This window comes from Penicillium crustosum (genome assembly GCF_028827405.1).
Source record: "Penicillium crustosum strain IBT 35664 chromosome Unknown utg000003l_segment0_segment0, whole genome shotgun sequence".
Taxonomy (NCBI): Eukaryota; Fungi; Ascomycota; class Eurotiomycetes; order Eurotiales; family Aspergillaceae; genus Penicillium; species Penicillium crustosum.
Window position 1 is genome coordinate 2,238,535 of NW_026623124.1, and position 236,486 is coordinate 2,475,020.

Sequence of the window (236,486 nt, forward strand, 5' to 3'; positions counted from 1 at the left end):
CAAGGCTTCCAAATCGGGAAGGTACCAATTCCTGTAAGATTTCTAGCAGGGAATATTTGTATGTGTCACATCCCTGAAATTAGGATAGCCGATCATACGTCTATGTACGGAGTAGGTTTCCCATCAGAATAGAAGATAGAAGCATAAAATGATAGCTTCGACAAGGGGTAAAGCTAGTAGAAATAATCGAATCCACTAAACCCAAGAAATGTACTACATACTACACTTCTTTGGGCGAGAGGATCTACTCTAAATCAGCCCCTTGGCCCACGGAGACAAACTTTAAGTAGATTAAGAAAAATATAATATTCAAACGGGCAGTTCGAATCTTCTAATGATATGACAGCTCCAATTCTTCAACCCGGTGCTTTGGTAAGGACAGTTCAGTTTAGTGGGGGACATCTAGACCCTTCCCAAAGACCCCTGCTTCTATATTTATCATATTTGGTCTTGATGATACTGTCCACGGGTGGAAATAAAAGATAATGCCTCTGTCACGGCTGTACGGAGTATGGAGTGTCCTCTTCAATACAAATACCCGTGGGCGATACCATGTAACACATTACACATTATTCCTAAATTAGAAAGTGGCATAGTGCAATCCGACATCCTGGTTATTGACGTGCCAAGATCTAGATGAAGTAGAGGGGCTGCCTCGTTGAATAGATTAGCCGAACGGTTGCTCCAATATGACAGCCTGTTCTCACATACTCCGTCGATCATCCACAATATACTAGATCAAGTTATATACTTCGAACTGTAGTGACTACCGTATTGAAAACTGTGGAACTTCTGTTATTCTGTAGATTTCAGTAATGACAGCGCGTCAAAGAATTTTTGCCTGACCGGTCTCAGCCAGCTGGCGTACTCTCTCTCACCCACTATGGAGTAGAACAAAAAGACGAAAATAACTTCTTGATTGGGTTAGTTGACCGTTGAAATGGATTCTAGTCTCCAGCCCCCCAGCGACTATTAAATTTTTTTCAATAAAAAAAAAAGACACATTTCGTCCGCTTTACCCAGCCGCTCAATTCCCAGCGCTATGGAGCCGGGTTGCCCACTCTTGCTCCGAAGCGACCTTTCTCCCCCTGACTTATTGGCCGTATTATCCCCCGTGCATATTTCAGGTACTTTTGACCGAACAGATGAGTACATAGACCGTGTCCAGACCTCGGGATTTGAGAAAAATGCAGACCCCGCGACCCAACAATCTGGATGTTCTGTGCAATAATGCGTTGTGACAGCGGGTAGCCTTTCCGTATCCGGACTTCCGGGTTTATGCCCTGTCCATTCATTTCCCTGCAGTAGTTTACATACTCGGTTACTCCGTGGTGAAGACGGGGGATCTCCGGAATTATGGATAAGTGACAGGGGGGTACGGTACTTTTGTTAGCGGGAAAAAGCAAAGAAAAAAAACATATATTGTTCGGATATAGATCTTGAACCGGACCATTTAGAGAACTAACTAGTCTGGTCAAATCATAAACTAATTCGTATCTTTCAAAAATATCAAATACGACCAAATATCATTCCCCTTCAAACCTTCAAGTCCACAACCCCATCAGACGGAGTACACCGATCTATACTACAACAGGAAGCTGTCTGACTGAACTCAAAGCCTTAGAAATCGAGATGTCAGCGGCTATGGGTGATTTCTCCAGGCCAATACCCATTACCCGATTCCCTACATTGCGTCCTATTCGCCCCACTATACAGTATCGTGTATTGTCTGACTTCACGGCTTTTTAAGTACTCCGCTCTTGTGGAAAACAATCCTTCCAACAAAAACTAATCAGTACAACGTTGCATGGAAAACGGAGTACCAAATGCTTGGTAATTGTCCCGCTGTCAAATAAATGCACCATTCTCAACTGGGTCCAGTCTATATATAAAAAAAACAATAAAAAAGGCTCGGACCGTCCAAACGGAGCCACACGGGCTGTGTTTCCCACTTATCCACCCTTCATAAAGTCATTTACAACGCTAAATACTCCAAGGTTAGAACTGTATCTCCATTTCATATGTGGTACGATGTAAGTCCTCTTCGGCCGAAATCGCTCCTCTATCTGAAATGCGTCCACGGAAAGAGTTCCGGTTTGTGCTCATCCTCTGTGGCGTTTGGGCAACCCACATCAATTTGACAGTAAATGTTAGCCCGGGGAATAAGGCGGGATGAATTTGGAATCATTGAAATGGGTGTCAGATAGAAGATAGAAGGCAAAATGTAGACATGATGCACGATTTAGACGAGGCAATTGCACATGCATGTCTCCACATTATCGCATGACGTAGGAACATTAATGTGGACTAGACTAAGCCCCGCGTGGGCTATGGATAAACGCCGTTAGGATTTATGGAAGGGGTTTGCTGCATCGTTCTTTTGTTTTGGGTGGAAATCATGTCCGATGTAGAATGACGTGTATTATCCCCGGGTAACGGAAACTGGGCGCGATACAGTCTATTTTTGTGGCGAAGTGGAAATTCCTAGTTTATGTCCCTGTTTGGCATTGCCGCCGAGTTTTATCTCCTGACAGCTGCGGACGCGTAAAGTACTATCTTACTCACATGTGTACGTCAAGCCATGCGTCCGTATGTTTACAATGTAGTAGGTAGTAGTTATACGATATGCACATCCACCCCTGGGCGTTTTGGGAATGTATACATCATCTGGATCCGTGTTGGGTGTGCATGCGCAGGGATGTGTAACCCATAAATCTGGAAAGATGGGTGCTGGTGGTTTAGTTCCGGTGCAAAATTCTGGAGCTGACCCCGGTTAGAGAAATGGGTTCGTTCGATGTGCAGAAGTTAATGCGATCCCATGGATGTGTATGTTACGTATGTTCTGTCTTGGGTAGAACCCCGACATATAAAAATAAAGCATATAATCAGGATGGATCGAGTTTGAGACAGTATGGATAATGTGGGAGATAAAATCAGTGGTGGTAAACGGGGGATATAATAAAGGGTTGTGTTGGTCGACTTTAATGTGTGTGTTCCAAGCTCAAGCCGCTCCTTCAACACTTTCTGGTGTGTGTTCAAGCGCCATAGCTGCCAGTTTCTCTTCAATGCTCCTGAGAACCTCAGGGCTTGTTTCTGGTTTGACCTTTTTAGGTCTGCATAGAAAAGAAATGAATGTTAGCTGAAAATCCCAAATCACATATGTCGTAGAGTTGATATCACACGTACGGAATTCGTTTAGTTTCATCACACTTCTCCTGACCACAATTCGAACAAGTATTCGCATTACCCTGGAACCAAGTCTCACAGACATGACAAACATAATGGACTCTGCGACGAGGTTTCTTGAATGTGCGCTCGGGTTTAGGTTTTGGCGGATCAGCATCTCCCGCATAGCCATCAGGATATTTATCAAGTTTAGCCGGGTCCCGTGGGCATATCTTGCAACGCACATGGCTGCAGCTCGGGCATTCCTTGGAGCCGGGGGTAAAGAGCGAGGCGCAGAAGTGGCAATAACGGTGAACACGCTGGCGCGCCGGCCGACGGACGAAATCCCGGCCACCGGTGGGGGACGGCATCTTCAATGAAATTTCCTTGGTGGTGCTGAGCTTGAGGTGCGAGGTCCTGGGGAATAGGCGGGGTTGGTGGACGTAGGTCTCTGGGAGCTTGGGCTTGCGGGCTGATGGTTCGCCGTCCTTGTCGCGGGCGGCTGGGTGTCGGGGGCACTTTGTGCAGCGGGTGTGCTGGCAGTTAATGCATACTTTCTCTGCACCGAAAGTTGTCTCGCAGCGATGGCAGGTACGGCGTACTCGCATGCGGATTGGCTTCGTTACACGGGTTACCTGGAAGTCCGGGGGTGTCTTCCAGTCGCTGGTGTCGACGGTCAGGCCGTATTTGGCTAAGAGGGCGCGCGCCTTTTCATGTTGGGTCGTGCTGTAGTTGGTGATCATGACTGGGCCTGGCTGGCTGAGCTCTTGAACTGGTGCTGGGTTTGGCACTGGAGCTGGAGCTGGTTCCGGTGTTGATGTTACAGGTGGTGATGTTGCCTCTGGTGCACTATATCTAGGCAATGCTAGTTAGTATATAGGGCTGAAGTTGAAGAATGCTGTATATCATACGTAGTTTCGGTTGGGGCAGCTACCCCAGGAGTTATAGATTGTCGCTTGGACATTGACCTAGGACGAAGGACGGTCTTCATACGCTTAAGGTATTTAGCGAAGCCCTCCGGCTTGTCTTCGGAATGACCATCTTGAGCCATTATTCAACCGAACTAGAATGTAATGACAATTGCTTTGCTGATACCCAGAGTGTCGGGATTCATTCCACGCAAAATATGACCAGTGTGAATGATATCAAAGTGGACCGGAGGTGGGATTTCCGTGCAGAAGTTGACAGGAGGGAAAAGTAGGGACAACCCAATTATTATAGAGAATCAAATCAGGAATCAGACTATAATACCGAAAAGAGGTATTGTATAACAAATGTATAAAAAAAAGCCCAAAGCTCAGACGTGGGGATTCCGATACAGTGGTCCTGTGGATTCGGATGGATTGGGATACCATTGAATATTTCAATTTTATTTTATTTTACTTTAAAAAACTGTTTTTGTGTTTTTATTTTAGATTTTTATTCATTTTTGTAGACTATAAAAGTGCTATTTCTCCGGGAATAATGGAGAAATACATAAGGACAAGTATTTCTCCATACTAACCATTATAGGGAGGTACTAAGTATCAAGTATTGATCGTATGATATCTGGGTAAAAAGCCCTGGTAACTCTGACATCTCCTATTTAGTCTCTGATGTGCATCCCCACTCTTTCTCCTCCAACCCGGTGACACCATGAAAAGAAAAGAAAAGAAAATGGCTTTGACCTCAAAACTCTCTGTGGCTTCAGGAGATTTTCTCCATAACAACTCATATCCGAGAATAGCGTGCCATTTAACTGGCCCCTGGCGCACATCGGACATGGGGCCCCCTGTTTCTTGGCACGTCATTGGTTCGTCTGGCCTCCCGTCCTGAACTACCTTTACACTACCTTCACGGGGCAACGTTTATGTTTCGTCATGCTCAGTACAAAGGTAACAAAGTAAACAAAGTACGAAGTACTTTGTACTTAGTTAGTACATTTATGTAGTGCTCCATCCCCGGCGGTTGACCGAGGACGTGGCATACAATAAAGCCTACAGTCCACAAGTGGGCCGGGGGCACCGGGGAGAGTGACACCTGGCTCCAGGTCTCCCCACGGCAGCACCCGCCATCCCGGCTGCCTTTCCACAAACAGCTAACTTATTGGTCTATCAGTGGGAGCGGATCGGGGAGAAAATGGTTGAGGGGCACATGAGTGATGAGCGTGTCTTTAATTTCTTCGAGGTTATTGCAGTCGATCAGGAGCATTGGGGAGTTCCTTTGAAACCGGGATTTGAATTGCTGTGGATATGCCGAATTCGTTTGTGGATAGAGTTTGATCTTTTCATGGCGTTTGTCTACTCTAGTAACTTGTACGATGTACAGAGTACATCGTACAACATGGATAAAAGGATTGTCACTGGATGTTACTGGGTTGGAGATAAGTGTTCATATGCACTCGGTATAATTCATAATTTTTATTGATAGGGTATCTTTTCTTTTCCGTTTGTACAGTAGTGTACTTTATAGTGCTGACTAGAGTATTGATACCTGGGATTGAAGAAGTCCATGCAGAATCCAGAAGGCTATGCAATCAATTTAGTACAACATACTGAAGGTGGCAAAAGAAAGAATTTTTGACACACGGGCATCTCTCCGACCATTGGATCAGAAGAGGGCATGCATGATGCATGACACGGGAATCCCAAAGCGCAAAGTACAAAAGTATAAACACGAGCAGTTCGTCTGACGATTCACGATTTACTCCGCAAGTGATGAAATCCATCAAATAACAAGAAAAGCAAAATGCTGACAGTACTTCGTACTCCATAATGGAAGCGACTTCGACCCGAGGATATGCACTACTGCAGTAGCAAACGTAACTCAACCGTTGATCCATCCCATTTTTGAATTTTGTCCCTCACTGGGCATTAAGCCAATTGTCCTTAGCCTTGTCGGGTTTGAACCCCTGCACATGAAAGTGGGCTTAAAACGGCTTTCTCGAGCTGGGAAACCCGGGATAATGTTCTATACAATCTAGAGCCAGCCCCTGGGGAATAGGAAAACAAAAAACAGCAAACGGAAATGAATTTCCCTGGCCAAAGTGGGTCTAGTGGGACGGGTGAGAGTGGAGTAAATTTGGCGGTCGGATCGCTAGTCCCAGGGCTGTGGTGCTGCCCAGGTGTGTATAGTAAGTTGTATCCATGGTACTGGCTTGGCCTTCCAAGGTTGAAAGATATCAGAGATTTGAAATATCAGGCCCTCTGTTTTTTATTATTTTTAAATCTGCTAATCTAGTACTCAGTAGATACATGTACTTGGATACAATCACACATCGTGTCTGGAACATACTCATTGAGTGTACTTGAGTATCCCAGGGGACCTTCTGCATGCAGTAAGCATGAATGATCCGTCCCATGCCCATGTACACGGAAGTATAGACCTATATTGTACTATTGTACTTTGATACACAGAATGGAACAATACATAAATACTATGTATCCTGAGCACTGTAATTTGTAATCGTGCCCTCTCATCCGCCCCGAAGAGTACTCTACACTTCATGTATACTAATGATGCTCTAAAACATTATATTATTCCAACCTGTTTAGATATACTTTCGCCTCTCTTTACACAGACTCCAGGTCTCTGTCCCAACTATCGTGCATGATTACTTGACCCGACGCAATGGCCCCGGGGTAAAGCCACACGCGGATAACACGCCCGCTTTGCCACCGCCATTCCAGATCGCACAAATTGTTGTTTTCTCACCTTTGTACTCCGAACTTCCTGTGGGTACTACAAAATATATGAACTATATTGATATTAGTATCACTATACGGTGTAAAAATTGTAAAAATTTGATGGAATTATCGGAATGGAAAGCAATTCGAGAAGTACATGGTAGTAGCAATGTATCTACAAACTGTATAGGATTTTTCCAAGCTTGCCCTTTCGTGTGTAGTAAGCAACGCCTCGACGAGTATCAGTCCCATGAATTTATAGCCGACTTGTATAACACAGGCCCCAAACCAACCGATCAACTTCCGACTAAAGAAGAAAATCAGAGTTTATCGAACGGTGGAGAGTAAGAACATCTCGCAGTGGGCGATCACATTTACAGAGGGACCAATCAACCACTCCGATGCATGTTGCATGTCCACTTTAACCAACACATCGCAACAAAACAGGAATAAACCGCCAATTGTATCAACCAGAAGACCCGGAATCTTCTTCACGGCCACATACATGACGGGACTAGTGAAGTCATATGAGCGTATGAACTACCATCTACGAAGATGATCATCGGCCCCCAAAATTCTTGTGAAATTACAAGGCTTTTTGTGCTGGCTAGCTGGGTTGATTCCTTGATGAGCACTGGGTCTAGTTGCATCGATCAGCCTGGCTTTTCATCCGTGGCTGGCGGCGATCGATGGCTTAGCTGGAGAGATGCAGGGCACGCCCCTCTGGCTAGAAGAACCGGCCATTCGTGAATGATGGACGGCAATGGTAAGAAAAAAAAATCTATTCTAAGCGTTTTGTCATCCAGCCCTTAGCCATACAATGCTAGCTAATTGACTGCAACGTAGGCCCACTGAGCCTAGGTGAGCACCGGCCTCCCCGAACGATGGGCCTTGGCCACTCGCTTCAGACAGGTTTTGAGAGTACACAAACTCGTGAGATCTACCACTAGCTCGAGTATATGAACTGCACCGTTGAAAATCATCTGGTTGATAGATCACAAATTCCGTTCTAGAGACCATGCTCTTGTGTGATCGACGCCAGCTTGAGATCCCGGGAATTTGGCTAGTCTAGGCAGCCAAGTGCATGTCAGATTTCGAATTCCAGAAGTACATTCGACACCCACAGAAGTGTCTGTGTGTGCATGGGCGGCATTTACAAGCCAATAGGATCCAGCCAATCCGCAAAACCCGAAAAAAAAAAAAACGCCCTCTATACAAATCCCACGCCTTGGGTATATGCTCATCAATCCACTGACAGACATGCTCTCTAATAGAGAGATGTATTCACTAGCCTAGGCGGTTTAATCCGACCCGGTCAGCTTGGACTTGATGTTGACGATATCTTCATCGGCCTCCACCTCAATCACCCGGTTGACTTGGGCACTGGTGCGCATCAGTTCCACTGCATTTGCGTACGACATGCGTTGCATCGGGTTGCAGTTTTCCGGGAGCCAGTAGAGGAGAACATAGGGGACTGAGGGACGTCCGTCTTTCTGTGAGTGCATATCTCATTTAGTACGTGTGTCATACGACGGAGACCAAGTCTGCATTATTGATAGACAACTTACGGTGGTCATGGGGTGACTGAGGAGGATGAATCGTGGCGAGGACTCAGGAAGATCATCGGCCAGATCTTCCATGTTGGAATAGATTGTATCGTCTTGTGGCCGGATCTCCTGAGACTTTGCATCAATGATATCTATCACGCACCACCTGTCAGCTTGAGACGCAGAAATAATGTTGATATGGCTTGGTTGGCACTGTGTACGTGCTATATAACCAAGCTTCTGTCAAAACGCATGGGAGACTTGGGAAAGCGCAGATTTAGGGGCCCATACAGATGATAGCTTGCGCATCCTTGGCTCTCGATGTGCCCAGACGGAACTTGCGCAGCTTCTCCTTGGTCTCGGGAGAGAACGAATATAGTCGTGAATCAGACTACCATAGCTCAGCAGTCAGCACTTGATGGGGGAACCTCGCGAGCAGTTCGTATGGCCTATGCCAATCAACCTAGTGCGGGGAGACATCTCACCATTTTGGACGTCAACTGTGGGATACGCAGAGAAGTCAAGTAAACGAAAGCCCTGAGCCTAGTGCTAATAATGCACTGAATAAAGATGGTACTTGGTATCTCCGACCTGAAAAATGGAGAAGGCTGTAGGAATGTGAGGCCAGACGATGGAAATGCGGGCGGAGTTTCCCTGTTCCCCCACTTCACTTCCTCCGCGCTTTGAACTACCCAGACACCAAATTACTCCTCCACCTATATCCCTATGTTCAACCGACTGAATCTACTGACGCGACACTTATCACGCCCACTCAGTCCCTATCGTCCCACCAGCCCCTCCTTCTCGACCCCGTCCCTGTCCCCTCGCTCAGGTCCCTCCGCGATGACATCAGCCGCGCATACGAAGCCCATCCACACGGCAGCATGCCTCATTATTGGCGATGAGGTTCTCGGTGGAAAGGTAATTTGAAATATTCCCAGGGTCCATCATGGAAAGAACAAGGATTCTGACGTTACTCCAACCCACCCCTAGACCATCGACACGAACTCGCCGTACCTAGCCAAGTTCTGCTTCTCGCTCGGTATCGAACTGAAGCGAGTCGAGGTTATCCCCGATGATGAAGAGGATATAATAGAAGCCGTACGACGAATGAGTTCCCGCTACGACTTCGTCGTCACCAGCGGCGGCATCGGGCCCACGTGCGTTACAACCCCGTCCCTAGTTTCTCCACGTCTTAAGAGTAACGCATGCACACCAGCAACGCGGGCGCTTCATAGAAAAAACCCACAGCTAACACATATATCATTTACAGACACGATGATATCACATACTCCGCAATCGCCAAGGCATTCGACCTAAAGCTGGAACTCCACCAGCAGGCCTTCGAGCGCATGAAGCGCCTCTCCAAGCCTCACCCCATGCAACTCAACTTCGACTGGGATACACCCTCACCAGGCCTGACTGCCAAGCTGCGCATGGTCGAGCTTCCCTTCGACCCGAAGCTCTCGCCCGAGTCACAGGCTGTGTTTGTCGCCGACGACCTGTGGGTGCCGATCGCAGTGGTGAACGGCAACGTGCACATCCTGCCCGGCGTGCCGAGGCTCTTTGAGCGCTTGCTCCTAAGCTTGAAGCCATCTCTCATTCCCCGTTTGAGCGACCCGGAAGGCAAGGGGACATTCCGCTTGATGATCAGCACGCCGTTGCCCGAGAGTGCGGTGGCGCCGTACCTGACCGAGCTGGCGGCCAAGGTTGAGCCTCGGGGGATCAAGGTCGGCAGCTATCCTCGTTGGGGTAAAAAGCGCAATACTGTTACTTTGGTCGGGGCGGACAAAGCTTACATGGAGTCGTTGGTCAGTGAGGTTGAGGAGAATGTTCAGGGCAAGCGGGTTGCTAAGGAGGATGAGTTGGATCCCCCGTCCGACTCGGAGCATGTCTACAGCCAGTAGTTTGTTTATCGCATAGGTGGGAGTGAACTGCCACGCTTGAAATACCGGCAGCATATAGAGCATACCCATTCCACATGCATATTTCAGCTAGTTTGAGTGTCAAACATGTTAATATAAACGAGGCTAGATTACCACACGAAGCTATGAGCGAGATTTCCCGCATTAAGAACAGCCGATGATCTAGTAGCTGCCATAGTAGGTCTATAATCAGGGAGCATTTGTCAACATTGATGATATTGAAGCAGTAGCCGTAGGGATCAGAACGAATAGATTGCACCATCGGGGATAGATGGGCATATATCTTCATACGCAGAGCACTCGATCATAGATAAAACAACCAATATACCAGGACAAGCATACTCAAGAACAAGGGTAAACGCCGCAATGATGGAACTCAAGGAATCCACCTTGCCCTGAAAGAACATATATTGACAGCCGTATTGTCTCGTGGGAGCAACACGGATAATGATAATAGGAGGCGATAGATAACAAACACCAGGGATCTTTCGCAAAGACTTGAACAATAAAAAGACAATAATAAAAAAAAGGGACTAAAACAAAGGCGCAATCGGACAACAAAAGGGGAATCAAAATGTTTCGTGAGACGAGGTTGGGCGTCAAGGTCGGCAGTCATCAAGAATGCGAGTTGAAAGAACCCACAAACATCCGTAACGCAAACGACAATGCCACTTCTTCTTTGGTATTTTTTTCTGGTTTGGTTGTTTTCTGTTTCTCGAGCTTGCAATCTTTCGTGTTTGCAGTCTCCATATTTTCCCATTTGTGATCTGAGTGGCGGGGGGTTGCAGATTAAGGCCATTCAAAGATTAAAACAAGATATCCAACTTTTCCAAGGGGTGCACCACTCGGACATATAAATCCACTCCCGTAAACTCTCCCTGGCCTGTGCTGCGTATTTCGGATTTCGGGGTTGTTTCGAGATAAGGGCATCGCAGCGATTCGGATCATTTTGGTATGTTGGTATGTTGGTGTGTTTTTTTTACATGATGACGCACTTCGCGCAGCAGCCGGCGCTCTCGCCCGGCTCGGTCACGTCCATCTTGCCCTCTGGTGCGCGGGCGCCGAACGCGCCGGAGCCGGACGGGTACGAGGACATTTCCTTGTTGTAGCGACGGATCTCGCGGACGAGGTCGTAGAAGGCGTTCTCGACGTTGATGCGGGACTTGGCGGATGTTTCGATGAACTTGCAGCCGAACTGGCGGGCGAGCGCTTCGCCCTCTGTACGCGGTGAATTGTTAGCGGAATTGGGGAATTGGATTTAGGCTTCGAGGAAAGAGCTCAAGTGGAGAGAGGGAGAGTTCAGGGGAGGTTGGATGTAGATGGGAACATATGATGAAAACGTACCTTGCTCGGAGACCACACGCTCCTTCTCCAAATCACACTTGTTGGCGACGACAATGATGGGGAAGTAATCCTTGTCCTTGACGCGCAGGATTTGCTGTTGGAAGGTCATGATTTCTTCGAAGGATTGGCGCGATGTAATGGAGTAGATGAGCAGGAATCCCTCGCCGGTTCGCATGTATTGTTCTCGCATAGCCGAGTATTCCTCCTGGCCTGCTGTATCCAGGACGTCCAACAAAGCGACTTCATCATCGATCACACACTGCTTGCGGTAGGAATCTGTAGGCGGAAGAAGATTCTGAATCAGCTTTGTTGCTCAATGGGGGTCCGACACCCCTGGGAAAACGCGACACGATCCGCGCGGCTGATGAAACGGGGGGTGCTTTCGAAGTGCTCACCTTCAATTGTAGGATCGTACTCGTCCACGAAGTGACTCTGAATCAGCTGGATGGTCAAGCAGGACTTTCCGACGCCACCACCACCGACAACCACCAGCTTGTATTCTCGTAGGAACTGGTAAATACGGGGTTAGCCATTGGGAATGTTCAGAACAGGTCAAGAGGACATTGGGTAAATCTCACCTTTGAGGCCATTATGAGGTAGGTTCAAATCGAGAAAATGAAACGGAAAAAGAGATATTAAATCAGAAAGGAATCGCCGAACAATTTAAAGCGAAATCCCAAGTCCTGTTTTTTTAAAAAAAAAACAAAGGGAGAATTAGGGGGAGAGAGTTCGGGAGGTTGGAACTGGCGGGAAGAAATAAATGGAGAAAACCACGGAGCTTCCAAGGTTCTTCTTTTCTTCCTTTTCGTGGAGAATCCTATTTAGTTCAAATCTTAAGTTCTGGGGTAAACAAAAGATTTAAAATATAAACAAGATCTTGTTTCTTTTCTAAAGAAAACAGAAAAAGTAGAAGGGAAAGAAGGGGCAAAGGGAAATTCAGGAGATAGTGGGGAGAAAACTGATGATTGGGCCAGAAAAAGGGGACATGCGCGCCATTGAATGGTGCTAGATTGCTTTTATATTTACTTTCCCTTTTTTAGTTCATTTTTTGGGAAGTTTCTGTGCTTCATTTTGATTTTATTACTTGCTTTCTTATATATATTGGAGCCTGATCTATATAACAGTTTTGTCGTTCTGTTACTTCCCTAAACCGACTTCTCCTTTCGAGCCAATTCGGTGCTAATATATATGACTTTGGTACGCTACTAAATCATATCTCTACCAGGAAATTGATTGGCTTAAGCCACGGCCCAATTAAGAAACGTGCAATTAACAGCAATATATGGCGGAGATTATCCTATACCTTCTCCTTTTACTTGCAATCCACACTAAGTCGGCAATTACCGCCTCTATAGGTTGTATATTGTCTATCGATTACAAAATATGTACCATTATACAGCAGCCAGTTCGTCCCTCCAGAGTGGATCTGCCGTTCCGGTGGAGATGGGTCCCTCTTTGGCGCTTTTAGGGCATTGGCCTCCAATGTCCACCTATGTTGTGCAATAGTGCAATTGTACAATAGGTTAAGTTCAAAAATAACAAACCCTCACCCAGATAGCAATTCAAATGATGTTGGGCATCAAACAACATGGTTTCCATCGACACCGCATATCCATAACTTTCTTATACGCCTGGATGGCTTGCAGTAGACGCCCGCCTTGCATAATTGCATCATCCCGCCGCAACACAATCACCTCTGTCACTTTTGGTGATTGGATACATCGGAAAAAATCCTATTCCTGTCAACGTCCCGCTCTTGGAACCCCATAATATACAAATCATCGGAGTGTTTGATGCCGATCAACTGATTTTTCACCACGATCACCATTGCCCTACCAAGATCCAAGTTACGCCGTTTTTTATCTTTATTTTTTTTGACAGATGCAGACGTTGCCGATCAGGAATTAATCCGTATCATCTCCCACACTAACGAAGCTGGCGGCTGCTTATGAACTGGTTATATGAGCTCTGACAGGCGCAAACCCCGCGACTTGGGACTTGGATCCGACCCCGCAGGATGTGGGCAGGGTCACATCTGGGCGTTGGATCACCTCGAGGTGGATAACCGTTTATAACACGCTTCACCTACCATATTTTCACCCTTGACCTCTGTGTCGAAGTATTAAAGATAAGAAAAACCTTGGAAGAAACTTGCACGGTTTTGTGTTCTGTCCACGGTTCTGCCCCGGGCGCGATGCCTGTCTTGACTTAGCCATTCTGATACTTTCCTTTCCCATGGATGAGCGGAACTCAATTTCATGGCTGTGCGCGTCCTAGGTATGCGTTATCGACTCGAACAGATGTCTCAAGGGAATCTTGGAAGGAGCCGAGATCAAATTCTGAGGTTACTTATTTCCAAGGTTAGTTGGTCGATATTTCAACTTCGGCATTGTATTCCATAGATTATTCTTAGAAGGTGTGATGTGATAATCAGCACGGAGTAAGGCTGCATCCGTTGGATTTGCAATGTGGGCTGATCCTGATATGATCTGTCAAACGGACGCACGGTCTGTGATTAATCATGGCTCTGGTGACCATGCATCTGTCAGCATCCGGCAAGTAGTAGGAGGGACTGTGTTTCGAGGCAGCGCTTATAAGGAACTACGATGGAATGATAACGAGAAGACCGATAATGAGCCGCACAAAACAATGTGATGGGAAAGTCTATTGGTAGCCATTGTTCAATATCTACTGACAAATCTACTTGCCAAGTCACACAAAAGTGATACATAATAAAATTACTCCCTAGAACCAACAGAATCCTAGGCTTACATAGTGTGGAAGGATCGACAATACAAATCTGTTATGCCAACGGCCTAGTGCAATTTGAAATTGAGAGGCGTGGAGAACAATTGATGTAGAGTGCTTATGTGCTGATCTCAACCAGATGGATAAATCCGAACTCGGAAGTGTAGATAGCGTAGGAGATAAAAAAGAGCCGGACAGATACCCCGACCTCAATTGTCAGCTAAAGAAAAACACCGAATCACACTTGACTTGACCTGGGACCTAAGCCATCACGAATCGCGCTCGATGTGCAACAGGCTATGGGGGTACAAGTTCCTGGGCACATGAGCAGAAGCAATTAACACAACGTGTCCAATCTGTCGGAGATTTAAGTCCCTGACTCTGAAGAAACTACCGTGATGATTTGTGTCCATTGCGAAGATAAAATGGGCGCTACCCAACTCGTGCCCACCCAACGCCCAAGCAGATTAAGCAAACTGCCAACAAGCCCAAGGTTAAAGATCCCGAGCATCGGCCAATCATCTCCAAATGTCTCTTGCAGATCTCAAAGTTGGCGGACTGTATGTCATTCTCCAGGCCCGTCAGGAACCACCCGAGCCCAATGAGTTCTACTGGGGTCTGTATCTCCACTCGGACTCCGTTGGAGGGATGGCATACCACGTCGTAGACACGGGATCTGGGTTGAGACCTGAGCATGAGTATACTAGTGGAATCTTCAACACTCCACTTCTTACGGGCCTATTCCGAATCGCCGATATCACTCGTCCCCTGCATCCATTTGTCGATAGGGTAATAAGGTCCTACGACAGCAGTCTCAACTGTCCTGGAAGAAGCAGCAATAGCAAGTTCTGGGTTTTGAATGTCCTTGCTCTACTGATCCAGCCTACGCCCACCGGATGGCTTCCAGTGAATTGTCATAACTTGCCCATCCTAGAGCAGGAAATCCGCGATTGGGGTAATCGAATGTCCCAAGGGCGATGTATTTATCAAAGACCCAAGCCAATTGGATCTTCGACGATTTGTGGGTTGCCAGAGTGGAAGACACAGCGTGAGTTATTCATTTATTCATTTATCTCAAGCATTTCAGTATAGGAGGAAAATCGATTGACACAAGCCATGGAATAAATAGCCGAACACCCAATCTATTCAACCAAATGATCTAATCATTCGAGTATGATCTCTCGTGTCAAGCGTCAATTGATCGGTGTATTATTGTGTGTTTGCAAATGAAATTGCATATTCTACCTGTCAATTCTTCCTAATCTGGCTTACTCAATTCCAAATCTAAAGCATACCAGCCTTAGCCACAGTAGACCGCTTGTCATCAAGTGCCACAACTGCCTCTGCCATAATCGCCCCCGGCGGCTCAAGTCCAGTCCAAAGTAGAAACTGGTCGAATGCCTGCGCTAGTAGTACCTCCACACCCGTAACTGTGTCCCACCCTTGATTCTGCTGTGCTGCCGTCAAAAGCGGCGTTTGCCTCGGCTTGTATGCCATATCGACACACAAACCTCGATCGCCAAACAACGAGGAGAACTGAGTCTCTGTAGTAGTCTCTGCGGGTACAGTGCCGATGATGACTTCCGGCTTCTCTGGAAGTTCTTGGAGACTTGGGACAACCTTAATCTCAAATACGGATTTGAAATCGTCTCTGACTTTCTCCGCGGTGGCCAAGGTTCGGTTGAAGAGGTAGATCCGTTTTACTCCAGCCTTGTGTAAAGCATAGAGTGCGGCTCTTGATGCGCCCCCGGCCCCGATGACCAGTCCGGTGTTGGGTTGGTGTTGTGTTTTTGTTGAGTGTGCAGTCACAATACTGTACAGGCCAGACCAATCTGTGTTGTCGCCGGTGATTATACGCTTGTTTCCATTGTCTTTCACAATGAGAGTGTTGATTGCGCCAATTAATCGCGCAGTCTCGGTTTGCTCGTTGCAAAATTTGTGAACTTGGAGCTTGTGTGGCATTGTGACACTCGCTCCGCCAAAATGATCACTGGCGATCAATCCAGCGGCTCCATCAATGCTGTCGGACTCGTGAATTGTGTACGTAAAGGGGAGGTCATAGTGTAGGAAGCCTGCGTTGTGGATAGTAGGTGAAACGCTGAACGATATCCCTTTGCCGAAGATGTGGAAATTCTTTGCCATGATGGCTTGAAGTACTTGATATAGAGAATTGAGCTGATTTACCCTCTGCATTATAAACCCTTGGAAATACATAGATGTCGAACTATGTGTCGCATCGGCTATGAATTTAATCGATTGTGGAGCCCACTGCCGTCATCACGGATGGTCTACATCCGCATAAATGTCACAGTTCGAATATAGAAACCTAGGCTTTTTATTTATCACTGCGAAAAAATATATTTACATCTTTATCGAAGCTGACGTTCACTTGACCAACAATGACGCAGTCGCAATCCCACCAAATGACCCTTCACCTAGTGGGACTGGGTGTCACCCACTCTATCGCCTATAGCATGCACAACTATATTGCGAAATCCCTCGGTCTCCCCTGGACATTCTACTCAACGGAATGCACCACGATTGATGACCTGCTCAAGCTTGCAAGGGCACCGACCACAGCCGGCATGGTGGTGACCATGCCATACAAGAACTTGATCATGAAACATGTTGACAAGTTGGATGAACTGTCTACGATGATCGGAGCCTGCAATAATGTCTATTACAAGAGTGGTACCACGCGAGTCATGTGTGGCACGAACACAGACTGGCGTGGTATCAAGGGTTGCCTTTTAGAGAAAGGCAACGAGAACGAGAGGCCATCGGCGGCTTCACCTGCCACGGCCTTGATTGTGGGAGCTGGAGGTGCGAGCCGCGCAGCTGTCTATGCCCTCTCAATGCATTTGCATTGCCCAACAATCTATGTCTTGAATCGCGATGATCAGGAAGTTGCCAATCTTATTCACGACACGCAAAAGCTGGCTAGGGTCCCGACGATCATTCATGTGAAAACCCTCGAGCAGGCAAAGAAGCTAGCCAGCCCTTACTACATTGTTGGGACAGTGCCTGATTTTGAGCCACAGACTGAGACAGAGCTCACAGTGGCTAATACCCTCGAGTCGTTCCTGTCGCGGCCGGATAAGGGTGTTCTGTTGGACATGTGTTTCAAACCGCGGAGGACAAGGATGATCAAGCTGGGCGAGAAGCTGGGATGGCCTTGTGTAGAGGGGACGCATATCATCGGGTACCAAATTGAGGAGCAGTGGCGTTTGTGGGCTGGGGAGGAATATATTCTGAAACTGGACCGGGAAGGTGCATGGGATGTCTTGCTCAAGGCAGCCGAAGAGAGTAAAGGAATCAATTTTTAGTTACTAAAAATATAGTGTTACATAAATGGCTGCGTCCGTTTTTCTCTCTATACAAAGGATTACAAAATAAAAATAAATTGAGCTTATCCAGGCATTTTATCCATGTAATTCTGAGAAGTATATAATTCGAGTTCGATCGGCAATGAATTCAGCCGTCAAAATGATTACCCGCATTAACGCACCCCGCAAAAAAGGGTATACTATATATTTGACAATCTTCCGAGCAGATAATCAACACCAGCTTAATTCATCATGCCAAACTTACACTCCTTGCCCGAAGGCACATGGCCCGAACATGCCCTTCGCAACAACGGGCCAGACAACCTGGTTCTTGAGCGCGCGAAACTCCGCGAGCTAGCCGAGGGATGGCCTTGCTACCGGTAAGGGCAACAACCTACAAGAGTATACTTATGATCCTAAGCTGAACAAAGATTCCAGTGATGCCTGTGAATGGGAGAATTTCGAATCAATCTTCCACCCAGGAGCATATGTCTATACCACATGGTCCGGCCGAGTTTCGTACCTGGAATTTATGGCAGCTTCCAAAGCGGGGATGGACAAGGGGGCATTCATCATGCATCGATGCCATGGTGTAACAACCGATATTACCCCCGATGCCACTCGAGCCGTCACAAAGATGAAGGCCACTATCACGCAACGATTCATAATCGACGGAATAGAAGTGGATGCGGAAGCAGATTGCCGTTTCTGCTTCTTCTTCGAGAAAGTCGATGGTCGCTGGGGCGCGCGGTTCGTGCGACATTGGTATGAGAAGGACAAGCTGTTGCCCGTGATCCCGAATCAGTTTCCCAATATTGACGTGCAGAAGCTCAAATCGTATCCGGAGGGATATAAGTGTCTAGCATATTGCCAGGAGCTTACCATGGGAGTCTCGGTGCTGAGGGATATGCCTGGTCATCGTCGACATGCTGGAACTGTTTGTGGGGAAAAACATGATTTGTTGTATCGGCTTGCTAAAGAGTGGTTGGATGGAAAAGAAATTGAAGTATAGAAGTGAGAGATAATAAGAAATATCATATTATTAACATGCATATTGTGTTCGCAATATTGCTTTCTTCAAGTGTTACGGAAATTAATTGAGCTGAAGCCTCTGCTGTAACTTCTTCCAGGATGCGATACCCCTCTGCGCATGCTGGTCGGGTACGTTTTGACCCTCTTCAGCCATCGTTCTCGAAAACAACTCCATCGAGACCCATCCCTTGTATCCCAATCCCGATATAATGGTTTTTGCAACATCCTCCACTGGCAGGTATACTCCGCGGTCCTCCTCATACATATAAGCTCTCGCATTCCGCGACCAGCTCATTCGCGCTGGCTGGCCTTCCACGTGGAAGGGATGACCAGGAACAAGTGGTGATTCCATCCTTTCTGCATCCACAACCTGAAGATAAAAGACCTTTGTAACATCCACCACAGCCATCATCCGCTCGAGCGACTCCTTCAAATCAGAATCCGCATTGACTGTCTTGCCAGTGGGCGAGGCGGGGTCAGCCCACACCCTTCCCGCGATGTTGAAGGTATCAAGACAGATGCCGAAATTAGGCCGGTCAACTCGCTTGACCACATCCCAGACTTTTTCCCAGGTGTCATTTATCGTACTCCAGCAGAGGTTTTCGTACGCATAGCGGACAGGAGGAGTTTCGGCTGCGCCCATATCCGCCAGTTGCCTCAGGTCGGCAACTATGACATCAATGTCGTCGGTGAGTTGGTCTGCAGGTAGGAAATTGGCGGGGATTTGGATGATGTTTGTCTTCAAGCGTTTAGCAAGCTGTAGCCAAAGTCTCATCTTTTCAATAAGCTTTGCATGTTGCTCGCGGTCTTTGAGTCCCTCGTAGAAGAGGAACGGCTGCAGCGTGATGATATCGAGGGCGTGGGCTTGGCAGATTGTCTGAATATCATCTGCCGCTTGGAGAAGTTCATCGGATGTTGGGGTTTCGTTTTTGGAAATTTCTCGTGCGAAATAATCAAGGTCTTCGTAGAATATTTCTATTCCTTTGAAACCTGCTTTTGAAGCTTGGTCCATCTTGTAATCAAAATCATGGAGCCAAGCTCGTCCCAAGGAGACGCTCATAATAGCAGGTTGGTAGGCCATGGTGTCTGTATGGGAGTCTGAATTTCACAATGAGTTTGACTTGAGGTATTGCTGTGAACAATATCAACAAGTCGGAGATGATACTACCGGGGAGTGTACCCACTCGCTCAGTTGTGGGGCGGGCTAAGACCTTGCCCTCATCGCTTCAGATCTTAGCCGTATATGTGGAGGAAGATTCTACAATTCAATCCGATGAGATATTTTTCCCTGCTATGACACATTTTATGTAATTATAATTAGGTTTTAAGTCGACCAGCGAATTGACCAAGACTCCGACAGTAAGTGGCAAATTACCACATATGGAAATACCCGTTTTTGATGGCCTCCTCTTGAACGGATCGTCGCATGACGTGCACTGGAGCCGGTCTCTGGGTAAAGAGCTCGTATTGAGTAATGCCTTGTTTGACAAGCACCTTCAATCCATCAACAATTACCCAACCTTTCATTGACCACGGAGTCATCTGCTCCATCAACGAGGTCTTCAATGGACCGTAACCAACCTAATAAGAGTGTCAGTTGACTGGTGTGATCAGGGAGAGGTAATTATAGCTTACCTCAACGAACACTCCTCCCGTTGGACTTTCGAGCCAGGCTTCACAGACTTGGAAGATGACAGGCGACTGAGTGCCAACATGCCTCCCAGGAATGCAAGAAATCACGATCGTTGGAAGACGAGAGTCCGATGGCCAGGGGTCATGTATTGACTGAAGGACATCTAAATGGAAGATATTATCTCCCTTGGATCTAGCCCATACATTGTAGTAACGGGCCAGCTTTTGTGCGTTCGAAAGAGTTCTGTTGTAAACGAATATCTGCCGAACCCCTAATTGATAGCATGCGTACACGGCAGCATGGGCCATTCCACCAGCACCTATTATCAGAGCCGTACTGCCACCTCGAATGGCGTTTGCTGGAGATAGGTGGCTGTGGACGCAATCTTTGATTCCGATGTAGTCTGTGTTGTATCCACGGTAAAAGGGAGTTCTCACTCCATTCGGCTGAACCTTGTGCTCCAATACCACAGTATTTACTGCATTGATGTCTCTGGCGTCGGGACTGATGTCGTCAAGCAAGGGTAGAACATCATTTTTGAATGGCAGGGAAATGATTAAACCACCAAGACAGCCATCAAAGGATGGGGCTTTTAATATGGCTTCGATCTCGCTGAAGCTTTGGATCTCATCGTATTCATACCTATGCGGGAGACCACAAGCCGCGTAGGCTGCATTGTGCATTGCTGGTGACAGACTATGGCGGAGATCTTGACCCACGATTTTGAACAATTTATTAGGACGTAGAGACAAAGAGCTTAGCGCATGCTGCATGTCTCGCAGAGAGAGTGTAGAGCCTTGAGTTGAGCTGACCTGTATCGGAGATAAAGTCGGGTTCAAGATCATGGAAGCTCGCTCCTCGGGGTCGGTATTGTATGCAATAACTGGAATATTGAGGGCATTAGTCAACATTCCGCGAAAGGTAACGCATGCGAGTGCATCTTCTGGAACTGCATGTTGACCGGTGACGCGAAGAGCTTCGAAACCCAAGTCTTCGAGCCACATGCGAAGATTAGAGATTTCAGAGGCTGACATTTCAACTCCTACTGGTCCCGTTTGGTGATATACGGCAATCATTTTCGAATGACCTTTCGTTGCGTGAATTCGCCGAATAATCTCTTTATTTCGGAGCACACAAGTGAAAGCATCAGGAGCTACCCGTAGTGCGACTGTTTCCAAGAATTTCAAGTAGCTCGAGTCTTTCTCTGGATCTGTTTGTGCATCAAGAATTATCGGAAGACGGGTGTGCTTCCTGAGAATCGTCATATAGCGGGACAGTCTGGCCAATATATCCTCACGGTTGAATTCCTCATGATTCAATGTGAGATAAATGGCATCAGTGCCTGCATCCAAAACTTCGGCGTCAAGATCCGTCTCAAGCTGGGTTAAGGACAAACCAAGAGAGTATGTATGAGTCGCAGAAAAGGGATCAGCGGAGGCAATCTGTTTATGTGGATTGCCAAATATTCGATGTAGAAAAGCTACAAAGATGCGTTCAAGCTCCTTCAGCTTGAGTGATGCGTGGATCTGACTCTCGGCCTGGTGACTCGGCTCTTGCGTGATGTTGAAAAAGTCAAAGTTGGAACATGACTCGAAGAAGACATTCTCTAATTCATAGATGTGGTCAAATGTATCCGGATTGACTCCGACAAAATGTTGAAGGTCTGCCTTGCTTCTCCGCACATATACAATGGGATGATGTTGTGCGAAGGTCACCAATAATTGCCTCTGAGCTGGACTGGCTGCGAATCCAAGACCAGCTATGACACAGCCAGTTTGATATTTTGTGAGAACATCTTGAGACACTTTTATCACTACCTCGCGATATCGTTTGAATCCATGCTCCGCAATAAACTCTTGGGGCGAATACTGGAGTTGGCCCCGAAAGAATTCATCGAAATCAATAAACCGTCGACGAAGGGCAACGGAGGCAATTAGTCCTAAGGTTTTCTTGCCGGCCCCAAAGGAACCAACTAGCAAGATGGTAGCATCGGTGCTGTATCGTCGGGAGCCAGGACCTTCGGGATCTGGACAAGGTGTACTTGAGGGGGATGTTGGATGTGATCCGGACATATTGCCTGCCAGCACGTATATTTTGAAAGGAGTCAGTCCTGGTGCTTTTTCCCTCTCAAGAAACTATTTCTTCAATCCTAATATGAGGAAGTTGTCGCCAGTCGTTGGGCTTCGGTTAAGTTCAATGCCGATCACGTGATACCACGGACGACATCAGTTTGGATGACCATGAACGTTCGAGAACTGATGGATTTCATTTTATTTTCGAGTACATATGCCTAACCCTCGAGCTTCTAAGCGGCAAAGAATTTATCGGGCATGTGATCAATGTCGTCGGCGAAAGTCCAAGTGTGACGGGGAACAGCCTGCTTGCTCCATCTGCCGCACGGCGAATCGTACCTGCAGTTATCAAACTGGCGGTGGGCGACGAGGGTTGCCCCCTGGATATGTCCGAAGCTTGGAGACAGTTCTTGGACTTGTTCTGCAACATGTTCCAAACAGCGAGAGAACAGTGCATGATTTTTTGATCAAGTCGCAAAACAATGACCACTTCCTTGCCAGAGATCCTGCAACAGTCTGGCGACAGTCTCGACTGGCCAAAGATTTGTCCAAATTGATTGAGCATGATTCTCGCGAAATTCTAACAATCACTGGTCCTGATGAACCAGAATGGGATACCCTAGACATGATCAACACACCAAGCGTCACGACTGCTGGCACTGGGCCTGCAGCCTTTGGGCTGAATGAACCTTCCCGGCACCAACAAATTCCAAATATTGGAACAATTCAAATCGATTGCTTTCATCTACTGTTCCCAGTGGATACACTGAGCATGCTGGAAAATTATTTCACGTATACACACTGCTGGTTCCCGATCCTAGAGCGCCACGATCTATTTCGGACGATGCATACAAGCATTGAACCTGAAGCCAGCCTAAGTGATGGTTCAAGCTTAGTTCTTTGGGCAGTTGTGGCTTATGAATCTTCCACAAAAGATGATGGAGACCAAAGGCAGCCAGGCCCTTTGGAAATACAACAATCAATCTACGCACGAGTCATGACACAAAAATCGAAGAATTTGGAACTAGGACACATTCAAGCTGTCGTTGTCCTTGCTTTACTACAGCTTAAGCTAGGTGATATCAAAAATTCGTGGAGGCTTGCTGGCCAGGCTTCCAGATTGCTGGCGACGTTGCCGATAGCTTCTAAGAACAACCGATATCATAACACTTTTCATGGATGTATCTTCCTTGACAACATTCTGTCCGCTATTTTGCACAAAGCACCCTGCATGTCATTGGAAGAGCAACAGGAAGGAGGGCCGATCAACGAAGACAGCATAGAAGAATGGGATGTATGGTCGGTATCTCTACAAGCTTCAGAAGGCGGATACCGAAACACACCCAAAGGACCGCTGCGAGCGTTGAGCATCTTCAATAACATCAGCCAGCTCATGAGGCGCCTGGCTCGAATATTGTATATGTCGACCAACATATCGCCCCCAGAACAGCGCGAGTTTCTAGCCAGTCTGCAAGCCCAACAGGAAATGCTTGTTGAGAAGTACCCATATAGCAAAGGCCCTGAGTACACCACTCCTCCATTACTCACTTTGCATCTCACATGTTCCTTTGTGATGCTGGATTTCTTGAAAAGAAGCCCAACGCTTGATACTACGGAAAAAGAGTTGGTTGTCAACCTCGTGCAATCTAGTGTTATTCTGTTGGGCCGATATCTGGAGACAGCTGGGCCGTTACAAATGTCACCATTGTTGTCTTGTTTTGCTCTCCAGTGCCAGCAATGCTCTGATATAATTTACTCCGACGCTAACTCCGCGGAGAGACGGGCTCTCAAATCCCGACTTTCCCCGTACCTGCAGAATTTGGAGGATGGAATGGAAAATATCCAGGGATCAGTTGACATGAGACCTGCAAGGGTCGAGAATCTTCGAATGGACCCTGCTTGCAATGGGTTAGTCCAGCCATCACATCTAGAAGTGTTGGAAACGCGACCGGAAAACTCCATCATTGCTACAGCGAATCCTATTTCTGACTCGTGTGTTATTTCCACTTTTCAATCACCGGCTGGGCTCACGCTTGCAGAAAACGAGGGATTCGATGCTCTGTTTGAGGAAATGGTCACCTCCATCCCGATTAACAGGTACGTTGTCTCTTTCCCAAATATCATCTGCATACTGACCTTTTATAGGCAACAACCCCTCTTCGCTCAAAATTTAGGCTTTTACGCTGGAAATCTGGATAAAGACTTCTTGGAGCAACTTCAACAACCACCAGATGACTGATCTCGTGAAGCTTGACCACAACAATCAGATAATGGCCCATCGAAATGATGTTAATTCGTTTCTTCATCGCGACTAAAAATGCAGAACTCGGTATCATAAGAAGAAGGAAAATATACAGCGAAAAAGGAAAACGAGGCCCCTAGCTAGGATTTCATGCCAAATCCGAAACAATAGAGAGCCAACCCAGACCAGCTGATGCTGCTTCGATTCCCTTGGTATCCTTTTGCGGGGGATAACTGGCACGAGCCAACCTTGACAACTGGACCGCGAGCAAATGCTCTCTGAAATACAGATCCAAGCCACCGACCATGTGAATGCTATGGTCAGCACCGTTTCCGCCCTTCTTCTCTCCCCAGCACAGCCTGGAACCAACAATTTCATCTTCCATCTTCCCGGTCCTACTTCCACTTTTAGGCCACACACGCTTGGTCTCATACAAAGTCTCCCAGGCGATGCCGAAGCTCCCAAACATCCCACTCTCCTTCTTACCCTCTGCTGCTGCACTCTTCCAAACGAAATTGCGCCCTCCGTACTCAAATCGCCGCGGCGACCAATCCTTCCGCTGCATCTCTCCGTCCGGAATCTCAGTTATTGTGCCCATGTCGGGGATTGTCCGTGTCATCATCCGAAAAGTACCACCTTTGGTCCTCTGCAGTCTCACGCTCGTCGCGCCGATTTGAGGTAAGAATTCTCCAGCGCGTCGAAGGACCGTCTCGACGATGGGCGCTTCGTTGCTCCAGACAAATTGCAGGGCGTACAAGACGTGTGTGTTAGTCGCGTCTTTGACGAAAAACCAATATGAGCGCATGCCCAGATTGACGAGCTCGGAGGAATGTGTGATGCGATAAGTGACTGTGGGCGCATCAGGAGACAGGGTCAGCGAGAAGAAGGGGCGTTGTGAGGTATCGTCATTGAGGAATGGTTGGATGTGGGCTGGTGCTGTGCTGATATCATTTGTAGATTGACTGGAATCACCCCCACGGAATGTATTAAGATCCTTGCGAATCTGACAGTTTGCAAGAATTAGTGACCTAGAGGGGTCGTGCCATGTCCCGAAGTGTGAGGCTTACCTGGGTCAATGACCAGGTCTTTCCATCCTCCTTTTCCACCTCCTCCATCGCGTCCAAAATTGTGGGAGGCAATATTATACCGTCGAAACTACCCTTGCTCTTTAGGTCTTCGAGATAGGCTAGGCGTTCTCGATGGACTTGAACCTGTCTCTCAAACATTTTTCTGTTGATTTTGAGGACATTTCCTTTCTTGTATATTTTAGTTGCTTCGTCCAAAACAGTTATGGCGTTCTTGTAGACGGTGATGGCTTCATCGTAGTCACCCTTGCGTTCCAAAATGAAGGGCATGGCGGCCAGCTTATAGACCTTATTGTTGGTATCGATCTTTCCTGTCATGGCTGTGGTGAGAATATATTCGATTGATATCAGAAACGGTTCCTATATCTGGTAGTTGCGATGTTTTCGCTGTGGAGAGGTTGGGTTAGTGGACCTTTGCGGATAGGGTGCTCCTTTATAGTGAATCGAAGAAGTCGGAGCATTTCTTTGTAGTTTATGCCAAGGTAGAAATATGCCTTGCCAAGAAGTTTGAATGCATAAAATGAGCCTATATAGGAGCTGTGTTCGTGCAGCCGTTGTTGCGAACGACTGTACTCGAATCAGGTTGCAGCGTGGGAATCCTTCGGGGGAGATAACTTGGAACTTCGGTGGGAAATGATCACCTGCGGCATCAGCCACCATGATACCCTGTCTCAAACACCCTATTTACTTTAGTTGAGATACGCATGGTTGGCTCGTGAAGAAAAGGACCCTAGCTAATCGCTTAGCATTACTCCCTTTGAAGCTTGGCAATTAGGTTCAGCCAACCACCCTGCTGGCTTAGCGGGGCTTTCGGGCACATGGCTATCAATCAAGCCACCTTTAGTACCAACTCAGGGTCTATGGACTATTTTCGAGAAGCTGTATTTGCGGAGCTCCGGGTCAAATTGCTTATGTATGAATTGCATCGGCCTACGCAGGAATTGGGTTTTAGGGAGCCATTTGGGTTAACTCAGAGCCGTCCTTGGATATGAGTGGAATGAAATAGTAAAGCAGAAGAACTGGTAAACAAGTATGGTCATTTGAAATAAGACCATTAGCTGAATCTCGTGTCCAACGATCGTGGTCCGAGACACGGTATATATATCTGGACAGAACACGAATCACGCATGAAGGACGAAGTGCAAATAATATCTTATCTGATAAAAAGCCCCCGCACCGAAAGTAGCCCTAGATGTAAGTTAGATCAGTGCTAAAATGCTAAAATGGCTATCAACTTGGGTTTAAAAAGGGGGAAAAAAAGGTCAACATTGACTTTCTATGAGGAATCCGTGAAACCCGTGAAAACGGGGGCCAAGTTGAGGCTGAGGGGCGGCCCCCTCCGCTAAGGGCCTAGTTTAGTGGAAAATTTCAGTCCTTATTGTTGGCATTGATACTACCCAGTATAAGTTAGCTTAGGATATTTCAGCATCTTTTTCTGGCTATCTTCAGGGAAATCTTTTTGTGGACACCCGGAATATAGATATAGAGATAAAACCCGATAGCCACTTCTCCGGCATTTAAAAAGGGTTGAAATCGGGAGTTCAATAGATCCATTTTCTTGGGGTTAAGATGCCTTGCGTCTGGCTCGTTTGGCTTCTCCCGGGCCATTTTGGCCACTACGGGGAGCCAGGGGTTCAAATATCCCAGTTAGGTATAGCGGTATAACTTTTGCAGGGTCTATTCACACGCTAGTACCAAAATAGGCTAGAGAACTTCTATTAATCGACTAGGGTATAATCAAACAACCAATAGGAAGGCTTCGTTTGAAGGCCATTCGTGCATTATCCAAAATGGCTCTAGACTGTTCGGTCTAGCCTGGAACCTTAGGCTGCTTACTGCTTACTGCCGATGACCCTGAAAATAGATTCTTAATTATATGAAGGCAATATCGCCCTATCTCTCAAATTTATCCTCTGATCTTCTTTTTACATATTCGATTTCCATTTCTGTCGCTCGTTTGACTCCCTTCACATTCATTAATTATCTTAATACAAAATGCGCATCCAATCTCTCGCTCTCTTGGCCGGTGCCACTACCGCCATTGCTGCCGAAACTGTCACTCTTTTCCTGCCTGGATTTGACGAGCAACGAATCGAGGGCAAGGTCATTGGAACTGTATGTGCAATCCATCCTCTATTTAGTTAACACAGAAACTAATATCTTGTTCCAGAGCGGCTCCATGACCAAATATCTTATCAAATGTGCCGCCGACGTTGCTTCCGACGAGTGCGGCATTCCAAACAACGGCATGGTCGTGGCCCAAGGCTCTTCAACCGTTAGCCTGTCATACGGCATGGATGATGTGTAAGTTTCTAGCCCTACAAGGAAATCCACTTATCCCCCACAGTCATAGCTGATCCTTTCCCGAAACAGCACCATCGTTGAGAGCTGCAAGTATGATGCCACAAGCGCAAAGTGCGGCGCAAGCTTCGACGAGCGTGGCACAACCTCCACCTGGAACTCGGCCATTGCTATCTCTGAAATTCCCGGTGGCGCATTGATGCCTGTGACTATCACCGCAACTGGAGCTGATAGCGCGTCCGCCACCACTGGTGCCTCAGTCTCGGCTTCTACCGCCGTCTCGACTAGCGGTGCTACTTTGACTACCTCCGCTTCTACTTCTGACAGTACCGCTACTGGCACAAGCACTAGCACTGGTACTAGCACTGCTGGCGCGTCCTCGGATAGCAGTGCTGCTGCCACTAGCCAGACTGAGTCTGGTAATGCTGCTATGCCCATGATTACTGGAAACGCGCACTGGGCTGCCGGTGGTGTTGCAGCTGCACTGGCTCTTGCCGCTCTGTGATCATCGGGTCATCCTTTTTGAAATGAGCGTGGATGCTAACAGTCGTGGCTCGGTTAACGCCTCTCTGCCTCATTGATATATATGTACTTTTCTCATGTATACTATGAAATATACGCAGCGTAACAACTTCTTTTTTACGTCGGTCTCATCGACCTAATTTGAACCCACATTTTGGGCGGTCGAATATGTACTTCGTATTTACGCCACACAACGTCTGACCTTGGAACATGTACAATGAGCGCTATCTAAACCTCCTCTCATATTCATTCGGATCCGTGTTGTATAAGTTAAGACTTGCGGTGCATGACACCAGCAGCAGCCTATAAAATAGTTAGAACATATCCACAAGAAATTTAACCGTAAACAAGCTTACTTGGTGGCTAGGGAAGACTAGGGTATCGGCGATCACAACATTCTCACGACGACCAGCCGCAAAGACAACAATTTCAGCGATGTCGTCACCGGTCAATGGCTCAACGCCCCTGCGAACGGTTAATTACACTATGTTTTTCCGGCGTTTTTGGCACGACTTACTTGTAGACAGCATCGGCCTTGGCCTTGTCGCCACCAAATCGCACAACAGAGAACTCCTAATCGTAGTTATTAGCTTCATATCACAGAGGGCTATAAATATATGGGATGACCATACCGTCTCAACTTGACCAGGGTCGATTTCAATAACACGAATTCTCGTGGCGATGAGCTCCTTTCTTAACGCGTCAGTGAAGGAGCGGACAGCCGCCTTGGTGGCACAGTAGATGCTGCCGCCAGAATAAGGCTCGCGACCGGCGATACTGCCAATGTTGATAATATCACCACGGCCACCCTCAGAGCGCTTCTTGAAGATGGGCAGGATGGCCTGGGTCATGTTAATGAGACCGGTGACGTTGGTGTCAAACATGACCTTGATATCCTCGGCAGCGATTTCAGGGGCCTGGGCGACACCCTTGACCAAGCCACTGCACCGCGAATGTCAGTATCAACCATGAATATCAATCAGTTTAGCTTGAGGTGTATGACTCACGCATTGTTGACAAGTACATCAATCTCCCGGAACTCCTCTGGCAGGGAGGAAACAAAGTTGCTGACTTCCTCTGGATTGCTGACATCAAGCTTAACGGGAAGAACCTGGACACCATCGCCAACCTCCTGTGTAATCTCCGCCGCGACCTCCTTCAATGTGTCGATGCGGCGCGCCGTGAGGATCAACTTCAGGTTCTTGGGCGACGTCCGGGCGAACTCCTTGGCGGTGCTTCTTCCAATGCCAGATGAGGCACCGGTAACGACGATAGTCTTGCCTTCGAGGCGCTTTGCTACTGCGGAAGCCATAGTGCGTTGGATAGAAGTTTGTAGGGCTGTGAGAGGGAAGAAGGAGTTCGCGGAGAGAGCTGGAGATGTGAAGGGGTGTGAGAGTCGCTGAAGGTGTCCAATTGATCTGATGCAAGCTCGTAAATGGATCATGGATCGAAGTCTCTGTTTTTCAAAGGGAAATGAAACGGAGAAGCCAAAATAAATAGAATGATCACGAACGAGTGCGGGGACTCTGGCGTCATCTTGTGTTATGTAATCACATACAACGCAGCCCCGCGGCGAGAAGGCCGATTTCTTATCTCAATATAGTAATCCTGCCAAGCGCCCAACACATTCGCTGTGTTGATTGGCCCTACGGCTAAGGAATTACACCACTATGACAATAAGAGTAATTTTACCCCCGTTGCAGAAAATCGGTAAGCCACCCATTACGGTCCACGGGTAGGTAGCCCTGGAGGTAATTCGCTGTCCCGCATTCCCGCATATGTACGTACATGTAGGTACAATAAAGTTCCTATCCATCTATGGATACAAATCTATACTAGTAATTAGTTGTTATGTAGATGTAGTAAAGCCTTGTTTAGTTTCATTATAAACATTGCAGGGGTAGATACTAAGCCTAAGCAGCACAAAAAAAAATAAAACTGCAAGACTTTGCTTAGGCGCTGTATATCGCTGGGTCATTGGGTAATATTGGACAGGGAGAAAGAACAAAAGAAAAAGTATACATACCCACTAAGTCGGTTTCGATGACTAAAGGGTCATTGTCGTTCATGTAGATAGGATTAGCTACTGGAAATTATGAGTAACCCTATACAGGAATATTAGCCGGGTCAGTGCCGCCTTGCCTAGGGTGTTCCATTTGATCTCTACCGTTATCTCGTTCAGAACAGAACATAGTCATAATCTCGATTTTCTTGATCATTGCAATAGTTAGGAAGAATACAGGAATATGTAGCTATAGCGTAAATTAAGTCTCAATTACTCGAAATTATCAAGTATGCTTCAAGCAAGAGCCTAGTTAAACTTTTAACATATGGCACTTTTTAAAGTCCTCTTTGCACATCTATATCATATATTCCGAATTGATCCTAGCAATAGATCCATTGAACTAAAAATACATCATAACGTGACCTTTTATTTTTCACTTAGCTAGTTTAAGAGTTAGGGAAATCGATGTTATGCTCATCTTACACCTATGCCCCTTTTGTATTGGGTTGCCTTACAAAAGATGCCTAACTTTTGCAACTCGCTATCTGGTGGACCTCATGAAAATAGCAAAGGTATATTGTGCGCTTGGCACGATTATTCGGAGCTAATGCACATAATGGAGTTTGTCTCTGAATACATGTCATTAGATTCTTTGTATACGATTCTGACTAAATTGACAAAGCTTCTTGTCTCGTTGGAGTTGGTCAAAGAGAAAGATTTTCTTTGATGCAAAATGCCCTAAATTGGATGGTCATCTTTAACTTGACAAAGAGCTAAGTGCACCTTTATGATCAATAACACAAGACTCGTTGTAGCCGGACAAAGATCAAATGAATGCCATTGTCTAAATCTCTTTGGAGGATATCGATTAATATTTCTAAAGACCAGTCACTGCCCCCGATACATTTGATAAATAGCGTTGGTTATACCTATCTAGCAGTGTAAAGCAATCTTAGTCTCGGTGCCTTTCCTCGAGTCCTCGTCCTCGTGTGAGCTTTTTGTTTAGACCGAAAGAGCAAAGAAGCGCACCTTCCTTCAACATTCAGCAGAACACAAACCCCACGGTAACCAGCCCACGGTAACCTAGCATCTCTTCCTAGATACGATCTTGTTTACTCTTTAACTTCACATATGCATATTCAACACATCAATATCGATCTTGAAATCTATCCGCAGCATTGAAATCTATCAAATATTACAATCCTATCATCATGCCTTCTCCTGCCAAGGTTTGTTATATAGCTCCTCTAAACATTGTACCAAAACCTGAGAGAAGCTTACGTGAATGTTTTTCAACCCAGACTGCTTCCTTGGATGAACTTCTTCGCCGGACCAACTTTGATTGGGCTGAAGATGTCGAAGACGCTATAGCTAAGGAGAATCTACCTATAGTCATTCCGAAGTCTATTAATCACCGCGTCGTTGATACGGCCTGGTACAACGAGCGTTTCCCGACCCCCAATCACGCTCCCATCCCCCAATTTCAGCCGTCCGATCCAACCCTATATGAAGAGGTGTGGGATGAGCTGTGGGGCTGGGCTCATGGAACTGCAGATTCAACCTCAAGCCCATCCGAAGAAATACAGACTGAGTCCAATGAGACTACTAGCGCATCTTCATGTTACGAGGAGCCTTTTCCCAAAGACGAGTTTCATCGGGAGCGATTGACACCAAGCGATGAATCCGAAGTCTATTCAATTGCACAGCAATCTGTCGATAGCATCTTTGCTGACCGTCAAGCCTGGATCGAAGCTGACCAGGAAATACACCATTTCAACTGGGTGGGGGTGCAAACTTACACCCACAGCGCAACCTCGCCCGGTGATTCGCTTGCCATAATCCTAGCGAACCCTAAGAATCCCCAAGGAAGCGCCACCTGGAGAATTCTGTCACTTCTGAACCGAGCGGGTGACTACATAGACCCTGTTCTTGTACTTCTGGATGGCACCACAAATGCCTTGTTCGAGCTCCGGGGGTCAGAGCTTGTACGTGCATCCACCGGACGGGTCTTCAAGTATTATTCCCCTCACGGGAGATGGATGGATGATCCAAACGACCCAAGCGACGAGACTACGACCGACTTTGGCGATGTGCAGACTTACGATGCCCCAGGTTTGGCCATTGGAAATGGCTTTGTGGAGTCCAGTGCGATTCGATCAGTGTCTCAGTGGGAAGAGTCTCGAAACCAAACCTGCGATGACTCTCAGAGTGGGCTTCCGCGGAGAATGACATGGGAGCCAAAGCCTTCGCCTTTGAGACAATGTGAATCCATTCTACCAGAGATAACCACCAATGCACCACAGCCAAAGACCATCAAGGAAACAAAGAAGCCACATCGCAAGATCACGACTTGTATTGTTGGGGCACCACCTGAGGAGTATTTCTCTTTCCCCACTCCTGTTTTTGGTCGTCGCAAGGGAATCAAGTATGCATTTGCAAAGGCTCGCCAGGGACTGGCATCGGCGGTCACATTCTTTAAAAGGCAAATTCAGCTAGACATTTGTTTATTCTCTGTCTGGTGCATCGTTTGTGCTTTGCTCCTGGGTTCTGTGTGCTTTTGAATCTTACTGGATTAGTTTTTGATTGGATACACTTTGGTTTTGGTTTCACTTCAGATTACGTTTAGTTTTACTTTTGGTCGTCGCACCCTGTGCATGAGGACAGACCAAACTTACATATTTGTTTCTTTTTTGGCATGCCCAGGTGGCATTGATTTTTGGAATTTGATGTGTATGAAAACAGGAAATCTTTCAAAAAACATGGGGTTATTCTCGATTTATCTGGTTCGTTTCGTTTATCTGCCAACTTGGGTTTGCGCTACGTTCATATCTCAATGAAACTTGAAAACCTATCATTCCTTCGTTTTATTTTGTTTTGTACGAGTTGTCGAGTGGTGAATCGTCATTGTATCTGCGCGTGATGCCCCTGCTAAAATGTATGCATCCTTATCAAATAAGTTCGCAATACTTCAATAAATATCAAGTGGACGGGTAGAGTTCGTACATGTTTTAAAGTATAAGTCTTATACGTAAGGTGAGTGACTGGGTATATATAAATATATACTTTATAGGAAGGCTTCTGGTCCATCGCCAGTCCCAGCAATGCCTTGAGCGATGGCTCGCGTGATAGACTGGGTGTCTGGCCGAGTTACGGAGTGAAGGGGACCAACCGCCTCCTCGACATTGTCAGCCCAATTGAATACACCGTTAGATGTAGCATAGGGCTCATTTTCGACAGCCAGGTCTTTAGAACCCATGGCAAAGTTATTCTCCTCATCTTCTAAATAGTTGTCATGTTTACTAACGGGAAAGTTGAACCGGGATATACAAGCCTATGAAAGAACCCCAAAAGTAGATCTACAGTGGAAAGGAAAATAGTCCTGAATTGACTGTATTGTGAGAACAAACTCAATCTCAACCAAAATAAAAGCTACTTCAGTTTGAAATCATTGAAAGAACATCGGGATACAAACTTGTGGGAATTGAAAACGGCTTTTATCAAGTGCCAAGCCTTCTTCATGATTGCGCCTATGATTCCGAGGTGAAAGCAAAAGATCTGCGAAGGGAATCACAAGCAGTAGGCCAAGTCTTCTTGATGAGATCACCCATGATCCCAGGTCGGATAGTCAAGGGTGTACCAGGGATAATCTTGCGGCCAGACCAAGCCTTCCTGGTCACGGTTTCCACGATTCCAATAGGAGAAGAGGTGGGCGTGTAGATCATTTTCTTTGGGGCGACCCCCGCCCTTTGGATCATGTTGCTCAGAATCTCAAGGGGCACAAATGAGTAAGTGAGAAGCTGGTCTAGGGGTAGCTGCTCGGATGCCATAGATTCGATCTTGAGATTTGAAGGCGATGGCTTCCAGGTCATTTTCCGAGGGGATCGATCGGGCTCCTTGGTGGCAGCAACCAGTTCATCTTGCCAATCTACCCACTCGTTTCGAGAAATAAGGGGACCATTTTCAAAAATACCATTGCCAATTGCAAAATTTCCATCGCTGGTTGAACGTACTGCTGGTCTCCCAACGATATCTGGAACGATAATTTGCCGCATTTCGAATTCATCATTCATCCAGTTCCCGTGGAGGGAATAATGGTTATAAGTGTCATCTTTGCACGCCTCAACGAGAGCAGACCCATGCATTTGTAGAACTGCTTCATTTCCACCGTTAACCCTCAAGATGACAGGATCAATTTGATGAATAGCGCGGTTGATGATGGAAACTACACGGAGTCGATCCCTTCCCCGTGGGACCTTTGGTTTAGCCTGCATAAATGCTAGGGAAACCGCCGGTGGGGTTGCGGTGGGTCCATAAACTGGCCATCCAAACCAGTTCCAATGATGGATGGCAGGATCTTCCCTACCAATCAACTCTCGGTACTCGTACTCGTCGATGAACTGATTGGATGTATCGGGGCATGAGAGTTGAGCATATGTATTGTCCTGAGCGGTGTGATCGCAGTTGCCATGCTCACCAATATGCCCGTTAGTTGTGGGAAGGAGCTTGTTTTGGACAGCCAGGTCTTCGGTGCACACGGCGGTGTCGCTTGCAGCATCATCCGGCCAGTTGTTATCTTCACTTAGAAAAAGTTGGACAGACTCGTCATTCTACAGTGGAGTGATCATTAGTCTCTGAGGTTTGGCACGGATACATGAGATGAAGGTGGAGATAGGTACCATGTTGCTAGCGGCGGTAGGGCTGGTGGAAACCACAGCCAGGTCTTCGGTCTCGACGGTGATACCATTCTCAGAAGACTTTGAACAGTCGCAATAAAAAGGCATTTGAGCATCCTCGCGGTCCTATAGTGTATATATGTTATTAGTTTGTTCGGTCCGAAAGAGTTATGCGAGCTGGAAGTGGTGGTAAATACTGGGTTTCTTGCTGTGGTAGGGATAGTGGGGGTGATAGCCAGGTCTTTGGTGTCCACGGTGATATCACTGCCAACATCCTTCCAGCAGTCATATGAAACAGGAACCCGGAGTGCGTCTTGATCAGTCTATATAGTGTAGTCATTGTGAGTAACTGGTCCTTTGAACGAATAGACCAACTAAAAGAGGGGTGAAATACCATAATGGTCTCTCCTATCAAACTGGGGTAACCGATGAATCGAAATAATGATGTAATACGTGAGATGATAGATAAAAGTGAATATTTAATGAGGTGATAGATGAAGATAGATCTTTGATAAAATGGTGGAGGATATGATGGAAGAAGTAAATAGAGACAATTGTTGAGGACACCTTGTATATCGAAGTAAACAATCCCAAACAGGAAGGGCCTCGGGGACGCTCTTTCCTCCAGATAAACATTAATCTAAAGTGTGCCATCTGATCTATAACCACCGTATGGTGGCACATCGAGTCTAGCGGGAACACGGGGTCCCTATTAAAATGGCCGTAGAATACAATTAGCGAATACCTCAGTTATTAATGAGGTGTTCAGTTGTCTGTGTTCTAAGCCAAGATTATAATGTCGAACGAGGGCTTTAAAGTATCAGATAAACCCAAACAGACAATCCTGGAGGAATGAGAAGTCTAGATGAAAGATGTATTAGTAGTCGTCTTATACTGTAGACTGAAACTTCCGACCCAATGCGAACAATTAAGATATCTCTATGGACGAGATTAGATTTCCACTGCTGAAAGCAAAACTAAAGGCCAGAACCACCGTTACAATGCCGAAAGATTGAAACTTTTATCCAATTTCGACTTTATCTTCATTGTGTATAATGTTTAAGTGGCCTGTTCAAAGTGGCCTAAAGCACGTACTAGGAGGCTCAGAACCATGTTAAAACGGCAATTATGCACCAGGAAACGGTTCGACCTTATTAGCCCTTGCAATAGTAGAAATTGAATCCTTACCATCATCTCCATAATGGCTTGGGCCTTAGCTTAGTTACCATCACAGGTGAAAACAAACTATTATTCAAGGAGATTCGTATGTTGCTCTATGGTAGGTACTCACTAATGGTGTAAGGTTTCTATCAACAGATTCTTTAATGTAGGGCTTTCACTCCGTCGTATCTGTTCGTGTTCATCTAATAATTTGAAGCTCTGTGCACACATAATGAGTCTGGTTTAGAGCATATACGATTTGACAGCTCATCGATAGGTGAATTACTCGCTACATGTATTTTACGACCATCGCATCCTAACCCATGGTCCCACTGAGCTTGCTACGCCTAAGCATATTCTTGTCAACATACGGTGGGTATAGATTATATGGGACAAATTAGATTAATGTTTGCCTGGAGGCAAGAGCTCCTCGACGTCCTTCCTATTTGGCGTTGTTTACTCCGATATAAAAAGGGTATTTAGCAATTCTCTCTATTTGCTTCGTCCTACATATCCATCATAATTCACCAACAATCTATCTTTCATCCATCATCTAACCAACACTCTATACTTCATCTATCATCTAACATTTTCCATCATCATTTGGATTCATCGGTTATCTAAGCCTAATAGGAGAGGCTATCATGGTACTTCGCCCCTTTTTAGTTGGTAAATTGTTTTGAAGGGTCACTTACTAACGATAGCTACACTATGTATAGGCGAACCAATACACTCATCTCCTTATGCGGGGACATTTTGACTGGTGGGATAACATGGAGAGTGACATCGCTATGAAGACCAAAACCACCGCTTCAACCTCTACCATCCCCATCACTGTCCCGGAGCAGGTATTCGTTCCCATTTCTATCTCATACACCTACTTAAGACGTTATATACTTACAGTTGCTGCACTATTCAGGAGAATGAAGATGCTTGTCTTGTGCGCCAGCAGTTTGAATGGTGGGAGGACGTCGAGAATGATATTGTCATGAAGACTAAAGCCATCCCTCCAGCCTCTTCAGTCCCTATCACGGCTCCTAAACTGGTATTTATCCTCACTTCTATTCGTATATCTACTTAAGACCTTAAATACTGACAGTTGCTTCACTATTTAGGACGAGAAATACGGGCGCCTTCTTATTCGTGAACACTTCGACTGGTGGGAGGAAGTCAACAATGATATTACGAAGGAGACTAAAGCCCTCACTGCGGACACTAGAATTTCCGACAATAACATTTCCAACACGGACACCGCAAATTTGGCTGCAGCTTTCACTAGCCCTACCACCGCCAGTAATCTGGTATTTATCTCACTCCCATTTCCTCAAGTTGAAAATTAAGACCTTTTCAGACTAACGCTAGCCACACTATATAGGACGACGCTTGTGTCCGACTTTACTTTGGTGAATATTGCAACTCGCTGCAGGATCTTGATAATGACACTCCGATGAATGTCAACGCTCTAACTAGAGAGACAGATATCCCAATTTCGGACACTAAGAGCCTAGCTACAGCTTTTACTGGCCCTAACACCGCTAGTAACCTGGTATTTATCCCGCTTCCATTTTTACCAAGTTGAGATTTAAGACCTTTTGAGACTAATAATAGCCATACTATATAGGACGATGCGTGTATCCGACTTTCCTTTCGCGAATATTGCAACTCGCTAGAGGATGGGAATGACACTCCTATGGATGCCAAAGCCCTGGTCATGGACACGAACATCCCCATACCGGACACCCGGCACCTGGATGCAACTTCGATCGGCCCTAGTGTCACTAAAAAACTGGTATCTATCCTAGTTTTAGCTCGTATATCCCTTGCAAAGATTAGAGACCAACGACATATACAATATAGGATGAGGAGTATGCTGAGATGATGGAAATCTTCTCTGACTGGAAAATAGCTGCATTTGAGCCTTCGCCTCCAGCTATTGAGGAGGAACACACACCTACTCTGGCTGCCTCGGATTACAGACTAGAAAACTCGCCTGGTAAAACCGACAACTCAGGGAGATTCTTCTATGCTACTCATCCCCCTCACCCTATCACTCTGGCAATCGCTCAAGGAATTGCTGAGACCAACGAAGAAGAGATGACGGAAATCTTCTCTTGTGAGAAAATAGCTGTGTTTGAACCTTCGCTTCCAGCTATTGAGGAGGAACACACACCTCCTCAGGCCGCGTCGGATTACAGATTGGGAAACTCGCCTGCCAAAACCGACAACTCAGAGAGATCCTTCCACCCTTCTGGGAGACTGAGAAGAACCACCAGTACCCGGGATTTGAGGGACAGCGCAGCAAAGAGGAGCATGGCCACGGCACAACAGAAGGATAACCTGTCCATGATGATGCAGTTAAGCACCAAACGGTCCAGTCCACTTAGCAGGTCTGGAACCTACAACACCTACAGCTCTGATGCTTCCTACAAGAATGCTGAGCTTCCCCAGATACCTCGTAAGAAGAAAAGACACTTGTGGAAGAAGATTTTCAAGAAAGTCTGGCAGACGCTCGAGAACCTACCAGGGGGAGATTGGAACAGTGCTTGGGGTTTCGTTTAATATTTGTCATGTGCAGTTATCGGGAAATTTCAAATCACTTTCACTTTCAATTCAAATTCGCTTTACTTCATTTCTACGAGCTTCATTATTTCTAGAGTTTCCGTTGTTTTCTGGAGAGAACAATAAATCTTTTGTAGCAAAAGCATAGTTAAAAATTAAAGTTTCTCTTTACAGGACATATCTAAACCCTTTGTTGTCGATCTCCGTTTTGTCCTTGGGGGATATAAGTTAGCTTATCTCAAAGCTTCTTGGGACTCGAAACTCACCAGCATGCCGTTTTCAACACCTTCTGCCTCCACCTCCTGACCATCGATTGCTTCGCGGTCTCGACGCTTATTCTCGAGGTACATATAGATATATAAAGCGACAACACAGGCCAGCTTTACTGCATAGCCAGCGAGCATCCTGTAGAAATTGTCAGTTAATTGACACCGTTATATAAAGACGAATGGCAACATACGCAATGTAAGCACTGTTGTACCTAGGGGCCTCGCTGGACTTGAAAGTCTGAGGTCCAATGATATTTCCCACACAGTATCCAGTAAACAAAAGGGCACCGGTGACTTGCTTCTTGGTATATCCCGCAATGTTGGAGCTAACAATTGTGAGACTCATGCTGAATCCCAGCCCTTGGAAATAGCATAGCCAGAGTGCGACAAGGCGGCCCCATTTGTTGGTGTCTGGTAGTCCGACAAGAAGACCCGATCCAATAATGCAGACCGTGCAAGCAAAGATCATGCATGTGAACCGTGAATGGAATTTGCCATCGAACTTTGTTGCGATATAACCTCCCAGAAGCAGAGTGACAAACTGAACAGCACCGCCGGGAATTTGCAGATATTGAGTTCCAAGCGTATCAAATCCGAAAGTGCCGACGATAATGGAAGTAAACTGTTTTGGTTATTAGCTTCACTCACATCCAATTCGTAATTAACGGAAGACATACACTGGTTAATGCTGAATTCGGGACTTGTGCACCAATAGCCATGATGAACAAAAGCCATGTCTTCGGATCTTCGGCAGCTTGTCGAACCTGATACCATTTGAACTGACTGCTCTTGACACCTTGTCGATTGATGGCGACACGCTCAACAGCTATCGCTCGCTCACGCTCGCTGAGAAATTTGGCAGTCGATGGGAGATCAGGGAGAAAGACGAGGGCAAGAACTCCTACCGCGACGGAGAAGGCTCCAAAAATAAGGAAGACATACATCCATCGTGGAAGTCCAGTGGTAATATGTCCGACCGCATAGCCAATGAGACTATATTTAATTAGTTTCCGGTTTTCATTTCCAATATAATTTGGCTTTTTGCTCGTCACTTACCCTCCGAACATCGTCGCGATACCATTAGTACAGTACCATGCCTCTAGTCGTAAGGGTTGTTCTTCTGATGTGTACCACATGCCGGTCATAAGAACAAATCCAGGAGTTACAACTGCTTCGACCATTCCTAAAAGGAAGCGGTTGATTGCAATTCCAGCAAAGTTGTAGCATGCAGGTGTCGTCATGAGCAAACCACCCCATACTGTTACTGTCAGCATCGTTCCAGTATTGAATCCACATTACGACTTCTCATGGGATATCTCTTACCTAATGTGGTAACCGCAAGGAATTTTCCAACGGGCAGCTTTTGCAATGCTAACCCTGCAGGCCATTGTGCAATGAGGTATCCGAAGTAGAAAATGGAGCCTGATTGGATTAATGACTTGCATTATAAGTTCTCGGAATCGAAAGCTTACTGAGCCATGAATATTGTTGTCCCTTTAAGTGTGTGCCTTGTTTCAAGCCGTATACAGAGGCAAAGTTGATGCTGTTCTTGTCCAGGTACTGCATGGGATTAGTACCTGAATTTCAACGAGTGAGGCACGCGATATTCTCACCTGCAGCATGTAGATTAAGAATAGTAGGGGAATGAGGCGTATATCAATTTTGCGCAGAACCCTTTTGGCTTCCTCTGCTGTGTATTCGAGGCCTTGATGTTGTTTATAGAACTCATAGTTCTCATCCCGTTCTGATGAGGTGGTTGATGAGATAGGAGGCGATACCGTTACCTCAACGTCTTTTTGAGAGGCCATTCTGACAATTTTGCTCGTTCTCTCAATATCAGCAGGTTGGAGATGAATGCAAAGACAGGAAAAGGCAGAGTTTTATAAACCACACGCTTAACTGGCGGCACGGTCCATGTGGATAATTGCATAATAATAATAGAAGCCACGGCCCTCGCAACCTAGCAAGGAAGGTTATATGGATAAAGTGGGGATATAAGATTCAGCCTAAGCTCAAAAGGGACTATTTCTACAATGTAATATAATGCTTGGTTCTGACAGGCGTGCAGGAGAAATCTAACATGTTGATACGTACCTTGGTTGGCAACATGTGTTTCGAGTAGGTCACCTAACGTGCACTGCTCTCCATGCTATATTCTATCCAAACACATCTTACACTGTTTCTAGCATGAGTGACGTACCTGAGAGCGTTGGGTGGTTCAAACGATGCGGGTGGGGTCGCCCGTGAATCACGACATCATCGCCGCAATTGCGCGTTTCTCGGGCCATATGAGCAACTTCCATCTAGAATCCCATCACAATTGGCTCGACACTCGGTAATTTGCCGTGTCCGCTGAAGAAACTAAAAAGAAAACCTTGCAATATTCTAGGTTTACGTTCAAAGTCTTGTTTTCTACGGGACCTAAGCGAAACTTGCAACATCCAAAGCATATACATTTGGCTTGGCACGCGCTCGACCCGCTAGATATCTCCTCGGAATTTCGAGTTGAGATTGAGGTCCTGTATAGTAAGTACTCCATGAAGTACTCGGGAATTCCTGCGATTCTAGTAAATGACATTGCTCTTAAGCATGCTGGACGTCAAGATAAACAACGAACGGATTCCGGGGAACTTTGAACCTTGAACCTTGAAAACCTTGGGCTTGATTATATAATCATCACTGAGCCCTCCCGAGGTCCCTTGCCGTAGCTAGTTAGATGTGACTGTCAAAGCAAATGCCCAAGACACCCGAGGTATTATGGAAATTCCCACTCTGGGCTATTGTTTCTTACATTAATAGCTAATAATATATGACTTGTGTCTAACATTTAAAAAGTATATGTGCTCCATTAACTGGATTTCTAAATATGCGGGTGTTCTTTCAGCATGAAATGGCACCAACCAGGGCTATATTCATAATATCTGGGAGCATTCCTATAGGCCGAAAATCGCGTGAGAAAAATCCGAACAGCAATATAAACATATCATTTATCTATGCATATTGATTAAAATTATATTAGTATAAAAATTAGAAAAAAAGAAGATGGGCCCGAGCCCGGGATTGACTGGGACGCGCATTAATGCTTTGGGTGAACCCTAAGCGCGAATCATACCACTAGCCACCCGGGCAATTGATGTGAGGTACAGGTAAACAAGGCACTTTAGCGGATACTCTTGTTTATTAATGTATATCGCCCTTTTGTCTTTTACATTTAGTTTTGAAATAAATGCGACCGAAAGATAGCTGATAATTTATGTAAAATAACACTAGTAGCCATATATCGACACATTCGTAAGCCTTAAGCTAACAGAAGTCTATATTCGAACAGTATATACCTACAGGTGGACTGCTTACTTCCTTTAGGTACAAAACTGATATTAGCAGGGAGGAGTAAAACTTTATGATGTACAATGATTTTTGCCTAGGGGTTCACTAATGCTCAACACATAGCATTACTCACTTGTTGTCATCGGTACCCATCTGCAACCAAAGCACGAAGGCTTAGTCTCAACCATCGAAGTAAAGGGATGGCGGGTTGCCTTTGAGGTAGTTAATATTCTGTTTCTCACAAATATAGAGACCTGGAACCGCGAGATGAAGCTCTCGGTCAACTAAAATGGAGCCATCTGCGGTAATAGTATGTTTGTTTCTACCTTCATAGTGGAGTGGAAAACAACCACCTTTGAAACAGTTGGGGGTAAATTAGGCATTCATGTTTGGGCCTTCTATGCTTTAATCTCTTGGGAGTAGTAACATAATCTTCTAGCGATAAGCGTGCCGAAAATTGATCCAATCATGTATAAGTCTTCAATCAAAACTCGCCAGGACCCTTTCCGAAATAGCTTCCCTTGGGAACAGTCAACCAAGGCACAGACTTCGCATCGTACGTATTAGATCCCACTGTGTTTCCCCACCAGTTGAAAGCGATAGCATGGTAACCCAGCGCGAAGAAAATGATGATCGTCGCAATAGCAGTGCCGGTATCCATGGCAGCTTGGAGCAAATCTACGCACATCGTGAGTTAGTGACTTCTTCTCAGAAGGGGAAACTTATAAAAAAAAATCTCACAGTTGTAACGCTTCCACCAGTCAAATGCACGCTTGCGGATGAGGTAGTTGAAGAGAAAGCCAACAATGAACCACAGGGAGTATTGGGCTGTTTAGTCAGATTAGAATAACTCCATCAGGAATGTTTTGGGAGACATACTAGTGTTTGCAGGGGGAATGTTGCCTGCCGCATTGAAGAAGATTGGAACGTTGATATAGCGAACCCAGCTGTTGGGGTAGCGTCGGTAGATGGCGTACACGATTACAGTAACGACGGGCTGAAGAGTCAGTAAAGCAACATAAACTCAAGGTGTTTGAAGACTCACTCCAATGAGGAAGAAGTAGACAAGGCCATTGTACACCTGTCCAGACTGGAACATCCGCTGCGGGCCAATGGTGCCCCAAATCAGGGAAGCGTTGTACATCACTTTGGCACCGTTACATGTGAAACGTTGCTTGTTTGTTGGTTCGCAAAGTTTATCAATGTGTCCCATCATCCATCGTAAGACTGCTTTCGTTAGCTTAAAATCGTAACACATATTTGACAAAACATCGTACCTCCGGTCTGAGTTGCTGTAGCTAGAATACTAGCATAGATCTGGCCAAAGAATAGAACACGGGGAGGAATTTTCTAAATAATAAGTAAAGGTCGAGTAGTAGAGGGAAAATGGAGCATACCATGTATTGCCCGAGCTTCAAGTCCTGAGCAAAATCCATGCCGTGTTTGACTGCATTATAACCGTAACATTTCACCATCAGATTCGCGATGGGCTTACCGGGCCAGGCATATCCGGCGATCATCTCAGTAATGATATTGAGGAACACCCGTTGGTTTGTCGTTCCTTGCAGAATACCCTCAGGGACAATTAGAAGCACTGCCAATCCGAAGCAAACCACGATAAAACCCCAAACTGGCAGCTCAGTGTCCCAGTATCTGGTTGTCAAGATACCAAGTCCCAACACGACCACCGTCAGAACTCCGTACCACCATTCCGGGACCTCTTTATATTGGCGCATCAGTCGGCGATGAACATCTTCACCTCCATGTTGTGCATTCTTCATCCTGGCCCAAATTTCGGTTCCATTGTAAAGGTACGTGTGGACCACGATTGCGGTAACCGCAGCGAAGGATAATCCATAGGTGAGGGAATAAGACATTGAGATGTACATGGGAGAGTACTCCTTGTACTTGCTCTCACTGAAGTCTAAAGCCGAGTCGAGCACACGAGATACGTTGTAGGAGCTTCCCGTATTGTCGAAGGTGCCAGAAGAGAGGAGAGGAAGGCTAGATCGTCAGCATATTGGAATTTCCCTCTGTCAGACTGGAAACTTACTATGCGCTATACCACACATTAGTGTAGTATAGAATTGGCGACAAGAAAAGGTAAAACAGCACGACGACAGCAAAGGCATTGCATGTGATGTAGAAGGGAGTCATGAGGGGGTAACCAGCGTAGTTGATTTGCGTCCAGTCGATGCTGATAGGTATCAGACCTAATCCAGAATTCATCTAAGCAAGTTGGGGTTAGTTCCTGTAGAAACAGTGAGAATTCCTACAGACTTACTCCGAAAATCGTGTTGACCTTCTGATTGTGAGGCGCAATCCACGTCACGAAAGCGAAAGTGCTCAAGCTTGTCCAAATGTAGTCTGGGAACCAGAATAGAACAAATCCAAATAGCGTAACGTAGCCAAAGAAGCGATACCGCGAAATAGTCCAACCGTTGGCTGGCGTACGGCTTTCAGGCTCATGCAGCGCGCGGAAAAGAACAGTGGATGACAGTGAAGTAGGCCATACTAATGCAGCAGGGTACACAATCCAACGGCGTGCAAGACCTGTAAGACCAAATCTAGGAAAGATCAGTGACTGCATAACCTGGGAAACCCAGGGTCCACTTACCCGATCATCTGAGTTGTCAAAAGGTATAGGAATGAGAAGCCTGGTCCGAGGTCGCGGTTCCAATATACAGGACTGACAATCGCTACCAAGGCACCTTGGGCATAAGCGGTGGTGGCACTAATATTGACGCACTGTTTTGGTTTGTTAGATGTAATTCACGATAGAATTCCCACGAAACTGAAGCTTGGCTCTTGCTCACAATAACAATGAAGGCGTGCTCCTTGATGGTAAATTTTCCTGGGTTGACATCGAATGTAAGTTTTCCTAGAGGAACCCTCCACCTCGGAAGCTTTTCCCATGCTCGTCCGATTGGGAAAACGAGGATTTGAGCGACGACGTAGCCTATTGTGAGGGAAGGCTAGGAAATATTAGCAAATATGTAAATACTGATTGAAGGGACCTGAAACTTACATATCGTAGGCCGAAGAATTGATTAACTCCGGAGAAAAGTATAACAAAGACAGTCATCAATATCCAGGCCCGAACAGCTGTAATGAAGAGTTAATTCAGCTCTTTAACAGGGAATATCAATGACTTACTGTTGCAGGCTATCGTGGGATCATCTTTATTGGACACACAGGCCGCAACCTCCGGAACTAAGAAGTGTTAACATCAGCTGTTGAGAATTGGAATATATATAGGTCAACGTACAAGGTGACTGGTCTCCCTCCACACTCCATTTGAAAGCTTCGACTGGTGTGAGCTCCGTGAGCTCTGCTCTGTCCGATTTGTATAGCCATTCTCCTGGATCTTGACTGGTGTGTTCAGATTCGAGATCTGCCGCTACCGCCGGCGCCTCTGTTATATTTGGATCTTTAGCGGGATCCTTTGAACTCGCCATATCTGTATCAATTTTTAGGCTGGGCCGCGGGAAAAAATAATTATGGGATGAGATATAGAAAAAGCACCGGAACCTGGGTTCTTAATACTAGTTCGCAGCTGGTCTTTTTTTTTTTTGTTTTGCTCGCGTGGCTTGGGCCAAGCCAGCATGCGACGGTCACGATAGATCCACCCAGAATGGCAACAAGTTCCCTCCGACATGCAAATAAGCCAAAGCATGATAGCTAATCCACATCTATATGGCTTCATACTAACTTGGGTAGTCTGACCGGTTGAGCTATAAACACTTGCTGACGCACTCCAACAAGACTAGATAATAGGTCGGACGACCTACCGAGTTGTTTGCCGTATGCTAGGGGGTGTCTCATAGGATTGCAACTATTTACTCCGTACTGTATTTATTATTACGCTACCGATATATCCCTGCAAGAAAGCTACATTGCCAAATAATTGGTTTAAAATTCATATTCTCCCTAGGGGTCTATCTAACATTATGCAACCCCGCGCAGGCATACGACGCGTTCACATAAGTGGGGTTTATCTTATACGTCGAGGATATTCCTAAATCGTCTATATATGAGGTACTGTAATCCCACGTAGTAAGACCATGGCAATGAAGGAATAACATCCAAAAAAAATATTAAAAAAGATCATAAGAACGGAGTTTTACAATTTAGACCACTCATGCCAAGTACAAAGGGAACATCTTCGGGGTGACTTCGGTGGCGGCAAGTGCTTAAATGGTTGATGGCGTGCCGAGGCGCCTTGATGAGCTTATCTCCACGGGATTCTCTCTAGGGAGTCGCCTCCAAATTTGACATTCAGGATTCGACTCCAGACCAATCAAAGTAACCCATTAGCGACTGATACGATTTCTAGAAAAAGGTGTCATTATTGGAGTATTGGAGACCTTTACCCAATAAAAAGGATTGTATCAATGTATCATGTTTGAGAGGGGGGGCGATAGAGACGTGATAACAGAAGAGCATTTATTTGTAATATTGTAGCACCTTCTTCCAGGTATTCACGTTTTACTTTAAGCCGTTGAATATAAGTATCATCTTAATCCAGTATAGAATTCGGCTTGTAGCTCCGAATTCAGAGTACTGCATCGTGCTGCAGCGGACATAACCCAAATGAAGCGGCCAGTGCGGCGATGGCGCGATTGGAGGTGATTCGCCCACCAAAACTCGCCCAGCTTTTTTTTATATTTCTACTCGGAGTAATCCTGAAGGCAAATATAGTACTTGTTTCGGAGAGTGACTTATTTCACGGATGGTCTAATCTAGAAAGTCTCATAAAGTTTTATCTTAGCGATTCTCACGACAGCATTCCATTCTAGTTAGTGATCTGATACTTATTTTGTGTAGTATGGAATGAAATAGTTTAATTCACGTTACGCTAATCACTTTTAATCCCCAACTTATCCCCTTAGTGCGTCGACCAGTGCTTTGATAAGGAAAACATTGAAAACAAAAATTTGGTCAAACAATTTGGCACCACTTAGCGATGGCCACGACCACGGCTACGGCGAAGGGGTTTAATGGGTGTTACAACCTCATCCTCCTCTCATTGAAGCCATTCAGCGTCACGAATCAGACGGCGGAGCTCCTGGTTATGCTAGTGAAGTAACTCATTATCGGCCCGAGCCTGGGAAACTTGGCGATTATGGAACTGTGCAGTCTCAGCGAGCACTTTCATTGCTTGACGGGTCTCATCAGCAGCCATGTTGCGCTGAGTAGCCTCACGTGGGACTTTCATCGTTTTGCTGATTTCATCAAGGGCTAGGTTGATTTCGGTGATTCGGTTCTGGAGCCACTCAATTTCCCCTCAAAGATCTTCAATTTGACGGTCTCTGCATTCCCTTTCTGCTTTGTCCGGATGAGGTGGCTGGTAAGGAGTGCACCTTATGTCGTTGTCCCCAAAGCAACATCTTGCGCATGCAGTCAAGTCTGAATCATCCTCAAGAACCATACAGGAGCTCCTTGGGCCATGGCCCCACTGGAAGGGGACACATGGCTGCTCTGCAGTAACACCCACAACCTGCATAAGCGCAGACTCGATGTTCTCGATTCGGTCGTTGATAATTTGGTCCAGGGTTGCGCCCTACTGCGCCATTTCTCGGCAAAGGATGGGATCGCGTTTTGCGGGCATGAGGTTCATAACCTCGAGGGCGTAGGATTTCAGCTGACCATAGTGGCGAAATCGGGTCCCGTCATAATTGAGCCGCTTGATGTGAGCAGCAATGGGACTGACTGGGAGGATATTCTGTGATGCCAGAGGGTAGCGGGCACGACAGTGTCACTTCGATTCTGGCGAGGTAGGGGGTGTCGACTCGGATATTGATTGATGTTGCTAAACATAACAATGGGGAGTGCGAAGAAGCTTTCATATATGCGGAGGTCAGGGGCTTCATCACGCCCGTTAAAGTCAGTCAGCAAGATATATAACTCACATTGTATACTGGATATGTCTTACAAGGCCATCTTGGTGGTTTGGAGATAAGAGGACAGAGAGGGGACCCGGGGAGAAGAAGAGATGATGAGAAGGAAAGAAGAGGAACCCAGCACGAGATAAGATATTACAAGCGCAGGGAGTTCGAAGAATTCGGAGGTTGGTTGTCTGTTTTGTCCATCAATCAAACAAAGTTCAATTAACCAGTTGCAGTCTAACTCTATACATAAGAAATTTACATATAATGATTGTTGTGGAGTGCACCCTCCACCCTCCACCTTCCATCTCTCACTTCTCTCTCACTGTACCCCCTACCTCGGTAACAATTTATAGTGACGTTGTCATGACCAGCTGATCGGCATATTTGTCGACTTTGGCTGAGTTCTCGGGTTACAGCATCGTTTCTCGTCAATAGCTAATACCTATCTTCTTCCATACCTAGATCTATTACGCGAGGCCTATCGGTTCGTCATTATCGTCCCCGATTTTTACGTATTTAAACTGCTAGAGGAGACCTGTTGGGTGTATAAAGTTGACCACGTAGCAGGTAGCCTACGGGTTCGATACGATCTTGTCGTAGCCCATCTCATTGTTCCTATTATCCCACAACTGCTCTTGTAGTTTAGTTCTCGGTATAGTGTACTTCGGACATTGTATAAGAATATGCTTCGGTATTTGTAAGCCATCATCACAATTATATCGGTCAGTCTTGGCCTCGCCCACCAGATTATTGCTAGTCTTCTGGGCCTCAACATTGAGGCCCTCGTGTGTGAAGTGCATGCAAAATACGACGACGAACTAATTACTACCTTGGGATGGGAAGTTTAGAAATGTAGCAAATGAGAATCGTCTGGATATATGTATATTCATACATGTACTAAATATTAGACACGGGATCTTCCGGTGCCAACGGAGGTCGACTGGCTGCCATATTACATTGTCTGAACACCCGCACTTCATCCTCTTCAAAAGAACCAACAATCGAATGCATCACACCATGGTTGTTGAAAAGCACTAGGTCACCCTCCTCCCAGTCATGGGTATACAAATAGCAAGGATCAATGGCCGGTCTTTGCATCTTGTACAGTCGTTCTCGAATCTCGCCGAGATTGTCAAGCACCTGCCCGTTCTCAAGATGGACTTTCCGCACACAAGTTGGCTACACCATCATTGCGATCTTGCCAGTGACGGGATTCTTCCAAGTCATAGGATATACCTTGATTTTAGAAGCTTCAAAAGGAGGCAACTGGTCTTCAGGAAGCTCTAATCCTTCTGATATAATACCCAACCCATTGGAGCGTGACTTGGCGTTGCTCATCCATATGTATGGATGAGGTGCGTATTCAGCCTTGCTGGTGCGGACGAAATGTTTATCTTCCTCTGAAAGCATATCGTAAAGGCGATATCCGCTGAAGAATGCCGTTGTTCCAAGAGGAACGTCAAGTGTGGTGTCCGTGCCATCGTCATAACGGCAGGTCTGACGGCGGCCCTTAGGGACTTTGACAGCCAGTAACGTGGTAACCAAAGGCGGATCGAGGTTGTACATGGCAGAATCAATATGCCAGCGGTAGAAGTGTGTATAATCAAAGTCTTCCTGGGGAGAGATGGGGTTCTTGTGGAATGTCTTGTGGTGTGGGTGTTTCAGGCGGATGTTTGAGAGTCCCTCATACTCTTCAACGAAGCCACTGCCGATAACTTGGACTTGCGGCTGATGAGGGATTGTTGTCAAGTCGGCATGGAGAACGCTGCGCTTGTCGATTGATTTTCCATGACTATAGACGCCGGCAGCAGGATCGAAGCGTCGAGTAAGTTCGTACTGGGCACGTGGGGAGAGTTTGCCTTGGCTTTTGATTACGACGACTTGATTCTCATACAATGTGCGACGGAGAAATTCAAAATCATCATCTGGTAATAATCAGAACTTGAACCCAATAAAGATGCTTCGGATATTGCTTACCTGTCATTGTTTCAACATCGAAGCCGGTGAGTTCAGCCCCGAAGTCCACCCGAGAATCATCGGGTTTGGTAACAGACCTGCAAGAAAGAGTCATGGTAGCCATTGTGAATAAAGCGGCTAAAGTAGATATCACGATGAGACCAATATAAATCCCACAGCGAGCGACTGTACATGCTTTATATTCCATGTTCTGTAGTATATGGCACCACGGGCCAATCAGGACGGTGCGGGTGAGCTCCCACAGCTCACCCGTCCAGGAGATACCCAGGTAGGTACTCAGCGCTATTGCTAATGCATCAAGATGATAATACAAAATGCATTACGCGTTGGGAACAGACAGCTTTGAGATATTTGTCTTATCGAAAATGGTGGTACAAATCGGTGGACTCGTCCGCTTTGCTCCATTTTCGTCTCTGCTTAAAGGCAGTGTGATACCCGACGACGACAATATATTCAACATTACCTGTCGAAAAAAGTTTGAACATTTTCCCGAGACAAAAATGCCCGAGTCAACAAGTCTCACTTTCAATCTTCTCCCTGATGACATCAGGCAAAGCTCCGCCATTGGCGCGGAAGTCCAACTGCCTCCAGGAATGTCCATACTGGATTTGGACCGCTTAACCGACCACGACAAGGATACTCTCCGAAAAGCTCTTTTCGAAAATCAAGTTGTGGTCATCAGAAAGCAAAAGGGCATTGACCCTACCGTTTTACCAAAGCTTGCTAAGGTTTTCGATCCCAATGCATCCGACATCCATTCCGCCGGAGAGAAAGCTGTGAGCGACCCAAAGAACATCTTATCTGCATACAAAGCAGGAAGGATTCCCAGAGCCCCCCAGGTTGGCATCATTGGCTCGGGGAAGTTCCAGGATTATGAGGGTCTTAAGGAGTTGGAGGTGGTGCATCTTGTTCGTATCCCCCATCCGGCTGACATTCCAAAGTTTTGTATGGCTGACCAGTGAGATAGGATCACACCTTGTTTCACGAGGAGCCTCTCAGTCAAGAGGAATTAGATGACGGCTATACCCGCCCATACCGCTGGCACATGGATACCCCTTTCTATGAGCGTCTGCCAGGCGAAGTAACTATCCTGCACTCAATCCGCATTCCCAATGTACCGGATCAGAAGATCAAGTTCCCCGATGGGAAGGATAAGACCATAGGTGCTGGAGCTACGGCCTGTGAGTAAACCGAATAAACGCAGATAGGTCCACCCACTGACTGAGTATAGTCTTTTCCGGCGCTCGTGTATTTTCTCTGTTGACGCCGGAGGAACAAGAGTTTGCTCTCAATACCACAGTCACCTATGCTCCCCAAGCATATGAGTATATCCGCCAATGCAAAGCATCCGAAGATGGTCTGACGATCCCCAATTTTGGACGGGAGGTACCAGTGGAAAAACTGTCGGAATGGGCGTGGGACAAAGTCGCTGAGCACCCAGTAAGTTGCCTTTCCGACTTCACGCAATAGAGAGGAATATCGGCTCACAACGTTTACCAGATGGTCTGGCGAAACCCACTCAATCCCAACCGGCCATTCTTCCAGGTGCATGGCTGTTGCGTTTACAAGCTCACCACACGCAACCCAGCAACGGGTGAGATCACGGTGATGGATGACGTTGAGAAGGTTAGAGAAGTGGTATACAAGATGCAGAGTAAGATATATGCTGCTGAGAACATCTATGCCCACCATTGGCAAGAGGGTGATGTGGTCATTTTCCACAACAGAGGCGTAATGCACAGTATTACTGGCCAATTGGCCAAGTACAAGGAGCAGGAGGACAAGAGGAGGTTACTCTGGCAGTGTACAATGACAAGCACAACTCCCCCCAGGCCCTTCCGGGATTACGAGGGAGTCAACGACACAGGTTATACTATGGTATGAATTAAAGATATAGTAATGATCGAACTAGCTCAATGAAAGAGTCGCTTCGAGTGATTGCGCATTTTCGCTTGTCTCAAAACTGAAGTGGGTCATGTAGAGTGTGGAACGTCCCATTAAACCATGCATCGAAATCGATGTCTTCCGCTGTATCCCAAGCCGGTTGCATTTCGTTAAAATGTGCACCGATCACATCTTGGGAATCAGTATTTGAGAATCTGCTAACTGATGTGTCAGGGGTATCGGGCCCAATATTCATTCTCGTAAAGGTTGAGAACTTGGCCAGAATTTGACCAAAATCAATCATTTTGTTGCCAAGTCCTGCAGAGTCTGAGGTTACGTCGGCAGTAAAGATAGCATCAATCAACGCGACACCTCGCTGAGCAAGCACGTCATTAGTTCGATCAGCAAGGCGGGTGCGGGCCGCGACTATCGCATCCTTGTGAGTTTGGGCAATAGCAACCTGGGTCTCTGCAGTTGCATTAACCTCGAAGCACATAATGACTGCAGCGGTAATCGCAAATGCTGTATGAGTCCATATCGAGATGTCCCCTTCTCTTATGATTACCTCGTGCTCGCGCAAGATTGTCATTGCAGCGGCAACACAAGTACGTCTTGAGTAGGTATATGTTTGATCATTGAAAGAGCGGAAGAGAAACGGGCGATGGATCATGATAATTTTCTCGGCTGCAGTGATAGCGAGACTTCGCCGAGCGATAGCAAGCCATGGAATTTGTGCTTCCTTGGTCTTATCGACACGCAGGAGGAAAGGGGGTATGTTTTTCACAATGCCTCTCATTTTCTGGTCTATATGCAGAATATGTTCGTATTGCTCTCGAATAGGCTTTCTGGATTTCATTGGACCCAATCCGTCAACTAGACCGGGCATTAACTCCGCCAGATTCACGAGCACGCGGATATACGTGCTTATTGTTGGAGATGTGATAGGCATATCTGTCAAGTCATAGTCATCTGCGTTCATTGGGGGACCTGTCGAGAAATGCATCGGAGAGATGCTGTAGGTGTCGGTAAAAGGTATGGCGAAATGGTCTTGAATGATCATTTGGCACCATACTCTCTTTCCCACTTCTCGTTCCACCTTCTCATCCCATTCATCTTTGTTTTGAGCAGGTTTTGCTGAGTGGTCTTGAATCTTGTGGATCCCGAGGCATTCGGCAATGCGTACTGCTGCATTGAATAAAGTTGCGTTCAGTTGGCTCAAGCCAAGATTATGGGCGACCTCGGTTGATATGACAATTGCCTGAACAGAGTATATGGAGAGATTGCTTAAAAAATGTGAGTTGTAGAGGGTTTGCACCATAGCAGAGAACAGCTGTTGTGTAGATGGTATTGCCTGTAGGTCGACAGCAACAAGTTCTCTTACTTTCGCACTATTTTGAATTGAGCTGACGGTCGCACTCAAGACAGAAAAGTACAGCGCTTGCCATAGAGGGTCATCAGATCTCCCAGTCTCCCAGAATAACTCGCATTGCTCGAGAAATGTTGGACCATGGATGCAGTTATGATGCCAGGCCACATGGCATATATGGAATTTTATCAGCTTCTGCGCGTCGGTAGTGTTGGGAAAGGAGGAGTCCAACCCCGGGTTGAGTCCATTGGCTGGGAAAGGGCCTGATAGGGATTGGGTCCCATCTTTCCGATACTGGCATGAGCACGTCCTGTGAGGGAAGCATCCTGCAGAGTTACGACCCCAAGCAAGATGTTCAATAGCCGTGAGAAGCGACGAGTCAATTTGATGTGCAGTGTTTTCAGTTGAACTGGGCGACACCTTGCTAGGTGCACGGTCCTCAGTTGTACTTGATTCCTCTTGTGCCGATGTGGGGTTGGATACATCTGATTCTGTAGGATCTTGGCCGGTCTCCAGCCGAAATATTCGATTTTTGATCTTTTGAACAATATGAGGTACTGGACCAGGCGGGGACGATTCAACGTCTACCAAAAGCGAACGTAAAAACTGAATTTCTGACCCATGTTGCACAGCGTTGCGTCTAAGCTGGACGACTTCTATCGAGCACTTCAGATTCAACCGTTTACATCTCGAACAGGGATTTTGTTTGTCGCATTTGCGTTTGCGCTTCGTGCATTCTGCATCATGTCAGTCACTTATTAGGCCGCAGCAGCAAAAGATCGCCATTTACCTCGGCAGGCTTGCGGCTGACGCTGCGAGACGCGCACCGTGGCCGCTTGGTTTGACGCGGTGCCGTTCATTGCCCGTCAGCCTTGCATTTCAATGCCGTTTTCTTCTCAGCTTGAGTTGATACCTCCAGGCCTATATTTTCCGCTGCTACCGGGAGAAATGGAATGTGCGGAGGTCGGGTCGGGAGTCTTATGGCTCGGGGGCTTGGCATTGATAAGCACTCGGATCGACCTGAGCAACTACCGACACCCATAACATCCCGAAGTCTTAATCTCAACGGCTAGCTGATATTGGCAGTACTCTATACTGATGTGATTTATCTCGTTTTCGCTTTAAATAGTTCCCCAAGGCGTGAGATTTCGCAGGTTCTTTACAATCACATGTGACAGATCCAGTAACCTCAGCTACCTAGGTAGATTTCTTCAAATCCCGTAATCCAACTAGTGGACTTCCTTCGATTTTAGAAAAGTCATGAGCATCTAAACATGCCTGTCTGGAGTTTAGGAAGCTAGGCTCGGCTCGCGCGAAGACATCATCTTCGTATGCCGCAAGGGAGGATAACAAGGCTTCGGAATCGAAGGACCTGGTGATCGAAATAGCGATCGTTAGTATGAAACGAATCAAAGAGAGCTGCAGATAGTCTGATACATACCTTGGCTGGCGCATATCGACACGTTTCACGAGATCCAGCACATCGACGATTGCGTTGTTGGCGCCTTCTCCACGGACTAGTTGAGGTTAGAAATGCTACCATGGCCGCGAAATAATGGCCGGAAGAATCACATACACATAGTCATTGTGTGGGCCGAGTCGCCCATCAAGACCACCCGAGGATGCGCGTGCGCTCTGCCCCGGCTGAACATCCAATCTTCGATGCGAATCGAGCGCACTTCCACGTCGTCGGGAAGCTTGTGTACCAGCGAGCGGAAAGGTTCCGACCAATTATCAGTCAACTTCTTCATGAGGGCGATCCGCTCGGCGTTTGCCTCTGGGATAGGAATTTCCTTCGAATCTGCCCAGGAGGTGATGATTTGACAGTGGTAACGGTCCTTGCTACTATTCTCGAAGTTGTTCGGGGTATCGAGAACTAAAAACATCAGTAACGTGTAGAGAACAGAGGCTTTGGCGGACTCACAACTGAAGAATAGGAAGACGTTGGACTCAGGATGTGAGCCCTGGAATATGAAAGGGTCGATTGACTCAATGCCGCCCAGCTCCTCCGCGCTGTATAGTGTCGATGCACCTAGAAGCTGCACCGGCAACTGGTTCATCTGTAAACCTGGGTAGAGAATCTCGCGTGTGCGCGACCGTGAACCATCGCATGCGACCAGTAGCCGCCCGGTATACGATGTGCCATCCTCAAAATGCGCGGTGATTTCATCAGCTGTAGACTCGATACTACGAAAGTTTTTGTTCCACTGAACGGTGTTAGCGCCCATCAAGAGTAAGAAAAAGAAAAAAGAGATTATTCCAAAGACAATAATATTACGACTTACTTCAACATCCACGCCGGTTGTCAGTAACTGTCGCAAGCGAACGCGACTGACGCGAATGCGCTCCGCGGCAGGAATATTGTATAATGCGTCTCCCGACTTAAGGTCAAAAAACTGGAAGCGACCGACGTCGCCTCGGGCAGACGCTTCTTTGTTGACGAATGTTTCAGGGAACCGCTCCACGAGGTGTTCTGGCAATAATTCGCGCAGGGCGGGGAGTGACCAATGCAATGTCAGACCCCATCCACCACTTCGGGCATCAATTGCGGAGTCTCGATCGAAGATCTTGAACGGAACATCATGTCGCTGAAGGTACTGGGCCAGTACGAGGCCACTGATACCTGCGCCGATGATCAAAATAGAAGAATCAGACATGGTGAACAAAAGTACGAAGTAGTGTGCACAGTTCAAATAACTCAGTTCGGTTTGATTGCCTCAATCTATACGGAGTACTCCGTACGGAGTACAACAAACCATGTCTCACCCCGCTGGGTTAACTCTGTGCCAAATCATACAATTAGTCGTACCATTAGCTAGACCAATTTCTGTTGGGAGTCTTGCATGGAGACTTCAATACGGAAATTATCCGTAATCCTGCTAGTGGGCTACCTAACCCGAAAGGATTGAAAGGATCATAATAAGATTTAATAAAGGCTACATTGTCCCTTGGGACGGCTTGGGCCATGTTACGGCAGAATGATGTTGATTGGGGGTCAGGCTACGGGGATGAACGTTGATTGGAGGATATACATAATACCGCTTTCCCACCTGGGCAAGCCTTCCGTCGGGAGCTACCTAGGGTATCCGTTCAAATTGAAGTGATCTAATTTGAGTTTGTGAATGAATCAAGGGCTGAGACTGTTGCCTTGTACTAGCCAGACTTAGATTAACGAAGTTACATTTTGATTACAATCGCTCCATCCCGGGCTCGATTTGATCCTATGGCAGGCACATTTGCCGCATTGTGCATATGCACGGAGTACAGCGTAGGTACTTGGGGCACGCGGATGGGGATCCACTGCCGAACGGGTTGATCCTGTGGATCCCGTCTGGGCCAAGATTCGGCCAACCAAGTTGAATCAGAAAAAAAAAAAAAAAAAAACACCCAAAAACCTTTCGTGTGGAAATTCAAGATCGAAGATTTCTCAAGTCGGCCGGCCATTTCTGCTATTAGTACAAAGTAAAGCCCAAACTTGCTGTTTCTCGGATGTTGCAACCGCAAAAATATTATTGTCATAAACTCAAACGCCACAAAAGGCAAGGGGTGCAGGGGTACACAGTAGAGGGGTAAGCATGAAAGAAAAGAAAGAAAAGAAAAAAAAAAAAGCAAAAAAGGACTAATAAAATTTCTAAGATAATTAGTACTTGTATGAATAATAAAAAAAGGACTCGATACACAAGCCAAAATTTGCGCCAGTTTGGCGGGTCATCAAGCTTCCTATTTGGTTGACCTGCCTTCCGTAGAAACTCTATACTCTACTGTCTTCTCGATACCCCCATGCTCGGGCTCCCGAGTGGCCAAAATGAGCTCCTCACTCGGTGTTCGTTTCGGCTGCCTTTGTCCGGAAGCAGTTGACCGCATGTGCGAATTCTGATCTTTCGACCAATTATCCATCAAGTAGCTTCTGCCTTGACTGTCATAATAATACTGCTTTGATTTGTCACCAGTCGAAGCGATTCCCCGCACGAGGCCCTTGAGTAGAGGGGCTAGGTATGGAATGCAAGTGACGATGTTCTAACACAGACAAATTAGCCATTATACTTCAGACAAAACTGGTCATTCCACTTACGCCCACGTTGAACTCAATAGTTCCCCACAACACAAGCATTGTCGAGTTTCCGTCTCCGAAAGCCACACGCTGAATCTGGGTTAAGCGCATGATAGAGCAAACCGTGGTGAAGAGGCCAAGGAGGAAGAGACACACAACGCCGGCCTTTTGTGCGACTTTTATATTGAGACCGAGGAGCAATGGAATGGGAAGCACGATAATGGTCACATCTGTGATGATGGTGTAGATTGCGAGACCGTAGAATAGGCCTCCCACAGGAAGGCAGGTACCTGGTACATGGTTGTTCCATGATCGTCGAATCTGTTGTGGGCGAATACTTGTCAGCTTGTGGTCGCATGTGGGCTTTGTATGGAGTGACTCTTCCTACTGGTGTGCAATTGAAGATCAAGCTAAGAGCACCGGCGATATGACCCAACGTAGATGCTGCAATAACAATCCAAATCACAATTCGGTAAGCACGCTTTGATGTTCCAGATATCAATCGAAGATAGCTCAGGCAAAGTGAAGCCTTGAACCCTGCGATGCCAACCTGGTAAAAGGGCCGTCCTGCATAGTTGATCTATTTTCGTTTTTGTCAGTTTTCCAACCAGATGTAACCATATAGTGCCTAACTAAGGTGCAAAAAAGGATACTGACCTTAGAATATGTTACATAATTTGCTGCCGGCCGTTGCTTCAACGGCAGTCCTAGTCCATATCGGCTCTCTGCGACTGTAAGCTTCATGCGGCTACGGGGAGAGTTGGCGATGCCCACGAGAAATGCAGAGTGCACTGTATATAACGGCAAATACCTGCTCAAGAATTAGTTGTATTATCCCTTGTATCAGATTCAGATTAACTTACCATGCTGGCAACCATCACATAATCTGCTGCTGCCCATCGACTGGCCCGCGCTCGAAGGAAAAGTCTCAGGGAAACTGTGATAACCATTAAGATGGTAAGACTCAAACATACGCCAAGAATGAGAGGATACTGCGAGGCAGCCTCCACCTCGGGCGAGGCATTGTGTACCCAGCCCATTATTGAGGAGAGAGCGTGTGAAGGGGCAGGGGGAGAGTATAAACGAGAACATAATCAAGCGCCTACAAAGTACATGGGTAAGGAGATCGAACAAGGATTTCTTTTATGCATAAGGATTATAATTATTAAATAAAACATATGAAATATATAAAATATAAAATATATCAAAACCCAAAAATGCTCGTCCCAAGGCACTTTCCTGTTTTGAAATAGCACCGATGATTGCCGGTCATGTACTTTATGCTCCTCACAACACCGGACTCCGTACTTTCCCGGACGTTCAAGGTTATTCCTGCAATATTACAGATATTTAGCTCACCCCCTTTCTTATGTTGTAAACTTCACTTCCCAACAAGGAAAGGTTCTGGCGGAAATAATGCTTCTAATTTGCCAGGTGGGACTACGTGTAGCCACGCGATCTCCACGGTGGTTGCGACGTTATTTATGCTTTTGTCGCATGAATCCTTGTGTTTCCCACTAGTTTTTTTTCCACTAATATTTTCCCTTAACTTTCCTTGCTTTTTTTTCTTTCCTTCACCACTTCCCTATTGACTACACTGTTCCTTGTCTGTTTCCCTATTGTTCCCTGCTACGATGGGTGAAATCCAACCAGAGGTAGTACCGCAACCTCCTGCAGATCAAGTTGATGATGCTGTGGTATATCTCAAGGGCCATGAAAATGAGGCGCTTGACTCTCAGGTTGATCTGAGCGCTTTACGCCGTAAAATTGATCGGCGTTTGATGCCTTATATGTTTTGTTGCTATGTTCTGCAGTTTTTGGACAAGGTCATGCTGAACGTGAGTTGCACATTCGATTCAATCATACGGACCATGTTATTAATGCAAGGGTGTATACAGTATGCAGCTGTTATGGGGATCAAAAAAGACTTAAAACTCGTCGGCAATGAATTCTCCAACGTTGCGACATGGGTCTTCATTGCCTACTTGATCGCGGAGGTACCTAATGGTGAGTATTTTATATTCATATCCCCGGCTAAATTTTCTTGGAGTATCACTGCTAAGCCTCAATTGACAGTTTATTTCTTACAGAAAGTACCGCCTGCCAAATGGCTCGGCGGAAATGTTTTCCTCTGGGGAGTTGCGGCTGCCGCCTCCGCTGGCGCCCAAGGATATCAGAGCCTGCTGGCAGCTCGGATTTTCTTGGGTATTTTTGAAGCGACAGTAGGACCATCCTTGATGCTTATTAGCAGTCAGTACTACACCAAAAGCGAACAAGCTCCTCGGTTCACTATATGGTACATGGGTCTTGGTGTGGCCCAGATAATTGGAGGCCTCATATCTTTTGGATTCCAGCATGTGCATCATGCTTCACTAGAAGGCTGGCGGATTATGTTTCTTGTTCTAGGGTTGGTGACATCTGTTGTCGGTGGTCTCACATTTTTCTTCATTCCGGATACACCGATGAAGGCACCCTGGTTGTCGGATAGCGAAAAGGTGGCCCTCCTTCAACACGTTAGCGAAAACCAGACTGGAGTATGGAGCACAACTTTGAACCTGAACCAAATCTGGGAGGCTGTCCTCGATGTTCAGCTTTGGCTCCTGACTGTGATAACAATTCTGGTGTGTCTCACATTCCCACTTTCACCCCTTGCTCCAATTATCCCCTGCAGTTTTATTGACCAATATTGAATAGATCTCCGTGTCAAGTGGTGTGGTGACGACATATTCCGCGACTTTAATTGCCGGATTTGGTTTCTCCGGTCCCATCTCAGCCCTTCTCAATACCCCTGGCGGCATCGTTAGTATATTTTTCACCCTTCTCGTGGGTTTCGGCATCCGGAAGACTTCCAATCGCTGGGCTTGGAATGTACTCTGTACCATTCCTGGAATCATTGGCGGAGCATTGCTATCCTTCTTGCCCAAGACCAACAAAGCTGGTGTCCTGATCGGTATTTATCTTGTCAACGCAATTGTAGCAACTCTTCCGATTCTATACCAGTGGACCATGGCCAACTGCGCTGGACATACCAAGCGTGCATTTGCTAGTGCTCTTGTTGCTGGGTCCTTTTCGGTCGGAAACATCATTGGCCCACAGACATTCCAGGCACGCGACGCACCGCAATACCACCCAGCCAAGATTGCTGTTCTTGCAACACAGGCTGCGGCGGCTGTACTCTCTGTGGTGCTCTTCATATATTACAAGTGGCAAAACCGCCAAAGAGACCAGACAAAGCGCGTTGATGAGAACAGCGTCGACGAGATCAAATGGGCTGGGCTCACTGACAAACAGAACCCTTCCTTCCGTTATGTCTACTGAACATTCTATGGATCAAAGCTTGAATTTGTACTGTATATATATCACCATGGTTTTTATTCCCTTCGGCCCAAAATGTTCACCTGATTGGCCTACCATGAGGTTTCTTGAATACATATTTCCATCGTTTGAGATGGAGTTGCTGATCATTCGTCCCAAAACTGACAGTGACTCAGCCAATTTCTTCATCTTAATCCACATCTCTACCGGAGTTGACTAGGTGTCAAATTGTAGTTCTTCGGCGAGTTTAAAATCAAAGTCATTCATCCCCGTAGAATTACAAAAATCTCATACTTCCTAACTATATACTCATAACATCTGACACATCCGAAGACGAAAGACCCACTTTACCCATAATCGACCGAGTATCTCCAAACAGAAGACCGTAGACGCCCAAGCAATCTATCGGCCATGTGGATTTCGCTCGTATATGCGCTAATCCCAACCCCGGTCGTCCACACAGTCGGATCCGAGCCAGGTGGCGGCTGGTGTAGTTTGGAACTCATCCGGCAGGCTGGGCCGCACGCTGATTGGACACTGTACAGCCGCGCGGAGTCAACTTTAGGCATGGGTCTACCTTGCATGACATAGAACCTTGAGAGGTCTCCTCACCAAGATATGCTCCAATCAAACCTCCAAGTTTTCGGCTCTTGGACCTGACATTGAGTGCTCCGCGCCCATATTGCTAGGTCATCCCCTAAGAGGTATACATATTGTCAGCCTTAGAACAAACATATATTTTCGAGATTTGATGTTGCACTACCCAGATCCTGATAACCGAGTTCTTTTAGCTAGCGTGTCGATGCTCAGACGGACTGAGAGACCTTTCGGGCTCTGACGATCATTCCGTGAGACTGTCATAACACGCACTATAACCCTATATAGTGGGGTCTTCACAGAGACACCATAGACTAAAACCTCAGGGCCAGGATCGTAAAGTCTGAGTCGCAGGTACTATACAATGAAGGCATATGCCACTCGCCTGTGGATCTTCACTATCAGTTCCTAGTCTGGGCTAAGCTCCACAAAGCAATTTCGGAAGTTTCTATTATTATTGCAGGTGCCCTACTGCGCCCATGATCCTTCAGCTCCCCCTAACCATTGTTTTACCGAGGCTTGGCGAGATCAACATAATAAACTGCCACATATGCGCATATTACCGCAGGGATTAGAGTAAGACACGGGATGTGAACCCACCTACTCCGCAATGGTTCCTCGATTCATAGGAAGAGGTGCCCAGCGCAGCCGCGAGTATAGTAGGGGATTAGCGCAGCCTTTTCACGCGGTACACTGCTTCGTATATTGCATGTGTTAAGTGTACGTCGCACAAAATTGGCAAAATACTCTCGAATTCTCTTCTCCCTCCCCAATTTCCTGTTCATTGGGCACACCGCTGATCTTGAACCCACCGGGAACCTGGGTTTGGAAAATACCAGTTGGGTCGTACTTTTTAGCAACAGTCCGAATAAACTCCACATTTTTGGGGCCGTACGTGGACAGAGGATTTTGGTTGCTGTTGGCATAGTTCAGGTAAATGAACTCATTGTCGGCTCCGATTGACTTCGAGTAGGTGGTCAACTCCTCGAGAGCATTATTGGCCAGATGGTTGAACAATATATCATCGGCCTCATCCTTCCACGAATAGTCAAAGAGGACCTCTGCATAGGAGTGTTAGATACCAATAAAATATGTTTGGGGGCACTTACGGAAGAGGTTCTCGTCGAAACGGTCGAGGCCCAGCATATTGCCACCTAGTTTAGTACTGTGATCAGTGAACAGTTTGGGCCAAGGCTGGATCATGGTGGACATAGTGTAGTCATCTCCCTTGGCACCTGCCTTGGCCTCCTCAATCATTCTGTTGTGAATATCGACTGTGTGCTTCATCACATCCAGGTTGTTCACAAACGAGGCTGTGAGGAAAATGTCGCTGGAATAGGTTAGTGATTTATCTTAGAGCGGGACAATTTAGGAAACCATATACCGATATCCAGCTGCCTGACCCAGCTCCTGGGTAAGGTTCCAAATATTAGCAATACGCATCGAGCTGCTAGTATTGGTAATAGTTATGAAGTCGTCCAAAGCCGCAGGGTAAGCAACCGGGGAGGTATATTCTAGAGCATTGGCAACCATATTTTGGTCGGTGACAGAAAGGTACCCCCAAATGCCAATCCAGGAAGCGTATGGGTCATTTTCAAGGTTGTTGATGAACTTGTGACCAGCCTCAAGGTGCTGCAAGGTAGTGCTATTGTCATATGTGACGATCCCACCCCAAAGCTTGTCGCCGTCAATGACCTTCATATCATACTTGGTGACAATCCCGAAGTTGCTGGATCCACCCTTCAGAGCTTTGAATAGATCCGCGTGGGAATCCTTATTGGCCTCGATGATCGTTCCATCAGCCAAAACAACCTCGTAGTTCACGACGTTGTCGCAACCGAATCCAACACGCGCAGTGTGGAAGGTATTGCCACCTGTACTAGTAAAGGATTTTGTCAGTCACATTTCGATGTGATAACATGTTTGGTCGTATTTTACCCCCGAGTAAAAATCCAGCAACGCCCACAACACCAGAGCGGCCACCGGGCACTGTCACATTATCCTTTGCCAGAGTTTCATAGACACCTCCCCAGCGAGATCCCGGAAGAATAGAAGCAGTGCCAGCGCTCTTGTTGTACGTGGTGTTGTTCATCAACGACAGATCAATGGTCACACCATCAACTATATTGTTCGCTCCCGCCCAGGTGGTGTGGCCACCACCGCGAATAGCAAATTTGCAAGCTCCGCCATCAGCAGCAACGAGCGTGGAAACGGCGAATGAAACCTCTTGAGCCGTGCGTGGCTGCAGAATACAGGTCGGCTCGAGCTGAACATTCTCGGCCCAGTAAGAGCCGATCGATGTCTTGTAAGCAGCACTGCCGGGATACACGACCTGGCTCTTCAGAGCCGTGGCTCCCAAAACTGAGCACTGTTTGGTTGATACTTGGTCAGGTCATTTGTTTGTATTCTTTGGAATCATTTGGAATAACTGACGCAGGTCTCAGATGTGGTCGCATGGGCAGCTTGGGGCAAGGCACTGATACACAGGGCTGCAACAGCAGGAGTAATATGCATGGTAGAGCGATGTATAAAGATTCAGTCGGATGTTCTACTTCTTCCGTCAGGTATTTCCGGGGGCAGCTACTGGTATTATAGCTGAATGCGACCGGGATTTCAGTAACATAAAGGTCTCACGCTGTTGGATAGTCGATCGTGAGGAGACCAAACGAGCTCCACTAAATGATACACTAAAAGATTTAGTGAACGTAAACCGGCACGCACCGCCCTTTGGCCCCCATAGTAGGTGGGGAAGGAAAATGCCATAACAGCTAATGAAAATTGGAGGTTGGTGCCCAAACAGAGCAATCCGTCTGGTCATACTATAAATCAAGGACCTGGGGAATTGACAAAAAAATGAATTTGAAGTCAAACTATCTAGATTGTTAGCAAAAAGGGAACAAGGTTCTGACATGGGTACTGTGAAGTATACTCCCATCTGGGTAGATAGGGATTGTGGTAAAATGTATTGGGGACAAAGAGAGGAGAGAAGAAGGGTTGAACAAACAAGCAGTGGTACGTTAACATATTGCACAATCCTTGTTACAGACTGGCGCAAAGAGATATTTGCCACGACCCCCCTAATGACTGAAATGGCGTGGGCATCGTGCGTGAAGGAACTGCAAGATAAAGCTTTTATTTTCCGCGAGAATGGGCATGTTCGTGTCCTTGACACAGGATCTACATGTGTCGATCGGATACGACGACTCTGGGCTCTGGACGGGGTGTTCGCTGTCAAATAGCAACATCCGAACTGCCACTGGGCTTGCATTTGGTGCGCACCCAGATCTGAATCTTTTGGGACATTATCGGTCGATCAAACTGTACCTGGTCGACTCACACTAGTGTTTGTTCAACCTGTAATGTACCGCCACAACAGCATCGGATTTACTGACCTTACCAGCTTGAAGTGTAGATCCATCAACATACCTCTCTCCAACCAGTCTAGTTCACGTTCTTGCTAGGCAATTCGGAGCTAGTATTCGTCGGTTTCCGGGGAGAGGCCCACTTCTAGTGCAACGCCAAGCACCAAGAAGCATTAACAAGCATTTATCGTCCACATCTTGGCGGCATGTCTTGGTCTCTTTCTGAGTGTGAGCGATGATATAAGACCAATCACGAAGTGTTATTGATAAAACCAAGCACAAATCAGAAATAATATGTGGTGCCCCCGCTCACTAAACTAGAACCGGAAATTGTGAGCCTTGCGAGCCATGCACACGTGTACTCCGTAGGAGTCCCCCATCCATATCGGGGAGCCCGCACTCCGGCGGACCGCGTTGATGGCTCTCACACAAACATGAAACTCAAGATCTAGGAGCCATAAGCTCCTGTATCAAGGTAGCGGGAAAGAAAAAAGAAAAGCGACATCATGACTCTTGAGAAAAAGGGAAAGCGAACTGAGGGAGAGCTTGATGTATCCAAGCTCGTCCACGGGTTGCTGGTCAGCTGACTAACGCAGTTACTAGGCCCCGGGGGTACCTAAGTATCGTCCCCATTATGCAAAGGGAGTTTCCTTCTACCTAGGTAGTTCCGAGAGCCGCTTTCAATCCGCACTTGAGCCTACTTCTCTCCTGTCTCCTTTACATACATGGTAGCTTGCCAACCAGAATGTCTTCGAATCCTTATGTGGCCAACGAAGTCGTATTGGCCGACGTCAGCGAGCCAATGATGCAGGAAGAAGGTCAAGAAACAGAAGGTACGAGTAAGTATGCCAAGTTATCAAGTGTGCTGTTGATCTCAATTGTACTGTGCTTGGCGACTTTGTGCGTAGCGGTGGACAATACGATAATTTCGACCGCTGTCCCTCGAATTACCCATGACTTCCACAGCATTGACGATGTGGGTTGGTATGCATCGTAAGTTTTCTACCATTCGTCAACCTAGTCAATGCCGACGCGAGATTTGCGTAAAATACTAACGGATCCTTAAATAGAATTTATCCATTGGCCTCTTGCGCATTCCAACCTTCCTACGGCAAAGTCTATACGCTCTTCTCCAGCAAAATCGTCTTCCTGGTAGCGTTGCTGATATTCGAAATCGGAAGTGTTGTATGTGCTACTGCACCCAATTCTCATGTTTTCATTCTTGGGCGGGCATTAGCAGGTCTGGGCTCTGCTGGGATACAAGCAGGCACCACACTCATTCTCGCTGACTGTGTTCCGCTACGCCAGCGACCGACATGGAACAGCATCATTGGTAGCATGTTTGCAGTCGGGAGCGTAGTTGGACCTCTACTGGTATTTATACACTTTTTTTGTGAAACGATTTGTTACAGTGATTGACACTTGGAGCAGGGGGGAGCCTTCTCGGATACAACTACATGGCGTTGGTGTTTCTATATCAATCTTCCAATCGGAGGCGCTGTCATGATCTTCATAGCACTTTTCTATGACGGTAGCCGCGGCGGCCACAGAACATTTGAGTCGACCGGACTTCGAAACGAGATCGCGCGCTTCGACTTGGCTGGTACTTTCATATTTATATCGGCAACAATTTGTCTTCTCTTAGCACTCTCATGGGGTGGAACCACATATGCATGGGATAATGCTTGCATTATAGCCCTGTTAACAGTCGCTGGAGGGCTATGTTGTACTTTTATCGGTGTTGAATACTGGATGAAAGACAGCGCCATTATTCCTTTACGTTTACTACGCAAGCCAAGTATATGTGCAGCAATCCTTTTTGGCCTTTGTCTTGGAGGGGTATTCTTTGTATGTGATTCCAACGCATACCTCATATTCTATCTGGCTAACTAAGATACTATTCCTATTCTAGGTAAATGTTTTCTACATACGTGAGTATTGAGAAATAGCTGGAAAAATGATGACAAATACTAATCTAGATTTCAGCGCTATGGTTTCAAATAGTCAACGGTGTCTCTGCCGTCGAATCTGCAATCTTGTTTATCCCATTCATGCTCAGTGTCGTTGGCGGGTTCATGTTTGCAGGCTTTGGGACCGCTGCAACAGGATACTATACACCATTTGTCTATGCTGGCTCAATCCTTATGTCAATAGGTACTGGCCTTCTGATGACTGTTCAGCCTCGGCATACCTCGCGAGCCAAATGGGTCGGATTTCAGATCCTGTGCGGAGCCGGAGTCGGGTTAGGCGAAGAGCAAGGACTATACATGGTGCAAACGACGCTTCCTGAAAATGATGTGGCAACTGGTATCGGCCTGGTACTATTCGCGCAGACGCTCGGCGGAGCCCTCTTCGTGTCAGTTGCGCAGGCAGTTTTCCTGAAAAATATCAGCAAGGCACTCAAAACACTGGCCCCAAACCTGAACCCAAAATCTGTTCTGAACGGTGTATCAGCGGGCTCTTCTCCGGAATTGCGGGCGGCTTATGCCCTGGCGATCAAAGACGTTTTCCGTGTTGGGCTTACACTGGGAACGGTCTCGAGCCTAGGCGCGATGCTGTACGACTGGAAAAGTTTGAAGACCAAGCGCGATAATGGAAACGGTGAATGTAGCAGTAACCATGAGCTCGAACATGTCACGGAAGCTCGAAGAGAGGATAAATAAGGATCAACATGCACACTATAGACAGAAAGTGATGGATGATTCAAGGGATCAACCATCCCCCAACCTTGGCGCAAACTCGGCCCGGCCCGTGGTTTCCACCAGTCCCGAACGGCAAAAGATAACCTTGTATTCTAAATCGAGAACACTTCGCCGTGAAAATATCTAGATTGCCCAATCTGTAAAAGTTCACACGCGCTAGCAAAATTTGTCTGTAACCCCGTATTGCCGGGCGAATTCGGATATATATAATCGTAACATCACACGTTCATTTGGCATCCTATCATTTATCTTCAACATTAACATTAGTTCCCATAACCTTTCCGAGACTTTTCTCCGCCGTCTCCCACTCTTTCCTAATAACACCCAGTACCCAGTCACCCCTGGGCCGGAGTTTAAATTTGAGCTCCCTCGGCATTGTCATGAATCCTACCACGACCATCGCCCATGGATCCACCTCTTCCCCATCTGCGGGCTCGATGTCAAACGCCCACAGTAAGCGAGCAACATGCATGAAAGTCCCATCCGTAGCGACCTTTTTTCCTTGGCAGATCCGGCGGCCCTGCCCAAAGACCGGCAACGGAAGGTCCGTCCGCAGTTTTTCTTCTCCGCCATCTTCCCGCCGGAGCCACCGCTCAGGCACGAACTCCTGAGGGTCTCCCAGCGCCGGATCAAAGACCTTTTCGTCTCGACCGATGGCCCACGCATTAGCCATGAGAGTGACCCCCTTTTTAATCTTGACACCATTGAACTCGTCATCTCGATCTGCTCTGCGAGGGATAGATCCTGGCGAGACAGGCCGCCAACGGAAAAGCTCATGCATAATAGCGTCAATGAAGGCGAGTGCCGACCGGTCGGAGAACTGCGGGAGGCGGTCACGTCCGACGACTTCGTCGAGCAAAGCGTGCGCCCGTGACATAAAGGACGGTTGGTCCAGCGCTGCAATGAACAACCACAGTAGCTGCCGCGGTGAAGTCTCCATACCTCCCTGGACAGACGTTGCGAGAGTAAAGGCTAGATCGAGGTCGGGGACACCATCTTCAGAGTACTTCCCCGCTGTTGCGATGGCCTGCTTAGTGGAGTTCCAGCCTGCCGAGTCCCTTCCGTGCCGGAACAGCCGCATGTAGAGGTCAGCCTGTGCGGCGTACAGCTTGTCAGCCGCTCGTTTCCAGGGTGACAAGAATGCAGGCAGGTGGCGCAGAGGCGGGATAATATCTGGAAGGCCGGGATTTGCAGCGAGGTAGGTTACTTGGGTCTGGATGTCAATGATCTCATGCAAGATATGTTCTTCAAAACTTGGGATGCGCAAGCCATAATGCAGAGCAAGTATGACACTCGATTGAGTGCGCTCAAGAAGTGGATAGATGGTTTCTGTGCTGATTCCTTGGGAAAGCTGCTGTGCAACGTTTGAGAGATCAAATAATAGCTGTTTGGACTCGAGCTCCATTAAGGGGTGATACTGTGGGGCGGCGAGAGCGCCCAGACTGGGGGCTAGAATACGGTGGTGAAACTTGAGGTGATCGTCGTAGTCGTGCATCAGAGTAAATTTCGACTGCCCGGGCTCAGCCCCCGTGATCATCTCCATGCTGACAGAGGGCGGACGATTGCTGTACCACTGGCTGCGGCGGCTGAATAACTCGGTCACAGCCTCATATGAATTCAAGACCACAATCGGTACGAGCCCAAAGAGCTTCGGTACCGCAATGGGACCATTTTCCCTCGTCCATGAGTCCCAGTTCAAAAGCGGTTTCACAAGGGGGGAGCTATGGAGGTCACCGATGAGGGGAAGCTTGAGGAGGGGTTTTTTTTCTTCCTTCTTTTTCCCTGTGACAATACAGAGCAGTGTCAATAGACCTATCGCGACCGCGGCCGTCACCTCAATAATAGGAGTAGTAGCCATATCACGTAAATAAAGGGGTTAAAACCACGTTTGACATATCAGATGCACTGCGGAGGAAAGGGGGACGCAGTTTTACATAGCGCCAACATGATGCATAATTCGGTTATTGCGCCAAGCGATTACCTACACTAGGCCAATGGTTTGTTGTCAAAACACGCTAACAACATGCCGGACGGTAGATGTACTCCGTATTAGTGTATAGGGGCACTTGGCGCACCAATGAGCGTCCTAACAATGAGGAGACGTTTCCCTGTCATATGCCGAAGAGCCAAATTGTTTTTCTTTCAAGTTGATAATAATATTGTTGTTAATCGGGATATGCTGGGTCTTTCAACCTTCGCGTGATTTGAACTACTAATCTGTGCAGAAGAATTCGCCATCTGACTCGTTCTTGCTCACTATCACATATTCCCTCAAGATGTCCTGCGTGCATTATGATTTGATGCCAAATTGTCGAGGCTGAACGGGTATTGCCCCCGGTGCAGCCCAGGATTTTGGCCCCGGGCTAGCCTTGACATGCCGTGTTGGCTGCAGATTGGTTTCAAAATCCCTATTTAATATCGTCCCCGGATTAATTTAGATTAGATTTTTTTCTGCCTGCAAGATGGGAGATGGTTGTTACCTTTCCTATAGAGACGCCAGCCCAAAGGCAGGTCTTGGGCGTAGCTATCGCCTTCTCCATCCTGGCTGCCGTAGCAGTATGTCTGCGACTTCTAGCTCATCATCTCGCGAATAAGAAATGGATCACGAGTGACTATTTCATAATTGCCGCCGCTGTGAGTATTTGCCTAACCAAGTCGGAATTTGTGCTAACAAATACAGATATTTGCTGTCGGCCTCCAGTCCATCAGCATCACGGGTGTGATACAAGCGGGCATCGGTTATGATCATGTCACTACGATTGCAGCCACGTATGGACCCGGCCCTATCACCAAACTCCTCCAGCTGATTATCCCATTGCAATTTCTTTGGGTTCTGAGTCTCAGCTGTACAAAAATCTCCATCTTGTTCTTATATCTTAGCATCTTCCCCGTCACGTGGGTCGTGCGGGTTTGCTGGACAACAATGGGTGTGATTGTGGCCTGGACTATTGGCACAATACTGGCTGGGTGTCTGATATGCCGGCCCATTGCATATAACTGGGACCATAGCATTCCTGGGGGATCCTGTGGAAACCAAGTTACCTCCTTCACCGTGACGGGGGTCATAAATCTACTTACCGATGTTGTTGTGCTGGTGACACCTATGCCGCTGCTGTATAGTCTGCAGATGGCCACGTATAAGAAAGTGACGTTCATCACTATTTTCGGCCTGGGAGCAGTGTAAGATTTGCACGACAACTGGTGTAAAACCAAACGCAAATCTCTTTACTAACCTGGAATATAGCACATGCATCATCAGCGTTCTTCGTATCTCCATACTCTCCACAATGGACTTCGCCGACATCACTTACTCGATTCCCCTTGCCAACATCTTCAGCGGCTTGGAGCCCTGTCTCGCCGTCATCCTTGCTTCTATTCCTATGATGCGCCCCCTCATGGGACGTTCGAAATACACACCTGAGGTGACAGCTCATCCATCAAATAAGTCTTCATCCCCATCTGGAAGATCTAGGTCTACTGGCGATAGCGAGTTCCAGCCGCTTCAAGATGACTCGAGTGAGCTGTGTTTGCGGCCGGTTGGGCCACAGCATAAGGTTGGTGTCGCAGTTCCAAACCCCACAAAGCCGAGAGAGATACCTCGTGGAAGCGAGGATTCTCTTGAAGCGGGGGAGAGCAGGGATATGGATCAGATGCAAAATGGAGGTTTGGGGATTTCAGTCAAGCAGGAATGGGCTGTTTTGCATGGACAAAAGTAATGTCAAGACCTCGTTCCTAGATCTCTCCAGGGGTTCTATGTGCTAGAAATATATTAAACTAGGTCATATACGCCTTACTGGCTAGGCATCTAACTGTCATTCGCTCTTTCCAATCATTCAGTCTATTGTACTTTCCATTCACTTTGTCCGATTGTTCATACTACATTGTTTCCGATCTACATGGCTTCTCATTTCAAACCCTCATTTCGAAACACTCGCGTCTCATAATATTTCTTCTGTTGAAAATTCTCTTCTTTAAGAAACGCTTCTCAACATCCCGTCAGTAATCTACAGGATGTTATTCAGATATCTACTCGCGTTGGTGATCCAACTCTTCTGGGTTGCTCTCGGGGTTGCCAACAAAGACGCGACAATTGTTTACCTCCCACAACGCCACCAAGATATTCAGAAAACTAACATCATACAGACGATCCCATGGGTCACAGATGCACCTGATTACTTCCACGGCTATGGAGGCAAGGCAATAGGAGCTGTATGTCTCTCGTCTGCTTCTCCTATGGCTAATTACTAACAATAAACGCAGAACGATGCAACAACAACCTACGGAATCAACTGTCTCTCGGACCAAACAGCCTGTCACAGATTTACGCCAGATCTGACTGTTATCTATGGGCCTAGCAGTAAGAATATAACAACACCATCACCTTCCAGACAGGACATTATGCTGACTTCTAGATATAGCATATGACATGGTTGCCAATGGCTATAAATTCGACTTCACCTCAGGTTGCACGCTCATGGGCTCTCCGACACCTACAGGCGCGTCTTGCACAGAAACAAAATCCTTGCACGAAACTAGTACTGTCACCTCGGCCACAGTGCTTGTTCCAGCCATGGGCGACGATTCCACTCTCGGAATTTTCCCCGCAACCTTGATCGTGACAGATACTGGAGACTTCCCCGCGCCTTTTACCACGACTGAAACCACAGCTTCTGACGATTCTCATGTTTCAACTAGTGGCGCGAGTTTGATTGCGCCCGCGCCCGCGACCGCGACCACTACTACCTTTGGATCTGCCTCCGTTTGGTTCCTGAATTCGACAGCCATGACAACTGGTGGCCCAACTTATTTCGGCAATGGAACTTCGCCGGTTAACAAGAATGCCACGACAGTGACGGTGACCGTTCTTGCCACCTCTATCCCGTGTCATTGTAAATGTGACTGCGGACAAAACCAGACCGCTATTGCCACCGTCACTGTTCCAATGGCGATAAAAAACCACGGAGTCAAGAAGGTTGCGCCCGTGGTATTCCTGTGTGGGATTGTAGCTAGCGCTATGTTCTGGATTTGAACTTGAGGTGTGAGCTAGGGGTTGGATGGTTCATTTTGACTAAAATGGACTTGCCATTTTGTCTATCAACCATATCAAAGTTTGAACCTATGGTGAGATAGGGTGAATTTTAGGAACACAATAGTTCGAATATGATATTTGACTCCGTACCTAGGAATAAATTCCGCGTTGATTTGTCAGTATAAAAATAGAACAGCCCCGTATTGCTTGGTAACGCTTTGATAATATATCCGAAATTGTGCTAGTGCTGATTAATTGTGGTCTTCATCTCCGCTTACTCACGTGAAGAGGGGCTCGGAGACTGTTAATTCCGGCCGCGAGGTTATGTTGCACGGTGATTGGCTGAAAGTGGCCAATCTACACCGAGATATGGGGCCATAAGGATCAATGGAAAGTGGGATGGAGAAAGCGATAGAAAAAGGATTATGGCGATGCCACGATTTTATGGTTTCGCAATCCACATCATGTATAAGAACCCCATCCCGGTCCACCTGTTGTTTCTCCTTCTTGGAATTGCTCTATACCACTTCACTCCACAACTAATCATCCACCTGTCTCCTCTAAACACCTTCACAATGGGCTCCACTCAACCCGAATTCAAGAACACTGCTACCTCCACTCTTTTGGAGTTGGTTAAGGCTCGCCGCACCTACTACGACCTCAAGGGAGAGAGCCCCGTCTCTGACGATGTCATCGACCGCATTGTTCAGGACTCCGTTCTCCACGTTCCCAGCTCTTTCAACACCCAGACCTCCCGTGTTGTCCTCCTGCTGAAGGAGGAGCACAAGAAGGTGTGGGATATTGCCATTAATGCCTTGGAGGGTCTGGTCGCTGCTGGCCACGTCCCTAAGGAACAGTTCGAGACTTCCACCAAGCCTAAGCTGAACGCTTTCCGCGCTGCTTATGGAACTGTGCGTTTCCCCTCACCCAATATGACTCCATTTTGCACCAAAATGGCGAATCAGCAGCTTACCCATTCATCCAGGTCCTCTTCTTTGTCGACTTCGAGTCGCTCGCTCCTATCAAGGAGAAGTTCGCTATCTACGCCGATAAGTTCGACCCCTTCGCCCTGGAGTCGAATGCTATGTCTCAGTACCTCGGTATGTGTCTTTCTTCTTCGGCCTTTGGCCAGAAATAAGCAATTTGAAACTAACTATCATTCAAGTCTGGACTGCCCTTCAGTCTGAGGGCTTCGGTGCCAACCTTCAGCACTACAGCCCCCTCATCGATGAGCAGATTGCCAAGACCTGGAACATCCCCGCCTCGTGGAAGTTGGATGCCCAGCTGGTCTTCGGTACTCCCAACTCTGAGCCCGGTGAGAAGACCTTCGCTCCTATTGAGGACCGCTACAAGGTCTTCGGCAAATAAGCATATAAAAGATACTTGTATATTGATTTAGCATCACGAATGAAAGAGCAATGACTTAGATTTTCAATTTGGACTCAATTGAGCAAATCTCAAGATTAGCAGGCCGTACTGCATAGTTCAGCCCCGCCTCTCAGCAAGGGGAGGACGTGCCTGATATGACGTCGTGTGCATGTAGGGTGATGCTGATTGACAAAGCTTAGTTGAACATCCAGGTTCATAGTTTGAGACCCTGAAGATCAAGTGTAGATCAGAAGAACCCTCGATGATCATCACACGGGAATAGCGGTCTGACAATAACCGGATATTAGCCTGATGCAAGGTCCCGTTGTGTCCCTTCGGCTTCGGAAATCGGATTCCGTCATGCCGTGCATCCGATTGGATGAAAATATCGAAGACATTGGGCATCAAATTATCGTGTCAATCATTGGAGATCAGATTAAGGCTGACGACATTGATATACATTTGACTCGCAATTCATTCCCTAGTAACATTCCACAGATAATGTCAGGAGTAGATCGACTGCTCTCATGCAGCTTGCAAACGATTGCCATGTTTATTGTCTTGTTTTCCTCTTGCTTCCCAATGAAACAGATGCGAACCGTCTCGGGGTTCGGTATGGGGGCCAATGCGTCTAGATCAGGGTGCTTGGGAACAAAACTCTCGTTAGACCTGACTATACACATACCTGTTCCTGAAACACAAACTGCATATGTAGATCCACTATTTAAGAGTGTACGCAAGCTTCCGCAAGGGGGACGGATGAGCACGTTGTAAATTATATGTAGGAGGTACGTTGTACGTAGGCATTATACATCAAGTATATTGTACTTTGTAGTAATAGTAAAAAGTATCTAACTACACAAGTATATAGTACACATAGATCGATGCCTGACCTTATTTCTGTGGATAAAAATCTAAACTCCACCAACTCCACTCACATCTTATCATTTAGCCGTTTTTCGCCATCTTTCAAATAATTTTTTCTTCTTCTTCAACCCTCCCAAAATTGTCTTTTGTGGTAACCTTGAAACTATTGTGTCTCTGTCAAATTGACTATGTCATTTGAACCGCACGCGGGTGCAGACCCCCGCGTCAATGGGCCTCAGGATCTAGATCTTACCCTTCCACATGGTCAAGATGAAGACTCAGCGCCAGTATCCAGCCGGTCTTCAATGTCCTACACAAGAACATACTCAACACCAGCGACCGGGGCGCAAACCCCCGATCCACTGATGGGTCACAAAATTGTGGACAAAGTCGCTCTCCAAGACCTCTCTATCAATGATATCAACCGTGAAATCAACGAGAGCTATGCCCTTGATACAACAAACAAAATGAAAAATAGAAAACATGCAGACTCAGTATCCCGCTATCACCCCGACAGCTCCGACGAAGAATCGGGATCCCCGATCCGCAGCAAACAAGGCATCCCGCCCGAGCTCTCGAGCTTTACAGCCGAGCTCGTCCTAATCTGCGTCTGCTCAGCAGGCCTAATGCTTTTCTCTTTCCTGCTAGGCGACATGCTCGCCCCACAAGAGCAGATCAAAACAGCCCTTGGCATCACCAACACCCAGCTCCCCTGGGTCGTCGGTGCCTTCAACACAGCCAACGGGCTGTCGGTAATCATCTCCGGCTCGCTTACAGACCTAATGCCACCAAAACTCCTGATGGTCGGAGCCTTCGCCTGGCTCGCCGTGTGGAACTTAATCGGCGCATTCACCCTCCACCCATCCCGCTACGTGCTGTTCTTCGTTATGCGCGCCATGCAGGGTCTCGCCATCGGCGTCCTCGTCTCAGGCAGCATGAGCATCCTCGGCCGCGTCTACACACCAGGTGTTCGCAAGAACCGCGTGTTCTCAGCAATGGCCGCTACTGCCCCGTTTGGGTTCTCCCTCGGCGCAATCCAGGGTGGAGCCTTGTACCAACACCTCCCGTGGATCTTCGGCTCAAACGCCATTATCTGTGTGCTACTGTGTGCCGCGGCATGGTTCGCTATACCACCTCTCCAGCCTATGGCCGATGTCTCCGGCAAGGAAGCACCATCAATCAAGCAATTTGACTATATCGGCGGCTTCTGCGCGGCCGGCGGTTGCGTGTGCCTCTTGTTCGGGCTAACGCAGGGTCCCGTCGCTTCTTGGGCCCCTTACACATATGTTTTAATCATCGTTAGCTTTGCGCTCTTCGTCGGGCTCTTCTTTGCCGAGCGCAGCGCCGTTCGACCTCTCATCCCTAACCGGCTCTGGCGCACACCGGGCTTCACTCCGTTGATGATCGCATACTTCCTTGGCTTCGGGTCCTTCTTCGGCTGCTGGCAATTCTACGCTATTCAGTTTTGGCTGCGAATCCAACACGCCAGCCCCATTGCTGTCGCGTTATATCACATCCCCAATGCGCTGGTCGGTGTCCTAGCGACCGTCATCGTCGCCCGCACTCTGCACCTCGTCCCCGGCCACTATATTTATGCCGTATCTATGCTAGCCTTCACACTTGGGCCGGCATTTTTCTTGCCCCAGACTGCTCACACCAGTTACTGGGCGCTTTCGTTCCCGGGTATTTCGCTGGTGACATTCGGGCCTGATCTTGCTTTTGCGGCGGCTTCGATCTTCATTACTAGTAATGTTGAACGGTCCTATCAGGGAAGTGCGGGTGCTTTGTTGGTTACGAACCAGAATCTTTCGTCGGCGATCTTGACTAGTGTTGCTGATGCTATTGGGACCCGTGTTGATAGAGGCCCGTCTGGAGAAATTGGTCTTGATGGACTGCATGCTATTTGGTGGTTTGCCCTTGCGGCACAGTTGCTCGCTGCGTTGGTCACAATTGTTTGGGTCAGGATTCCGAAGGAGGAGGAGAAGGAGCATGTTACTTGATTTGGATATTACTTTGGTTTATTTAGAGATAGATGTTTTAGATCACCGCTTGGATATTTACCCATTTGATATAGAATTCTCCCGCTCTTAGAACCAATTACACAACACGTATCTGATTTTGCGGCGACCAGCATCGTTTCATCGAACTACATACTAGGGCCCAATAATATGCAAAGAGTGCAAAATGACATTGGTTACATACATATATGTTCAGTATATACAAGTAACCCAGTATCAAGACCAAATCAAGTCTCCTTAAACTTATACCGCCCGTCTATATTAATCCCCACTAAATAGTTAACTAGAGATCTTAGACCTCTCTACGATTACCTCTTTATCAAAGTAATTAGACAGTTTGATAACTATTGCTGATACAATTCTATAGTTCCAAGCTGCAATTGGGTCCAATATCTACACGGTGCCATACTTTCATAGTGCTCTATTTAACAGTTGTCGATTAGCCACCCATGGTAGAACTATATATCAAAATGCCGAATCCAAGTTCATAAACAAAAGAAAGAGAAGTTGCCGCTGAAGTATGTCGTCCCAATGAAATCATGAAAAGTAAAACAAAAGTTCGTGCGTATATCCGAACGTAGATGAAGAATATATGTATCCAAACGAAAGAGTGAAAAAAAGGCATCAAGCATCCATAACCAGCCTCCGCTGGCTGGTGCTCTTCTTCGAAGTTTCCTCCTGCATAACGCTCATCTCGGTGGTAACCTCGATGCCACCGAGCGAACTGTGATTGGAGTGGTTACCAGGCTTCACATTGATCGAATACATATCGAAGTCCTTATCGTGGTTCTGGCTAAACAGCTGAGTATGGCGTGTTATAGTGCGAGTTCCCGTGAGGTTTGTCACGGTGGGTTTGTTGGCAGCATATCGATTGGAGCTTCCTGCTGACAGAAGCTTGGGGAAGATGCGGCTGATTATGGGTCGCAAGAATGGGAGGCAGGAACACATGATGGCGACGTTACACTCTGCGGCGGTCCAGTAGGCAGCTGTGACGTTGCTGTCTGTATAGTAGATTAGCCTTGGGATTAATGGATTGGGGAGGACAAGAATATGGCGTACATGAAGTGTCGGAACTTTTTGCTACTTCTCGTAAACTAGAAAGACGGAGAATGCTGGTTATCACAACCAAGATACCCATGGCAAAGACGCCCATTAGGGCGATCTTCTGTGTGCGGGGCAGCTGTAGTTTGGAGAGTAGTGGCATGGGCAACAATAGTAATGCGATATCGGTTGTGATATTCATAGCAGCATTGAAGAACCAGATAGTCTCGAATTTGAGACAGCTGCCTGGTAAGTCCCTGATCCAAAATTTGGCCACTGGGACACAGTTCACAAAGCCACTCACAATGGCCCATGACGAGTAGGTAGCCACGATAGCCATCGTGATATAACAGGCAAGGCGGAAAGGTTTGCCGGGGAAGATGCGCAGATATTGGAAGAGAATGGAGAATTTGGTAAATGCCAAGCTAGCGTTGTACATGGGAATTGCAGCCCACAAACACTAAGTCTAGTTAGTTTACACTAACAAAAAAAAGTATGTAAAGAGTAAAGGGTACCTTAAGTTGTTGCTGCAAGACATGACTGGAAAGAAGTGATGAGTGGACGCCCATCTGATAATGTAGTTCTATCATCCATATTAGTGGGGGTGGTTCCTGAATTCACCGATGCATTGTGAACTTACGGGCAGCGACGAGTGCAAGGTAGATAATGGAAAATGTCTGCACATATAACTTATTAGCGAGCTGCTCATTGAGCTTTTGATGTGCTCTTCGAGGGACACACCAAAGAGATCAGAATAGCCCAATCTTCACGACCGGTAATTTTCATCAGTCCAAGTCTAGCATAGAACCGCATTGCGACAATGACAGTTGAAATGGTGGTTAGTACTGCAGTCACCACCAATGCCCGCCGGCCGTGAGAGGCTCCATTATCATCCTCACGAGGAAGCAATGTGTGAATGAAACCATGCATATTGAATACCGATGTCAAGGACCAAATGTAGCGAGAGTAGTTGTAAAACGAGCGTGTGAGCTTATGCAAATGTTTCAATCGATCATGCCCGGCGTAGCAGTAGCACAATGGCCTCGGTTCGATGCACCTCACTGCCTTGAACTTGGAGTCGAGACCGCCAGGAAAGTGAATCTGACATCAGAAGAGAAAATAATCCATTTCGGAGACTCAGAGACAGCGAACAGAAACAACCTCATTTGAGCATGATCTCAATGTCGATCATTGTCTGAACAAACTGCGGAGAATAATTTCACGCATGGCACGACCAAATCTGGGTAGTCGATTTCATGGGAAACCCCACAGATTTTGAATAGTCTGCTCAATAGCGCCGCACCAGTCGGTGATCTTCGTGATTTTATCCAAGTTGCTGGGAAGCCTTGGCTCGCCTGGGTAATAACTCCGACCCCGGAGTGTACACCATGTGGGGGCGTGTACCCTGTATATGGACCCCCGCGGAAGAATGATGTGAGAGACTAACACAATGGGGTAAAGATTGGCATATGGCTATAAATTTGCTTGTGGAAAATCCAATTTATCTTTTCAAGCTTCCTTGTTGGGTATAGCAGTTCAGAATGAGCCAGTATGTCAGTCTGGATGACCCGCTTTAATGGAAGTATGTGGTGGGTTTACTGGTTGTGGATATAGCTTTTCCTGAAGGAAATTAATGTCGGGTGGGGTGGCATTGATCAAGTGCCGTGATTCTACCGGTAGTAATAATATTGATATTGCATGCTGCATGATCCTAGGGCCAGGCCCTAGCGGTGTTATCCATTTACTGAAGTGCACGTGTGATTGGGTATGTGCATCGTTGAAGTACATTCTAAATATCTTGCAAGTAGCACGGTGGAATGAATTTGTTCGACACATTTGATGAAACATAGGCACTGGACAAAAGAAGACTTCGGTGGAAAGGAAAGAAAGGGAGGAAAGGAACAAGCTGGTACCTACGTAGGATCGACGGAGTGATCATTCATATCATTTCCTAATTGAGTTAGGTTATGTTCCCCCTTAATGCTCCTCTATTTTATATCCAAGACTATTCTATTCTGTTATTTCCATACGGAGTACTCTATGCTTTGTACTGCATGAACTATTGTTCGTTGGGGGTTACATCCCTTTGCCACCCGAGTGCCAAAACATGAGGATCTTCTTTTGCAGAGCGCTAATTCATGAAACAACGCAATGATCGCCACAGTCCAATAATGAAGTGGATGACCTCCACATGAAAGAGCCATGGAATGAGTCAGTGCACAGGACATGCTATGATTCCATGACTCTTTCGGGTGCTACTGGCCATGGAGTATTACCACACTAAATTCAATAGCGCCGTCGCATCATTTACATGTTGCTTGCCCCAGGATGCCTGGGGGCGTACTGACAAACTGATTGGCAGTGGCAGACTATGTTATACCTACTTTTTTTCAGTATTTGAGTTCGGACCTCAGGTCTATCTTAAAATGCCAACCAAGTATGAGCAATATACGATGCTGCTGATATCCAACATACAGCCAGATCGTACAAGAATAGTCCACCACTTATGTAGCCTTGTGATATATGTCTTTTGGTAGTTATCTAGACGTGTCCCCTTTTTTTTTATCTTTCTCCGATATATAGAATATACACCGTAAAAGAGTTTTTAGACGTGCAAAAGAGCTTTTCTATATATAATATGATTCAACAGAATGAGAAATATCTGGAGTTAGCGATACGAGATCAACCTTAAAGACTCATTGCATACTCACTTCTACTGCCGAGGTTGGAAATCCCAGAAATCTGGGGAACTATTTGACGAACAGCCCATCTCTTGGCCATGTATGTCATAGGCAATACATAGTGTGCTTCGCATGGTGGACACTCAAATCGCATGATCTCAGATTCACTTACTACAACATACATACCTGAAGATCTACTCTCCAGAAAACTCAACAATAATCTCCCCTTTCTCCCCAAGCCCAGCCTTCACAATTGTTCCCAACTCTCCACTGAGCTCACGAATCCTCCGCCTAATCCACACATGGTCCGCATCTTTAGAATCCAACAAAACAGCCCTAAACCTGTCAACCCGTGTAGGGAAGATCTCCAATCTCTCCAACCCAAGTCCACCACCAGTCTTCTCCCGAACAACAACCCTCCACAAAGCCCCAAGATCATTCCTATACTCCTCATTGAGAGCATAATCATCCACAAAGTCCCCACACCCGTAAATAACAAGCTTCCCATGATAAACCTCTACACCCTGAACGTGATGCGACGAGTGCCCATGGACAATATCCACCCCACACTCATCGATCAAGAAATGCGCAAGAGATTTAATCCGTCCATCAGGCTGCCAAGCATAATTCGGCCCCCAGTGAACCGAAAAGATCTTCAATGCAGGCTTGGTTTCCTCGGCATCAACAAGCATTTCACGCAGCCGAGCGCGCGTGTCGCGCGTGTAATCGAACATATTGAATCCCGGCACGCTGGCCCAGACGCGCGGGTGGTCAGAGGCCGAGTAAATATGGACCGTGTGGCGGTGTTTGCCTTCTTCTATCGGCTCTGAGGCCCTGGGTAAATGTAGCACAGCAGGCTTGCGTGCATCGTTGGCTGTTTCACCCACCCCCGCGTATGTGACGTTCGCCTGTTGCAATGTTTGCACAGTCTCTGTGAGACCCTCGGTGTCGAAATCCAGTGTGTGATTGTTGGCAAGACTTGCATAGTCGATGCCGCCGGCGTGCAGAATAGGGCCTAGGTTTGCTGGATGCATGCGGTAGTTGAATACCTTGTTGGGCCACGGGATTGGGGCTGTTGTTACGGCGGTTTCCAGGTTGATGCATGCTAGGGTAGAGGAGTGGAGGAGGGGGGAGGGTTGTTCCCCATGGAGATGAGGGTGTATAGTTTCCTTTTGAGAGGAGGGTTGGATGGGCTTTTATGAAGGTTGTAGCGATGCGCTCGTCGTGCTGGTTGGGGACGTGCTCGGGCATTAGTTGGTCGAGCAGGCGGCCGAGCATTACATCACCTGTGAAGGTTAAAGTGAAGTCCTTCGAGGTGGACATTGTAGACAATGGTTAGTATGAAGAATTTGAATTAGTAGTTTAGAGCGGATTTAATCTGTTTCCAATTGAGTTGATCGAGGTTGGATTTGGGGATTTGTACGTTGGAAGTCATTATGACATCGGTCCTCGGGAAGTAACAGTTAAGATACATCTACCTATATGGTCATCGAGGAACCCATTAAAAGTAAATAGATAGCAACGGCACATTATAAAATACAATTCATTTGACACACACTTTTTTTAAAAAAAAAAATAGTAATAACACAGCCAGGGATAAGAGATCCCAGGAACGTGAGTGGTATCTTTATGCGCCATTTATCTCACGAGGAACACCAGTTTGAAAAAACATTATCCGAATATCATTATTTTCGTCACAACTTGGGCAGGCGTCGAATCTATCGTCTCATTTCTGCCAGCTCGCGCTCCTTTGCTCTGAGCATCTCGCGCATCTGCTCAGCTTCGCGTTCAAGTCGGGCACGGCGATCAACCGAGTCTCCGATAGATGCAAGGCCAGGCAAGGACTGCGGCGGGTGGGGCGAAGGGGAGATAGAGTGGTGAATAGGAGGTGGACGTCCCAAATTGGTATCTGGGCGAGGCTCGCCCCGAACATCTGATTGGTTCAGAATGGACGAGATTGAGCTGAGACGACCGGGGGGAGTAGGATTGGCGGAAGACATAATGGGAGGCAGTTGATTTGATCCTGCTTCCAATGTAGACGGGGCCGGTAGGGCCTCTGTCGCGGTCTCGGCCAATGTTCGTTTTTTAGGAAGGTTGAGGGGATTTGGAGAGGCAGACCGCCGCCCGTACTGAGACACTCCCAATGGTTTGGGAAGGCCGTGGGAGACAGAGAGACCATGTGTAAGGGGCACAGATGAAACATTGTAACCGGTAAAATCAACCGGCGGTGGTGCAAACGGCAAAGGACGAGGTGCATCTTCGGTCTTTCCAGGCATCATGTGGTAGTGATCCGCAGGCTCACTGCTCATATATCGATAGTGATCGTCATGGCCATGTGCTAGGGCGGCAGGTGACGCCTCTGGGGATGCTGATGAACCATTGGAAGAAAGGGTAGCAGCGGTGGGGGACTGATCCCGCAGGGCGGGAACAACACGTTTGCGACGTTTGATAATGGACTTTTTCATGTTGGTGGGGCGATAGCATCCGTGGAGCTTATAGTACAATCCTACGTTGGGTTAGAGATCATACCATCAAATCTATACGAAATCCAGACTTACCACAAGCATTGCAAATGGGGTGGCCCTGTTCATCGCGCCGCCACAGAGGAGTCACGGTTGTGCCGCAATTTTGACAAGCAACCAAGGTATTGGGGCCATCGGCAGGAGCAGGGATCTTTACCGGTGGCTCCTCTTGCGTCACAGGCTCAACCTCTTGCGCTGGATGGCGGCCCCACGACGACTGAATGGCATTGGCTCCTCGGGGAGCAGACTTGTATATCCGGTTGTTGTATGCCGGGCATCCATCGCATCCTTCTGCGCCACCAGTGCCATTACAACTCCCACCACCAGGGCATGACCCCTTGCAACCACCACCTTCCGAGGAACCTCCACAGTGAGAGCTCGCAGGAGCCGGTGGCTTCTCGGCCCCCTCTGGTTGCATGCGATTCCGTTTCGTAGGACGAGCGACGTTGCGAGCTTTGAGGTAGAGACCGCAGGCGTTACAGATCATCGCTCCCGTGGGCGAACGACGCCAGAGAGGAGTGCTTTTTGTGCCGCAATTGCTAAAAAGAAGAGACGGGGTCAGCCCTTATAACCTAATTATCAATGAAAGCCACCTAGTCGGGACTCACCTGCATGAATGCCCCAGGAATGTTGTGTCTTTTTGGCTGCCAGGGGATGTTTTCTCGCTCGGGGGTTCATTGTGTCCAATCCATTGATTTGTTCCCGGTTGACCAGATCCTTGCACCATGCCATCCTCCCGGTAATGATCTGCTAAATGTTCACGACCTGCCTGCGCGGAGGAGATCAACTGCTGCGCAGCATCCAAATCTTCCGCTGATGGTTGTCGCATTGGAACGTCCTGATTTCGGGGCAAAGAGTGAAGCGCTTCCATTTGTGGGATAGACGCTAACATTACAAGCGGTGATTCGGGCCAAGAATCCTTCGGCCGTTGTGATTCTTAGAGCGGGAGGGTCGAGTGGGAACGAAACGACGGAAGCGAAAGGGAGAGTGAAAATCCTAAGATGTGAGGGCGATGTCACACCACAGTCGAGAGCGGAATGCGCCGTATCACTCAAAAACCAAATGTCGGTCAAGCTGACGGGTTGGAGAAAGATGGGAAAAGTCAGTCCAGCAGGAAGATATGCAGCCACGATGCTGCAGGATCGGGGGAATCGCAGAGCGGACGATGACTCGGGATCGCGGTCGAAAAGAAGTGAATTCGGATGCCGCCACACAGGAATCAGGAAATCGAGTGTCGAGTATATTAAACGAGTCGACCCGCCACCAAAGATAGTAACCGGCTCGTATGGAACAGTGGCGACCCGACGGCCTGGAACAGTCAGGTGATAGTGACTGCGATAATTGACAGCACACCACCAGGTCTAGTGTGACCAGCAGGCGATCGTGGGGGGCAGTTTCGTTCGGGGACGAGGGCCCGATGCAAAAGCACGAACAGCGAGGCAGGGATTGGTCGACAGGCTAGGGAGCTGCAAGATGGTGATCACTCCGCGTTGGGATTAAGCAAAGTGGGCACACAAGATGTGGTGAAGGCGATAAGGGGGGGACAGGTATTGGAGGATATGATATAGGAAGAGGTGTCCAAGACAATTCAGAAAACCGAAGGAAAGATGAAAAGGAGAGAAATGAGAGAAATGGGACAAAGAGGCGAGACCGAGTATTGCTTATCGCCAAAGAAAGGGATTGGAGTTTATCGATCTAAGTGGAAGGGGGGATCGACGGCATATCAATCTATCACTTTAATCTGTACCGTATGCCGAGGATCACATCAATCTCATCTAATCATTCTCTCCTTTTTTTCCCCTTTTTTTGTTCCTACTTCTTTGTCTTCTACTCACTCTACGGGAAATCTCTGGTGATTCTGCATGATTCTATGTCCCCGATTGCATTATAGACTCCACCTATGGCCTGATGAAGTTTAGTTGAAAAGTGAAAATACAGTGGAAAATGTGGAAAAGGTGGAAAAAGAAAGGAAAAGAGTGGGAAGAGTGGGAATTACACCTTCCCCAACTGAGGTTAGAGTGGGGCAATGGTAGGCAATCAAATATCTAATGCCAGTGATTGGTTGAAAATAGATGACTAACCTTGTCATCAACTCTCTGGATGTTCCGATTGGTTTCTTGGAGATGGAACAAGCCGAAGCGATATGGCCACGCTGTACTTTCGTACTGTAACATAATACGGGAGTACACCGTTGTATGTTGTACGAAGACAAAAGTACAAACTCCGTACCCATACGAATACGGAGTACTCCGTAATACATGGAAATTTCGGCACTAGGAAGTCCCTGCACTAGCTCCTTGATTATCAGATGATCTCTCACCGGATTACTGTAACAAGAAATCTACTGTACGGAGTAATAAGAAATCAATAAATCATTAGAGCATGCCAATGCTGCTAGACAATGCTAGCTCACCACGTCACAAATATAGTACAGGTGTCTCTCTGCGTCCCTTTGCGCTGGTATCAACAAAAATATCGACCCAGCAAAACCGTCCCATTCTCCTCTTCAAATCCCCTTCCTTATAATGACATCCTTCACCGATCAAACTCAGACTCGACGGCGTCCTTTAAGGTCATTGTGCTCATCGAATATCGCATACCGCATGCTGAAGGAAACCGCCTGATTAGACAGTATCCGTCACAGTGCCAACGCGACAGGAAAAATTGTCACCTCCTACGCAGGAGGCAGTTTAGACCTGCTCGGCACCCCAGCCCTGGTCAGATTCGCGCATGTTGGAGGGGGGCTCGATAGAAGGAATGAACTCGAGGGCGACGTATCCGAGACCGATGAAGGCGATCAGCGAACCATCAATGATGCGCAGCACGTGGTCGTGCAACAGAATGGAACCGATGAAGATGTAGACTGTTGATGGAAGTGATTAGACACCGAATTTCCTCGGATCTAGGAGAATGCAAAGGTATAACTTACAGACACCACGGCCCAGGAAGGAGAAGAGGAACGACGCATAACGGTACGCGTAGTCCGGAACATGGGGGAGGAACTCCAGTCCGCCGACGACTAGGATGATATTAGCACTGACTATTGGCGTCGTGAGTTCAAATCAGCATCGGGACCTACCAAGACCGAAGACAACTGCATATGCGCCGAGAATGAATGAACTCCAGGTGCCGGTGAAGAAGTTACTGATGCCACCGAGCACCATAAACACGCCCACGGCGATGTTGACAAGACGGCTGCATTGGATCAGTACTGGCACAAATATATCCCGGAAGAGCTAACATACAAGATGTTTGTGAAATCCATTGCGATAGTTTCCTTAGAGGGTTTATGAGATGGAAGTGAATCCTCAAGGTTGCTCGCGAATCAATGTGGAGGGTGAGTCGTTAGGCTGCAGAGTTTTGACAAAGAATTGGCGTCGAGCAACTAAATTGGGTCTTCAGCAGTGCTCTGTTAGCTTATCATACGAATACGATGCTGCTTAGTCTCGCCAATCGCTCAAATGATGATGGAAGTTAGGTTCGCCGGAGTTCGCCAGGCCGGACCCCAGTTTCCTGGTTCTATGACAAAAATGAAACTTACCTTTGAGGTGAAATACGGGGTCTGAGGGAAGCTTTAATGAGCAACGCACGTTTGATCAAAGAGCTTGCCAGGGTTTTGAATGAAGCAGAACAGGGGGAAGTGGAAATGAGGGCCTCGACAGCTGCTGCGCTGTCGCAACCAGCGGGTCTGCCAAGACAGCTGGTGGCTCACGTGATTTGCCGTGGGCCAATGCGGACGCTATGCTGTATTAAGAATAGTATTTCCTTGGCGTAGGGCTACAGGTCTTTACTTACCTATCATTGATCTCTCGAATGTCAGGTATGAATTTATAATATATGCTAAGGTAGGTATCCGGAAGCTGCAGCATTTAATGTAACCATCTCATCAAGACAGCACAAAGGCACAGTTATAATTATGGGAAGAAAAATAAAGAGAGAAGACAGAAAGTCGAAACCTACGAAAACCACATATATACATGTATGTGTCTACTATATGTGCTAAGTTTGATGAAAGGGATGCTTGACTTACAAGGTTAAAAATCAGGTATAGCACACAAAGAGACTTCACCAGAGGGCTTGACATATGACTATATTATATCAAAGGCTTCAAACCCTCGTCAAGTGCGCTTTCTGCTTCTACGCCTAAGCTAGTGAGTATAGAGGATACCTAGTTTGTAAAGTTTGTCCCTAGCAGTAAGCACTGATACAAAAACTCTATGGGCGGATTACTGTTTGTGTCAATTGTTGAATATGATACCTGGAAGCCGTGATTTATGTCTGAAAAGTTCACTACTCTCCATCATCTCTACCAATAACAGAAACATCAAGCGTCAGAGAACACACCATAGCTCTTTATTTACCCCAAGGAAATTTACGTGTGCAAAAATAGAGTTGATCATGTTTGATTGTTCACTGGAGTCTATCTCATTAATTCTCTGTGTCAAACTGGGTAGATGATATAGCAGCTCAGTATTGTGATTGGTTGCAATCGAATGGTATACCTATATTGAGGAGAAATTTTTTGAAGTGTGATCAGATGAGGCAGTATATAGTTTCAAGGCAAAAAGCAAGATCGTGCCCGAAAAAGCAATGAGATCCAGCAATACAATGAAAGGGCCCGGACTCCATTTGAGATACTTAAAGATACCAATATACGTACCTAAATGTACTTCGTTCACCACTATGCCCACTCAAGAAGTTGTTGTAGGCAACAAGCTCCCGTTAAACCAACACCAATCCACTTCGAAGGGCCCTGAAAATGTTCTGCATGCCCAGCTGCCCCACAGTAAATCGTTCAGCTGTTGTAACTTGCGATCCCGGTGGAGAATTCAACCAAATACATAATAATTAGCCCAATCAGTTTTGTTGATCGTCAATAAATCATGCAGATAATGTGGATGTATCATCCCTCCATGCAGGTCTACGGACTAGGGTGTAGAGAATAACTGGTTGGATCTTGGACTAAGTTGCCAATATTTCAAGAGACTAAGACTGCTTATATTAAAACCTGCTTATTGCTGAAGGTATTACTCAATTTAATTATAGTTCATATACCGAGTAGTCTTAATGCAAAATTACACAGCTCCAAGTTCTGTCTTGACTGCACCTTCCCCCTTACATCTTCACCTTAGACTTGACTTTCCACACGCCTGTGTTCTCCCATTAAAGGATTATTGTTTACCTTTACGAGGGGACATCGGGGGGAAATAAAATCGAGATTCAGTTTGATTCTTGTTTGGTTATCTCGAAATCATTATGGGGGATATCATATCAAGAAAACCGTGGCTTTTCGATCTGCGCTCATCTAAGCAACTGATCGGCCTTGCTGTATTCTCAACTACCTTCACTGATGGATTCCTTTACGGGATCGTATGTGTTTCCCATTTTAGTTGTCAAATGGCACGACTGACTCTAGGGGTTTTCTTCTAGATCGTATCTGTGCTTCCTTTCTCTTTAACGGTTCGGTCCGGAGTGCCAGAGGCTGATGTCCCATTTTGGACATCAACTTCTTTGGCCGTGTTCGGTCTCGCGATGGTACTTGGCGCCCCGATAGCAGGCTGGATTGTGGGAAAATGTGAGAGACGCCAAATACCATTTTTGGGAGGCCTCTCTTGTGCATTTAGTGCCACACTTTTGTTCATGGTTGGAGCCAAGCCATGGGTGATCATTGTGGCAAGGATTTTCCAGGGTCTATCTGCTGGTGTTGTCTACACTGCTGGATTAACGCTGTTGGTGGACACGATCGAGTCGCACGATCTGGGACCCTGGATTGGCTTCGGACTGTCGGGCATGAATTTTGGCGTGCTCGTATCACCTCCTCTCGGAGGAATTGTATATGAAAAAGCAGGGTTCTATCCTGTCTTCATCATGGGTCTAGGCGCGGTTTTCATCAACTTGGTCCTCATTCTGCTCATGATTGACAGGAAGACTGCTGCAAAGTATAGAGGGCATAATGATTCCACTAATAGTTGCTTTTTTCCGAATGGAAACCCGCCAGAGAGTGTAATTGCAAATGCAAAACGGCGGGTATTAACAGTCGAAGAAGGCGGTTCAAATATCACCACACCACTCCTTTCGCGTTGCCGCGAGACCTCATCTGCGGCTGCGAAAGATCCTTCTTGGTGGACTATTGTCGGAGGTTTCCTTCGAAATGATTGCATATTTGCTGCGTTATACGGATGTCTCATCAACACGATCTTGGTGAGTGGCATGGACGCGGTCCTCCCGACATTTATCAAGCAGACCTTTCACTGGTTTTCCGGTGCTACGGGAACTATGTTTTTAAACTTGACCATCCCATCATTGACGGGTCCATTCGTTGGAGTGATTTCAGATAAATACGGTGTCCGATTGATCTCCGGTCTGGGTTTTACGTTGGCAGGTGTCGCAGTCGCTCTTCTCGCCGTGATACAACATGACGATACTACAAACAAGGTTATGGCATGCGTTCTATTATCTTTTGTTGGTAAGCTCCGTCTTGAGTTCCCTGAAAGTCACATTTACCTGCGGATTTACTCATAATAAACAGGGATCGGGCTAAATACATCGTTGACCCCGTTGGTGGCGGAAATACCTCGCATTGTGAATACTGTACAGAAGGAGCAACCTGATATATATGGCGATAAGAGTGCAGTCACCGAGGCCTATATGCTCCTAGACGCGGCATTTGGCGCTGGCACTGTACTCGGCCCACTGCTTTCAGAGCTTGCGTTTGAGAATTTAGGATGGACAGGATGCACCGCCATGCTGGGGTTTCTGAGTATGTCGGCCATTGTTCCAGTGGTAAGTGGTTGCGTGTTTATTCAATGTCTGTTGAATATGGTTGCTGACTTCAAAAAGATGGTCCATTTAGTCCCAAATCCGAAAGACCGGTAAATCATCTCTCGGAGATATGTTTTTATTTTTGAAGGTGCCTAGTTGAAGTGATGTCGGTGGTTTTGGAATAAGAATATGGAAGGTACTATTTCCTTTTTCCTTTTCGCAGCAAGCTTCTGGCGAATGAGTATTGGGGGAGATCACGTAGGCCAAGGGCTGAAGTACGTGTACGTGATGAAGAAAACCGATAGTTTTATCATTTTTCTGGTTAACATACATTGGCAATCTCCCGTTCATCACCATCCATGTGGCTATTCTCCATTTTTCAGACTTCCCCAATCACTTCCTGCCTTTTCTCTAGCCGGACCTCAGAGAGGCCATTAGCGAAGCAACTCATGCGCATTGGGTCCTGCTGTAGCGCATTGTATATTTCATCCAAATCAGTTCCAATCCCAATCTCATCTGCGGTCTTCAAGCTCCGTGAATCGACAGAAGGAGCAATGCTTGGCCATATACCTTGAACGTTGTTGAAGAATACCTCAACTCCCAAGTCACCCACCCCCCTGATCTCCTTCATCAGTATTCGGACTTTGTGGGGTTTGCCATCTGCTAGCTTGAGCAGATTATTCAAATCTCCATCTGTATCCATGCAAGGTCAGGGTTTGCCTCCACATGCAGTATAACATCGCAGATTGGAATCCGCAGAGAGAAACGAAGACGTACCGTATCTCTCAACAACCAGCTTTGCGAGCTCACCAAGATTAGTAGCCCCCTGCTCTCGATACCGGTTGTAACCCCCTTCTAGCAAAACCATTGTTCGGTCTTCCCACGTAGTCTGGGAAAGTACGTCGATCTCATGGTACCCGGCTTCGATTAGCCTTTTGATCGTTTTTTGTGTCAACTCGTGGGAGATTGGCTTTGCTTTAATCAGAGCCTCTAGAGCCATCGCCAACACTACCTCGGGGCTGGCATTCAGCGACTTCGGATCGGCAAGTACTGTGCCATGTAGAGGAGATCTACCGAACTCGTTCAGGACTTTGATAATTTTGTGGGATGTTTCTTTAGTCCCGTGTGCTGGCATCGTGGAGCAATTTATGAGATGATTATGGATGGAAGTGAACGACTCTCCTGCTGAGTCTCAAATCGAGTACTCAAACAATTATAAATTGACGTCACAATGGCATACATGGGCCGACAAAACTTTGCAACATATTATCAAGGCTAAATCTTTGAAATTCCTACTAGTATATAACAGATTGCTCGGTACAATGCAGTTCCTCACAGCTTAGCGCGAGATTTGTTCTGCAGGATCTCCTTGACCAAAGACACAGCGGAATATGCGCAGCCGAAGGAGGCCTGATAGCCAAATCCTCCATGGCCGTAATTGTGAACGATTGCCACACCGTCGACCTTGTCTTTTTCAATGCGAGTGCCACCTTCTCTCAGTGGTCGGAGCCCAACACCGTGACGAATGATGTCCAGCCCCTCGATTCCCTGTCCCTCCTTGACGAGGCTGGGGCAGATGTCGATGCAACGCTTCATGATGCGATTGGCAAGGTTCATATCCGGGATTCCACTCCAATTGTGCTTTTGATAAGAGCCACCGAGGATTGTGCCACCACCTAGAGAAAATAAGTCAATGAACTAGCAGTAAAACTAGCATATGAGATCTTACCTGCAGCACGAGTCATAATGTACAGCGCCTCATCTTCTCCGTCATCAGTTCCGGATGTCGACATCATGGGACCCGGGTCGTTGCGAACCACGACGATCTGACCACGGGCAGGATACATCTTGTCGTCGACAACACCACCGAGCGTCTTGGATGATAGACCGGTGCAATTGATCACCACGTCGGCTTTCTCTCCGGTATGGTGGGCGTTGGCCGCATCGGCGATATGCTTAAAGACAGCTCGCTTGAAGACGGCGCCGTTCTTGACGCACTGACCGACCAACCACGGCAGGTAGACAGCGGTGTTGATGCAAACAGATGTGAACTCCTGGCCATTGTCCACTCCAGGGGCTAATTGGTCAGAGGGGATGCTTTTGAACTGGAAGCATGCATCACGTTAGTCACACATTATGTGGCACCGTCTCCCAGTTAAAACATACATCAGGCACGACATCTTTATACCACGGGTTTGGCTGAGTTAATTCCGAGAACCACTTTCCGGTGTCCGTTTCTTGATCTTTCTTTCGGTTGTAGATCAAAGTGCCTTTGTTTCGTTAGAGGGTTGGATGCTGATCAGGTTCTGGGAGGAGATCATACCTCGGAAGTGGATACCGGCCTCTGGGTATTTCTCTGCGATTTCTTTCAATGCTGGCCAGGTATCGAGTTCCCATTTGTGATGAGCACTTCCCTCCTTTCCCACCCTATATAGAAGATCCACTCAATCAGAACTTTATCGAAGAGCCGGTCTCAGTCAATCATACGGCATATAGTTGGCACCAGCCCATGGGGACGCATATTCAATATCATAATCTCCAGGCATATGTTTTGCCAGCACAGTGATCTTATTGGAAGGGTCTTGTGATAGCAGATATGCGCTGGTCAAACCAGACACACCAGCACTGTTACGTCTGTTAGTGGAGTTCCTGCAGGGATGAAGCTAGAGAACCTCGGAGCTTGGGGGACTTACCCCAGAACTACAATGTTATTCGTCATAATGGGCACGTTAAGCTCCTTGGAGTTCCAAGTCAGAAATATGCACAATTGACACAAAAGGGGTTTGTTTTCCTTAAATATGTGAGGTCCAGGGCTACGAGCGGGGTGAGGGGGCAATCAGTTATCTCACTCATTTAACCGATAAGGGTCTGTCTCCAGGGATGGTAAGATGTGGTAAGGTGTGGTAAGGGCTTGATTACCTCAACTGGCACTTGACCTCCTTTGGAAATCCTACCGCGGCGGTGTAAGATTCAAGCCAATCAAGTGCCTCCAGAAAAACAAATAAACGCGCTAGAGACTTTTAGTGGAGACATGGGTGGATATTCAGTACACGGTCAAAGTTTTAAAAATACAACTCCGCACTTATGCGGAGGTGATGCGTACTTCTGGCCAAAGGATTGGAAGCCATTGTATCAAATACATACCTATCTATATAAAGCTTTTGATATATGCTTCAATGGGTTTGTTCTTCAATTCTCTTAGATCCTTGATTCAGTTTTCAATTGTTTGATTTCACTTGGGCCCCCAGCAAGGAGCTCCGTAAAGTCCCGCTCCATCTCTCCGGACTCCACTTCGAATTCAACGTTATCGATCACATTTGATCCCTCTAGGGCTCTTCAGTTACCTCAATTGACGTTCACTTCTCTCGCAAATCACTCTTCTTTGAGACATTTTCGAGTCAGAAAACCTAGCAGAACCTTTGATCTACTAAATATAGAACTGAATGCCCTGAAAGCTTTCTTATACAAAGAAAATTGGACGATGTCATAGTGGGCAAACGCCCTCGCCGGGGCCAATCACCGAGCACCAGAGTTCACCGCCTCGTCCCGGTCGTCAAATGGGCATCGAAGGGCCGAACAATTTCCTTTTTCAAACCACCCGCAGGGCCCGAATTCACTCTGCGGGCTCCTTTTGTTTGCCATTCTTAGATCAATAACCTCAATTTCTCTATTTTCTCAAATTTTTTTTTTTACTTCTCTATCGGTCTATTTATCTATTGGTCTACACTCCCATAAATGCCGACTCTTATTCGAGTCTCATCTTCAATATGTCACTCCTCACTAATGGTGGCAGAATCGTGCCCATACTTACGGGCTCTGATTCTCACGATCCTACCCTCGAGGTGCCTGCGTCGTTAGACACATCTCTTCCTTCAATTCCTCTTTCTCCAATCTCTTCCCATCCGACTATTCCTCGCCTGTTGCAGGACCAACAGGCTAGCAAACAAGCCAAACCCACGCACCACGCGAGCTTGGAGATGGCCTCTCTTCAAGAGAGAGGCCTTTATGCACTACCTACGGAGGGCGACGGTAAGCCAATTACAACTTCTGCATGCTTTTGGAGCTTCATAGCGGTGTTTTGAAGCTGCGTCACGTTTTTTTTTTGCCTATTCTGACGCGTCCAATGCTAGGTAATTGTCTCTATTACTCCCTCTCCGACCAACTGTATGGCGACACCCACCATGCAGACGAAATACGCCAGCTTCTAGCCAATCACATGGCTTCCAATAAAGATTACTTCATGCAATTTGTCGTTGCTGAAGGTGGGGAGCGCCGCCGGCCTAAACGTGCGGCTGCATCAGCGTATGCCACTCGCTCTGCCGATGTCTCCGCTCCGTCCCAGGAAGACATGGAACGGAGGTTCCAGGAAATGATTGCTACCACCCGCAAGAATGGGGAATGGGGCAGTTCTGAGCATCTCCAGGCTTTCTGTCAGGCTTTCAAGGTCGACTTGAATGTATACACCATGGATGGTGTTTCGGTGTTCCAGGATGTCAATGCCCTCCCAACGCAACCCCGCGATGTTCTGCATGTAGCCTTCCATGTAAGTGTCTTGCTGTCATGCATATCATAGATATCATCGGGCCCCACTAATGACCACAGGACTTCAAACACTACTCTTCAGTGCGGTGTATCGAGGGCAAGCATGAAGGACTGCTTACCAAGCTGAAGCCTTTCCAACCTATTGGGGAGGGTATTAAGCCTGAGGTCATTCCAGACTCCAAATCCAACATAGACCCTAAGCAATCCTCTTTACCAGAAGAAAAAGCTGGCAGTGATTATACAACCAACGATGGTAGCCTTGCTGTTGACCTTTATCCCCCTGGGATATCAAATCCATCCAAGAGGGATTGGGTGGCCGATATGACCGGGAAACAATTGTCGACATGCTCCAGAGATGTCGCGGCGATATTGACCGCGCGTTCGCTGCGCTCTTAGACGAGAAGACCGACGTCCCATTTGATAAGAAAGCTGCCCCCGGCATCCCCATGAAACCAAGCTTGCAGGCTTCGCGCTCTTCTTCTCCATTCAGTACGGGTAGCAAGCGATCCGCGGAGGATAGTGACGATTCCGAAGATCCTCGTCCCGCACGGCGAACCCGACCTAAAAAACGTCTCGTCTCCAATCTTACCTTGGGCGTTGGTATCTCATTCAGGGATGAACACGACGAGGTTGTTTCCTTGAATCTTCGAGTGAGTTCTCCAACCAAGAGTTTCAGGTGGAATATTTGCTAACTTGGCATTTGATAGATGAACTCCGACACAGAAGATGGTCAGGCCACAGATCCACCTCTACCGGGTACCACTACCCTGGAACAATCGGACATGGACGGAAAGAAATGTCGCCGCAGTAGACGACTTTCCCGCCCGCGTCCGAACTGATTTATTTATTTTTCTTGCTTGTCTCCAGTCTCCGACTAGACCTTTGAGCATCTTTAGCGCTTTCTCTTGCATTAAAAAAAGGCGTTAGTGATGAAGCGATTGGTTTCTTACTTGGGTTTGCATATTGCATCGCCCTACGGGGCTCGCGGCCTATGGGCTTGCGGAAGGAGGCGTTTTGTGATTATGAACTCTCATGAGGATTTTGCCTGGGGCAGCCCTCAATGGCCTTGTTTACAACGATACCAGGGTTTCTTTCTCCCACTGTTTTTTAGAGTCCTTGGCTTTAGCTCTTTTTTTGGCTCTCTTTTTCCAGTCTGGGCCTTGACCCATGATTCAGCGCTGGTGCGAGCTAGTGTGACATGGATTCTTATATTACTATGGAATGTCACGCCCACTTTCTAGCTCGACTCTGTCAGTTATCCTCATTCAGTAATATCCTCCTACATAGTTAACAAAGTAGAGCCCCTAGTTCAGTGGAATGTATTCTATGTACCAGTCTGGTCTCTCAATTACTGCAATATAAACCTCGTTCCCAAGTAGCACCTGATTGCCTGTCGGTATGCAGGTTACAGGTATTGAGAGGCCTTCGTTGTCTAATGACATGTCAAATATTGCAATGCGTCTTATGTACATGAAGATTGATCTATTCGGTACTAGTTTAAAGGAGCACTGACCAGTACTCGCCATAACCTGAAGAACGCCAGCCAAATCTAATGCAGTTCCCTTGTGTTGCATCGGGGGTTTATTCTTGCTCTCAATCCTCCAGTAGGAACTTCAGGAACGTCACCCCAATAGCGACACCATCATGTTCATTATTTGCTCTACTCAAAGCATCCTGAGCTTGGTCTGCCTTAAATACACCACTGTCGGCCCGCGCCTGGACAACCTCCGTGGTAATGTCCCCCGTGAATTCAGGATGGCCTTGAAGGGTGATAAAGCGGCGCGGCGCATACATACCTTGCACAGCGCAGCGCGGGGAGGAGCCCAGAGGAATCACGTTCGGGGGATAATTATAGACAATATCTTGGTGCATCTGCTGGATGCGCTATTTGCGGCGGGGGAAAAAATAAGTCAGCTGTCTGCATATGTACTCATGTACTTGCATGGGTCATGCAGCCTTTTGTTACACGAGGTGCAGGTGGGGAACTCACAATCTTTTCCCGTCCAAATAACTCTTTTCCCTTATCGGTCAAATCCATATCACACACGGCAATCTCCCAACCTTGGTCGCTTCGTCCGACCTTGACGTTTAATGCGCGACCAACGATTTGGTGCCCGAAGCATATTCCGAGTAGACGGACCCGATCCTGTGCGAGGACTTGTTGAGTGAATTCGACGAGGCGGTTGATCCAGGGAATATCTTCAAAGGAGTTGTGTTCTAGTTGAAGGTCACGGTAATTAGTGTCTGCATTCAATACTTGCGCCTACTGAGTCAACACGCACTTGATCCTGTTAGAAGCACGGCATCCACGTCCTCCAGCTTCGGGTATTTGTCGTCATTAACTATATCCCAAGCAGTGATTTCTAGTCCCGTTTCTGGATCGAGTTTCTCGGGTTGGTTCAAGGCATTGGCGCTAGCTTTAAGGAGCATGCGGAATACCCCGCCATATCCATTATAACGGCGGTTGACGCTGTCAATCGGGGTATCGCATTCCAAGACAGCTATGCGGAGCGGGGAATGCATTGTTTGGAATGACGTGAAGCTGCAGGGGAACGTAATACAGTTGTGAAATAAAGATATATACTCCGTAGTTGACAACAGTTGCCCACCTGGGCAAATGACCCTGGATACAATGTTCCCTATCTTCTTATCGGTTCCCGAGATCGGACCCCGCTGACAAACCACCCTATTCCCGATACGTCAAAACATCTATGGACTGTACTCATTTTTTGTCTCTCGGCAATTAGTGCTGTGCTGCATCAAATAGGGCCTTGCAGTCCTAGCGTTAATATAAAGATCCTATTTTCTTAGGCTCGTATTTTTCTTTCTCTCTTTCTTTTTCCTTTGTCACCACTGCTTCCGAAGCCCTTGAGTCGTTGTTGATGGCGTTTTCTGTACTTACATTGCGTGCTTGCAGAATCTTCGGTCTTATGCAATAATTTTCATACATTTGTTTTTTTACAAAAAATGCCTATTATTGGCGACCACGAGGGGCAAGCAGTTAATTTTTGCCCCTCAGAGGCCACCCCACTCCTACCCAATAATTCCGTCCAACAGAAGACGAGTTACCATGATATCTCGTATTCCGCAACGGATGTTGAATCAGCCCGCTCATCCACAGATACGGACGAAGAAGCTCACAGTCGCTGTCTATCCAGTGCGAGCTCTGCGTCCGAAGAACTTGGTGTCGGGGTGGGTTCTGGGGCTGGCTTTCCCAACCAAGAGCCGAGAATCTCAACTCAAGATGAGAAAGATTACGCCTCGAGGTTCATCGATGTCTCGCCCACAAGGTTCTGGATCATCTTTGGCGGCATCATGATCGGCTACATGATCGGCTTCTTTGACTCGACCCTCATGGCCTCTAGTCATCCAGTCATCACTTCCTACTTCAATGCAGCCAACTCAGCCTCCTGGCTATCAACGGCCTTCTTGTTGACCTCGACCGCATTTATGCCTCTTTTTGGACGTATTTCTGATGCATTTGGCCGCAAGCCTGTGTATCTCTTCTCTATCGCCATGTTCTTCTTCACGACAGCAGCTTGTGGCCTGGCGCAAAATATCGGTGGCTTTATTGCTGCTCGCGCCCTTTGTGGGCTTGGTGCTGGCGGTGTGTTCTCCATCGGTCAGATCATCTCGAGTGACTTGGTACATCTCGAGTATCGCGGGGTCTACCAATCATACATTAACCTGTGTCTTGGCATCGGTGGTAGCCTCGGCCTTGCTTTTGGTGGTTACCTATGTGATCATATCGGCTGGCGGGGTGCGTTTTTCATCCAACTGCCTTTCATCTTCGTTTACTTTATCGCAGCCGCTTGGACAGTCCCGGCGGACCTTGGTATTAAACACACTGGAATGGAACGCATGAAAGTCTGGCAGTTAATCCGGAGTATTGATATATTGGGATCGATCATCTTGATTATGTGTGTGACTCTCTTGATCCTGGGTCTGAACTTTGGAGGGAATGTCTATCCTTGGGGCCATCCGATCATTATCATCTCCCTGGTGTCATCGTTAGTCCTAGGAGTTATCCTGGTGCATTATGAGCAGTATGTCCCACGGCCTGTGCTACCAATTGAGCTCATGTCAAAGAATCCTCGAGCCAGTATTATCTTTGGCAATTTCTTTGCCGCCATGTCTTTACACACCATGCTGTTCAACGCTCCGCTGTATTTTCAGGCCGTGAAGCTGACCAGCCCGACTGATTCTGGTCTACGCCTTTTGGCTTCCTCCATAGCTGTCACTGCCTCTAGTGTGGGCACTGGGTTCATGATTAACTGGACCAGACATCTCAAACCTTTTGTCATCATCGGTGTATTCTTCATGGTGATAGGTGGATTTGCAGCTGCATCCATGGGCATTAACACCTCTGAGCCACTCTCCATGATCTGCATCTCATTATCTAGTCTAGGTCAGGGATTCGCATTCCCCGCCCTGATGGTAGGCATTCTCGCAACTAGTGAGAAAAAAGATCAGGCTGTCGCAACAACCACTCTGGGGCTGTGGAGAAGCCTGGGCGCCGTGATGGGTGTGGCTGTCAGCAGCTGGATCTTCCAGAATAGTCTCTTATACCACCTTAACAACAACGTCACTGGCATTGAGAAGAATCATATCATTGCACTTGTCCGCAAATCTGTTGATACTATTGCTCATTTGGATCCCATCCATCGGCGAGAAGGTGTGTTCTATTTCTTTGGAGCGTCGACTCACTTTGACCTTGCTAATAACAACTCAGTCACTACGTCATACTCTGCAGCTCTTCAACTGACCTTCATATCTGCGGCCTTCTGGGGAGTCATCATGTTAATATTTCTGGCCCGAGTCCAGCTACCGCGATTGGAAAGAAAAGCCTAGACAGTGAATCTGGGATGGTTCAGTGTTTTGTCCAGGACAAACTATATTAGCTGCAAATTTCAGCCCGTTGCAGATAACCTGTGTGATAAGTACTCGAGTACTTTATCTTGATTGTATATATGTATATTTTTTTGGTTGATGTAAATAAATACATGTGCATTACTATCCTCGTACTCCTATACCGGCGATCTTGGCAAAGCGGCCCACCTTTTTTTTCTTGACTCGATCTTTAACTTGACATCCACCCACTTCTCCGCAACTTCGAGACGTCTGTGTGGTCAAGCAAGGGGCTAGTGAGTATATTCATTCAGTGCTTGCGCTTTCGGATGATAATCCTCAGCTGACCTCTTTTCGCCCTCCAGAGTTATTCGCCGATCCTTCTTTTGCCACCCCTCCTATGCCGCCGCCTGGTAGTTGGATTCAAAGCTACACCAATCCCAAAGACGGTCGCAATTCTCTTTTTCTCTAGCTGGATATAATTTTGAAACTTCTCCTATCGCAACTCGACAACGAACATGGCCATCTGGGTAGAACCTACAACGGTATCGTGTGTATTCGGGAAACGTCTGTCGGTTGGAACTCCAGTTGGCGCCGGAGATTAGAAGTATAGTCGCGTTATAAAGCCAAGGTCGCAGTTCATCGGCAATATGAACCTTCGAAAAGTAGCGAAGGCGCAGCCGCAGTCGCCCAATGTCAGCACGAGGACATCCACTCCAAAGAGCCAGGCAAGCGATTCACAAAGCACACCCCGACCCAGGTCCAGCCGCAAGAAATCATCAGATGCGCCAGACACCAAAGCTAGAAGAGTACGCACAGGCTGCCTCACTTGTCGTCAAAGACATTTAAAATGTGACGAAGCCGTGGGCCGATGTCTCAATTGTCGCAAGTCGGATCGCATCTGTCGACGTGGGGTTCGTCTCAATTTCATTGATACACAAACTGTAGCACCTCCACACATCATCGCTCGACCCCCCGGATCGAAAGTGACATTTCGAGATGACTCGCGTTTGATCGCGTCTCTGTATGTGGGAGGATTCGAGATATACCCGCCCATCCAGCCGGAGAGTCCTGTACAAGAGAACACACAATCACACCATGACTTTGACTTTATGGGAGATGATGATTTGACAAATCTCTTTCAATCCGTGGCACATTCGTTTGACCCGCTGAGCTTCGATGTCCCCCATCCAAATGCAGCGGATTTCGTTGGAACTGATACCTGGCATCAGTCTCACTTGGTACCTGGAGATGAACTTCTCCCGCACGGAACGTCCCATTTCGCGCGGAAATTGGCTGGGAAACATGAATATCATGCTTTTCTCACCGACCCTGAGCAGGTCTCTCTTCTCAGAACTTTCATGGAAGACGTTGGTCCGCGGATGGACATAATGGATGAAATGAACCACGTGGGTAACATTCCTAACTCTCTATTCTTACAGTTTGCTCACAAAATGCAGTTTTCCCACATTCTTCCTGGTTTTGCCATTGGCGAGCCTATATTGCTAAATGCGTTTCTCGCGTGTGGGGCTCGACATCGTTCTTTTGTAAACCCTTCTTATGGGGATGAAAAAGCGGCACATTATTATGACGCAGCGACTCGGGACCTTCTGAATGCAATCCATGATCCTAACCGTGACTCTGTACTCTGCGCAACAGCAGCACTTGCCCTCGGCTTCTTCGAAACCATGCAAACCCGGTCAAGGCACAATGGAGATCACAACGCCGGCTCCCGGGCTTTGATCCGAGAATGTGGCTGGACTGCCAAAACCCCCGGGCTAGGTGGGGCATGTTTTAGGATCAGCGTCAGTGCAGAGCTCCTGAACTGTATGCGATATAATTGGACATTGTCTTGGGATCCAAACACTTGGGGTGTCAACATGGACATGGATCATTCACAGGCCACCAGTGGGGGAAATCAAGATCTATGGCATCATCGGATACTTTATATTTTCGCGAGAGTCATGACTTTCCAAGCGTCTTCCCGCTCATCTCATGGTTTAAGTGATGATGCGGTGCGGGCCATCCAGCCCAATGATCAGGAATGGATCACCCACAACAGGTGGTGTGAGCAATGGGCGAAATCTATTCCTAGATCCCTTGTACCCCTCGGTCATCTGCAGCCATGGCAAACAAGTTCCAACTCGGTCTTTCCTGAAGTTTGGTATGTGCTCTATTATCTTACATTCACGCCGCCCCGTTTGCTAACTCATATATTCAGGCTCGCCAATCGATCTGCCATTGTTTCTCGATTATTCTATCACGCCAGTCGTATCCTGTTGACGAAATCACACCCTTTCCAGTCAGAGTTCGATGAAAATATGCGGAAAATGCAACGCAGCCATGCGCACGAAATGTGCGGCCTTATTGCCCACACTACAGACCAGTCAGTACAAAGCCATGACCAAAATTGCAGAAATTCCTGTGTCTGATCAGTTGAACAGAGGCGTGGCCGATATATCCCTGTGCTTTCTTGTACTTGCTGCAGAGTGCTTGGATACACGAGAGGCCCAAGAGGAGGTACTCGGCATCTTCGATGCCATCACTAAAGTGACTGGCAGCAGTGCTGAACCAATCAAAAACGATCTCAAACAAATTTGGAGCTGGGCCGATTCCCACCCGCACACGGTAACGCCAGCCCAAATGCACAATCACTTCTATGAATTAGACCCATCTCTATCGATCTCCAATCACCCAGGCCCATCCCCGAGCCCACACAACCCTTTGTTGACTACGGGTGACTTCTCATTGGAGAACCACCCATATCAAGCATATTATGTGCCACCTCATCACCAACATGCACTCAATCAGTATCACTACGGAACATTTGATCTGATATGATGCTTTGGACACTTTAACGAATCATGAATTATTATTGCCTAGCTTCACGCACGTCCACGGTGCTTATACCCTATGAATATCCATGGATTATTCTTTCTCGACTGATCAATCCTGAGAATACCGCGGATTGTGGTTAAAATTAAAGACTACCAAACTATTACTTCATCCATTTTTCTCCATATTCATCTTCACATGTCGCATCCCATTTGCCAGTTCCAAGGGCCCATAGGATTGATTCTCCTGCTTCTACTCTCGGAGGATAGACGCGATCAAATCCGTAATAACTCTGGGTCAGGACTTCGTTCAGGTCCATTCGCTAGCTGATTGGCATAAGCAGCTTCGGCATCGGATGGTAGAGAATACTCTATAACGCCGATAGTGGAGATTTTGAACCTAGAAAAGTGGATCAGCCCTTCCCCCGGTGAGCGATGGATATCGGCCAACTTCAAGTTGGCCGTAGCTTACCACATCTGAGTCACAAAATTATAACAGATAAATGTTCAATGAGCACTATACTGCGATGAAATGCACATACTGAATTCAAGTCCTTTCTATGGCTTCCAACTATACATACTCATTCTTCCGGGTCTCTAAGACAGACGGAATCGATGTCTCCGCTCAAAAATATCGAGACCTACGCTTAAAGGCGTTGAAGACTTCACCAGACTCTTTCTCATCTACTTATGATATCGAAGCGGCCTTCGCCGATAACGACTGGATAGATCGTCTCACTCTTCCCGATCGAGAACTCTTTATTTGTGCCGCAACACCACTCAATCTTAATCCATCATCTCCCGATAGCACCCAATGGATCGGCCAGGTAACTTTGCGAGGGCCCTCATCCAGGGCTGATTTCGAGTTACCTGTCGAAGCTGGCCAACCACCACAGAAATCCGACGAAGAGGAAGAGCGATGGCAGATGCTGAGCTTGTTTACGCTCCCGGAGCATCGCGGCCACGGACTTGGGGGCAAATTGTGCCAGGAGGCTATTAGTCATCTCAGTTCATACCGATCATTTCCTCGTCAAGTCCAAGTGCGGCTCATCGTCAAGGCGGGGAATGATGTCACGGTGGAATTGTACCGACGTCTTGGGTTTTCGCACGCGGGGAGGGCGACTCTTGTCGAAGCTCTCATCGCAAATGGAGATGAGAATCTTCTTCCGAAGGATCTGAGCTCAGCGAAGTATACGGAGAGAAAAGGGCTGATTATGATGTCTCGTATATCGCGCTCATAAATTGTTTATAGTAATAGACCATGTTACCCGTTATTTGGATTATATGCTGTGGGAAAAGCCATAGATGGATCCTCCACTACTAATTAGTCCTCTCATTGGTCAGCGTTATTTTCCATAGAACTTTGGAACCTTCCATCTACTTAGGGGCTAGTAGGACACGATATTATAAGGACTATGTAGTATTGAAGATATCCGCCGTGGATCTTCAGTTTGCCTATCTCGGGAAAAGTGTCACTGCTCTCCTTCGCCAGTCGCTACCCCGTTTAACCGCTGGTTTCTGCCACCAAAACTGCATCAGCTGCAGATTTCAAACTCTGCCAATAAAAGGTTGGCAAACCTGTGTATGGTTGACTCTTGGGACACGAGGTGATTGATATCTCTTATGTAACTATTCAGTTAGCATAGTACGCCCGCAACCCGGGGACCCAACGTGAACAGCCCTTCAAACGTCTGTTTCGCTACCTGCTGAGTACGATTGACTAATACATTTGGTTCAACTAACAACTTCGTATGTCAGTATACTTAGATACTAATCATATTAGTCCTCACTCTGTAAGTAGCTTTTGAATCTCTGGTTTTGCCTTTCGTTTTGTCAACGGTCCTATTTCCTGGGGTTCTAAGAAGCAAACTTGTGTTGCACTTTCATTGACTAGATCCGAGTATATGGCGCAGGCATTACTAGCTCGTATATTCAAATGGAGTATTGGTCTTTGGCGGAGTCGAAGATGATGAGCAGGTACTGACTTTTGTTCATTGAGTAGCCACCTTCTCGCAACTTCTAGTCAAGCCTCATAGTTCTATTAGCCCAATACTTGCCACAATAGTCAATATCGCGTGGCTTATGACTTCATATGTCGAGGTAGTTAATAATTTGAACAATCGATCATAGCGACGTATATTTGCCATGGACTGTGAATTACATACTCCATACGTCAGAGCAGTTGGACAATAAGTAGCAGGGCCAAGCTCTGACTTTGTAATGACTGGTATGAATAACAGGTCTTGGAATCCTCTAACAACTAGTATATTTTCCGGACGCCTATACTTCCTTTCCATGTGTATAACATTGAAGCATTGGACATAAGTCACTCAGAATACAACATGTCGAACCCTACCGAAAGAGCCGCAGAAGATAATTACGAGAGAGAAAATGATCCTTCGCCCGTGACTGAGGACTTCACAGAGAATTCATATGCCGGAGAGCCCAAGTCAAACTTGAGAGATCAAGTCCCCGTCCAAGAAGATGAACAGTCATTTGAAGATCCAATGCAACCTCCATATTCCAATTCTGATCAGCAGCTTGGTAAGTCCATGTTATTTCCCGAGGTGAATTCTGAAGCATCAGGCCACTAACTCAGAGGGTCTAGAGGAGGACGAAAGGGAAGCAATCAACAAATCCAATATCATGAGGGGAGATCGTCTTCGTCATGCGAAGCCTAGAACCATGAACAAGTACAATGAGGGGCCAGATGAAAGTGATCTCCCAGCCGGGCTTGAGTGATTTGAAATCGTTCTTTATCAATTTGTACGGGACGCGAAAACCAGATTACCTTGCGCTGTGATGGTGTAAACCTACAGAATATATTCCTGTTGAAAGTACATAAAATATTATACAGTGCGCTCTACTATATTCCATAGATATGTAGATGTTAATGTTTTCAGTAAAGTAAACAAGTAGATAATCTTTACGGAAAGGCTATATACTAAAGACTTGTGTCTTGACAGAGCAGGGAACAGAAATATAATATGAATTCTTAGCACCACGTCAGTATCGCCGCGGGCTATCCTCTATCGAGGACTATTACTATGTCCTATTAGTAGGAACTAGGCTGCAGGGACCAATGTTGTTTCGTATCCTTCAACACAGCGATGATAAACCCTAAATTTGATCGGACGGGTATTGATGCAAGGAGAATGAACGTTCGACTTCGACCTCGGGATCTGACAGTCCAAGTAACCGGGGGGCGGTACCATACGAGGTTCCTCGGGAGTCTGTTCCCAAGTTTGATGAATCCATTGACGAAAGTTGCCCTCATAGCTGATGCGTATTCCGGATCTTATCTTTCCATCCGGTCCTATTGGGAATCGATGTCTTTAATGCATGGGCGGTTTAATATGTCTTCAGAGGCTACACATATATTTATCTTCGCCAGTTACTCTGGGATAGTTATATTCTTTCAGAACCTTGCATACTCTTATGGGTAGATATATAATACTCGGTACCTCGTACTTAACTGTTATCCGATACTGATCTCACTTGATCCACTATACTAAGCGGAGCAGGGGTCCTTTAAATGAAAGTCCGCCCTTTCAATATTATACCTAGGTTTTCAAGACAATTCTTTTACTTTACATTTGTCGAACTTCCTTTCTTTAGTTCAGGCTTATTCATCTGGGAGCCACAAGTTTTAGTGCCTGTTAAAATACTAAGATTGGTCATACTATATCAATTGTGTAGTCTATAGAATGCTGGGCTCATCCGGTAGTAGTATAGCTAAAGCGTCCGTATTGTGAATGATCACATATTCATCTGTCACACTACAGGGCTACTAGTACGTACATGGTATGGTGTCTTGGTCTAATTTTGATATTACACGCTGCCTGGTGTATTCCTTTTCACTCTTAATGTTGTGGATTACAATTGAATACATATGTCTTGTTAGGGGTTGTCGAAGTATTACAGTGAACTATGTAGTTACCAGATGGAAACAGGACCGGTGATCAAAAAGCGGCAAGAGGTGGCTAAAGCGGCAAGAGACCAACCATACATGTTGTTCGTCGCTTCAAGCCACGATTCCAGCACTTGTTGGCCAGCGGATTTTCCTGCATTTTGAAATTTGAACCCATTTTGCTTTGTATTCTATTTCTGACAGCCATACAAACCATAAAGGTCTAAAAATAGACGCTAAATAGATCACGACCATAGGTGAGGCTGAAGTGTGGCGGTGTAAGCAGGCAATTCCACAAGGCACCTCTACCGGTACAGGATAGAAGATTAGAAGATATCGATCAACAAGCAATAGCCACAAAGCATTTGGGATGGACACCAAATCAGTACAAACTCAATCTCCAGCTACCCCAATATACATCCTTCGTGGACATGCTTCTCCGATTCATGCACTGCACATCTACAGCCACAATTTACGGCTTGTATCCGGCGACGCTAATGGCTGGATTGTTGTTTGGGACCTGGTCACCAAACGCCCTGTGACGGCATGGAAGGCCCACGAGGGAGCCATTTTGGAGGCCAGAGGCTTTGATGTTGGCTCAGGTGCAACTGAGATTTACACGTATGATGATTCATCCACCCCGCTCTAGCACCGGGGGTATCGGCCATCCTACTAACATCTGCAATAGACATGGCCGCGATCACAAACTATGTGTGTGGAAGCTTCGACCAGAGGATGAATCTTTCCTCGATAAAGTGCTTCCAGTGGATGCGACGGAATCCGCATTGGCAGGAAGTAGACCACAACCGTGGTTACTCCACTCCTTGCCCGTGAATGCGCTCAATTTCTGTGCATTCTCAATGGCATTTGTGAATTCAGATGGGCTTCCTGAGCTTCCATCCAGATCTGGAAAACCAGAAAACACTCTCTTCGCAGTACCCAATGCCTTGGACTCTGGTGGAGTCGATATCTTCCACCTACCATCTGAGCGCAGAATTAGTACTATTCCTTCTGATCAATCAACCAAAACTGGGATGTTGATGGCTGTAAACCTCATCGTGTCACCTTCTGGAGAGCTCTACGTCGCCTCTGCATATGAAGATGGCCATGTAATGGTCTTCGTTCATCGTGAAGCTCTCAAATCGGCGAGTCTTGAGCGTGAGCATATAAGCAACAACCCTTTGAAATGGGACAAGCTTTATGCTAGTCGCCCTCATTCCCAGCCGGTTCTTTCTTTAGATGTTGCCCCTTCCCATGGGTGCTTCATCTCTTCTTCTGCAGATGCTCTGATCGTCAAGCATCCCATCCCCAGCATTGGGTCTGCAGGTTATATCCCTACCGCTGGCTACAAAGAAGAATCCCCCTTGAAGATTGTCAACACAAAGCATTCAGGCCAGCAAGGTCTACGGATCCGATCGGATGGGAAGATATTTGCTACTGCTGGCTGGGACAGCAGGATCCGGGTGTACTCCGGAAAGACCATGAAAGAGCTGGCTGTTCTGAAGTGGCATAAGGATGGTTGTTATTCTGTAGCGCTCGGGGAAACTGATACCATGTCTTCGTTAGTGCCTTCATCGGCTGAGTCTGAAAAACAAGAACCTCGGGATGCAGACCAGTGCGCAGCAGGAGAGACGGCCGTCGACGCACGCGACTACTCTCTTGCAACAGTGCACCAACAACGGAATCAAAAAGTACAACAAACTCATTGGCTAGCGGCTGGGTCCAAGGACGGGAAGATTTCATTATGGGATATCTACTGAGATAAATGCTAATGCTACAAAACAACCATGCGACCATGCTTTTTTTTTTTGAAGGAGTCCACAGAGCAAAAGATCAAGCCAAGTTGAACTCGTTAGCTCCAGACATATGCTCCCTCATTTTGGCTCTCATCTTGCGAGCAGCCTCGTCCGTAACATTTGTGGAAGATGGATCATCCTCAGCCTTTCTCTTATTGCCTGCAACACCGTTTCGCGCTGCCTTGAAGTCCTTCTTGGTGTCTTCTTGTCCAGGCCGCAGACCAGGGACGTTGATTTTGCCTGGTCGGTCGCGCAGGGCGAAACTCTTCGCAAGATGACCCAAGTGGAGTTCCTTAATGTTGAACATGCTCCGTTCAGCTGAGGTGTGGGTTGCGTAGGCTCGGACATGGGACTGGAACGCCCGTCGAGCCATTTCCAAATACTCTGGGTTATCAAGTGCCCAACGCTCCACGTCTATCTGCCAATCGGTTGTCTTTTCCTCCCAATTCTTCTTCTTGTCGTTGCCGCCAAAGCCACGCTTGAGAATTTCGTTTGCATCAGTGCGGGTAAGCGCCTTGCCTCCATCGCGGTAGCCGCGCTTTAGGACTTCGACATAGTTCTCCTCGCAGCCAGGCTGGAGGAAGATGAGGGCACGGCCGTCTCGTCCCACACGGGCAGTACGACCAATACGATGAGTATGGTCGTCAGAGCTGAAGGCCGGGTCGTATTCGACGACCAAGTCCACGTTGGGCAAATCCAGACCACGCGAAGCCACATCGGTACAGATCATGACACAAGCCTCAGTGCTGCGAGCGAAAGACCCGAGAGTGGCGGTTCGAACATTCTGAGGAAGGGAGCCGTGCAGTCGATGCAAGATGACCGGATTCGTCGGGGTCGAAAAGGCTCTACCGGGAGCAATAGTGCCGTGGGGTGACAGTTTTTCCTTTTCTTCGTCTTTTTCATCTTTTTCGTCCTTCTCATCCTTTCCATCCTTTTCTTCTTCGTCACTCTTCCTTTTTTGCTCGCGGTCTTGGTTCCTTGAGAATAGCTCGAAATGGAAATCGACCACGTCAGCGCAAGACATGAAAACAATCGCCTTCATCACTGATCCCTTCCGCATGAACGTCCTCTTCAGGTAGGCTGTTAATGAGACTAGACGTAGCTTAGCCGGAACAATCGCGTACGATTGCTTGAGCTGGGCGGGGACGCGGAATGACTCTTCCTCCTCCTTATTTGACTTCTCGTCATCCTCGTCGGACGGGTCGGCCTTGATATGTACCGCATCCTTCAAACTGATTTCTCCCAGCTTTTGGACATTCATCTTCAGCGTAGCAGAGCACAGAATTGTCGTCCTGCGCGTAGGAACACTGGGAATGCGACTCGGCCGTTGTCTAGCGTCGAGTTTCTTGACAATGCCTTGCAACTCCTCCTCGAAGCCCATGTCCATCAAGCGATCACCTTCGTCAAGCACGAGCCACCGCACATTGCTGACGTCCAACGCTTCTGTATTGTCGAGATGGTCTACCAATCGACCAGGTGTTGCGACAAGAATGTTTAATCCTTTTCTCAACCGTGCCTTCTCTGACTTTTTCTTCTCTCCACCAATCACCGTTCCACAAACAATCCAGTTCGCGCAGCGCAGGATATTCTCCAACACGACGGAGATCTGCTTGCACAGTTCACGGGTAGGTGCCAAAATAATAGCGAACAATCCACTGTCTCGGTGAACTTGGGTATCGTTATGCTCATTCTTCGCTTTTGAGAGGTCCATAATCCGCTGGACCAGCGGCAGAAGATAAGCCAGAGTCTTTCCGGAACCAGTTTCGGCCTGGATAAAAGCATCGCTTTCCTCCTTGAGCAATTGTGTAATTGAGCTTGTCTGAATAGCTGTCGGCGCCTTGAGCTCGAGCTTCGTCAGCAGATGCGCTGCAAGATTAGGAGACAGGCCCAAATTCGTAAAGGTATCCAGCCCGTCGATCAGCGGCGCATTAGTCGGTTTCGCATCTTCTGCATCCCTCTCCTCCTTGGGTTCTTCGGGGTTGCGCGCTTCGGGGTTGCTACTGAAGAGGGAAGAAATGAACTGGCGGGGGTCTCGTGGGTGTTGCTGTGGTCGTCGATCACCACCAGAGCGCGGGGCGCTAGGGCGATTGAACGAGTCTGTGTCTTCAGTCCTTTGTCTTTTCACGGGCCGTGTACCGAGTTGAATCTGGTTCGGGTTCTTGGATGCCGCATTGCGCGCAGCTGCTTCTCCATCTCCGGGTCCTTTCTCGGATACTCGGTGGGCTGAGCGCTTCTTTGCGGTCAGTCGGTCTCGCCATGTTCCTCCTTTGAACTTTGCTTCAGGTTTGATGACACTGTCACCAATACTGAAGTTCATAAGCATTCCATCGTCGGCCATTTTGAAAGATGGTGATCCCCGGTGAAAATGGAGGGGAGTTGTGAAAGTTTTTGTTGAACCGGCGATCCAAAAGCTTTCGAGACTTTTTTTCGGCGCCAAGACTTCCAGGCTCTCAGGCAAATTTTCTCCGCCCTAAGGATTTGCCCTACTTTGTTTACATTGAACTGCGAAAATAAATGGAGGGATATAGTTGAATATTTGATGTCTATCTTGCTTTTGGGGCATGTTTTTGGGGAATGTATGTAACTGACTTGCTTGCAAACCATGCTATGCTAAAGTGTTAGATGTTGATTACTGGGTGTTTGGTATAGTATCAAGCACGAGGACCGAAAATGAGGTTGTCAATCAGTCGCACAGGGACTTTGCCATCGCCCAATCCACAGTCTTCGCCTGGTTTGGACTCTTCCAGCGGTGCCATCTTGAATGCGGTACTTAGAACGGCGCCCTTAGCTGGGTCAACGACTTCCAGCTCGTCAAGGGTGTCAGGATCGGCGAGAGAAATGTAGTCGACCTCGTAAAGTGCTCTCTCGGATGGTGAAAGGGATTTTTGTGCGGAAAGGACAGAATCTGCCACCTTGTGAGCAGCCCCAAGGATATCTGCCCGACTGTTCTTGCCGCCCAGGTATACTTCTTCGGCGGCTTTCAGCGCCTTGTAGATGGTGAGGCCGATATTTCGTCTCCGGTCACCCAGGTAGACGTTCCGCGAGCTCAGCGCCAGCCCGTCATGTTCCCGCGTAGTTTCAATGATTCGCAGTTCGGTGCCAACATGGAAATCCTCTATCATACGCTTTATTACCACGGTTTGTTGCACATCCTTCTGGCCAAAGTACACACGATCGGGGGTTGTGATGTTGAAGAGCTTCATGCAAACTGTCGCCACACCCCGGAAGAATACCGGACGCGAACCGCCCTCCAGTTTAGTGGACAGCGGGGTAATTGTGACAAACGAGCCGTATCCATCAACCTCTGATGAAGGGGGTAGACCAGGGTACATGACCTTCGAGGTCGGTGCGAAAATGGCAGTGATGCGCCCGGCACTTGCACTATTTTCTCCCAATCGCTCGAGCTCCTCGTTCAACTTTTCCAATTTCTCAACATCCGTATCCCAGGTGCGCGGGTAGCTGGACAAATCTTCGGTGACTCCAAATTGCGTGGGATTGACGAAGATGCTGACGAAAATATCTGTATTCTCGCGAGCAGCTTGTCGAATTAGGGAGAGATGACCCTCATGGAGCGCACCCATGGTAGGAACAAAGCCTACACTCCGGTCCTTCTGCAACAATTGGCGCCGGAGTCCCCGGATTGAGGGAACATCGCGGAAGACTTGAAAGCTGGATGGTTGGCGAACAGATTGCGAAGCCGCGGTCGCGCCGGCAAAGAGAGATGGAGCCGTCGCTGGGATAAAGTGAGCTTATCTGGAGCTAGAATTTCCACGAAAGATACATACTCGAAAACGACCTCGCTCCATTTACCAAGCGAGACATGCTTGCCTAAAGATGATGAATAAGCTCAATGCAAGATGTACGTCAACATCTGAGAAACGTGGGATGAGAGCTCCGGGCTCTTCTCAGACAAGAACACGTGACCTGCCTCGGCCCATTTCTGGGGAAATCCGAAAAACATCCGGGGGGCGATCTGCCGGTTGGCGCTTGAGAGCTTGGGGGGAGGGTTCAAGCTATGATTTGGTCCCGCACCTCTTCGCTTTTGAGCTTCCCATCTGATTCATCTTCTCCTTTCCTTCCATGGACCAAGCCTTGTTTTCGTGAGCTGACCTGAAGTATAACCATTCTCGCTCCTCCCCCTTCTAAAATGCCGTCTCGCAAGTCGGCTATTGCCGATGACCACTCGGCACCAGATCTGGAAATCGTCAACTCACAGTTGACAATCCACCCGTCAGGCTTCACTGGAGGTCCGGAAACCCAAGATGAACAAATCACCGAGCGCAACCTTGTCCGCCATATGGCGCGATTTCGCGAGAACCCCTTCGACTTTCTCCGCGAAGTGAGCCTGTACATGTCGGGCACAGGCTGGCGTGCGTATGACGAACCTATCGGCCAACCGATCTTCTATTCAGGCTTCTCCGAAAGGATGAAGACCTCCATATTGGGCAGCCTACTCCTACAAAACAAAATCACTGAATTGGCGAATGGTCGACTCGTGGTCGAAGAGAAGGAAGGATTGCTAGCAATCAATGAAGGTATAACACTGGACGACAAACGAGCCCGTCGCCGAACGGAGATTGAGGATAATCTTCGGGAAGTTGTGGATACAATGATGGAAAACATGATTTGCAAGATGGAAAGCAAAACCTTTATTCGGAGTGCATATTATATGTGCACACAGCTCCTGACTCGCGCGTACCATCAGGGTAAATTTCCTCCGATATACTTCTATCACGAGTCAATGCTAAACGGAATTCACCTTAGGAATCCACGTATCTAGTGAAGAAGTCTTACGGTTAAGATCTGTAGCCGAAACTGCTGCCAAAAAGAAGCAGTCGATTGTTTTCCTGCCTTGTCACAAGTCCCATGTGGATTATGTCTCCCTTCAACTTATCTGTTACCGTCTCGGCATTTCTTTGCCAGTCATTGTCGCGGGTGACAATCTCAATATCCCGTTGTTGGGCGCTTTCTTACAACATGCAGGTCGGTTGCAAGACAATTCCATTAGCTTCTAGCTATTACTAACCTTGTGTAGGTGCTATGTGGATTCGACGCAGTTTTGGAAACGATCCCTTGTACAATACTGTGGTGCAAGCTTATATCGATACCCTCCTTCAACAAGGCTTCAACTTCCAATGCTTCATTGAAGGCGGTCGGTCCAGAACTGGAAAACTGCTTTCACCTAAGTTTGGAATCTTGAGTTTCATTATGGACAGTATACTATCCGGTCGGGTTGAAGACCTAGTCATCTGTCCCGTGAGCACTCAATACGACAAGGTCATTGAGACTGAGTATGACACTCCGCTGGCACTCTGACCCTTTTGATGAACATTGACATTGACCAATTCTCTAGGTCATACATCAGCGAGCTTCTTGGCCAACCGAAAGCAAAGGAGAACTTGGCTGATTTCATTTCTTCATCCTCGGTTTTGTCCCTGAAGTTAGGGCGAGTGGATGTTCGTTTCCACGAGCCATGGAGTCTTCGAGAGTTCATTGGCCAGCAGCTCACGCGACTAGATCGCCCCAGCACCGACATCAATAATAAACTTAGCTATACTGATCGAGGCCGCATTCTAAGAACATTCGGTTATCGGGTTCTGTCCGATATCAACGACGTGTCTGTGATGATGCCAACCGCCCTTGTGGGAACTGTGCTCTTGACTTTACGCGGCCGGGGAGTTGGAAAGGCTGAACTGGTACGCCGATTGGACTGGCTCTGCGACCGGGTACGAGCCAAAGGTGGCAGGGTCGCACATTTCTATCACTCGCCAACGGAGACTGTTGTCGACCGTGCGCTAGAAGTCCTAGGACCCAAACTAGTTGGTGTGATTTCGGGTCTAGTCGAGCCAACATACTATGCGGTGGATCGTTTCCAACTTTCCTTTTACCGGAACATGCTCATTCACCTTTTTATCACTGAAGCGCTAGTGTCTGTGGCTATGTACACAAAGATCAAGCAAGGTGGCGGACCCGCCAATCAAAGAATCACTTATGAAGATTTGAAGAAACAGGTCTCATTCCTGTCTCAGATTTTCCGCGGTGAGTTCATTTTCCCGCCTGAGGGCTTGGCTCTCAACTTGGATAAAACTTTGCGTGGACTGGAGAAGGATGATGTGATCAAAATCACCCGTGACGAGTCCGGGACACCAGTTTACGTTGAATTGAGCGAGGCTGAGCGACTATGTGGTCGCGAGAACTATGACTTCTACTGCTTCCTAATCTGGCCTTTCATCGAGGCGTCCTGGCTTGGCTCAGTGTCCCTTCTTGGGCTGACGCCGCCTCTCGATGGACCGAAGGAGGTTTGGATCGACTCTAAGAAAGCACAAGATAGTGCTCAGATTGTGAGTTTTTCTTCCCCCGGCCTATACCGACCATTTCATTAATATTCACATTCGCAGCTCGGTAAAACGTTATATCACCAAGGTGACCTCTCCTACTTCGAGGCTGTCAACAAAGAGACTCTCAAAAACTCTTATCAACGATTTGAAGAAGAGGGGATTATCCTAGTTGCGAAGAACAAAGGATCGCGTGCCGGTCCGTCTCTCAAGCTGGCTCCTGAATGGGCACCTCGGCGTGATGAGAATACTGGGAAGGTTATGGCCGGTGGTCGACTGTGGGACTTTGTTGAATTGATCGCACAGTCCCGTCGCGAGGGGTGAGTCCATTCTAATCACATCATCTCCGCCAATATACGACTAACCTTTTGCAGCAAAAACCGTCGGGATGGTGCAACTGTTTCCTCGCGCGTTCTTACTATGTCTGATATTGTCGGACGCAAGCTGTTCCAAAATGCCGCGGCTCCGGTGCCTGCCGATGTATCGTCCCGGAAAATGCGCCGGAATGCAATTGGAACTGAGGCAAAGCTCTAGTCATTCCCTTTTTATACCCATTTACGTACATTGTACAGGCTGCTTTTATATCTACCTCGTCTTACATAGTGTCAGATTTATAGTTTAAATGCACATGCTTTCGCAAAAAACATCCTCGGTGTATGAGATGAGGATATCATACCGATCAGACTCATCCAACCAGAGCCCTCAAGCGGAGAGTACATCAAATTTTAGCCTATATTTTACAAGTAGAGGTGGGATTCATTAAATATATATATCAGCACTTCTTCCAAATATTCTATCCCTTGTTTTCCTTTTCACCCTGTATTCCTTTACGAACACGCACACACACACATATATATATTTGACCCCATTTTCTTCTTTGTCGTTTTTTATTTAGCCTATCATGGGTTTAACGACGTAGCCAATACTGTAAAGCTTCGCTACTAGATATATACAACTCTATTCCTCCAAGTGGCGTGCGCTCCTATTATCCATAATACTGACTGAAGAAGGACTCTTTGTACAAAAGTGCGTTCGTCCCTATATTCTAGATTTTGGAATCCTTTACATGATCCAATCGTATATATTACATTCGTTAAATTTCCTTGATACACCAACACGTTATGATAGTGTTAAGGATTTTGCTTATGTCACGATGTGGTCAACTTGAGAATACGACGAGAAAGCCCCCATTGGGTGCTATAAAGACGGACAAGACATGTATCGATACCAAGGATAACATTTGATAACTACATGGTTTTTCTATTTATACACTCAAAGTAGGCCATTCCCCGCGCCATATCCACCCTCACATAGCGTTGTGGCATTGTTCAATCACAAAAGAACTAGGTAATAGTCATATTACTTAGAACTTTGGATGGGCCAACGCAACCAGCTTCAGATTCATCATGTGAGCGAAGACTATAGATAGAATCCAAAGGTGTGGAGGGTTCAAATTCGCATTTTGCCTAGATGGCAACAACGCTAACCCAGAAGCGGGTATCGTCCGTCTTGTAGGACTCGTTGCTGTCGATCTGCTTCTGAATCCACTGGACAGCCGACTTGTAGTCTGTGAAGTGGTCAGCATTGCTATCACAATTGTAGCCAAATCTTTGAAAACTTACTCTGGATGTCCTGGGTGTAAGGGTTGTTCAGACCGCTAGCACCGTTGCGGTGGCCGGCAAACCACTTGTCGTAGCCGTAGTAGTTCTGGCAGTCCCAGCGGGAAGCGACATCGGCGTACACATTGGAGCTTTCGGAAGGTAAGTCGTCATTCAAATCATCATATCATCTAGAGATTTCTTACTTGAGGATCGCTCCATCATTCCATTGCGACTCGGACTTTCCAACAAAGCCGTAGCGGGAGGCACAGACGCGGAGCAGACCCCAGTTCTGCTTGAACAGACCAAAGTTTGCCGCGTCGTAGGTCTTGGCGTCACCATAGGGATAGTGGCCGGTGTTCATATCCTCGCTGTAATTGACTGTCAATATTATACAGTGGTGTGCTATGGTTGGAATCTTACATCTCGAGCATGGCAATGGCAATATCGAGAGTGTTGCCACCAGCCTCGAGGATCGCCTTCTTGTGCCATCCGAGACCAGAGACTGTGTAGTGACCACGATCATCACGCTTGGCGAGCGCATCGTCGGGGATCGGGGTGGCCAGCACCGTAGCCGCGAAGAGAGCAGCAACACACGAAAGGGAGAATTTCATCTTGACCGGAAGATGGTAATGTAAATGAGAGAACTAAAGAATGTGAGAGCTAGAGATTGAGATAAAGAATGAGAGACTGATCGCTTGAATGAAGTATCCAAAAACGAGGCTAGGTCGGGAGGCTTTATACTAGTGAAGCTCGATATACTTTGTTGAACCTGAGTATATCTTCAAGCTCCAAAAGTGAGACTTTTTTTTGATTACCCAAATTACCCAATTTCCACATTGTTGATGCTCGTTTCTTCAGCATTGATGCCGCCCAATGCCACCCAATTTGGCCTTGATTCTTCATCAATCAGACCATTTCTGTCATCCGTGGCCAAATCGAGATTGTTGGAGATTGTGGCTTTCTTGACTAGCGTGATTACTCTAAAATTACCCTCCATACTCTTGACATATGTCTACTTGAGACAATACCCTACATCCGACCAGGCCGAATAAATTATCGAATGTTGTCTGATTCTAGAATTGAATTCAAAGAGCCAGTGGGGTCTCTCGGACCAAAGTTAGGTGTTTGACTTGACGAGGATGTCTCAAACCCTAATTATATCCACTCTATTCCGTACAGAGTGTGACATACACAATCTCAAGAGGCTGAAATCAATATTGTTCTCTATGTTCTATAATATTATATGTAAAGGATATTTTAAGAAAAATAACATCTTCACTGAGATGCACCCCGCATTCCGCAACGCCATAAACGGTAATCCGGGGGATTTCTCGCCGTACGGAGGGTCCGCATTTGCGCCTTTTCATGCGTTGACAGGGTCTAGGGAGTCAACAACTCAGTTAACGACTTTTTATTAAAAAACGATTTTGACCGTTAAGGTTTAGATCTGTGATTTTCAGGTTCGAGACTCCGTTTAAGCTTTGCGTTCATTTCGATTTATGCCATTCACGCCCCTTTAGACGGAAATTACCCGATTAGGCACGGATATGTATTAAGAATCTTAGGAGGTCCGCCTTGATCGACCTGAGAAGGGTTAAAGTGGGGTTGACTCTTTGAATTAATTTCCTTCAAGGACTAACACTAGTTAGCACTGATTCATGTAACGAAGTATAGTGGGGCGCGATTGATAGAACGATTGTCAGCAGATAAAGTGAAAAACTCTGGTAATCCCGGGCGTAGCCGTCGATCTGTACTCTGTGTGTTGTGTGTCTCGATACTCCGTATTCTTTTCGACAAGTTATCACCAAGATTCTTATAAAATTATTGAACTAGGGTTTCAAGGGGTCCTTGTCAAGCCTTGGATTATAGAGATCAACAATAGGAGAGTCTCCATCCGGATGGAGATATAAAGTAGCTCGCAATGCCTTCAATTCCACTCATTCCCAGATCAACAACATTCTTTACAACCTTCTCACCCCTCGTCACTCTTTTGTAACACAGAATGCGCTCCGTGTCTTCCCTTGCTATTCTATCTGCGATAGGAGCGGCTTCCGCGCAACTCGGCCCTTGGGACCGTTGCGGAGGTATCTCCTACAGCGGGTCGACTACCTGTGAGTCCGGATGGTCTTGCGTCTATCTTAATGAATGGTTCAGTCACTGCGAGCCAAGTAGGATGCGCAATACCTCGTTGTATTTGTTGGCTTCGAACTAATATCTTCTCATAGGTACTTCGACAAGCTCGGCTTCGTCTAGCGTGGCTGTAACTAGCTCGGCCGCAGCATCAACTTTCTCGACTGTTGCTTCTGTAATCAGAAGGCCTACCTCTACTGTGTCTTCGGCTTCATCTGCAGTTTCGTCCACCCCCTAGGCGCTAGTCCCACCTCTGGCAGCAGCTCTTTCGCCAAGGTGGATGGCAAGAAGTTCAACATTGATGGCGAGACCAAGTACTTCGCTGGAACGAACTCGTACTGGTTGCCATTCCAGACAAACGATGCGGATGTTGACTCCGTCTTCAAAAACCTGAAGGAGTCCGGTCTCAAGATTCTGCGGGTTTGGGGCTTCAACGATGTGAACACTGTCCCGGCGGCTGGTACCGTCTACTTCCAGCTCCACGACAAGGCCACCGGTACTACTACCATCAACACTGGTGCTGATGGTCTGGAGCGTCTTGACTACGTTGTCTCCGCTGCTGAGAAGTACGGTATCAAGCTTATCATTCCCTTTGTGAACTCTTGGGATGATTACGGTGGTATGAATGCCTACGTCAATGCTTATGGTGGCAATAAGACCGGATGGTACACCGATGCGAAGATCCAGAGCGTGTACCAGGCGTACATCAAGGCTGTTGTCTCTCGCTACAAGACTTCCTCTGCCGTCTTTGCGTGGGAGTTGGCTAATGAGCCTCGCTGCTCCGGCTGCAACACCGACATTATCGCTAACTGGGTAGCCAAGACTTCTTCCTACATCAAGTCCCTCGATTCTAACCACATGGTTACTACCGGTGAAGGTTTGTGTCCCCCGAGATATATAAAACTGTTGATATATTCTAACCAGTGAAATAGAGGGCATGGGCCTAACTGTCGGATCGGATGGCTCTTACCCGTACGGTACCTCCGAAGGCAGCGACTTCGCTAAGAACCTTGCGGCCCCTGATGTTGACTTTGGAGTGTACCACCTCTACGTGGCTGACTGTAAGAATACCCTCTGAGAATCCTGAACACACAGCAGACTAACCCTTCCTAGGGGGTATCACCGATAACTCCTGGGGCAATGAGTGGATTGAGGCCCATGCCAAGATCTGCGACGCCGCTGGAAAGCCTTGCCTGTTCGAGGAGTATGGCATCAAGAACGACCACTGCTCCGACTCGCTGAAGTGGCAGAAGACCGCCCTGGCTACCAACGCTGCTGATCTCTTCTGGCAGTATGGCGAGCAGCTGTCCTCTGGTCCCTCTCCCAACGATGACTACACCATCTACTATGGCACTGACGACTGGAAGTGCGCTGTCACTGACCATGTCAGCCAGATTTAAACGGCGAGATGTCTGAGTACTGTGCTGGGGGATCGATCTGCGCGGGTATCAGTTGGACTCTTCAATCTCTGGTTTCGTTCAATGCTAAATAGCTCCGTTCAACTCGTATAGGGGATGCATGCCGCTGGCGGTACATTGCTCCCCTTTGTGTTATAGCTTACCAGAATTGAATACATAAAATGTGTCGAAAATTGGTGAATAGTAAATTATGATAGAATTAAAGATGGATATAAGGCTGGCGTTACCCTCTATCTAATTTATAGTAAGCCCTATATTGAAGACCAGAGTTTTCAATCCCTTAATAAAATGTTAGAAGAAGTCGTCTGGAATATACATATAATCGGAGATATAACTAATCCTATAGGGAAGCATGTAGGGTGCTTCTGTTCCCTGCAAAATTGTGTGAGTATGGTTGCTACGAAGGTGAAGGGATCATGAGGATTGAAATGGAAATCGTTGTCATCGTAGTAGCATTGCCCTCATTCCAAACCCACAGAATAACAGACGCTAAATCTACCTGGTTCCCTTTGTAACTCGGGATGTATTTGAAGCTATTTGGTTCATGGTTTAAATATGATGTATGATGTGTGATATATATTGAAGTGGTGCAGGTACGAAGTAGTCTTATTCTCTCTCTAACTCGCTAACATTGTTGCTGTTTACATACAATCTTCAAACAAGGCTATAAATACTCAAATATAAAGACAACATAAGAAGAATCGAATCCAAATCCGCTGAAACGTTTACAACAAAAATCTCACAACAGATGGGCGGTAAAACATAACAAAAAAAAGAAAAGACAAAGAAAGGAACAACATAAGAAAAACAAATGAAAAATGGCTCAGGCGCTATAGAAACAATACATCGAAGTCACCAAAACCGAAATCACAACCTCATAAACTGACCCTTTGTACCTGGACTCGTAGGAGCCGACCGAACAGTCATAACCTTCGGAGAGGAAACATCAATCGGTGCCAACTTCTCAATACCCCTAGTGCCCACGGGCGTCTTGGGAGGCGAATCAGTGGCCAGCGAATCGTTAGACTTCTTGGCAAACTCCTGAAGTCGACCCATAATGACCGGTGAATCGGAGTACAGCACAACGCCCTGCGAGTAAACACACGGAGTAGCTTTCTCTTCATCGCTAGCAAAGTCCTCATGAGCAGCTTCGCGGGTAATACGTGGGAAGGTGCGCAACACAACATGGCGAGTAGGCTCGTTTGATGGAGTGTGTTTCTGATCCTTGTTGGCAGCATACTCCATCCAGCCGTCATTCGAGACACTCTCTGCATCTGGAGCGGGGAAATTGGCGAGGACAAGCTCACGTTCAACACGTGCGTGTCTCCAAGTCTCAGCAGCGAGCTTGACGATCTTTCGGACGCCGATTAGGAGGGAGTCGAGGTGCTTGGGATCGGCGAAGTGCTTGATGTGGTCGATGATTTCGTCGACGATGACTGCTGCTGCTACGTTGATTGATTGTTTGGCGTCTGAGGTCGTGTAGGCTGCCTTTAGCGTCTGCTGGCGCCAGAATGCCTCGCGGCGGACGGACTTGCGTCGGATGTCCATGGATAGCATCTGGAAGAAGGTGTCGGCTTTGTCGTATCGTCGGCCCAGGGTGAAGAGGAAGGGTTGGAAGACTCGGAAGGTTAGGGTTTTTGAGATGATGTGTTGGATGTAGGCACATCGGAGTTCGCGAGAGGCTGGGGTATTGTCAAGGAAAGGTGGAAGTTCGGATGGGATCTTGGAAAGAATGTCTTTGGGGGGATCGATGGGGAGATATCCGAAATGTTCTTTGGATAGATTGTGGATGAGCTGTGAGAGCTCCGTGAAGCAGTCCAAGCTAAAGACGAAAGTGTTTATTAGATCGTGTCCATTTATCGTTATCAACATGAGTCTATAAGAGAATGTATGTCCGCTGTACGCTGATGCAGTTCAAACAAAGGAAATGTCGAGAATGAATGACTTGTCTTTAGGAGAAAGACGAAAACCAAAAGAAGAAGAAGAAGAAGAAGAAGAAAAAGAAAGAAAAAAAAAGGAGACAAAATGGCAAATCCATAGGGCATCAAAGGCTCACTTACAAGAATTGATCGCCCTTGGTGTTTCTGAGGTCAGTGGCCTCTCCCAGGCTGGACAGTGTCTTTCTCAGCCTGTCGCAATCCGAGCCCAGGTTATCGATAGTCATTCGCATGCCCTCCACCGCACGTTGAAGATGTTGCTCCTTGACAATATTGTCTCCTTCCAACCTCTCCTTCTCTCGCTCAGCACTGGAAAGTTCGCTATTTTTCTCGGAGAGTTGGTGCTCCAAGGCAGCGCGCTCGGCGGTCCAAAGCTGCTCTTTCTCATTGAAGTGAGCTTCCAGGGCTGCGATCTTCTCGTCCAATTCTTTGGCAGCAGCAGCGAGTTGTTCGTCGTGAGATTGTCGCAAGGAGTCCAATTCGCCAGCATGGCCTTGTCGGAGTTCTTCCGACTCTTGGGCGTTCTTCTGGTGGGTTTCTTCTAGCTCTGCCAGCTTGGCTGCCAGTTCCTCGCGTGTTGATGCGAGTTCGGTGAGTCGGGCTTGCAACTCGGTCTCCTTGGATTCCAAAGCCGCGATCTGGGATGTCACTTCTGTCTTGGTGGCCTCCAGCTCGGTGCGCTGGGTTTCGAAGGATTCCTGCAATTGGGCCTTCTCCTTCTCCCATTCACCTTGGCTGGCTTCGTGTGCACTGCGGAGTTCGCGCTCACGAGTCTCTAGATTCTCGGCTGCCGATTTCTCATCCTCAGCCTTGATCTCCTCAAACAATTCAGTAAGCTCCTCCTTCTGTGCGACAAGAGCTTTTTCCCGTTCCTCCTTCTGAGCCTCCAACTCTTTCTCGTGGGCTTCCTTTGACTCCTTGATGCTCTCATTGAGCTTGTTGATTTGTCCCTCGAGTTCGACCTTGGTTTCGGAAAGCTCCTCGTTGGTCTTCTGGTGGACAGCTAGGCCATCTTCGAGGTCCTTCTGCTTCTCTTGCAGATCTCCGAGTTCTAGACGCAGTTCACTGATGGTGTGCTTCAACCTGGCGTCTTCTTCAGCACTTTCATTGGCAGTCTTCTTCATTTGAGCTTGCAGAGCTTCAATGTAGTAGTCCTTGTGCATCAGAGCTTGGTCGTGCTGGCTTCCAATGTGCTTCATCTCAGCCTCCCGGTTTGAGAGCTTGCTGTGGGTGCTGCGGTACCCATGAAGAAGACGGTTGATATCTGGAATGGCTGACTGGATGCGTTGAAGAAGCTCAATGTGCTCACCGTCGTTTTCTGGAGGAGACCCATTCTCAAGGGGATGGCCATTGCCCATGGACAGGTTTTGAAGGGCCTGGTATGATGCTGCATATGATGGATCTGGGATGCTGTAGCTCCGGTTCATATAATGGGCCTCCGATTGATGATGAGGAGAATAATGCCCATAAGGAGGTACCATTCCGGCAGAGCTCATGACAGGTGATTGGAGAGCATACGGTCCATGTCCATTTTGGGGCATGGAAGGCGCTTCTGAAGGAGCCATCGGTGCAGCTGGTGGATTCTGAGGTGGGGGAGTTGCAGTCGGTGATATAGTTGGAGACATTTGAGGGTAGTGGGAACGTGCAAGAGGGCTGCTGACTTTGGGCACCGGTGATGCAGTGTGAGCTACTGGTGAGGCGTAAGGCACTGGAGAGCCCGCGTAAGGGGAGCCAGCGTAAGGTGCAGATGTGTAAGGCACCTGGGAACTAGCGTACGGCACTGGGGCGTGGAGCGCAGGTGATGCGTAGGGTACCGGAGAGGAGTAGCCGTTTGGCGAAGCGTACGGCACTGGGGATGCAGCGTACGGCACTGGCGAAGCGTATGGGTTTGGTGAAGCGTAGGCGCTTGGCGAAGCGTAAGGTGCTGGGACCGAGTAGGGTACGGGTGAAGCGTAAGGGGAATACGCTGATTGTCCAGCGTAATAAGCTTGGTTATCCTGGGAAGGACTTGACATGTACCGTGCTTCAGTTAAGGATGGTGAAGGCAAGGGCACACATGCGGCCACAGGGGAGAATGGATCAGCCGGCGGTGATGAGACTACAGTCTTATCTTCAGAGTGTTCGACTTGACTGGGTTGATCTTGGTTGGTATGGTCATCCAATGGTTCCTTTGCTTCAGAGTCCTCGATAGGAGGCTGAACCGGACTTGCTTCTTCCACGGGCGGCTCTTTAATCTCAGTGTCCTCAATGGGAGGCTGAGTCGAGCTCGCTTCTTCCACAGGCGGCTCTTTGATTTCAGAGTCCTCAATTGGAGGCTGAGTCGAGCTTGGCTCGTCCAAGGGCAGTGCTTCGTCAACAGGCTTGTCGACTACAGGTGATGATTGATCCACGACGGGGTCGGGGATATCTTGGGGTGCAGTTTCGTGGTCAAACACCTCGTATGATGATACGGGGGTTTCGAGTACAGGTGATTTTGGATCCGCGACAGGGTCGGGGACGGCTTGGGGTGTAGTGTTGTCGTCAGGTATGTCGGATGCTGATACAGGGTTGTCGAGGACAGGTGTTTCTTGTTCTGTGACAGGGTTGGAGCTGTCTTGAGGTGTAGCCTCGTCGTCAAATACCTCGTATGCTGATACGGGGTTGTCAAGTACAGGTGTTTCTTGTTCTGCGACAGGGTTGGAACTGTCTTGAGGTGTAGCGTCGTCGTCGAATACCTCGTATGCTGATACAGGAAGTGGTGTCTTTACTTCGATATCTGTATTGTCAACAGCAGGTTCGTCTTTTACTTGCTCTGGTTCCTGCGCCGTGAGTTCAGGGCTGCCAGGAGCAGGAGTTGTCGTGGTTGTCTGAGTCTCTGTGACCTCTGGGCTCTTCCCCTTCTTAACCTTCTTGGTGGATGCCTTGCCATTCTTGTCCTTGGCCTTAGACTTCTTGCTGCCCGCGGCCATTGCGGTAGAGTGATGCGTGCCCAAGACTTCTTGCCTCTGAGAGACGTGTTACCAATAGGATCAATGTACTAAATGGAGCATGAGTGATAGTTCCGATCATATGGGGATGACTGCACTGTACATTTGCAACCAGCCCTGTGGCGATGCCTCAAGATATAGCCCAAAAGTTGACTGTAGTTGAGAAGTATTAAGACTTTGAAATATTTAGAAAGCGTAAGCCGAAGTGACTTTGATCGGGCAGAGACTTGAAACCTCTCTGTTTGACTGGGAGAGTGGGCACGAATGAAGATCCACGAAAACAATGTAGATATTTTTGGGATAAGACCAAATGACTTAGGAAATTAAAAAAGGAAAGAAAAAGCTGAACCCGAAAGAATTTCAAAAAATATCTCTCAAAAATTAGTATCCCAACGTTGTCTGGGCACAATAGCGGACCGACCCTTAGCGTGTTGATACCCATCCACACCCCCCAATGTGCGAGAGGGCCATCAATTAGACGCGAGCACCAAAAAGTATCGAATGATCGTGGGCACAAAGAAGATCCGAATCCACCCATCTTCCATTCTGAACCGAAGCGAGACCAGTTGGGAGACGCCATGACATTGGGCATCAAACTGTGGGTTCGGGCGATTCAAGGCATTAGTGGGGAAACTTGACTGACATGTTCAATTGAGAGCCAGGCACTAATAATATGTGGGAATTAAAACGAGGCGATATATCAAAAGGACGTATCTCACCCAATTAGTGTGGTTAGCCTTGATAAATAGTGAGGCTGGTATCGGACAACACATAAATTACTAGATGAGGTTTCTAACATGTCAGTATATTGGACATAATATGATTGTCTACTCCGTACTCCGTACTTTGTATGCCAAGTAGATCGGGCTGCACTTTAATTTTGGAATTTTATTTTTATCTGTACATTGTACACTGTACATTGTGCAGGGTAGTACTACAGTCGTTATTAATTAGGAGTCGTGCAGTGTGATACTAAATATTTGCGTGGGTTTAACCCTCGAATCTCCAAAAGATATATGAGAACGAAAATATCACATCTATTTTAGTTCCAAAAAACAACAACAATTCTATCCAACTATCATTCCATACAATATGTGATAATAGATTACATGTAGTAACTAATAACTAACTAGTTATAGTTATAACTAGTTAACTAACTAATTAATACCTCGAGATGTTGTCTAACGCTCTACCAGAATAGAAGATTACCTAAACTCAATACGGACATCACGTGCCATCGACTTTCACTTTCCATCTCGCCCTATCATCGCTCCCCAAAGGGTCATCGATCATCACCAATTGCTTCCCTCCACACAATGTTCGCTGCCAGACGATCTGCTCTTTCGACGCGGCAACTGCTGCGTACCCAGCGCCGCTGGGGCTCCCATGCCGCCCACGAGCCCGTGAACGAAAGCTTCGGCGTAAGCTCCTCTTCCCCCGCCGACCGCAACCAGACCCGAGTCTGGAAGCAGGGCAAGAAATGTCTCAATGGCCCACGACAACCTGGCTAACCCTTCATGTCCACTTAACAGCGCAGCTTCTACGTCACCTGTGGCTCCGTCGCCTCCGCCTTCATCCTCTACCACGTTAGCAAGTCAAACGAGGAATCCGGCTCGCCCTCTTGGATCTCCAGCCTCATCGAGAAGTGGACTCCTTCCCAGGAGGTCTTCGAGCAACGCAACGCTATCCACACCGCTATCATGGAGAAGGTTGCTGCTGACCGCCACTTGCTCGGCAGTCAAGGCCCAGCCGAGGCGTTTAGCCTCAGACAGCCCGAGTATGTCACCTGGTTGCTCCGGAAATGCTTTTCTTTCTTGTTATGCTAATTGTACCTTTTTTCCCTTTCGTCTAGTATGATGAACTCCGGCTCCCCATACAACGTTTCGCCCGGTTCGCAGGCCGACCTGAGCCATGTCGTGGCTCACTACCAGCGCAAGAACCAGGAGGCCGAGGAGGCTCGGGTTGCGCGGATGAAGGACGGCAAGGTTGTCTCGATCTACGAGTAAATGGGGTTATCTTTTTTTTTTCTTTGGTCGACTAGACATGTGTGGAGGAAAAATCATGTACATATACGTTGGGACTTGACGTTCAATCCAGCACCTGATAATTGGATTTTCTTTTGTTTTTGAACCTAACTCCTAGATCGTCGCTGAATACTCGTTGAATGCTGAGATTGGATATTCATTTTATTATCGGATTTACTCTAGGGCCCACTTGATGGCACAACCTCCAAAACTACTCTGCCCACACCCTCAGATTGGACGTTCAGTTTCTGCTGCACATCCAGCTCATTGGCACAGACATTACCCAATACAGCAAGGAATTCATCAACACCACCACCAACTCCGAAATAAACCTTCTTCGCCGCGACAAGAGCCCGACTTTTCGCCGACACGGTGTTCGAGCGGCGCAGTAACGCCAAAAGTGTCTCGGAAAACGCCGCCAGCGATGCGGGCGAGTAAATGGTCTCACTGGCAAGAACCAGAGTCTTGCGAGCGCTATCACCGGACGAGAAGACCAGATCCACAAACTCGGGCGACCAAGCCCCTGAAACGAAATCAACCGAGATCCCACGCTGAGCAAGATCATCTTTGAATTCTTGAACCAGCTCGGGCGTGATATCCAACTCCTCGTCCTGGTCTGGCGCAGTTGAGGCGGCTGAGACAGCCATTTGGGAGCGGCTATTCTGCCATGTCAGAAGAAGATTGGGGAGCGTGACAAGACGGAGCACGTCCGAGTTGTAGTCTGCAAAAGTGAAGAGTGTCTTTCTTTGGCTCTGGCCGGGCTCGGCTTGGCTGAAAAGACGGGCGAACAGCGTCAATGATGGGACTGCTGTGCCTGCGCCAAGCTGTTCATTTATATTAGCCCTCGCTCCAGGTAGATGTTGGGGAAAGCTTCCGCAAGACGGATAATTACGAACCTCAATTATATGAATGTCCGCGGGGGTATCGGGGGATTCATTAAGAATGTCCTCGTTGAGGGAGAGCTTGGCTAGATCCAAGGCACATTCCCAGGTTTTGAAGCCGCCTTCATAGAAATTGGGCGTGATGTCACCCTTTTCGATGCCGGCAATAAGTTCTTCATTATCGTGACCTGCGCTATCTTCAGCCATGAGCTGGGTGCGAATGTCAAAGATCTCTCGACGAGCGACGGCCAGAGACGTATCGCTGATTGCGAGCTTATTGTAGAAGATTTGAGAGGGAAGAATTGAGAGCTGTCATGTTGGTTAGTTTAAGGCTCTCTTGAACGAGTATCATGCATTCCAAAGTAATGAATTCATGCTTCCATGCTTTTGTCGATAGAGGGCAGTATCTCATATGCCCGAATTGGGATTTAAAATATACTTGCCAGCTCAAAACATTTATAATAAAAGCAATAGCGTAATACGCATAATTGAAAATGAAATATCTTGCTTGATCACTTACCCATTCATTCATATCATGTTTAACCGCTTTCACAAGCTCAGGAAGAGAATTGCCCACGACTTGCTGGGAGGGCACATCGGAGAAATCATTATTGATCTCCGAGTCATCAATGTCGATATCATCCCCCGAGAATCCGAAGCTGAAGGCCATTTTCAATTGGATAAGATGACTGTCTCCTCTTCCAAGACACCTAATACTGTGTAGGTGGGTTGCCTGAAGTGACCCTGATGTTGCAGATGATGAGAATTTCTCGGAATTGCAAGTTGCCGACAATTTGTGCTAGTCTGAACAAAAACTGTATATTTGAATGCAAGAGCCAACTGATTAAACAGTAATTCGGTTCCAACGCTTTCTCTTCAGCGCTGTGATCTGATCTCCATACAAAAAATTGCAGTGGGTATGATGATGACTAAGCGGACGTCTGCCTCAGGCAAAATATAAGTATACAACTTCGATGATTGATTGAAACACTATTTTAAAAGTCTTAGGGTCCGGTAGTAATAATAGTAAATGTATGAGTTGTTGATTCTATAGTTCGTAATGTCATATCCAAGTGATTAGAAACTGACGCTGTCTATTCTAATATTTAAATGCAAACAGAAGACATGCTGTGAAGAGCGAGCTGTGTTTAAGCCTTCTGGGCCACAGCAGCCAGGCTGAGAGCCTGCATCACATCAGCGTGGAGATCCGCAGAGTCCTCAATACCACAGCTCATGCGCACAAGGTCATCGAAGACACCGGCGGCCTCGCGCTGTTCCTTGGGGATGCCAGCGTGGGTCATGCTGGAGGGCACCTCGCACAGACTCTCAACACCTCCGAGACTCTCGGCGAGGGTGAAAACCTTAGTAAACTTGCAGAAATCGTGTGCAGCCTTCTGGCCACCCTTAATGCGGAAGCTGAGCATACCACCGCCCATACCATCACGGTGCTGCTTGAGGGCAATAGCACGCTGGGGGTGGGAGTCAATGCCGGGGTAGTTGACGGAAATGACATGAGGAGAGGACTCAAGGGCCTTAGCGATGACAGTGGCATTCTTGGAAGCCTCGCGCGCGCAGGTGCAGGGTCTTCAGACCGCGGTGAGCGAGCCAGCAGTCAAATGCAGAGGGGACGGCACCGATAGCGTTCTGGAGGAAGCCAAGGCGCTCCTTGAGGGCCTCAGAGCTGAAAGCAGCCACGCCCATCAGGACATCCTAAGTTGGAATTAGCTAAATGCTGCTAAAAGCTAGATTGAAAGTAAGAACTCACGGAGTGGCCATTAATGTACTTGGTCACGGAGTGAACAACAATATCGGCACCGTGGTCCAATGGGTTCTGGACGTAGGGGCTCATGAAAGTGTTATCGACAACGACCTGGATACCGTGCTGGTGGGCAATGTTGGCAACAGCCCGGATATCCACCAAACCAAGAGTCGGGTTGGAGGGGGTCTCAATCCAAATGAGCTTAGTCTCGGGGCGGATCAATTGCTCCACATCCACCTCAATAGAAGGGGTGAAGGTGACCTGCACACCGTGCGCCGAAGCAACCTTGGTGAAGTATCGGTGGGTACCACCGTAAACATCGGAAACCGAAACGACGTGCGAGCCAGCAGCAAGGGATTGGAGGATATTGGCAGTAGCGGCGGAGCCGGAAGAGAATGCAAGAGCGTACTTGGCGTGCTCAAGAGCGGCAACGGCTTGCTCGAAGTTGTCACTGCGGGGGAGTTTGTTAGTCCACCTAATCAATATGCCCAACTTCTGGACTAATAAACTAACCGGTTGGGGTTGGAGCTCCGTGTGTACTCATACAGACCAACGGGGTTTCCGACACTGGTCTGAGCATATGTGGTCGACAGAGAGATCTAGTCAAGGCATTGTTAGTACTGTCTTTGTATTATCCCTAGATTGATAAGCTTACCGGGGCAATAACAGCGCCGGTCACTGGGTCATGGGGCGAGCCAGCGTGGACAGCCAGTGTCCCAAAGCCGCGGTCAGTGTGTCCGTTTTCCATGGAGCCCATTGTGAATAAAGAGAAGATGATTTTAGGGCAATTGAGAGAGGCGAGGGGTAGGTTATATGTTTATCGATAAGATGAGATCACCGCTTCTTTGTATGACTTGATTGTCTGAAACCGGAATGAGACTCGGATTGCGAATCTGATTGATAATCAAGGGAGATGGCGAAAAAGAGTTTCAATGTCTGCTTTTGGATGTTTTCGTGCTGAAAAATTCAACCGAAAAAGAAAAATTCGTCAAGAGAATCTTTTACATACTACCAACCTCTGGGGCGCAGATGACGGTGGATCGCGCGATTGCGACTGGACGAGAGACCGACGGAACTCCACCGGCAGCCGGCAATTCTAGTCGGAGAATCATTGAGACACTCCGATGACTCGGAGTATCGGAGTGTTCGGAACTTGCCGCAGTGCAGATCTCCCAAGTTGGTGATACTATACGGACTATAGTTATACACTTGGCTTTAGACCTCGTATCTTACGTCCGTTATCTTTCGAGGAAAAGGGTAAATGCGGGGGCTTATTTACATTAAATTTAGATTAGTTTGTTGCTTAGGTGTGTCTTCTATTAAGCAGTTTGACACCGTCAGTTGACGCGCATTACAACATGGTCACTCAATTATCTCTATATTCATTGGCATTGATTCGTATGGGTATCTGGTCTGACTCTAAAAGAAATTGTATCGGCGCTGAGAACGGGCCACGATAGGCCAACAAGAAGACAGTCTAATGTGACATCAAATGGTAGTATGTCCGTAGCAGCCTACCACCAAGTGATGGGTCCAGTTCCGCCCATTTGCATCGAGCCCTAGAAAATGGTCAGTGAGAGTTAACAAGATTGATATAAAGAGACCAACAAGAATAGAATACGGAGGGCGCCTCTCCTGTGGAGTTTCATCTGCAACATCTGGTGCATTGGGGATTTGATCGTGCCACTCTTCTGATTCGACTCGGAATCGCACAACTTCTCCTACATCGAAGAAGAATTCTGTTCCCCCTTCACTCTCCCAGATCCATACCTGCTCAGCATAATCACTGCAAGACAAATTAGCATTTCAGATTTGACATGAGGCGAGGACCAGCTCACAATCGGGACTTTTCCATCAGCATTTGGGGAGGGATGAGAATATCATTGAAGAATTCAAGGCCAACTGAAATTTGTTAGCTTTTGACATGCACAGAGTTTTCGTATTGGGAAACGCACTCTTAATTCCGTGTTCTGTGCCACTAGAAATCTTCCCCAGCATGATCTCCCCTTTGAAGGGTCGGAAGACAATCATGCGGAATTTTACTGTGTAATGGTCAATAAAGATCTCAGACTCAAGAAAGGGCTGTGATCATCTACCGTTGACATTAACCAAGCCTGTTCCGTGGCCAATCAAGCCATCAGAAGATTCAAGTAGATCATAGAAGCTGATGCAAAGGCCAATTTTTTGAATGACCTGAAGGACAGAATAAGCATTAAGAACGCAAAATGAAGAGGTTTGAATAGCGCACTTTATTGGCGTATTTTGCATTGATGTTGTCTTCAAGTGCAACTGCACTGAACTTGGAGAAATCCTCGGGCGAGATCTGAATCAAGTCCGATATGGTGGTCTGGTAGCGTTAGAAAAAGTTTTTTTTTATATATATGGGCGTTTTGAACTTACTAGGATAAACATGGCGACGTTGGGGAAGGTGCAACCAGGAGTGTGATCTGATTAGGCAGTGACGAAGTGAATAGGTGCAAATATCTTTTCCTGTTTTACCATTGCCCGTGAAGCAATCAAAAACCCTTCTTGAGATTCTTCGTGCTCCGCCTAGAATCCCGCCGCACGTGACCCCGGAACGGAAGCTTTCAATCTCAACCTTGACAACGCTAATACGCTAAGTTTACGAGATTTTTCTTGTGTTTGTGCTGGAGTCTCCAGCAAAGCTAAAGGCTCTCGTCATGAGCTCGCAGGGATTTTCTTTCCCACCTCCGCCGCCTCCGCCGCCAGTAACTAACCAGGCGCCGGCTCACTCGACTCAACATGGGCAGAACTGGGGTGGACGCGGTGGACATGGCGGAGGTCAGAGGGGACGTGGAAGAGGACAGGGCAACCGAGCTAGAGGAGGAAATCATGCAGAAAGTGGACGACCGCCATCATATCTTCCCCCTGCAGGTTTCAACTACGCGCAACCAATGTATGGCGGATACCCTCAGCCTCTTCCCACTGCACCTTATATGCCTCCCCAACCCTACCATCATGGACAAACGCCGGCCTTTCAGAATTCTCAAAATCCAACTTCGTTCCCATCTCAACAATATCCCCAGTCGGTAGCTCCGGGTAACTATCAACACTACAATACGCCCAACCTTTCCACACCTTACCCTCCCACAACTCCGACGTACATACAAGGCTTACCAGCACCTCCCCATGTCCATCAACCAAACAATCAAGCAATGATGCCCCCAATGCAATGGCGTAATGAGATGCAAGGCGCGGCGCCATACATGGGGCCTCAACCCGGGCAAGCACGAGGGCCACGACCTCATGCGCATGGCAATCAGGGTCCGAAACCCAAACATAATCAGAAGCGGGACCACTCATCCGCATTTAATAAACCTCAATCAACTGCCCCTCGAACTCCCGCGGCGCCTGCTGTCCCAAGCTTCGGTAACCCTCTACCCTCAAAGCCACCACCCGCCGCAGACTCCACATCCAACAGAAAGGCAAAGAAAAGAAAAAGGAAGCACAACCAACTTGGACTGACCCCTAATACCGAAGACCACGAGTCAAGCGAAGAAGAGGCTGATGAAGACGAAGAATCGAAGCTGGCGCAAGGTGGATCAGGCTCAACACCACTTCAGGTCTCATACAAAGGAAAAACGTCTACGTTGCAAACACCGTCCGATATCGCCGCTTGGATTGCAGAGCGGAAGAAGAAGTTCCCCACTCAAGCTCGGGTTGAAGAAAAGAAGAAGTCGATGGAGGAAGCAAAGGCAGCTCGTGAGGCAACCCGTCAACAAAAGCAAAAAGAGCAGCAAGAAAAGCGCAAAGAGCATATCCAAAAGCAAAACGAACACAAGACAGATGCTGCTGCAGATGCAACGACAAACGCGCAGCGCAGGGAGACGATTCGGCGCAACCTTGAACGAGAGGAGAGACGTATTCAAAAAGCTATGGCCGAGACCGAGGCTGCTCGTCTTCGAATGGAAGCTCTACAGAAGGAGGCCTTGAGTCTAAATGCAGACTCTCAAGACGAAGATACGGGTATCACACCCAGGCATCAAGACCTTGCCCCAGCCCCAGTTATCAAAGCCGAACCTGCAAACGCAGTACCAGACTCAGAGCCAGCCCTCAAAACCGAACCCGAAAATGCGGTACCGGAGCCAGCCATTAAGACCGAACCCGAAACTACGGTGCCAGAGGCAACAGTAAAAACCGAGTGTTATGACCCAGTTCCAGAGCCGGCGCAATCAGCCGTCCCCGCTTCCCACGCGACAGAGACGCAGGGAGAGCCTGCGGTCTTACCCGAGTCCTCCAACCCCGAGCACACAATCAAGACTGAGCACCCCAACGACCATGGCCTGGATGGCATGGAGCTCGCATCTGATCATGGGGCCAGTGATTGGACCTCCTCAAGTGCATCTGGCTCAGATTCCGAGTCCGACTCTGGCAGTGAAGGCTCCGCGCCAGAGCAGGCTACTTCACGTCGCACGGGACCAGAGCGAGTGCCGCCCCCACCCCGCGAAGGCAAAAAGACAGTTTGCCGTTATTTTGCACGTAATGGGCACTGTAACCGTGGTGACCAGTGTAAATTCCTTCATGAAAACGACTCTGAGCGAACCTCGAAGGCGAAGGCAAAGCCTATTGAAAAGAAGGAGAAAGAGACGAAACGCAAGGGACTTTATCAAGCTGTGAGTGCCCCATTTTATTGATTTTGCGGCTGCTATTGAAATTGTACTGACATGGATTAGTTGCTGGACCGACAGAGGCAAGACGATGACCGCCGGGCAATGGAAGTGATCGCCTGGCTAGGTCAGAACAATATGTTGGATTGAGGAGGACTTCCAAGGTTGCCCCACATGATACCCCAATGAATTAGCGTCAGAACTGGACGAACTACGAAAAACATTCAGCAAGGAAGTGAGGGAAAAAAAGGTCATAGCTCGGAGGCGTAGGGGGGCTCTGGCCTGATTTCCAACTTGTACGAATAACCGAACCTCAAAAATCGCGTGGCTCCGATAGTACGCGACAAAGAGGAAAAAAAATAAATACAAAATACAAAATTCATGTTCAACCATATCCGTATTTACAATGTCGAATTCTTTTAATCCTTACTTTTTGGCCAAATAATCTAAAATTATCTTCCCAAACGGTAAAATCTCGGATTATCTCTAAAATAGCAAGTTATCTCCGGGTCGAAGTGACTATAGCCGACCGAAGTGGGTATAGTCATTTAAGGTCACGTCCAGTTCAAACCAGTCAAAAGAGGCCATTCCCTGCCAAGCGAGACAACGACACCCGTTAGTGGTCCAAAGAACTCGTGGATCACCGCCACGCTTTCGACATTTCCTTTTTCCCTCTTTTGGACCCTCGCGGGCCCTCTCTGGGATGTACAAGGGCCAATCACTTGCCTTGCTTCCTTTGTATTTGTTTTTCCTCGTCCCTTTGACTTTGCCGGGCTGTGCCTAGCTCCTTATCCATGGGGCACATGCCCTCTTGGTTATAAAGCGAACGCTAAAGAGATCCCGGATGTCCGGCCTTTTCTTCCAGTTTTGCCTCTTTACACGCCTTCCACTCCTTTTGAAGCTTTTGTGATTTCACTCTTTTAATCCGAATCTCTCACTTGGACATTCTATCGTTATTCCCAACCGTTTATATATATATATATATAAATACTAGCCATAATGCGCTTCTTTACCTCCCTCGCTATCGCCGCCATGGCCGCCGTCGTCTCGGCGAACAGCAAGGCTAACCCCTTTAGCATTCCCACCGATGGTTACACCTTCACGACTGGCGAGGCTACTGCCCTGAAATGGGAGCCTACCACCACCGGCACTATTAGCTTGATCCTGCAGTGGGGAGCCGTGCTCAACGGTAACAGCGGCACTGTCATTGCCTGTAAGCCTTACGCCCAAATGACTCAATATTCCCCCGATAAGATACTAACGGCCCCAGCCAACATCGCCAATGACGGCAGCTACACATGGAATGTGCCTTCCAAGCTCGCCGCCGAGCCCGACTACACCATTAAGATCGTCTCGGACGAGGATAGCAATGACTACAACTACATCGGTCGTTTCACCGTCGAGGGTGCCACCGTCTCTGTCTCTTCTTCCAGTGCCAGCTCGACCGCCACATCCACTTCTACCGAGTCCTCCACCGAGTCATCTACTTCCGCTACTCGTACCAGCACCGGCACTAGCACTTCGGAAACCTCGGCCTCGAGCTCTTCCGCCACCACCAGCGGTTCCACCACCTTGACCACTGCTTCCAGCACTGTCGCTAGCACCTCTGCCTCTGCCACTACCTCTGAGAGCTCCAGCACTGCCGAGTCCACCTCGACCAGCGCCAGCTCCTCGGCTGCTTCCCAGAGCGCCGTGCCCACCACCAACGCTGGTATCGCCAACCGTGTCTCCGGTGGCATGCTTGCCATCGTTGCCGGTGCTCTGATGCTGTAAATTACTGTGCATACAGATGTTGTCACCAACGAGACCTTCGAAAGTCACGTTGACATGCTTTATTGATATACATATTTTTTTTCTCTCTTCGCTTCTCTGATTGGCTGTATCTTGAAACAGCCAATTAATTTGTCTTATTGCCTCTGTTCCTTCTTTTAGGGTGCAGTTGTACAAAACATCCCGTTCTTTTGACTACGGTCGGGATTGTGGCTTTGTTATTATTTGATTCTTATACTATTTGTGTGGCCAGCGTTAATGACTGTATACTTCCCTACAATCTAATTCCTATACTTGTATGTTGTATACTCTGTCTGATTTCATATATTAATTCGAACAAATCTGTCAAAATGGCCAGTGGGGGAGGTAATTTATTCGGATCGTCCTGCGTCCACTTTTTTAATTGTAGTCTAATCTCGCTAAATTATTGCTCTTCAAGGGCCCTTAAATACAAAATCTCTTACATTAAGTGACTAGGATGAGACTATTACACTTTACAGAGATTGAATGTTATTTATTCTGACTAAATGCCTCTCATCACAGTAAGGGGGCCTCTCTAACTAAAGTACTCCATACGAAGTAAATAAATAATGATCGACCGGTGGAGAAGGCCATAAGTCTTGGACACACCAAGCAAATTTCCCTGTGTAGTAAGGATTTTCTCTTCCCCACAGCATTGGAGGGATGAGGGGGTTTGACGTTTGATAAGTACAATTTTGAGAGGTTACATTCTGCTTCGTCTTCTTCTTTTTTAACTAGTTTCGACTAGTAACAACTTTGATTTTGGAATGGAATTCTATTGTATTTTTTTTTTTCCTAACTTTGGGATTTTACCTATATTCAAGTCCCAGGTCGATCTCCGCGTGTACCTCGATTATGGGAATGGGAGCAAGCTCGTATACGACGTACTGGCAAGGTTCATTATGTATGTACATGACATGAACACCATATGCATGTACCTTCATAGCTACATAGAACTCCATTCTCAGACATAGTCATTATGATACAAAATATCTTGACCAAGTCTTGGCTTTCCGACTTGGCCCTGTACCTGACTCGTGACCACACACACATGCACCAGGTGCCAGGTCCCCTCTACGATGAAATCTCAATCTGTTGAACGACTTGACGTTTCAGGTCTTCGTGGCCGGTGTCGTTGTTATTTGGACTACCATATCATGTATTTCCAAGATTTAGAGGGTCTGCCCCGTACTTTCTAGGGTTTGGGTTATGGATGCTAGGCACCTGCGATATGAAAACCCAACCCTGGCATCAAAAAGACATCAATCCAATGCATATCTCTTGACACACCGCATGAACAACATGGAAGCCCCCAAAGCAAAATAACTACAGCGCTCAGGTCCAGAGTTAATAATAGTACCCTGATATCGTCATCAAAAGCTCGATTCGAAGCAAGGGTCTTCACAAATCTATCATCGTAGGAACACTCCGCTCCACCTCGTGTCTGCAAAGGAAGCAAGGCTCCTAGCTTTATGCAGGGCTTTGCTAGAAATCCCGAAACATACAGTCCCATCTGATCAATTCATAGGGCGGATTCTGGATTTGATCTCTGATCTATCAATCGCTAATGCCCTTCGTCAAAGAAAATGTGATTGCCTATATGCAATAGATGCAGAAGACATGCAGAAACCGGGGTCTTCGTCATCCACTTTCCTTTGAAATATGAATGGCCCAGCTTACTCTTTTGTGTCACATTAGTGCGCTATGCCATCCGTCATTGGTTGGTTGCTGAGAACGATGACATGACAGCTGGGTTTACAATGATTGAACCCCTAACTTGCAGCAGGGCCCATTGATGGGCCCGAGGATCCGAGATCCCATGAAGAGATTTTGTGTTGAACGAATCTGGGCTGTGCTGCATAATTCGCTTCTTATAAAGGTTCTGTTGCATCCACCCCAGGGATTGGGGGGTTCCTGCTTGCTCAGTAGTGCCATTGAAAGCTCAAGTCAGAACAGTGAACCATTTTTCGGATATAACAATTTTTGGTCAAGTCCTATCAAACGATAACAGGATCTACTATGTTATCCAAATTCCTTCTTGCGTCGGCTGCGACCGTCGTGGCGCTGTCTGGCCTGGCCACTGCCCAGACAAACATCACTGAAAAAGACTGCGCCTCCACATCTGAGTACTCGAAGTGCAACAGGGATGTCGCGGACAAGTGGAGCTCCTGCATCCGAGGCTGTAACGGCAATGGTAACTGTATCGTGGACTGTGGCTGCGACTCCCACCAGCAGTATATCAACTGTATGGCGGAGTCATGCTGGAACCAGGTATGATTTTTATATACCCATTGATTCCAAGGAACATCCAAATTAACGATTTATCATAAACCAATACTAACCATCCCTTCCTCCTCAGGTCTACTCCTGCAAATACCAGCTCTTCGTGCAGCAGTACTTCGCCATTTGTCCCAGCGCCAAAGAGCCAATCCCCTTCTGGCCAGCCCCAGATAACGCGCCGAACCGCTGCTCCTGCGATCTAGGCAAGGTCACCCAAACAACCCTATCATCGCGTAACCAGCAAATCAAATGTATGCGCGATGTCACCGACAAGATCACTGGAGACATCGGCAACATACCAGACCTGTCGAACCTAAACAACGGTCTCGACATTGCCAACCGCGCCTCGGACTGTGCCTGCTGCGGAGCCAGCGCTAGTATCTCCGCGTAAGTGAAGCACACCAAACCGCAACTTTTTTTGTTTGAATCCACTAACTAACCCCCGATCCACAGATCCTGGGATGTCTGCCCCCATACCCAACCCACTCTCGCCGGCGCGGACATGTGGGGAGTCTTCTTCCCCTCCGATCTACCCAATCTATACACCTCACTGCCGAATTGGGCATGGTCGTCATGCGACTCGACGCTCCAGGATACGAAGTGCAAGGACTTGGGTTTCACAGATGCGGACAAGTTCTACAAGCCCGGTGATTTCCCCAACAACGGCACCTCGACCCTGTACGAAGTTGGCGGTACGGTTACGGCGCCTCCTAGCGGTACTGTTCTCACTTGGTCCCAGGCTTCCAGTACTTACACCGTTACTGCCACTGGGTATGACCGAAAGGCCGTTGCTAGTCAAAGTGAATACCGTGCTACGGCTACCGGTACTGATGAAGCGTTTGCGACGCAGACTGCCGATAGCGGTGCTGGGGCTGTGAGGAATGGTGGCCTTGGCGCTGTTGTCGCTGCTGTTTTTGCCGTTGTTATGTTGTAACTTGGTGGTTGAATAAAAGTATGTGTCGATTGTGCTGGCAGGTGAAGGGAAGGAAAAATTGATGTTTCTATGGTATTTCATGATGTGATATGACCGGGTTATGGGATTGTGTGTGGCGTTGACGACTTATATGTTGCATGTCTACTTTAGACTAACTGGAGATAACCTTGGACTGGATCGACTATCCAGATGACGAATAATTCGATGCAAAATTTGCTTGCTCATGTCTTAGGCCGCCATAGTACAGTACGTCCCAAAACCGGTGCAACCCCCTACGCAAGATACGCTAGTCTATATTGGGAGTTCTTCCGGCAGTTGTGTGTATATTTCCTCGTACGTATGTTACATATAAATTTCAAGTATGTATTCCCGTGTAATTTCAATATATCTGAACGTTTCCCATGCCCCCAGCTTTCCTCGGGAGGCGCACTTAACAGTCTATCACGATTGGTCCAACCAAAGATGGCCCCAAACCTCGCCTCTTCATATCGCACCACACTGTACAGAGAGCCTCTTGGACACGCTTCATGACTGCAGTAATATCTTACGGACTAAGGCCTGGAACTTCTACAATCACAGCTCTGAGGATCACAGTAACGTCATAAACACTTACATTAAAAACTCGAGCAACTGTATCCCATGTCATTGGCATTGTAATATGACATCGATGTGCCATCACATTGTGATGCCCTTGATGTGAATACTTATAAAATGTGCCAGCCAGCCGGTGCTTGCACATTACATTGAAATAAGAAAAGTCTCAAGTGGCATATTGGCTTGCTACATCCAAATCTTCTGAGACCTTTCAATAATACGTATATTGTCAAAATGAAGAATATCCTTATACTTACTGGTTTCACTTTCATCCTCGCTGCCGCTCATCAGCCGGTAGAAGACATGTCTGCATCCGCCGCAACCGTGTTTCAACCTGGTGTAACTGGGGGTAGTGATAAGCTCAGTATTTCCCTTTCTACCCGTACGGCCTGACTTTGCTTCGTGGCACCTTATGTTGATTCGAGCTAATCTGGAATGCTAGCGATTACCTGTGGTGGTTTCACCTTGCAGGGGTGTAGCCAATATTGTACGGGATACGGCTTCCCATGCGCTGTGTGTTATCCTAACTCCTGCGATTGCCGTAATGAAGCTTTTGGTGGTGGCTGCTAATTAAGGGCAATTTGTGAGATGTCGGTAGGGCTGTTCACAGTCTCGCGGTCCTGGTGAACTTGGGCGATAAAATTGTTAGCCACAGAATCATCTTGTGATAAATTGAAGGAAACGGCGATCATGTATATAAGGTGTTGAGCAGCCCGGGTAAAAAAAGTTGTGGTCAGTGCACACTTGACATCGATCTTTCTACATCTATCTTTCTATGGAAATGTCACATTCACTGTTCAAGTCAAAATTCTTTAAGCGTTCCAAGTAAAAGCCGACGGCAGATTAGACATTAAATATATATCTTCTAGTTCCTGCCAATATAATTTTTCGATACCGTAACAATCCCTTGATTCGATTGTTTTGAAATTAATATATAGCTATATTAAGAGGCCCTATTAACAGTTATTGACAAACAATCAAAGAAAATAGAAAGGTGGTTGTTGTATTACGTTTTTGTAGTATATCGCATTTACTATGTTTTCGAGGCCACGCCGTCATTTGGACATTAGGAGCTGGAGGGAAGTGATAGGTCGCCAGATTCTCGACACACCCAGCTCTCGTGTTTGACTTATTTGCATTTTCATGGAAGTTCTAGCTCCCCTTGGATCGCCAATACAGTTACGAGACGAAGCACCGTATTTAATAAAAGTAAATCACAGTATCGAGACTGGTACGGGAATATTATTATCCCGGGACTATTCCTGCTATGGTCTGTTGTCTCTTGGCTATATAATCACTCGAAGAGTGTAGCCAGTTGCACCAGTTTCGGGACGTACTGTACCAAACTTAGACATATATAGTATGCAACGACCAAAACTCTACAAGTTGGCCCTTTTCAGCCATCTGCCCGTCCGTTGCATCAATATACTTCGGGTGTTAGAAGTTTGGACACGCGAATGCACGATTCAAGCTCACGCACCCCCAGTGTTGCTGATATTACTCAATCTACTTGGATTATGGTGTGCCGACTGGTGATGGATGACTACGACATTGCGAATGCGATCAATTTGAAGGGAAAAGAACGATGCTCTTCTGAATTGTAGCCTGCAGAGCAGCCATAAAAATTATATATAAAAAGACCCCGAAACCGCCTAGAACAACGCCAGTTACTCCGTAAATATCGGTATCAAACGTTGGAACCATGGCCCGCTAGACAATGCACGGACACCGTGATCGGTATCCTGTAGGACGACAAGAAAAACATAAAATCCACAAAAGCAAAGCAAGAGACGAAACAATCATGCAACCCACGACGGGACAACCCGTTTCAGGAACTTCATGAACTTCCAGAACCCAACCGCATACTCCTGATTGCCATGTGGGTCCACGACACGCTCAGGGAACGCAATGCCGGCACCGAACAGTCCAGGAATAACGGACGAACGACCGGGCTCGTGGAAAGTGCCACTATCATGATCGAAGCTCATAAGAAGAGGCGCACCGTTTTTTGAGAGCTCAGGGAGCGAGGTACGGGTATACCCAACCGCCTGGACAAGATAGTCACATGCGGGCAAGTACTTGTGGTACTGAGCAGACTCGATCTCTTGGCCACCGGCGCAGTCAATCTTGGTCAGCACCTGGCCAGCGCGCGAAGTAGCGAGCTTCTCGTCTTCTAGCTCGGAGCGAGCAAAGTCCGCAGCCAAGCCCTTGAGACCGGTGTTGTCGCGAAGTATCCAGCCGTCCTTATACTCTGCGTAGCGGAGGGGATGGCGGGTGAACCACGTAATGCGTAGCAGAGGGTGGGAGGTTTGGGCGAGATTGGTGAGGTTTAGGATGGCGAGAATGGCGCTGTGAGATGCGCCGACGATGGCGACGGAGATAGGTCTGTCTGAGGGGATTGTTTCTGCTAGCTCGGTGGGCTTGAGGACCACGTCGAGGTCCAAGCGGTGGATGGCCAGTCCCGGGACGGGGATGGGGGCCGTTGTGGGGAAGGAGCCTGTGCAGAGGATCAGGCGGGTAGTCTCAACGGTCTCAAGATCTTCGCTTGAATTCTGTTTGATGCAAACTGTCCAGTTGGAGGTCTGTATTATGATGTCATAATTAGTCTTCCTGTGTGATAGAGAATTAGATGTGCAACAAAATCACTAACCGTTTCGTTGAGGTTGGCTGATTTGACAAAGCCATGGCATGCATATACTTCCTCCATCTTCATAAGACCGTCTGTCAGGCTACGAACCATATCCGCTGCGAAGCCAAGGGTGCAGGTAGATTCTTGATCGAGTTTGGCCAATTTGGTGAATGCATTAGGTGATTTTGTGTTATCGATCACTTTCTGGAAAGGTTGTGTGGCTTTTGCGAATGCTTGGAATAATGAGACCTTGGTGTTGCTGGAGGTATCTTGTTAGTATCTTGCGGCTTGTGTTTAGTTGCGAGGGATCGGGCACAAACCTGGGAACTTCGCGATACTTGCTGTGGACTCTCCCGGCCTCAAAAGAAGGATCAATCCATGTGATTGTACCGAGCTGACGCTCCAACAAGTTTCCCATGACGGCAACTCCAGCTGGACCAGCTCCTACAACGACCGCCGCGCATTTCCGAGTAGCCATGTTGAGAGTTGTGGTGATTGGAATATGGGAGCAAGAATAGGAAAGCAACGATAGGAACGATTGAAAAATGTAGAAAGAGAAAGAGTTGTAAACTGGCGTTTATTTGAGTAACTAAATAAATAGAATGACAATAGATATCACGACGGGGTTTGTGACGGGGTTTAAAAGGGGGCCAAGACCCAGGGGACGACATCATCGGCGATGGAATGCGTACGTAGTGTTTGGATCGCGAGTACCTTCATGCAGATAACGCAACCAGCGTCCAGTCAGGACATCGCTATAGAGCGGGAACCTTCATTATTTTCCAGTCAAAGGTTTCCTCCCAATATCCCATGACACATGTGTAGCTCTCGTACGAGATGGGTCGGCGTTCTATCGACGCGTATCGGCCAATGCATCTTGTCCCGCATGTGGGGATCTTCAAGCTAAAATTGGCTTCATATTTGGCGGGAAGTTTGAGACGGCGACTCATTCGGTGACTCATCGGGGACTTTCAATCGGCGACTGAGACCCACTGTGCGCTTCCCGTCGGCAGGATGTCGGCACGATTCATGTTAGTATGTGAGGAGGTACTCATGGGATGAACATCATATTCATGGCATAGGTGAAAATATCGCAAGTCCACGGTTGGGCCGCATGATGACTAGCATCAGCGAAAGAAGAAAAAAAACTCAGGAAAGCAGTTCGAGGAGGCGGTTGGCTTTATATTGTGTTGTTTTGGCGTCGATCAGGCAGTCTTGGCAGAATGGCGTGATTGATTTTAGGCTTCAAAGCCAATCAGCGCTTAGCAAGTATATGTATGGAGTATATCGATGTACAATGTACAACCGTCCAGGGCTGGGGTACGGAGTATATATCTGAAAAGATAAGATGGGGTATAAGATGTTCTTCTCTTCTGTCAGGTCATTGAGTACTCGTATAAGTCGAAAACCCAATACCAGACAAGGTCCATATCTACAGATCTGTAGTTGTTCTTGGTTCAACCGCTGTTCCCTCATACAACCCAGTATATCCTCACACTCGCTCGACAAACGGTGTTTGACCAGCCAGGAAATCTTGCCCGGGCCCAAACGGCAATCGAATCGCCAACCTCCAACTCACGCACTCCACGTCCATCAAGTGTAAGCCGCCCACGACCCAAATTCTTCTCAATCTCAAACGCCTCGGGGGAGTCTGCCTGGATATCGTCTCGATAGTCCCAAACAATTCTATTGTGCTGCATATCGCTCACGTGGGCTCCATTGACTTGCAATTTGTTGTCACGGGGCAAAAGCAGCGCATCCGCTTCGGTATAGTGTTTCCGGACTTGTCCACGCTCATTGTCAAGAATCTCTTGCTCGGTTCCATTGACATACATGTTCTTTGTGTGGGCGCCGTGAATAACTTCTACGTCAAACCAAGTCCATGAGAACTCATACATGTTGTCGCGGCGTCGCCCGCCGCCTTGGTCGTGAGATGAGATATTGAAGACTATCTTGCGACAAGGGTGTGCCCCGCGATGAGGTAAGGGGGTAGGACTCGGTTCTTGCCCTAAGCTCTAACAGAAACGGATTATCAGCACGGGCTCATCAAATAACGCTAGAACGGATAGATATACATTCCGATCATAGCAGAGAGGAACTGTTTTTAGCAAAACTTGATCACAGTCTTTCTGAATGGTCCGCTGAGTCTGCATTTTTTGCTCTATCGAAGGCCAATATTCCGCAGCATCGACGATCATATCGATGAGCTCCTCAGGAAGGCCGCGCGGGAGCTTCCACTGCAATAAATGCCGAACATTGAGTACATCCACCAAGGTGGGATTGAACACTTCAGGTTCTGGATCTGGAATACACTCGTCCGATCCATCAGAATCTGCGCTGTTTGTATTTGCAGAGGGTCGGCCATGGGACCGGCGCAGGTTTCCCGGGCGAGCTCCGAAAGGCAACATAATGGTAGTAACGGGGCTTTTTAGGTGCTGACTTGAAAAAAGGGTTCGTGACACCTGGACGCGTATAGACGTCACCGTTGGGCTTTGCGGTGAAGTTGATGATTCGGCTTAGGCAACGGCGCCACCACATATACAACCAGTTAAATACGAACCGCACGAACTTTCTTTTCGCTCTGAACTTCCCGGCCCCAGGAGTTACTGCTTTGGCTTTTGTTCTTATCGAATCGTTCGTATACCTCACCCCCGCATAATATATGGACGAGGCTTGGAAGTGGTTGATTTTGGACCGTTGTAGCTATTCTTTCCAAGGTTGTCGAAAGAATTTCAAAGTAGAGTGACATTTAAAGAGAGTAAATAATGGATGGTGGGAAGAGAACATGTACATGTGATTGATCAGTCGATCGTCGAGGTACCGTCTACGTCGATTGTTGACAATGACGTCAATGTCTCAAGTTATACTACGTTACTGGAATACCCGGTATACGCGGTACATACATCTCCAGGGCTGGAAATTACTACATGTAGATGCTCAAGATATGCATGTCTGGTCTCGAATTTTGTGTTCTTCGTACAATATATTCAAATGCCCTTCCTAACGCCCATAAGAGATACAATATGGCTTCTTTTATTTTCAGCCCCGTCTGCCACCCGCAGCTTTGTATGCGGCAGCCCGCTTGCTGCTTCTACTTTCTCGCTTGGCCTTCGAGCCACGGCTCTTTTGCTTCATCTTGATGGAGGATGATCCCTCGGTAGCGCGGTGACCCTCAAACACGAAAGAGTTGCCGGCAATGGTACTGTTGGCATCGGCCTTCACCTTAGCCGCACCTGCTCGGCCTAGGAGTCTGTTGGCACGTCCTTGCATCGTCTTCTGGGCTTCGTCGACACGAGACTTCTTAGTCTCAGGACCAGAGGGTTCGCGCTTCTTGGCGACCTTGCGGGCCCGAGTGACACGCAGCTTGCGGGGGAGCATGGGCGGGAAGTTCTTTCCATTGAGCGGAAGAGACTCCTCAACACCATTGCCATCGTAGAACTGGACATAGGCAAATCCTTTACCAACACGAGTGGTGCTGTCACGGATCACGCGCACGAACTCGACGTTCTTCTTGATGGCCTTCTTGTCCTTGCCTCCGGTGTGGGCATTGAAAATCCGCCAGAGACCCTCCTCAATATCCGCAGGAGCACGAGCCTTCTTCTTCTTGCCGGTCTTCTCGTCCTCTTCGGGGGTCTCGCTATCAATGAAAGACAGGTTGCCGACAAAGACGCAGCGCTTGTGGTCAATTTCTGCCGGGTGAGCAAGGCTATCAACTCGCAAGTGACGGTCCAAAACAATGGAGCCGTTCAAGGCGGCGGGGGCCTTGCGGGCAGCAAGGAGGGTGGTGTAGACAGCGTATGCGTTGGTGCTGGGGGTGGTCTCATCAAGAATCTCGCGCTTCGCAAAGGAAGCACGCTTGGGAATACCACCACCGCTGGCGAATGCAACAGAGCGGAAACGGATCGACTCGATCTTGTGCGGGCCGGTGGATTCAGGAAGCGTCGAGCAGAAAGAGGCCAGGTGCCTGAGAAGTGTCTTTTTGGCGGTTTTAGACCTGATAGCCTCGGTAGAGACGTTGCCTAGGAAGACAGTGCGGTTGGATTTCTCAATTTCGTCGGTCTTAGCGGAGCCAGTCAAGCTCTCGTGCACAGGTACAGGAGCGGTATCCTCCTCGTCACTAGATTCTGATGTCGAGGCTTTATCGGAGTCCTCGCCTTCCTCATCTTCTTCATCATCTTCGCTACCTTCTTTTTCGGTTTTCTTTTGGCGCTTAGCTTGCTCAGACTTCCTCTTTTCCTCGTCCTTCTCCTCCTCCTTTGCAATGCGACGCATATATGTCTCCTCGACTTCCTCGCCCGCACTGCCACGCTTGCGTTTCCGGTTCTGTATGTCGGTAGGTTGTTCTTCTTCCTTTGCAGCCTCAGAATCACTTTCTTCGGAAGCGTCCTCCATTACTTCATCGCCTGATGCAGATGATTCCTCCTCTTCAGCAGCATCATCTTCGTCCTTTTTCGCCCGTTGGATGGGCTCAGCATATTTGATCACGGGGGCTTGCACAGGACCAGCCTGTAGAATGTCAGTTCAAAATTCATTAATTGCACATGAAACAAACATACACTTTGCGCAAAAAGCGAGGACAATGCCGGGTCCAGAGATGCACCACCGAAGGGAAGAGTGCTAGCGGACTTGCTGGCCTTCTCCTCCGTCTTGGACGAAGACTTTGACTTTTTGCCCATTTTGATGTGTTTGGTCTGTATTATAGGCTAAAAGTGAGCGACCAAGACGTGGGGTTGTTGCGATTGACACTTGCACCGATGATAGCTCCGACTTTTTTTTTTCCTCTAGTTTCTGCTTATCGGGTCTTGGCATTGAAAGCTGCTTATCACATGACTGATAGTACCTATGTAGGTAGGTACAATTTGAGAGTAGATGTTCCTAGTTACCATGTAAGGTACATCGCACATTGTATATAATAGATATGCATGAATCCCACCTATGCAGGCTTTCTGTATTACTTACTCTTCTTATATATAACTAGTACTCGCTATGAATTCCAGGCTGGGGGGTTATTGTTTAGGATTGCGTCGTGTATGATGCATTTATACACCGTCTAACATTGTGATATCCGGGGGCATATCCTTTGTTCTGTATTCCTTCCATGCTTCTATGGCGTAAAAGTGCAATAACAACATATCCTTATACAAGATGGCCCATCTCATTCCAACTACGTCAGATACAGTCTCACGTGATTTGCTTTTTTCTTCGGGCGGTGAAGGTTGCCCTCGCCGGAACGCAACGCGGCAGAATCAGCGGTCACTCGCTTCTGTTGCTGCACCCCATCTGAGCGATCTGCTGCTTTTGTCTGCTGAAACCCCCTCTTTCGGCTGTGATTTCCCATCCTTGATCATTGTTTTGGTCTTTATTACGATCCCTGGCCACTTCTTCATGCCGTCAACCCCCCTGCGACTCGGTACGCTCGTCTTGTCCGCTTCCTAGCCATCCTCCCCTCGTCCTCCAGTGTCGGTCTGCGCAGGATTCGTCGGACCGAAAGCTTTTTCGGGTTACAATAGTGGTGATACGCGTGGGCTTGAACCTAGGCCGTAACTTGCGTTCCAGGAACGCGGTGGTTTTGGGAATCGTGCTCGGTCGCGAGCAGCTGTGCTCATAACCGGCGTCGCTCCCGGCGCATTGTTGAAACGGTACGTCGCTTAAGGTTCTACATCAACCCCAGAGTTTCATCTGGTTATTTTTCGCGAGAAGGGAGTGTCTCTGTGTCTTCTAGAACTACTGTGATCGGTACATTTGCTTTGCGCGGCCTCCAGTCCCTACGCTGAGCGATTGTTACCGACTCTGGGGGCGTTCGATGATCAATCTCCGCACCACCGCCTTCTGGAGGCGCTGACCTATCTCTCGCACCCACCAACCACTTTTTACCCACCCACTCCTTCTCCCATTGGTTTTGCCGAGTTGACATGGCAATTGAGCTAATTCGATCCGTGGTTTCTCCAGATTCTCGATCGAAACACCATCTGGCGGATCGGTGACCCTCCTCCCTCTCCTCACGCCTGCGGCGAATCTCAACCTTGCCGCAAGCAATCAACAACCCAATACCCTCACCCAACCATTCTTGTTCTCACTCGCATTGTGTTGCGCCAGCTATTTTAGCTGCATAATTGTCCCATGGAGGTAGCCGAGAGCAGAGAACAGGCCTCCGTTGGTCCAACAACGGGGGCAGAGTCCACATTCCCCAATGGGGAGCGGAACCCTTTTCTTGATGACCCCCTCATGGATGATGATGGACGCTCAAGTAGTTTGAGTGAGATCGACGACGTCTCGGACAACGAGCCGTCTGACTTCGAAGATCCCATCAAATCAGACAAGCCAATGGAGAATGATTCGGAGGCTGAAACCGAGCGCATCGAGGATTCTCCACACAATATCCGGAAACATGACATCGTGTTGAGTGCCGCCAGTGCCGGACCAAGCCCTAGCAAGCTTCATCAATCTACAACACTCGATGATGTCGACGATGAAGCACTTGTGGCGGACGATTCTCCCAGCAAACCGCGACGGTCTTCAAAAAACAACGGCCTGACCGAGGATATTCCAGACCTGGGCGACCTAGGTGATTCCGACCTTCCAGATAGTCTCAACAAGAAACGAAAACACGAAACTGTCGCCGAGTTGGGCGACGAAGAGCCAATGAAGAAACGCCGGAGCTCAATTAAGAGTGATTTAAGTGATCCGATCGACGATGATACCCCCCTGTCGCCTGAGCCGCTTGAAAATCCCATGGATATCAATGACGATGGCATACTGGTTGACGAAGTTCCTGAGTCGGACCTACCAGCCCCGCCTTCCAAAGGCAAAAAGGGCAAAAAGGGTAAGCGGAAAGGAAGAAGGACCCAAGACGTCGATGAGGAGGCAGAAGCTGGAGTCGAGGCCACAATAGAGTATGTCGCTGATGAGATTCTTGGAGAAGACGAGGAGACTACGGAACGAGGAGATGAGCCCGATGGCGCGGAGGCGGTTCTTCGAGCCGAAGAGTGTAAGTCTTCCCGCTCACGGTCCCTTTGGGCGCCACAGACACTGACGTCCTGTACAGCCGTGAAAAAGATGTCTGCTATGGATTCACTAGCGACACTGGAGAAAGAATTTGCAACGTTACGTGACAAGTAAGAAACCACCCCGTCTCTGACATGCTTTGCTGCTCACAATAATAGGATTTATGACGAACGGATATCCAAACTTAACCGCGAGTTGGAGATGCTTACCGGTCCAAACCCGACGCATCCTGAATACTTGCGGCAGATCGAGTGTGTGCAACGTTACCGGGACGCTAAGATCAAATACGAGCAAAACTTGTATCGATACCGCATGAAGTCACTCATGCACAAGGGTCTGGCCGAGCGAACACAGGCCCATAGCACATACTACCAGCGGATTCGAGATGCGCGCGAGCGGCATTCAAGTGCAGTCAGCAAGCAGTTCTATGCCATTCAGCATGATCGCTTCAAGACAGACGAGCTTAGCCCGCACCACATCATCGCATTCCCCACCCGTCGCTCGCAGCAAATCGCACATCAGACCGCATACAATCAGGAGGTTTCAATTATGGCCGGTGTCGCCAAGTATGTTGGCTTCCCGGCTGCCCCGTCTCTGATGGGTGCACGGCCCGCCGAACTGGATGACGATCTTGAAAAGATGGGGGTAAGTCATATTCAGATTCATAAATTTGATCAGTTGCTGACAGCAGGGTATAGATTCCTATCGAATCTCGCGCCTCGGCACCACGGCACTCCTCAACACTACCTCCACGGACCACCATGTCTACCATGTCTTCTAACGCCTTCCGTTCGGCCGCTGAAGAAGCATTCCTAGAACAAACACCCTGGGCAAACCCACAACATCCCATCCATCAGCAGCAGCAGCAACAACAGCAGTCGCAGCCACCCCGACAGCAAGGCCGTACATTTGAGCACCCGCAACCCTCATCATATGCAACGCCAGCCGCTCAAAAGCGGATGGTAGACATCAACGCGCCCAATGGATCTGCATCTACCATTCCTGAGAATGCCTCTGCTGCCAACTCATCAGCCAACAATACACCTTATGGCATGGAGCATGATCCAAGGCATCAAACGCAAGGGGCCCTTCCGCAACCCAGATTATGATGCAGATCATCGCAAATCTGGGTTCCGGTCGCTGAGTTCATCTCCCTTGGATGTGCGGAAGTCACAGCCGCATCTCACCCATGCCCTCGAACACCGTTCTCCTGTTACCGACGCCCCATCCCACAATCACATATTTTCTCCGCCTTCTACTCGCCAAGGCTTGTTCCAGCCTTCAACCGCTCTCCAACGGGAGACCTCACCATCCCTCCCGTCTAAGCCTGTTGATGTGGTACATTACCGCCCTCATCAGTCAGGAATCTCTACAGGATCTGGTTCAAATCACATGCCTAATCGATGACCGCTTACCTTGGGCAATTCTTTCTGAAATGACTGGTCAACACCCCCCTTAATACCCCGAGAGTCATCTACCCTCCTCTTTTATGCATCTTGTGCACTTCCTGCTCCTGTGATAAATCCTATGTGTTTCTACGCTCCACGTCTTGCTCCAGCAGCAAATGTATCTTGACTGTCATTTTCGCCTGTGTTGCATGAATGGAATACCAATCTGGGGTTTTGTCTTCTGAGTTTCAATAGCGTTCACATGTGGGATACTCCCGTTGTCATTACTTCTAACTTTGGATTCGAAGACTTTATTTGAATGGAACGGAATCTGGTTAAAGCTGTTATTGTTTTATCATCTGACGGGAGTGTATGGGTGTTGGACTTGTTTCTTCGTGGTGCTGCCTGCGGTAGAAACATCTTTGGGGTTGGAATTTCTTTTTTCCTTCTCCCTTCATCTAGTATTCTCTGGCCTCTGATAGTTTTGTGCGTATTGATGTACATACCACGCCTTTATTTGATATCATAAGGTCTTCAAGGCCCTTTCTCTTCTTACTATTCCTTATCTAGATTTTCGATTCACGATTGTACCCCTGTTGCTTCCAAGACATTTAGAACCACTTCCACTCTCAGTTGGATGAGTATGTACCTTATGGGCTCAGATATTTCAGCAACTCCTTAGGCCTTGCCATAATTGGCAGATTCACTACGAATCCATCTCCAGCTGATCTTTGTATAGCGAGGATGAACCTTGGAACCATGGTGACGCCACAACTTCCCTGGCCTATCCAAAGTTGAGCTTATTTAGTCCTAAGATCACTTCACTGATTCGCTTGGCCTTACTTTGTATTGACTGCTAATAGCTTATATGTGGTTACCAAGTAGGTCGACTTCACGTGACAATCTCGATGGACGTACCTCATAGGTGATTGGGTTCATGCTTGAACTAGTGGTCAAATCTAAAGGTTACTAGGAACCATTTCAAACTTGGTTATTACTCAGTACTAGTTATTTATATATATATATACCATCTACTCCATAGAATGTTATTACTAGAATGAACTTAGGTATATATATTAGCAGTGGTATTACAGGTAGAACTTTTGTACTGTATGTTATGTGATCATCATGACTGTTCACGTATTAGCGTACTCACATGATAAGGTAGCGTTGGTCCCCTCGTGAGGCTGAGTCTCACAACGCATTGACTCCCGAAGCTACTGTGCTAAGGTTCCCCATGTCCTTCATGTTGGGTAACTTTCTGGGCACCATTACTTTCGGCTGACCGATAGCATAGAGACTACTTCGAATCAAATCAAATCAAACTCCCAAGCCGAGCATTAACAATGGCGGAAACACTTGGAACAATATCTGCGGTGATTGCAATTGTTGATGGCACTCTCAAGGCATCTTCGGTTATGGACGAGCTTGTTCAAACTATAAAAGATGCTCCTCAAGAAATCAGCGCTCTCCAACGCGATATTGAAGGCGTTCAGACACTCGTTGAAAACCCTTGGTGCCGCTTTGAAATCGGCAAATGTGGACAAGGTGGTGAAAGAAGATGACCAGCTGGACCGAGCTCTGGAGACCCTGCAGTATCCCATGGAAGACTGGAAAAATTAGAAGGATCCGGAATTGCATGTACTAGCGGGGGCCTGAATCAGCCGCCTTCAAGACGCCATCATGTTAGATGAATGAAGTGGTATTTTACAAGAAAAGAAGTCTATAATACGTATGATCACGCGGTTTCAAGCAACGAAAGAAATATTTTCCCATGCTATGGCCTCTCTAACTTTGTATGATTGAACATCCTCAGCCAGCACCGTCTCAATCGTCTCACATCGCCAAGGCAACTTTCACTCCAAATAGGTCTTTTAGCACATAAAGGCCAGGGTGCAGAAAACGTGAAAAACAAGCACAAATTCGATGATAATGCTGGATCGGCTTTCGTCCAGTATACCAAGCAACTTACCAATGAGGTAGTTAAGGGCCCATAACATCATACATGCCCAAAATACCGAATAAATTGGGAGATCCCGAGCATGCTAAAAGGCCTTTTAATGTCGTGCGGCATGCTGACCTCTATTTGGTGGATGTCGTGTCCCGAGGCGTGGATGTCGAGATTCAAGACCCTGAGACGGGACGCACTGCTCTTTCGTTCGCGGTCGAGCTTGGCAATCTTCAAATGACCGAACTATTTCTGAGATACAGCGCCAATGTAAACATCCGCCAATACAGCTTGACCAGGGGTCGTCTTGGTAATGGTCCCCAGATTAACACGATATGGGCTAGCGGCCGTTTCCCTCTACATTGGGCAATCGACAAAAGTAACATCGCAATCGTGGAACTTTTACTACAGCACCGCGCCAATCCCAATGCTGCAAACAGTTCTGGCCGAACTGCATTACAAGAGGCTTGCTTCAGAAATAGTCCGAAGATGACCAAAATGCTGTTAGAAGCGGCCGCAGATGACGATATAGTAATTTGGGTACATCGTAATTCATTCTGTTTTATTCTGTACCAGCTAGTTTCGCGGATGCATTATCATTTAATTCGATGTGTAAATCTGCTAATGTATAGTTATAGAAGCCTAAGTTTGCATGTTGTTGAGGGACTCCCAAAAATTGAAAATCGACACTTCATCCATCAGCGCATCAATGGCATCTTCGCCAATTGTTATTCCTGCCATAGGATCATCGGTCGGAACTTCTTGCAGTGGAGAAGACTCAGATGCCACCTCAGGGAGAACTGTTTGGGCCACATAGTTTGGGAAAATGTAACGGATGGCTTCGAGAAAGATACCTCGGAAGACTGAAGAGCAAGGGTGGGTGTGTTGCATCTGCTCCAAGACTATCATACACACCTCAATTTTGTTGAGACCCAGACGTCGGGAAACAGGATCGGGGGATTTGCAGTTGAGGAGGTGGACGTGCATTGCTGGGACTAATAGCGGTGGCCTAGAGTGATTGTCAGAGAAGATATCATTTGTAGAGGATTTGCGCACTCACGTCATAGGGGCCGAGAATCCCAACAGCTTCTCGTTTGCTAGATTATCAAGGATGGCATTGGTCTGTAAGGCAGCCACATTGATCTGATTTCGGACGTGAGTTTGCCATGTGTCCTGGCGGGATGCGGGCAGCCCTTCCGGGGCCTTTGTGATGAAAGGACGGTAAAAGGTGATTATGAACGCTCTTTTGGCTGTCAGCATCAGTTATAGATAGATATAATGTCAACACTTACTGATAATGAAGCTGCAAATGATACAAGTAAAATGTTGCTAGTGGACTTTGTCCTGTCTCCTGGGGTTCGGGAAGTTGAAAGCGTAAAATATGTTTCTCAAGGGCTTTAACCTGCTGGAAAGACCCACTGGTTCCAAATGGTTGGTAGCACAGGGTGAGAGTGTCTCCCAGAAGCTGAGTGAGTTGAATCATTGTCACCCAATATTCTGCTAGCTGTGGTAGGTCGCTAGGGACATATGCTGCCGATATGGCTTCGGGTAATCCGACAAAATCACTCAGCATATCGTCTGGAGATGGCGGTACGGTATTACAGTCATTCATGTTGATTCTCAGTGGACGACCCATTGTGAGACTTAGCCAACGGTCTCGAAAGAAACAGGTCCACCAAAGGCGGCGCCAAAGACGCTTTTGTGGTTCAGGGATAGGTGAATTTGCGCAGGCCCCAGCAGAGAAACGATGCAAACCCATTGTTTGGCAAAGGCTAATGGCGATACCAAGCCAAAACCACGGTTGGGTGTAGGTATCAGCTTCAGAGTGGTAAAATCCCAAAAGAAGTGCCGATTGAAGGAGAACTGCGTGGTCTGTCTCACCCCCATTATGATGCAGGCACTAAGAACAGGCCATTAGCCAAGGGTGATTCGGGAATATATCAATTTCAAGCCTGCTCACCTTTGCACGAGAGTACATGGATTCCTTCATCTCTTTCCTGGACGAAAAGCCCTCTGATTTGCAAGTATCAGTCGAAAGATACTATATGCGCGTTAGCTAGATTGCAGCTCAGCTCGGAGGAGATGGGATCTTACATTTGCGGCAGCAAAGAAAATGCTCCATAGTAATATTAGATTGTATGGGTGACCATCTCCACTGGGATATAGGTGTGGGAGCGTTGTAGCGTCAATTACCGGCATAATGGGATGCACATGATGAAAGTATGCCCGCAGAAGTTCATCGCAGGTTTCCTTTCGGGGCATATTGAAGACACCCTTGTAGTGTAAGTACGCTTTATCCTCAGGGGATAACGAAACGGACGTTTTGGAAGTGAGTAGGATATGTCTTGGTGTAGGTTGGTCTGAAGGCGAGCATATATCAAAGACAGCACCAAACCCAGGCGAATCACCTGCAGTTTGGGGTTAGCTTCAGGCAACAACACTTGCACGGAAACTACAGACCAGTGTAGAATGGTGCTTGGCCAGTCTTTTTGCTTTTCCCGAGGACTTTGGTTGCGATTTCAACGCCAGTCCGCTCTTCATCCTGACGCCGAGAATAATCCGGGGGATTAGAGACACTTCTCATACCAGCCAGCTCAGAGCGGTCTATATTATGCGGAGGTGGTGCATTCGGAAATGTGTCGAGTGGAAGTGAAGAATGTTGTATCAATCTATTAGAATCTGCGTGAGGCGGGCTGCTAATGACGGACGCAGTTCGACGTGTATGTCTCTCGCGTATGCTATGTCTGTTAGCGACAAGCTTCTATTAATTTGGAAGAAAAGCCCACGTTTGGGTTTTTGTCGGCGGAACGGTACATTCTCGGGCATCTTGCGTACACCCTATACACGGGATACCGGTCACCGTCACGCTACAGCGGACTTTGCGCTGACGGCAATTTTGACAAGCAGCAGCCGATCGATAGCGGCGTGTAGACATGATAATTCTAGCTGCCAAGTATTAATGTTTCGGTCTGCCGAGAAGGTCGGGTCGCCGAGTGTCGTCAAGTATTATAACCTTGGATGTCATCCGAGGTAGCCGAGGCACGGCACTCCCTCCCGACGGTTCCGAGGTAAGATTATTTTAAGGAATATGGCTAGAATTTAAAGGGGGGAGGAGAAAAATGCTATATTCACTATAAGAAGGATAGAACCATGGAGAAGAAGGGAAGATACAGAGTACGAAGTACAAAGATGAGAGAGATATCTATAGCGACTTGTTACACAAGATGCCTGAAGGATCTTTCTGGCCTGAGGCATCAAAATCCGTAGCCCTGTGTAAAACATATTTTTTACAATAATCTTCAAACAATATATTCTATTTAAATACAAAAGCCTCTATACCCTCTATATCCTCTATATCCTCTATAGTATTTCAGGGCTACAGGAGAGTAATTCCAGTAAAGGCCCGGTGGTCCTCGAAGAGAACCTTCTCCTTGTGGTTGCCATCCAGGTCGCACCGGTAGATAGAACCGCCCAGGTCGGTGAGATAGACATGAGAATTGATGGAATCCAACTTCAAGCCAATTGCCTCATTCAAACCCCTGGTGAGGATCTCGTATCCTCTCGGGGAATTGGTTGATAGAGGAAGACCATCTTCACCCAATCTAGCTCTGTTCAGCGAGTTGCCCCACGGGATTTCACCACGATCCGTCCAGTAAAGTGTGCGAGAAGCCTCTTCCACCTCAAGATCAATTGGCTCAGGAAGATCAGCCAGAACACACTGGACATCACCTCGAGCGTTTGCTGACTGACCCTCAGGCGTTGTGATATTGGCGCACAAGATTCGGCCTTCACCACCCTTCGAGGGTCCTTTCTGGGTCCAATAAAATTTACCTTGACTCGGGCTCACAGCGACTCCCACGCACCAGTCGGAGACACGTTCCGCTGGGGTCAGATCACGTCCAGTGTTGTCAATCAAAACCTCCAGGTCGGAACCGTCGAAGGCACAACGGTAGACTCGGCATCCTTCGCGGTCACAAAAGTACACTGTTTGCGCCACGGAATCAATAGCCAGTTGCTTTGGTGTATTCAGAGTTCCTGGGGCAACAACTGTTTTGATGTCGGTTCCATCTACGTTGGCGGAGTAAACGGCGCCGTCGGACTTTCCTGGAACGCCCATGCAAGTCCAGAACATGCGGCCAGAGGCTGAATCCACAGCGAGTCCATCTGGCAATGATTGGTCTTTAAGAATCGACTTCTGTACCTTGCCGTCTGCAGAAACCCGGAGGATCTCTCCTGATGTCATACTGGGTGTGGCGGCTGACAGTCCGAGGTCCAACACCAAAATTTCAGGCTTCTTTGAAGCGACCTCGACAGGAGTTGGGTCATTAGGGGGGGTATAGGCCACCCTTTGAGCACTTTGTGCCCAGCTTTCCATGGTCCAGGTAATTGCTCTTCAAAAAATTGACGGTCTTCTCGGGAGAGAGTCCACGTTCCTCCACGTAATGGCCTTCAATGAAGGCAACGGTATCTAGGCCAACATCTAGATAATGTTATGTCAGCTAACGAATCCTCACAGAATCAGGGAAGGCGAGTGAGGATCTTACTATCCATTGTCCGGCAGGGAAGAGTTCCTGCTTTGACAAACAGTTCAAGCCACATCGAATCAATCTCTTCGGGAATCGAAACACCCTCGGCCAGGATAGTCAAGACCTCCCGCTTCACAGCAGCCCACAACCGATTGAAGATGAACCCAGTGGATTCCTTCCTTGCGACATACGGATTTGTGGCAGCTTCCTTGCAGCGCTCAACCATAAAAGGGAATATCTCCGGGGAAGTGTATCCATCAGTCATAAGCTCCACGATCATACACGCCGGCGGCATATAATAGTGCATGTTCAGAACGCGGGTCTTAGTAGAATCCGAGATTTGACTGATCATCTCGGAAGACTTGTATGAGGATGAATTGGAAGCTAGGATGCAGTCCTCCGGAGTGAGGGCCTCCAGTTCAGCAAAAGTGGCGATCTTGAGGTCGAGCTTCTCGGGGACAGCTTCAATGACAAGCCAGGCATTCTCAACGGCGTGTTTCATATCTTCGACAGCTTCGAACGATCCGGGGACTTGGTTGGTCTTGGCCGAGTATGATTGAACATTTTCTTCAATGTATGCAATTCCGTCTGCTCGCTGTTGCGCACTGGGGTCTCGAATCTTAACGTCGAAGCCGGCTGAAGCCCAGATACACCCTAATACCAGAATTTTGTCAATACTTCGATCTTTTGAATAACACGCTGGACGGAATACAGACCTACTCGGCGGCCGAGTACACCTGCGCCAAGGATGGCAACAGGGCGGCTGCGGTAGTTTTGCGGAGGTTGCCAGTGCGATGACATGTTGTAAAGCAAGTAGTTTGTAATTAAGTGTAAAGCAGTCTGGTTGGTGGTGTATTGGTTCAATCACAGCGGCGGGGAGTTCCTTTTATGTCCCATTGTCCCATTGCCTGCCATTATCATTGCTATTCCGTACAACCCTCGGAAGTCTGCTATCCACAACTCAACCCACAAGGAAGATCAAGGCAGTTCGTCACCCCTATCAACAAAGACAATACCGAGAATCCTCTATCCTGGTTCATTCCTCGGAAACTCCATCCCGGACCGTGGAACTGGGACGAATGAGGGAGTTCTTTATCAAAGGGGCCATTTGAGATTCACGGCAAATTCAATGATTTGAGCTGATGTGGGACTACAGTTTGGAGGCGCTACTAGGGTACCAGGGGGCAAATGCTTGATCTGGGCTAGACGATCTTCCGAGGATTTCTTTGGGCCCACTCTACTATGGACACTATGGATACTGCGGAGCTCAATGCCGAGGTAGTGTACCTCGGGAAGCATATTCCCCTGTTAGGAGTTGAATGTTAATCAGAAAATCTTTATAGGATAGAAAAGATAAATAGCGCATTTAGTCTTTAAAACTATAAAGCATTTGTCTCGAGTTCAGTGTCGCGCTAAAAAAAAAATACACCGTCATTGATATTGCATATTCCATACACAATGGCATCTTTGAAAGAATTCGATGCGAGCGAAGTGGCAGCTCACAAGACGAAAAACGATCTTTTTGTCATCATTCATGGAAAAGGTAATCTTTCCCTTCCCAAACTATCTTGTTCAATCTTCTGACATGCCCAGTATACGACATCACAGATTATGTGCGAGACCATCCCGGTGGTGCGGATGTGTTGCTAGATGTCGCCGGCACAGATGCAACAGCTGCATATGAGGATGTCGGCCACTCAGAGGATGCAAGCGAAATTTTGGAGACATACTTAATCGGTACTGTCAAAGATGCACATGAATTTGTTCAACCCAAGGTCGTTCGTGTAATCAAGCAAACCTCTTCCGGTACAGAGACACCCAAGAGCTCATCCCTGGCCCTCAAAGCTGCGACTACAATTACTGCCACACTTGCTGCTTCTGCACTGGTTTACGTCTCTTCCAAGAACCAGCGAGCCCTGACCGACTTCTTCGCAAAACACTCCCCTGCCTCCCTACAAATCTCCGAGGCTCGCATTCCATTCGCAAGCCTTCTGCAGGGTGGATTTTTGAGCGGAGTCACTGCCGCCACTCTGGCATGCGCGTCGATTGGCGGTGCCATAGGAGTCAAACTCTCAAAGTTCACCGAAATTGACTCGGGTTTCACAAAGTACCGTCCGTACAAGAAAGCTTCGGCATTGAAGAAGCAGGACCCACATCTTGTGAAGGGCTTCCTCGAGCCCAAGAACTACAAAAAGCTTCCCCTCGTTGAGAAGGTTCAATTATCGCCCAATGTGTACCGCTTCGTCTTCCAACTGCCCGATCCAAAGGGCGTAATTGGACTCCCGATCGGACAGCATGTTGCTATCAAGGCTATGGTCAACGGTGCTTCTGTCTCGAGATCCTATACCCCGACATCCAATAACCTGGATCTTGGAAAACTGGAGCTAGTCATCAAATGCTACCCAGATGGTATTCTCACCGGACAGTACCTCGAGTCTTTGGAAGTTGGCGACAAGGTGGAATTCCGAGGCCCGAAAGGTGGAATGAAATATCACAGCGGCCTTTGCAAGAAAATCGGTATGATCGCCGGTGGAACCGGAATCACCCCTATGTACCAACTCATCCGGGCTATTTGCGAGGATGATCGGGATACGACCGAAGTCAGCCTTATCTACGCCAACCGAAGCGAAGAAGATATTCTTCTCCGTCGCGAGTTAGAGGCTTTTGCACGAGGATATCCGAAGAACTTCAAGCTCTGGTATATGCTTGATCACCCTTCTGACAATTGGGCTTATGGCAAAGGTTATGTTACACCAGATGTCATGGCTGCAAGATTGCCTGGGCCAGCACCTGATACAAAGATCATGCTCTGTGGGCCGCCGGGCATGGTGAATGCTTCGAAGAAGGCTTTGGTGGCTGCAGGCTTTGAAGCTCCTGGCGCTGTCGGAAAGATGAGTGACCAGATCTTCTGCTTCTAGAGTGTTTCCGATTATATACTCTCTCCTTGTTCTGTGTCTATAGATTGTGCTGTATATTAGAGCTGTTTGTTAATTCAATGCATTTATTTCAGAAAATTTCCATTCCAATGTATTTATATAGCTCCCAATTTATTCTACATCTAGTTATATATTCATGCTCCATATCTTTAGCCATTTGTTATACAAAAAAAATGCTCTCTATACGTGTTATGGTTTTTACCGCATTGTATTGTGAGGCAATAAGCCTGATCTCTACTTGTTCTATTATTCACTATTCAATAGTGATAAGACAAAATCCAAAAAAGAATTTCAAAAGTTCTATAAAAAGAACATCCAAGATGACATCGGAGTGATATTTAAATATAACGTCCTTTACGTCATCTCGAACCAAATAAATCAGATCATTAAAGTTCTATGTCGTTAAGGATACATGCCGGATATGCGGCCAAATACTTGAATTAATTAATACGCCAATAGGAGGAGATGTGTTCAAATCCTCCTGAATCCGAAAATTCTGCTTAGATCCACAGTGGAGATCTACATAGATACGTATATTGTACATAATTTCCGAAGATGAATGATGTCTCGTCTATTGAAAATCCTGCTATCTTGAAGATCACCGAAGAAATATGCCCTTCCGAGGTATGAGGAATATGCTTGGATGTCCATCCGAGGTATACCTAAGCCAATCGGAAAAGTGCATGTTGACCCACAACCCGAGGAAACGGGCTCCCGAACTATGAAACGGCCGGGATTTTTGTTGATGACCATTGTACAATCGATATATAAGTTTGGGCTCCTGGATTGAACTGGTCAGAATCACAAACACTCAATTACAATGCCTGCAAAGCAATTTTACCTCCTTGGAGAGTCAATCTCCTCCGCCAGGAACATCGATGTCGACCCTAAAAGTGATTTGGGTGGACTCAAGGACTTGATTGCAGCTCACTTCGCAATCGTTGAGCCAAGTGGTATGTTTGAAGTGGTTCGTTCTCCTAATCTAAGATATTAATGATTAACTTTGTGTGTTATAGGTATCGATTTCCAAGCTCAAGACCTCCACCTGAACGAGGTCGCCGAAATCACTTCAGCCGATACTCCTATCGCTATCACCATCGATGGGAACGCAGTCCGTGATCCTCCAGGCCCGAAGGGTCTCCCTTATGTGGGAAATTTCTTCGAAGTCTACCCAGATCACCTTGGCAACCACCAGCGTCTCTTCGAACAATACGGACCGGTGATTAAGACAACCAGTCTAGGCCGCACAACCTATCAAACAAATGACCCAGCTATCTCCGCGATCGTCTTTGCGGAGTCCGACTTTTTACACAAAAAAATCAACGAGGCTCATCCACTCTATCCCCTCAAGCAGCCTGAGGCTGGTGTTTTCCTAGGAGATACCGATACTCCTGAGTGGAAGGTTGCTCACAAGTTTTTGCCGCCAGCTCTCGGCCCTAAGGCTGTTCGTCATTATGCGCCGACAATGCAGAAGACAGTTGAGGATTCGTTCAAGGTCTTTGACGAATTTGATGAGCAGGGCGAGGCCTGGAATGTTTACCAATACATGCTGAAGCTTGGATCCCAAGCAGTTGGCAAGCTCACGCTTGGCTTGGATTTCCAACATTTCTCGAATCGGGACGCAAAGATGCACGAGATGGTGCATTTGATTGCTGGAGTTCTTTCTCTCAATAAGAAAGTCTCGTCCAAGGGAGATTGGTATGGTAAACTGCCATTCGGTGATCCAAAGCGACTTAGAGACATCAAAGCCAGAGTTGAACATATTGTGGGGGAAACAATTCAACAAGCTGCACGTGGTGGTATTGAAGACCTACCACTGCAAGATGCAGCGCTGAAGGCGTCTAACATGATCGGTAAGTGCCTGCAACACACCACCCAATCTGCCTCTTATATCTGCGGATGCTAATGAAACGTTTTAGATTACGCCATCCGCGCAACCGACAACAAAGGCGAGAAACTACCCGAGTCAAGCTTGATTTGGGCTCTCGTCGTCGCAACCGGAGCCGGCTTTACAACCACCAGCTCCCTTCTGTCCTGGCTCATCTATGGTCTTGTTACCTATCCAGGTATGCAGGAGAGGCTACTCCAAGAACTCATCGACAACGACATCGACGAGAACACTGTGATGACGGCGGATGTCACCGACAAACTCGATTTCCTCGATAAATACATCAAGGAGACTCAGCGTCGCCACAACCCAAGTTTCCAACCGGGACGAACCGCCAAAGTTGATCTCGTGCTTCCGGGAGGGTACAAGATCCCTAAAGACTCGGTTATTCTTCCGGCGCTACACCACATCCACAACAACCCAGATCTATGGGATAATCCCAATCAGTTTAACCCTGACCGCTGGGACACCGATGAGGTCAAAGGCAGACATAAGGCTGCGTATATCCCATTCGCCATGGGCCCGCGCATGTGCATTGGGTTCAACTTTGCTTTGCAGGAAATCAAGGTTTTCATCCCGAAACTCATCTTCCGGTATAAGTTCATTCGGGAGGGCAATGAGCCCATCGAGTATGATCCTATGTTCCAGTTGATTCGGCCTAATAACCTCTATGTTCGCACGGAGAGGAGGGTGAAGTGGCCAGCGAAGACGGAGACCTTGGCAACAGGGAATGTTTGAGAGGATTCCAGCATGGATAATAGATGTTTAAGTAACAATTTTAGATAGCAGCAATTGTTTTTAGAATAGAGAAATGTACATTATTTTGTTTAAACAAAGAACATCTCATCTAGCAACTATAGACTTTTCCTAGGGTGTAAAAGGCGCTTCCATAGAAATCTAGCCAATACTATATGCGTGGCAGACCGTCTTTGCAAGAGCAAGCCCAGGCGATGGGTATGTACAGTACCCACAATCGAATAGAATTAAATTCCTTGATAAAACGCATTGGGGATGGAAACGGATATACTACATCACATCCTCTCAAAAGATAAAGCGAGCGAGATGGAGACACCCGTCAACATCACATGTTCAAAGATTAAACCCATAAGATGAATGCACTAGAAGAGAGGTATAATGAAACGGGGGCTGAAAGGCGCCAAACCGAAGACATGTGCAATAAAAAAGGATGACTGAAGAATAAAGCTGATAATCCCCAGCATTCAAAAATTGCGGAAAATTGAAGGATCTCATCTCATCTTATCATCGTCTTTCCATCGAGTAGTGTAAGTGGCAAAATTATGTCTCTGAAGTAGTGGGCTTTGCCTCTGAAGTAGTAGGCTTTGTCTCTGATGGTGCCGGTGCGTCATTTGCAGCTGTCTCCAGAACTGTACTCTGAGGGCGCCACTTGGTGAGGACTTTGCCCGCAGCAGGTCGGGATTCCTCGTCTGTTCGTTGCATGTTAGATATACAATATTAGTGGACATTAAGGGAAGAGCATACTTACAAGTTTGGTAAACATCTTCTACGGTGTTCAAGCACATCTCTCGTGCTGGAGGTCGGAACATAATAAGGTACCTAAAAGAAAGTCAGTAAAGGGGGCTCTTCATATTGAAAGGAACGGACCATATCATACATCAATGATTGAACGCAAAGGTTCACACGTTCGGGATCTTTGGCCAAGCTGGCCACCCGTTGAGTGATGGGAATCGTGATCTCTGGGACTTCACTAAGAAATCGGACCAGCACCTTGATATCTCGAGAGTCCAAATAAGCCAGGAACCCATCCAAAAGTCGGGTGGCCCAGGTATCGTAATTAAGAGGTACAGTCGGTTCTGAGTTTTCGGTGTCATCACGCTGATTGGCAGCACTCTTCATTTGAATCCGGTCATTGTACCACTCTTCATTTAGCCAGATAATGGCAATGTTAAGCCGTCCTCGGAAATCTTCCAAGATGAAGCGATAGAGGGTCTCGCGAATCGAGTCAGCAATAGTTGTTTGCCTACGTACGGCGTCTCCCTTAGTTTGCTGGTCATTTTCGAGACCGGCAGGAGCCCGTGTAGCCAGCCGAGCAAGAAGAACAGACCATGCGTCCCGGTCAAATGTACTGGCTGCTAACCTGGCGAATCCGAGCTTTTGTTGGGTTTGGCCCTTGGCAGATGCGGGTGATGTTTCGGCTGCATTTAACATCCCAAACACACGTGCAACAGCACTCCGTCCGATTTCCCCGGCCTCTTCTTCGCTCAATGGAGGTGGTTGTGGTAGGACAAAGGGACCCAAAGAGACTAGTTCTGGTTGTAGATCTGCTACCTCCGCGGCAACGGCACTGGCCTCTTCTGAAACAACAGATGCTACGTCCATGGGCTGGTATTCGGGCTCATAGTCATCATCCTCATCTTGGGCAGCAGCTCCCTGTTGCTGCTGCCGTTGCAAGGTTTGATCTTTGGTGATTGTCTGATATCGAGTACGAACGGCCTATGGTCATGTCAGCAGAGAACAAAGCTTCACTCTCATGATAGCACTTACGTCGACAGCTTGTGCAAGTGTTGAATCATGTACCTGCGACAAAAGAGGTACAACAATTTTGAGGACTAGATCAATTGGCAGCTGCTTTACGTCGAAGGAGGACAGTCCGGTGTCCTCGGTCAAGGTGAAGAGGCGGTCAAAGCTTGCAGGTCCCGGTGCCATTGGAGGAATCTTAAGCATCGGAGGAGGCAAAGCATTAAGGCGTGCCCGCTTAGCGTTGTCCAGCCCGTCGGTAGGTTCGTTTGGCAATCCTCGTTTCCGCGAAGCATCATCAGTGGCCTCAAGTCGTGATTGCATTAGACGTTCAATATGCATTTGCATCCGACCCGCCAAGGGGTGGTTCGGGTTCCTATGAAAGTTAGGTCAAACCACATCTTTTGCAACCAGGATGTCAACATACTTTTTCAAGATATTGATCAGCAGAGCTCGAGCCGTGCGCTCCATGGACTTGACGCTGACACGGATTGTCGGAGTAAACGGCGGGCGGACGTGCTTCGCAGGATAAAACTCCAAAACTGCGTTAATGATCTTGTTTGCTACAGACTGGCGTGTGCGGATGAGAGGGGCGAGGCAGTTTAAAGTTGCGTTCACAAGAAGAGCATCGCTGGCTTGTGTTAGCATCATCCCGAACTCGTAAAATAAGTTGTTTCATCCTCGTACCTAGTCTCTTCTTGGAAAACGCCGAGGAGTCGATCGAGGAGGCCTGAGGATTCCGCTTCCAGGTTTGGTATTGACAGAACAGCATGATTTCGGGGAACAACTGCCAAGGACGTTTCGTTCTGCTCGGGTCGCTGATCAAAGTTAGTACCCAGATATCCAAGCTTCTATAACCCGCAAAACATACCCTGGGGTCCGAGATCAATCCAGGCGTCTGAACCTGGACGACGCGCTGAATGAACTTGGCACAGCAAATTTTAACTGGGCATGGGAATGAGTCCATTCGCCTAAGTATATCCTGCTTAATTGCACTCATCGTCTCCCATGACTTGACATCCTGTGGGTGATTCACTCTGTCGGTATTGTTAGCCCTGCACCAAGTTTGCGTTTGGAGCGCAATCATGCATTGCAGCCATAGAAGCTTGATAATGACCTACACATGTCTGAAGACGAGGGGATACAAGCTAGCTGAAGTCTGCACTAAGCTCTGTAGGACTGCTGTGTCTGTCTCTGGCAACTCTAGAATCTCACGGATTGTCTGCAGGACATTTGGTGCTAGCTGCTCCTTCTGCGCAACAGCTAACATTGGGCTAGCAAAGGTTTCTGCCAGGAAGTTTGAACCCCATCTTCGCAATTCCAGCCGTGTACTAGCTCCGACGATAGGAAGGATGCCGTTAACGATCTGCGGGTAAAATGCAGAATCGCCGAGGACGAGACTCCGGGCAGCGTTGAGTTGGGCGACCTGGTCGACGACATTGTCCATCGGCTGAGCCATAGTAGCTCTAATGGGAATGTATCCGGTACGCGCCGGTCGTATCGGATTCGAGTTGCGAGACTAGGTGTGGGGGGAAGGGAGGACGTTGGTGTACGGGGGACACAGATACAGTTGCAAAAGGAATGCGCATAAGCTTAGGGATGCGATCGCAAAACAAGGAAACAGAGGGAAATTAACCTCAAGGTTGGAGGGGAGAGATGGTTATGCGATGGTTGATGAAGGAAGGGCGATTGAGAAGTGAGGTGACAGCCGTTGAGGATGCGACAAAAAGCTGCGAAGCCTGAAAGGGCGGCCGATAAAGACTCCGATGTTAAGTGAGCTGTATCTCTCTACATACACTCAATTCACTAGGCTAAAAGTCCCTCTGTACTTCAATTGTTCAAAATTGTATTCCACTAGTGTCTCAATTACAATAAAAATCCCCGATCTAATTTCAATACAAACATGTAAACCCGCATCACGTTGTCTGGGGCCTCCGGCGCCAAGACCTTTCCTCCGGGTCTGCCTGGTATGGCCTCAACTTTCTTTTCTCTCACGCTTCTGTCAACAAACACTCTCACTATGGCTACCGGAATGTATGGATAATATATGTGGACTTGAGAAGGTTTCATTTTGCTAACATCATGCCTCTGCGACAGCTTCAACTCCACCTACTACGGCAAGGACTACCGCGCCGGTGCTGCTCTCCTGCGTGCCCGCCGCCCATATCTGTTCAAGAACACCATCACAGGCCTCGGACTGTTCGCATTTACAATTGCAGTCTGTAAGTGAACTCTGTGACGTATACCGCTGTTCCGCTTCAACCCTCTTCATATCTCCGAACCGCATCATGCCACCAGAACTTGCCCGCTCAGAAGTCTCCATGCGGGCTCGATATCCACAAGAGACAGAACCTCATGCTGATCTTGCTTCAATTTCCAGATACCTACACCCTCAAGGCTGTCGGCCAAGAAGAATTCGCCGACGTCAAGGTCCCCGATGCTCCTGCGGACAAGAAATGAAGCACACTCAACACCCACCGGACCGGTACTTCGTGATGGGTTGACGTTGCAATTGGGGGTTCGGAGTCTTCAGGGAGACCTTGTTTTTTTCAGATCTGTAGGATTAGCGATAATATCAACATTTGTACTGCCATGCACAGAAGGAATTGGCTTGGAATATAGGCTGTACAATGAATTTGGGCTACGGATGTCTATCATTCTTCGCACCGTCCCGCTGTGCTTTCTATATGCCCTACCAACTTCAGGAAGATATCCCGGAATTTCCCCTCTACTCTAACATTGAACCACTGATATTACATATTTAAAGTTGACGGGCGGAGTGATATAATAGCCTTCTGAGAAGAAAGGCATTGATATATTTCTAGGTAACTAGACCTAGAGTATATTCGGTATGGTTTTAACGCACAGTACAAATGGTCTGCTACCCCAGAGCGAATCATAACAGCCAACAAGACAAGAAAATGCAACATGAATCTAAAAAACAAATCTCTACTCGGTTCGCAGAACACGAGGACCCTTGTGCTTCGCAGCACGCTTGCGCTTGAGGCCCTTATCAAAGGCAACAGCGTTGCTATGATCACGGCCGAGGTTATCCAAGTCCTTGACTTTGTAGAGACGAACAATCCAGTTCTCGCTGGTGAAAGCCTCTTCCAGTGTGTTGAGCTGGGGGCTTTCCTTGGGAAGTTTTGTGCCACGAACACGATCCATGGCCTGACCAGCCGGGAAGAGTGACTGGTAGTTGTGATAAGACATCTTGTACCTATTGATAGGGTTAGCAGTGGAATGGATGATCAACACGTGGGGTTCTTACATCAAGCTGTTCTTCATGGCGGGAGTGGCCTCCTCGTCGACACGGTATTCGCCGCGGGCGGTGAAGTAGTCACGCTCCTTCACCTCGTCTGGCCAGATACCCTCGGCAATACGAACCATCCAGAGGAACTTGTTCAAGTCGTCGCCTGAGTAGCCAAGTAGTCCACCAAACACGACCAGGACGTAGTCAACATCGTGCTGTCGCAGAATGGGGTAGCTGACTTCCTCGCGCGAACTCATTGCCTTACCAACAGTGGCAATGTGGGTGTTGTTCCAGGTGTTGTTGTCGACCAGAGTGGGACGGTCAGCCATACCACCAATTTGGTATCCATAATCCCACCAGGACATGATCTTGGCATTGTCTGGGGTGTTCTGGCGGAGCCAATAATAGGCCTCACGGTAGTCATCGATGATGAACTGGCTTCCATCAGGAAGCTTGCTGGCCAGAACCACAGAGGGGGAGGAGTATGCGTTGGAGGTAACCCAGGTGCAGTGTGCAACAAACAGAAGCAGGTAAAGAGTGACTGAGGCTACCACGACAGACTTGGAGAACCAGGAGTAGATACCGACAACAGGGTTCCGGGTTGACCGGAGTGACTTATCTTCAGTAGTGGTCTTAGCCTTAGGTTCAATGCTTGGGGTCGTCGCAACCAGGAAGTTATCGAGGATGCAAGACAAGGCCAGAGCAGCCGCGACACACACAATGGGGGTCAAAGTCAGCATCAGACGGACCATAACGCCGGCAAAGTAACTAGCGAGGACAGAGTAGATAACAACAAAGACATGCTCATCCTTGAGCTTCTGGAAGCACATGAACACACCAGCGGGGAACAACCAGATAAGGAAGTTCAGGTCAAAGAAGAATGCAGGCCAGGCGGTGGGCTGGTGCTCGGAGACAGAGGCAATAATGGGGATATGAATCTTGGCATATCCAGTATCCCACAGAGAGTAGAAACGACCACTCCAGGGAGCAATGACCCCAGAGACTGACAGCAGGATAAGACCACCAAATCCAAGGCCGAACGTAAGCAAGACCATAGAAGTGAGGAGCTTCTGGAACTGCTTGCCGGGCAGATAGGCTCGAATAAACTCGGCAAATGCCACCAATTGGATTAATCCAAAGACACCTATCAAATAGTTAGAATGAGACAACGGTATGGCTTAGAATCCAAAAGGCTTACCAAGTGCAGACATGTGGTCACTGTTGCGAATAGGCAGGAAACCGACGAAGGGGATCTGCATGCTTCCCAGTGTTCCCAGGGCATACCAAGTGGTGTAGCTGATATAGACACGGGTGCTGTATCGGCCCATGCACAGAAGAACAAAGACATGGAGAGGGATCAAGTTGGTAATGAAGACGTATCCACCCCAAGCTGAAACCATGTATCCATAGAATAATGCAGTCAAGGCTCCCCACATGATGGAACCGTTCTTCACGGCCTTGATCCAGAGGTAGAATGTGAACACCAATAGGAAAATGGCAATGGCTTCGTTATCGTAGCTGCCTGCCACAGAACGCGAGATGTAACCGGGTGTAATTCCCATGAAAGCAGCAGCCAGGAGACCGGCAGAGGGGGAGTCAGACATCTCAGAGGTGAGGAGATACATCGCCAGGGCTGTTAGTCCAGAGAATCCAGGGGCGAGCAAGACACAGATGTTTCGAATGTCGACCGGAATGGTAAGGAGACGAAGGATATGGTAGATCACGCCGCTGGTCACCATCAGACCAGGGTACAATGTACCACCAGTAACACGACCAAGAGGGTGCCATGTTCCTGTAGTACGAGAACTTCCATCAGCACAATGCCGTTTATGCTATCATGTGGAGGGAATCACGGGGAAGGGGTCTTACGGTCATCAAACCAATCCCAGAAGCTATAAAAGCCATTTTCGACCAAGTATTTTGTCGCACGGAAATTGAACCACGGATCGACTAGAGTAAGACACTATCAATATCTTGTTTGCATGTTCGGGGTAGTCGAGGTGGCCGCCGCATCTAGTGCAGTAGCGCAGGGAAATCATACATTCGTGGATGATACTTTCAAATCCTAGAAGATGGTTAGCACACTGATCATGGAGAATCTCAATTGAGACATACTAATAACACTGAACAAGCGGCTGGACACCGCGGCGGCGGCAATGGTACAAAGAATGATAACCCGCAATAGACCGCGCGTGTTCCGGCCGGAGCTGCCTTTCAGCACAACATCAAGCGAAGACGGGGCCATGATGGCCTTGAAAACGGAGCAAAGTCCAGAGTCAGGAATCAAAATAGAAACATGAAATCAAGGAATGAATTGGGCTGAGATGCCAGTGGTGAGGGCCGTGGGGAGAGATGGGAGGAGCAAGAGCTGCGCAAGGTGGTCACTTCTGAAGGTCTTGGCACCGGCCAGAGGCGCCACCTCCGATTGCTCCCCGCAATACTACGACTCATCAATAATCTTTGTTTAGAGCTCTGTTGACTAACTTTTTCACTCAATATACTTACTCCTGTCGAGTACATCAGTATTCTTACAGCAGAACGAGCCATCTACAATTTATCTACACCTCACATACCCAAATGGAGCTGCCTCCGCTGACCATGGAGCAGCTCTCACAGCTGGTGGCCTCCAACGCTCCACCGTCACAGCTCTTTGAAGCCCTATCGCGATACGAGCTTCAAGCATGTCTCATTTCTACTGGGGGTAATAGTTCTAATACAGGCAGTAGTGACTCTACACTATTGAGCCTGTTCTATTCGAGCTTCTTTCTCGTCCATCTTCTTACCGACCAAGTGTTAGTTACTTAGTGAGAGTGCTATTGACGGTTGCCACACTGCTAATGAAGCTTGCGTTCTAGACCTGAAGCTCGTGCTTTGACGAAACGAATTCCCGAAACTTTACTCCAGCATGACCCTTGTCTACAGAACTGCCTGACTTTACTGCGAGCGGTATGGCAGACTCAACACCGCCAGGTCTACCAAGTACTCCGGGGGCTACCATGGCCAGACGTTTTGCAGCCTTTGGTTCGGAGATATGAGAGTATGTTTCTCATGACAATGGGCTTATTCTTTCGGCAAGATTCTAAATTGACCAATCGTTCTACAATTAGGTTTCTTCCAAGACAAGACCTTGATCGCAGTGAGCAGGTCATACGAAGCCATACGACTATCTACAGCGGCTACCCACCTTGGTCTTGACGAACAGCTCGTCAAGCAGGAAGACCCGAACATAATATCAAATTTTACGAACTGTGGGTGGACGTGGGATCCGGAATCAAAGCTGCTACATCCCAAACCTATCGTCGTATCGCCTGCGGAGCCTCAGTCTTCCAACGGGATTCGCAAAGCAATGGAAATGCTGGGAACGCGTGCGGGTTAGATTTGCTTGGAAACCCGAGGAATACAAGTTGTTTAATAGATATGATCCTCTGTCAGAGGTCTACACTTCACATAGCTACATCCCCTGTCCGGGTTGTGGAAATATGAGGATCGAGGACTGCCAAACCAAGATTGCTCTTGTACGTACTTGGACCATTGGTAACCCCGGAATGCATAACACGATCTTTTGCTCTTGCTAGTGGTCCAACTGTAGTGTACAGGCGCACGGCAGCCCAGGGTATGTACAGGACCCAGATAAAACGTCTAAAAATGAGAAACAAAAATCATTCCATCTTGCGCTCGCAATGCCACAGCTCGGGGGGCAGATTAAACCCAAACAATCGTACAATAAAATGGGGCGGAAGTGAGCAAAACGCGTCTAATACCCTGGGGGAGGTGCGATTCCCGCAAAGAGATCATTGCGTAGCATTCCTCCTCTATACCATCCATCACATTTACTCGGCCTTGGCCTTCAAGAACGCCTCCAGGTCGAACTTGGGATCCTCGAAATTCGTGATAACTATGGAATTTTGGTCAGCACTTGGGTTGTTGGGGAGATGCGGCGGCTCCGGATATCGTTGCATTTGTTGAGTTGTATCATCGGGGGGATCAAACGTACGTCCGCTGGTCTGTGTCTTGGTCTCTTGCTGGGGCTGGGTCTTCTTCTTGTATTCGGCCTTGGCCTGCTCGATCAGGCGCTCCTTGCGAGCATACTCGTGCTCGATCTCTGCGCGCTTGGTCACTGAGTTGAGGGAGGACTGGTGGTAAACACCGTAGACGAGACCGGCAACGAGAGCCGAGTAACGGAGGACCTGTATAGTTGGAGACGTGGTCAACAACTGTCGGGGGATAGGGTAACCCTTAGCCGGTACTCACATTGACACCCTGGCTAGCCATTTCTGCGAGGTTTGCGGAAGACGGGAATTAAATGAGGGAATTAATTGTGTGAGAAGGAGGGACCGTGCAACAGGTGTCAACCGTCAATGGCAATGAATCTCCAGGTTAGTCAAATGGCGAGGTTCAGTTCTTGTTCTGCGCGCGCGAGTTTTTCCGGACCGCTCCAGAGTTCCCGAAGACGGAGCTTAGTCATCCCCGTAAATAAACGCGCAGTGGAGGTACACTTGAACGCGGACGCATTTAGTCTAACCTTTTATGATTGTACAAGATGTCGATGCAGCAGCGTAAGGATGAGATCCTCGCGAAGCGGGCCAAGCTTGCTGAGCTCAAAAAGCAGCGCGAGCTGCGCCAGAAGGAATTCACCTCCCGAACCAGTGTCGGGGATGCTTCAGAGGTAAACACAGCATGTGAATGCATTACGGAGCTTGTTTAGATCTAACAACATTTGCCAGATTATATCACCAATCCCAAGCCGCTCAGAGAACAGGCACGACCTCGATGATTTGATCTCTCGCTTGGTCGACCGCCCAGCGTCGGCCTCCCTCAGCCACGGCGCCGATAGCCAGTCGCGGAGAGGAAGTCGACCAACGTCTGTGTTGAGCGCGAGCCAATTAAGTGGGGAGAACGCAGACACATATGCAGCTCCATCGCGACCACAATCCCAGTCCATTGCCGTTCAGACAACAGATGAACCTTGGATCCCCTCTGCAACGGAAGCCCCGCAGCCCCCTGAACTTGAACCCGAATACAAATCCACACCCAAACCGGAAGTTGTCACCTATAGCAAGGCCGTACAAACAGACGGACTAGATATCCAGCCCGAAACCCCCGAAGAGTCTGTCGCTTCGGACGATGAGGACTCACCCGGTACTACGCGGTCGAGCAAGCGTCTCAGTCGACGAGACCGGGAGCGAGATGAGGAAATCCGACAAAAGATTCGCAAGGAAATTGAGGAAGAGCTCCAAGCCACCAATCAGACCGATAATAATGAGGACACAGCTACGCAATCCGCGAAGCTGCGGTACCCTCTACGCAAACTCGATGACGACGAGCTGAAGGCAGTTACATCCTCGAACGATTTCCTGGACTTTGTCGAGCGCTCTTCAAAGGTCATCGAGCGGGCTTTGGATGAAGACTACGATGTACTGGCAGACTATGAGCTGGGTGGAACTGATGGGCATCTGCAAGAAGATGAGGAGACTGGCAAGAAAAGGAGAGGAATGCATGAAGTGTGCCATTTCTGGGACGAGCGATGGAGCAAGAATCGCATTATTAGTGATCTAAGCTTCTCTCCCAAGGCAAGCTTTCTACTACCACTGAATGTGGCTTGGCTCATGCTAACGTTGACTCCAGTTCCCTGAATTGTTGCTTGCATCATACACCAAGAATACTTCTGCTCCACACGAACCCGATGGCCTTGTTCAGATCTGGAATCAGCACTTGCAAACTCGTCCGGAATACGTGTTTCACTCGACATCTGATATTCTTACTGCAAAATTCTCTCCTTACCATCCAAACCTTGTTGTTGGAGGCTCCTATTCGGGCCAGGTGCTCGTATGGGACACTCGTTCCTCGCGCGCTGGTGGAGGCTCTCCGGTACAAAAGACCCCCCTGTCGGGTGGCGGACACGCCCATCCCGTTTACAGCATCTCGATTGTTGGCACACAGAATGCACACAATATCATGACCGCTTCCACGGACGGTGTGGTCTGCGGTTGGACAATGGATATGCTCTCTTACCCACAAGATCGTGTGGAACTCACGACACCTCCCCCATCTAAGACCGAGGATCTTGCTCCAACAACCATGTCATTCCCCCACACCGATCCTACCTTCTTCATCGTCGGTACTGAAGAGGGAGTCATCTACCCGTGTCACCGGTACGATCGAGCTGGAGCCAAGTCTGGCACAGATCACCGCCTAGCCTACAAGGGACATACGGCGCCAATCATGTCCACCGCATTCCACCCCGGTCGTGGGCCTGTAGACCTTGGCGATCTTATGCTGAGCTCCAGTCTGGACTGGAGTGTGAAGCTCTGGCGTGTGCGGCCACCTGCGACGACCGCCTCCGCCACATCTGGCCTGGCTCAATCCCAAGTCGTCTCACCGATTCTCGACATTACCCGAGACGATGTCGTCTACGATGCCCGCTGGCACCCAACCAGACCTGGTGTGTTCTCTCTTGTCGATGGTGCCGGCAACGTCGAAGTCTGGGACCTCGCGTCAGATACTGAAGTGCCAGTTGCGCGTGAAGTTGTCGACAATACCCATGGCAACATCATGTCCCGAAGCCTTAACAAGGTTGCGTGGGACGAGCGCGAAGGACGCCGCCTAGCAACTGGTGGCCTCAATGGTGTCGTTACGGTCTTTGAAGTTGGCAAGGGTCTCTGTGGGCTGCCAGAGGAAGTACCGGCGGACGAGTGGACGGGTATGAAACGACTTGTTGGAAAGCTGGAACAGAAAGATAAGGATCGGGTGGCTTAAAGTTACCACTCTGAGGGCTTGTGTCTTTTCCAATGATTGTCAATGTAGTTTTCTTCTGCGGGCCGACCTTCCCCGTCTACCTTTTTCCCTGCGAGGTCTCCCGTCTTGCTTGCCATATACCCCCTTCTCTTCGATCACATAATTTGTGCATGTGTATGTATCTCATCGCCATTGCAATGGAAAAACGTCATTATCTTCCTGGATCCTTGTTCTCTCTTCATCTCCAACTAGAATAGAGATTCTGATGGCTGATAATTGCGGACCGTGAGCCCAAGTAATATTCAACCCCTAGATAATAATGAGGGAGATGTGAAAACAGGCCTATATCCCGAAATCAGACACCACCTTTAGCTATGGGAAACGTTGCTACCAAATGTCTCCCTAATCCTACCAAACACATCTTTATAGACAGCTAACTCTACAGACTTGAAGCCAGTCAAGCTCTCGCAATAGCCACAATATACCTTGTTATTGACTGTCACTATACTATTATACCAATATAATCCCAACTTATGGCGTGTCTCAAAGGTCTTAACCGACAAAAGCATCGCAAGAAGGCCACGGACACTATATATCGAACTCCCTCTCCTTCTATCAGGATTTCTTATGATGTCTGTGTTTAGGTAAAGATGCAATATATTCAAGTGAAAAGGTATTTCCTAACTCTCTTAAGCCATATATATAGACCAGACTAACGATAACATCCAGTGCACTCTTTGTCCCCTTTGTTCCCGACTATTCCTTCGGCATCACTCCGGCCAGAATAACCATCTTCTTAATTCATTCAGGCATTTTTACAGCCTGCAAGTTCCAGGTTTTTTTTTTTTTTTACACGGTAGAATTACTGGTTATTGCGGTGGGAGTCAGTGGGGAGCTTCCTCCAGTATTGGGATATAAGCGTCCCCGATGGAACGTGAATCCACCCATCATAAAACTCCCCCAAGACGGCTCCTGTGTCCGACTGAATTCCAGCGCCTCTTGTCGAGCATAAAAAATATCACAAAATACCCCGACGCGTGAAAACTGCCCAGCCAGCCTCTAATTTCACCAAGACATCAACGTCAGAAAGCTATGACCTAGTTATGAGGTTGACCCATATGGCGTATATGCAATACATACCAATTCGTGAGCTACTTACGCACCACTTTCTTCAATACTAGCCAAGTGGTCGTCTATGTCTAGCATGGCACGAATGGATCTGGCTCAGTATGCTACATTTGTACCGGCGCCTGGCTAGAGCCTACAATTAATTAATCTCGTACAAACCCAACTGCCCACAAGTTGGCAAGATGCGTTCATTCGGTACCTGGAGGCATGTCTTTTAGCATCGACGTTTAACTATACCATGGCAACTGGGATAATGAACCAAGTATATCAACAGAGTTACCCTGTGAACGTGCGTTCATCCTCCGTTGATAGGAGAGATGTCTTGGAAGCCATCGATATCAACACCAAACCGGAGAAGAGCCTCAGGTTACAAGCAGTCCAAATAAACTACAACCCGTCACTATATGCATTTCCCGAGCATGCTGCAACGTTCTTTTCACGATAGGCGAGCAATTGCAATACATCAACAAATGAACAGAGCAAACTATTCACGAAAATACCCCATCGAACCTAGCGTTTATGGACTTTAGATATCTCCAAGGTGTATTATCCAATGTGACGGAAATTTGTGCGGTGAGGATTCCATTGGAACTTATCGGACGCTTTGCAGTCCGAGAGCCAGCTGGTACAACCAGTCTGTAACGCCTATGGTGCCACCTTACCCTAGTCGATACGGCAAACTTTGATCAAGATATGGCTTGAACATTCTAGTGAAGACCAGAACAGAATAATAGTTTGTTTATCTGCACGAAATATTGATATCCTAGTTAGTCTGGTGGCACGGAGCCACCCTTAGAGGATCTCATACATTGTCAGCGTATGATTATACTTTTACGTGAGATTTGCAGCACGATCTAAGAACGCCTAGGGCCACCGATGAACCACATTCCACATCATCTTTAGGCTCGTTTTCATTTTGGTCAGGCATCAGTCGGTAATTTATTTATGCGGCGAAAACTAAAGCCGGGTCTAGACAACACGCAGGGCCGACACGAGAAAGGATTGTATGCAATGCAAGCATTTCCCCGATGATTCCTCCGAGAACCAGATCTTGGAAACCATTAATCAACTGGCGCAATATCTTGGCGAAGAGTATTACCGGTATCCCTTTGTGGGCGGACTCTTATTTGCAGCAAGGGCGGACTAGTGTATCCAAGGCATCAGGAATAATAGACAATGATCGACAAGGATCGACATTCACCCCACGCCGAGGGCCCTTCTCAGAGTGGCGCAGCCTTAAAACGGATTTTTCCGCTATCCCTTCAATGAATGGAGGCTGGGGTACCCCGGCAAAATCATTTTGGATGCTTAAAGTTAGGAACTTCCAAGATAAGAAAGTTGACACACAGCCGTGACCAACACCCAACTGGTGGAAAGCCTCAACGTGGCATTGACATTTGCATTGACATCCGCATCCCCACTTGATCCTTCACCCTTGCCGTCCGGTCTCATCCTTCGAAGATGGTGAATACCAAGACCATAAGCTGAACTAGACACCTCGCTATACCCCCTATGTGCTACAGTATGTTACAATATGTTGCATCTAACAAACCTACATAGTTACATCTCGATGCGATGAAACTTTCGAGTAGATCGTGGGGATCTGATTCGAGCATCGAAAGGAGTCAGCCTATACCTAATACCCACCTGGCGGCAATTGAAGTATTCTAGGTCGTCAACTGCATCCTTGTTCTACGATGATCAGGTGGTGATGTCACACTCACAACAGGGAGAACGGTTAAACATGGGTTTAAGCCAAAACATTGCCCAGTCGGCGGGCTGGCCAATTGGAGGTGAACCAAAGAGATCCCCTTGGCAATATCACGTCTTGCCGGCGGCTTCATGGAGCGATCGACCTTGGCTAGTTTGAAGATAACAACATCATGGGAAGGACCACAATTTCTCACACCTTGGCATATAGTGTTGCTTTTTCATGTGGAAATATTCAATTCCCTTGCTATTGAGCCCGAACAGCAGTTTTTGTTCGTTTCTCCCCCTTCTTGCAAAATCTCAACTTCTGGTGGCCAAAAAACCCCCAATGTAGTCGCTACTGTACGTCTCTTTTTTGAGTTGGGCATAGATTCGTGCAGCTCACATATCCATTCCAATGAGAATATGCCAAGATTTGATCCGTCAGCGCAACTCGGCGCACGAACTGCTCTCTAATCAACACAGTTAACCTAGTGAACGCCAAGATCCAATATTCGAGGCTGTGTTATCAGAAATTAGCCGTTGGTATGCATAGATAAGACTAGTGGTAAACCATTGATGCTGATGGAGATCGTTCTTGGCGACTAGTCTTACTGCAGTGCTTTGGAGGCCTTGGATGGACTAGTGTTGGTGGATACGTCGATCCCTTGGCAAATAAACTCTACCTTTGACGTTTTCAGGGGCCAGAGCAGGCGATACATACTCTCTAAGACGCCATCTGAGCCCAGGTGATTGCATATAAATCCGATAAACACAGGCGACTTTAAATGACATAGTGACAGATCACAATGATTCCAAATTTAAATTTTGTCGATTGCCGCGTACTAATTCTGCGAGATATAGTTAGCCAATGAGTGCCTCAACGTATAACCATGCTGCCAAGAAACAATGTGAGGAAATGCTGCGGATTGCTCCTTGGGAACGAAGAAGCCTAAGAATCGGGTCTTGACGGGCTCCACCCACCCAAGGTATATCCTGAATCCCCAGCTTCCGAAGTCGTATTATAGTTTGATTTCTAATGGGGTCTGGGGATGAATTACGCATGCAGCGAAGATAATTATAGCGCCAAGATAACGCCCAGATTCTGCTAGGATGGGATCTGTGATATCAACTCATTTCAGGATGGGTATTCAAATTGGGCGAGTATTTGTATGAAGATTTCCCATGTAATGTGATCTAATTATACCGATAATCAATGGCATAGTGCCTGCATACGCAGAGTGTATGTAGAATGAAGGGCCGTATGTAGTAGATCTAGATTAAGTAGTTCGGCTCCCAACGTACCCCTCGGCGGTGTACTCCGTAACACATACACGAGGCGTGTAGGGATGCGGCAAGTACCAATGTTTCATGTCATCGGCGTGTTTTCTTATCTCTCTTGGCGAGGATCAGCTTATTCCTTCCATGGGGAAGATCGGAATGGATCCGAAAAATGGATCAGTATTAAAGAAGGATGTATCCGTTAGGTCTATTTTGGCAGTCTATTTCTTTCAAATTGGCACTGCTAAAGTGGAACCTTCCAGGCTTGATTCTATTCATAATCAGCTTATCCGACTTTAAATAATATATATATATATACGCACATTTACAATAATCCGAACATGCACCACCGGCCCCCTTCCCCGTCGGGATATATCGAGCCACTCACAACAGCTCCCCACGCCCCTGATAACCGTTCCATCTCCCAGAACGAGTTAACAACTGCGAGTTTTCGCTTGGAGCGACCCAATGAGGAAATCAAGTATACACCAGGGGTGTGGTCTTCTGGGGGCAGCACAGCAGTGTCTGTCTCTGGCAACCAGACACCAGAAGACAACACGGTGTGCTCAACTATTTCCCGCCACTTCCGAGCAGACATAGACACCACACATACCGATATTCCTCTTATAATATGCGGGTTTGTTGGTGGATTGGTGGATGGGCTATCATTTAATGCATGGGGCAGCTTTTCAAGTATGCAAACAGGTACGTAAGGTTTATAGTTATCATGCAATTTATTCCCTCAGCACAAAGCACATAGGACTAATGATAAGCGGCATAGGAAATACCATCTTCCTAGCCTTAGGTGCCTCCGGCCAACCTGCAAACCCAGCATATCTTTGGGCGAAGTCACTCATCGCCCTGACCGTCTTCATTGCGAGCAATCTTATCTTCATCCACATGCATCGGCTCTTGGGGCCACGGCGCCGCTCAACTATGATAATCTCATTTGGCATTCAGACCATTGCCCTTTTGGCGACAGCAGTTCTTATCGAGCTGGAGGTCATCACCCCGAAGCCCGAGGACCCCCGAGCTCCGATTGAATGGATGCAAGTCTTAGCAATATCACTTCTAGCTTTCCAAGCAGGAGGCCAGATCTGTGCTTCCCGGGTCCTATCCCTAGATGAAATCCCAACTGTCGTTGTGACGGCCATGTTATGCGATCTGCTTGTCGATCCAAAGCTGACTGCAAAGTTCAACCCGAAGCGCAACCGTCGAGTAGGGGCTTTTCTCGCATTGTTTCTGGGCGCCATGACTGCAGGTGGACTTTCTAAGGCTACGACTATGGCGTCTAGTATATGGCTTGCTATGGGCCTGAAGTTGATAGTTACCTTGGGGTGGGTTGTTTGGCGGAGGGTGGGGAGGAGAAAGAGCGATTTTGATGTGTGACTTGGCCTTGTGTCCTTGTTTATTTTTGCGTCACCTATTAAAATAGGCATGTACACGAGCCCACGAAACTGTCAAGTAAAGCTTCGTTTAGTTTGTTGAAATATCCTCTTTTCACTGATACGTTAATCGGCTCGTCTTCTTTAGCTTGTCCACTCTTCCATTTTGGTGTCTGTTTGAAACACCGAACACATGCGTACATACTGAGTATCAATTATGTTCCTCATTTCTCCCGTCAGCCTCGCTGTCACATACCCTGCTAATGCCAAACTCACATTCCACGGCAACCACCAGGAAAGCCTCCCGTAAACAGCTCCGCTCCCCAGATCACAGTGAAAAATAAACTTCCTTACGCCTTTGTCGCTGGGCAAATCATGCCTCGTAGTAGGTGGCATCTCATGACCTCATTACCCATCGATGATCGACTCATCCCACACCTCAACGGCCAATCTTTTATGTCTCTCGACATGATATATAACGTTACAGCACTAGCTACCTCTTGGACTTCGGGGCCGAATACTTACAAGCCGGTCTCATCGGGTAGTTCTGGGATCCAATCCTTCCCAACATCACCAGCCAGCGTGGATAGGCACCATATACTTGGCCCGGTCAAAGTCTCCGGTTGAGTCTCCATCCCGACAACGCACGATTTTCTACTATCGATACCCACATCAACTTTCACAATCAAAGCATAGTGTTTCCCCGTTCGGCTTCGTCACCCGAAAGTGTTCGGAAGTTATTCCCACTCGAGATGGTTCTCACTCTTGTCGGCGAGACTTATTTTATCCCTTGGGCTATAAATCTTAGTTGCACTCACCCACCTACTTAACGGTTCCGACGCTAAGCTAGTTATCATTGACGCAACTCAGCCTACCATAACTTCTAAGGATTGCAATTGCAGCAAGCCTCATATTCAGCCTCAACACAACATAAAACAGTACGATGTCTTGGCATTCGCTTCTACGACTGCGGGAGATGCTACCGATCCTGGGTTGGTCGATGATGTAAAAGCAACCCTAGATATCCCGAAACGCCTCTGTCGGACCTGGATATCTCTACGCTGCCTTTGATCAGCTCACCCAACCCCTGGTCAAAGCTCGCGAACCATATATCGACACCTATCACGCGCGAAAGACATATGGACCCCGTCTGATCAACCCGGACTATATGATGCAGTTAGATGCAGGTTTTCGGACCTCTCTTCACACCTTTTGTAGTTTTCAGGCCTTGGTCCCTTTGTCTCCATGAAGCTATTTAGAGATCTTCATGGCAGTAGTTAGATCATCATCAGCATCATATTTGACGCCTCTGTTAATCACTTTGTTCTTAGTCACGTAGACTACGTACATCACTACATATACATCTTACAACATGCCGCCTCTTGATTTTATGCAATATTGGATCTGGGTGGATATCATGGATTAGATACCCGACTGAAACATTCAATTCTTGGTTCTTACGGGGGCGGGCAGTGGACACCTGCCTATTATGGGGATGTGATTGCTTATGACTAACACCTTTCGGTGTTTTATGTTCATTCATGTAATAAGTTAAAATTGCTTATATCTAATTGCAAACCATGCATATCAGGAATCAGACACAGCGGAAAAATATATCGTTGTTTGCACAAACTTGCGGTGGTATAACCAAGATCTATAACTGAAATCTAGTCTATGATTTTATGAAAGGGCTAGTCTATGATACTTGAAAGCACCATTCTCATTTGCTCTCATCTGAGAGAACGAAGTGCAGAACACCAGGTTGTCCACTGGCACGTCCCTTGCTCTCCGAGACATAGATGCACTTGCGGAAGGTAATCATCAAGGAGTACAGGAAGCTCTCTTCCTTCTCCTCGTGGTAGTTTTCACCAAGCATAGGCTGGATGGCCTTGGTAGCTTTCTCTGCGTTGTAAAATGGAATGCGGCTGAAGAGGTGGTGGACCACATGGTAGTCAATGATTTCGTGGAAGAAGTGACGGCCAATAAAACCGGTTGTGCGGTCAATGGTGGCCAGTGCTCCCTTGGTGTAAGTCCAAGCTTCTGCGGTGTAGTGAGCAACCTCGGGGTGGGTGTGTTGAAGGTAGGTGATGGCAACTGTCGATTCGGTTAGTTCTTATTCTAGAGTCACAGGTAAGATGGGAATGGAAGACATACTCAGCCAGTGGTGAACCCAGAGATAGGGAACCACGTAGAGGAAGAAGACATTCCACGCTCCGATGATAGTTCCAGTGTACCAGACGATAGAGCCCATGATCAGCAAGCCGATGTCGGAGTAGGCAATGAGCTTCCACTGGGCGGCCGTGAAGATTGAGCTTGATGGGTTGTAGTGGCTTTCAAACTTCACCTTCTCACATCCCTCAGGGCCACTCTTAGCACCAGCAGTCACATTCAGGATGAGATACATCTGCCATCCCAACAATTGGTGTCCGATGAGCTGGATAAAGGAGACAATGGGTGTCTCCTCAGCGAGGTGCTTCAACTGCTCAATGCTGACATTTCTCTTCGACGCCAAATCATCCTCGGTCCAGGGGACAAAGACGGTGTCCTTCTCCATGTGGCCGGTGTAGCGGTGGTGGCGAGCATGGGTGATCTTCCATGAGAAGTATGGGACCATAAGGAAGGAGTGTGTAGCCCAGCCAACGAAATCATTGATACCTTGGTGCTTTGAGAAGGCGCCGTGGCCACATTCGTGAGCAAGAATCCATAGTCCTGTGCCAACACAGCCCTGGAAGAACCCATACACGGCCCAGGCAGCAACTCGCATAGGCAGAGAAGGAAGGAGATGAATGTGAAGGGCAGCGTAAATCAGAGCTGCACAATAGAGGATATCCCGAGCGAGGTAAAGGAGGGAGGTCGTGAGGGATGATTCGAAACATTCCTTCGGAATTGCATCTTTGAGGGCTTGCAAGCTAGGAACATCGGTTTGCTGAGTTTGCTGTAGAAGCAGAATATTAGTACATGGACACTGTTTATTGAGTGATTTGGGGGATATCCCATACCTGTTCTGCCTGTTTGACAGGCTGCCTTTGTGTTACAGCCATTTTGAAGTAGTGTACTGTACTAGAGATGACAGAGATAAGAAAAAGTTTAGAGGGCTGAGGAGGATAGTTTTATTTCTCTATTTTTTTTTTTTTTTTCTTTTGCCCCTTCGCCCCCATAAAGTATCCCCTAGGCTCGAAAAAAATGAGCTCTAGATTATCGGAACTCAAAAAAACATTGACCAATCCCCTTTTTCCAATTCTTTTCCAGAACACTGTCAAACTCGGCGCACAGACAGGAGAGCAGCCCTTTCATTGGATAATCGTCTAACGGGTGGACGCGCTTGTCCCATGGATTCACATTGCACTAGCCTCTTCCTTTTTTTTCAACGTTTTCTGGGGCCCAACGGAATTTTAGTCCATTGGCACTCTTTTCGATAATCGACACAATTAATTCCCAAAATAGAGCCACCCCTTGTATCTGATATCTGATACTATCCCATTCTACGACGAAATCCATGGAAGCTATCAGGGCACTAGCTGGGCATTCGGCGTTTGCCTTCGGAGGCTATCCACAGCGCGGGAAGTCTCATACACCACACCCCTTTTCGACCTCGGGGGAATCTAGGGATCCACTAAGAAGCAAAGGTTGAGAAAAAAGTTAATAAACGGCTTGGCGGTTATCCCGTTGTCCTACTGGCTCTGTCAGGGGCAGGGGCAAGAGCACTGCCCTCGATTGTGAAAAACGTACCCCATTTGGAGTAAGCGCATTTTGGTCATCAGACACGACTTTTCCTGAAAATAATAAATCAAAATAACCCAGGATCTTTCATCAAATGCGCTCCATTGTTTACCAGGAGGATGACCAGCAATTTCGGCCATTAGGGGACTCGTTTTGGACTCTATTTTAAGCTTATTTTCGTATCACGTTGTACAACTCCGGACTTCGTACCTACGTGGCCGTAATGTACTCTGTATGCGTTCTCTGATTGATACTGATCCTGGCTTGAATGAAGTGTAATATTTTCTCAATCATCACGATTCGCCATGACCTCTCATTTCTGCTAACATTTGCCCAATCAGAAAGCTATCAAAAACAACGTGTCATTTCGGTTGTTTTTTTTTTCCCAATATTTTTAATTGAACATTTCGTGTTGCGCAGTTCTGATATGTGAAACCCGGATGAGATAATTATAGAATGTCCACATCGCGTACGAGCCCCGAGGGCAGGCAATCGCCGGGGTCTGAGTCGCTTCTTTCAATACTCCATACTCCGTACCTTATTTAAAGTTAAGTTTTCACCACCTCGGTAGGGAGATCGGAGAACAGATGCACGTGACGGCACTAACACACCGCCCTAATTTCTTCGGGAAATACTCGGGATCACATGAAGACCCTCAAATATTTGCATGTGGCTGAATAATATCAGCATCCCACCTGGCGCATCAACCCGAATTACATGTGCATTCACCCGATATGGAATTATATTTTGCAGTTCCAAATCCTTTATCTTTTACCTTGTATAAACTTTCATTCCGCCGCTAATTGCGTTTTGGTGTGCCATATTTAATGGTAATCGACATATACTACTGGAGAATGACACGTCACACCAGCTGTTTCAACACATGTTAAATGCATGAAACTTATATTGGTATCGCCCCATCTTCTGTACTATCCCAGTTGAGCGGGGATTCCTCGTCACATTCCACATGATCCTTAATGTAAATCTTCCCGGACTGCCAACGTTCAGCGGTTGCTTACTATATCACATGTGTGTATTTGTTTTATCTTTGAATTTTGCAACCTCGGACGATGCGTAGTAATAGTTCACTATCTGATCTTAGTCTGGATCATGGAAAGTAAGCCCTGAGAACCGGCTGACCATTATTTGAAAGTAGAGGCTGAATGTTGGGGAAACACCATTCTACGCATTTATAGTGATTAAAAGGTCTGAGGGAAATAATGACATGACATGAACCCGCCGTCCATGGAGGCCTAAGAGAGGTATCTCGAAGGAGCATGAGATATTAAGTCCCAAGGGTCAAATATTCATCGTATTTCTTACCGGCTTCTGTCCGTTTCTCTTCATCCCATCCTCAGAGCGACGAGGATCATCTGTTCCATGCATGGTATTGTTAAGACCTCTGAACCTCACCCTCAAAATGATTGTTTGGAGAACTAGCGTAACTGCTGGTGCCCCCTAAATCCATAACAAGAAGGGATCTTTCGTGGCTCGAATTAAGCTTTCACCAAGTGCACTCGAGAGAGCCGTGATAAACAGGAAGACTGCCACAACCAAGCCTGTCATACTTGGATGTGATTGAGCATATGCCAGTTCGTATGCGGGAATGTTACAAAAACACTCGTTCAATGCCCCAAGAGCAATAGTTGGAGCCTACCGCCAAATACCGATAGGAGCAACGGTGTCGCACGTTGATGCGTAATACCCGGATGGCGACTGCTCGCATACTCTCCATTGCACTATAGTCCCTACAATGCTGGAAACCATGACCAAGAAGAACCCAAATGTGAGACAGATGATGGGCCCCACGTGAATTCTATAACGGCCCAAAGTCGGGTAAATCACGAAGGTCAAGAGCAGGATCGCGACAATGATTGTCAGTGGGCTGAAGTTGCTCAGAACATCATTGGGGACCCCGTTTGTGATCATGGCCGCGCATTGGTTCGTTCCAACTGAGCCAATACCCCCGACACTGAGGTTCCAGATGGGGGAAATAAAAACACATCGCGTGCGCCTATTTTGGAAAATTGGGATCAGCGACGGTATCAGAAGCGAAAGACCGAACACCGCAGTGCTGCAAAAGATGTGTGCGGTATTACCAAGGTGCCATATTAGGCTAGAATTTACAATCGAGCCACTACGTTACAGTCAACTATAGTCGACGTTGACTGGGTTCGAGAGTGGATTTAAAGATGCGGTTATTGGTGATCGGTTCTCATTCAGGAAAAAAGACACTGGAGCTAAATATCGGCCGTGCGTTAAGTCGCATTGCGGGGACTAACGCGGGAATGGGGTTTTTTTAGTATCGGGAATCCAACCATTGCTAGCTTCTAGCAGTCAACGCATCGGAGAGAATCACACAGCCAGGAATATCAAACCAATACACGTGACCTATGGGCAACACTTCCTTTTCTTTTTCTTTTCCCCCAAAGCATACGGTCCAGGTCTTGTTGCTTTTTTTTCAATTTACCTTTGGAGTCCGATCATCTGCAAAATGGGTTCGAATAACGGAGAGTATGTTGAACAATTCGCTATTCTCACACCTCGATTGATTATTGTTCCTACCCCAATAGCAGTCTCCTTCAAATCATACCGGGCGCTTTATTCCGACTTACATGCAAATGTGGAATTCTGCCAGATGGGCTTCGGGCATCACTTTCCAGCCAGGGTATGGAGCGATGAAGAGACGCGCGATGTGATTCAGACGCGTGATATTGGACGTTGTTGGCAAAGGCGCGGTTTAGGTGATTTTGCTGTGGGGTTGCGCGGTCCATCCACATTCGAGCTCGACAATCATCACCCCACACAAAATGATGGTTTCGTCACACTCAAAGGCGATGACTACATTCGGGTTGCGGGACTCAATAATACCCATATCGCTGCCTCCGAGTGGGTGGGTTATGCAGGCCTCCGTGATGCGACAACAACTTCGATGCCGCCACGAGAGCCTGGAGATCCTGAGCTGCCATCATGGGTCGAAATGATTGAGCTTCGATACGGTGTCTCGCCAAAATTCTGGGGGCAAGGAATTGCGCAAGAGGCGTCGAAGGCCATTATGCGGTGGTCCGTGGATGAAAGAGGGGTCAAAAGATTCATCGCCGAGACCGAGAGAGATAACAGCAGAAGTGGAAAACTGCTGCAAAAACTTGGCTTCACACTTAGTGACACAACCTACTGGAAAGAACCAAGTGAACTGGAATGGGAGTGTGCTGCCAAATGAACCTTGAGACATATCTTATACCATGCAGTCTGACATTCAACTTCTCTTACATATTCGCAATACAGCCCCACCGTTGCTTGCCAATTCACCTTGGTGGGAATTTCGTCCAGCAACGTTGAATTTATATGCATGCACCAAAATATTCTCATACCATCAGTATGTCGGATGTTAATTGGATCGAAAATATAACCATCTCAACCTCAAATTGCGTCAATGCCAGCCTAAATACATCTTACGGGTTATTCCCAATAAAATCCCCCCCTCCCAGCTGGTGTTAAGCAATACTGACCCATCACGTACTTAGCTGCAATTCCGACAAGGTGGAGTATTTTGACATCATCGCTTACTTTTGTATACTATCTTGTTAATTGATAAGAATATAGCCATGATTTAAAAGCAGCTCGCATCCTATTGATGATATTTCTCAGACAGACAGCAAGATTTTTTTTGAACATATTCTTCACTTTCAAACCTATCCACGAGACGACTTCTTGTCATGGCACCCCGGTATCAAAGCGTTGCTGTGATCGGCGCTGGTCCATCTGGCATTTCTGCTGTCAAAGCCTTGCAGGAAGAGAAGGTTTTCCAAACGATACGTCTATTCGAGCGACGGGGTCACATTGGGGGAATTTGGCAATACGATGAGGTTCCTGATCTGTTTCCATCCCAGAGCTCTTCTAGTGAACAAGACCACCAAGTCCCAAGTCGTCTTCCGTTGCTCAAATCTCCCTCCCCTGAAGACGTAACGTCACGTACAGGCATTTATGATGGCCTTGACAGTAATGTCGGGGCCAAAGTCATGGCATTCACGCACACTCCCTTTCCTGAGATAAATTCGGCATGGTCAACCAGACACTTAGGGAAGTCCAACCCAACCCGGCCATTTCGGGTGGTGAGAAAATACTTAGAAGATATATTCCAAGACTATCTTCACCTTGCCTCGCTCAATACAACAGTCGAAAAGGTTGAAAAGAGGGACGGAAAATGGACCTTGGTACTTCGTCAGTCCGGCCACGGGGATGGTAACACCCCCAAGGACTATTGGTGGGAAGAGCAATTCGATGCTGTGATCGTTGCATCGGGGCATTACAGTGTGCCTTTTGTTCCTTTTATTCCAGGGCTAGATGCTGCCTTCGCGCGCTATCCGACTGCATTTGAACATTCGAAGGCATTCCGAAAGGCAGACGATTATGTGGACAAGCGAGTGGTAGTCGTTGGAGGCAGTGTCTCATCAGCAGATCTTGTCGCAGATTTACATGCCATTGTGAAAGGCCCTCTCGAGCTATCCCAAAGAGGGAAGAACGAGGCACTGCAATCCGCATGGGATCTACCTAATGTCAATGCTAGGCCGACGATCAAAGAGATCCAAGCAACGGAGAAAGGAATAAACGTTGTCTTTTCCGACAACAGCCTTTTGGAGGGCGTGGACAAGATCATTTTCGCCACCGGGTACAAACTGTCCTATCCGTTCATTGTCCCCAACCCCGTGACCCCCAACAACCGGGTAGCAGGGTTTTACCAGCACATCTTCAAGATTGGAGATCCATCTTTGGCTCTTGTCGGCCAGGTCCGCGCTGCGATCAGCTTCCGGGTTTATGAATACCAGGCCGTTGCCGTTGCCCGATATTTCGCCGGAAGGAATGCAGCGCCCTTGCCAACGCCACAAGAGCAGGATCTTTGGGAGGTTCAAAGACTTCAATACAAAGGCCATACAGCTCTGTTTCACGAAATCAAGCCTGACTTCAAGGAATATTTCGGTTTCTTAACAGATTTGGCTGGGCCGCCAGCACCGGGAACGGATGGTTACTCACTCCCTCCCTGGGAAGATAAATGGGCAGAACAAGGATTCGAGATTCTTCAGCGAAAGGACAAGTACTGGAAGTCACTACGAAGAGCGGCTGATGGATTAGGGGTAGTGACGGCTAAACTTTAAATGAACCTCGTCTACCGTACGCGGGAAGGGAAATGTATATATTGCAGCCTCAGGTTTCCCAATGCGACAAGACCGAAGCTCTATTGAACAGCCCAGACAGATAATACATATACGCTGCACGACATGGCTTTCCCTTTCCGTTTTGGTGCTCACCCCTAGCCAATTTTTAATCATTGACTAAGCCCGCAGGAACTTACAACACCCAGGCGTCTGCGGTGTTTGGCCACTATAAACCTTCGCAGCGAATTGGATTTCTTGGCTGGTCGTACTGGGCTTGACGTGACCCCTGTGGTATATAAATGCCGAATTTCCAAGCTCCTAACGAATCTACAGGCTCGTATGAGATTATGAAGAAATACAGTTATGTATGTATCGGAAGCTGTTGAACTATGAAAGACAAAAGCCAGACTTCCAGCCTGATACTATGGGTTCGGAGATACCAACAAGTGCTGCTCCCATATAATTTCATGAAAGGATAGTTACAGCAAGTAACCACACAGGTGTCTATTCCTCCGGAGCATCTCTCTGCTCCATCTTCTCAGCAGCTCTGTGCTTCCCGCCTTCCGTCACGAGAGGATTATGCTGCGCGCTACATAGGCCAATTAGTAAATATCCAAGTGTTTCCCTTAAGGTCATACTCACGCTTTAAGCCCAGCTGAGACCCTCACTGGGTCTTTGTTTTGATCGCCTCTTGCGTGATGTAATTCCTCACGAGGCCGATCACCGCCGAGCTCATTAAGCTTGGCTTGGGCATTTTGCTTGGCCTGTTGTCCAACTTTCGGGTTTCTCAGTGCACTTTAAAAGTTAACCTTGGGCCTTAGATATGCTAACGAGTTTTTATGGACCGGAATGTAATACTTACGCCTTGTAGCCACGCATCTCGTTGAGGCTTTCTTCTGTCGGCATATTGATCTATGTGATTGGCTCAGGTGAGTGATTGTTTAACGAAGTCTAAGTCTGTGTTCGACGGATAATACATCTACTTAAATGTTCTAATCATCAGCGGGTTGCCACATATTCATTTCTACGTCACTGCTCATCCGACGACTTGTTCGCCGTTATGATATAATTATGATGTCCCCTGATCCCATGGCCTCCACTAATGAGTATAGACATCCATCCCATCATATGGCCATAGCTTTAATGTTAGCATGAAAAGGTCTGTTCGAACTTTCAATTTGGAATCAATCCTTTGGTCAAGGGTTTAGAGGTTGAATTGGGCGGTTGATAGCAGACTGGAAAACCTTCAGCTACCTCGCCACGGGAAGACGTTCTGCATATGGCAAATTTCTTGCGTATATATACTGGGGTGATGTGAAGTCAATGAGCAGACCTCAGCCTAAGCGTTCACTAAGCACAACCTGAGCATTCACTTAGCACAACACGGCCTCGGGAGTGCTCGCCGAATTTTTGACGTTACTAAGCACACTCTAGGCATCATTGGTTAAGTGACTATAATCTGGCTACTTTCTAAGTACAATTGAATAGTTGCCCAGGGGGTCACTGAGTAATCACTCTGTGCTTCTAAGGTTCCAAGGTTTGAAGTGGTGAACGAGACCTAAGCGCCTTCATAAAGCGGTGGTATTCCGATCGGGGAATTCGCATCTGCGGCCTAAAATCCGGTAAATACTGCTATATATATAGCCTTCTTGGGTGTAGTGTTTCTTTAATAGTTCCTGTGTCAATATCTTCTTCTTCCTCGTTCTCACGGTGAGTACACTTCAACCTTTCCAGATCATCCTCAGCAAAACGTTCAGTATATTTGTAATTCTTCCGTTCTACTCGAAATTCCACGACCTAGCAAATGATATAGTAAGGTTTTGCTATCGGTATCATATGTCTCATTGTTTCTCTCCACAATCTAAGTGGTACACTAACTTAACTCTGCCGGCCAATCCTGTGTTAGTGGTACCTGCCAAGCGTCACTGCTGGATCTACCTACTCTTGGCTGCCAGATTAGAGTGTTTCTATATATGTGAGTCCCACAATCAATTTAGCAAGAGAGCACATATGTCTAATCCTCGGGTGCACCTTACCATGTCTCTTCAGCTTATGTGTTTTGTAATCCTTTTTTGCGTGCCAGGTACTCTACGTGTGGACCAAAAGTACAACCGGTGAGAATATAAAACTTTTTCAAAAACCCCTCTATTCGCGTGCTCAAATAGACCAAATACCAAAACCGGGTGTCAACGGATATGCCAGAGGTATGTATATTCAACCATTTCCTTAGTTTGGAATGCTTACAGCTTTCGGAGGAAACTGGGAGGCGGGAGGCGGGAAGCGCGGGTGGACTGCGATATCCATACTGGTATGATGTTGCTTATCCTTTCCTTAAATGAATGCAAGATGCAAGATACAATTCGGAAAATAGGAGTTTCCACTTGCAGGCAGTCAAGCACTACCTAGTTAGGCATCAATTCGATGCTACTCTGACTGTCCGAGTATTGGCTCAAATCTGGGGCCATGTGGACCCATTTACCCCATAGGGCCTAGTCCCAATCATCAACCAATCACATCCCAAGAACGTTTCATGGGTTGCCGATCACAAAAATGGTTGGCCAAGTGCTATGATTATAGCGCGCCCAGGTGGATTAGACTATCCCATATATATAAGTCTGTTGCTCCCAAGGTTACTGTAAAGTGAACATCCCTCTTTCTACCATTTCCAGGTAATCCGACATCATGCTCGGGTTTTTGCCTTACAGTATAATCGCCATTGCTTCTCTTGTAGCAGCACGCGATCCCACAGTCTACCTCATTCGACACGGAGAGAAACCCAGTGATGGAGGAAATGGACTGAATGCACAAGGGCTTGAACGTGCACAATGCCTTCGCGAAGTTTTCGGCAAGAATTCCGAGTACAACATCACCCACATTATGGCACAAACGCCCAAGAGCAGTATGATCAGACCCTGTCCCTGTGCGGCTTCGGGGCGCAGTATTATAGACTAGACCGAGGGCTAACATGGACGACACAGATGGCAAACGCGCCCGTCCCTACGACACTGTTGAGCCGCTGGCTAAAGATCTCGGCCTCACTGTTGATACGTCTTGCGATCGGGATGATCCAGATTGTGTCAAGGATGTGGTTTATGGATACGATGGAAAGGGCTTAGCCAATATACTGATTTGCTGGGAGCATGATGCACTGACGGACATTGCGGAAGCACTGGGAGTCAAGGATGCACCATCTTATCCGGACGATAGGTTAGTCTTCAACCCTCGTGTCATAGTTTTCGCTCGATCTCCTCTAACATTCATATAGTTTCGATATCATCTGGACCCTCCCAGGCCCTTACAAAGAAATAACTGCGAAGACAAGCGAGAATTGCCCTGGTTTGGATGATGACGAGTAAATGCTGTCCACAGCAGGCTTAGGTGCCTCTAACAGCTCATGGTCAACTCGCCCCTTAATATTTTTTTATAGGTCACGTGTTATTATGAATTTATTGTGAATTTGCATCAAAAAAAAAAAAAGAAGACGTGACTTTGACATTACCTGATGTTGGATATCCGATAGACAAGGGCGGTGCAATGAACAATCCGTATAAATTACAAATAACCTCATCGCCTTCCTTTTTGACCTCGGCATTACAAATTACAAATTGAGTATAAGCAAAAGCAAGAGGGATTGGGATCCCGTTGGTATTTACGGTTAAATAGTGATTAGGAAATCGAGGGACAATAACCCAACAATTTAGAGAGATAAATAGCAGCCCATCCTATTGGTGGGAGATTCATGAGTCCATATGGGCAATGGAAAAGGCGCATTTGATGCCAAGGTACTGACTCAAGTTCCAGTTGTACCGTGTCATAAAAGGCTGAGTGTACATTCAACCTATGAAACGGTGGTCTCTTTCTCGCTGGACTTGGGAGCTTGGGCGGTCCCTTCCTCTGCGTGAAGATCTGCGGTCTTTTCCGACTGAATCGCTCCCTGCTCCAGCCTGCGAACATGCTGGTATTGCACGGTGGTCTTCCAGGGCGTAAGGCCAGGGGTGGTAAACATGGTTTCGACCTCCTCCAGGGTTTTACCAGCAGTTTCAGGGAAGGCGAAGAAAACATGAACAGTCATTGCGAAGCAAAAGACTCCGAAGACCACATAAACCTTCCATTTGATGTTTTCAAAAGCGGGAGGGACAAAGTAGGATAGGGCAAAGTTAAAGATCCAGTTAGACGATGTCGAAAGTGCGACAGCCTTGCCACGGAGGCGAAGGGGGTAGAGCTCAGGGGGGTAGATCCAGCTGACAGGACCCCAAGTTGGAGCATAACTGGCGACGAAAAGATACGTGCAAGCGATCACTCCCTTGGCAGCCTTGGGGGCGTCGGAGAGATCCCACGACTGTTCGGGGGTATGGTTGAGACCGCCCGGTGGAGCTGGCTTGCCGTACGATGCCATGATTCCAGCGTTGGCAAACATGAACACCATCATGAGGGTTGAACCAACCAAAAGTGGAGTTCGGCGGCCCCAGCGATCAATGAAGAGTAAAGCTAGAATGGTCATCACCACGTTGATGACGTACTGAATGGAGGATGCGACAAGGTTCGAGTTTCCAGTGAGTCCGGCCATACCAAAGACGTAGGTGATATAAAGCATCATGACATTCATACCAGTGAGCTGCGACCAAATCTGAGTGAACATACCGAGGTGGGTTCGGTAGAGCATAGGACCCTTGAAAAGGTCGAGGTATGAGGCATCCTTGTTTTGGCGCTCAAACTCGACCATTTCACGGATCTCTTGTAGCTCTGACTGCACGAAGGGCGCATTTCGGTCACCTTTGGCATGGACCGAAGCCAAAACCTCGTGAGCCTCCTCCCAGCGATTCTTCTTGGCCAACCAACGTGGACTCTCCGGCAACAAGAAGACCAATCCAAAAAGCAGCGCGGCAGGAACCATCTGCAAACCCCATGGGGTGCGCCACGCAGGGGGGCCTGTAATGAAACTACAGCCATACGAGACGTAGAACATGATTAAGATGCCCCATGTAATCGCCCACTGTTGTGCTCCCACGACCTGGCCACGTTTACTGGGCTGGGCTAACTCGGCGACATAAACGGGGACTTGGGCGCTGAGGATACCAACGGAAACGCCGTTGATGAAGCGGCCAACGACAAGCTGGGCTATTCCAAAAGAGGAACATACGATGGCGCTACCAATGCACCAGACCACTGAGCCAGACTGGATGGCCCCACGGCGACCCAGATAGTCTGTCACAAAACCGGAAGCCAGAGCACCAACCCAGGAACCACCAGGCATGGCTGCTGAGATACCACCCTGATTGGCAGAGGTAGGGCCACCACATAGCCCCTCCGAGTTGGTGCCCGTTTGGTTGAAGAAGCACTTGTACTGCTGGGTGCCAAGACTGTGAGAGATAGTCAGCGATCATAATCCCTCACCTTGACCTCGTTAAGGGACGAGAAGTCTTACATGGCAGACATAGAAGCGATATCAAAACCGAATAGTGCACCGCCGATGACGGCCACCGTGGTGATGACATAGATGTTAGTTATCTTGTACCCCATGATGAAGTTCCGCAAGGGAGTCGGATCAAAGATGGAGGAAGGAAGAAGAAAAAAGAAAGAAACGAGGAGCAAGGGTGAGGGATTTTAAAGATACAAACAAAGCTGAACGAAAATACGAAACCATTAAAACAGTAGAACAGTAGAACAGTAAAACAGTAAAACAGTAAAACAGCAAAACAGCAAAACGCCCAAACGGGAAAAGGCGCAACCCAAAAATCATAAAGGCAAACGCGGAGGTGTGGAGATGCGGGGGAAAAGCGTATCTGGGGTTCCCCGGAATACCTGCTTTATAGGTGCATTGCTACTATAAACGGATGTATAAACTAGTACTCCGTACGGAGTCTCCGTCCGGAGAACCCAGAAAAACGCTATAATAAACACTAAAGAGAATCCTGCTTTTCCATTTCAATATGACCCTGCCAAAGCCAACCTTGGAACCTTAGAATCTATCAAGTCGCCAATCACCAGCTGAATATCAAATTAGTTTGTGGTCAGATGCCACCTAGCTCCCTAGTGTATGTAACTTCATGTGTCACCTCAAGCCACATGGTATCATCGCATGTCGGACATTTGCCTATTTTGTTCAAGGGTCTTGGTGGAAGGAACATCCATGGCTGGTTCCCCCTCGTTTAGCGACGAAACAAAGAACAGGTAAAATACAAAACCAACTTCCCACAATAGGGTATCAACAACCAAGCATCATCATAATGAGGGTCGGCAGCCGTTCTGTGTTGTCGAAGTTTCAATCTTGGCTTACGAGAGGCTTGAATTACCTCGGGACCCATGGACGCCGTCGCGAGACGGATGGCGGTCAGTTCTCCTTGGCAACACGCCTCTCCCGTTATGATTCGGTAACACGGCACATCCATAAAACAACACCCCCTAACCTGTTTGTCCAACCAAGAAACACTCGTGTCCATGGTACGACCCGACTAGCACACGACACTCTGGAAGCAAATTTCCATACTAACTGACTGGTGTACCACCCTTGGGGCATTTCTACCCAGGGGCTCTACCCAGGAGCTCTTCCAAACCCCAGGGGGCACTATAGCTAGTCTCTTGGCACACCTGTAAAGCGCCACATTGCGGTTGGGGCTGGAGGATTGAGTGCGCACCCTGCAAAGCCGCAAATTAAGGTGCCAAGTGGGCCATCAAGGCTACGCTTACCAGGTTCAAACATGCCACACCAGCCTTTCGCTCTCGGAGTAAAATCCGGAAACAAAGGGGCTGTTTGCTCACAATTGCTGACCACCAAGATTAGGTCGTTTAGAACTCGATTTCTTTATCCTATCATCGCCATTAATGACGCAGAAAGAATCCCTTGTAGTAACTACAATCGGGAACGATGTATCAACTTCACCTGCCTCCCCCTCTTACCAGGTCATAAACACACCGGGATGTCTGGCACCCCTGTTCTCCAAATATGGCGCAAGTGATTTCCCTGCCGAGTCAAATCAATCAAATAAAATCAACAGCCTGAGGTGTATGCTTGCTTCCTAGTGTCATTTCCCGCCCTGTGTCCCTCGCAACTGATTCCGACTCACTTACTAGCCGGTACTAAAATGTGATCCACCATCGTTATTTGCAACTTACAATGTTGCCCCGAGGCTGAGAATCCATGTAGTCCAGATTGTGAACAGTCGGCCCGATAAAATGTGTTTAACCAACTGCTTGAATCCTGCCCTCAATTTTGCTAGCTTCATCTGGGACCGTGCCCCAAGCCTAGCACATAATTGACGCCACTATACCTATAGAATTCCTCTAGCTCCATCTTTACCGTTGCTTCTTTTGTCCTGAAAGGCCTGCCCAGTCGCACCAGCAATCCTTTATTGAGGGATGATGGATTTGATCAATGATTTACAGCTCTTGGCTCCGTAGACTTCACAAGCTTTGCGAGGGCTGCGCTTTGACGATCACACTGGCAGTGGCGCATGTATCTTATGTGAAGGTTATGATTCCTTGTCCAGTAAGACCGGTGTTGTGCGCTATAATCATTGGAAATAGACAACCGGAACGAATTGTGATAGCTGTCAAGCAATACTCCGAATAGACTAAACCGCTGAGGTGAGGTAGTGGTAGCTGTTAGGTCAATACGGAGTATAGACGCACGGGCAAAAATGAGTCAACTATGCACGGGCCTTGATAGTTGTATTGACCTTGGTCATTATCTATAGGTCTACCCTTCTCATAGGAGTGGTTCATAGGTTGATCCATAAGTTCACAAATGACTGGTTACAATATCCATGAAACCAATTATTTGATCGAATCCCGACCGTTTGATGTAACCTTGGAAACCAGCCCTTACTTAATCGATCCGTGGTCGGATATTTCTTGTGCAGATCATTTTTCTAGGAATGAATCATACGGCATCCTTTGGGTTTGGGGCCAAATACGACATCTAACCAGCAGTCTCATGGTTCCAATATCGGGTATATTATTGTAACATGTTCACAAGATGGAGCTACTAGGGTTGCATTCCCCGCAAAATGCCTACACATGATGTTTCTCGGTCAATGTTTCCAGGTAAATATATCAGGTTCATGTGGGAGCTCCATTGAGTCCGAATATTCGTTATAAAGGTTTTTATTTACACAGTCTATCTTCAAGGGACATGGTTGTCAAGAGAAATAGTGAATAGTCTCCCTCCCCTTACGAACACAAGGAACATTCGAGGTTTTTAATAAAATCAAAATACGTGAGCACATAATGGCCATATCCATATCCATGGATGCAAGAAAACATCGAGTTGAAGCTGCCGGTCAGGTAGCATCGGATCAGTGCAAAACGACACTCTTTTCTGGTAATCTCCCTAACACCGTCGCTAATACATAGAGAATATAAATCTCGAGATTGATGAAAATGACACCGGTTTAACAAGTGATCACTTGGGACAATATCGGGAGGTCTGACGCCTGTGGCGTTGGGGGTCAAAATGTGGGGGCTACTTAGCACGAATTCTCATTTCCCAGGTTTCTTCATTTCCACCTTCTCTCCGCGAATTTCACATAATGGGCACAGCGACCGATTTACCGTCTCGTTCAAACCCAAGTAATCCACTTGACAGCTTACCACCACCTTATACAGAGCACGACCCGCAGTCTGCGGCTCAAGCCCCCCAATATGAGACACCGTCATATACTGCATGTGAATCTAGCAGTACATCAGCAACGGCCAAATTTCCGCCCGCCATGAACGGATACTTCCAATGGAAACTTACAAACACATTCCACCTTGGACCGACCGCGGACGAAAAGCTATACGCGGTGTCAACCCCCGCGACTGTTTTCAATAACAAACCCACAATCGTGTTACACGATGGTCCAACTAACAAGCACCCGGCAATGGCAATGGCTCAGGGTGACAAGTGGGGAAGGAGCAGACCCGTCATAATCACACTCCCACCTCGTCCAGGGTCTGAACGTCAAGACTCCATTGTGGAGGTCGTTCCCGGTGGATCGTTGAAGCACTTTTCGCCTACCCATATGTTCGAAACATCCGTGGGTGCGAAAGGAACAACACGGGAGAGATTTGAGTGGCGTAAGAGCCATGGCAATGAAATCAAAGAACTTGTTGGTTTTTCATATGGATGGAAATTAGTGCGGTTGACAGGACCGGTGAACAATGTAGGCGGGAGCAGAAAAGAGCGCCCCCGGGGTTATACAAGCGACGGATTAGAGATCGTGGCTCTCATCGCACACAACGCTTCTTGGAGCATGACGAAAGGGTTTCGATTCGCCTTCATGGGCGCTGGGTTGACTGGTACCATGGGAGAAAATTGGGAGATTGTTGTTGTGATTTCCGCTCTCCAATTGTGGTTCATAGATGTTCAAGGCATATCAGATACAGCCTCTGCTACAACTATTGGCACCAATTTGAATTGACCGCAAAGATTGCTCTGCTTTGTTTGAGCTTATAATTTCCATGTATTTCCCGACATTGTCTTGACCCTATGACGAACACCTATCTCTCCCATTCCATTGTACCAAGGCAATGACTATATTCCGTCTTAGAGAGATGGATACATCGTCTATGCTGTGTTTTCCCAATGAATTCCCGAATGGAGTAATTCCTTGGAGGTCTAGGGATTAAGACTGAAAGTACTTTTGTCACTAAAAATAGATTGGGGTCAATCTAAAGTCTTTTGCTGGCATGACGTTGACCAAGGGGTACGAGTGCGCAGTATTTCCACTACGAATTCTATATCAACTCATACACCGACCTAAGCCACGTGTCTAGGTTGAGTGGTCATTGATGGAAATTGGCGGCATCCGCGGGAGTGGATATTAACGTTGAAATCCCCGAAAGATGGACCGTTGATCAACAAGCTAGTGAGGTGTACCGGACATCGTGTGTTGATAGTAATTGCGTGCGAAATTTTTCGCTAACATGGTCTAGTCTGAGAGACCCTGGGATTTTCAACACTCTTACCCTGGTCTTGCCCTTGTGCATCCAAGTCCAACATTGTCCCATGTCTCAGGTTGATCCCCAGCTACCTCGCTCCACTATCACCCGCAAGCCCACTCAAGCTGATCCACCTTCGTTATCGTCGGTTTTTGTATTCGCGTGCTACTCGGTGTCCATATAGTATCTTCGTTGCTGTTCTCAGTGGACTTTTTATCACTCCGAAGCGACGTGAAGGATAACTGTCTATACCAGATAACGCTATGACTCTACGACTCTCGGACACCATATTAACTACGGAGTATCGTCGCAATAACTGCACATGCACCTAAGTGGCTCTTCAACTGTCAATCTCTGCCCCTCAGGCCTAAACACCCCCACCTATCCACATGAAATTCGGGGGATTCCGCAGAGAACTGGATACAATCATTTCCTTCATATTTATGAATAAAGTCGGAATTAGAATCCGAGAAATCGGCAAACCTTCGACAAACGCAATTGTGTCGGGTTTAGGACGTTGAAATTTTTCGAAAGTGGAAACTAACGATTTGCAGCCTCTCAGAGTGTCGGGATATAGATCCACCGGGACATGGCGCCCCAACATTGGCCGGATCGGATCAAAGTTTGATCTTCCAGTGGCCAAATCTGCGATAGAAATTTGATCTTAAATAGTACACTTCATTTGGTCTGTAATTGATTTCGTGGTTCTTTCTTTCACTATTTCCCCGCGATTTCCATCTATACTGAACATTGTCGGGCTAAATTTGTTGTTATTCGAATGTGCTACCATGGAGCTGGCGCTGCCCAATGACGTACTTCTCTTGGTAGGAGAGCAACTGGAACAGAAAGAAGACCGACGAAACCTCATCTTTGTCTCTCGGCACTTTCATAAGCTTTTCCTCCCACTGGTATATCGAAAGGCGTCTATCAACCATTGGCAAGATGCCAATTCGTTCCTCCATGCCATACTGGAACGACCTGCGCTGGCGCGGGCCGTTCGGGAGCTAGACCTAACAGACTGGCATGCGAAAAGCGTATCGGAAGATGACTGCAACCAAATTCAGACCTCGACATCTTTGAGAGCATGGCTGGATGATGTATCATGCTCAACGCTCGAAAGTGATCAATGGGCCCAGCGCCTCGAACAAGGCATTGCTGACGCCTGGGTTGCGCTCATTCTTCCATTGTTGAGTCAGCTCAGGAAACTTTCATTGGCATATACGACAAACTCTCCATATTTGGACCAGATCATGCAAAGGGCCGTGGATTGCAAACAGCCATTTTCTGTCCAACCAGCCTTCCGGCACCTACGCGAGGTTTCGTTGCATCACCGGGAGGATCTCGATCACAACGAGAACCTGGATGCTGCTGGATCCGAGACTCAGTTATCATCAACATTGCTCCTGCCATTTTTCCAACTACCGTCTGTTCGTGCTATCACAGCCAACTCGGTAGTGGACCCTAGCTCCCCAACTCCACTCTCTGAGGAACCAACGGATGATGAAAAGCCACGCCTTGGATTCTCCTCGATTACCGATATCGATTTGCGTGCGAGTAGTGGGAATCATGGCATGGAGATGTTGGTTAGCTCATGCGCCGACCTGAAGTCATTTAAATACCAGCACTCGGACTCGCATGTTCTTTCGCATGGCTACCAGCCATCCGCCTTCTATCGCTCTCTGACTCATAGCAAAAAGAGCCTGCAAACACTGTGGCTGGACCACTATGGCAGCCACTACCCGTTCACCGCTGCGGGGTTAAACCAATCCCACGACGAGTGGTTTGGTTCCCTTGTTGATTTCACTGCCTTGAAAGAAGTGCGCGTGAGACTACCAAATCTTTTGGATATTCGATACCAGAACGAACCGACCACACCTCTCATGGAATGTCTCCCATCGTCGCTTGAGACCCTTTACATTGAAGGATGCGAGGAGAGATATTTGGGAATGTTGGTTTTACAATTACAATCCGTGATCAAAAGTCGTCGGACTCGTTTCCCTAAACTCAAGCGTGTCGATATCGAGGGTGCGTTCCAAAACGTTCCGTCGGATGACGATGATCAGGTTGCCAGCTCTGGACCTGATGTACTTGAAGCTGTGATCAAGGACAAAATATATCAAGCTGCCGAGCCTTTGCATATTGACTGTGTCAATGCTGGTTTGGAGTTGCATCTTCACGACCGTGTTCTGTCACATACTTGACTCTTCCCATTGGTTAGCAACCTTCGGGCTTGCATTTCCCAGCATTTTATTTGACGATACCACCTGAACGCTTTGCATTATATAGATTTATCTTTTGCTTTTTCGCACTTATTTCTCGCTAGATTTGGAATTTCTTAGATGATTAAATAGACCTCCCACTCTTCATTTTCAATTCAAGCTCTGGATAGGTATATTATATAATCATTCTTAACGAAGTACACTGATTCAGACCGTAGATGTTGATTAAAGCTGCATCTTGTGCACCTCCTTAGGAGGACCTATATTTCACAAAGAAACATGCTTCTAAAGGACATTTGGAATTGGATTTGTACTGATCAGAGGGTATTTTATAGTTCGTGTATTTAAAGGGAAGCAAGAATCGCATCGGCGCCGGATTTCTATAGACAAATTGACCTGTTAGCCACCAGAAGGAGCGGAAACGGAGGATGAAATTACATACCTTGACAACACCCCTCTCGGTCTCAATTTGGGCATAGCTGACCTTACCGTGATCGATAACGATCGCATAACGGCCTGTACGGCCCGACGCCTCATCGGCCCAGCCAATGCTCTTGGAAAATTTGGCATCGGGATCCGAGAGGAAAAGCTATTCATATAAATCAATACTAGTCGCAAAAACGTAGAAAGTGGGACTATGCTCACGATGTCATCCCCGCGAACTCCGTTCGCCTTGCCCCAGGCACTCATCACGAATGGATCGTTGAAAGCAAGGACGGCGACAATGTCGACACCCTTCTCACGGAGCTTGGGCAGGTTCTGGATATATCCTGGCACGTGGCTGACGGAACAGGTCGGGGTGAAAGCACCTTGATTTACACGTTAGCATTTTGCCTTTAGCTAAGAGGGTAACATCGACATAAACATACCGGGAACGGCGAACAAGACGACCTTCTTGTTTGCCCACTCCTGCGAGGCATTGTAGTTGATGGGGATGCCGCAGGAGGTAATTTCACCACTTTCCTCGTTCCATGGGATGTACCTTGGAGAGAGATCAGCATCGTTCTTTGCGGGGGTTGGGGGCTTACATACTGGAAGACCACGTCGTTAGGGAACGAATCGCCGGACTTGAGTGTAGTCATATTGAGATGAATGTAGATATCAAGAGAAGAGAGATACGGAAGAAAACTTGGGGTTTTGGAAATGGCGGGGGTGAGGGGGGTTGATGTCAACGTCAAGCTGATTAATATGAGGTGATCGTGTGGGGCAGAATGAGGGGGGGACCTTGCGGGAGACGCCGAGCTCCAGTTCAGGGATATAGCAATTGATTCTTTAATTCTTCAATTCTTCAAAATATAAATTAAGAAATATTGAATGGGGAAAAAAAAAAAACTTAATTGCTATGTACTTACCACGCAAATAGTAGACATTAGACATTAGACGTAGCAGTGATACTAGAGCAAAAAGAGAAAAGAGGGCTCTCAAGTCCAATATATACACTCGATTACTTTCAGATTCGGTTATGATCAAAATATACATGTTCTTCAGAGCTTAGGCTTGTGTTCGTCTGACTGGAGCCGGTGCAATACTTGTGCGATAGCATTCTTCCGTTCACCGTGGTTTTGCCAAAATGCTGGACTGGACTTTGCTGTTTCACACAAGAGGTGAAGACCATTAATTCCTCTAGAAGCATGTTCTGCCGGAACCATTTGTCCTGGTTGGTTCAGTGATGCATTGAACACCTCAAGTGAGACTGGGCCTTGGTACCCGGTGGCAAGCACAGCAGCTGTGACAAGTTCAACCGGCATATACGCACCTCTAGACTTCTCAAGAGGATATAGCCGATGACTTCGCGACCATGGGAGCAGTGCTGGTGTTTCCGGGTCAGTTGGAGGGAGGAAAGTTTTGGGGTTCATCAACTCCGCATCGCCGCACTGGAAGAAGAATATCCGATCACCTGGTACCATCGACACCAATGACGCGAGCGACCCGGTAAGAACATCCAGAGATTCCTCCAAGGTTGGGTAGATCCGCCCGTGGCCAGCAACATTGTACGGATCAGCAAACTCGACGGCGAGGACATTGAAGGCATCCACGATCAGGCCAACGTTAGGGCGGTTGGCAAATCGCACAGCTTCCCATGAGGCTGACCATGTATTTCGAGTTGCCCAAGATAGGCCCTCGTACCCAATTTTTAACATGCGCCCACCATCAGCCTTTGCATAAGCAGCCGCCATGTCACCCAGTTCCGCGAGGTCCCTCGCCACCGTCTTGAGATCAGATGTTACCCCCTCATCTGTGCGGATATTCGCACACATAAAGACAAGATCAGTGTCAAATGCGCGCATGAATGGGAATCGTCTATAGTAGGAAGTTAGTTCAGACTTCATGATCGAGTTACCGCTATTTCGTCATCGAGGTAAGGTATATCTCACTTGGCAACTAGATCGAAGGCAGCCTGACGTTCCGCTGGATCTTTGATCCCCTCGATTTTCCGAAGAGGCTGGGTGCAAGCAATCCGCATCCCTAATGATTTGACAAGACGAGCCAATTTTCGAGCAACCTGCAGATTCTCTGCAGTCGGTTCCCAAAGTTCGTCTCCCGGCAGTCCATGTTCTTCCAGGTACGCAGCCCAACACTCGTCAAATAGGTCGATCCATTCATACCCCGATTTGGCTGCGGATCTTAGTCGGGGTTCTAAACGATGCTCTCGCCAGTTGCCAAGGGACAACGTGGCGATACCCAATGGATTTGCTCTAGATGGAGGCCAAGAAACTGTCATAATTCCAGATTTGGTAGCTTGTATCCTTCAACTCTGGGGTTATTAGTTCCATTAATACAACAAAAGGATGATCGAATACCCGAGCTGTTGACGCCACTACACGCCACCTCCACAAACCGGTGCATTAAAGAATGCACCGAGTGGGGTAGTCGATCATCTATATTAAAGCGTGCCGTTTTATTAGAAAACAAACCAAAAGATTCAAATATCGATTGATTAATATTAATAGGAAAAACTCATGAAATTCCATCTAATTTACAAAGGCTCTTGTAAAATCAATGCTAACTTGGCTGGGCAATAAAGAATATATAGAACCAAGAGATGTATGGTCATTAGACGCTAAAATTACATGAACAATAGCTGTCCTTCTCAAGTTTCCTTTGGCCAAATTTGTCAAAAGACACCTCCAAATCCAGGCCCGAAAATTTCCCGGAAGAATTCAGCAAATCCCTCACCCGTTAAATCCTCCTGAGTAGACATTGAAGCTGTAGTCAAGAACGGATCGTAATCGGAGATGAGAGCTTCATACGGTTTCGAATTGGGGGACTGCTGTGGCATAAATTGTCTTGCCCCGTCATCAAAACCTATGCTGGTGTAGGACGCATCTGCTCCAGTCTGGCCAAGTTGATTTGAGTATTTCAGTCCCGCTGCTCTAGCCCTTAGGATCATCATAAGGTGCTTCCCAAGCAATGCAGCAATTCCAAATCGATGCGATGGGGTTGTGCCTGCGCGCTCTAATTGAATGGCAACTTGACTGAGCAAAGCAAGAAGTTCCACGTCATTTCCGACGCGGGATCCATACAAGGCGGGGAATAGCTTCAAAGCCAGCACTGCGGCATAGGATATCATAGCCCAAGTCGGAGCCAACATGCAATATAATGGCTCTCCGATATTATGTAAATCGTGTACGGCAAGCTCGCAAGATTTAACGGCAGCCTCAAAGCAATCAGCTCGGATTGCATCCATATTTTGGTCCCCACTTATGGAACCGTGAAGGGCAAATGACAAGGTCCAAAGCCTTCCGTGGAGATAAACATAATGAAGGAAAATATTAGACAGCTTTTCAGACGGCGATGTGATTACATTGGGCATTGGATATGTTAACCAACGGTCACACCACGGTCTTAGACTTGTATCAACCATTTCTCGCACCCAATGGGGATCAACGTGTGTTAAATGAGCTTGGTGTCTTAGTTCATTTTGTAATGATGCTAGAATGCGTCGTAGGATGATAAACGCACATGTGTGCTTATCTGTGGGATCCGCTAGGTGATGGAGCCACCAGCTGTCGACGCTTTGTGTCAAGTCTGTTTCTGGGAAAGTGTGTATTCTACCACAGGCTGCACTGCTTGCGCGCTCCCATAGTAAAATCCTCAGCCAGGTTCTCTCGCGGTTTCGCGTCATGCGTTGATTTTCGGTCGGATCTTTTGAAGGGTACTCTAGTAATAAACGTGGGGAGTTGCTTCCTGAGAGTGATGTAGAGGCTGGATCATGGTTTCTAGAATAGGAAGCATTGTTCGAGTTCGAAGGTGGTGCATCTTTGACACAGGAACCTTGGTCTAGACCCAGCTCGGCTGCTACACCAAAGGCGTATACCGTGTAGAGCCACGAACGCTCCTGTGCCAGTGTCTCTGCGGGAGTGGCTGATAGTAATGAGATATAGTAGCCTTGAACGATTTCAACCGATTTATATCCACAGGTATGAACGTGTTTGGAGAGCTTTTCGCCATGGAGGCGTAATCGTTTAGCGACTGATGCTGACCCATGATCGAATTGCGCAGTTAGAGCCAGTATCCAGGTGAACAAAAGAGCCGATCGTGAACGCACGAAATCCGGCGTGTGAAGCATCGGGTCGAGGATTCCATTGACTGGATGCAAGCGGACAAAATACCTAAAATTGATCAGTGCGTGTAGATCCATAGAGCAGCTAATGTATTGGCTTACACTGGAAACAAATAACAGGCCTCATCCATGGTCACCAAACCAAGGTCCACTGGGTCAACATCGGGGCCAACATCGCGTAGAGGCACCTGTGGAGACGATTTGAAATAGTTCGAGTAACGGTACGGGTGCTCGGAAGGACCGACCAGGGTATCTATTCCTGCTTCGAGAGTATCCCTGTTCAATGTTAAGCCAAGTGACACGTAACCTGGTCGATGAAGTAGTTGGCGACCGATTGACTGGCTGGATGACAAGTGCGCCGCAGAAGATGGTTCATTCGTTCCCGGTGAAGGGTTGGCAGATATTGAATTCAGTTCCAAGGCTTGGGCAGCATCGGAGGCATCTGCCAGTAAGGCCAAAGGATTACTGATTGGTTCGCGGTTGGATTGAGAGAGTTCGCCGCTGCGGGACACAGGAGAGACAAAATTTGCTAACGACTCATCATCTTGTACAGCTGGCACAGCCGAGCTGTAGCACGGGGCACAAGAGCCTTGAGCTCCTAATTGCAGTAATGTTTGGGCGGAGTCGGTTGTTTCAGTAGGGTGGTTGGAGAATAAGAGGTCTAGAACTGGCTCTTCACTTGAGACGAAATTGTCCATTTCATCATTCTCGCCCGTATGAGACGTTTTTGCCTTTTTTAATTCCGATTGCATTTTCCGATAGGCTTTTTCAAATCCTTGATAGCGACCTGTCGCACCGCGCTTTCTCCCAAGCTTTCTCGGCTCTGGTATATTGCATTCGCGGTTGGTGCGCTTACATCGTTGGCATGGTTCTGTCGAATTATTGTCCTGTCCCTCCCTTTGTAGTCGGATGCATCTCATCTACAAGGTTTTATTAGCAAGTATGTATTACTTAGGGTTCGGGATTGGAGGGTATACCTTCATTTTTCGGCATGCCTCACACGCGACCGCACTGGCGGGGCGAGTTTGGCCAGGGGAATTATCATCCCCAGAATATGATGGCATGGAAGCTCTAAGAATCAAAATCTAATTATGCAATCGAGAATATAGATTGGTTTAAGAAGGGGGAGAAAGAGTGGATAAATATCAAAATCTCCCCGGAATTTCAAAACTGCGGGGGAATTCTCGGCTATGAGATTGCAGCTCTACATGTCTCGACCTCCATCTACCTCCAATGTCGTCCCAGTTACAAGCCTACTCTGTCCAGATCCGATCCCAAATACTATGCTGTATTGGCTAAATCCACGGGCTGGCACAATCGTTTCAAATTATACGGATTCAACGGAGTAGAGATTGCGTTCGAGTGTCTTGGAGCGCATGCTTCCTCGTTCCTCTACACCATCGATCCCATGAGAATTACGCCAGAGGTAACCACAATTGCCGTCAGCATGAAGTGATTGGGTCTCCTTATCCAAAAATACGATTTACAAGTCAGATATGAAGCTCCCGCCTGGAGAACTCACCTTAACACTTGTCAGCATATTCATGTCATCAAGCTTGTTAATCATCCCAACGTTCGTTACTGCCTTGATATCTTCCATGTTTCTGCCAAAGAATTAGGTGACCCATCCAGTTTTGTGGCTCCTGATCAGCCAGGCGACCTGACAAATCTACGTCGATCGATCTTTGGGCGAGGTTAAACGAACTAGCACGCTAAATCAAATTTCTTATTTTCAGCTGGTTGATGCAATGGTTGCTAACTCGAGCTAAGTGGTCTACCCACGGCGTGATCTCAATCAGCCTCTCTGCATGACCCAATCGTGCAACTGTCGAGTCCTACGCTGTGAACCCAATCAAGGAGGTGTCCTTCCTGTACCTAAGGTCGCGTAGGCTGTGTTTGACATGGGATACACCGGACGGGTGTCGATGGAAGTATTTGACGCTGATATGTAGGACCTATGCTCTTTGGAAGTGTAATATTCAATAGGAATCATTTCGTGTCCAAGCTTCTAACTTGCTATCGAGTACCCGACTACTGATCTAAAAGACGAATAGATTCATGGCGAGAAATATCCTTCCGTTATGGGCTTGATCGACATACCAATGGGAGGTAATGAGAATATTGAATGCTATGTAAAATAGCGACCTTGAAATCATCTGCGAAAGAAACTCTCAAATAATGATAGCACAATATTCTCGTACACCAAATAGCATATGCAAACCATCGATACATTGAATACTTTAAGAAATTCACTCTAGTACAAATTTTATAAATTCACCGTGTGCCCTCCCCAAACACTACCCCGGAAAAGCCAAAGTGAATCACAGACCTAGGTTCCCTTGTTGGGCCTCACTCACACGGGTGTTTACTCCATGGAATTACATTCAGCCGCCACTTATGAAGGAAATGTTTGTATGGCCCCGCCTGTGCGGGTGTCCACCCGGCCACTTAATTTATTCGCCGGCGCCGAGGCATCTGTAGGTCCCTGTTAACATGCAACAACATAATCGTTATGTTAAATATTAATGACTTTCTTCGATGAGATTTAAAAAAATAAACCTTTTATCTCCTTACATTTCTAGCCCTACATCAACCATACCCACAATGAAGCCTATCGACGTCGATGTTCTCGTCTGCGGAGGAGGCATGTCCGGATTGGCATGCGCTGCTTTTGCAGCAGAAGCAGGAGCCAAAGTACTGGTCGTTGAAAAGCAAGCGGATGTTGGTGGCTCATCAAATTATTCTGCAGGAATGTTGTAAGTGATTGAATCAATCTTCAGGACAAACGAGGTTCTTAATACTATCAACGGACAGCTGGGCCCCACAAACATATAACAAGCTGAGAAACTGGGTCCCCGAAGGAGATCCGGTATTGCAGAAAGCCTGGTTAAACGATTATTTACCTGCTGTACAATGGATGCGTGAAAATGGGGTGCCAACAGCAGACCGGTTTGACGGTATCATGTCAATCGGTAAGACAAGAGAAAAAGGATTTGGTGAGCATTTACCCTGACAAGCTATAGGTATTGGATTTCCAATTAAGATTCCACACCTTCATAACCTCCATCGAAAGAGTATTCAGTCTAGCAAGACACACTCCGATATTTTCACCAACACGTCGGTGGTCAAGTTGATTCAGAAAGAGCCCGGGGTTTCGGGGTCAAGCATAATTGGCGCTGTCATTTGCAGAAACTCCCCAAATTCGCCCACTACATATTACGAAGTCAGAGCCAAAGTGGTAGTTTTGGCTACGGGGGGCTTCCAAGGTTCTCCAGAGATGACATCCAAATACCTGGGACAAGGCGGAGACAATATCTTTGTGCGCTCCAATCGTGGATCAGTGGGCGATGGACTCAAGCTGGCCATTGAGTCTGGTGCAGGAACCAGTAGAGGAATGAATACCTACTATGGTCATCTTTTGGCAGCTCCGCTTCGAGCTGAAGACGTGGATCCAAAGGACTATCTTCCACTCGCGCAATACCGTAAGAGCAGGTCCTTGTCAACCCCCGCGTTTATCTCTAATCAAATTACAGAAAGTAAATATTGCCTACTGTTGAATGAAGCAGGTCAACGATTTGCCGATGAGACCACTGGTGACGAGATCATCAATCAGTATTTGGCCAAACAGCAAAAGCGTCGTGGGTTCATATTATTCAAGTATGTTAGTCCCCAGAAAGAAGGGATTTGGGGCGATATTCTGATCATATATTTCTTATTCTAGCGAGAAAACTCGTCTCCAACACTGCGTTACGGCGTTGTTCCCTAATGCAGGGGACATTGATCGTCTGCAGAAAGCCCGCGAACATGGCTGTAATGTTGGAAGCGCGTCAACATTGGATGGTCTGATAGATATTCTTCACGGGTGGGGTGTGAATGATGTACAAGCAAGACGTACTATCGAGGAGTACGATCGAGTAGTGCGTTTAGGGGACAAGAGCATTTCCCTTAACGCACCTATCGGTCGCGCCGGCTCGCCCCCTACACCCTTGGTGGATGGAGAAGGTCCCTTCTATGCTATGGAGGTTCAGCCGTCGTAGGTTGTCTCTTGCACAGTCCAATTCTCATATCTAACGTTCGATAGTATCACATTCACCTACGGCGGTATCGCGATCGATACGAAAGGGCACGCCTTGACCCCGGATAAATCCAGAATTCCAGGTTTGCTCGTCACGGGTGTCGATGCTGGCGGCTTCAGTAATCTCGGATACGCTGGGGGTCTAGCTCTCGCGTTCGTGACAGGACTCTGGGCGGCCCGAGAGGTTGCAAGCGACTTGGGGTTGCCTGAGCCTCGCTTACCCCCTGCTAATATTCGAGATGGGGAGGATAAACCAATTCAAGGGCGCCTTTGAGCTAGTTCCTTGCAGGTTGTGTCTACCCTATGGGATGGATTTTTATTCAGATACATATGTTTGCAAAAATTCACTCTGAAAATTAGAAGTAGCATTGATTGCCAAGCGGTTGACGTCGATGGCTCCATCCACCTTCTATCAAGGTCCTCGCCTTCCAGCCGTTGAATATAAACCACGCCCTTCCCATTTCTATGTAGGACCCGTTTCCGATCTGCTTATGTGTCCAAGACCTTTGCTCTTTCGCTTTTCTACTGTTTTTCCCCACCACACATAAGAACTACGCGCGAACAAGCATGAACAGTACCTTCAAATTCATAAACATGAAATCATTTGCATCCATTCTGACTGTGGCTTTATATACAGACTTGGACTTCCAGATCATTCAATTGGATCAGAAACACCCAACGGGCTTTTTTGCCCACATGTCAACATTCTAGGGTGCCACCAAAACGCCACGATAGCGCATTTTTCCTTCTTCCAATGTCTTCAAGCTTTCTTTGACACCATCCAATGTCAAAGGGAATGTCATCTTGATAGGCTTGATGTTGTGGAATGAAGCGAACTCAAGCATATCTCTGTGGACCTGTCTCGAACCCACGATGCCTCCTTGAATCCGAAGGCCATTCAAAAGCAGCGGCATATATGGGATTTGGAGATTGTTTGAATCGACGGACAGAGGCGAAATGACACCACCGGGGGCCATGACATTCAAGTAGATTGACCAATCCGGCTGACTGCTGGTCGTCACAATGAGATGATCGAGAGGGGCTTTGATCTTCAGCTCCTTCACACCCTTGGTCGCATAGAACTCGCCGGCTCCCAGCTTCGTCGCCTCCTCCTTCTTGCTGTCTGTGCCAGAGAACACCACGACTTGACAGCCCATCTTTGCAGCGAACTGGATAGCCAGATGCCCCAGACCTCCCACTCCAACGATACCAACGCGAGCGGTCGGCCGAACCTGCGCGACATGGAGGGCGTTGAAAACAGTTGATCCACCACACATAAGGGGACCCGCATCCTCGTTGCTCATATTGTCGGGAATCTTGAACAAAAAGGCTTCACGCCAGACAGCATGGGTGCCAAAAGATCCCTGATCGAGATCGGCCAAGCCGTACATTTTCCGCTCCTTACACATTGTTTCCCACCCAGAGAGGCATTGTTTGCAAAAGCCACAGCAGTCATGTTCATAACCCCAGCCCACACGATCGCCTTTCTTCAAGAACTTCGCGTCCGGACCAGTTGCTTCCACCACACCTGTTCCCTCATGACCAAGACTCATGTCGACTGACTGGTAATGGACGTCTGTGCCGCACACTCCTGAATGTGTGGTTCGCACTAGAACATCATCTCGCTTGAGGTCCTCCCGCTCGACCTCTGCCTGTTTGATTCCATCCTTGGAGCCCCTGTATACGGTGAATTTGATTGGCATTGTGGGAAATATTGATGCAAAATACAGTTTCGTGGAATTTGAAATTTATTGAGGAAGGATTCAGGTGTTGAAGACCCATCAGCCCGCGAGTCTGCTTTATAGGCGACCCCTCTAGTACGTCACTACGCAAATCTCCCACCGAGAATCGATCAAACTGTGCGAGATCAGCAGGTTTAGTCAGAAAAAAGAGTTTCCAATCGACAACAAGACAATCTGTGATGCAATTGAGTGGGTCCTCCTTGTCGATGAAGTAACATCACAACCTTTTCCCCCTGGACTTTGTCGGAATTAAGTGAAAACCCCGATACAAAGAGTTCCTGGGGCAAAGATCCAGAGTTTTTTATTCCATGGGCTTGGGGGTTTGGTCAACCTGCAACCTCCTAAGGGCTGGAATTTGATGACATCATATGCTCAGGCTTGCTCAGCTCCCACCAAAACCTTAGAATAGCGGTCAAAAGATCGTAGGGACAATCGGAGGTTCCGATTGTCACTGCAGCGGTATATATACTAGGCCCTAGACTCTGCTCGGGACCACAGAATAGACCTTTAGCTTTCAGGGTCTAGTAATTACTCAAATACTCCATAGTACGCAGGCACAGCTACTTCATGCCCATGCTATGTGGCTAGATATAGGCATCATTCATGTCACGTTGCATTCTAAGCTAATTTCAGATGCAGAAGATCTTTTCAACGCTTTTTCTTCAACTCGCTCTTCACAATGACCGGCGATACGTTTATCAATACCGGACCTCGTTGGAAACTGTGGGGTTTAAGTGAGGACATGGACTCTTCAAATAAAGCTCTGATTTGATTGATGTCGTCAAATTCCTTCTATTGAGAGCACATTTAGAAGGGGACTTCTACTCAATGATAATAGTAGCGATAATGGTATTCCGTCCTACCATCTAGCAAAGTCCACGGATGATTGTACTCCGCGCTTTCTCCGATTGCTAATTCTGCCATAATTTAAAGGCGGTAAGATACAGCCACGCGATATCGGGCATCCCAATTTGGAAGGTACGAAGTCTAAAAAAACAAATTTTCTCTCGTCTCGCATTTGGCAATTGCTCATATCTCAAAGTACTAAGATACATCATTTTTCGGTCTCTGTGACGTTCAGGGGATTCGATTTGGTGTGAGAAGATGATTCAGGTCCATGGCATAACTAGCGCCGGCGAATCGCCCCATGTCTCACCCGACAAAGATGCAGCGTTGGCGGTGGTGAGCGAGTTCGCCCAAGAAATTGATCCGGTAGTAGAAAAACGGGTTCTACGAAAGATCGATCTGTATTTGATGCCTGCCATGCTTATAGGTTAGTTATACATTTCATACCGTGACCTAAATTGTTTACTAACCTGAATACAGGCTATGGCATGGTGTACTATGACAAGGTGCGATGACTGCGCCGATGTCTTTATTAGCCAACATATCCTAATTTCTCCATAGGCTATCTTAGGCAGTGCCACGCTCTTTGGCATGACGACCGACTTGGGATTGCTAGTGAAAGACTATTCCACTTCCCCTCCATCTGTTGATACTTCACGTCTCAGCTGGGCAACATCAATCTTTTATTTTGGCATGCTTGCTGGTCTCTACCCAATGACATTTATCCTGCAAAGGTTCAATACTCGAACTGTCCTCGGTCCAGTTGTTCTGATTTGGGCTATTGTCTGTGCCGCCACTGCTGGCGTAACAACCTGGCAAGGGCTTTTCGTGCAAAGATTCTTCCTTGGTAAGTTCATCTTTAATTTACTTTGTTAGTATCTTGTCTAATAGAAGATAGGTTTCATTGAAAGTGTTATTCCTACGGGATTTATGACCATCGTCAGCGGATGGTACACACAAGAAGAGCAGACTCTTCGACAGGCATGGTGGTTCTCTGGCACCGGTTGGTTCACTATCATCGGTGGCGCGCTGAACTATGGGTTTGGTCAAATCACAGCTGGATCATTGAAAAGATGGCAGTATATCTACATTCTGGCTGGTGCTTTGACCTTTTTGTTTGGCCTCTGGTGTTGCACCATGCCTAATTCTCCTGTTTCTGCCTGGTTCCTAACCCCGGAAGAACGAAGAGTTGCTGTGGAGAGACTGCGCAAGGGTCAAACTGGTGTTCGGTGCCAGAAGATCAAGTTCGATCAAATCAAAGAATCTTTTATGGACATTAAGATCTATCTGGTGGCTATCATGATGGCGGCAGCGTGAGTTTTCTCTCTTGTTGTGTAGTCTATGATCTCAAACGCCATACAGTCCTCGAAATTAACCTCTCTCTATATCTAGGTACACTATCAATGGTGCTATCTCGGGCTTTGGGCCGTTGATTGTGTCCACCTTCGGTTATGATACCCTTCATTCAATTCTATTCCAGTTTCCCGTCGGCGCCATTTGCGTCGTTTTCATTCCTCTTTGTGGTTATATTCCTACGGTTGTCCCCAACACCCGCATACCCTTGCTCATTACCTGCTGCCTGCCTGTCATTGCTGGCTGTGTGATGATTTGGAAATCCCAATGGGGATATCATCCAGTTACTCCAGTCGTTGGCTATGCGCTCACCGGCTTCTTTGGGCCAGTGGTCAGCTTGATCATCACAATTGGAGCTAGCAATGTTGCCGGGGCCACAAAGAAGACCATTATGGCAGCAACCGTGTTTGTGGCTTACACTGTTGGCAACATCATCGGGCCACAGCTTGTGAAAAGCAACACTAAGGCACAACATTATCCAGAATTATGGACTGGCATGATCATCTGGTAAGCATATATCTGATTTATTTTCCTTGGACCGATCTAACGAAACATAGCTACTGTATCACAATTGCTGCCGCAGTCGTGTTATATTTCGTCCTTCGGCGGGAAAACCGAGCTCGGGAATCATTGGAATTGGATGAGGTGCAGCGAGACAAGATTGCATTTGACGATCTAACCGACAAGCAGAATCCCTTTTTCCGATACGCATTATAATAAATCATAGCCGGACCCTTTCCGTCTCCTGGATGGAGACTCATCGAGCCAGAATCTCTGGCTGCCATACAACACTCACATCATATGCATCCGTCCGATAGGAAGATATCAAAAGAATTTCAAATAGTAGATTCAATATACTCAAATACCTTCTTTCAAACTGGGGACTGCCCCGAACATAGATACATACTAGTCGATGTCTCCCCATTACCCAATGGGGCCTATGTTTTACTGACTTGCTCTATATCTTGTTGTCCTTCCGCAGAAAATGTGGGATGTGATGACATTGAGCTCCTCGCGAAAATACACATCAATAACTTACGAAATGCAGCCTTGGATATTTCAATCTCTGGGATCCTCAGGGTTCAATGATACTACTATAAAAATAACAGGAACATTGAAGTACTCCAATGCAGGTTCAGTCACACACTCGCATTTCCAACATATTCAATCCAACTAAACCTTGTTCCACAAATATCTTTGCAGGTGGCACGATGTACATGGTAAGACAGAATTTCCGGAGGTTAAATTTGCAGGTCTGAGATAGACTATATCCCGCTATATAGGGAGATAGTGAACCAAAGGGAATATAAGAGAGAAAAACAAAACACAAGTATCCTTGAAACTTTTCAAGACTTGCAGAAAGCAGTCTCATGGGGACCCGCCTAGGTGTCTCGTCTCAGCCAATCCATCCATCACCTGCATAGATAGAAGCCCACTACATCACTTACATCACTACAGTACCTAGCTATCAATGCCTCCTATTGGCTCGCTATAGATCTAGTTTCCTTCTTCTTAGATGGTCAATATCCATGGTATCTATCCCTTTTGCTTCAGCCTCAGTAAATATCCTCCTTACATACTCACTTCGATCGGTTTCAAATTCCCACCCCTTGATGCAAGACTCTACAAATTGCTACAGCAAATGAAAGGAAATTTGCATCCAGTCAGTTGAAATCAAATTTTGTGTTACAATGTGCATGGGTTAGAAGAATGTGTTCAGATCACAATTGGTCTCACAATCTGTTGATCTGGAAATAGGTTCAAGTATTATTCTACAAGATTGCCAATTTCTTGGATGAAACTAGATGTAGTTCTCCGTGATGTAGTTTTGGATTCGCAAGAAAAGTAAAAAAAGGACGAAAGCCGAGCCGAAAGGGGGTATAAAATATACACAAAAGAAATAAATCAAATGATAAGACATGCAAACGCTCAAATACCCACATGGTCAACAAAATAAGAGAAATGAAAAGTGTCTGGAAGATTTTGAGATTGAAAATCTTTGTCCTATAGCCGAGGAGACTTCTCGGTGGTGTGAATAATTGTTTCATGGACAACCTTTATTCCATTCTGGCTACTTTGGCTGTGGGACTCCCAGTCGCCGTCGCCAGCGGTGCATGTGGGCGGTTGTTGTCGTGAGGTAGGTAAGATCATTTGTTCATCGCTCATTGTATTCCATTGGGTGTCTGCAGGAATCGATAGCGGATGGCGGAACTTCCTGCGTCTGGAATACCCGCCGCCGCCAGTGTCGGCTTCTGATAGATGGTATCCAGGGTAGCTCTCTGAACCACCCCTTGATGAAATGTATAGACCAGCACGCTTTGTGAATCGTCTTACTAACGGGTATATCATGGGAATATTTCCGATGACGACTGCGACGAAAGTCTCGCGACAGGCCCAGCTGCCAGCCTGTTGAGCCCCATTTGCACCAGCCTAATGAACTATTAGGTTTCATTGTTTCATTAAATAACTCTCAATGCGACTTACTGTCAAGATGAGAACACAACGCAGAATACCAGCCATCATCACAAATAAACCACCACTGAAAAGAACCAGGAGCTCGAGTTTTTCTCGCCATTTTAGTCGCGCTTTGACAAGCATCTTCATGCAAGTATTATCAGTGACAATGCACACAAATGTTTGAAGAGAGGCTTACCGGAGCTGGAATACTAATCAGATAGAGGTCAGTCGCGACATTAAGTACCACAGTCACATAGATGTCGATCTTGGACACGGCAGGCTGACAGTAATCTAGCAATAGTCAGAGGCACAGTCTCCCAAAGTAACAAGTCGATAAAGTATGACGTACTCCCAGGGTTTGGGTCTATTTGCCAATTTTTCTCCATTGGATGACATCCAAAGAGAATCGAGCAGATTGTAGCAATATAAGTTACGGCGATCAGAACGTAGGCGATGTGGATTCGGATTCGCATGTTCACTAATCCTGCGCTAGATAGTAGGATATACATTAGTAACAAATAACGAAATAAATGCGACAGAATGAAAACCCACGTCAATCGAGAGTAGAAAATGGCCATGCATGTTTTCAGCAACCATAACAACAGAGTGTATAATGACCACCCAGCCACCTGGACCTTGGAGCCACCCACACGCAGACGATACTCTTCCGAATCAGGCGACAATTGTTTTCGTTGTTCATCCGTCATCGAGTTATTGGCAAGGCCCATGAACCACGCGCCGACCATGTACGCAGCACCGGTTTCCAGCCCATACACCACCTATACCCCTATTGATTAGCAGGATGAAAGCAAAGAGACCACAGGTTTCAATTCAACTCACACATGCTACTATCATTAGATAATCATCAGCTTGGAAACCTTTTGGGCCAACCATAATCCATCTTGCCGTCGTTCGTAGGCCAATGATGGCAATTGCTACCCCCAATAAAGTAAACGCTTCGGTATTAAATCCCTCCATAGTTGACGAGTTGCGGTAATATATCTGTGGTATATGCCATTAAAGCCAAAGGGGGAAAAAACCATTCAACCCAGGGTGTGCATTCAGATAAAAGGAAGAGAAAGTCAATTGCACCGAGGAGGGGGGAACAAGCGGCAGAAGGCAGTATCTCAATGATCTCCCTTGGTCTTGGTCGTTGCTATTGGAATCAGACCGGATAAAGAACCAAGCCCGCTCCTTAGTCGACTTATCAACACCAACGAAGAAAAGAAAAAGCAAGGACAGGATCGATCTCAAATGCCTGTTTGCCGTGTCTACTTACATATTGTGGCTCACATTAGTTACGGGGTAGCTAAACCGCAAGCCCCATCTATTATGGAGATACTTCCACACGTGAAGAAAATTTATGACAGGTTCCGGGTTCCTCATGCAAGAATGGCGACATCCACATGTCTCATTGGACAGCGATAGTCTATCATTGGCGCTGGATACGGGCTATGGGTCCTTCAACGTGCCGGGGAGGAGTTTAAGGTCAAGAAGGCCGTTTGTTCCGCTCCCAGATTACTGGTCCCTGGAAATGTAAACCGGGAGTCAAAAGGTCCACATATCCCCTGAGTCCTTATGACATTCCCCATTGGGCGAATGATCGGAGTGAAGAGCAAGTTTTTGATCCAATACGGAGTACCCTGATAGAACTCACTTTGTCTAACCTGAGGTTTATTTCGGTTACACACAAGTACGACACCCAGGCACAATATTAACTCGGCCAATTTTGAGAAGCAGCAATAAACCGCAATGCCAGCGTGGATGTCCTGCGATCTATGACGCGCAAACGGGCCATCTCAAAGACAGACTTACGGAGTAGTGCAGTTGCATAAAGCTTGCGTGTTTGGGCCAATTATGGGGAACAAGCCATACAATGCGGTAGCAGGGGCAGGTATGTATCAATTCCTCTGATCCACATTCCGTTTTGGGTTGGTTTGATTGCTGATCAGGCCGGGCATTACTCCGAGGATATGTAGGTAACAGAACGTTTGGGACTAGCTATCGGAGGATCAGGCTAGTCGTATTATTATCAATAACCGATCGATGCCGTTTTTTAGGTAACGCGCCAAACGAGTCCAAGAGATATCATAAGTACTGAATTAGGCCGCGGGTTCCGGTCCGGATTAGGGGGTTGACGGCTTCCATTTACCCTATCAACCTTGACCTTGTGCAAAGCCCCCTCAAAAAACGTGCCATGTTTCATGTCAAAGGTCAAACTTTGTTCATGACAGCGGTAAATTCGCACTGCCAACGACTTGGTGGATCCAAAAAAAGCGGGCCATTTACGAAGATGTAACGGGTAGTTCGGTTCTCCTCAATTTTCTAAGCCGCGGCAATAATTGTGAGCCTTGTACAATGTTGTATTTGTGTCAAATAATTTGCATGAGATCAATCAGTTTCATTGGACAGTGTCCAATAGTCGGATTGAGATACAAACTAAAGAATGGCAACCTGCATATTGTTGGTCCCGACTTTTGTTTTCCTTGTTTATCCCAAAATTAGTAAATCCAAACGCCAGCCACGCTGTTTCCACAGTAAAAAGTATCTAAAATAACAGTGGAGTATTGTTTACACCTCGCTATCCGCCTGTCCATATAAACGATAAGATGAAATAGCTAAGATTAGAAGAACTACTGACGATCCCGGGCCTGGCCACGCTTTGATGCAAAGCTAAAATGGTTCAAACGACGGAGCGAAGCTAAAAAAAAATTATTCGGTGCTGATTCGAATTCTCTAGAAAAGCCCCTGGTGACACTGAAGAGTCTACTCCGTACTCCGTGGAGTACAAAGTGAGTGCATGCCAAGTAGTAGTCTGTTACCCAGATAGGTCAAGGGGTTTAGGCCTGGGGCCACGGGTAGTTCGTGCGAGCCATAATAATACCATTAAAGAGTCATCTGCAAAGTGCTCCGTTAAGGTATCTAATCTTCTTTTAAATGTCTCAGGTCCTGCAATGTTTTTTCCATGATGTCTGTCTCGGGAAATATACAATGCTGAACTTTACTAAAACTGTCCAAAAGTGAGCGGTTTAAGCTAATTTAATAGTCCCACCATTCCATCCTCCCGGGTAACCTGCAACAGCAAGGGCTAAAATTAAAAAGCCAAAAAATTACAAGTACTCGACGCTAATACTTTTAGTTGTCACTCATTCCTTCATTTCCTGTAATCTGGACTTGTGTTTGTTTGCTTGTACATAAATTCGTGCATTAATCCTGGTCGCGCAATCGGTTATTTTCTACCCCTCCAAGAAAAGAAAAGAAAGACGAAAGCAAGGGACTCTTCAAAAATGGAGTCCGTGGATCTTGTGGTGGTAGGCGCAGGTAAGTCAAGTCTTCACCGTCGCAAGCTATTTCACTGACATTGGCTACCAATAGGTTGGAGCGGGCTCTCCGCCGTCAAGACCTACCGCGAGGTCAATCCCGGTCACAATGTGCTCTTACTGGAAGCTGCTAGCTCTATTGGCGGGGTATGGGCCAAGCACCGTTTGTACAAAGGCCTCAAGTCGAACAACATGCTGGGCACGTATGAGTATAGCGACTTCCCTATGGACGAAGCGACTTTTGGTATCAAGCCTGGACAACATATTCCGGGGCATGTAATTCAAAAGTACATGGAGGCATATGTGCAATGCTTTGGCTTTTCCGATTGTATTCGCCTGGAACACCATGTGGAAAGCGCGCGACACACCTCGGGCGGAACATGGCAGTTGACCGTGTCGCACGGAGCGGATACGACAACAATCGACACCAAGAAGATGATTGTGGCAACCGGTATCACATCACAGGCATATCTGCCTACATTCAAGGGAGAGGAGTCTTTTGGTGCTCCACTTTTCCACTGTCGCGATCTGCTACAGCATCAAGGTGCAGTGCTGCAGTCAGGGGAGCGCGCAACCGTTTTTGGCGGCACCAAGTCGGCCTGGGATGCGGCTTATGCCTGCGCAACGGCAGGTATGAAAGTAGACTGGATCATTCGTGAGTCCGGTCATGGACCTGTTTGGATGGCCCCTCCCTATGTGACGCCCTTGAAAAAGTGGCTGGAAAAGCTGGTCACGACACGCCTGCTGACCTGGTTCAGTCCATGTATCTGGGGAGAAGCTGACGGGTATTCTGGTATTCGCAGCTTCTTGCATGGTACCTGGCTGGGTCGTAAGATTGTGGACGCGTTCTGGGCTATTCTAGCCGATGATGTCGTGCAGTTGAATGAGTACGACAAGCACCCAGAAACGAAGAAGCTGAAGCCTTGGGTGAGCCCATTCTGGATCGCTTCCTCGCTCAGCATTCTGAATTATCCGACCAATTTCTTCGATTTGGTCAAGGATGGCACTATCAAAGTGCACGTCGCTGATCTGGAGCGTCTCTCGGATCACACTGTTCATCTGTCCTCGGGCGAGGCACTGCCATCTTCAGCACTTATCTGCTCCACAGGTTGGCGTTGCACTCCCAACCTTAAGTTCCTGCCAGAAGGCATTGACCGGGTGTTGGGATTCCCTTGGAGTATGGATCCGCTAAACGAAAACATGGTGAAAGAGGCGGACGAAGAGATCTTGCGCCGGTTCCCCCGGCTGCGTGATCAACCAAAGCCGAACCCCAACTACACCCCGTTGAACGAGCAGTCCGAGGCGGCTGTGCCGCACCCCTTCCGGCTGGCGAAGTTTATGGTACCACTTTCGCTGGTAAATGAACGCTCTCTAGCATTCATGGGTATCACCATGACCATCAACACCACCCTAATTGCTCAGACCCAAGCACTGTGGATTTCAGCCTATTTCAAGGGCGATCTGACCCCAACTACGCGGGAAATCTGCCCACTGGCTGTGCGTGCTGCGTCTGACCTCAAGACGGAAGACGTATCAGAAATCGATCTTGCCTGGGAGACAGCTCTCTTTACCGAATTTGGCAAATATCGTTACCCAGGAGGATTCGGGCGGCGGAATCCTGACTTCGTGTTTGACGCCATTCCATATGTTGATCTAATGCTCGGAGAACTGGGTCTGTCACCACAGCGTAAGCATGGCTTGCTAGCCCGGTGCTTCCAGCCATATGGTGTTGAGGATTACCGAGGTTTGGTCGAAGAATGGAAGTCTAAGCAAAGTACCCAGTAATGTTTCGGGGATCGTTTCCTTTCGTCTCATGTTGTCTGATATATTTGTCTTCCCTTTTCCGTTCGCGCGTCGCCCGAGTATCTCCGTTAGACTCCCATCTCTTCTACGAAAGTTGGGGGAACTATTAAAGCCAATATAATGGTGGTTTTTCTATACACTATATGTGAGCATATTATATGAACAAACATATTACTACTTCCTTTGATAATGCTCGTCTTCGGCATCATCTATTCCACCATAACGAATTGCTCCAAGACTGCAACACCAACGAGAGAATAACATGATTGTTCGACACGTTCTCTCATTTCTTTTTCGGGGCCAGTACGGTCTCTTGTGGTCGCCGGCTCTCAGACTCAGTTACCTCGCCAACCATGTCCCCCGTCCATCTCATATAATCTTTCCCATTCCCAGCGACCACAATTCTCGCCGACACATTAACTTTCAACTGATCACTTCCCTCTCCAAGGTCATATTCCAATCGGAATCCTTCCGGTAAATCGCCCACGCGTGGCGGATATCGCCCAGCAGTAGTCCCAGGACTACCGATCAGCCTCACGGCGAGAATATAGGGGTCACAGGCTGACACAATCACCTCCCCATCTTTGGCAACGTAACTGCTCACATATGTGGCGTTGGTTGGGTCATCAATGGCGAGGGAACTGAACCATACAATCGAGTATGGCCCTAGACGGCCGTGGCCCCAGTACCAGCTGTGGACGGAATCAACAAACGGTTGATCAGACCAATTCTATGACTTGGTCAGCTCTCAATTCTCTTGTCCAGGTGCCCGGAGGTCAAATCTTACTTTGTCATGGTACCCAGGCCCTCGGAACTTCAGCGTCGATCCATGGATCTTCATGTCGACCTCACCCACAGCATCGGGTATCAAATTGACCCATCCGATATGAGGTGCAATCTCAAGTACAGTCTGCTCCTCTTGAACTCCACAGGGCAGATGACGCGGTACTTGCTGTTTGGTAAAGTTAGTAAGCTTTCTATTCCTACTATTTGAATTACTACTTACCGAAGTCAGTGTAAGCCGGCCTTCAACCTGGAGCTTCTGAGATGCGATGATAATCTCATACTGGGATAGATCTTCTGTGAGAGCAGCCCAGCTAAAGCCCGTGGAGGACCACTCGCCAGAGCTATTAGTTCCCGCGCCGTCTGCACCAGTCACAGTTGCCACAGTTGCCGGGACAGAGTCGGCAAAGATTGTTCCATTGGCAAACGAAGCCCATAACCAAACGTTGAGCACGGAGGTTTCATTCGCGTCGAGGAATGGAAATGCTTCCGCGGATGAGGAGAAGAATGTGACGACTAGGGAATCATCTGGGTTGGTCTCCGAGACGGCATCGAAATACCACCAGTCGAACACGGAGCCATTGATTGAATCTATCTGAGGTGCATCTAGACGGAAGAGGGTCTCTATATCAAGAGTGATTGTTGGTGTTGGGATCTCAAACTGAGCTTTGCTAGTTCCGTTTTGTACAGCACTGGGGATCTTGTAACTTCCGCTACTAGTGTCCCTGCTAGCACGGAGGGAATATGGCAAGGATTTCTCGTGGGTCCTGTGCTGACTAGGAAATGCTAGAGCCTGTTGTGCTAGCAGAGCATATATCAAGAGCAGTGGAAGCATGATGGAATAGATCTAGAAAATGCTACTTAATGATAAGTGTCGACGGTGAAAGCATGCGGTGCGTCCACTATAGATTAGAATGAATGGGCAGAAGAGAAAAATGAAGTAGGATATATCTGACTTGCATAAGGTGCCAGGATGCAGCTGAGCCGACCCCATGGGGGCTTCGGTCACCGAACAGATATATAACAAAAGAGGGGGACGAACCAGGATCCTACAGAGAATTGAATCAAAGTATAATTTTTATAGTTTCCATCCTAGATCAAAGAGAGATGGCGATCATCTACTTGTACGGAGGCTCGTTCCTTGGTTTCGTGATGGTCCAACACATTGATACCTATTTAGTATTACAATGGAGGATCTATGAAATTTTTCCCGAGAACACAAAAATAGGAGGTCATAAGATCCATCCCAATAGATGGAAACTTACCTAAATACTCGGATTCGCCGATTACCCGTTGTCTAATTAGAATAAGACAGCCATGTGGCTACCTAGTGAGTGGCTGAGATGGGGTTCAGCCAAATCAGCCATCGATCTGACGAACACCCCCATATCAAGCGTCAATAGGTAGATAAGTAGCCAATAATTGTGGAGTAACAAAATGTGGCTTGGAAGCTGTTTTAGTACAGAAATTAAGACGATTAATGTACTTCGTACTTCGATCGCAGTTTCTCGGAATATGTTCCATATCATAATTGAAGGGGTGTTTATATACCGACGTTGCCCATCCCATTAACAGTTCGCTTAATCGCTTTAAATCACAGAGAAGCAGGATAGGTACACACGTCACACATGAGTCCGATAAGCACATATAGTAAACATAAATCCGGATAGGGAAAAAAATTGAAGTAAAAAAGCAGAGATCAGACCTTCCCATGATGCCCAAATCACAAACCCTTCGCCAAAGCTCCAAAAAAAATAATATAAATCAAAGTAAAATCCGATAGGAACCCCGACTCCCAATGCCTCGGTAGATACATACAATGTCTTCAAACTTCACCCCTATAAATATGTGGATGAACGTTCGGGAGTTACGTCGCAAGGACGGAAAGTGTCACAAGCGGAAAGACCGGGACACAGCTCAAACTCGTCCATTGAGGATGGGGCTGCCGTCTTCACTCCGGCCTTCACCCTTGATATCAGCCCCAGTTTGGTTGCTGTTCGCGTCCGAATCGCCGTCCTTTCCGCAGCCTTTCACAAGGATATGTCGCTATCCGCAAAAGTCAGTATATGGAAATTGTCACATAATGGTCGTAGACACATACCTTAAGAGCATCCTTGCGCGAGAAGCTCTTGTCACAGTGCGAGCAGGGGAAAGGCTTCACGGCTAAATGAATACGTTTGTGACGCTTGAGATCGTGATTGCGGTTGAAACTCTGGGGGCATTGGTCGCATTTGAAAGGTCGGTCCGCTGCGGGGGCGGACATGCCGTGCGGTGGCGGATGGCCCCCGTATAAATGTTGAGAGCTGGCGACATGTCCACTATTGAATCCCGGTAGAAGCCCGGGTTGCATTCCACCCATCATCGACATGGGCCCACCGGGGCTGTGTACGTTGGTCATGACGGGACCGTTCATCGCTGGGAGAGAATATGAGGGCCACGGCTGGCGGGGATATCCCAACGGTGGTTGTCCAGCTGATGGACTATGAACAGGCATTCGGCCTGGAGGGTGGATGCCAAGCCCTGCGGGGCCATACATGGGAGAGAAGCCGGCCTGGTGGGGACTGTGCATGGGAGGAGAAGCGGCATACATATGCTGGTGTTTGGGGGCATATGGATCGTTGGAGGGTAGTGGAGCTGGGGATGTAGCGGGTCCCCCATGGTACATAGCCATGGCAGGTTGTGAGGCGGAGGGAGGCATGGATGATGGGGCGGGTAAAGCTTGGTAAGATAATGTCGAGCCTTCATATGGGTGCGGCAACCCATCCGTCGTCGGCGGTGATATTACGGATGAGCGCTGCATACCGGATGGCGAAAAGGAACTGCGGGCTGAGTATTGATTTACCCCGGATCCCCAGGACTGTCCGTATGGATTGGCCCCTGACCAATATGCCGGTGGTAGCTCGGAGGACGCGCCTGTTGATGGCGCCAAGGGTTGGGGTGTGGCGTGCTCCCCTGTTTGAATTGTGGCGGGTGGCGTTAGTAGGTTTCCCACGCTCACATTCACTGGCGCGTGGGAGACTGGGGGGTGGGCGGGATGTCCGTACTTGGGTGCTGCCGGGGCCGCACCCAACGTGAACGGTGGTGGTGGGAGCTCAAAGCTGGGTAATGTCGGGGCCGCTGGACGACGAATGTTCAACGGCGGGGCTGACAGCGCGTCTAACGCTGTCCCCATTCCCGCCGGCACTGCTAGGGTCGCCAGATTGGCGGATGGATCCCTCACACCTACGTAGAAATCGGGATCGTTGACGTTGGTGAGTTGACCGAAAGAGGATCCGCTCAAAGCCCAATCTCGATCGCCAGGTACGCCCCCGGAAGGGCTGGTAGAATCCAGGAGGGGCGATCGTCGATCGCTGGGGCTCGCGATCGGAATATAGAGAGAGTCGAGAGACTCAGGTTCCGAGAAATAGGGGAATTTCTGGAAGGACTAGAGAACTCTCGAAAATATGAAACTAGCAAAAATAGCGAGAAAAAAAAAGAATAGGTGAAAGGTGAAGTTGTCACGGTCGACGAAAGCGCGTGTAGTACATGGTCTCGGGGGAAAAATGAGTAAGAAGTTGAAACACTAAGAAGTGAAGCTGGGAGGAAGAAAGATGTGGGGGGTGGGCAAAGGACCGTGGCGTTGGAGGCGATAGCAAGCGCGGGGGAGGTGTTATAATAAGAGAGAGTCAGGAGTTATAATATAAAGCAAAAAAAGTAAATAAGATTGATTTTTTCCTCTTCCGGGAATGGGGTCGACACGGGTCTAGCCACCGTGGGGAAAGGAATGGTATAATAAAACAAGAGTCACATATTAAAAGAACCGAGAAAGGGAAGGGAAAAAGGCGAAAAAGGGCGAAAAAGGCGAGAAACAGAGAGGGGTGTCAGCAGAGAACGTGGTTGACAGCTAAAGAAACAAGTCGCCCGGTTGGCTGTCCCGAATTGTTGACTTTATTAGGGGGATTAGGGGACTTTTTTTTCCTTTCATTTTGATATGGGACATATAAAAATATAAAACAGGTATATGAACTATTTGGTTTCTTATTTCCTTTGATGTACTCCATAACTTTCTGATATTAACTCTATGTATTCCGTATATTTAAAATAATAATAATAATAATAACATAATAACATAATAATAAGATACCTAAAGTATGTACCGAGTACACAGAGTGCCTATTCTATAGAACAGAGAAAGATAATAAAAAAACAGACCCTTCTTCCTCGAGGGGAATCCCTTGCGTCCGGACTGATCGCGTGAAAAAAAAAAAAATGAAATGAAAAAAAGGACGCTAGTGTAGGGACTCCGGAGAGAAACTGTGCTAGGAAGAATGGACCCGGCTATTATTGAGAGAAAAGAAAGAAATTTCCAAATTCTTTTTGGGCTTCCAAAAAAAGGAAATAATAGAAGGGGAAAAAAAGGAAATATCAGTAAAAATGGATCCATACTTTTTTTTTTCTACTATCACGGTAGGATTCCTGTCCAATAAGAAGACCAATATCTCAACGCACGGACAAGACCGGAATGGCCAGAATACGAGAAGACCGTAGAGAAGGCAGAGGGAAGCGAGCTGTCTCGTTGGTCATTCGTTAGTTAAAAGCATGATCGCGCAATTTAGTTAGTCTTCTTTCAAAATCATTTGATGCTTTTTTGTTCTTAGCATATTCCATTTTCCCTATGTTGTATAATATACAACCTACTTAGACCATAGGTATATTGTAGACCATACGACGGAGTACTACGGAGTACTCCGTACTTCCTAGAGACCTATAATCTATGTCTCTAATGGTCATCTGCACTTCCCTTTTTTTTCCTTTTTAGCCCCTCAATAGCCAAAGTAGAAGGTCGGTTTGATTGGTCCCCCGGGTTCACCGGCCATGGTAGCTCCTTTCGTGTCCTCTTTTCGCTTTTGTTACCTTCCAAGGTTGGCTCGGGCCTTAAAAGGTCAACTTCCAAGGTTAGCACTATACCCGTTATTCTCTCACTCCCCGAAAGCCAATCGCCTCCAGCATCCACTCCGTCGGGTTTCCCTACAATCTAAGTCTATTGTATCAACTTGGGTGGCGGAATGCCAATGAAATGGGTCTCAAGCACCCCACACGAGAACCTCGTCTCGGTATCTTATCCTCCAATCAATCAACGGAGACATCTCCTCCGTTGCCTTCTGCACGGACGTGGCAGATGCTTATGTAGGGCGAAAAGGGGGGAGGGAAGGGCATGCCCTGTCGATCGATGTTTATCACTGTAGTATGTACTACCCCGTACATAGCTAAACCAAATATAAAACTTGACAGAGCTGATCTGCCGCGAACTAACAATCACATGGGTTGAAGATATGTGCCGAATACTGGAGGCTGGTGACTCCATCTATACGTAGGATGCTCGGATAGCTGAAGCTCCTTGGCAGGCTTAGACATGTCTACTCCGTACTGGCGCATGGAATTTAATATTACGATCCGGTCCGCATTTCCCCCGTATTTGGTACTCCGTGGCAGGCTAGGCTTTAAACCTGCAGTGCTCTCAGAAAACAAAAAAAAAAGGAAGAAATAGGAGAGGAGGGGGATAGGAAAAAGAAAGAAAAGGGGGGCAAGTCTAAGACATACGAGAGGTAGGCGAGTCACATTCCTGAGAACTGCATACCTCTACCCTAGCTGTGTTCAGTACCAGATATGGCATTTCTCCAAAAATATGAATTGTACACTCTATACATTCTACGCAATATACTGACATTCACTAGACACCCTGATTTGTGTTGGATCCCGAAATAAAGTCGACAATTCGATAGCGCCCATATACCTCCGCGTCTGTAGCCGCACATCGCCTACCCCAAAAGGTCCATATCGGCGACGATCAGTTGATCATCAATCTATGGCCCCTCTCCTGTGCTGGATTCCCGGTTGATCGACCTCGCACAGCCTTTTCTAGATTGCAGGTGCAATCCCTGGACACTATGCTACGGTTCGCAGCCGATTAGTCGCTCCGCTCATGCAAGGCGGCTCCTACGGTCCAGATGTGACAGCGCGCAAGGATCCACCTGGCTGGCCTTGAACGCCTTAGTGACGCCTGCATCGGCTCTTGCCGGTGGTGGCTTCGGTGAGGCTCGCGGTTGGCGTTCACGATCGTCCTCGGGAATGGCGTTTCGTGGAAGGTTGACTATTTTTCTGACCCGGGAGATCTGCGGCCATGAGTTTTGTGCAGGGCCGATGGGCATGTCCCGGCCTTGGTGGATTTCCCGAGGTCAGAGCCCACATTCATTTTGTCATCTTTTTCCAACTTGGACCATTCTATATATCGATTATAATATGCTAATATATGGGGTCTCAAACCAAAAGATAATAGAACACGGATCTCTCCTTCTGTTCCAGGGTCTAGAATCATTTTTGTTCATCGGAAACTAAGTTAGAGCCTCTGTCTCGGCTTTTATATTTTTCTGAATTTTATTTTATATATATATATATATTTTGCCGCTCGATGAGAACAGCCCCACGGGCATCTTTCGGTCGCTGTACGATCCTCCCTTGCAGCAAGATTCTGGCTGTGGATCTACTTGCATTGTATATTGCCTCGAGTGGAAGAATTAGGAAGAGATGTCAACTTTCTCTCGTGCCGTGTCTATTTATCGTGAAAATTTAACCCATTTGATTTGCTGTCTTTATCGCCCTCGGGCTCTCATCAACTCATAAGCTAGGTGTCCGGTATGACAGTATCTGCAGTGAAAACCCTGGGTGCATAAATGAAATGGTCTCATCAAGGCCCGGTGATATTTGTGATACTTCTTCTCTTTGATTTACTGCGGGGAATAACATCAAATTCTGCGAGTCTTTCGCTACACAAGCTCACCAGTACCCCAGCTTTCCAAGCTTATTACCTAGATAGAAGGGATGATTCAAGTTCCATTGCACATCGTTTGTGCTACCTATTCGTCTCCTCGGGTTGATATATAAATGACATATAACCTCGGCTGTAGTCAACTATATATATATATCCTATGTAGAATACCCGATCGTGTCAAAAACCGATTAAACATACCAGATAGATCAGTTCTAGTAACTAGACCACCAAGAATCGAAAATAATTCAATAGAAGATATGCTTAATAGCCTTGAGATATCCTATCTATACCGGGTTGTATCTCCGAATTGCCGAGTATTGCTCCGATGACGTCGAACGGCGGGGTACAGCACTTTCAATGTTTTCCTCTTTGAATTTCGAGTTTCCTTTCTACCTCAGCTCCTTTATTCAACTTCGCTTTTGATTCGGAATTCAATTGCAGCTTGTATGTTTGTCTTTTAGTCCCGATTACTCCTAAATGAAATACAGGCCATTTCTGACCTTCCGAAGACCGTTGCCTGCAACCAAACACCACCTTAACACACCTCCCTTCCATTGCTTCTCTACAACCATGTCTGGAATTAGCAAAGCCTGCTGCTCGTTCGTGATCCCCAGAACCACCGAATTATGCGATATTCCAATTGTGCGTTGCTGACCATCACCGTGGGCAGAATCCCCCTGTTGTGTCCAAGGGTTATCAACCCAAGGGAGAATACAAGACCATCAATGGCCTGAAGACCTGTGAGTTATTACTTCCCACGAACTCTTACAAATTGAGCTAATGAGATCACTTCTAGACGTGACAGGCCCGGAATCAGCTACCAAGGCCATCCTGGTCATATTTGGTCAGTCACCCAACCTCCCCTACAAATAAATCGACAATTTACTGATGCAATTGCGAGATCTACAGACATCTTCGGCTTCTTCGACCAGACCGTCCAAGGTGCTGATATCCTTGCTACGTCGACCGACCAAAAATACCGCGTTTTCATACCCGACTTCTTCGAGGGTAGCCCCGCCGACATCTCGTGGTACCCCCCACCACCCAGGAGCACAAGGAGAAGCTGGGCCACTTCTTCTCAACTAAGGCTGCGCCACCCCAAACCCTTTCCAAGATCCCCAACGTCGTCGCCGAAGGCAACAAGCTAGCCCCTGGCGGTAACTTCGAATCTTGGTCGATCCTGGGCTACTGCTGGGGCGGCAAGATCGCTTGCCTGTCCTCTGGGGCCGATAACAAGCTATTCAAGGCCGCTGTGCAGTGCCACCCGGCTATGGTCGATGCCAATGATGCAAAGGCCGTGAACATCCCCATGGCGTTGCTCGCCTCAAAAGACGAGCCTGCCCAAGATGTCAAGGACTTTGAGGCCAACTTGAAGGTCCCCAAGTATGTCGAGACTTTCCCAACTCAGATCCACGGCTGGATGGCTGCGCGATCGGACCTGGAAAACGCCGAGGTGCGCAAGGAGTATGAGCGCGGATACAAGACCGTTCTCGAATTCCTCCACCAGCACTCGTAAACGAAACAAAAAGGGCACAATTGACGGGGAGTCCCTTAACGCGGAGTTTTGATGGTACTATGAGAACTAGGTTTCCTAATGAGAGAACGAGAGAAATGATGTATCAGTCCTACATGGATAAACCCCCAAAAAATCCTCCTATGTACACATAAAGTTATTCTAGCTTGATCCACCTGTAAGGTTCTTTATGTCGTTTTTGCTTGGGGTCAGATACCGAGAAGTATATACGTATGTAAACATCTCTTTGTCCTTTGAAAATATGTACTTTGTAGGGGGATGGTATGATGCTCGCTCGCTCGCCGCTCCTGCCCGCAAGACGTCATCACTTTTCAAATTTCAGCTTTACCTCCCTAACCTCCTCCAGATGTCGTTCATTTACTTCTTTATTCCTACAATTTGATTCAGGAATTTATTAATCCATAACATCATCTGTTTACGGAAAAAGCTCGGTGTTACACCCACTTGCCGCATTGCCGCTTCTAGGGTCATCCTACGAGCCGAGGAGCCGAGATCAGCACTCCGCATATAGTTCTTATTTCATACTTCATACTTCTTACTTCATACTTCATACTTCTTACTTCTTACTTCTTACTTCTTATTTTTTTATGATTTCCCAAGGCATTGAATTTAATTAGAAGATGCAATAATTGCATCTGCACGGGCTCTGATGTCTTTCCTATTTGGCCGACGCCGTTCCTCAGACGCAGGCGCAACTTCTATTACTCACGATGAATTCAATACACTCAAACGATCATCATCGCATCGTCATGTTCCCAGCGATCACCAAGATGAACATACCGACAACGGGAGCCTCCGAAGGCTATTCCGAAGGCACAGCAGTAGTTCGGATTCTCCAACCACAACACAAGTAAGAATATCTAACTATCTTGTCGTTATAGCAGCTAGCTCACGGCGAAAAAGGAAAAAGAACAGCCACCTTCAACGGAGACGATTCCGCTGCTCAAATCACGAAGAGGGAGTGAGGGCCGACGAGATGATGGCAAAGATCTCCGTGGCTCCCCTAAGCGCGACTCGCTCGCAGCAGGGGAATACTCTGAGCCAGCACAATCTGGAAATATCTATGATTTTCTCGATTACAGATTAAAAATGGCGAGCAAGCCAAAAGAAAATTCGCTAGAAGAATCAAACCTCACAACAAAAGACATTAAAGCAATGTTGTCTGGGGCACCTCACTTCCTCCTGGAGAAAGGCAAGCATGGTCGATGGTATCCCCAGGTGATCTTCCCCTGGGATGAGCAGAACGCGGTAATCCAACATATGTGGGATCGCAAGCCGTTGCCCCATGCGTCCTTTACTTTGAGCACACTTCATGCTCATCTACCGCTTCCAGATGACTGGGCCGTGAAAGGCGGTGTTCCGACTGGAGTCCTCGACTGGCGCCGAACAGGCGCTAGCCACAGGGCAACGTTCGACGTCGGGATCTTCGAAGTATCCAACATGCTGTCCAATAACGGCAAAGAACCGGGCACTGTCGGTTTCCGGCACTTTCTTGAATTACCTGTGGCTGACGCGATCCGATACACCGGCCCCGAAACCCCAAGGAAACCTCCGTATTTACAACAAGTCTCAACCATGGCGGCAACGGAGGCGTTCCATTTAATGGAGGGATATGATAAGCCGTATTCACAATGCCAAAGTGGTGCCGTGTATGATCGGCATAAACTCATCTGCGAAGGCCCCGAAGCCTGGAAGCGCATTGGAGTACGAGATATCAACCTGCGATCTCTGGTGCAACGATTAGAGCATCTGCGCAAGTTCCGACATGAGATGCTCACAGAGGGATCAAAGAAGACAATTCTGGATATGGAAAGTCCGCGTGAGTTGCACGACATTTTACACACGCAATTCCTTTACCCTCGCCCTCCACCTACCGATATCATAGAGGGTCATCCACAAAGCGTCAAATCCCAAATCAAAACTTTGGCAATCGTGCTGGCCACCCCCGGAGCATGGATCAATTTCAGTCTCCCCGAATGGCGCTTCCGAGCAGGGCAGGTCCTATGGGAGGCGTCATTGCATGGCGATGGGGACTGTCTAGACCCTAATTCAAGCAATGAGAAAGTGCCGTGGGATGTTTTGACCAAGTCCGGGATGGAGCGAAAGTGGTTGCTGATCCAGCTGCTCCTCTCTGCTGAGTTGCTGCTTCGCTTGGATGCCTTCGTTCGAGTTGGCATGTTGTATGATCCGCACGGTGGTCATATCACGATACATGAGCTTGTACAATTCGAGAAATTGCGAGAAGGCAAGCTGAACTGGGATCTGGTTGTTGTGCGTCGGTTCCTCAACAGCCTTGATATCACTTGCCCGTCGCCACAATCAGGGCCATCTCCGGGTGGCTCACAATCAACCCCCATAACCACCAAGTCGCATGAGAAAAGCCATCGTTTTTCGCTGCTTGAAAGCATCACTCGGCGTAGCTCGCCCCCTGTTGCGGATCTACAGTCTGCCTGGGACTGCGAACTGAGCTCCTCGCACGTTCGACAGCAGCTGGAGGGTCTGTATGTCTTTGCAGAAAACATTGGATGGCCAAAATTGGCTGCACTGAGAGCAACCATGGAGCTCAAACTTGGAGACCCTAGCAATCCAGTTCTACCAGCCTTAGTCGTCGATGACAAGTGGGGACAGGAAAAAATAGCCAAGGAGATGTTACTGGCCAAGGAGGACATGTACACACGAAATCCCTGCCGGCGACGCGTCAAGCTTTGTAGCTCTGGCGATCCACAGTCTAAAAATTTAGGCTGGATCTCACGCTCCTTGCTCTCCGGGTTCGTGATACCCGGAGAGGCGATTAGTCACCTTCTCATGGCGACACTGCTTGAGAACGACGCGGATGCACCGGATCAACTGGGCTCAATTGCCAACCTCTATGGAGGATTCGTCTATAGCGAACGGAGTTGGTGGAGTAAAGCATGCGTGGTCGGACGTGTCTTATCTAGTTCAAAGGGAGCTAAGACGTGCATGGGGTGGATCAGCAGCGACATGGTGCCCCGCGACGCGATTACGCAAGAACTATTCAAGTGTGGATGGCTTGAACTCCCCGTTGAAGAGGTTCCACAGATCTCGAGAAGGCCTCGAATCAAGCAGGGAGCCAAGCTCATGGTGGAATCGACACCGTTAGGCATGGGAGATATCACAGCAGAGGCCTTTACGCTTCCAGCGGAGAATCCGGAGCCAAGTGCAACACCCAGTGTCAATATCGAAGGGTTGACTCTGTCTATCAATGATTACAGGCCTCCCAATAGCAACGGCATCACACCTGCTGAGGCATCCGTGTCGTTCTCAATCAAAGACGCAGATGCTGGGGTTTCAACTACGGTTTGTTTCCCTCTCAAGTATAATGTGCGTTTTATATCTGCCCATGAGTGCTGTCCGCCGATGGGGGTCGTCTCGCACAAATCATCCGACCGTGAGGAAAATGAGAACCGGCAGCCTACGAGACCCATGTCCAAGTACACACGTCTACCAGGCCACCCTTTGCACAGCTCTTATCGATACAAGTATATTTCGTTGGACTCCCTTTCCTCTACCCCGGCACCGCAACCGACATCGTCACAAGACCCGGAGATTATTGTCATCGATGCGCGGGGTAACCGAGACAGGGAAACATTCGCTAGGGCGTGGTGTGCTGCTGTTGGGTGTCATGCAATTATAAGTCGATTCGGAGGAACTCGTGTGACATGTTGTGTCGCATGTTCAGTAAGGCAAGCGAGAGCCATTGATGTAATGGTGGTGGTACGTGTAAGCGAATGAATAGTATTGGGTCCCGCGTGCTGCTATTTCTGGAGGCCGAGTTCGGGGGTTGAATCAAGTAAATGAGTCCGAAATACGAAACGGCCATAATCGCGCAAACCGGGGCATTTTCATGAATCATGATTGAGTGCAATATACTCGGTAGGAACAAGTCTGCGGGTATTGGCCCCTTTTTGGGACTGGAAAAAAAGCCTTTGGTGGCTTCAACGGCTTTTCTCCGAAGAAGCCGCGGGGGAGGGAGAAATCCAAGCCTCTCAAGACGGGGGGGGAAAGCCCTCACTATCGAAGAACGCCAGCTAGAAAATACAACATAGTTAATACCACCTTCCTCTTCTCCTTCAGCTGAAAACAAATTTAAAATAAATAAAAATAAAATAAAAACGCAAATCATGATAGGGGCAAAATGGAGAGAGGAATGGGTTTTTTTTTTCTTGGGAGGACGCGTAAGGCAGGTTGCAGGTTAAAAAGGGTGACCCTCCCCCTTGAGGGAACCGATGACCGAATGGAGTCAAGGGCCCCGAGGATGGTGAAACAACCGGACCAAAGCTGAGAGACCAGTAAAGTCCCTGCATTTCTGGTCCACAGGGAGATCTCCGATCTCATACAATTTAGGGTACTCCGTCTACTCCGTACGGAGTTCTGTTACTATATATATTGTACTCTGGAGGGGAAGTATATTCCTGGATTGGAGGTATAACCCTAATTATATTATATTGCTTGGACTATATTCTATCCTCGAATGGATGGCTATTCCTCCCATACGTATTAGATCATGTCATCCTCATAATCATGCACATGGACTCTCTTGGGTAAATTAAGGCTTAGCGAAGGGAGTTGTAGGGCATACGTTGTACGGAGTAGATATTCCAAAATAGCACCAACCCCGAAAGTATGCCACGCGACAAACCACCTAGTAAAAAAAGAAAGAAAAAGAAAAGAAACCATCGGATAAGCAGTTTCCCAAAGAATGATCATCAGAGCATGCCTCATACCTCATAGGGTATACCTGCACGCCACTGCGGAGCCCGGCAGTTGGGGTTTGGCAGGGGCTTTGACTACTAATCCTAGAAGGGAATAGTTAGGGGCATTTCTGGAATTACAATGAAACTACGGAGTACAATATTTAGTATGTACGTAAGTAGACTAGTATAAACGTGGTTAAGCGACATCTTAGAATGTAAAGATTATTCTATGTTGTACTATCTACCCACCCTGAGTGTATTCTTGGCTAAGATTAACAAGATCTAGCTCAGCCCTGGACTCCTGGACCCTTGTTTCAGTTTAAACAATTGGCCGATCGACAACGACGCGACGCCCGTTGGGGCTTTACCTAATTGTTCAAACCTTCCAAGGTGGGAACGCGATTACGGACCGCGGACCGTTCTGCTATGTTGTACAATATACGTAGTATACATAGTATACAGAGAGTACTCTATGTAGATTTATGTTGGAATTATACATACACCCTGTACGGAGTACATGCGTACATATATTGATTCTATGATTGAGTCGCTTAGCTCACACCACGAGACCTATCGCATTTAACATTCGCCGCGTCACGATACATATGTTGATTGTTCAGCTACACATAAATTCCAACTCCAAAGACTCTCTGTTGTGAGACCCAATAACATCGGCTCTTGTGCATTTCTCAACACCCGTGCTCGTCGATCTTCGACCAGTGTGTGTTAAATTGCGGGGCCAGAGCGTGGGCAGTATGTACAATGCGTCGTTTTGCTTCGCAAAATGGCGGTGGAACCATCCCCTCAGGCTTAAAAGCTCAAGATACAGCATATGTATATATATATATTGTATATTATACATTAGACTCTCCTGGTAGGTTGTATACAGCACGTTGTAAGGTGGCTGGGAGAGCACGAGAGAGAAGGAAGTACGGTGATCGGTGGCGTTTATTGGCCTTGAGGGGTTTTGTTGACGTGATACACCATACAACAGTATGAAGATCATCGTCCACTCCAGTCCACTTACTTCGTACCAGAACAGTATTCTCCAAGCCACGCCAGGTTTGACACGTTTTCCTTTTCGGCTTAACCGGTGGGAGTCGGTAATAGCCACCCCCTTTTTCTCTCTCTCTCTCTCTCCCCCTCTCATTGGAACAGGCAGGTTATACTTTATACGGAGTAGAATAAGCAACAATTTCCCCGTGATTTCTCCATTCAATAGAACCTTCCATTCCATTATTCTCCATGGAAGCTGAGACAGAAGGAAAAACCCCGAGATGAGCCCCATACGAATGCCAAGACCAACCTGTAACACGCTACCACAGTCAAGTTGATCCTTAATTAAACCTTGACCTGCCCCACGCAGAGTTTGTGAGATCGCTTGCATTTTCGCAGTATGTTACCCTATGCTGGACTCCGTATAATTATATAATTATTATATATTATTATTTGCACTCCGTACGGAGTACACAGTGGTCTTTTTTTAAGGCTTTCGGACTGTTATCCTACTTGGGTGTAGTTCAGGGCTGTGTAGATGCAGACTGATGCCTACCGATTGGTCTTCAAGTACAATGCGAATATTTTATTGGAATATACAAGATAATCAAATCCTGAGGGCCACGTACGTGTTTCTGGAAATTGTCCCCAGATACGCCATCATAAACGTTGAAACAGTGAGATTGTCCTATGAGCATTGGATGTATAATTAGCGAGAGATTTCTCATCCAAGGTACATTGTGGTTGGATCCATAGAAGAAAGGTCCGTGATCACTGATTGGTCCACTATTCCCATGGATCTTTTTGACGGGTTTCTTCTTTTTTCCTTCTTTTTTTCCGGATAAAAGTGGCAGCCCAAATAAGGATCAAAGCTACCAGAAAAAGGGGCAAAACCAAAAACCAAAAACCACCTATTAATTTCTTTTTTCAGAGAAATAAACGTTATAT

At 47.5% G+C, this 236,486-nt stretch overlaps 102 protein-coding genes across 102 annotated transcripts; 49 read left to right on the forward strand and 53 right to left on the reverse strand.

Moving 5' to 3' along the window:
* Positions 1-3,001: 3,001 nt before the first annotated feature.
* N7487_007907 (uncharacterized protein) lies at positions 3,002-4,216 on the reverse strand (the record flags this gene model as incomplete). Its single annotated transcript, XM_056875637.1, has 3 exons — positions 3,002-3,113; positions 3,187-4,014; positions 4,077-4,216. The coding sequence occupies 3 exons, from the start codon at positions 4,214-4,216 to the stop codon at positions 3,002-3,004; spliced, it is 1,080 nt and encodes a 359-aa protein (XP_056727825.1).
* A 3,888-nt stretch (positions 4,217-8,104) lies between these two features.
* N7487_007908 (GMF family protein) lies at positions 8,105-8,865 on the reverse strand (the record flags this gene model as incomplete). The annotated part of the gene is made up of 4 exons (XM_056875638.1): positions 8,105-8,323; positions 8,399-8,529; positions 8,669-8,768; positions 8,863-8,865. 4 exons carry the CDS (start codon positions 8,863-8,865, stop codon positions 8,132-8,134), a joined length of 426 nt encoding a protein of 141 aa, XP_056727826.1. The 3' UTR covers positions 8,105-8,131.
* Positions 8,866-9,103: 238 nt separating this feature from the next.
* Positions 9,104-10,284, forward strand: N7487_007909 (flavin adenine dinucleotide pyrophosphatase; the record flags this gene model as incomplete). Its single annotated transcript, XM_056875639.1, has 3 exons — positions 9,104-9,298; positions 9,371-9,537; positions 9,651-10,284. The coding sequence occupies 3 exons, from the start codon at positions 9,104-9,106 to the stop codon at positions 10,282-10,284; spliced, it is 996 nt and encodes a 331-aa protein (XP_056727827.1).
* A 997-nt stretch (positions 10,285-11,281) lies between these two features.
* N7487_007910 (Ras family protein) lies at positions 11,282-12,236 on the reverse strand (the record flags this gene model as incomplete). The annotated part of the gene is made up of 4 exons (XM_056875640.1): positions 11,282-11,520; positions 11,647-11,922; positions 12,042-12,156; positions 12,225-12,236. 4 exons carry the CDS (start codon positions 12,234-12,236, stop codon positions 11,282-11,284), a joined length of 642 nt encoding a protein of 213 aa, XP_056727828.1.
* Positions 12,237-14,922: 2,686 nt separating this feature from the next.
* Positions 14,923-15,552, forward strand: N7487_007911 (uncharacterized protein; the record flags this gene model as incomplete). The annotated part of the gene is made up of 2 exons (XM_056875641.1): positions 14,923-15,442; positions 15,524-15,552. 2 exons carry the CDS (start codon positions 14,923-14,925, stop codon positions 15,550-15,552), a joined length of 549 nt encoding a protein of 182 aa, XP_056727829.1.
* Positions 15,553-15,678: 126 nt separating this feature from the next.
* Positions 15,679-16,536, reverse strand: N7487_007912 (shikimate dehydrogenase family protein; the record flags this gene model as incomplete). The annotated part of the gene is made up of 1 exon (XM_056875642.1): positions 15,679-16,536. One exon carries the CDS (start codon positions 16,534-16,536, stop codon positions 15,679-15,681), a length of 858 nt encoding a protein of 285 aa, XP_056727830.1.
* A 257-nt stretch (positions 16,537-16,793) lies between these two features.
* Positions 16,794-17,720, forward strand: N7487_007913 (shikimate dehydrogenase family protein; the record flags this gene model as incomplete). The annotated part of the gene is made up of 1 exon (XM_056875643.1): positions 16,794-17,720. The coding sequence occupies one exon, from the start codon at positions 16,794-16,796 to the stop codon at positions 17,718-17,720; it is 927 nt and encodes a 308-aa protein (XP_056727831.1).
* A 252-nt stretch (positions 17,721-17,972) lies between these two features.
* On the forward strand, positions 17,973-18,732 carry N7487_007914 (putative pathogenesis associated protein Pep2; the record flags this gene model as incomplete). Its single annotated transcript, XM_056875644.1, has 2 exons — positions 17,973-18,100; positions 18,159-18,732. The coding sequence occupies 2 exons, from the start codon at positions 17,973-17,975 to the stop codon at positions 18,730-18,732; spliced, it is 702 nt and encodes a 233-aa protein (XP_056727832.1).
* Positions 18,733-18,813: 81 nt separating this feature from the next.
* On the reverse strand, positions 18,814-19,833 carry N7487_007915 (sugar phosphate isomerase/epimerase family protein; the record flags this gene model as incomplete). The annotated part of the gene is made up of 1 exon (XM_056875645.1): positions 18,814-19,833. The coding sequence occupies one exon, from the start codon at positions 19,831-19,833 to the stop codon at positions 18,814-18,816; it is 1,020 nt and encodes a 339-aa protein (XP_056727833.1).
* A 290-nt stretch (positions 19,834-20,123) lies between these two features.
* On the reverse strand, positions 20,124-22,457 carry N7487_007916 (putative pentafunctional AROM polypeptide; the record flags this gene model as incomplete). The annotated part of the gene is made up of 2 exons (XM_056875646.1): positions 20,124-20,333; positions 20,388-22,457. 2 exons carry the CDS (start codon positions 22,455-22,457, stop codon positions 20,124-20,126), a joined length of 2,280 nt encoding a protein of 759 aa, XP_056727834.1.
* Positions 22,458-22,671: 214 nt separating this feature from the next.
* Positions 22,672-24,696, forward strand: N7487_007917 (Zn(II)2Cys6 transcription factor; the record flags this gene model as incomplete). Its single annotated transcript, XM_056875647.1, has 2 exons — positions 22,672-24,554; positions 24,603-24,696. The coding sequence occupies 2 exons, from the start codon at positions 22,672-22,674 to the stop codon at positions 24,694-24,696; spliced, it is 1,977 nt and encodes a 658-aa protein (XP_056727835.1).
* Positions 24,697-24,847: 151 nt separating this feature from the next.
* On the reverse strand, positions 24,848-26,102 carry N7487_007918 (uncharacterized protein; the record flags this gene model as incomplete). The annotated part of the gene is made up of 2 exons (XM_056875648.1): positions 24,848-25,702; positions 25,767-26,102. The coding sequence occupies 2 exons, from the start codon at positions 26,100-26,102 to the stop codon at positions 24,848-24,850; spliced, it is 1,191 nt and encodes a 396-aa protein (XP_056727836.1).
* Positions 26,103-27,779: 1,677 nt separating this feature from the next.
* N7487_007919 (uncharacterized protein) lies at positions 27,780-28,590 on the forward strand (the record flags this gene model as incomplete). The annotated part of the gene is made up of 3 exons (XM_056875649.1): positions 27,780-27,899; positions 27,955-28,088; positions 28,158-28,590. The coding sequence occupies 3 exons, from the start codon at positions 27,780-27,782 to the stop codon at positions 28,588-28,590; spliced, it is 687 nt and encodes a 228-aa protein (XP_056727837.1).
* Positions 28,591-28,828: 238 nt separating this feature from the next.
* On the reverse strand, positions 28,829-30,051 carry N7487_007920 (SDR family oxidoreductase; the record flags this gene model as incomplete). Its single annotated transcript, XM_056875650.1, has 5 exons — positions 28,829-28,910; positions 28,964-29,072; positions 29,125-29,180; positions 29,240-29,549; positions 29,615-30,051. 5 exons carry the CDS (start codon positions 30,049-30,051, stop codon positions 28,878-28,880), a joined length of 945 nt encoding a protein of 314 aa, XP_056727838.1. The 3' UTR covers positions 28,829-28,877.
* Positions 30,052-31,823: 1,772 nt separating this feature from the next.
* Positions 31,824-33,173, forward strand: N7487_007921 (uncharacterized protein; the record flags this gene model as incomplete). The annotated part of the gene is made up of 2 exons (XM_056875651.1): positions 31,824-31,841; positions 31,914-33,173. The coding sequence occupies 2 exons, from the start codon at positions 31,824-31,826 to the stop codon at positions 33,171-33,173; spliced, it is 1,278 nt and encodes a 425-aa protein (XP_056727839.1).
* A 966-nt stretch (positions 33,174-34,139) lies between these two features.
* N7487_007922 (uncharacterized protein) lies at positions 34,140-35,682 on the reverse strand (the record flags this gene model as incomplete). The annotated part of the gene is made up of 4 exons (XM_056875652.1): positions 34,140-35,219; positions 35,289-35,411; positions 35,483-35,608; positions 35,680-35,682. 4 exons carry the CDS (start codon positions 35,680-35,682, stop codon positions 34,140-34,142), a joined length of 1,332 nt encoding a protein of 443 aa, XP_056727840.1.
* Positions 35,683-37,219: 1,537 nt separating this feature from the next.
* N7487_007923 (Major facilitator superfamily domain general substrate transporter) lies at positions 37,220-39,005 on the forward strand (the record flags this gene model as incomplete). The annotated part of the gene is made up of 6 exons (XM_056875653.1): positions 37,220-37,294; positions 37,366-37,491; positions 37,562-37,747; positions 37,822-37,992; positions 38,068-38,235; positions 38,304-39,005. The coding sequence occupies 6 exons, from the start codon at positions 37,220-37,222 to the stop codon at positions 39,003-39,005; spliced, it is 1,428 nt and encodes a 475-aa protein (XP_056727841.1).
* A 168-nt stretch (positions 39,006-39,173) lies between these two features.
* Positions 39,174-41,082, reverse strand: N7487_007924 (putative MFS transporter; the record flags this gene model as incomplete). Its single annotated transcript, XM_056875654.1, has 8 exons — positions 39,174-39,218; positions 39,272-39,410; positions 39,466-39,896; positions 39,952-40,267; positions 40,331-40,532; positions 40,598-40,696; positions 40,747-40,834; positions 40,888-41,082. The coding sequence occupies 8 exons, from the start codon at positions 41,080-41,082 to the stop codon at positions 39,174-39,176; spliced, it is 1,515 nt and encodes a 504-aa protein (XP_056727842.1).
* A 2,003-nt stretch (positions 41,083-43,085) lies between these two features.
* Positions 43,086-46,059, reverse strand: N7487_007925 (uncharacterized protein; the record flags this gene model as incomplete). Its single annotated transcript, XM_056875655.1, has 13 exons — positions 43,086-43,279; positions 43,343-43,429; positions 43,481-43,598; positions 43,647-43,828; positions 43,879-43,951; positions 43,999-44,605; positions 44,655-44,830; positions 44,886-45,168; positions 45,219-45,349; positions 45,418-45,576; positions 45,630-45,706; positions 45,758-45,814; positions 45,870-46,059. The coding sequence occupies 13 exons, from the start codon at positions 46,057-46,059 to the stop codon at positions 43,086-43,088; spliced, it is 2,334 nt and encodes a 777-aa protein (XP_056727843.1).
* A 1,619-nt stretch (positions 46,060-47,678) lies between these two features.
* Positions 47,679-48,544, reverse strand: N7487_007926 (DUF3716 domain-containing protein; the record flags this gene model as incomplete). Its single annotated transcript, XM_056875656.1, is given in 4 exon segments — positions 47,679-47,887; positions 47,909-48,164; positions 48,251-48,521; positions 48,537-48,544. The coding sequence occupies 4 exon segments, from the start codon at positions 48,542-48,544 to the stop codon at positions 47,679-47,681; spliced, it is 744 nt and encodes a 247-aa protein (XP_056727844.1).
* Positions 48,545-49,671: 1,127 nt separating this feature from the next.
* N7487_007927 (uncharacterized protein) lies at positions 49,672-50,572 on the reverse strand (the record flags this gene model as incomplete). Its single annotated transcript, XM_056875657.1, has 2 exons — positions 49,672-50,417; positions 50,470-50,572. 2 exons carry the CDS (start codon positions 50,570-50,572, stop codon positions 49,672-49,674), a joined length of 849 nt encoding a protein of 282 aa, XP_056727845.1.
* A 397-nt stretch (positions 50,573-50,969) lies between these two features.
* N7487_007928 (TauD/TfdA family dioxygenase) lies at positions 50,970-52,353 on the forward strand (the record flags this gene model as incomplete). The annotated part of the gene is made up of 4 exons (XM_056875658.1): positions 50,970-51,377; positions 51,437-51,650; positions 51,701-51,909; positions 51,970-52,353. 4 exons carry the CDS (start codon positions 50,970-50,972, stop codon positions 52,351-52,353), a joined length of 1,215 nt encoding a protein of 404 aa, XP_056727846.1.
* Positions 52,354-52,426: 73 nt separating this feature from the next.
* On the reverse strand, positions 52,427-54,625 carry N7487_007929 (uncharacterized protein; the record flags this gene model as incomplete). Its single annotated transcript, XM_056875659.1, has 2 exons — positions 54,510-54,625; positions 52,427-54,456 (listed from the first exon to the last, which is right to left on the reverse strand). The coding sequence occupies exons 1-2, from the start codon at positions 54,577-54,579 to the stop codon at positions 52,427-52,429; spliced, it is 2,100 nt and encodes a 699-aa protein (XP_056727847.1). The 5' UTR covers positions 54,580-54,625.
* Positions 54,626-54,916: 291 nt separating this feature from the next.
* Positions 54,917-56,376, reverse strand: N7487_007930 (FAD-dependent oxidoreductase; the record flags this gene model as incomplete). The annotated part of the gene is made up of 5 exons (XM_056875660.1): positions 54,917-55,091; positions 55,161-55,236; positions 55,296-55,595; positions 55,644-55,926; positions 56,005-56,376. 5 exons carry the CDS (start codon positions 56,374-56,376, stop codon positions 54,917-54,919), a joined length of 1,206 nt encoding a protein of 401 aa, XP_056727848.1.
* A 1,063-nt stretch (positions 56,377-57,439) lies between these two features.
* N7487_007931 (uncharacterized protein) lies at positions 57,440-58,810 on the reverse strand (the record flags this gene model as incomplete). The annotated part of the gene is made up of 4 exons (XM_056875661.1): positions 57,440-57,736; positions 57,792-58,091; positions 58,159-58,350; positions 58,634-58,810. 4 exons carry the CDS (start codon positions 58,808-58,810, stop codon positions 57,440-57,442), a joined length of 966 nt encoding a protein of 321 aa, XP_056727849.1.
* A 594-nt stretch (positions 58,811-59,404) lies between these two features.
* N7487_007932 (putative MFS transporter) lies at positions 59,405-61,088 on the forward strand (the record flags this gene model as incomplete). Its single annotated transcript, XM_056875662.1, has 4 exons — positions 59,405-59,608; positions 59,669-59,777; positions 59,847-60,391; positions 60,465-61,088. The coding sequence occupies 4 exons, from the start codon at positions 59,405-59,407 to the stop codon at positions 61,086-61,088; spliced, it is 1,482 nt and encodes a 493-aa protein (XP_056727850.1).
* A 1,341-nt stretch (positions 61,089-62,429) lies between these two features.
* On the reverse strand, positions 62,430-64,196 carry N7487_007933 (FAD-binding oxidoreductase; the record flags this gene model as incomplete). The annotated part of the gene is made up of 5 exons (XM_056875663.1): positions 62,430-62,743; positions 62,792-63,012; positions 63,067-63,556; positions 63,621-64,050; positions 64,116-64,196. Coding segments are annotated over 5 exons (1,536 nt in total), but the record flags the coding sequence as incomplete, so codon positions are not given.
* A 446-nt stretch (positions 64,197-64,642) lies between these two features.
* N7487_007934 (uncharacterized protein) lies at positions 64,643-64,921 on the forward strand (the record flags this gene model as incomplete). Its single annotated transcript, XM_056875664.1, has 2 exons — positions 64,643-64,694; positions 64,728-64,921. 2 exons carry the CDS (start codon positions 64,643-64,645, stop codon positions 64,919-64,921), a joined length of 246 nt encoding a protein of 81 aa, XP_056727852.1.
* An 868-nt stretch (positions 64,922-65,789) lies between these two features.
* Positions 65,790-67,707, forward strand: N7487_007935 (MDR family MFS transporter; the record flags this gene model as incomplete). Its single annotated transcript, XM_056875665.1, has 5 exons — positions 65,790-66,037; positions 66,115-66,418; positions 66,476-66,892; positions 66,957-66,975; positions 67,031-67,707. The coding sequence occupies 5 exons, from the start codon at positions 65,790-65,792 to the stop codon at positions 67,705-67,707; spliced, it is 1,665 nt and encodes a 554-aa protein (XP_056727853.1).
* Positions 67,708-67,987: 280 nt separating this feature from the next.
* Positions 67,988-69,604, reverse strand: N7487_007936 (cytochrome P450; the record flags this gene model as incomplete). Its single annotated transcript, XM_056875666.1, has 1 exon — positions 67,988-69,604. The coding sequence occupies one exon, from the start codon at positions 69,602-69,604 to the stop codon at positions 67,988-67,990; it is 1,617 nt and encodes a 538-aa protein (XP_056727854.1).
* Positions 69,605-70,215: 611 nt separating this feature from the next.
* On the forward strand, positions 70,216-71,462 carry N7487_007937 (putative integral membrane protein; the record flags this gene model as incomplete). The annotated part of the gene is made up of 3 exons (XM_056875667.1): positions 70,216-70,380; positions 70,427-70,926; positions 70,991-71,462. 3 exons carry the CDS (start codon positions 70,216-70,218, stop codon positions 71,460-71,462), a joined length of 1,137 nt encoding a protein of 378 aa, XP_056727855.1.
* A 295-nt stretch (positions 71,463-71,757) lies between these two features.
* On the forward strand, positions 71,758-72,775 carry N7487_007938 (uncharacterized protein; the record flags this gene model as incomplete). Its single annotated transcript, XM_056875668.1, has 3 exons — positions 71,758-71,955; positions 72,007-72,103; positions 72,165-72,775. 3 exons carry the CDS (start codon positions 71,758-71,760, stop codon positions 72,773-72,775), a joined length of 906 nt encoding a protein of 301 aa, XP_056727856.1.
* Positions 72,776-73,239: 464 nt separating this feature from the next.
* N7487_007939 (nitroreductase family protein) lies at positions 73,240-74,204 on the forward strand (the record flags this gene model as incomplete). The annotated part of the gene is made up of 3 exons (XM_056875669.1): positions 73,240-73,686; positions 73,761-73,875; positions 73,941-74,204. The coding sequence occupies 3 exons, from the start codon at positions 73,240-73,242 to the stop codon at positions 74,141-74,143; spliced, it is 765 nt and encodes a 254-aa protein (XP_056727857.1). The 3' UTR covers positions 74,144-74,204.
* Positions 74,205-75,198: 994 nt separating this feature from the next.
* On the forward strand, positions 75,199-77,010 carry N7487_007940 (uncharacterized protein; the record flags this gene model as incomplete). The annotated part of the gene is made up of 1 exon (XM_056875670.1): positions 75,199-77,010. One exon carries the CDS (start codon positions 75,199-75,201, stop codon positions 77,008-77,010), a length of 1,812 nt encoding a protein of 603 aa, XP_056727858.1.
* Positions 77,011-77,652: 642 nt separating this feature from the next.
* N7487_007941 (PTH11-like integral membrane protein) lies at positions 77,653-78,999 on the reverse strand (the record flags this gene model as incomplete). Its single annotated transcript, XM_056875671.1, has 5 exons — positions 77,653-78,029; positions 78,088-78,529; positions 78,585-78,652; positions 78,710-78,746; positions 78,811-78,999. 5 exons carry the CDS (start codon positions 78,997-78,999, stop codon positions 77,653-77,655), a joined length of 1,113 nt encoding a protein of 370 aa, XP_056727859.1.
* A 1,945-nt stretch (positions 79,000-80,944) lies between these two features.
* N7487_007942 (CapA family protein) lies at positions 80,945-82,073 on the reverse strand (the record flags this gene model as incomplete). Its single annotated transcript, XM_056875672.1, has 2 exons — positions 80,945-81,765; positions 81,833-82,073. The coding sequence occupies 2 exons, from the start codon at positions 82,071-82,073 to the stop codon at positions 80,945-80,947; spliced, it is 1,062 nt and encodes a 353-aa protein (XP_056727860.1).
* A 395-nt stretch (positions 82,074-82,468) lies between these two features.
* sreA (siderophore transcription factor SreA) lies at positions 82,469-84,101 on the reverse strand (the record flags this gene model as incomplete). Its single annotated transcript, XM_056875673.1, has 3 exons — positions 82,469-83,256; positions 83,309-83,811; positions 83,881-84,101. The coding sequence occupies 3 exons, from the start codon at positions 84,099-84,101 to the stop codon at positions 82,469-82,471; spliced, it is 1,512 nt and encodes a 503-aa protein (XP_056727861.1).
* A 233-nt stretch (positions 84,102-84,334) lies between these two features.
* Positions 84,335-84,598, forward strand: N7487_007944 (uncharacterized protein; the record flags this gene model as incomplete). Its single annotated transcript, XM_056875674.1, has 1 exon — positions 84,335-84,598. The coding sequence occupies one exon, from the start codon at positions 84,335-84,337 to the stop codon at positions 84,596-84,598; it is 264 nt and encodes an 87-aa protein (XP_056727862.1).
* A 1,364-nt stretch (positions 84,599-85,962) lies between these two features.
* N7487_007945 (TVP15 family protein) lies at positions 85,963-86,537 on the reverse strand (the record flags this gene model as incomplete). Its single annotated transcript, XM_056875675.1, has 4 exons — positions 85,963-86,135; positions 86,202-86,291; positions 86,352-86,467; positions 86,518-86,537. 4 exons carry the CDS (start codon positions 86,535-86,537, stop codon positions 85,963-85,965), a joined length of 399 nt encoding a protein of 132 aa, XP_056727863.1.
* A 1,991-nt stretch (positions 86,538-88,528) lies between these two features.
* On the forward strand, positions 88,529-90,148 carry N7487_007946 (uncharacterized protein; the record flags this gene model as incomplete). The annotated part of the gene is made up of 4 exons (XM_056875676.1): positions 88,529-88,642; positions 88,703-89,738; positions 89,802-90,055; positions 90,113-90,148. The coding sequence occupies 4 exons, from the start codon at positions 88,529-88,531 to the stop codon at positions 90,146-90,148; spliced, it is 1,440 nt and encodes a 479-aa protein (XP_056727864.1).
* Positions 90,149-90,413: 265 nt separating this feature from the next.
* N7487_007947 (uncharacterized protein) lies at positions 90,414-91,169 on the reverse strand (the record flags this gene model as incomplete). The annotated part of the gene is made up of 2 exons (XM_056875677.1): positions 90,414-90,727; positions 90,812-91,169. 2 exons carry the CDS (start codon positions 91,167-91,169, stop codon positions 90,414-90,416), a joined length of 672 nt encoding a protein of 223 aa, XP_056727865.1.
* A 197-nt stretch (positions 91,170-91,366) lies between these two features.
* On the reverse strand, positions 91,367-92,753 carry N7487_007948 (FAD-dependent oxidoreductase; the record flags this gene model as incomplete). The annotated part of the gene is made up of 6 exons (XM_056875678.1): positions 91,367-91,710; positions 91,764-92,139; positions 92,201-92,304; positions 92,358-92,461; positions 92,522-92,659; positions 92,728-92,753. 6 exons carry the CDS (start codon positions 92,751-92,753, stop codon positions 91,367-91,369), a joined length of 1,092 nt encoding a protein of 363 aa, XP_056727866.1.
* A 1,048-nt stretch (positions 92,754-93,801) lies between these two features.
* N7487_007949 (OTU domain-containing protein) lies at positions 93,802-95,415 on the forward strand (the record flags this gene model as incomplete). Its single annotated transcript, XM_056875679.1, has 5 exons — positions 93,802-94,063; positions 94,165-94,577; positions 94,637-94,829; positions 94,880-95,226; positions 95,284-95,415. 5 exons carry the CDS (start codon positions 93,802-93,804, stop codon positions 95,413-95,415), a joined length of 1,347 nt encoding a protein of 448 aa, XP_056727867.1.
* Positions 95,416-96,169: 754 nt separating this feature from the next.
* N7487_007950 (type 1 glutamine amidotransferase) lies at positions 96,170-97,099 on the reverse strand (the record flags this gene model as incomplete). Its single annotated transcript, XM_056875680.1, has 3 exons — positions 96,170-96,460; positions 96,567-96,793; positions 96,859-97,099. 3 exons carry the CDS (start codon positions 97,097-97,099, stop codon positions 96,170-96,172), a joined length of 759 nt encoding a protein of 252 aa, XP_056727868.1.
* Positions 97,100-97,543: 444 nt separating this feature from the next.
* N7487_007951 (putative MFS multidrug transporter) lies at positions 97,544-99,427 on the forward strand (the record flags this gene model as incomplete). The annotated part of the gene is made up of 1 exon (XM_056875681.1): positions 97,544-99,427. One exon carries the CDS (start codon positions 97,544-97,546, stop codon positions 99,425-99,427), a length of 1,884 nt encoding a protein of 627 aa, XP_056727869.1.
* Positions 99,428-100,074: 647 nt separating this feature from the next.
* On the forward strand, positions 100,075-102,265 carry N7487_007952 (Zn(II)2Cys6 transcription factor; the record flags this gene model as incomplete). The annotated part of the gene is made up of 3 exons (XM_056875682.1): positions 100,075-101,588; positions 101,646-101,810; positions 101,869-102,265. The coding sequence occupies 3 exons, from the start codon at positions 100,075-100,077 to the stop codon at positions 102,263-102,265; spliced, it is 2,076 nt and encodes a 691-aa protein (XP_056727870.1).
* Positions 102,266-102,818: 553 nt separating this feature from the next.
* Positions 102,819-103,499, forward strand: N7487_007953 (GNAT family N-acetyltransferase; the record flags this gene model as incomplete). Its single annotated transcript, XM_056875683.1, has 1 exon — positions 102,819-103,499. One exon carries the CDS (start codon positions 102,819-102,821, stop codon positions 103,497-103,499), a length of 681 nt encoding a protein of 226 aa, XP_056727871.1.
* Positions 103,500-104,600: 1,101 nt separating this feature from the next.
* On the forward strand, positions 104,601-105,000 carry N7487_007954 (uncharacterized protein; the record flags this gene model as incomplete). Its single annotated transcript, XM_056875684.1, has 2 exons — positions 104,601-104,802; positions 104,867-105,000. The coding sequence occupies 2 exons, from the start codon at positions 104,601-104,603 to the stop codon at positions 104,998-105,000; spliced, it is 336 nt and encodes a 111-aa protein (XP_056727872.1).
* A 1,538-nt stretch (positions 105,001-106,538) lies between these two features.
* N7487_007955 (WD40 repeat domain-containing protein) lies at positions 106,539-107,928 on the forward strand (the record flags this gene model as incomplete). The annotated part of the gene is made up of 2 exons (XM_056875685.1): positions 106,539-106,789; positions 106,857-107,928. 2 exons carry the CDS (start codon positions 106,539-106,541, stop codon positions 107,926-107,928), a joined length of 1,323 nt encoding a protein of 440 aa, XP_056727873.1.
* Positions 107,929-108,001: 73 nt separating this feature from the next.
* On the reverse strand, positions 108,002-110,302 carry dbp7 (putative ATP-dependent RNA helicase; the record flags this gene model as incomplete). Its single annotated transcript, XM_056875686.1, has 1 exon — positions 108,002-110,302. One exon carries the CDS (start codon positions 110,300-110,302, stop codon positions 108,002-108,004), a length of 2,301 nt encoding a protein of 766 aa, XP_056727874.1.
* Positions 110,303-110,615: 313 nt separating this feature from the next.
* On the reverse strand, positions 110,616-111,786 carry N7487_007957 (pantoate--beta-alanine ligase PAN6; the record flags this gene model as incomplete). Its single annotated transcript, XM_056875687.1, has 2 exons — positions 110,616-111,697; positions 111,750-111,786. The coding sequence occupies 2 exons, from the start codon at positions 111,784-111,786 to the stop codon at positions 110,616-110,618; spliced, it is 1,119 nt and encodes a 372-aa protein (XP_056727875.1).
* A 325-nt stretch (positions 111,787-112,111) lies between these two features.
* N7487_007958 (lysophospholipid acyltransferase family protein) lies at positions 112,112-114,898 on the forward strand (the record flags this gene model as incomplete). Its single annotated transcript, XM_056875688.1, has 6 exons — positions 112,112-112,670; positions 112,729-112,947; positions 113,000-113,255; positions 113,318-114,305; positions 114,363-114,619; positions 114,674-114,898. The coding sequence occupies 6 exons, from the start codon at positions 112,112-112,114 to the stop codon at positions 114,831-114,833; spliced, it is 2,439 nt and encodes an 812-aa protein (XP_056727876.1). The 3' UTR covers positions 114,834-114,898.
* An 867-nt stretch (positions 114,899-115,765) lies between these two features.
* Positions 115,766-116,511, reverse strand: N7487_007959 (uncharacterized protein; the record flags this gene model as incomplete). The annotated part of the gene is made up of 4 exons (XM_056875689.1): positions 115,766-115,866; positions 115,922-116,049; positions 116,104-116,268; positions 116,321-116,511. The coding sequence occupies 4 exons, from the start codon at positions 116,509-116,511 to the stop codon at positions 115,766-115,768; spliced, it is 585 nt and encodes a 194-aa protein (XP_056727877.1).
* Positions 116,512-117,902: 1,391 nt separating this feature from the next.
* On the forward strand, positions 117,903-119,430 carry manF (putative endo-1,4-beta-mannosidase; the record flags this gene model as incomplete). The annotated part of the gene is made up of 5 exons (XM_056875690.1): positions 117,903-118,011; positions 118,126-118,160; positions 118,214-118,907; positions 118,963-119,091; positions 119,144-119,430. The coding sequence occupies 5 exons, from the start codon at positions 117,903-117,905 to the stop codon at positions 119,428-119,430; spliced, it is 1,254 nt and encodes a 417-aa protein (XP_056727878.1).
* An 885-nt stretch (positions 119,431-120,315) lies between these two features.
* N7487_007961 (uncharacterized protein) lies at positions 120,316-124,333 on the reverse strand (the record flags this gene model as incomplete). Its single annotated transcript, XM_056875691.1, has 2 exons — positions 120,316-121,270; positions 121,509-124,333. The coding sequence occupies 2 exons, from the start codon at positions 124,331-124,333 to the stop codon at positions 120,316-120,318; spliced, it is 3,780 nt and encodes a 1,259-aa protein (XP_056727879.1).
* A 1,334-nt stretch (positions 124,334-125,667) lies between these two features.
* Positions 125,668-126,357, forward strand: N7487_007962 (putative NADH-ubiquinone oxidoreductase 178 kDa subunit; the record flags this gene model as incomplete). Its single annotated transcript, XM_056875692.1, has 3 exons — positions 125,668-125,772; positions 125,884-126,128; positions 126,204-126,357. The coding sequence occupies 3 exons, from the start codon at positions 125,668-125,670 to the stop codon at positions 126,355-126,357; spliced, it is 504 nt and encodes a 167-aa protein (XP_056727880.1).
* Positions 126,358-126,554: 197 nt separating this feature from the next.
* Positions 126,555-127,926, reverse strand: N7487_007963 (protein-histidine N-methyltransferase; the record flags this gene model as incomplete). The annotated part of the gene is made up of 3 exons (XM_056875693.1): positions 126,555-127,199; positions 127,272-127,565; positions 127,777-127,926. 3 exons carry the CDS (start codon positions 127,924-127,926, stop codon positions 126,555-126,557), a joined length of 1,089 nt encoding a protein of 362 aa, XP_056727881.1.
* A 478-nt stretch (positions 127,927-128,404) lies between these two features.
* N7487_007964 (uncharacterized protein) lies at positions 128,405-128,692 on the reverse strand (the record flags this gene model as incomplete). The annotated part of the gene is made up of 1 exon (XM_056875694.1): positions 128,405-128,692. The coding sequence occupies one exon, from the start codon at positions 128,690-128,692 to the stop codon at positions 128,405-128,407; it is 288 nt and encodes a 95-aa protein (XP_056727882.1).
* Positions 128,693-128,789: 97 nt separating this feature from the next.
* N7487_007965 (trans-sulfuration enzyme family protein) lies at positions 128,790-130,033 on the reverse strand (the record flags this gene model as incomplete). Its single annotated transcript, XM_056875695.1, has 4 exons — positions 129,671-130,033; positions 129,529-129,614; positions 129,022-129,466; positions 128,790-128,966 (listed from the first exon to the last, which is right to left on the reverse strand). Exons 1-4 carry the CDS (start codon positions 129,770-129,772, stop codon positions 128,790-128,792), a joined length of 810 nt encoding a protein of 269 aa, XP_056727883.1. The 5' UTR covers positions 129,773-130,033.
* A 352-nt stretch (positions 130,034-130,385) lies between these two features.
* N7487_007966 (DNA-directed RNA polymerase III subunit RPC25) lies at positions 130,386-131,462 on the reverse strand. Its single transcript, XM_056875696.1, has 7 exons — positions 131,416-131,462; positions 131,264-131,362; positions 131,112-131,208; positions 130,971-131,057; positions 130,854-130,917; positions 130,624-130,801; positions 130,386-130,574 (listed from the first exon to the last, which is right to left on the reverse strand). The coding sequence occupies exons 1-7, from the start codon at positions 131,425-131,427 to the stop codon at positions 130,530-130,532; spliced, it is 582 nt and encodes a 193-aa protein (XP_056727884.1). The 5' UTR covers positions 131,428-131,462; the 3' UTR covers positions 130,386-130,529.
* Positions 131,463-131,696: 234 nt separating this feature from the next.
* N7487_007967 (CCCH zinc finger protein) lies at positions 131,697-133,793 on the forward strand (the record flags this gene model as incomplete). Its single annotated transcript, XM_056875697.1, has 2 exons — positions 131,697-133,649; positions 133,710-133,793. The coding sequence occupies 2 exons, from the start codon at positions 131,697-131,699 to the stop codon at positions 133,791-133,793; spliced, it is 2,037 nt and encodes a 678-aa protein (XP_056727885.1).
* Positions 133,794-134,642: 849 nt separating this feature from the next.
* Positions 134,643-135,416, forward strand: N7487_007968 (GPI anchored serine-threonine rich family protein; the record flags this gene model as incomplete). The annotated part of the gene is made up of 2 exons (XM_056875698.1): positions 134,643-134,856; positions 134,914-135,416. 2 exons carry the CDS (start codon positions 134,643-134,645, stop codon positions 135,414-135,416), a joined length of 717 nt encoding a protein of 238 aa, XP_056727886.1.
* A 2,037-nt stretch (positions 135,417-137,453) lies between these two features.
* Positions 137,454-138,648, forward strand: N7487_007969 (uncharacterized protein; the record flags this gene model as incomplete). Its single annotated transcript, XM_056875699.1, has 3 exons — positions 137,454-137,705; positions 137,794-138,101; positions 138,168-138,648. 3 exons carry the CDS (start codon positions 137,454-137,456, stop codon positions 138,646-138,648), a joined length of 1,041 nt encoding a protein of 346 aa, XP_056727887.1.
* A 2,393-nt stretch (positions 138,649-141,041) lies between these two features.
* Positions 141,042-142,349, reverse strand: N7487_007970 (uncharacterized protein; the record flags this gene model as incomplete). The annotated part of the gene is made up of 3 exons (XM_056875700.1): positions 141,042-141,824; positions 141,893-142,130; positions 142,192-142,349. The coding sequence occupies 3 exons, from the start codon at positions 142,347-142,349 to the stop codon at positions 141,042-141,044; spliced, it is 1,179 nt and encodes a 392-aa protein (XP_056727888.1).
* A 994-nt stretch (positions 142,350-143,343) lies between these two features.
* On the reverse strand, positions 143,344-144,279 carry N7487_007971 (uncharacterized protein; the record flags this gene model as incomplete). Its single annotated transcript, XM_056875701.1, has 2 exons — positions 143,344-143,886; positions 143,947-144,279. The coding sequence occupies 2 exons, from the start codon at positions 144,277-144,279 to the stop codon at positions 143,344-143,346; spliced, it is 876 nt and encodes a 291-aa protein (XP_056727889.1).
* Positions 144,280-144,910: 631 nt separating this feature from the next.
* Positions 144,911-146,573, reverse strand: nop12 (rRNA-processing protein NOP12; the record flags this gene model as incomplete). Its single annotated transcript, XM_056875702.1, has 2 exons — positions 146,428-146,573; positions 144,911-146,377 (listed from the first exon to the last, which is right to left on the reverse strand). The coding sequence occupies exons 1-2, from the start codon at positions 146,545-146,547 to the stop codon at positions 144,911-144,913; spliced, it is 1,587 nt and encodes a 528-aa protein (XP_056727890.1). The 5' UTR covers positions 146,548-146,573.
* Positions 146,574-147,016: 443 nt separating this feature from the next.
* On the forward strand, positions 147,017-147,307 carry N7487_007973 (uncharacterized protein; the record flags this gene model as incomplete). Its single annotated transcript, XM_056875703.1, has 1 exon — positions 147,017-147,307. One exon carries the CDS (start codon positions 147,017-147,019, stop codon positions 147,305-147,307), a length of 291 nt encoding a protein of 96 aa, XP_056727891.1.
* Positions 147,308-147,554: 247 nt separating this feature from the next.
* On the reverse strand, positions 147,555-147,785 carry N7487_007974 (uncharacterized protein; the record flags this gene model as incomplete). The annotated part of the gene is made up of 1 exon (XM_056875704.1): positions 147,555-147,785. One exon carries the CDS (start codon positions 147,783-147,785, stop codon positions 147,555-147,557), a length of 231 nt encoding a protein of 76 aa, XP_056727892.1.
* A 206-nt stretch (positions 147,786-147,991) lies between these two features.
* N7487_007975 (uncharacterized protein) lies at positions 147,992-149,985 on the forward strand (the record flags this gene model as incomplete). The annotated part of the gene is made up of 4 exons (XM_056875705.1): positions 147,992-148,859; positions 148,917-148,986; positions 149,035-149,521; positions 149,575-149,985. The coding sequence occupies 4 exons, from the start codon at positions 147,992-147,994 to the stop codon at positions 149,983-149,985; spliced, it is 1,836 nt and encodes a 611-aa protein (XP_056727893.1).
* Positions 149,986-152,269: 2,284 nt separating this feature from the next.
* On the forward strand, positions 152,270-152,850 carry N7487_007976 (ankyrin repeat domain-containing protein; the record flags this gene model as incomplete). Its single annotated transcript, XM_056875706.1, has 2 exons — positions 152,270-152,743; positions 152,845-152,850. 2 exons carry the CDS (start codon positions 152,270-152,272, stop codon positions 152,848-152,850), a joined length of 480 nt encoding a protein of 159 aa, XP_056727894.1.
* A 4-nt stretch (positions 152,851-152,854) lies between these two features.
* On the reverse strand, positions 152,855-155,156 carry N7487_007977 (Zn(II)2Cys6 transcription factor; the record flags this gene model as incomplete). Its single annotated transcript, XM_056875707.1, has 7 exons — positions 154,999-155,156; positions 154,673-154,950; positions 154,307-154,620; positions 154,173-154,253; positions 153,505-154,112; positions 153,273-153,455; positions 152,855-153,221 (listed from the first exon to the last, which is right to left on the reverse strand). Exons 1-7 carry the CDS (start codon positions 155,145-155,147, stop codon positions 152,855-152,857), a joined length of 1,980 nt encoding a protein of 659 aa, XP_056727895.1. The 5' UTR covers positions 155,148-155,156.
* A 432-nt stretch (positions 155,157-155,588) lies between these two features.
* N7487_007978 (uncharacterized protein) lies at positions 155,589-157,539 on the reverse strand (the record flags this gene model as incomplete). The annotated part of the gene is made up of 4 exons (XM_056875708.1): positions 155,589-156,518; positions 156,619-156,692; positions 156,757-157,392; positions 157,455-157,539. The coding sequence occupies 4 exons, from the start codon at positions 157,537-157,539 to the stop codon at positions 155,589-155,591; spliced, it is 1,725 nt and encodes a 574-aa protein (XP_056727896.1).
* A 657-nt stretch (positions 157,540-158,196) lies between these two features.
* Positions 158,197-159,656, forward strand: N7487_007979 (uncharacterized protein; the record flags this gene model as incomplete). The annotated part of the gene is made up of 2 exons (XM_056875709.1): positions 158,197-158,281; positions 158,332-159,656. The coding sequence occupies 2 exons, from the start codon at positions 158,197-158,199 to the stop codon at positions 159,654-159,656; spliced, it is 1,410 nt and encodes a 469-aa protein (XP_056727897.1).
* An 838-nt stretch (positions 159,657-160,494) lies between these two features.
* Positions 160,495-162,300, forward strand: N7487_007980 (cytochrome P450; the record flags this gene model as incomplete). Its single annotated transcript, XM_056875710.1, has 3 exons — positions 160,495-160,627; positions 160,691-161,527; positions 161,594-162,300. 3 exons carry the CDS (start codon positions 160,495-160,497, stop codon positions 162,298-162,300), a joined length of 1,677 nt encoding a protein of 558 aa, XP_056727898.1.
* A 558-nt stretch (positions 162,301-162,858) lies between these two features.
* Positions 162,859-165,517, reverse strand: N7487_007981 (RNA-processing protein PTA1; the record flags this gene model as incomplete). The annotated part of the gene is made up of 8 exons (XM_056875711.1): positions 162,859-163,007; positions 163,067-163,137; positions 163,196-164,034; positions 164,086-164,434; positions 164,486-164,689; positions 164,746-164,876; positions 164,930-165,095; positions 165,180-165,517. The coding sequence occupies 8 exons, from the start codon at positions 165,515-165,517 to the stop codon at positions 162,859-162,861; spliced, it is 2,247 nt and encodes a 748-aa protein (XP_056727899.1).
* A 561-nt stretch (positions 165,518-166,078) lies between these two features.
* N7487_007982 (uncharacterized protein) lies at positions 166,079-166,518 on the forward strand (the record flags this gene model as incomplete). Its single annotated transcript, XM_056875712.1, has 3 exons — positions 166,079-166,092; positions 166,156-166,280; positions 166,439-166,518. The coding sequence occupies 3 exons, from the start codon at positions 166,079-166,081 to the stop codon at positions 166,516-166,518; spliced, it is 219 nt and encodes a 72-aa protein (XP_056727900.1).
* A 489-nt stretch (positions 166,519-167,007) lies between these two features.
* On the reverse strand, positions 167,008-169,556 carry N7487_007983 (dolichyl-diphosphooligosaccharide--protein glycosyltransferase subunit STT3; the record flags this gene model as incomplete). The annotated part of the gene is made up of 6 exons (XM_056875713.1): positions 167,008-167,278; positions 167,330-168,455; positions 168,510-169,103; positions 169,181-169,261; positions 169,353-169,376; positions 169,427-169,556. The coding sequence occupies 6 exons, from the start codon at positions 169,554-169,556 to the stop codon at positions 167,008-167,010; spliced, it is 2,226 nt and encodes a 741-aa protein (XP_056727901.1).
* A 332-nt stretch (positions 169,557-169,888) lies between these two features.
* On the forward strand, positions 169,889-170,687 carry N7487_007984 (CSN8/PSMD8/EIF3K family protein; the record flags this gene model as incomplete). The annotated part of the gene is made up of 3 exons (XM_056875714.1): positions 169,889-170,103; positions 170,167-170,348; positions 170,419-170,687. The coding sequence occupies 3 exons, from the start codon at positions 169,889-169,891 to the stop codon at positions 170,685-170,687; spliced, it is 666 nt and encodes a 221-aa protein (XP_056727902.1).
* Positions 170,688-171,141: 454 nt separating this feature from the next.
* On the reverse strand, positions 171,142-171,583 carry N7487_007985 (ATP synthase subunit e; the record flags this gene model as incomplete). The annotated part of the gene is made up of 3 exons (XM_056875715.1): positions 171,142-171,206; positions 171,306-171,498; positions 171,563-171,583. The coding sequence occupies 3 exons, from the start codon at positions 171,581-171,583 to the stop codon at positions 171,142-171,144; spliced, it is 279 nt and encodes a 92-aa protein (XP_056727903.1).
* Positions 171,584-171,851: 268 nt separating this feature from the next.
* N7487_007986 (uncharacterized protein) lies at positions 171,852-174,067 on the forward strand (the record flags this gene model as incomplete). Its single annotated transcript, XM_056875716.1, has 3 exons — positions 171,852-171,977; positions 172,036-172,881; positions 172,937-174,067. 3 exons carry the CDS (start codon positions 171,852-171,854, stop codon positions 174,065-174,067), a joined length of 2,103 nt encoding a protein of 700 aa, XP_056727904.1.
* Positions 174,068-178,485: 4,418 nt separating this feature from the next.
* N7487_007987 (YoaK family protein) lies at positions 178,486-179,533 on the forward strand (the record flags this gene model as incomplete). The annotated part of the gene is made up of 2 exons (XM_056875717.1): positions 178,486-178,849; positions 178,926-179,533. 2 exons carry the CDS (start codon positions 178,486-178,488, stop codon positions 179,531-179,533), a joined length of 972 nt encoding a protein of 323 aa, XP_056727905.1.
* Positions 179,534-181,218: 1,685 nt separating this feature from the next.
* On the reverse strand, positions 181,219-182,570 carry N7487_007988 (oleate delta-12 desaturase; the record flags this gene model as incomplete). The annotated part of the gene is made up of 3 exons (XM_056875718.1): positions 181,219-181,623; positions 181,684-182,464; positions 182,529-182,570. The coding sequence occupies 3 exons, from the start codon at positions 182,568-182,570 to the stop codon at positions 181,250-181,252; spliced, it is 1,197 nt and encodes a 398-aa protein (XP_056727906.1). The 3' UTR covers positions 181,219-181,249.
* Positions 182,571-185,743: 3,173 nt separating this feature from the next.
* N7487_007989 (GNAT family N-acetyltransferase) lies at positions 185,744-186,469 on the forward strand (the record flags this gene model as incomplete). Its single annotated transcript, XM_056875719.1, has 1 exon — positions 185,744-186,469. One exon carries the CDS (start codon positions 185,744-185,746, stop codon positions 186,467-186,469), a length of 726 nt encoding a protein of 241 aa, XP_056727907.1.
* A 496-nt stretch (positions 186,470-186,965) lies between these two features.
* On the forward strand, positions 186,966-188,402 carry N7487_007990 (uncharacterized protein; the record flags this gene model as incomplete). Its single annotated transcript, XM_056875720.1, has 1 exon — positions 186,966-188,402. The coding sequence occupies one exon, from the start codon at positions 186,966-186,968 to the stop codon at positions 188,400-188,402; it is 1,437 nt and encodes a 478-aa protein (XP_056727908.1).
* Positions 188,403-188,906: 504 nt separating this feature from the next.
* On the reverse strand, positions 188,907-189,308 carry N7487_007991 (Con-6 family protein; the record flags this gene model as incomplete). Its single annotated transcript, XM_056875721.1, has 3 exons — positions 188,907-188,991; positions 189,045-189,197; positions 189,265-189,308. The coding sequence occupies 3 exons, from the start codon at positions 189,306-189,308 to the stop codon at positions 188,907-188,909; spliced, it is 282 nt and encodes a 93-aa protein (XP_056727909.1).
* A 1,776-nt stretch (positions 189,309-191,084) lies between these two features.
* Positions 191,085-191,758, forward strand: N7487_007992 (uncharacterized protein; the record flags this gene model as incomplete). The annotated part of the gene is made up of 3 exons (XM_056875722.1): positions 191,085-191,301; positions 191,381-191,609; positions 191,668-191,758. The coding sequence occupies 3 exons, from the start codon at positions 191,085-191,087 to the stop codon at positions 191,756-191,758; spliced, it is 537 nt and encodes a 178-aa protein (XP_056727910.1).
* A 482-nt stretch (positions 191,759-192,240) lies between these two features.
* Positions 192,241-193,922, reverse strand: N7487_007993 (sugar porter family MFS transporter; the record flags this gene model as incomplete). Its single annotated transcript, XM_056875723.1, has 2 exons — positions 192,241-193,762; positions 193,828-193,922. The coding sequence occupies 2 exons, from the start codon at positions 193,920-193,922 to the stop codon at positions 192,241-192,243; spliced, it is 1,617 nt and encodes a 538-aa protein (XP_056727911.1).
* Positions 193,923-196,930: 3,008 nt separating this feature from the next.
* On the forward strand, positions 196,931-197,803 carry N7487_007994 (uncharacterized protein; the record flags this gene model as incomplete). Its single annotated transcript, XM_056875724.1, has 1 exon — positions 196,931-197,803. The coding sequence occupies one exon, from the start codon at positions 196,931-196,933 to the stop codon at positions 197,801-197,803; it is 873 nt and encodes a 290-aa protein (XP_056727912.1).
* A 1,308-nt stretch (positions 197,804-199,111) lies between these two features.
* On the forward strand, positions 199,112-200,524 carry N7487_007995 (uncharacterized protein; the record flags this gene model as incomplete). The annotated part of the gene is made up of 1 exon (XM_056875725.1): positions 199,112-200,524. One exon carries the CDS (start codon positions 199,112-199,114, stop codon positions 200,522-200,524), a length of 1,413 nt encoding a protein of 470 aa, XP_056727913.1.
* A 362-nt stretch (positions 200,525-200,886) lies between these two features.
* On the reverse strand, positions 200,887-201,624 carry N7487_007996 (peroxiredoxin family protein; the record flags this gene model as incomplete). Its single annotated transcript, XM_056875726.1, has 5 exons — positions 200,887-200,922; positions 200,985-201,131; positions 201,188-201,351; positions 201,412-201,524; positions 201,575-201,624. 5 exons carry the CDS (start codon positions 201,622-201,624, stop codon positions 200,887-200,889), a joined length of 510 nt encoding a protein of 169 aa, XP_056727914.1.
* Positions 201,625-202,026: 402 nt separating this feature from the next.
* N7487_007997 (sugar phosphate isomerase/epimerase family protein) lies at positions 202,027-203,264 on the reverse strand (the record flags this gene model as incomplete). The annotated part of the gene is made up of 2 exons (XM_056875727.1): positions 202,027-202,843; positions 202,918-203,264. 2 exons carry the CDS (start codon positions 203,262-203,264, stop codon positions 202,027-202,029), a joined length of 1,164 nt encoding a protein of 387 aa, XP_056727915.1.
* A 393-nt stretch (positions 203,265-203,657) lies between these two features.
* On the reverse strand, positions 203,658-205,804 carry N7487_007998 (fungal specific transcription factor domain-containing protein; the record flags this gene model as incomplete). Its single annotated transcript, XM_056875728.1, has 2 exons — positions 203,658-205,155; positions 205,209-205,804. 2 exons carry the CDS (start codon positions 205,802-205,804, stop codon positions 203,658-203,660), a joined length of 2,094 nt encoding a protein of 697 aa, XP_056727916.1.
* Positions 205,805-206,433: 629 nt separating this feature from the next.
* On the reverse strand, positions 206,434-206,706 carry N7487_007999 (uncharacterized protein; the record flags this gene model as incomplete). The annotated part of the gene is made up of 2 exons (XM_056875729.1): positions 206,434-206,571; positions 206,629-206,706. The coding sequence occupies 2 exons, from the start codon at positions 206,704-206,706 to the stop codon at positions 206,434-206,436; spliced, it is 216 nt and encodes a 71-aa protein (XP_056727917.1).
* A 1,004-nt stretch (positions 206,707-207,710) lies between these two features.
* On the forward strand, positions 207,711-209,455 carry N7487_008000 (uncharacterized protein; the record flags this gene model as incomplete). Its single annotated transcript, XM_056875730.1, has 6 exons — positions 207,711-207,862; positions 207,921-208,078; positions 208,130-208,588; positions 208,640-208,763; positions 208,828-209,139; positions 209,188-209,455. The coding sequence occupies 6 exons, from the start codon at positions 207,711-207,713 to the stop codon at positions 209,453-209,455; spliced, it is 1,473 nt and encodes a 490-aa protein (XP_056727918.1).
* A 433-nt stretch (positions 209,456-209,888) lies between these two features.
* On the reverse strand, positions 209,889-210,884 carry N7487_008001 (NAD(P)-dependent alcohol dehydrogenase; the record flags this gene model as incomplete). Its single annotated transcript, XM_056875731.1, has 1 exon — positions 209,889-210,884. The coding sequence occupies one exon, from the start codon at positions 210,882-210,884 to the stop codon at positions 209,889-209,891; it is 996 nt and encodes a 331-aa protein (XP_056727919.1).
* Positions 210,885-212,009: 1,125 nt separating this feature from the next.
* Positions 212,010-213,839, forward strand: N7487_008002 (putative MFS transporter; the record flags this gene model as incomplete). The annotated part of the gene is made up of 6 exons (XM_056875732.1): positions 212,010-212,196; positions 212,250-212,275; positions 212,331-212,616; positions 212,668-213,082; positions 213,162-213,629; positions 213,680-213,839. The coding sequence occupies exons 1-6, from the start codon at positions 212,028-212,030 to the stop codon at positions 213,837-213,839; spliced, it is 1,524 nt and encodes a 507-aa protein (XP_056727920.1). The 5' UTR covers positions 212,010-212,027.
* Positions 213,840-215,126: 1,287 nt separating this feature from the next.
* Positions 215,127-216,557, reverse strand: N7487_008003 (uncharacterized protein; the record flags this gene model as incomplete). The annotated part of the gene is made up of 6 exons (XM_056875733.1): positions 215,127-215,552; positions 215,607-215,720; positions 215,776-215,870; positions 215,929-216,068; positions 216,132-216,358; positions 216,420-216,557. 6 exons carry the CDS (start codon positions 216,555-216,557, stop codon positions 215,127-215,129), a joined length of 1,140 nt encoding a protein of 379 aa, XP_056727921.1.
* Positions 216,558-218,866: 2,309 nt separating this feature from the next.
* Positions 218,867-220,684, forward strand: N7487_008004 (uncharacterized protein; the record flags this gene model as incomplete). The annotated part of the gene is made up of 2 exons (XM_056875734.1): positions 218,867-218,900; positions 218,955-220,684. The coding sequence occupies 2 exons, from the start codon at positions 218,867-218,869 to the stop codon at positions 220,682-220,684; spliced, it is 1,764 nt and encodes a 587-aa protein (XP_056727922.1).
* A 301-nt stretch (positions 220,685-220,985) lies between these two features.
* Positions 220,986-222,320, reverse strand: N7487_008005 (uncharacterized protein; the record flags this gene model as incomplete). The annotated part of the gene is made up of 3 exons (XM_056875735.1): positions 220,986-221,432; positions 221,490-221,654; positions 221,709-222,320. 3 exons carry the CDS (start codon positions 222,318-222,320, stop codon positions 220,986-220,988), a joined length of 1,224 nt encoding a protein of 407 aa, XP_056727923.1.
* A 1,082-nt stretch (positions 222,321-223,402) lies between these two features.
* Positions 223,403-227,673, reverse strand: N7487_008006 (putative C2H2 finger domain protein; the record flags this gene model as incomplete). Its single annotated transcript, XM_056875736.1, has 3 exons — positions 223,403-223,531; positions 223,587-224,900; positions 227,497-227,673. 3 exons carry the CDS (start codon positions 227,671-227,673, stop codon positions 223,403-223,405), a joined length of 1,620 nt encoding a protein of 539 aa, XP_056727924.1.
* A 1,190-nt stretch (positions 227,674-228,863) lies between these two features.
* Positions 228,864-229,809, forward strand: N7487_008007 (dienelactone hydrolase family protein; the record flags this gene model as incomplete). The annotated part of the gene is made up of 5 exons (XM_056875737.1): positions 228,864-228,896; positions 228,964-229,033; positions 229,090-229,137; positions 229,203-229,276; positions 229,342-229,809. 5 exons carry the CDS (start codon positions 228,864-228,866, stop codon positions 229,807-229,809), a joined length of 693 nt encoding a protein of 230 aa, XP_056727925.1.
* A 767-nt stretch (positions 229,810-230,576) lies between these two features.
* Positions 230,577-233,580, forward strand: N7487_008008 (uncharacterized protein; the record flags this gene model as incomplete). The annotated part of the gene is made up of 2 exons (XM_056875738.1): positions 230,577-230,677; positions 230,784-233,580. The coding sequence occupies 2 exons, from the start codon at positions 230,577-230,579 to the stop codon at positions 233,578-233,580; spliced, it is 2,898 nt and encodes a 965-aa protein (XP_056727926.1).
* Between the last annotated feature and the right edge of the window lie 2,906 nt (positions 233,581-236,486).

Bases quoted from the DNA above. Each gene is read 5' to 3' on its own strand.
- N7487_007966 (XM_056875696.1), bottom strand. The intron at 131,209-131,263 runs GTGCGCTATTCA...TCTGTCCTTCAG, and splicing joins ATGCAAAATACGCCAATAAA to GTCATTCAAAAAATTGGCCT. The intron at 130,575-130,623 runs GTTGGTCTCTTT...ACCATTTTCTAG, and splicing joins GCCCTCCGTATTCTATTCTT to GGCTCGATGCAAATGGGCGG.